Below are 247,097 nucleotides of genomic sequence, written 5' to 3'. Positions count from 1 at the left end.
AGGGGAGGGCGAGGCAGAGATAAGTAAGAGAAAAGGTAACTACAAACAGTCTAAATCTAAACAGCATAGATGAGGAAGCAAGAAGCCCGGAAAACAGAGGGTCAGTGGTTAGGTGGATGCTAACACTTCTGTGAATGGTGACAGGTGGTGGGCCTCCTAAGGGGACATTTCCTCTGGTGCTAAGTCTTTGGAAAGAGCATAAAATGAGATCTGTGGATGACAAACAGCATCAATGTATTTGTAGAATACAGCCTCCAAAGCTCTAGGAGCTTCAGAGAGGAGAAATTACCTGAGAAGCCAATGACCTGACTTCCCAACAAGAGGGAAAAGAACCAGCCCCAGCAGAAAAGGCCAGGGAAAAGCAGTGCTCTAGAAAACAGCCCGGATTCATTGTGACGGTGGTTCTCATCCCTGGCTACACACTGGAATCACCTAGGGAGGCTGGAAAAGAATAACCATGTCCAGGTGCTACCCCCAGCCTGATAATTCAGAATCTCTCGAGCCTGGGGATTTGCCCCATTTAAAACTTACCAGTAATTCTAATGTGCAAATGGATTTTAAAACCACTGATTTAAAGCAAGAAATTGAGGGGAATTTTGGAGAAGGGAATGCAGATCCAGAGGTTTCTGGATTATGATTGCTAACAGCACGAAGGTACACACGGCACTCCCCAGGGGTCCCCCGGGGAACTCACACCCACAAGAAGGTGAATGGTAAGCCTAGCAGACCCCTCGTCTCCCAAGTCCACCAGGCCTTTTTGTCTTAAAGCAGAGTTTCTGATCAAATAACGAGACGTGGTCTTTAAAAGGACACCGTGTGAGTTTGCCTTTTTAATTTTCCTCCACACTTTTCCCAGGTGAGGTGGGGGTTGGGGGGGAAGCAGGTATTTTCATCACAGAAACATTTATGGAAGAGTTGTGAGGGGTAGCTCCCAGCACCGACACAGAACAAGCCTCATCTTCCCTCGGTGCCTCCCATCTGACTGCCGGAAAACGTGCTGGTGGGACTGATGTGGAGGATGACAAGAATGACTGTGACACTACTTAACCTTGACGGAGTGGGGTGTGCCAGGCTCTAGACTCAGACTCCAGGTTTACACTCAGCCTCTCACTTAACCCACACAATCTCTGGGAAGTGAGTACATGAATTCCCCTTTACAGGGGAACCCACTGGGGCTTCTGAGAGGTAAGTGACTTGCCCAGGGTCACCGGCTAGAAAGTTACATAAGCATAGCCCACCTCCAGAGCCTTCCTCACGCCACTTCATGCCATTTAACTACAAACAGTCTAAATTTCTTTCCAGTTCGTACACTCTGGGACTCTTTAACCCCCCATTGGCTTTCTTTCCCTGAAGGAACAGTGTAGATGGCAGGCTTTGGAAAGGCAGTGGTTCTACTGAAAAGTTAAGGCAGGCTTCTGGTAGCGAGTCTGAGGTGCACAGAAGGGGAAATGACATCATGAGGTTTCATTGGGCAGCCTCCCTACAGGTGCTGCCCTGAGGGCTTTGGGAGAGACACAATAGCTAGCTTTTCTTCCAGCTCTGGGAGCATCTCTCCCCTGGCTGGCAGGTGGAAATGTAATCTCACCTTGTCAGGACCTGATGAAGGGCGCCTCATTGGATGGTGAAACTTTGATATCTAGCAATTTCCAGGAAGATTCTGGGTGGTATTTAGTAGCCGTGAAAGTTAACTCAAATTCTTTTCTTCTTGTATTCCATAATTTGAAATCAGGTAAATTTAATCTCTCGCTTCTTGGCTCAGCGTTACCGCAAATTAAACATCCAAGTATTAACAATGGAAATAATTTCTCTTTAAAAACATATCCCGAAACTCGATGTGGGGCATTTCCAATATATCCATAAAGCAAACAAGACAGCTTTAATTGTTTCTCCAAGGAAAGAAGCTAAACCCGGAATTAATTTGGTTCAGCCTGTGAAACAATTCGTTTGCTCTGCCTAATTCTGCCAATTAAAGAACTTTTCCCAGACACAATTAGCATGTAAAGCAGCGTCAGAGAGCGAAGAAGAGGCCTCGACGATCGGGGCGGGGTGGAGGTGCCGGGCGAGAACCCACCCCCTGGGGGGGCCTCTTGGTCTCGACCTTGGGACCGAGGGAGCGCGCCAGGGGCGCACGGACTAGCACCAGGACCCGGTTCGCAGCCGAACCCGGCTGTCACCAGCCGAAATCCGGGCGTTAAATAGCGCAGCTGAGGATCAAGCCGGCCGGGCCCCGCGAGGGCACTTACCCCAGTCCCGCCCGGATCCTAGAAAGACGTGGCGGAGCCGACCCCCACCCCTGCCGCCGGAATGCGCAGCCGAGCCTGCCGCCCCCCACGCCCCTGTGCAAGCTCCCGGAGCCCGCTCGCGTGCTGCGGGGGCTGCGCGCGCACCCAGGGCCGCGCCCCCGCCCCCCCCTCCCCAGCCACCCAGGATCTGTGGCTTTTGCTTGGGAAAGGTGGGGATAGCGGCCCCTGCTGGCAGCTCTGACGAACAGCAGAGAGCCTGACTTCCCTCACCGTTCTCGCCACCTTTTCCAGGTGGTTTGTGGAAAAAAAATATATATGGTAGATACAGGGTGTTGTCGCATGTGCATTTATTCTTCGTGAGTCCTCACGAGCAGCTTTCTGTACGTAACTTGGGATCCCCGCAGGAACAGCAGAAAAGAGAACATGGGTCCTGGCCCCAGTTAGGGAACAGGTACAGTTTCTAATGCATCTACTTTTGAGGGCACTCGGCCTAAGGGCAAGTGAGACCCCGATCCTCTTCCCAACGCTTTTCTCTGCCGGCCGACCCCATGACTGGTAAATACCGCTTGGAGAACCGCTTGGCCGCCCAGTGTTCCTCTCTGCAAAGGCTGTGGCTCCGGGCCCGCACCATCTGCGAAGCCCACCGGGGAACGGGGCGTGCGGGCGCGGCGGGGAGCGAGCAGCGGCACGCGGGAGGGGGACACCGGACCAGTCGGCAACAAGCCTGGAACTGCAAGGCTTTCTGGCGACTGCAAGTTCACGCGGCGGAGGAAGGTTGTGGCTGCCATTCTCCGTGTGATCCTAACAATAGCGCCGTGTTAAGAAGTTGCGATGTACTTCTTCCACGAAGCTGTCGGATCCTCATTGCGATTGTCTGCGTCTTATTTCTTAAGTTTACTTATTTCTGAGGACAGTCCACACATTTTCTAAGTTTTAAAACAGATTATGGCCGTTGGTGATAACACCATTCTTTGTACTACAATCTACGTGCTTACTTAACACGCTTTATTAACATGTTGTATTGCGCTAATAACTGTGTTCATTTCTTCGAGGTGTGTGTTTTTTTGTTTTTGTTTTTGTTTTTTTTTTACCGCACCGGCTTTTATCCAGTGCATCTGGGTTCACAGAGCGTCCATCACTTCTGGAATCTACCTCTTGACACAGTAATCAGAATTAGAAAGGCTCATCGTTCACTTACCCTCATCCTTTAAAACTTTTCCATTTAAGAAAATCGATGATCAGATCCTTTCTTGTAACTCGCTCCTGCACTACGTCTATCTTTATTTATTTTTCTGATTTGGCAGGGCTCAGCAATGCTGCCCGGGATTTTTTTTCTTTTTTTTTTTTTTTTTCTTTTTTTCCCCCTTGCTAGAGCAGATGCGGGGGTGGGGGAAGCAGGGGCTGGGCTCTAGCCGGAGTCAACCCCACCGGGACCTCCACCCGGAGCGCGGCGGGGGCCGGGACTAGGGGTGGAAGGAGCCTCGCTGGCCAGTTGGTGCGAGGCTCCACCTGCAGCCACACCGCGTAGCTTCTCCCTCTCTCCGCCACGCTCGCTCACATTCACACACAAACACCAGAGCCCTCCTCTGGGTCGGAGGAGACGCCAGCCAAAGGAGGCGGGGTTGCAGGAGGAGAGTCCGCTCTGCGCAATCCAGTCCGGGACTTGGCTCCGCCCGGGAGCCGCGGCCTCTCCAGTGACAGAGGAGTAGTGAGCGGCACCGGGTGAGGCTGCAGCCAACTCCGCTCCCCGCGCACTCGGCCGCCCAGGCGCTCGGGACGCAGCAGCGGCGCTTCTCCGCGGGGCCGACCGCCCGCGATGCCCGCTTAGGAGCAGCGGCAGCGGCCAGCATCGCCACACCCGGGCAGCAGCGCTCGCGGTCGCAGAGCGGGGGCTACAGCTTGCCCCCTGCCCCAGCCCCCACCCCGCCCCCCACCCTGAAATGACTTGTTAATCCGCGCGGACACCACCGAAGGGACTCACCGGAGTGGAATCCAAGTGGAATTTGGATTTGGAGAAGAGTTTCTTGAACATTTACTCCTTCCTTGTTGGTTTTTTTTTTCTTTTATTTTTTTCCTCTCCCCTTCTGCGCCTGTCATTGGAGATGAACACAGCGCGTTTGCTTCCCAGAAAGTAGTCGCCGCGACTGTTACCCCCAAAGAGACGAACACACATGTAGGAATGACAAAGGCTTGCAAAGGAGAGAGCGCAGCTTGCGGCCCGGAGAGATCTCCTCGATAATGGATTACTAAATGGGATACACGCTGTACCAGCCCGCTCCGAGCCCCGGCCGCCTGCCCGTCGATGCACCGAAAAGGTACGGCACGGGCGCCCCGGCGCGCCCCACCTCCCTGGCGGCTCGGCTGCAGCCAGCGGGTCCCGGGGCCGCGGCCGGCACGCGCTGTCCGCTTTGTGGTAGCTGCGTTTTATTTTGTCTGGTGTCTGTCTCCCGAGCGTTGCCCGGCCCTTGGGAGCAGTAGTGAGCCCAGCCCGCCGCTCCTCTCCGCCCTGTGCCCGGGAGACCGCCGGGCTCCGCGTCGCGAGCTTCCCCACCCGCGCAGCGCACACGCCCGGGCGCCGCCCGGGACCGCGACCGCGCGGTGCTGCGTGGCTGGGGAATGTGTGTGCAGGACCCTGGGCTCGTCCTCACTTTCGGGCCAGCAGGGAGCAGAGAGGCCCCGAGAGGGTGGGATTCTCAGCAGCGCCCGGTCCTAATGCAAAGGCTGGGGAAAGGGTTGTGCCCTCGAGGGCTGGAGGACGTTGGGTAGAAGAGCGCTGTTTTCGCCCAGCTCCAGGTTTGGGTTCTGTGGTGGGAGAAGGGGTTCCGCAGAGAAAGCGAAGAGAATCTTTTGTTGTCCGCTCGGGGTCCGGGCTGGGCTCTGTGGAGTGCGGGAAACTTGTAATGGCCCTGGTACCCGTGCGTCCTGCCACTTGGTGACATCCCGGCTTTTGCGGCCGCTGGCACCAGAGGTTCCCGGCTTTGTTTGCTCGAATGAGTGCCCAGGAATGGTCTCCCCCCGGGGTGGCGCGGCACCCCCCGCCCTGGGTCCTCTATCCCCCCGCTGCAGCTCCCTTCTGGCCGGCGAGGACAGCATCTGTCGCGGCTCCGTCCCCCTCTAGTACAGAGCCCGCCACGCTGAGACTGGCGCCCGCTGCGCTCTCCCCCCAAATCTACGGGGTCCCTCTACGGAAAGGAGTTGTCTCTGGAGGGGGAAGGGTGGAAAGCCTTGCAAAGGATGACCCAGTGCTGGCTACCCAGACAAGGGCTCTGCCCGGGCCCCAGATTCTGGATGTCCGAACTACTCGCCGCGTCCTAGAGAGCTGCCTCGCGGGCAGCGGGGCGCTGGGGAGCTAGCCCGACAGTGCCCACCCTCCCTGTATGACTCCGCTGGGTGGCAAGTGTCTCTGCTCCAGATGCTCTGCTTTTTTTCTCAGCTCCCCACTGTGGTATACGCTGCCAAGCAGAATCCTGAGGTCCGCTCTCTCCTCCCACGACCCGAGCGGTACAGGGGGAGCCAGGGAGCAGTCCCGAACTTGTGCGTTTCGGGAAAGGAAACAGGATTCCGCTGTCTTTCCCTTTCCTTCGCCGCCTCGCCACCCCTCCGCCCAGCGCCTCCTCCTTTTCCAGCACCGGGTCACTCGACCTGGCGCTTCTGGAAAGTTTCTCTGAGAGCCAGGGGCGGCGGGCACGACGGGACTGGGGCTCAGCGTGTGCAGCCCGCGGGAAACCGAATCCGGAGGGAAGCGGGTGGACCGCCCAGGACGTGAGGAGTTAGATGCTGGTCCACAGACAGTGGCTCCCCGGTCCAGCAGTCAGTTGGGCTGGGGTCTCAGCAATGCACTTGCTGGTCCAGCCGAGAAAGCGGTGGCGAGGCGGAGGGAAGGGAAGTTCAGGGGCAGGATTCAGGATGCTGGTGCGGCCACTGGACAGCGGCTGGCGCGCGGGTGAGTGTGGACACGGGGCCGGGACTCGCTGGCTTGTAAGCCCCAGTCCCAAGTGCAACATCCCCAGCCTCCCCCACCCCCACCCCCACCCCCGTGCCCTAAGCATTTTTCCAGCCGGCAGATTTCCAGGGAGGAACGGAACAGGGAGCCAGGTGTTCCTGGAGCACGGGAGGACCTGCTGTCTTCACAGCCAAGGAAAGCACTTAACAGCAGCGGCCTCTGGCCTGTATCGCACTACGCAGCTCCAACGGCCATTCCAGTCGGTCCTTGGGAGCAAGGTGGATGCTTTGAAAATGCGTGGCCACTCATGGCCATGGTGGGATCGCTCTGTGCTTATGGGATCGCTCTGTGCTTATGCTGGATGGAAATCAAGTTGCTACTTACTGACTGTGATCCATGAAAAGGTTTAAAACACAGGCGAAGGCAGACATACACACACACACACACACACACACACACACACACACACACACACACAGGCAGATGGGTACACTGTACGCACAACTTTCTTTGCCTCAAATCTGAAAAGATGTTTAACCCAGGTGCAGTATTCTGCCAGCAGGTCTCAAGAAAGCTATGTAATGCCCCCCAGCGCTGGTTTTTAAGTCTTTCCCGGGTAGGAAGGTCGAGTGTCTTTGCCTTGTCTTTCTCTAATCCTGGTAATTGTCGGGCTTCCTTCAGACGTACATCTTGGGCATCAAGTCCACTCTGATGGCAGGGAAAAGACTGTTGGTTCCAGATACATGAGTCCTTTAGTAAGGCTTTTCCCCTAGAGTAAAGATGCCTGGGCTCAATTCTGAATGAAAATATTGTATTTTTACACCTTATCCAAATGGCTATGAGAGGTCAAGATTGCAAGCATTTTGTATATTTTTCTAATACCCTGTTTAGTCCGCATGGAGCAGTTTTATGATTTACAGTAAGCTTTGATTAAACTATGCCAGGCACCAAAGTTAATTATTAACCTAACCTTAAATACTATGGCAGAACCGAGTCTCCACCTGTTAACCTAAACTATCTGTTAAAAAATAATTGCACTATTTGAATTTGGTTTACCCATGCTTGTTGATAGGGTGACGTATTTGACTCTTGAATAACCCCTACTCTGTATTATCATTTTGGTTTTAGGATATTCTTGAATGAGGCACTTTGCAAACCAATCCGAAAGCAGAAAAGAATGGAGTATCAGGTTTAAAACCTCATTTCTGTGTTATGTCTTTTTTCAAATGGATAGAAAGGGAGCACTCTAGTTCCTGTTTATTTACAGTGTGTGGTGACAGTCTTCCCAAAGTGTTGTGTGTTGCAACTATCACCCTGTAGAGATGGGCCATACTCTTCAATAATGCATATAATGCACATATTTAAAATTTAAGCAGCCCCCCAAAAATCAATGTCTCAGGAGCCATCTGCAGTATATACTTATTGGATAAAACATCTACATTTCAATAGGTTAAAAATTCCTAAGAACTGGAGTAGAAACCAAGTAAATGTTGAATAAATGAATGAAAGAAAGGGTCACACATCATTCACATTTCTCCGCCTAGAGTGGACCTGTCGTTTTCCCCCCTACAGTGGCTTCAAGTGAGTGGTTCTTATAAAGTGGCAATAAGTGCAACTCTTTATTTACACACACAGTGACACACATACACAAACACACAGCCCTCAAGTTCTTTCCAAGCCTAGTGAGTGCTTTTCCCATCATTAAAAAAATACAGCATTTGCATTTTGAGTAGGCGGATAACATTGCTTAGTATGTTGAATCAGAAGGATAGCAAGAAGTAGAAGACTGTTATCTTCACTGAATAAAAATAAGCCACCCAAATTAAGAACTTGTATTAAATTCAAAATAAATACTCATGCCTTAAAAGCAAATGGATAATTGCACTCCCATATGAAATAGAAGGAAAAATACTGTTTTGAACAAGGAGGTAAGGCAGATACTTTACTATGTGTACATAGTGGCTCAGCTCTTTTCTGAGCAGGACAAAAGAGTGATCACGGGAGAAGAAGTTTTTTAGAACTAGATTGCCAAAAGTGAATATATTCTCCCATCTTATTTGTTTGCAGAAAGGAATCACAGAACAAGCCAAACTAATTGCAAACGCTTTAATTAAGCATCTGCCGTTTGCAGCAGCATAAAGCCTGAGAGAGGCTTCCTGTATCTCTGGCCGAGTGGTCTAAGGCACCAGACTCAAGCTTCGCTTCTCTCTGCCTCCCCTGCCCCAGGTTGAGAAAATTTATTATCCTCCTCTCAGAGGGAGTGTTCCTTGGGTGTTCCCACTTCCAGAGGAAGGTGGAGCCTGGGAACACCCTCCCGGATCAGTGTCCCCCACTCTTTTGAGGGACCCGGGAGCCAAGTTGTCTCGGAGACATTTCCATTCCAGAGTGAAGGCTTTTCTCATCAACTGCTGGCAACCACACTGGTGGCCTCCTGGGGATATGGTAAGGGAGGGGAGGGGAGGGAGGGAGGCTTTTAATCCCTCTGAAATGGGCAAGTAAGATGTCATACCGCACAAACCTCAAGGGGAGAAGGGCACACAGGATACTCCTCAGCATGGGACTATTACAGTAGAGCATATACACAAAGGGTATCCTGCTTTGCGAAGCAGGTGAGTTCTTGCAAAACTTCTTGATTAGAGTAATTCTAATTACACTAATGGAGAGTGTCCTATACAAGTGTCAGGACTCACCACAGCGTTTCCGAGGTAACCTCTTGAGCCCAGACCTCTCTCTCCTGGGTCTCTCAAATAGTAAATCCTACAGGGTAGGTAGCTCTTCTTGGCTCTAAAAGCGTCTCAAATTTAACATGTTCAGAGCACCCCGTTCTGGATCTCTTTCCCCCAAGTATGCTTTTCTTATCATCTTCTCCATCTTGGTAAATGACAGTGCCATCCTTGGAGTTGCTCACATTTGAAAACGTAAGGAGTTACCCTTGACTCTTACTGCAGGCCCCCATCCACCCCAGAAGGCTGCTGGCCCCGCCTTCTGAGAGCACGCAGGCCTCCTCCAACTCTTCCTCCTCTGGGGCCCTCACCTGGCCGAGCCACAGGGTTACTGTGCCCACCTCCCAACTCGTCCCCTTGCTTCCCTCTTGGCCCCTACAGACTGTGCTCAACACGGCAGCCAAAGCGATTTTTTTTTTTTTTTAAATCGAAGCCAGATCAGATCACTCCCGCTCAGATGCTTTCCCATCTTCTTCCAATAGAGAAGCCAAAGTCTGGCCTACATCCTTCATGGCCCTATGCGATCTGCGCTCCTGTCCCCACCTCTCGGATCTCCACCCCTCTTCGGGGTTACATGAATATGCCCGGCGTGTGCTCGTCACCCTCGCCCTTCCATGGCCTGCGATGACTCCTTCCCCAGAATGCTGTGTGTTTTGCTCCTCACACACTTGAGGTCTCTGTGCAAATGTCACTCTCGCCCTGAAGCCTTGTCTGATTATCTTATTTACTCCACTCTCTTCCCCAAGGCTTCCTGCAGCCTGGCCTGCCTCATTTTTTTCCCTTCTCATTTTTCACAGCGTGACAGACTGTATGTTGTTCCCGTTTATCTTCTGTCTTCCACTACGACATAATGCCACGAGGAAAAACTTTTTCATGTGTTCCTGCTTCACCTCACCGAAACCTGTGCCTGACACACCATAGGCCCTTCATAACAAGTATTTGTTCAATTAATTGATTAATCCATCAAAAAAGAGAGACTCTTTTTGCAAGCATCTAATCTTTCTCTTTTATCTGCTCTTATTTCTCTATCTTATGTTTTCACCCAATAAAATACTTCTCCGTGTGTGTGTGTGTGTGTGTGTGTGTGTATGTGTGTGTGTGTGTGTGAGAGAGAGAGAGAGAGAGAGAGAGACTGTTTTCCCTCTGCACAGGTGATTTGTCTCATGCGCCATTAGCAGAATATTCCGTGAGGGTGGTTTTCCCAGTCTTGGTGATGGATTGGAGCCTGCTCATTCCCACACTCTCACCCAGTCCCCTTCTGTGGCCAAGAGCACACATCTGTGGGACACCTGGTTGGAGCTGGAGGGAATGTGAGTTAGGTAAAAGCAACTTGCCAAGAACCAGAGCTAGGAAGACAGCCAGCACTTATGGGGGTTGAGCTTTTGACCTTGGCCTCATTTGTTCTGCATTCTAACCACTGGCCACAGAACTGTTGTGCTTTTTTGGAGTTTGCTGATGGTCCTTTTTAAAATTCACCTTTCTGGCAGGAGAAGATAGTATGCTTATGAACCCACATTTCTGCCCTGTTCTGTGGTAACTACAGTTGAAGATCCTGTACTTGGATGTCCTGAGTTCCAGACTCTTACTACCTCGGATGAACCACCTAACCTCTCTGAAGCTGCATTATTTTCAACAAAATTTGTGAATAGTAAACCTATGCTTCCCACCTTGTAGGACCGCTGGGAGAATAATATGAAATCACAAATGTGAATGTATTCGGTAAGAGATGAAATGCACTCTGAAAACTTGGAGAATCTGATGCTAATTCCTTTCTCCCCACCTCAGACCCTGGGCCGAGCAGAGATCTTGCTTCATCGTCTTCTAAATCAAAAAGCGAGATTATATTCTGTGGATGTCACATTTTCGTATAAACCCCATTATGAAATTAAGTAAGATCCTCAAATTCATTGGAAATTCACAGTCTTCACAGAGCAGCATCTCTATCCATCAGAAGGCCAACCGCCTAAAGTGACGATAGCTTTCAGTGTGACCATTAAAGCGGGCAAGGTCACGGGCATGGTACTCTGCCAGGCATCAGAAAAAGTAAGGGCATTGCTTTTGCTGAGGTAGGTCCTAAAACAGTTCATGTCAGTGTAAGCATTAATGTAGGACAGACGTGTCAGGGTAAACCAGGGGTAGGAGGAGAGGAGTTTGGATCCTTGCCATAACAAGGGTGAATTCACCAAGATTTTGAGACAGTGGGTTTATAAATGTGGAGGGACGGTCTGGGGAAGGCAGTGGGCAGTGAAAGGGACAATGCAGAGACCACACTTCTTAGGCAGACACAACACACTGGGATTTGCATCCCAATTTCTTTTGCCATTACAAAGAGCATGACTTTGAGCCAGTTACTTCTCTGCCTCGGTTTCCATCTATTCGTAAGATGCTAGTAGGATGCTAATGTTGTGGTTGTTGAGAAGAGTAGACATGATGACATCTGTAAAATTCACAGCCCAATGCGTGGCACACAATACTCGCTCATTAAGTATTAGGTGTTATTTTTATTTGGGTGACAGAAGTCAGGGAGAGTGCCCTAGTGGGGAGAGTAAAAAAGGTAACAGACAGAGATGGTACAAAGGAAGCCACCTCTGGACCAGAAATGAACATTCCCACTGCAGGCTGGCCCTGGTGACAGGGGTTGTCAGCTGGGAAGCGTGTGAACGAGTCACTGGCATGGGAAGAGGAGCCATGATCCTTTTCCTGACTTTGGATGTTGAAATCTCACACCCAGAATATGGAAGAAAAAACATTATACCAATAAAACCACTGCCCACAGTACAAGACTTTACATTAGATGAGAGCCTAAAGGATGACAGCTTAAAAAAAAAAAAAAAAAGATGGCCTTCACTTACTAACATCTAAAAATGAAATACACAGTCTGCATGCACTCGAGAATCTGAGAGCAGCCTGTCATGTTGGTTCAGGGACGAGTTGAACTGACCCCAAGGACCCTACCTGTCATAGGAGAGAAGCTTGTCAGCTGATGGTTCCAGAAGGCTATGGCTAGGACTTCTGCCAGAGGGCTTTCATAGTGGCCATCCATACACTTGCTGGGCCACTCTTCCCTGGCCAAGCCTGAAATCAGTTTGGGAGAGCAGTGAGTCTCCCCGCAGAAGCAAAACACTACCTTCTGCACCAAATGTGGGAAGCAGTTAGCTGGCTGACCCGAAGAGAGCTAGTATTTACCGACTGGTATACTGCACTATTACCTGACATCAGACTCAAATGATAGTCATAGAAGTTCTTATCAGTGAGAAGAATCTCACTCCTAAAAGGCACGGCAGAAGGGGCAATAAATTGGTATGATCACCACATTTCCCTGACGGACTCCTCCTTGCACCCAGGGGGAACAAGACTCCCTCCCTGGCCTAGAATTACAGTTATTTTCATCTGGGAGGGAAAAAAAATTGCCTCTTAAACTTTGTAAGTGGAAAAAGGATGTCAAGAGAGTGACATAAATCAGCAATTAACATGCCCCAAAGGCTGAAGGGCCAGGTCTTCCTAGCAGCAAGTGTGCTGACTGTGGCTCTGAAAATACTGTTAGAGGGGTATTTGCATGGACGGCCCGTGGACCTAAGGCTTTCATTGAACACGACTCGGCACTTTCTTGTGGTTTCCAACTAACCTATAACTGCCATCTGTGGAAAATTTAATTCAAAGAATCCACGCCAATTAAAAAAATTGAGAACTCTAAAACGGATGCTCTTTCATCCCTGTCTCATCCCTTCGGCCCTCCTACGTGTTTAAAACCAAGCCTTTGCCATGATTTGATGGAAGCATTTCTAGAACACGACAGGATCTGTCACTGAACACAGTGAAAACATGCCGCCGGAAAACCAACATTTTAGGAACTGGGAAGAAATGAAGAATATATTAATTACGGCTGGATGTTAGATAAGAGTTTTATAGACAAGCTTTCTGTGATGGGCCCATTCCTCTTTCCTTTCTCCTATTCCTGAAGCTTTCTTTAAGTAGAGTATTCAATCTTTTCATTAATATTGCAACGACTCCAGTGCTTCCCCACCCCCCCCAGACTCCTACTGTCCTTGAGCGAGGAAACTAAGAGAATACTGATTGAGCTGGTGAATGGAAACGTTCCTTTCCTGAAAATGGAATGCTTTATGAAAAACTGCATTCCACACACACACACACACACACACACAAAACCCCACTCAAACAATCCAACAACTGTCTCTCCTCCTTTTTACCCCGGAGAACCACAGGACTCCATTCACATATTTTGGTGTTTGAATGCATTTGTTCTTAGGCCTCAAATACCCAGGTGGAAAACCAGTCTAGTAAGCCTTTCGTTATTCCAAAAACGTGAGCATCCGAGTTGCTAAGAACATTCTCATCTCTGCATGGCAAGCGGTAAATACAAACTGAATTGTTTATAGCTCTCTAAACTGGAGTCTATGCAGCAGAATGGCAGTTGGGTGGATTTTTACAAGGAGAATACTTGTAAGTGGTTTGCGAGATGGATTCCGTGCTAATTCTTCTCGCATCATGAATGATGGCCCTAGCTAGACACTGTCGCTGGGATCTTCATCTATTAATCATGGAGGCTGCTTTCTTATTCGGTTGCCATAGTTTCAGTGCCTCAGATAGTGTTGGGGTGTCTTGGGAAAGGTTTGAGATAGACTGGGGCTTGCAAGCCTTGCAGTTATTTTGGTGGTGGTAGTGCTCTGAAAGAACCGAAAAACCACCTCTCGTGTAATTCAGGGTTGTATTAAAAGAGGCAACTTCTGAGTGTCTCTCTGGACCTTGTTATGTGCACATCCAGCTGGTATTTACTCTAGGATTTGCCTCTTGCTCAGTCCTGCTGGTAAAAAAAAAAAAAAAAAAAAAAAAATTACCATCCAGGGACTGATGTCACTTTCATCTTTCAACAAGAAAGCCAAAGGGTGCAAGCTCTTCATTACGGCTCTTCACCAGTGTGGAGGTAAATGAGGGCATTCATGGCTTGGCTCAAAATTTCAGGTTCATAATTCGGCCTCGGCTCTGCAGATGGCTAAATAAATAGGATGACCTCAGGAGGGCTGTATGTTGTGCTCTGGTATGGCAATGGAAACATTCTGTGCTTTACTCCAGGTTTAACCCCTGTTATTTTTTTAAGGTTGACACACATTGCTAAGGAGCTACAGACCATTTCACCACATTTGGCGACAGTGGCCCAGAGGGCTACTGCTTTACTAGCTCTTGGGTATGTGAGCATTTCTTTCCTTTCTGTAATTCTCATCCTTGGCTGTTTTGAGTTAGGTTTGTGACTTGGGGGATGATTAGGAAGAGCTGTCCAGTTGTGTATATGTTGGGCGACTGGGTCAAGAAAAGACAGGGGGGAGTAAGTTGCTGCAAGAAGAAGATAGACACACTCAGTGATTTATGTGCTTCGTGGGTGATGTAGAACACAGCTTTCCTTTGTTAGGTACATTTGGCCTTGTGTAACAGATACTGGTACACTTCTTAATGCTTTCGTTCCCATTTCTCAAGTGGACTTTCAAGGACTCCTACCAGCCTAAGCCAAGCCATTTCATTCCTTTGTAGATTAAAACATAAAATGAACCCACCTCACACTTGCAGCAAACAGCACTGAATTCTGAATTCAGGACATGCGACGCATCAGATACAAACCCGGGCAGATTCACAGGAAGAAAACCTTGAATTCATTACAAATGGGTCTCATCTAGAAAATTAGTCACTTTTTTTTCTTTACTAGAAAATGACTGGTTTTTATTGCAGGGTGAGCTTCAAAGCAGCTGTTTTAAATTTCCCCAGATCCAGCCTGCCAAAATTTTTTGCAAAAGATCAACAAGCATTTTTAATGCACATGCCTATTATATTGACCCCTCCCCTGCACAACCACACTAAATGATTGATTTTAGAGGCCAATAATTTCAAGTAAATTAAAAGGATAACATGGCCTTAATTGCTACTGGCTTCACCAGGCTTCTGGGCACCAGAATTCCTCGAGGAGAAACACTTTTAAGTGTCATAGTAGTTTCTGATCACGTGGTCTGGTTTAGCCATAGGCTGCAATTACCTGTGCCCCCCCCCCCAAGCCTTTCTCCCCCTCCCCATATCTCTGGGAAGCAAAGAAAACATGCATTTGTAAATTCAATATGATGGACCTCTGATTATTCGGCAGGGTAAAAAATAGGTCTTGCTCCTCTTACAGTAGTCTCCTACGTGAGTTGTTTTTGGTTTTGGGGGTTTTTCTAAAAGGCACAGTGATGGGGAGGACAGTGGCACTAATATTTCAGATCAGAAGCTTTTTTTTTCACTGGAAAAAGAGTTTGGGTGAATTCAATTGGCTGTCCTCTTGGCAATAACAAGCTTGTGATTACTCTTGGTGTCCAGGCAGACACAGTACTGTACGCGTAGCCTAAAGAAAAGGAAGCAGTACTTTTGTATGAATGTCAGTTAGATACAATGTGGACTTTAATTAACCTTAATTAATGATTTCTGATTACAGATTTTTCTTTTGTGCCTCCAAGATGCCAATGCCTTGGAGGCTGTATTTTGGTGGAACATTTCCAGACAGCAGTGACTTGAACATGCTTCCATTAACTTTGCCGTGCAAACCATACTAGGTTCTTATGTGAAAAATGTGATTCTGTATCATTTGCAAAATGGTCATGCAAAGGAAGAAGTATCACTTGAGGGACAAGTGAAATTTATACGTGAGACAGAGCACTTCTAATCTTTGGGGGAACCATTTTTCATTTTAAAGGAATTTCCTTATCAAAACTGATAGTTACTGGCTCCTAGGGGGGACCCGAGGCCCTTTCTCCCCAAGATTAAATGGGACTTTGAGTTCTTTCAAATGAAAGAACTGGGGGCCGTGGGCCAAGTGGGATTTCCTTTGCCCCAAAGTACCTGTTACCATGTGCTGAACGAAATGACCAGGGAATACTATAAGCACGGGAGAGAAACAGGTCTTACTTTTGGTTAAAAGTACTTTTTCCTGTGTTACCAGTTCTACAACAGATATCAAGAAGCTGAATTACCGTGTTACTGCGCTACTTATGTTCAACTTTTAACTAGAGGGTCTAATATAAGTTAGATATCATATATTAATTAGATATATTGTAAATTTCTTATTAATTAAATTTCTGTGTGAAAAATCATTCTGTAGCTTATATGAAATTCTAATAGCATATAGCCTATCTAGTTTAGCATAATTTGTGTTTATGAATTATAAATGCTTAACTTTTACAACTAAGCTTACCAATCTATAAGCATCATAATGAGATATTACCTAAATTAAATTGATCTGTCATTTTTGCTGTACTGTGTTCTAGGGTAGTGATTATCTAAGATAATTTTCAAGATGGATGCGACCCCCATTTTCAAGATGGTTTTCCTTTTAGTGGAAATAAAGTCAACCCAAGATCCCATGCTTGCCCAGCCATGGGGGATGCTGATGGTATCAAAAGTAGAAAGAACAGAGTAGTTTCCTGTGTAGCCAAGAAAAAAAGGTGACAAACATTCATTGGAGACTTTTCTCTTTAAAGGGATGTACAGAGTACAGGGAAAGGTTTTCTATTCAAAAGTCAACTTTTATCTACAAGGTGTTTCCTCTCATTTGTGGCAAAGGGAAGTTCACCATGTTGAATATGCTGATTAATTAATTCTCGTGGGATATCTTGGAGGGTGGAGCTTTTGTTCCCATATTTTGTCATGTCCAGAACATAAGACCTGTTAATATTGCCCAAACACATCCGCTCCTGAGAATGAAAAGGACAACATAATTGCCTTTGCTGTTAGAAAACAGCCACATCCAGCTCCCCAGCAGCTCCTGCAACTGCCAGGTGTGCAAGAGAAGGCTTTGAAATGTTGTGACTAGCTTGACATTATCACAGTGTTATTGAAATGCAAATTATTCTGAGCAGTACTTGAAAAGGTTTTAAATGTAGGACAAGGACAGTATCGGTTCTTGCTTGTTGTCGACCATACCTAGTGGTAACTCAGAGCGCTTCTTCTATTAAAAGGAATCCTAACGCATTTGCATATTTCCTTGTTTCTCACTGCCTGTGTTTCAAGTGAAGACACGCCTTCCCCGGATGGCATCTTTTCGGGGAGAGGAGGGACCGGCTTCCCGCAAGGAGGTGCAAACACAGGACTGTCCTGCCTAGGAAGGCTATGGCATTCCAAAATCAGGCTAGCTGATAACCATCAACATCCACAGTAAATAACAGTGTTATTATGAGTACTAAAGACCTTACTTATAAGGATATTTTTCAAGGTGCTTTTATAAACATTGCCTCACTGGGTATCATTACAACCGGGGTTAGGCAGGGCAGGGATTGTGATGCCCAATTTAAAGATGAGATAGCCGAGGTTCAAAGAATCAAATAATTCACCTGAGTATGCCTCCAGTGAGGGAAGGGCTTGGGACAGGGTTCGCCACCTTCTGAACCTGAGTTTTGTGCTCCTGCACGTCACTGTACTGTTTCCTCAATACTTAAACAATTCTGAAAAACAATTACAGCCTCCCAAGCACGCTGAAACATTCTGCCTATTACACAGGTTGAACAGTGACAGAGAACAAGTTCAGAAGTAGTTTTCTGAGGCTTGCCTGGGTGGCTCAGTCGGTTAAGTGTCTGCCTTCAGCTCACGTCGTGACCCCGGGGTCCTGGGATCGAGCCCCACGTCGGGCTCCCTGCTCCGCGGGAAGCCTGCTTCTCCCTTGCCCTCTGCCTTCCGCTCCCCCTGCTTGTTCTCTCTCTCTCTCAAATAAAAAAAAAATAATAATAATTAAAAAAAAAAAAAAGAAGTAGCTTTGTCACTGTCTTAGGGGCTGGAGGGTCCTGTAAAAGATCAACTGAAAAACGGAGGATCTTTGAGGATGTTTTTGATGGGGATTCTGGTCCTATTTTATAGAAGGGACACAAACCGCAACAGCAAGGTGCAAACTCTGAACCCTGGAGCAGAGCAGATCTGGAGGGGCAGAAAGTTGAACCAGGTATTCTGGCAGGAATATCCTCCTGGGGCTTGTAACTTGGACCTAATAAAACAGGCACACATTTCTAGCAAGGAGTAAATAGACCATCTTGGTCAACGTGGGTGGATCTTCCCTCCGACAAAGGTCATTTTATTCTCTGGTCCCTGCTACCAAGTCTAGTGAAAGCAGCAGGTATATACGTAGCACTTACTCTTGGCAAGTTCTGGATACCGCAGAGACCCCATGACGACCTAGTTCAGAATGTATTGATAATATAGGCCAGACATTGGGCTCACATTCTAGCAAGGAAGGTAGATACGTGAAAAATCACTTTGGTGTAAGATCTGATGGTTCTCCGTCCCTAAAGCAGAGTGTGTTTGCTAAGTTGAAGTCCTTAGCTAAGGATGCTAAGAAGGACAGGAAGGAGAGCTCCGTCCAGCAGAGGTGAGGTGGGGCTTTGCGAAGGAGGAGGCATCTGAGTTGTGTGAAGGAGATTTCAGGAGGGGGGAGTGGAGGAGAGGAAGAGCCGTGGGTCTAAGGGAAGAGCAGGAGCGAAGGCCCAGGGCAGGGAAATGGAGAACTTGGTGCCCGAGCAGCAGGGGGGTCCTCCTGGCCACTGAGGAGGTGGCGTGGAAGCCTGAGGACGGGAAGATTGAGAGCTCCCTGCGGAGGGCTCTCCCCAGCTCAAGAGGGGGACCCGGGGCTGCAGGCAGTTGAAGCTTCTCAGCAAGAAGATGACATCATCAGATGTGTGTTTTAGAAACAAATCTGCTAGCACTGGGAGTAGAAAAAAGGCATCGGATTCGCAGTGTGTTGGCAAGATACAGCTGCCCGGACGTAGGGACCAGTTGGCCGTGGGGGTAAGGAAGGAGAAGGAGGAAAAATGGCTCCATGCTGTCCTATCGGGGGAACCGAGAGGGCAGTGGGGGCCAGTGGAACTCAGGTCTATAGACAAGAGTTCACATTTCACATACCCCATATTTAAATGACACGTAATAGGCCAGACACCAAAGCCTAGCCCTACTGTGCTCACACCCAGCTCTGTACAGGGAGCGCTAAAGATGTTGTAACTCAGAGCGTTTCAACTGTCACATTTGGTCTTGGCAGCTGGGGCCACTTTCTCCCACGTTAGGAAGGTTAATACCATAATAGGAGGTGGATAACCTGAGGAAAACTGAAGCACCATCCAGCGCATCTATAAAAACGGGTTACACAAGCGCAGGAGAGGTGAGTGCTGATGGTGTGCGCCTGTGAGATCACATACCAAGCCATCCGCCCCCTGTCCCTTGCATTCTGAACAATTTTACTTCATACAAGTGTTTGAGCTCTGGAATTAGACATACATGGGCTGGTCCCTTCCTCCCCGCCCCACTCCGTGCAGGGCATATGGTATATGTGTTTACTTCTTACATTGCCTGGTACAACTGAAATGTTACAGATGATGTAATTCACAAAACACAAATAACACCTAAATTGTGTTGTTTATTTAGTAACACAGTGTTCGCAGACAGCTAGGCCTTATCTGCTGCGCTGTGCTAAAATTGGACACTGCTTATGTAGTGGAAGAAAAAAAATGTGTTTAATAAGATTTCACTTAGGAAGAAATAAATCTTCATTACATCAGTGATCGAGGTGTCATGGGTTTTGGTTTCAACCTTTAGACAAGGGCCAATAGAGCATAGCTGTCCAGCAGAACCCCCCAATATCTTTAAGGGTTGAAAATAACTAATATTAACGCTATGAAAAAGAATCCTAAAAAAATGGTGATTCTATATTTACCCTTCACATCACATTCTTCTTTCAGGGGTTTCTAAATACCACTTGTAATGGGAAAGTTTTCTTCTGGATTTTAGGAAGAGGTTGAATAACAGAAGTGAAACAAAACAGGATAAGTCTCATCAGGCAGCTCTAACAAACTAAGTGAGTTTCTAGGAAGGAGACAAGTTTCATAAATTTGCATTCAGGTCTTATTTTTAAAGGCCAGTTCAAATGAAACATTAAGGAGTCCTTTCATTATGCGGGGGCCCCCGTAGATGAGCTGGTGTCAGAATGCTGAAAGACTGAACCATAGATTATTTACCTATTGGCCTTTGCCCAATTAGTGTTTTGGTATCCGATTACTTGTTTCCAACTTGTAGGCTGCCCTCTAGTGTTACTTAATCTCAACACAACCGCTTTTGTTTAACTCCCATGAAAGGTGAAAAAACACACACAGAATCCCACCAGCTAGTCAGCAGTAAACCCGACCCCGCTAGACACCATCTCTAAATACAGCATCAAGAGGCTTATGGTGCCTGGTTTGAAACATCGTGAACAAATCTGAAGGTGCCCATCACCAAAGCTCTTGATGGCACACAGGACACTAGTGTCTGGAGAAATACACGCCCTGATGACATGAGCCCTGAAGTTGAACTCCCGAATACAAAGTCAAACACTGAACAAGAAGCATTAGGACGTTACCGATTTCACTTATATGTTCTGTGTGTGTGCGCACGCACACGCGCGCAAAAGAGTGATAGATGATAAACTCGGACCAAAAACATCTAAAAGGCCTTCTGTAGTCAGTTTAACTAAAAATTAACACCTGTCAAGGAAAAAACTTTCAGCCACCATTGGGTGGGAGATGTTTCACCAGATAGCCTCAAAGTCTCTGGCGTGATTATCCCTTGGGGAGGGGTTCTCAAACGTCAATACGCTCCCCTGTTCCAGACCTTCAAAGACTCCGTTCCAGCCCTTTGTAGATTATCCTCGGAAGATATTAAGGAGAGATGCATGCCCTGCAGCCTAAACTGTGGCATTAAGTACTTTCTGACAGTAGTGCCAACTCTGCTTTTTCTTGGATGTAAGAGTAAGCCTACTCCAGAGTCAACAGTAAGCGGAGAGAGTAAATTTCCGACTCGGTGGCTATTGTGTGCAGATACAACGTTGGCATTCTCAGCGGGCTCAGAAGGGAACATGACGAGGTTCCAAGTACATCCAGCTCATAGCAGCAGAATGACTGACAGGAATTCAATAAAAATGGTTACTGATGACCGTGAGGGTCTCCCTACGGTTTTGAGACTTCCATCAGGAAGAACAAGACCACAGGAGTGCTAGACACACAGAGAGTGAAACTGAGGGTCAACATTCCACTTGGGAGTCGACTTGTTTTCTTCTAAAGGGCTGACATGAGGGACCAGCCTTCACCCCTACTTCCCTGCAGTGATCACAGAAGAAAAGAGGCAGAAAAGAAGCTGGGTGATCACAGAAGGAAAACAAGGGCCAAGCTCTGGGGGCACCTGGGTGGCTCAGTCTGCCTTTGGCTCAGGTCATGATCCCAGGGTCCTGGGATCGAGCCCCGCATTGGGCTCCCTGCTCCATGGGGAGCCTGCTTGGCCTGCTTCTCCCTCTGCCTCTCTGTCTCTTATGAATAAATAAAATCTTTAAAAAAAAAAATATGAGCTCTGGAGTTTCCTATTCTACTGGCTGAGATCGTGGGGAAGTTACTTAAGCTCTCTGCCTCATTTTCCTCATCTGTAAAATGGGAATACTAACAGCACCTACCTTATAAAGTGATTCTCATGACTAAATGTGACCATAGGTACCAGAACGATGTCTGGTACATAATAAGTGCTCAATAAAAATTAGCTATTATAATTTGACAAGTCCTCTTACTAGAATTGACTAAATTCAGTGTCGTAATGTCACCAGCAGGGGTATGGTTCTTGGCATATAAATTACAACTGAAAAGATGAGATGATGACAAGACGATAGCATCCAGAAGGGTCTTTCTGCCTGCTTCTGTCTCTGTCTCTGTGCTCTTTTATATGTCAGGGCATGATTCAAAATAACTGACTGAATCATCACTCATTATTTTATTTAGGAAATATTTCTAAGCATTTTATTTAGGACATATTTCTAAGCATACCTACTATGTGCATCAAGCTGTATTACATATTGGATCCTATTGGATATTTCTAAAATATTAAATAAAGCGTTAGGTTAGGTGACTAGGTTTTGCTCCATTTTATTCTGCCTTTATGGGGCCTAGTGGTCAGGTAGGAGCCTAAGTTTATCAGGCTTATGCCTGTTGCCCCAAGCTACAACTTTCTTGTGTTCTGGAAATAGAGAATATAGAAACTCCCAGGGAATAATACCTAGGATTTTATCAGTGAGTTTTCTGTAGCAATATTCCAATTGTAGTTAATGTTGTATTTAGAATCAAGAAATTCAGGAATCTTCACTAACAAAGAGGGCCCAAAGATCTCTGTTAATTTAATATCTGACTCAAAACCAATGTATAAATAGGAAAATGTTATTTTCTACAGTACAACTTTAAGTGATTAAGTGGCATTAGCCACTTATACCAATAAACTGAAAACATCCCAGTGATTCACTGGCTGTAAACCCTTATTTTCCAGAAAACCTAATAGTTGAACCACAAAACAGAAAAGTGGGTGGAATGCAAAGTGAATCCCTAGTCCAACCCAGCCTTCACCCCTACTTCCCTGCAGTGATCACAGAAGAAAAGAGGCAGAAAAGAAGCTGGGTGATCACGGAAGGAAAACAAGGGCCAAACTGCTCATTAGCTCTCAAGTAAACAGGAGTTAATTCTGGCTTTATCCATCCCGAGTATTTACGGCAATAGGCAAAGCCTAATACACAAAATCAGGAAGCTGCTGGTCAGGAGTTAGGGAATGTGCTCACAAGTCAGAGCTTGGAGACTGGGTACATCCGGAGATGGAGAATAGGAACTGGGGCTCCGCCTCCCTGGTGGCCAGGAGGATTGTGTTCATTTGGTATCCATCCAAACCCAGGACTATCTAACAGCTGTTTGGTGTTCCTTGTGAAATGGACTTGGGCCCTGGCCAGATGCGAGTGGACAGATGTTCCCAACACAAAACCTTCACCAAAATAGGCACTAATTGGCACCCTCCTAATGATCTGAACAAATAAGGCAGGAGTGGGCTGGATGTGCCCATGATCACCTCAACACCCAAGCCTGCCTCTCCCACTTAGGGGGAAGGCTTGGTGGGAAACGGCCTTCTCCACACTCGGGGATTTCAGGCTCCCCAGGCTCCTGGACATAAAACCTCCAAAAGGAATATTTCATTGTTTGTTTTGTGTCTGTGTATGCTTGCAGGTACGTGCTTAACAAATGAAACTTTTCGAGAAGGTGGCCAAATTGGGGGTACTTTGCCTTTCGCCCACCTTTCCTTCCTAAGAGGCAAGTCTTAAAATGCAGAATTTTCTCCACAAATTTGGTTTCAATGCGGTAATTTGTGGACACGTACTTTCTATGTAGAAATAATTACACGTTACCTTCATGTGAACCTCAAGCAGAATGTACTTCATCTCAAAACTGTGATTGTAATCGCAATAACTGCAATGTAATTTTGCCCAAAGATTTTGGTTAAAATGGAGTTTTGAAAAACCTAAATTAGTTTAAAGGGAGGATTTCAGAGGCAGACTGGTTTGACAATGTCCCATTCATAATTAGGTGGACTTGCTCCCACATGCACAGGCTACAATTTACTGTCTTTGATTTCAACAGTTCAACTGTCTTTTGAGAGCCTGGAGCACTTTTTTAGTAGGAATTACTCTCCTCTCTTTTTCCCTCGGTTTTGCAAGCTAGGAGCAAACTTTTAACTCCTGGCTTATTACTAACAGAACCTGTTACCCAGCTAGAGACTGACAAAAAAATTTTTTTCTAAGGCGGGATGTAGTTTTATCACAGGTGGTTGAGAACATTTTTATGGATGCCGCTCTTCACTATTTGCTTTCCATGGACTCCAATCATACGTGGATTAGGACGCGGAACAGAGACCCTCCCAAGCTCTAGAGCCCCCACTCACACTTATTACTGCCTCCTTGGCCCCACACCTTTCCAGAGATAAAGATCTAATGAAGACCCATCGCCCACCCAGATCTTCCTGAAACATAACCTATACCACACTAAGCCAGTGAAAGAGGCCGGGCACATTTGACTCATCATTTCTGTAGTTATCTCTCCCCCAGAATGATCGGCTTGGCTGAAGCGTGTTGAGTGTCCGAGGAAATCACACTGAGGTCTTCACCTCAGTTGAAAGTCTCCGGGCGTTTCCCCCCGCCCCCGATATCTTACTCTCAGGATGTCTCTGGACTTGTAGGAACACCCCCTCCTCCTTCCCATTCTCTAGGGTGGCCCCTGCCCACTTGGATGAAAGGCAGCTCCCACTAAAGGAGCTAGGATATGCCCAGCAACCAGTGCTGGGTCCTATGGAGTCCATTGTTTGCTCTCAGCACTGTGGAGCCAAATCTCATTTTATAGCACAGTGTGTTCTAGGAATTGCCCTTCATCAGTACAACAGACCCTCTCTAATGCTTTCCTATTTTCCCCATTGGCTGCTGTCCCCAACAGCGCCACACAGCCCTGCCGCAGGCAATTAGAATTCACTCCTCCCCGAGGCTCTGCTCTCCCCCGTTTGCAAGGGACCACAAGGCATCAGTGGCCATATTCGATGGACCCTAATGACACCATGCATGACCAGCCAAAGCAGTCAACATGAGGGCATGCGGCACCACTTAGGAAGTAAGTTTCTGTTGGGTTGATAAAACTGCCCCATTATTAACACTTCCTGTAAGTAAGTGTAAGTATACTGTCCCCCACTCATGTCAGAAGGTTTTGAGAACGAAGCTGATGTGTGCTTGCAGGTTGAGAGGCCGATGTGGGTGAACCCTTTTGCCGGTAGATAGGATGCAGCCTAATGCCCCGCCTAAGACGGAGGCCCTCTCTCACCTTCCACCTTTTGGGGACCTTATCCAACTTGCTCCCTGGCCTCGTGCAGCTATGCCGAGACACGGGGATGAGCATCATCCCAACGGGCCTAACCTTGGAGGATTTCGTTTTGTCCCAAACCATCCACTGAACTGGAGGGTGACTTAATAATGGGTGCAAGACTTTTCAGGGCTCTTTCAGAGGCATCACCCCCTCTCATCCTTTCAAGGAAAAAGAGAATAAACATTCTCCTTCCTGAATAAAAAGATGGTCGAGGTAAAGTTACGTGTTCTCATCCTTTTGCCCAACTCTTGCAAACTAAAACATGTTGAAAAGGACGGTTGGCTACAAAATCCTGTTTAAAAAAAAGAAATGTGAACATCAGAGGCAGCCTTAGGCCGAGAATAGAGTTATTTTACACATTCTGGGAAATTTTAAAGAAATAGGGAACAAAGGCCATGGCTCCCTTTGCAGTGCTCTCTCCAGGTTAATCAGTAATTCTGCCACTGGTGTCCATGACCGGGGGATGGGGGAGGGGTGGGATGTCTACACTTCTTGTTGTCACCATTCTTCGCGTCGATGTAAATGACTTGAGTCCAGATCTGTAGACAGGATCCTGTGACAGAGTCTCAGGAGGGTCCATGTGGCGAACATCAGGCAGGTATTTTTTTGGAAAGCCCTACCCTGGCTGTCAGAAAGCTGACGGCCCCTGACACTTGAACGTGTCAGCCCACACATTCCAATTCCTTCGTGGGATTACTGATGATGTTGTTGTAGGAGGTCTGCGTTTAATTGCAAACAGGAAGCTGGGAGAGCAAACTTGTTGTGATTATATCCTCTGAGGTACTATTATATCTGAATTCAATAATCAGGTCAAAACTTAGGGGTGAGAGGGAAGGGAGCTATCTATGTGCTCCCTTCTTGCAAGAGAAGAGGGGAGGGGGTGGCCAGCCGACGGTCACCTGCAGAGACACAGGAGCCTGGGTCCAAATCCCAAAATTCACCACTCACCAGGTGCATGATCTCAGGCATACCACTTAACCTCCCTGTACCTCAGTTTCCTCCTCTGTAAAATGTCCTAGTAATAGTGTCTGCCTCAGGGTTGCCGTGAGGATAAAGGAGTCAATGTGTGTAAATTGCTTTAAGGGTCTGTTATATAGTAAGTGCTAGATAAGTATTTCCTATTTTTACTCTTTTCCCCCAAAATCTGTTCATGTAAGCATGCTGATGAGGCAGAAGCTGCAAAAAGAATGTGTGTGTGTGTGTGTGTGTGTGTGTGTGTGTGTGTGTGTATACATACGCACTAGAAAACATCAAGCAGAACTGATTCTACACTTGAACTGTAACATGGGCAAACTTGGCTTTTGTGGCCTACCTGACCAGTTTTGACACCTTCCCTACACCCGACGCCCCTGCTCTGTCACTCCCTTCCTCCACATCCCCCTTCAGGGTCTTCTGCCCATGTTTTCGTTGGTCACGGCCTACATCTCATCTAAGTGAGGCTTTATGAATTCCATAAGGCCCCTCCCCTCTCAGGTCCCCAAGAACAGAGACTATACCCAATCATTTTTGTGTTCAGAGTTACTTGTTGAATGTGCTAGTGGATGCTAATATTTAAAACAGAGCTACCCCAAGACCTCTCTTGACAATGCTGCATTCCCATTCTGAAGGGTAAGGATTGTAGGCACGAAGCTATTTGGGAAACGGGGTTGCCAGAGGCCTACCTGGTCAGAATCTCCAGGGCTGAGGCCTAGGAATCTGCCAGAGTCAAATATCCTTCAGGTGACTGTAATGGTCAGTCAGTCTTGGGAGCCTCTGATTTAATGAATCATTCTGAGAATGACGTTCCTCGTGTGCGAGATGATTAGACAGCCAGTCTTTGGTCCCAGGGTTTTGGTGCAGACCAAATGATGTCATACGTTTTTATACCGTGTAAAGCCCCAGGTGAACCTAAGGAGCTGTTCTTACTGTTAGATGCAGAGCGCCTAGGTGCTGTGGAAGGTCTGCAGGGCACAGAGGTGTCTCCTGGGTACGTGCTGACAGGTTACTGGAGAACATCTCTCCTTCCGCATCATCTCTGCTTTTGCTGGGATTCAGGAAAGCCGGTTAAAGGCAAGGTTCCAATCCACGGAGCCTGACATGGGGTTCTCTGTACCATTAGATATTATTAACATTAGCCCTTTTAGAGTATTATCTCACAGACCTGGTTTCAAGTTCACAAACTAAAAGGTGGGGTAATGGTGTCAGATAACCTTGGCCAGGATCTGTCTCTTGGTAATCTCTCCTTTCTTAAAATAATCCAGACATGCTGACCATGTGAAACTTGTGACCAACCTTCAGTAGGTACGTTTATTTTGCTCTGAAAATACAACTGAGGCTCAGAAGTCGCCACGGAAATAAATATCAATGATCCGAGATGATTGAGGCCTAGTTACATTTATATTTTAAAATGACAGTGGCTTAAAATGCCTCCAGATTGATAAATTCTTCAACCACCAACCCCTTTCCATTCAGATCCTAAAGAAATGCAGCTCCTTATTTTCTGTTTGTAAGAGGTCAGGATCCATCACTGATGAAACACGATCCTAGGGTGCCTGTGAGCGGTGACGCCAGTCACGACCAACTGAATGGAGTATGTGCTGTCACCACCCCCAAAGGTAGCACTGGCCTTCAGCAGCGCGGAGTCTGTGACCGTGCATCAACGTTGGTTGAGCACTCTGATAACTGTACGGGTATTATTATATGCTCCGGAAATGTATAATTTATATGCAATACGAGTGACGCGAGGGAAAACTCTTGTGAATTTTGCATGAAAGATGTATGCATTCCTGTTGTTACTGGAAGAGTACTCTCTGTCACGTTCTGTTAACAATAATTAGATACGTACACCTCATTAGAAGAGGAGAGTGTCCTTTCTCACTTATTATAAATAAAATCATTTTTATCTCCTGTATCTCCCATCTCCAGTTCCAGCTCCGTTTCCATTTCGTTTCTCTGGTCAGTGTTGGCAGAGGTGCAGAGAAAAGTAGCTTCTCTAACCCTCCAGTCAGAGGACGGGCAACACGGGGCACCGTGGGTTCCAGCAGGGGCCATCCCCAGGCTGGTTCCCCATCCTTTCCCCGCTTCTAAATGACACAAGGGTTTCATGGAAGTTTACGCTTCTCCAGAGGATACACTTAATCATCAAGATCCTTCTGCTTCTTATCTCTCCTTCAGGCTTTAGCTGAATTGTGTTCCAGTATCTGTGATCTCCATATGCTATGGGATGGTAACAAACAGAATTTATCCATTAAGGCGAACTCCTCAGTCTCCGAGAGAGAGTTTTCTTTCTTGATTCAGTCTTCAAATGGTACAAGGTTATAAAGCAACCTCTTAGACAGTCCTTGGCTATATTAAGGGGATTTAGTATGTGCTTTCTCCTCCCTAATTTTCAGAGACATCTAAGAGGTGATATATCATGTCCATTTTGTTGTTTGTTTATAATGATTTTTAATTTTAGTTGATCCACTGAGAGCCTGAAAAGCGCTTATTTGGTCTTCCCATCAGCTAGCCCCAAGAACCTTTAAATTAGGGGTTCAGAATATTGTATCTACAAGATCACAGTTTCGTTACACTTCTTTCTAGAAGTAAAAATTGCAGGCAGAGAAGACTGGACCTGTCCAATAAACTCCTTTAGCTTCCAAGGCAGCATTCATATGAGAACAGAGTTTAAGACTGTTTTGGATAATTTGGACAAAACTGTTTTTGGTTATCCATTGTGGTTTATGGAGTGGGACTGGGCAGGGCAGGGCTGTTTTCAGGTGAATCGAAGCTGTATAGCCTAAAAGAATAAAGTTGTCTTATATCTTCTGTTGACTTGGTATTATAATCTGTGGGCAGGCCCATTCACTCCCTGGCCATTCATTCCCTGGCCTCAATTTCCCACTGAAAAGGGGATTCTGGGAAACAGATCTTAAAACCCTCCACCTGGAGAAGCTCTATCAATGACAAATGTATTATTTAAGCCCAACAACAGTGTCTGTATGGTACATACCATTATATTTATAGACTACAGATTGAAAAGAGCTTTGAATGTAATACAGATACGGGGAGACGTGTTTTAGAACTCTTGACCATCGAAAACCCAGAGATGTGTTAGGAGCCCATGGTGACCCTCCAAAGCCCACTGAAAAGTTGTCTGTATAGAATGACACCCACGGTTCCTGTCCTCCACAGCAGTAGCTTGAAACCTTCCTCCACACCCCACCCCAAAGCCAGTTTTCTGCTCCAGTGTGACAAGAAATGGAATATTCAGTGAAATGCACCCTGAGCCTTGAGAACCACTGTTGAGCCAACGTGGACGTGGCAGCTAAATGGATGGTATCAGGAGTGTGCCAGTCCTCCCTGGAAGCAAGAGTTAAGGTCCATAAATCAAGCCTCAAGTATGGCGAAGAAAGAAAGCAAAGAAAGCTGTCCACGAGCGTGAAGGCATTCTAGCCGGGCCCTCGCTGTGCTGGAAGGCCCAGCTGTTGCTGATGCCCACGCTCTGGAACCAACTCAAGACCCATCAACCCAAAACCAGACAACTAAGTTCCAAGGCTGCCAGCCATTCTGGTCTGCGAGTGCAAATATAAGTGGCAGGGTAGACAGTTCTACACAATAACCGTGATGGTCGTGTGGCCAGGGTCTCCCTGCGCCAGGGCATGGAGAGGGAGAAGATACAGTGCTTCTGCTGATGGCATTCATTTGTAGCCCCGAAAGACATTTTAGCTCCTCTCAGAGAGTAGCTTACATATTGCAAGGTTCTCGGGATGATATACCTTAATTAACAGTGCTAAACATGTTCCCTCCTTATTTGCAGAATGCTTTACGCTCATGGGTGTTGACTCAAGGGATTATTCAGCTTCTTTTATTAAGTATCAGATGTATAGCAGTTTACATCATTGGATCCTCTCCTCTGGTTTAGATCCAAAGACATTATTAGCCAGTCTTAATGCTTGCTTCTTAGTAATACTGTTATGAAATAAAAGCTTCTGTTGTAGAAGCTTCCTCAATAGACAAAAACAAAGGCCTTTTCTTAATCAGTACATTAACAGTAACCAGATAGTTAAGGAATGAGAAAAAAAAGATGGTAAGTGCTTTGACACACGGACCTTTTCACCTAGAGAATATATACAAACCACTAACTTCTGATAACATGCACCCCACATCTGCTGACACTTTAGGAGTTAATTCTTCGGGAGTTGCTTTCATATGTTTGAATATTGAAAAATAAACAAATACAAATGTCGGGTGAATACATTTAGGGGTTTAGTACATGCCTTGGCTAGGAATCCAATTAGGATGACCTGGAAGAACAGCATGAAAGCAAATATTTCCACAGAACCGAATTTGAGGTTTTTCAGCAGCATCGGGGCTGCGGCCCTTCGGAATACTGGGTACACAGGCCCCGTATTACCTACCATCTCTTTGATGCCACAAGAATAAAAAGGATAGGTTTTTTTTTTAAGCTAACAGATTTTTAAAAATCCTTTAAAAATCTTTCTAGAGTAGCAGGAAAAACTGATGCAAAAGCAAAGAGCAAACAGGATGACTTAATGGAAATCAGGCAACAAGTCTAGGGGAAAAAAGAGGTTTGGAACCGAAAATAAATTGAATATATAACACCTTTCCATTCTGTTCCCTTTTTCGTTTTGTTTTTCATGGCAATCTATATTTATGGAAAAGTCAGTTGATTGCTTATCAGGCTGAAGCTTGTGTTTGCTCAGACTAGTGATAATAAGCAATAAAAAGAGGTGGGAATGGCTAAAGTGTGAGGAGTTGGGAGTCGGGGAGAATGGGTGGGTGGGCTCAGGACAGCTTTCTGGATCTGAAAGCCGAGTTTGGAAAGCACTGTCATTCTCCTGCTGTGTTAACTGGAGTGGGGGATGTGAGGATAATGGTCTGTGTGAGGAGTCTGGGGGCTCCCCAGGCAATCCGGAAAGCTGGCTGGCTCCGGGGAAGAGCTCACAGTCACTACCTAGTTACAGCCCTGTGGTCCAGTTGAGCAGTGGTCTGAGAGCAGCAGCCCCACCTGAGAGCTTATCAGAATGCAGATGCTCAGGCCCCTCGACAGACAGACTAAGGCAGAGTCTGCATTTCAACAAGGTGGTTGGTGCACATGTCCGTGTGTGAGAAGCACCGGTCAAAAGGACTCCTAGACATGAGCTATGAGAACACGTGGAGGGTAGGATACAAAAATGGGGCTGTCTTAGAAAATCGAGCAGACTCTCTAGATACCTAGCTCACCACGTTTTGTAGAGGTGTGAGTATGTCCGTCGGCAGTTTAGCTTTCGTAAAGCCAGCAGGATGTCTCAGGGGAGTGGTTACTTGGACCTTGACAGGTGCCTCTTGAGTCACAGGAGTCCAAAGTTTGCCCAGTGGCCCTGAGGCCATGTAGGCAAATGGAGCTGAGGTAAGGGAGCTGGGTGATAAGAGGAGTGACACTGATCTCAGTGGCCTTGAAGATTATGGGTCTCATCAGGTTCCAGAGCTTTGACTCCACTCAACCAAGATTCTGCCCTTGGTTTCCAGCACATACTTATTATTGAAATGACTTACCATTTTATTAAAGCTTCTTGCTTCCAAAATGCTTTATGGCCCTTTAAAAACAATCTTGATCATCATGACAGCCTCACGAGACACCTCAGTTCAGTACTGTGTTTCCCTGGTTCTAAAAGGCAAGTGAGGGTTTCTGCCATCACCCCCGCTGTCTCCACGGACAAGGGAACTGGATGGGGCCGTGAAGATGGCAGGATGACAAGACGCCTCTCTGCAGAGCATACTGTCGCCCCATCTGGATGGCGTCCTCAGGCATACATGGAGAGACTAGACTAGACTAGACTGGCCTTTGTCTTTACGTTCCCACCCCGGGCAACCAAGTCCATTAGGGAGTATGTGAATAAGCCTCACACGTAGTTTCCTAGAACAGTGGAGGGTGAGGCTGCAGATAAACCCTCTGCCACTTTACCTTTCATGCCAAAGTTGAAAAGCAATAAATACCAAGCTAGAGAAACATTGACCAGAAACGCTGATATCACAGTAGTTACAAATCTGTTTTTGTCCTTGTAACTTATTGATAAAATGATCTCAGTCCTGTTTGGCAGGCAGAACCCATCCCATCCTGAGAGTCAACTGGGTGCGGGGGAGGCCTCTTCTGAGAAATACACAAGGAAACTGTACACTGCATCTGGGCCCTAGATTGTGCCCGGCCCTGGGCATGGGAAAGAGGATAAGGAGATCCCTCAGTAATCCCAGAAAGCAACTTTGATAAGGAAGGGCTACCCACAGGCCAGCATTTAGAAGGAATACCTTCAAAAGTAATAAACCGGAAGTGTAAATACGTTACTAAAAGAAAGCCTTGAGTCTACTCCAGCTCTTCTGGTAGCCAAGTTATTTCTTAGAAATATTAGGGACCAAAGGGAGTTCTTTTTTTCCTATCTGGACAAGGTGCATTTTATCTGAATGAGAAATGCAGCAGAGAACATTGACTGCCATATAATCAAAGCCCCTCCAGATGGATTTTTAAGAGCTGCCCCGAAGATTAAAGCACGAAATGGAGAAGTAAAGAAGAGAGAGTCTACAAAATCCACCACAAAAGTGAAAGGGCCTCCTTGGCCATGAATTCAACCACACTGGAGCCTTGAAGAGGAGCCCTGAAGCTTGACCACATTATCTAAAGGCATTTGCTTGCCTTCTCCTACTGTTCTAGTTACTCTTCTTCTTCCAGCACAGACTCTGGTCAGCACGGGGGGGGGGGGGGTGGTAGTTCTGCTACCTCATCTGGGTTAAACAGCCCTGGAAGGTCAGGAAGGTAGTCAAAGATCCAATGGTTATCACATGTTGGTCCGTCTTGACCACCTGTTGATCGGTCTTGACCACTCTGAATTTAAAATGGAAATTCTTGGCCTTAGTTAAAAGTGTAACAAGTCTAGATGCTACGGATAAGGGTTTTTATATTAGCCGCTATTTCTACACAGCCTGTTTTGTTTCAAGAGTAATGAGAACTATTCCAGGAAGAAAAAAGTATTTTTGGCAGGAATTAGACCAAGAGGAAAACAAGAGGTTGAGACCCATCTACAGCTTGGAAGACTACCCCAGAAATGGTGAGAGCAGAGGGGCTCCAGGTAGAGAACCTCTCCTGAGCTGGGTCCTTTTGCTCAGGTGCTATGTGGGAGGGAGCAGGGGAAGGGAGTTTCGACTGAACCCAGGGGTCCTAAGAGTTTTCCAAAAACGTTATCAACAATTTAGTTGTAAAATAGGAAGACAGCACTTCTCTGACCTGAAGAAATTCACTTACAGGCGTAGCAGGGAAAGGGATCATCATCCCATAGTAGTTAAAAGATGAAACTGACATCATCTGGAAAAAGAGAAAAGCTAGTATTTTTTGAGCTTAGCTTTATGATATGCTTTATGATATGCCGCTTGGGCTCTGTGATGTTCAAACAGATGCACATGCACAGAATTTCAGTGCTCAGAATGAAAAATGATGCTCTCTCCAAAATAACAAACAAATATCAGGGCAAGGGTTCAAGCGGTGCTGAGGCATCAGCCTCTGGGAGTAAAGGAAGTGGGTGCCAGTCCAGGCAAATGAAGACGGAGAGTGTAGGAAGTAGTCCTGAATTTCCAGAAGAGACCGGACAGCCCTCACTTCCTTGCACCTCTCACGGATCTGCCAGGGACACGTCCTGTTTCTCCAAGCCCGACACAGGAACCAGCTGTATTCAGGGTTTAAAGTGATGAAAACCCCCACCAGTTTGGCCCTGACCTACTGGTATATGCACGTGGGCAAACTTCAGCTTCAAAGAAAACCAAATTCTTTTGGAATCCTCCTGTGTGCTAGTGGCCCTTTTTCAAATTTTGCGTGTGTGTTTGTTTGTTTACTTAGTTTCTTTGAACAGCAGATGTATGGACCCATTTTGTTTTTAAATTCCCTGAAGTCTAAGGTAAATGAGAGGGGAGAAAACCAGTGTTTTCTGAACCCCATTAATGAAAGATAAAGGGGCAGTTAGGTCCTTTAAAAAGGCTATCAAAAATGCTAGCTGTATATAAAGAGGTTGGGGGGGGTGTCTCCTGGGAAGAAATAAAATGCAACAGAACAAGAAGAGGAAAAGGCAAACGCTGAGTGTCCTTTAGAAGATACTCTACTTCCAAAGAAGGAGCCAGGTTCTTGTCTACTGTAAACACCAGAATGTGGGGCACTTACGGTGGCATGGTTCTTGAACTTTACATGATTTGGTGAGGGATGTAAGAAATGATGATCTTAAACACCCTTTCCAAACGAATGGGCAACTCTCAATGCACTTACCAAGATAGGACATGTGCTTAGCTCCACATGAGACTGCTTAACTGGATAAGTAAAGCATCTTAAAGAACTCAAAAAGTTTTCTTCTGCCCTAGATACCCATTCATGTGTAAGATGTTACCAAGTTCACTTTAACTATTAATTAGCGTTTGAACTTGTAATGACAATAACTCGGGCTCCGTACTGACAGAATGAACTTGTGTGGGTGGCCTCTGAGCACAGGAACAGGCACAGTAATTAACCCTTTATTGACTCATGTTAGTCTGGGGTTGTTGCCTTTTAAAAATACTGCTTTCAAATGTCCTTGGATGCTAGTTACCATTTTAAAAACAAAATAATGGTTTAGATGACCCTGCCTCTCTCCTCCCTGGCACACAATAGACATAATAGGTCTTCCAAAAAACAAAACAAAAAAAAAAAAAACGGACCCAACAAGTTTAGGTGAAAAGACTGGGTGGGGCTCATTTGAATTCTGATTTTAAATATTTAAAATGCACCAGACACAGGGATCACCGCTAGTTAGCATTTTGGCCAGCTTGCGATTCAACTGTTTTTGTGTTCACCCTCCAACGCCCACCACCCCTCACTGCTGATCCATACGAATGCTATCAAGCCTTTGCAGCTTGGGCAGGACATGGCCCAGATCTGACTCCTTCATTTTGCCCCAGTTAGTATCAAGTGGGACCGAACACTCTCCACTGTAAGTCATTTATATTGCCATCTTACTATTATCATGATTGTGAATGTCACTGTCTTGGGATGGACTGAGAGCTTTGACATCAGTTCAGTGTTGCTAATGGAAAATATTATTTACACAAGACTTTTTCCTGTCTGCATTCAGCCATGCAGAAATATACTGTCACCTAAGTGCCAAAAGATGCTGATCTCAAGTAGAAGTTGTTAGCTGGTGTTGGTGCCAGTCAGATGAGAATAAACTGCCAAGGAAGACATGAGTGAGAAATGATGATCTGGGCCAAGCTGTTTCTCTCTCTCTCTCTCCCATTCTTGAAATTAGGTGTGTAACACAGGCCTCCACACCACCTTGGTCTCAGTGAAATATGCCTGATTACAAGCAAACAGGGAATGTTGGGGCAACACTTCAGTGCAGCTTCCTACCCCACCCCTTCATCCTGCCATGTCATGGTTCTGACAGAGACCAAGGTGGCATTTCAGGGTATGACAAGGGGACAGCCCCTCCCTGCAGAAGTCACTAGAAAAAGCAACAATAGCCAGAAATCAGAGGATCTTTGTGAATACCTGAAGCAGGAGTTTGTCCAGGGATAGACTGTTTATCCTTGTGGTCTCCAGTGGTGGATCCAACCCACAGGCAGGGGCCAGAAAATGGCCTCCGTGCTGCAAAGTTTGTGGTGATAGGGTCCAGATGGCCTGCATTTACCATAGTAATATTTTACTCACCTACTTTGAAAGTGGTATTTGAAATGAATGTGAATCAAGAGCATGATAACGGATACTTTCCCAATTAAAAAAAACATTTATCTATCTATCTACCTTTGTTTTAGAATAACTGCATGCCCTGAAAACAATGAGTTTTTGTGAATCCTATCTCATTATGTGAAGAGAATATCAGAGCATATAAAGAAGATCAATTTTTTACCTAACCAAGATGTTACAATGTAAGGAAAGGAGTTTTATTTAAAAAATACACAGTTGAGCACAAGAAAATGAGTAAGATGAACCCGTAATGGAAAGTAAGACTTAACACAACTAATAATGACATCAAAGAATTCCCAAGAACACTTACTCAACCAACTAAAAATTAACTAAAGCAATATAATGCATTCTGTGTCTAGTGTTAATTTACGATACACTGGGAAAAGCAACGGATGTGACTGATGACCTGAATAATTAAATTTTTATGTAAAAATCAAAAGGTTAAGAAAGTCCAGGACAGAAGTAAAATAAAAACTAAAATATAAAGTATCTGGGCTTCAAAGAGCTGTAATAACTTAATCTGAGCATCTACCACTGATAGATATGGTGTCCACAATTCAGGTAGTGAAAATCAAGTTACTGAAGGAAATCCATCATTTATTTTACATGTATGTGTGATGGGAGGGAAATTAATCAGGCACAAATGTTTTCAAAAGCCACATGGCTCAGCATTAGAAGAGTTACTAAAATGTCCTGTAAGGAAAGGTACGGGTTATCCTGTTGGAATACTGGGAGCCATTTCTTTGGAGTGTAACCTGAGAGTGTGGATGGCAACCCTACACTCAGGCCAGTTCAGCTATAGGGGCAGGACGATTCTTTGAAGCAAGGACTTTGTCAATGATTTGTTTTGTTCTCAGACTGCAAAACAGGAAAAATGCTTTTCATCACATGTCAGATGTCAGATAATGTTCTGACATCTACAGACTCAATAGTCCGTAGAACTTTAACAGCCTGAGAATTAGGAATATGTGACCTATATGCCAGGAAGGACCAAAATCCAACGAAAACTACCAAAGCAACCCAATATCGCCTCCAGCTTTAAGAAACGGAACTACCACAAAATGTTTGCTCAGATCGTCACAACTAAAACCTCATTGTAAAAAGTTGTCTGGCACTGAAGAAAGAAAAGCCATTTGTTCTAACTTCCAGAGGTGGGGGCATTGGGTCGTGGTACATAAGGATACGGTGCAGATGCTTAAAACCGCACCTTATATACAATGAAGAAAAATTTGCTTCACTGTAGAACACACGACTGAAAACATTATTTTCAATGCTCAACAGCACTTGGCATCAGGGAAATACAAATCAAAACCACAATGAGATACCACCTCACACCAGTCAGAATGGCTAAAATTAACAACACAGGAAACAACAGATGTTGGCCAGGATGCGGAGAAAGGGGAACCCTCCTACACTGTTGGTGGGAATGCAAGCTGGTGCAGCCACTCTGGAAAACAGTATGGAGGTTCTTCAAAAAGTTGAAAATAGAGCTACCCTACGACCCGGCAATTGCACTACTGGGTATTTACCCCAAAGATACAAATGAAGTGATCCGAAGGGACAGCTGCACCTCAATGTTTATAGCAGCAATGTCCACAATAGCCAAACTATGGAAAGAGCCAAGATGTCCATCAACAGATGACATACATAACAGATAAAGAAGATATGGTATATATTACTCAGCCATCAGAAAGGATGAAATCTTACCATTTATATCAACGTGGATGGAACTGGAGGGTAGTATAAGCTGAGCGAAGTAAGTCGATCAGAGAAAGACAATTATATGGTTTCACTCATATGTGGAATATAAGAAACAGTGCAGAGGATCAGAGGGGAAGGGAGGGAAAACTGAATGGGAAGTCATCAGAGACGGAGAAAAACCACAAGAGACTCTTAACTAAAGGAAACAAACAGGATTTCTGGAGGGGAGGAGGGTGGGAGGATGGGGTAACTGGGTGATGGGCACTGAGGGCTGGTGATGTGGTGAGCACTGGGTGTTACACGCAAGTAATGAATTACTGACTTTACATCTGAAACTAATGGTGTACTATATGTAGCTAACTGAATTTAAATTAAAAAAAAAAAGAAAATGTTATTTTCTATGAATGACTTCCATGGGAAAACACTGCCAACTCCAAGATTAATATATAAGTACATGAAAAGCACCTAGCAAGTATATTCAAACAGTTCCATAATATGTTAACTAAGGTAACAGACAAAACTACTACCAGCTGTTGTTGAAAGCAGAAACACATCTAACAACACTCCAGTGAAATTCTGCTCCTCTGAACAGTACTACCCCGAGAACTTCACACAAACTAACAGTGCTAGAAGAACCTTGGAAAACACTGAGTACAAGGGACACGAGAGAATTCAGTATCCCAAAGCTCTGGGTGGCTCCACCAAGTAGAAGGCCTGCATCTTAGCCATCCAAATTCATTACTTCAGGACACCCACCGGTCATCAGGAAAAAAATAGGTCTGGCAATCCGTTACTCTGAGGAAGATAGAAGGTTTTTAAAGACTCAACAAACGCCTATTACTAACATTGGAAAAAAATCAAACTCCAATCACTGAGCCCAAGTAGACAGACTGGAGGTACAATATGCATTGGTGAAGACAGAAGACAGTTTATTCCCACAGAGCACATAGAGCAGATAAAGCAATTAAACATTTTGCCCACGTGATCTGTCCTGCATTTATTACCCATATGCATACTCATATATCTTTGTGGTTATTTTTTTTTTGTCCTCCCTCTTATTTCTTTCTTTTTTCCTAAACATATTAAAATTCCTGAGAAGGTGGAAACCCAACTACTCCTACTAAGAACAAGAATCATAGTAACCAACCTTTTTTTAGTGCTTCCTATTGGTTCATTTAATCTCTGCAGCAACCCTAAAGGCATGCCTTACTATGATTCCCATTTTTTAGTGAAGCTAGTTAAGATTCGGAAGAGGAGGGGCGCCTGGATGGCTCAGTTGGTTAAGCCTCCGACTCCTGACTTTGGCTCAGGTCATGATCTCAGGGTTGTGAGACTGAGCCCGCGTCGTCGGGCTCCGCACTCAGCAGGGAGTCTGCCTGAGATTCTCCCTCTCCCTCTGCCTCTGCCCCTCGCCACCAAGCTCATGCTCTCTCTCTGAAATAAATCTTAAAAAAAAAAAAAATCTGTAGAGTAAAGGAATTTTTCCCTAGGAAAACAACAGTTCTAGGGGTTCAAGTCCCACGATCTGGTCTCCACGGACCCCTAAACAACTGTGCCGCACACAGGGCAGCACTCAAGTACCAGGACATGCTCCCTGAGGGGCATTCAGGACTTGTTGATTTGTGAAGTGTCTGTGTGTCTTTGGACAAGCCACATAACTGCTCTGGAAGAACAGGATTCTCTGCAGACTCGGGGAGTGGATTCGATGATCTCTAGCTTGAACCATTCTGTCATTTTCTGTTCACACCCTCCTCTCAAGAAATGTATTTATCATGAATACGTGCTGTGGTTTCCTATTGATAGGTTTCTGTGAGTGTGCGCGCGCGCGTGTGTGTGTGTGTGTGTGTGTGACTCCTGCCCAAAGGTGTGTGTGTGTGTGACTCCTGCCCAAAGATGTGTGTGTGTGACTCCTGCCCAAAGATGTGTGCGAGTATGTGTGTGTGTGTGTGTGTGTGTGTGTGTGTGTGTGTGTGTATGTGTGAGATAGACTCCTGCCCAAAGATGTTCATCAACAACTCGTGCATCAAAATACTTAACTTCGAACTGCTGTCTGAACGGCTTCGGGCCAGGTAGGTGTTCTAAATATTGGGCTGCTCTTATTAGGGCCTCGATTTTAAGGCACGCCTCCTCTTTTCCATGCATGCTAATACATTGTCCATCTTGCCTCTCCTAATAGCCCATGAGTCTTGAACTTGGAGCCAGAAAAGTACAGCCTTTGTAAAGCACAAAAGAACACCAGTGGTGTGGTTTGTTTTTTTCTTTTGAAATCACACGAGGCCTGAATAAAAAGCTCTCGGGCCATTCAGAGGCTGCGTGCATTGTGCAGCGGTTCCTTGGCCGCTGAGAACATCTCACCACTGACAATGCAGTACCTGAAGGCAGCCATACACAGGGCGCGATTCAGGAGTTGCAGGGACTGGGATTTTTGCCAGTGTCCACTGCCTGAAAGATCGGGGCCAGGGGGGAGGCTTTTTTCTTGGTCAGACCCCGATAAGCATAGTGCCAGTTGGGCTGTTGCTGTTTTTTTGTGGTTTGCCTGCCAGCCATTTGTTTCCCAATGTTATTGCGATGATGTCTTTCCCAACACGCTGGGACTTGGGGACTTTTTCTTTTCCTGTTTTGGTCCCACCTCCATGAAACATACAGGGAGATGGTGATTGGTCATCGTCCACTCCCAGTTAGCAATACATCACTGCGTGGACTCAGTTCCCATGCCTCTGGCTTCCCAGGACAATGTCTCTTTCTTCAACAAGCTGATGGTAAATATCTGGTCAGCCTCATCTATTTAAAACCAGCCAACCAGGAATCCTAGTGCGCAGGGGAAAGGATTCTTTTGTTTGTTTGTAGTAACAATGGACTCGACTCTTCCTAACTAAAACTGAATTCCAATCACTCTTAAAATAATACCAAAGAACTAATCTAATTGCAACAGGGAGGCGGAGGGAGGTGGAAGGCAGATTTACTGGTGCTAGCTGCACCCCTGTGCTTTCTATGTTCTCTGACTGACGATTCTAGAGAACCTGCTGATGCCAGGGGAATTATCATCTTCCTTGCAGGTAGACAGAGCTAAGAGCGGGGAACGAAAAGCCAGGTGGGCATCTTTATCCGAAATCATTTCCTTTTGAGTAAATAGGATTGAGTTGATGGAGTTATTTCAGGATTGGTTTTCTTTTCTTTTTTTTTTTTTTCATGTTTTAAAAAAGTGCCTGAAATAGGGCTCTGCACAATGACTGGTGTCTCTTTCTGGTTTAGAACGTTCTAGAAGATCCCTGCTCTAATCAGTTTCCTCAGTAGAGGAATACCTGGATTGATGAAAAATCGAGGGGAGTGGCTGTGGCCTGTGTCACAAAATCAGCAGCTCCCCTTCTCTGGTTATATATCATGACCTATATGAAAGCTGAACCTGTGTTGAAAGGGGCTCCAGCTGAACCTCAGCGGATGGGCTCCTGCCCATTTTCTCCCTCAGGTTGAGGGCGGCCTTCTTTCTTGATGTTTTTCACTCCCATCGAAAACACCCATGTGCAAAGTCAGGACACAAAGTCAGGGTAACTGTGAGACTACCTCGATCAGTTTCGAGTTGTGCAAAATCCAAAGGGCACCTGCCTCTCAAGTAACCCCCTCTGCACGTGCTCCCAACAGCCTCCTCCTGCCACGTGGCCTTGTGCTCCTCACTGCAGTTTCTATTCATCTCCAGCCAAGTCCTTCCTGTCCGCTTCCCCTAAAAGCCAGCTCTGCGTTTGTGCAGACTTGCAGTTCTGCATCCCCTTGCTAGCCAGCTTCCCTCTCTCCCGGCCAGGCCAATGACCTTGTTACTTGGCCTAACTCTAGCCTCCTCCGTTGGGCAAGGTTACCCCCCATCCACTTGCTGCTTTCTTCGTACTGGACTCCTTTCAGCAGGAAAAGGAGCTGCTCTCCTTCCTGCCTGCCTTTGGGCCACCCTGGTCACTATTCTCAACACAGTGTCTGTGTGCTTTGCTTTTGAACCTCATTTCCTTAGAAAAGGACAGATGTTTTTATTAGGCTAAATGCTTTTCTCCCTCAGGAGGAGTGGCCTGATTTATGTTTATGTAAAGATGGGTCAGACATTTCAAATGCTAGAAAGCTTAAAATGCACATTTCTTCCGTCCTTCCTTATTCAGTCTCTGGTTGGGTTCCTGTAGTCCTTCTAGAAAAGACTTCTGTAGTAAAAGTATAAAGTCTTTACGTGTTCTTTCATTCATTCATTCGCTCATTGATTCATTCAATAACCATGTGCTCCACCTGGGGCTCAGCACTGGGTGTCTTGCGGTGAATAAAAAGGACATGTCCCAAGGACTCATGGTACTCACAGCCTAGTGGAGACAAATTCAACCAGCAAGCATCCAAGTACATTTTCCATTACAGCCTGTGGTCACTAGCATAAAGGGCAAGAATAAGGTGCCATGAAAAAGGCTGTTGTGGTGAAGAGGGGGTGTCAGGAGCTCACACCCATGGTTTCGTCACAGAACGGATCTCCGAGGACGTACAGTCTGAACTAAGACCCACAGGAGGAGGAGGAAGAGACAGCCAGGGGAGCCCAGGGGGAAGCACTCCGCACGTAGAGGGACCTCCGAGCAAGAAGGAGCTCTAGGGTATTTGAGGAGCCACAAGACCATTGGGGTGGAACATAAGGGAGGGGGCAGGGCTCTCAGGAGCTAAGCTTGCGGAAGTCTGCATGTTGTTGTGAGTTCGCTGAAACGGTGGAGGGACAAGGTCTGATTTATGCTCTCTACACGTGAGGTCAGCACAGTGGTGGCGCAGCAGGGATGGACAGAGGCAAAGGAGCTCCAGCCGTATTCAGGAGTCATCAACAGGCTGGCTGAGATAAGCCGCTGGATTCTGTCTTTGACGGGCTTTGTGAGAGCACTTCTGGTGGCTGCGGGCATGTCAGGGGTATGGGAGATAAAGGGCCAAGAGCCGATGGGCAGTCTCCTTGGGGAGGATGGGAAATGATCCCAAAGGCATGGGAAGGAAGGTTCAGCAGCCTTGGGTACGAGTGGTGACCGGAAGTCCGGCGGTGCCAGGAAGGTAACGGCCTCCTGGCCTTCGTTTTATCCGCCTGGTAGAGGTCAGACCTCTGCCCTGAGATGGGAAAGGGGTTCGGAAGAGAGCAGTAAGGGTCTGGAGTCCTAGCTGCCTCACCCATCCAGAGGGGCTGGGCTGCCTCTGAGGAAGAGAAAGGAGCGAGGAGCCGTTTGCAGCTTTGCCGGATTTGTTTTGCAGCCCTTCTCAACAACTACATACCATTTTCCTCCAGCAGCGCTGCCTCACTCCAGAGAAAAGTGGGCTGATGTACTTGGGAAAGATTTTCAATAACAAGGGCTTTCTAAATAACTTCCAGTTTACCCAGGAAATCACTCACCCAGCACGCCCCTCCCCCAAGTATTCCAGTTAGTCAAACGATTTACTGAAACATGTCAGCACTGAAAAATGCAGAAGGCGGCTAAGCGGGCTGAAAGAGCGTCAGAAAGCCCCACATCTGCGCACGGAGGGGCCACGGCCCGGGGCTCTTGAAAAGCCAGTCCTTTCAGACCCGTCCCGTCCAGCGCCTCAGCGCACCACGGGTTAAAAAAAGGGAAAACAAAGAAGGAAACCTACAGCACAGAGAAGCAGTCTGTCCAGAGTAGTTCGCGGCACCTGTGTTTATTTAGTTGCGTGGAGCACTTAAAAAATGTTAACCTGGAAATTGATCAATAGTTTCGCATAGCTTGAGCGAACAGTTTAAGGGACACAGAAGACTGGAATGTTATGTTAAGAGGATCGTTTCATGGGTGCAGAGGATGGATCCCTTTTAAAACGGTGCTGTGAGGATGTGTACAGCGCCCACACAGGGCCAGGCTAAGGTGTGGTGGTGAGCTGTTGGCAGAGGGCACAGGGAAACCTGATCCTGCACTTTGTAAATTATAAACTGTTTATACCTGTCATCTCTGTCTGGGTCTGTGCTAATGACACTTTAACAATTGGCTTATGTGTGACCGAGCACTAAGTGCCAGCATTTTCAAAGCAACCACATCCAAAGGTATTGTTACTGATGTCCGCTGGAGTCTGAGGGAAAATAACGAGGCACCGGAATGGAAGTGAGGACTTTTACCACTACGGTTTGGGTGCTTTTTGAAGGGTGGCCCTGCAAATGTCTCCAGGTAGACTGGGCCTGAGTATGCCCTTATACCCCCCACGAGGACCCAAATGCTTCAGAGACACTAACTTCTGGGTCCCATGAGTCTTCAAACTGAAAGGACCAATCAGAAAAGGCAGGGTTCACCGCATCCTGTTACGGCCACTGAGTCAGGTCCACCTGGCTTACAAAACTGTGGCCGGAAATGTGTGTTTTTAAAACTGTGTTCCCTTTTTTTTTCCCCACTCCAGAGCCTCCCCCCACCATCCTCACACCCAGTGTCGAGTACAATGCCCTGTGCGCGCGGACTAATAGACACTTAGGAAATGTGTAGTGAATTTAAGATTTGGAAGATACTCTAATTAGAGGGCAGCGTACATAGTAGTGAAGGATGTGGACTTTGGAGCCAGCTTGCCCAGGGTTCAGGTCCACCTCAACCACTTACTAGTATGTGACCTGGGGAAGTCTCCTCACCTGTAGAATGGGGATAATAATGGCATGCGTCTCAAGGTGTTGCGAGGATTAAATGAGTCATGACACATAAAGCATTAGATCTGAGCCTGACACACGGCAAACACAACAAAATATGATTATTTTGCAAAAGAAACTTCCTCGTGAGCAGAGGGACCCCCTTCTGAAAATACACCACCTAAAATGATGGCAAGCAGGCATTTTTCGGTCACGGATTAAGAAAGGTTCTATAACTTCTTCCTATAAATTACATAGCCTATTTTTAAAGGTAAAAATTTTAGATTAATATGGGTTTTTACTCTTCAGAAGTCCAAAGGGGATATAATTGTATACAAACGTGTATGCAATTTTGTTTAAAACAAAGCAGAAAAGTAGGAGTCTTTTTAAATAATAAATTAAGCTTCTAAAATACTTTGTCCTCTTAAAAAAAAAAAAAAAAAAACAACTTACCAGATTCTGTTTCCTTTTGGAAACAAATTCACATCTGGGATGCCAAATTTCGGTCTTAATACAGTATGGAACAGCTGAGTTTTAATTTTTTAACCTCCCAGAACACACAGAATTCTGATGGGAACATGGGAAAGGACATTTATCTTTTCAGCTGCATGAAAATGAAACCCACAATATTTGAGTGAACTGAAAGAAAAATACATATTAAAAATTAAGACCATGTGGAACAGGGAGTGTCTCTACAGCTACAACATTAGAATCTGTACAATTACCCTGCCATACAGAGTACGATGTCCTTTACCAATTATTAGAAGTGCTAGTGCCCTTTATAATAAGTAGAATGAAAGTAAACAGTGGTTCCTTTCATTCTAAGATACTTAAGGATTTCAAATGGATGGATGTACCACCATCTTGAATAAAAGCCACCTTCTGATTAGGAGAACAAAACACAGCGCTCAAAGAAAAGGGAGGGTACTGGTTAAAATTGGTCACTTAACCCTTAGTTTTAGACCTAGTTTGGAAACAGCTCTCTTACGGCTGTGTCTCGAGATACCAAAATAACTGGTTGAAATCTAAACCATTCGGTTAATCACCATTCATAGTAAACAGATTCTTTATTGACACTGGCCAGATTCTTTCTTGTTTTTGTTGCTCTCTTATTTTAACGCCTGAAGTTAATAACACCCTTTAAGAGACTGTCTACAGGTCCAACCAGGACCCGCAGAGAGTCTTGGCTTATCATTATGCCAGTTTCACAACCAGAATCCATTAGTTAATTTAACAGAGTCAGAGAAAAACTCATTTGTCTCCTTCAGTGTGTTGCACAAGGTGACACAGGGTCAGGCATTATCTGGTGGAGGGGGGACAGTGAAATTAAAGTCCCTGGGTACCAGCCATTCACAGCAGCAGAATGGATGATTATCAGGCTGGGTATAATTAGAGAGCCACAACAGTCCCCAACAATACACTGGCTATCTGCCAAGCGCAAAGGTTTAAATCCTTCATTTGTTGTGGGCCAGAATATCTGTGAAGGAGCCATGCATTTTTGTGTACCATCAATCACAACTTAGATAGGCAACTACAGCTGTTTGCATTTTGGAAGCTTGGCAGCTCAGTGAGGTTCTGCCTACTTCCCCCCCCGCCCCGCCACCCCCCGACAGAAAGATAGGATGCAGGGGTGCAGAAAGGCTTTTTTTTTTTTTTAAGATTTTATTTATTCATTTGAGACACAGAGATACAGAGAGAGAGAGAGAGAGAGAGCATGAGCAGGGGGAGCAGCAGAGGGAGAGGGAGAAGCAGGCTCTCTGCTGAGCCAGGAGCCCGATGCGGGGCTCGATCCCAGCATCCTGGGAGCATGACCTGAGCCAAAGGCAGATGGTTAACCATCAGAGCCGCCCAGGCGCCCCCAGAAAGGTTTTTAGTGGCGGCAAAAGGATGACACTTCTGCCAAGGTCCTATCGCAGGCTCATTAGCTGAGTGGAAATCTGAACCTTGTCAGTTTCAAAGGTATACTTAATACATATACAAAGTCATCTGTTTCATTACCTTAATTTACCTGAGCTGGCTTGCCTGATAATCAACTGCTTCTGCAGTCTCAGCACCATACCCTAGAGGCTCATGGGGATGGAGTGGGGTGCGGGGCGCTACTGCTCACCGGGACACTGGGGCTTAGGGGGCGTACTGCCCTTTAACTGGGCACTTCCAGAAATCCGCATTCTATTCTATTCGTAAGCAAGAAACATGGCAGGAAGTTCACGAAGGCTTGTTATTCACTTTTGGTTCCAAAGGATGAAGCTGGAAAATGAGAAAAGAGACCATGCACTATGCTAATCACTCAAGAATAGTATCCAATTGTTAAGAGAGGAAATGCAAAAAGGAAAAGGAAGCCAGTTGAGAGGGCTACACATTTGTTGATTAGGTGTTTAACCTCTCTTGAGCCTGGAGAGTGCAAACTGTTATACGGGGCCACCTTCACTAAAATGATCTGACCTCCATGAAACTGTACCTGCGACGTATATCCTGCCCAAGTTGTTAATTAAAGCAAAATCTGTATTTCTCCCCCGCCATTCCTCTTTTTTTTTTTTTTGGTCCTCAAAGTTGCATCTTTGTTCCTTTTCTAAGATGGCTTTATGGTGTTTGGACTTGGAAGTTATCAGTTGAGAGCTGTTTGGATGTTAAAATTTAATCTTATCTAAGGTTTTGTGGTCTCAGGGTTGACTTTTAACTGAGAGTTGTTACCGGCTTTCCTGCCAGGCCGTTAACTCTAACTGCTTAAGACGAACTATCAGACTTCATTAGAACCAACTGGTTTGACAAAGAGGCATGAGGACATGTGATCTAGCCCTTTGTCCCAGCACAGAGCTAGAACATCAGCTGTCCAGAGGAAGATGGAAAAGAATTCCTTCTCCAGCCTCACGTATACGTTCACCTTTTCATGGCCTATGGGGTATAAAAGATCACGTTCTCAGAGTACTTAGGTGAGAAATACTTCCCAACGCACTGAAAAAAAGTCCACATATTTCCTTCCATTTAATCTTTAGAAGTAGTTTATTTTATTTAGCAAGGCCCAAATCCATTTGTTTGATTTGGCAATAATTGTCTTTTTTGGCAATGTTTAATTTTCTTTATCCAGCATTTTGGAAGATCCAACCCCACCCATTTTTAGGTCAGAAACGTTCAGTTGCTTAGCTCTGATGACAAAATGTTCGATGTCAAGCATGACTGTGAAGAATTAACCTCTGTCTGAATGGATATTTTGCTGGTAGGAGCTTTAAGTAACAATTTAAACTTCATTGTCAGGAGTAGATAAAATAAATATCATCTCTTCACACCCAGGGGAGTCTGGGCCAGCTGTATCTTTCAGAGTTCTTATTTCATTGTCCACACAATCAAATAAAGTATCTACTCTAATGCAATATTAAGGTCACAGATTTAATAATCCAGAACTTGGGGAATGCAAAATTTACTTTTCTCAAGATAACAATTTCTTCCACATGCTGGGCATTATATGCACTTAAGCTATGCTTTCAGTAATGTAACCAGGTCAGGGATTTCATAGAACGTGGAGGTGTTCTTGTGACTGTACCAAATACCAGAGTCTTACATTTTATGTATATTTCAAGAGCCTGTGTTTATATATATGCAAGTAAAAGGCAAACACTATGTCAGTCTGATGTGCGTTACCAGGGCCTGCAGACACAATAGGGTTTCTGAGACCAGCTAGCACTAAGGTCTTTAAAAAAGAAACTCTGGTGCAATTCAGAGTAACCATTTCAAGACTCTGATCTATTACAAAGTGAGCCACGTGAGTAAGTCTAAGCCTTGCTAGAAAAATTAAAACTTAGGGGCACCTGGGTGGCTCAGGTGGTTAAGCGTCTGCCTTCAGCTTGGGTCATGATCCCAGGGTCCTGGGATCGAGCCTCGCATCGGGCTCCCTGCTGAGCGGGGAGTCTGCTTCTCCCTCTGCCTGCTGCTATCCCGGCTTGTACACACTCTCTCTCTCTCTCTCTCTGTCAAAAATAAATAAAAGTTAAAAAAAAAAAGAAAAATTAAAATTTAAAATGTGCAGCTTTTTTCTCATAGTACATATGTATTTGTACTTTATTTTGCAATTTGTTATCGATATGTCTGTGTCCCCCGTAAATTGTAAATCCTCTGAGGACAGAGACTGTATTTGAGATTGTTCGTTCACGGATTCATTTGTTTGTCCATCAAACATCCGTTGGTCCTCGCCAGGTTCACTGTCTAGTAGTGGGCAGATTACTAAACAAATAATGTCAATTTGATTGCTCTGATAGAGCTCTTTCTTGCCAAAGAAAGGAGAGAGAGAGATTAGTGATTAACTAGGAGGGTGGGGAGAAGACTTCACAGAGGAGGTGATATTTGTTGGAAGAGTGTTTTACGGGAAGGGTAGAATTTCCAAGGTAGGAAAAAGAATGGGGTGGAGAACTGGGTGGGGCAGGAGGTGGAAGGCAATGGGGAAAGCACTGGAAAAAACCTTGCCAAGGGAAGAGGGGTACAAGATACAAAGAAATGAAAGGAGAGAAAAGAAACCACAAGGAAATCCAGTAGGAGCCATTCTTGCAAACTCGTCCAAGTCAACTGAATTGTGAGAAATTCTCAACCTTATTTGTAGGGCCCGTTCACTGAAACCCTGGTTTATATTCTTAACCCTGGGCACAGGCAGAAAAGCCACAGCCACAGCACTAGGACAGGCCCTCACCTGGGACTGCCAGGTGGGAAGGTTCCAGAGGGCTCCTAATGCTGCTTCCTTCCCAAGTTCCTGTACATTAGCCATCCCTTATTTCGTACTGGCCACAGTGCCTGAGACAGTGTCTTGCTCATAAATACAGACAATAAATGCCCAATTTTGCTGTCTTTTGTAAAAGGGCCTCTCCCCGTGAGGTGCCTATAATGTAGCTGGAGAGAGGGATATGAGTGAGCCAGGTCGATAATGACTAACAGCAGTGACCACAGACGGTTCCTCCTTTTTACATTGACGCAGCTCTGAAAACTGCATTATAAAAAGCACCACCCGTGCTCCTGAAAGGAGTAAGTGAAACTTCAGTGAAGTCTCGGTGAAGCACCCGACCGCAGGTGCTGTCTTCGGAGAATGGCGGCTCTGCCCCACAAGACGCAGAGGCTGTGGTTGGGAGGTTGGGCTGGGGCGGGGACAAACTCTAGTGAGGAAGCATCTTTAGGAAGCAAGCGCTGCGTTAAGTACACAGAATCCAAAATGCGGAAATGTGAGGATACTTCGGGGTTTCCCAGTGCCGACCCCAAGCTCAAAGGGGATGGAGGAGAAAATGGAAGCATGTGTTGATGAAACACCTCTTTACAGGTGGGCACTTCTCATCCTAATAATAACCGTATGAAGAGAAAGCATCATTAATCCCACTTAGTGGGCCAGAAACCCACTAGAATGAATATGAGCTCCGTCGAGCAGAGACTTCTTTTGTCCACCGAGCAATTCTCAGTGCCTAGAATATGCCTGGCACACAGGAGGTGCTCAATGATTGTTTTCCGAAACAAGCCAAGCTCCCAAAGCCTGTGTCTCCAAAGTGGTCAGGGTCGAGTCAGTCTCGGAGAAGACCACCTTTTGTACTTGGTCCTGGGATAAAGCAACACCAGCGGGCAGACCTGCAGAGGGAATGGAAGACTAACAGTAGGAAAAACGAATAAGACAGGGAAGATGAAGAGTTAAGAGTTTTGCCTAGGTCTTTACCCAAAATATTGTTTCTTGTGCTAGTAGAAAAACATTTTCCTTGTCACGAAACAAGAGCTAAGACAAAGCACAGAACATCTGACCCCTGAAGAGTATCTTCTGAAAATTAAGAGTGTGTGTGCCTGTGCATGTGTGTGTCTATACACACACAATCATACATTCTACAGAGGTTAGGAACCTGTAAAAATAAATGGTTACACTGAAAGACGTTTTTAACCTTAACTGTAGCATTTGCTAGTGGAAACTGCAATTACTGTTGTGTTTTTGGTGGTGACTGTGCAGGATTCTTTTGAAAGGCCTGACAACTGCCCTCTTGATATTTATGTGTTTCTTGTTAGGGAGCCCGAGATTCACAACTCTGAGCTTGTAATGAGGAAAAGAAGACCACACAAATAACATGAAAAGGAGTATAAATTGAATATCGCCAGAGAGACAAATCACATATCCTACGCTGCTTTAATTGGAAAGCAGTTCTTTCGTGGGGTTACTCTCTCCTCGGCTAAGATAATTAAGTCCGGGCTGACACTGGTGACCGGCTACTGATGATATATCGTCAGTTACTAACAATGCAGGAATCAGTAATCAAAATTTCTATTTCCCAGGTTACCGGGACACAGTTGAAGAGAAAAGCTGTTTTGATAAGGCTGGGAGATAGGCTTCCAAACACAGGATTCGCAGGGCCTCTACTCCATAGCATCTGGGACGGTTAATTAGGTCTGCTTTATTTCAGCTCTGTCATAAGAGAGAACATACCTATTGTCTGTGTTTACATTAAAAATACATTGCATGCCCCATGCCGGAGAAGGAGTCTCTGCCTGGCTCCCTGTCATTGTTAATGGATTAAATTCTATTTTCTTAGTGGTTTGGCATGAGGGGAAGGTGGGCACCAAACAGACTCAGAGATCTTAAAAGCCACTCCGTGCTGGCATGAGTACAAGGTTTTTGAATCATGATCAATTATCCCTGGGTAGAACTGGAGGCACCGAAATGGAAGGATTAGGCTTGTAATTTGGAGCCCGTTTGTTTATATCAGCAGTTCCCAAACTTGTCTGCTTAGGAGAATCCCCTGGGGATCTACGAAAATGTCCAAAGCCCAGGTCACACCCCCAGAGCAATGAAGTCACAATCGCTGGGTGTGGGACACAGGCATCCTTCACGCGTGAAGCTCTCCAGGCGTTTCCAAAGTCCCAGCGAGTTTGGCCAACGCTGGCTTATACTCGCGGGATGGTACGTGTTTGCATTTAGTTGTGGACAGAGCCGCAGATGCTGGTGGAGTGGGGAAAAGAGAATGCACACGATCCAGTGGGCAGCACTTGCCTGCAAGGTTCAAGCTGGAGTTGAAATTGGGATTCTGAAACCACCGCTTCCCTCCCCAGTGAGAGAAGCAACCTCACAGTGGTTGCAAAGACTCTGGGGAGAAGGGGGAGTGAGGAAGGAAGAAATCAGCCTTGGCTCCCAGCTCAGCACCTCGCTCAGTGTTTGTTCAGTAAACAAGTGGAGAGGAAGCTGGGAGCAAAGCCTTGGAGCTCAGCTCCCGGAAAGGGACGCTGGGGTAGGATGAAGGAGACTTTTCACTGACCACACTCCAGTACAGTGGGTATCTCTCTACTCTGCCCTCTCTGCTCTGCTGCTCAAGTCCTATTTTCTCTCTAGTCCAGTCAATGCCCCCTCCTCTCTGGGAACAGTCATTCCGGGATAGTCTAAGATGACCATTCCCAGAAGAAAACACGCATTGTGCTTCTCAAAACTCAGGCACCCTTTATGGATGCTCAAGAAGCAGCCTTTGGCCTTCCTTTGACATGGGAGGTGAACACCAAGAAAGGGGGCAGGGACGCCAGAGGACATGGGGGCCTGAGACAGTGTCTTGCTCATGGGGGCAGGAATGAAGACGCAAACAGAGGGAAAATAAAGTTCCCATACACAGCACTGGAATCTTGTTTATGGAAAATAAAAAGTATGTAGGGTATTTGCTTTGAGCTCATCTGATTCTTTGGATTTGACTCCACTGTGCCCTGTCTTTTGGAGTTGGTTACATTTTTATTTGAAAGCTAATAAATTAGGCAGCCATTCATATGGTATGCAGGCGGGTTTATGGTGTTGTGTAAACTACCAGCCACCATATATACTCCTCTGTGTCACAGATAAATCCCCAAAGTTATCACGACTGACACCACAATGCCTGTAGATGTCCCCCCATCCTCATCCTGTAGTCCAGAATATTACCACTGGCTAAGCAGACTGTGAACGGTTGGGAGCCTGGGGAAGACTGTGGGAATTGGCAGGTATCAGTAGGCTCAAGTTCCAGGTTGGCCTCGGGAGACACAGACTTTAAAAGTTAACTCATTTTGGTTTTTTTCCCCCAAAATGAAACACATGCATGAGGGAAAAAATTTCACAAAACTAGAAGAGTACAACACAAAAAGTGGGTTTCTTCCCCACATCTGACCTCCACCTCTGCCCTCAGAGATGAACCTGGGTTCCTAGTTAGTTGCTTGTATAATGGAACTGTAATATTCACAACACTTCAGAAAAATCAGTCTTGGCTTATATTTAAACTTTCATTTTAAAAAATGCCCCTTTCACAACCACCATAGAACTCAATGTGGTGATATTTAAAAATACTCAAAGCCACTTGAATCAAAATCAACAAATATTTAGCAAGTACCTCCAATGTACAAGATGTTGCTTAAGCAAGGCACTGGTACTGAGGATTTTATACATACGCATTTCAGGTTTTCGGGTGTAGAATTGATGCACGTAATCTTACGTCTTTGCTTTAAATCCTTTTTCAGAAACAAAGATCATCCCTTTCTTGCCCCGCCCCCACCCCGCCCCTCCCTTTCACACATTCCTTACTTTGAGATCTCTTTTAAGCCCAGATATCTGGGTGGGTGGTATGTTCTGGGCCAAAGTACTATCTCTTATACCTTCTCCAGATGGACTGGTTCAAGGATCTAATATTCCCCAAAGAAATAAAACTTCTCTAAGTTGCAGAAGACGAGCTGTAGCACTCTGAGCGGAAAGACACATGTGCTGGGGATGAGAGGTGGGCCACGACGAAGCTGACATCCCCACCCACATCTGGTTTGCAAAGGGGAAACACCCGCAACTCTGTAGCCCACTGAGGCACTGAGTGCCCCACAGCCCCCTCCAGCTCCCGCCAGCAACATCTGTATGTCTTCTCGCCAGCTGGCTGGCCCAGCTGTTCTGGTGTCAAGAGAAAGTTATGAGTCACCGGGAAGGGATTTGAGACAAGAGTGGAGTTAAATCATCTTTTGGGGTCTGTATGTCATTGGCAGTAGGGCCTTAGTAACAAGCCAGTGGATGACATTCACGCCCAGAAAGGCCACACACCAGAGTTTAACTTTGGATCCCACACTTGCAGACCTCCTCTGAGCCCTGCAGAGATGAGAAGAAGTGGGGGAATATGGATGCTGGACGTTCTCACCCCAAAAGGCCTCTGGTTAGGGGCCATGATGTTCATTAGGTTATGACCATCCCTCTCCTTGCGTACACTTTTTGGCTCCCGACCTATCACCTACACAAGCCAGTCGATCTGGGATCCTGAAAGAATGAGGCCTGGCCAAAGCCTGAGGACTTTCTCTTTGGTCCTTTGGTTCCAAGCAGGTTGTTTCATCAACAGAGCTATATGGGCAGCCTCCAGCAAAAGCCTGAGTCAACAGCAGGATTTTCCTCGACCATCTGTGGTTTCCTGCTCTAAGGAGTGCTTCCTCAGTACGTGGGAGGAAGAACTTATCAGAGGATCCAAGACTCCGAAGCAATCAGGCTCTCCAGGGGGACTTTACATGTTGTCTAGTCTAGCCCTACATCCGATGTCTGACTGCCCTGGACCATATTCCTTCCCCTCCAGCATTCAGTTGGCCTCCTGCTCCCTTGGGCAAGCCAGTCCGTGTTTGTGTTTCTGGGACTACTAGAACGTTCCTCCTTATTTTGAGCAGAAACTACATCCTAATGATTTCTGCCCACTGATCTTAGCTCTACCTCCTAACTGTCTTCCAGGTTTTTCTTTGGGTATCTGAGAACACCCATCCTTGCTCCTTGCATTTCTACTTCCTTTTAATGCCAGTCTGTCAGAAATTGTTCTGATGTTCTTTCTTGGGGTAACATTTACTCATTATTCAATGAATATATGTTAAAGTTCACTGTGTTTTGCTTTGTTCCAGAATGTGTAGAGACAGTGATTAACAAGACAAGCTTGTCCATACCAAGCTTACATTCTGATGGGCAGGGGGAGGGACAGATAAAAGCAAATAAGAATATAAACATGGAAATAGCAACTAGGGACAAATCCACTACAGAAATTTAGAATAATGTGATTAAAAAAAAAAAAGGCATTGGGTTGTTTTCCAGGTCAGGGAAGGACTGTTCAAAAAGTGATTTTTTTTTTAAGATTTATTTATTTTAGAGAGAATGAGAGCAAGAGAGAGTGTGTTTGAGTGGGAAGAGGGGTAGAGGGAGAGAGAGAATCTCAAGAAGACTCCCCTATTCAGCATGGAGCCTGATACGGGGCTCCATCTCACAACCCTGAGGTCACACCTAAAGTCGGACGCTTACCCGACTGAGCCACCCAGGTGCCCCAGGAAGTGACATTTTAATGGAGTTCTGAATGACAAAGGTGAACCAACAAATGAAGAATGGGAGAGAATTCCAAGTGGTGGAGGGGAGGGTTGCCGCCGGTCCATAAGGCGGGAATGAAAAGCCAAGAGGGTGGCAGGAGCCAAGTATGATAGGGTGGAATGGAAGAAGATGGGGTCCTAGAGATTAGGTGGTGCTTTTCGCACCCAGGATGACATTTTCAATTCTGTCATAAATGCAGTTAGAAGCCACTAGAGAGTTTATGTAGGGGAGAGTGTGACCAGAGTTTTCAAAAGACTGTCCTAGGTTAGCATGTAGAGTGGGGTATGAATATGGTATGTTTGGGTTGTAAAATCACTATCTGGATGTTATCTCTCAGTCCTCTGAACTTGTAGTATTTTGAGTTTCCATTGCTCTCTCCTTTGTTACAGCTGCTCATATACTATGTCCCAAGGGGCCTGGGGGCTCTATGAGGGCAGAACCCACTATGGAGCTCATGACCTCGGTAGCCTCCATGCCCCAGCTCAGTGCTTTGTCAGCACATTTGAGACTCCACCATTTTTTGAGTGGATGGATAGATGGATGGATGGATAGATAGATGGATGGATGGATGGATAGATGGATGGATGGACGGACGGATGGATATATGGATGGATGGATGGATGGATAGATGGATGGATGGACGGACGGACGGATGGACCGACGGATGGATAGATGGATGGATGAATGGATGGACAAATGGACGGACGGACAGGTGGATGGATGGACAGATAGATGGATGGACGATCGGATGAATGGATGGATGGATGGATGGACGGATGGATGCATGGATGGATGGACAGATAGATGGATGGATGAATGGAGGGGAACCACTGACAAAGGCAGTTGTGTACTCAACTGAACACTGAAAATAAAGTCTAACACCCTGGTTGGTATTTCCTCACGTCTCATGTTTTCACTGCTAACTCCCAAAACATTAAAGAAGTAATCCACAATATACAAAAGCAACGTTCCTGTGGAATGAAATCACGTGCAAAAATGGGAAAAATTACTGCTGGCGATTCTCAACCTCCAAGTCTACCTTTTGTAAGGGAGGAGGGGCATGCACATGTCCTTCATTTTCAGACGGTGACACAGCGCGGCCGAGCCTCTGTCATCATGCCCAGCCGCCACACAGCACCTTGCTCCCTCCTCAGTGAAGATTCCGGAGAAGACTCAGCCTTTCTTTCCTGTCTTAGTGCTGCTGGAAAGGGCTGATTAAATAGACATGCGAGGAGCACATGTGCCTCCTCTTGCGTAACACTTCTGAATGACTTTTCTTTTTTTGCTCTTCGGAGAGCTGAAAACTCTGTTAACAGGAAGAATATCGCTATTTGAGTAGAAAATTACTCTGCCTTAGTCTTTTACTTATTCAAAGTGAACCTGGGGAATCTCCCTTTCAAAAGGAAGTTCATGCATTATTCCTTCTCCGTGTGCTCCATAGCTGTGTTCTTCCCATCGCACTGCTCAGACCTTAGGACCCTTCCCAGGGAGAAAGCCTGCATGACCCAGCCGGACCTCTACACTGTCTCGCAACCAGAGGATGGGGAGCTTCAGAGCCATTTCTGCATTGCGCATGCCTCCATTTCCTCCCCCAGGAATGCCGTGCATGTGTGTGTAGGGACCCCTATGCTGTCCTGGGGTGACCAGCCGCCTGGGCGTGTCTGCCGGGCTGGGCATGTGTCTCACTCTCCCTTCCCACCCTGATTTATCGCCTCTCTTTTGTCTGACCCTCAGCACTTATATTTGGCTTCTGCCTGTCACGCTCAAGCTTCCTGGATAATTTCACTTTTCTCCTGATTCTGGTCTCTCTCACACAGACAGTAATTATACTGATTGTCTGCCGTGCTATTAATTATGGGAATTGTGATTTATTTATTCATTCATTCATTCATTCATTCATTCTTAGATGTGCGGGTTAATTGCTGATAACCATGTGCTGTTCTCCCTCCAGATAATTTGGACTGCCGTGATTAACCTTGCGTCCAGGTTATCTGCTATTCACCATTTGCCTGCATTTTATCTCAGAGCTAGAATTGATCACCATTGCGCCTGATGCCAAGGGTCCCTTTTGTGAGAGGACAAGGAGGCAGGCAATTTGTGGAGGGGACAATTCGTGGGGAAGCCCTCCGAGAAGGGAAGCAAGTATGTCTTCCTCCTCTACCCCCCCTCGAAACAACCTGTTGCCCAAGAAAAAGCTGTCCTCCTAAAATATTCTTGAAGTTCAAATTCTTCATTTTATTAATTGATCCTTCAGTGGACTGGTGTTACCTATGAAAAGCCAAGTTGCAGGTATCTGAAAGCTAAAGGCCAGTACATAAAGCAAATACTGCCAACCGACAATTCCCTCTGATTATGGGGATCGGCAAAAGCCATGATCAGGGTCATTCCATGGGGGAAGAAAAAGATTACAGACTGCAGACAATATGAACATTCCTTGGGAGAAACCACCACTAACTGCACAAATACGGCTGTGAAGTCTACCCACTGAACCCAGGGAGAGAGGGGAAGGAGGAGTCGGCTGTCAGGTGGGAGGAATAATGTAGCTCATCCGGGCAGGGGGCTGCTGCCCCAGGGGAGGCGCTCCCTTCTGCTGGTGGTCGATGTCACTGCTCACCCACCCGTCTCCGAGACCCTCTCTACCAAGATCCCCTCCGCTCTGTGAGTGTGCTCATTCTGTGGAAGCCTGTTTGGTCAGTCCCTTGGATGGACAGGAGCCTGTCACTAGGAACAGAGGAAATTGAGACAAGATGACTCAGTCAGCAATTCCTAATCTCTGAATATTCTTTCAAGTATCATATGATACACTTTAAAAAAAAATGAGAGAGAAATCAGATTACATTTTTTTCACTGTGAGACTCAACACAGTACGTCTGGGATAATTAGAGAGCTCCTGTGTTTAGCAAAGCCAGTGCTGGGAATTAGGCCCTAAAGCATCTCCTTTGCTCTTGTCTTTTAGCCTGTTTTTAATCTCCCCAGGGACCAAGGAATATAGTTCCACAGTCTCTTTCTTGAAACCTTTGCAATAGGTGTGCTTCAGAATTTTTAATTTTTCAGATTTTAGAAAAGTGACATGGAACACATATCCCAGTGCGGACAGCATCCAGTAACCAAATCATCAGTATTTTTTGCAGTGGAGCATTATTTACAACAGCCAAGATACGGAAGCAGCCCAAGTGTCCATCCATAGATAAATGGATAAAGAAGAGGTGGTACACACACACACACACACACAGACACAATTGGAATATTACTCAGCTATCAAAAAGAATGCAGTCTTGCTCTTTGCACAACATGGATGGACCTAGAGGGTGTTATGCTAAGAGAAATAAGTCAGACAGAGAAAGGCAAATTCCATGATTTTGCTCATATGTGGAATTAAGGAAACAAAAGAAACAGAAAACCACTCTTAAATACATAGACTTGGTAGTTGCCAGAGGGGAGGGGCAGGGGGATGGAGGATGGATGAACCGGATAGAGATTAAGAGGCACACACCTCTAGTTACAAAATAAGCCACAGAGCTGAAGCATGCGGCATAGGGAAGATAGTCAATAAGACTGCAGTAACACTGTGTGGTGACAGATGGTGACTACACTTGTGGTGGTGAGCACTGAGTAATGTCTAGAATGGTACGATCATTTTGTACACCTGAAACTAATATAACACTGTCTGGTAACTACATTTCAGTTTAAAAATTTTTTTTGCAGTGAAATGTATAAATACTCATCTCAAGAGGAATAAATAAAAACTATAGATGGTCTCATGCCAGTTTAGGTCAAATTTTGTCACCAAATAAATAGGAAAAAAATGTTTAGTTTTCAGGGTTTATTCCATTGGTTTGGTTTGGTCTGGTTTTTGTAATTGCAAATGAGGGACTGTGTACCTCTACTTCAAAAACCAATTCGCTTCATCCAGATCTAGAGAAACAGAAAATCAAATCTTATTTTTCTTTACACTTAAGAAAAAGTGAGGCATTTTTCAAAACAACCACTATGTGAAAATAGTTCATCCAGATGCCTACCACCTTCCCTCTCAATGAACAGGACTTTAAACCACAAAGTTTCTGTGCAGTGAACTTGAAGTCACCTATGTAAGGAATCGAGTCATTAAGTGGCAGAGACATTTAAACAAACCCATAATTTCCTGGAACTTACTCTTACTGGCCTTAAGGAAACGTATTTTCAGGATGTTTGGAAATCGTTATTAATTTTCAGGGTAGGATTTCACATTATAAATAAACGAACACTATAGGGAGTATTATCACCAGATTTGACTTGATTTGAAAAGACACAACTAGTGAATGGTGCTCTCTCTACCCCAATTCACACTGATACCTGCTCTAAGTAAATCAAGCCAGCCTAATAAAGAACATGAAGAAAGCCAATAAAGATATCATTCATTCAATTTCAGGAAAATTCAGCTGTATCTACCAAATGCAATAATAAATTTAAGTCGCTTTAAATGCACGGGTTTGCGGTTTTCATCCGGTTCACCAGGATATAAAGACTGGTTTTTCCTTTTAATAAATGAAATGAATTTCCTAAAGAACATAAGAAAATTATGGAAATCCAAGAGCTAATGCTTCTGTCTCACTTCTGTCCTGGATGTGTCTTGTCTAGACAGAGACACACAGATAATCCACCGCCTATGTAGATATTTCAGTGATGATAAGAACCAGTCGGCAATAGCATGCTTTGTTATGGAGCAGATCCTGAAATGATATTATGTTTCTCTATATACAATTAGAAGCTTGTAGTCAAATATAAACTCTATTTTTGGCCTGCACATTACTGGAAGAGCATCAGAGCTCACTGAAAGAGACAAGGGACACAATGAAAGTCCGCATGCAGCCAACACCAGAGAACCTGATCCAAAAGGTTTAGTTCAAGAAACTGTTTTTCACTGCCTGATTTTGAGAATGTGTAGGGCTCGGTCAAAGTGTCCATCATGTGTGTCTGGTGATATCGTTACTTTGGGCTGTTATTCAGAGCTCAAAGGAGGAGAGAGACTTTGCAGGTTGTTTTCATTTCTCTCCGAGCCATGTTTGAAGTTGACTTCCACTCCAACAGGGGAAAGAACACAGCCCTTCAGCCCAGCTCAGCCGGAGGCAGTCCCAGGCCAAGGAGGAGCAGAAAGGTGAGGGTTGCGGCTGGGAGAGTCTGTTTTCCATTAACTACACTGAGAGCAAACAGAGCAGAAATTATTGGGGAGAGTCATCCCATCAAAGGCCAGCAATTGCTCCCTTTTAGTTGAAAGCAGCTCAGGATTTTGACAAAGTTTCATGGAAAACCCCAGACACTAATGTCTCGAGTTTGCTCTCTATAAAGGCACTCTGCAAGTATCTTTCTAAAGGCACAAGGAACGTGTAGGCCTGCTATTTTTTGCCCTGTTTCATTTTTAATGAAATTAGCAATGTACAGAAAACTAGGGAGAGTAATGAGAAAAAAACTCACATAATCAGCACCTTGAATGAACAAATACCAATATTCTGAGCTCCTGCTTCAGAGCACGCCCCCCCCCCCCGGCCCGCGCCCTTCTTCTTCCTGGGTCATCTTCTTAGAAGGAAAAAGTAATGTGATACGATCCTTATTCTCAGCTATAATTCTTTAAACCGAACTTGGGGTGAAGTGCAAAAATCCATCCACTACTTTAGACAAATATTTGAAATTCCTTAGGCAAAGAGTGAAATGGTCCAGTTTCCATGTCTGAAAATCTGATCGGCATGGAGTTGCTCATTTTAACACACCGTTCTCTAGACCTGGTCCTGCCTGAAATCCCACTTAGCTCCCACTCGCACCCCCTCCACCCTCCCCGGTCCACAGTGACCCACCACGCAACCTGCCAAGTCTCTCTCCAGCCAGAGGCCTAGGGTGATCATCCCAGCCACATGCCTTTACAACACCTTCACCCTCTAGACATTCTTCTTCCCAACAGGACTTTTCTTTCTTTCTGAAACCTTATTGATATTTGTTTATGTATTCTATTTTGAGACAATGGGCAGGAGCTGTTGAGTCCATCTACTAAAGAGTATGGTCCAAGGGCGAGAGGTGGGGGGTGAGGAGACCTTTTTTTCCCATCTCTGCCTGCATCAGCATCTAGCACAGAGCCTGGCTCGCAACAGAAAGCAGGGAATCAGGCAGTGGAAGTAATGAACATCAGGCAGCAAGCCCAGGAGAAATGAGTCTTGGCTGCCTTTCTGAAAGCAGTGTAATGTAGGGACAGAGCTCAGTGAAGGAGTCAGGAGTCCTCCACTTCTGTTCAGCTTTGCCACTTCTGAGTTGTGCCACGCTTGGCAAGGGACCTCACTTCTCAGGCCTCAGTTTCCTTAGCAATAAAACAAAGGGGGCATGTGTTTCTGCCTCTGGAGCAGATGTTTGAGTTCAGCAATGTTATAAAAGCTGAAAAGATGGAGGTGCCCAAAAGCTGGTGTGTGACGTGGCTAAACATGGTTGGGACTATTGCAGCTTTTTGAGACCCAGACAGTTGGACCCAGTATTTTCAGGCCTGCTAAGGTCATGACTTTACCCACAGAGCGCTAGTGAGTCAGGAGACTGTATCTGAAACATCCAAGTGAAGCCCACCGGATACACTGCCTCAGGGGTGCGTGTGTGTCGGGGAGGAGGGTAAAGACAAGGAAAGCTGTCGTAACACAGAACCCCCTGAAAGAGAAGACTTGCCTTCTCCCCTTAAAAGATGAAATAGGTTTACAACCTGACTTTGTTTTTCCAACAATATTTTTTTTTCCTCGTACGACTTCTGAATTCACAGCTGCTTTCCTGCTCCTTTGTGACAGCGATTTCGGACCTAAAATGGGACATTATACACAGTCGATGTTCATGATTATGCTCCACTGAATGCCAACGTCATTCTCCAGAATGTGCTGAGGTTAGGTCTGTGGCATTTCCCTTGAAATGGGGGCTTCTAAGTCTCTGCTGATGGCTCAGAAGAGGAGAAGGAGAGAGACCAGAATCTTTAATAAGAGGCTAGGGCCATTTTTCTCATTTGCATGAACCTTGTATCACCCAACAGGTGGCTGGACGTGGTCCCTGAAGCCTGGATCAAGCGGAGCTTTCAACCAGGATCACCAGGCCCATGTTGTTTCTCATCCCATCTGGGAAGTGTTCTTTGGTGGCCCGGTTATGCATCCTGAGGACAGCATCAGCGTCTTAGTGTTTACAGCTACCCTGAAACAGGGCTGTCCAGGTCAGGGAGGGCCACCTGCTATTTAAACACTCTTTAATGCCTGATTTCAGGTCCTCTGGTGCAAGAATCGTCAGCAGTTCGGTCTCCTGGGAGACAAGTCTCCAGTGTTCAGCAAGCTGGGTTTTCTGCACCCACACCTGCTCTCCCTCCTCTCTCTGGGCAGAGGTTCCTTCCCCTGACTTGAGGGGTGTCCAGATCTGTTTATCTTACCAGCTGCTGAAGCAGGCGGCCTTATTTTTACCCTTCGTAACAGACACTGTTCTCTACGATGTATTGACTTTAAAACATCACTGCTGAGGAGGGGGCAAGCAGGCAAGTGTTTCCACTTAACACAGTGTTGTCACGAGTCCATCAATTTCTCCTAAAACCATGGCTGAGGAGCATTTGCATCTTTCTATCACGTTAAGCCTGCGATCACAGGGCCATAAAGTGGAATGAGCCTTTGCATGCCTACATGTCTGGAAGCAACTGTGTGCTCCTTTTATAGATTTTTATTACCGAAGCCATTAGGGACTTTCAGCCACTCTGTCCACGTGAGCAGAGATGCATCAACCTATATTCAACTATTATCTTAAGTGCAGTTTCTATTTATGTCAGCAGCTCTCTCTTTTCCAGCCTTCCTTCTGTTCCCCTTTCTTTGATGTCCTGGAAGGACATCGACTTTAGCGTCACACAGACCTGGGTTTACATCTGCACTTCCCCTTCTTACTGACGGTGTTGTAAATATTGACTGTGCCACCTGGACACGTCCCGTAACCTCCCGGAGCCTCAGTTTCCTTGGGTGCATAAGACCTTAAGCCCATAAGACCCGTCTCCCTGGGTTGCCGTGATGTTTAAATAAGATGATATGCATATGTACCCTCCACACCGAGGGTGCTCAATAAAGCTCCATGCCCACCCCATCCCTTTCCCATTTTCCGTGCTGTTATTTTCCTTTGCACTCGAGTGACTGCCAGGATTCACATCTTACAAATCACACGATGTGAGTTATGCCATTCTGAGACAGGCTCTCCGCCTCTCCCAGATGCCCACCCCCCAGAGACAGGAAGCTCAGTGACCTGGAAGGAGAAGGGGGGAGTGAGGGTGGGAGGAACAGGGAAGGACAAAGAGGAAGGGGCTTTCTCTCCCACTAAAGGGGAACACCAGCTCGGGTGTCCTGAGAATCTGGGGCCCACCCGAGAATTTCTTAAGGGATTCCAAGAGAAGGTATTAAAAGGCAATTTTTAAGTATCTCAACAGAAGAATAAACATTTATTGAGGGCTACAACTTTTATGATCATTAGCTCACAACCAAGCTTGAGACACTGTTTTGCCCACTCTAAGGATGAGGAACCTGGGGCTCAGAGAACGTTAGCTGGTATGTGGGATTCAAAACTCCATGTTTTCACCCTCTGCTCTTTCTGTTCCCTACATTATGAGCAATAGTTTGGTTTTATGGAAGAGCTTTTACATAAAAGCTTATAAAGCTTTTATAAGAGCTTTATAATGTCACAGATTTTTAAAGACATGACATTATAAAGACAAAGATGATGAGGCCAGAAAGCTGGAGCACAGAAGCCATGATATGGAAGCAACCTAGGTGTCTGCCGATAGACGGATGGATGAGGAAGAAGTGGGGTGTGTGTGTGTGCGCGGACACACAAATATGCACAGTGGAATACTACTCGGCCGTAAAAAATGACGAAAGCTTGCCATTTGCAACACAGAGGGATCTAGAGGGTATTCTGCTAAGTGAAGTAAGTCAGACTGAGAAAGATAAATACCATATTTCACTTATATGTAGAATCTTAAAAACAAAATAAATGAACAAAACAAAACAGAAACAGACTCATAGGCACAGGAAACAAACTGTGGGTTATCAGAGGGGAGATGCGTGAGGGCATGGGTGAAACAGTCAAAGGGGATTAAGGGTTTCGCAATTCCAGTTATAAAACAAGTCAGTCATGGGAGGTAAGGTACAGCGTAGGGAGGAGAGTCAATAATCTTGCAATAACTTTGTATGGTAACTACTCTGGTTGTGGGGATCATTTTGCAATGTCTAAGAACATCGAATCACTATGATACAGACCTGAAACTAATAGGGTATTATAGGTCAGTTGCATGTCAATTTTTTTTAAAAAAAAGAAAAAAATTTTTAAAGCTAGAGCAATAAAAATGGAAATGTCATCCTTATTGTAAAACCCAACTATTTCAATATAATTAAGTGGTAACAATCATGGTCTCTCTGGCCAGGGTAGAACTACTTACGGGACTTGAACCCTGTCCTGAGGTTGAAACTAGGTGGTATCACAGGCTGGGATTTCTCTGCTCTAGCTCAAGGAACTTCTCACAACAGGAGTGTCTGGCTCCAAGTCACTCCATGTCCTGTGCTCCCTAATCACCACATTCCCACTCCCTTCGTCACTGGGGCCAAATCACCTAGAATCACACAATCTCAGAGCCTGGAAGAGTTCCAGAGGCCATTACATTTTATGTGCTTTCATTTTACAGGTGACGAAACAGCCAGCAAGGCTACGTGACTTGCCTAGGGTCACCCTGTTAATGTGCCCTTCCTTTTTTTAATGACAGCGTGAATTATTGATTACCTTTAAAACTTATGAAATCAGCAGAAAATGGGCTTTTATTTTTTTTTTAAGGTTTTAAATTTTTTTATTGTTATGTTAATCACCAAGAAAATGGGCTTTTAAAAAGAATTAGTGAAACACGGTAGTAAATGATTTACCTCATAAGAAAAAAAAAAAAAAAAAACCTGCCACTACCATCATCTTCTTTATTCGTGGGACACACGTAGAGCTATTATCGAGAGTATTTTGCATTTGCAAGTCTCCAGATAAATTATTTTTCTCACTGTTACCACTTACTATTAAAACATTCATTGGATGCCAACACTCTGGAAGATGGTACCCCAAGTTGTATCCATACAGCCAAGTCCAGGGACAAGGGCAAGCACACTGTGCTGCTGGTGCAGGGGTTCATAGCATGTGGAGCAGCCCATGTGGGTCTTTAAAACAAGCAACATCCGTTCACATGTGTGTGCAGACATTGGGTCCCCCCAGGTTCACATACTAAGACTGACATGCGTTATTCTGCCTTTTTTGTTTCCTTATCTGCCGTGCTGATGTGCTTTCCCTGAGTGGCATGGAGGCTGCCCTCAGAGCCTTTGGGGGTCAGACCGGTGAGGTGAGCAGGTGACGAGGCTTCCTAAGACAATGGAAGGTGGTGGGAGTGTTTCCAAATGGAGAGGGCTAGCCCGCTCTACTTTAGGCAACCACCACTCCGCTCCAGAGTGTTGGCCATGTGAAATGTGGGCCAGCCAAGGCAGATCTCTGATTTTTCTTTTTTAAAGAAGCCAGAAAGCCAGAGTTGTATGTTAAATCTATTTTTTTTTCCTGAAATGTTGGCAACTTAAATTTAGGGTTTTTTCTGCTCTGTGAGCCAAGCTTTGGCCAAGTCCTACCAGTTTATGAGCCCGAGTAGAATTTTCCAGGGCAGGCTTTGGGGGAATGGCTGGGCAGAGGATTGGGGTTAAGCAAGAGTGCTGCTCTGGCTGCATACGCTTAGGCTTGTGTGACTCCCAAGTCCTCGTGGCACTTACGAAATTAACCTGATTAATCAGAAGTAAGACGTGGCAATTTGTGACCTCATCCTCTGACTTCATAATCATTCCCAGTCCTGGTGACATCCCCTTTGCTTTAATGCTTTGCTGACACAATGACCTGCTATATGACAAAGGTATGCAGGAGGGAGGTGGATGGAAGCTCCAATCACTGAAAATATTTGATCATTTTACAATGCAATTATCCCCACGAATGCAGTCACAGGATTTTCAGACAGACTTCCTTGCAGCCCCTTTTGTTCGGCCCTCAATCTGGAATACTGAGGGCTGGTTTCCTGGCCAGTCAGCATTCTGCACAGACCATTCAACTCATGGCAGCCCATGGCCACACCACCGTTTGTACATCGCAGCTCTGTTAACTCAATTTGGTCTTAAAAACTCTAAGGGAAAAATTACAGAAGAAAATTTTTATCTGGGCTAAGAGCGTGTAGTAAGTCAACACAATTCTCGCCGATGTGACTCAGAGTAAAGTCACGTAATTAATTTTAGATGAATCCAAATAGATCTAATAAATTCGCCCAGTAGATGCCCTATTAAAATTAAGAACGCTCTTAAGGCTTTCCACAAATACTGCAGGGTTGGGGAAGAGGGGGATTATAACTTTAGAGTAATGGTGGATTTTACAAGGCCATTTCTCTTCAGGCTAAGAAGAGTGGAAAGTTGAAATAATAAGATGGGAAATTCAGGCCCAAGGAGCTGACTTTTGAAGTATATGTTTTTGTTTAGAATTAACCTCATGTTGACAGTCTCCCCACTATCTAATTGTCTGGGTATCTGCTGAAGTCTAAGTCCAATTTAGCCTATGTAAGCATGGTCACGGAGAGGGAAACCAGCAAATGGCTACAGATGCCTAGAAATATGCTGTATGTGGGTAGCACTGCTCAAAGTCTCAAAAATTCCTCAAACAACCTCTTTCATTGCAGCAGCCCAGCTAGCTCCAGAGTTTGAAATTCAGAGGCAAGTGCCTGTTTGTTTTTTGTTCTCCCAAGCTCGAGGCATGTCTGCATCACTGCAGTCTTAGCAGAGAGACCCAGCCTGCATTCTGCAGAATGGGAAATGACAATGTGATTGAATTGGGATCTCTCCACAAAATAATCATTTCAACAAGAAAATATATTGTCTACATATTTACAAGGGTTAGAGCCCAAAGTTGTGTAGGAAGGGAATAATACATCAAAGCCTCGGCTGAAGACAACTGTAAAGTGTTCATGTGGACGGCCGAAGGTACTGCCAGAACGCTTCCTCCCATATGATGTACATGTTAACAGCCTGATGATATGATGATAGAAAGACACATAAAACAGCTATTTTTCCTGGCACGGAGCCCTACTGTAAACCTGGAGGTATTTAAATACCCCATCGCAGCCACGGTCCTGGCTGTGTGTAAGGATTAAAGGAAGCCATTGGAGTGCAGAATAGGTTTCTTCTGCAAGCATCACCTCCCTGCCAAGTTCTGGGGGTGGTGCATGGTACATCCATGCCATGCAATCTTAAGATGGGAACCACAAAACTTGGGAGATACAATAAAAGAGCAGGGCTCTGTCTTGCTGGCTTGTAGGACATTTGTACGAAGACAAATGCCAACTGGGGAAGGCCAGAGAGTCATGTGGCATGTCGAGACAAATTAATCTTTAAAAGTATACATATATTTCCCAAGATTTCTAAAGGACTGAGAATCAGAGTTCTGAGTCTCCATTACTCTTCCATTACATGCTGCAAACTCTCTGAGGTAGTCTGCTTCTGTATTAGGCCATAATACCGTTTCTGAGCCCTTGGTAAATGTTGCCACTTCCTCTTGCCCCGCTTGCTTTCTCATCTAAAATGTAACAGCTGACTGGGATCTGGTTTATGTCTTACTTGGTCCTGTGGCCAATTTCTCTTTAGTGTTCTACTGAACAGATGCCATGAGAAACAAACAAGGGGACCTCAGGGCTTCTTCCCCTTTGGGTTCAGAGTCTCCGGAAGAGGAAGAACTGGCAAATGAATGACTGAGTAGACGATCGCTTTTAACCTGTCTATAAATACATGTTTATGTCTCTTGGTAATGGATTGCCCTTGTGAGCAAGTCATCATTTAAAGTTTAATTCTAATCTCCACACCAGAGATGGAGATACAGAATTGCTTGGGCTTTTCGCTCAAGCTCTCTCCCTCTTTTTCAAGATAAAGCAAATTAATTCATGTGTACTTTTCAACTGAAGAAACGATTAAGACCCAGCTGTGTCTGTGAAATTGTAAGTTGTGGTGCAACACTCGGGACTTGTTAATGCTTTTTTTGGCATGAAGAAGGGAGACATAGGTATCTAATATTAAGTGTTCTAAAAAGCGTAAGTTTGTTTGCCAAATTAACTTTCTAAAGACACCTAAGTTACTAAGTTTGACTTTTCTACACACAAATCTTAAATGATTGATGGACTACTGTAAAATAGCTTTGTTCAACAAAGATCATCTTTGGCAGGCTACTTCAAAGGCTTTACCACTCTAGAAAGATGAAAAGATATCCTCATTTTACATTATTTCCCTTATAGATCAATACTTATTTGAAATATGCCTGAGAATTATGCGATATTCACTGCATTATGAGCCTTCCTTCACCATATTCAGCAGCCCCACATGGGATTGCTTCTACTTCTAAGATTTAGGAGTATTTTCTACAGATAAACAGCATCTTGAAGAACATACAGCTGGGCAGAACAGTATATCTGGCACTACTGTTCCACCAAGGCAGTATATGACACTAAAATATACAGATAGAGAATTTTTTTCATCAACAATACCATTTCAGGGGATGCCTGGGTGGCTCAGTCAGTTAAGCGTCTGCCTTCAGCTCAGGTCATGATCTCAGGGTCCTGGGATCGAGTCCCACATTGGGCTCCCTGCTCATCGGGGAGCCTGCATCTCCCTCTGCCCCTCCCTGCCACTCCTGCACTCACGCTATCTCTAATAAATAAATAAAGTCTTTATAAAAAATACCATTTCAGGATGTGGTTTCAGATTCTCCCTATAGTATTCTTCAGAATCTAAAAGGACCCATTTCTTTCTTTTTAAACATAGATTGTGTGATTTTATTTATATCTAAGGTCATTCTAGAATTACTGTGGAATTATGTAAACCAAGGGTGAACATTTCAACTACGGGGGTCAGGCAGGTAACAGAAATTAGCAAAGAGGGCGCATTATGGGGGGATGTGCGCAAGCGTGTGCATGTGTGTTGGGGGTGGGGGGGTGGCGCCTGAAGGGAACAGTCATTTAGGTCAATATGTCAGATATTCTGATTTTTATTAGAAACCTTTTTTTTTTTTTTCAATACTGGCAACCACTTCAAATTTTTGAAAGATCCGGAGCTGGACAAACAAAACACGTCTGAGGGATGGCATGCTGCCGTAAACCTGCTGAGAAGAAAAGCATTTACATTAAAAAGAAAAAAAAATGTTTTCTCAGTGGTCCACACTGTTTGGAATGCTGTTTCGTAACTGTGAAATAGCCACTTATGATGGCCTTAAAATGGCTAGGACAGAGGAACTAATAAAGCTCTGGGGTCATGTGTTTGGGAGCAGCTTTGCAAAAGGGCTCAGATGTGCGGGGAAGGAGGGTGCGGTGGGTAATGGATACAGGTTTCTTATGTAAAACACAATAATCCGTGAACTCACAATGGAAAAGAGATGAAGCAGCGACCCTTTTTCTCTTAAATTTATCTTCAAGGCCATTTCATTTTATGGAGGTGAGTAAAGCTGACTTGCAAAAAAAAATCCTTCTTTGCTCTTTGGCAGGGTGAAGTAGAGAAATAAAGTCTCCCCGCTGAACTACTATGAGGTCAGAAGCCTTGCTGCTATATTTCACACTGCTACACTTTGCTGGGGCTGGTTTCCCAGAAGATTCTGAGCCGATCAGTATTTCGCATGGCAACTGTAAGTATCCACAATCACGTTGTCATTCTCTCCCTCTGTGGGCATCTCAGGCTGCATCAACCAGCTAAACACCCAACATTTTCTAAAATGTAATAAAATAGACTTGTTAGTAGACAACAGAGGGGTCTCATCAAACCGGGGAGACGGCTGTTCTGTAACTCCGTTAAATACTGTTGTGGCGATACGTGTGTGTGAACATGCGTGTGAGGATCTGAAACGTTCCTCAAGTACCTCTGATGAACTCTCAGGCCACTAAAAGGAGGCCATCCTCGATCATGCCCAAAAACCAGCCATGGGAGAATATCTCTACTATCTGGGTATCGCCCGGAGTGCACATTCTCACATGTGGTTAACGCATGGGCATTGTTACACAATGAGAATGGGAAAGAAGATGACTGTTTTGGAGTACTTAGGGACAAAAATTAACTTTTCTTTTAGACTTAGAAGTAAAAAGTCTGCTGGACTCTGAATTCACAGAGGACCTATTTTAACTATTTATAACTGTCTTTTGGCCTCCGCTTCATTGTCAAAAGGGTAGAAAGCCACATGATTAAGACAGTTGACTACTCAAGAGGGAAAGTCCTACCTGTCTGCGGGATCGAACAGCCCATGTACTGCTTCTTTTCCTTCCCTCCGAAAGACAAAATATTTTATCACAGTAAGGGTGAAAGGGAGCCCTTTAACCAAATATCCATTTTCCCAGTAGCCATCCCAAAACAAACTGAACAAACCCTAAGGAAAATATTTAGCATCTATAGTGGATACTAAGGAGATCCATCAATGTGTGGCTTTCTGCTTGACAGTCCCTGAAAAGGGAAATAATTTCACATGAAGGTGAGCTGGCAACACTTGGCACAGCAGACAGTGAGCAAACAAAAGTCAGGGCACACTCAAAGACCCAAGAACTGTGTAGTTCGAAATCACTAAAGTGGTGGTCCATCTGACTCAAGGTAACAAATCTTAATACACATTGATTAATTCCCATTTGGGACGGGTGTTCTATCTCTGGTGCTCTGTAAAGAAGAGTCCCCAGCCCAAATATATGCTGCTGAAAATGAAATGTCAATGGACACTCCAATCCTTGACACTAGAGGGACAAGAATTGTCTTAGCAAGCTCCTTGATGAATGGATAAATGAAATCTCAGAGCGTGCAGGGGAAAGCACAAGATAATCCCGTACCAAGCTTGACTATGAGTCAAATATACCAAGGCTCCCTGATACGCACTGTGAGTAATGCTCAGATACTACAGGGGATTCAAGTGTAGGGGTCTGAGCAGGAATCTGTGAATGGGTTTCAAGTCATTATTTACACCCCACCCCACCCCCCCCAAAAAAACATTTTTAAATATGACCCATCCTTCTTTCCTTCTGAGTTTCTTTGGAGGACTGCCAGTGCTCTGGAGAGTGTAGGTTTAAAGGCAGAGAGATTTTTGAAATGTAGGTATTTCTAAAGGTCAGATATTACTACAAATTGCCTGCTCTCAGCTAGAGAGAACTGTAGGAAAGCAGAAATATGTTCATTGACTCTCTAAGTCAGGGAAAATTCCAGATCACCCGACTGGCTACACTCCGTTTGACCCTGTCCTGTCAAAGCCCCCGCTTCTGTGAGATTAGCCAATTGCTTAACTCAAGAGTGAACTTCCCACAGTTCCTAGAATGCCAACCAACCTAGCGGGGCTGCCTTCAATAGGAGATTATTCCAACTGGACGCCTGTGGAGACTGTATTTTTCTTCTGGCTCCTGGACGAGGGTTCTCGCCTCCAGACCACATTGCCTTTGTGGTGACTGATGGGAAAGCTGCTTTGAAATAGTTTTGTCCGGAGACAAGATCTTTGGCAGGCTGCCCCCCAGGCTTAGCACTCTAAAGAAGATGAAAAGAAAACTGGAAGAAAAGAGCACCTTCATGTAAAGGGTTCACTTGCAAGTTTAACCCCCCCCCCCGCCCCTGGCAAAAAGAGGGACAAGTCAGAAATTGTGACACGGAGAAAGAGAGGTCCAGGCTGATTATCATCTGGAAATGAGACTGTAACATGACTGTCCTCACAGAGCCCCTGTCTGTCACAGGCCTTCCTAAAATCACAGACTCCTTGGAAATGGAGAGCGGTGGCATGGACTGACTTAAGTACGGTTTTCTTTTTGGGACCAGCCCCCATCCTCTCTCTGCCTTGTCGATTCTTGGCTTGATTTCCTCTCCCTCTCTTGCCCCATCTCTCCTTTTCACAGATACAAAACAATACCCGGTGTTTGTGGGCCACAAGCCAGGACGGAACAGCACGCAGAGGCACAGGATGGACATCCAGATGATGGTGATCATGAACAGAACCCTCTACATTGCTGCTAGGTGAGGCGCCTTTTGCTCACGTCTACCCTCAGAGGGGGGCTTCCACCGTGATCTCAACCTGGGTCTCAACTGACTTATCACTGCACACTGGGAAGAAGAAACAGAAATTATGTCTGTGATACTTGCATGGCTGTGAGCACAGATAAGGAACAGGTCAATAAGAACAGTGCTTCATTCTTCTAAAGCACTCAGGTGTTCTCAAACGACAAGCCATGCGACATAAACCAAAAACCGTGGGCCACATTACAGTGTCCTGCGAGTACCCCACAACATGTCTCAGGGAGCAATGCCAAAGCCCTTTTCAACGATTTTACTTCACAAATACGTACATGGTACATACTAGTTGTATGTGCTGTGTAAGTTTTTTATAAATGTTCATTCATTCAATCCTGGAAAAGAACCCTAGTTCAGTGAAGGAGCTACTACCTCCATGTCTTTAAGGAAGAAACCCAGGGAGAGAGAGGTGAAATGCCTGGACCAAAATGACCAAGGCGGGGTTTGAAGTGGGGTGGCCTTGCTCCAGAAGCTGGGCATTTACTCCCAGTACTGGGCAGCCTACTGAGGAGGAGAGATGGTACTATTTGTCCTGGCAATAACTTTCTACTAGCTTTTGCCCATGAACAAAGCCAGTGTGGGTATTCCTTAGCAAGTGTTCCACTGAGGTCCTCAGTAGGTGCCTCACTGGTAGAATATCAGGTCCTTCTTTTTTTTTTTAAGATTTTATTTAAAATTTTTTGATAGAGCACGAGCAGGGGTAGGAGCAGAGAGAGAAGCAGACTCCCCGCTGAGCAGGGAGCCCAACGCTGGGCTCGATCCCAGCGCCCTGGGATCATGACCTGAGCCAAGGGCAGATGCTTACCTGACTGAGCCACCCAGGCACCCTCATCAGCTTCTTTTTAAATATCATTTTTAGATCCCTAAATGTGGCAGGGCTGGAAGATTACATTTGTAGTCAATTATCTATAGACTGGTCAAAACAAATGATTAAACACTGGATCTGTGAGAAATAGGTTGAGTCAAGAATCTTCTATGATGATTCACTCAGCAATTGAGTCTCTAGGGGGAAAAACAGGGTAACGGACCTCATATCTGATGATTTAGTGTGGGTATGGACTGCAGGTCCAGGGCGGCCCTGAGTGAGGAGCAAAAAAAGAGACCATTATCCCAGCTCGTTAAAACCCAGACAGTGTTATCCTAACCCCACCCCCACCCCACAAAAAGGAGAAATATAAGGGAAAAAAGGAGAGAAACACATTCATGGTTTTAAAACTCTAAAACAGACTTGCCTTTTGGTAAAGGTCAAATTTGTAAGACCCCAGCACTGACCTGTTGGTTTCCACTCTACACACAGCCACTTGCCTTCAGTACCCACCATTGGGAAAATTCCTGAAGGAGCTTCCTGGCCACCATGTTTAGGGTCTCTCCTCTCCCTTCAATTTCCCAACACTGCCCAGAGAGATCCAGGTTCCTGGGCAGCAAGTGACACGAGATGTAAAGCCCAATCCTTCCCCCAGGCTCAAACCACAGCAACACAATTCAGTTTTGCTCACTGGAGCGTGGCGGGGGGGTGGGGAGGGGGTTAAGAGGAAGTCCCCGGATTAAGTCAGTTTGTGTTCAAATAACTGAATTCAGTTAAGTACAGCTTATGAATCCTGGGATATACACACGGGCAGGTGGGAATAACCGTCCACTCCGGCCTTAGGTTTAGCATAAAGCACGGTTTCTGTTTGCTGGGCAATGTGATCTCTTGGATATTGAAAAAGATTTCATTCACAGAATTCTATTTTTAAAATAGGCTTCCCAGTTCTTCCAGACAATTGGTGTCAGCCATCAGAAACCAAGTCCCATCCAGAACCCAGAGACTGACTGAGCCTTGATGGCAGGAACCCCTTTCAATTCTGCTTTATTACTATCCATTTTGAAAATTCTTGTTTGTTTGTTTGTTTAATCTCTAAACTGCTAATTAACATAAACAGGCCATGCCAGAAAGGGGCAATCCCAGAGCTTTCTGAGGAATTGCCAGTGCATATTAATCAGCTGTTAATTTACAATTCATATATTCAGCTCCTACTTAAAAGTTTTCAGGGGAGGGAGAGCAAGGAAAAACCTAGAGTCATCTCAAACCTGATACCAAAGTAATAGGCAATTCCGTCCCAATAATGAGCCTGACTCACAGCACCACCAATAAAGGCAAACAAGTAATAAACGAATGCAATAAAACTGCCTTGAAATTAAAGGGCAGGGTGATTGTGGCTCCCTACTGAGGTTCCAAGAACTTCCCACTTCAGCAATTTACAAAACCAGGCTCCCCATTCTCCCCCCTCAGCACACACACACCAACCCACCCCGTACACGCACACACACACACCAACCCACCCCCTACACGCACACACACACACACCAACCCACCCCCACACACACACACACACACACACACACCGAGACTCAAACACTCAGAGTTGCAAGGAAATTTTGTAAGCCAACTGGCCCCCAACCTTTATTTTCACATGAGAAATCCTGTTTTTATTTCTCTTTTTCTCTGTTGTACTTTGCCTAAAACAGTAGCAGATTTCCAAAGAAGGTGGGAGGAGGGAGAATTAAAGTGAATCCTGACAGCAGATCATTCCTTTCCTTTTTCCTTCCCCACTCCCTCCACTTTCTCTTAAGTAATGAGGGGGCCTGAAAGTCTACATGGGAGCCTTGAGGTCCTGGTTTAAAGCTGTGGGTAATTTTCCAACCCCAGGACTTCCTGCATTTTAGAAAAAGTCAATGTTATTTCAAGGGAAAATGAGCTGTTTTGCTTTCCCTCACTAGCCCCCCATCTCCCCAGTTGAGTGAGTTCTTTTCTTTTTCTTCTGAATTCCAGACAAAAACGCCCTTGTGCTCAGCTCACACAGAAGGGGATGTTTAAATATAGCCCCACACCTGAGCTGCTGATTCTGTTTCTTCCCTTCCAGGGGGGGAGATTGGCAGCAGATCATGAAGGCAACCAAATTCTCAGCAAAACAGGAAGGTGAACAGAAGCAAGAAATGTAAACTTTAGCTCAAGTACATTTTAGACCTTAACTGACCATCAGTGTGTGAAGAAAATACCGCTTTCTGGAAATAATTTCACTGTTATCATCTTCCATCTTGTCAATCACATTATCAAAGTGAAGGCTGGAAATAAGTTTTGTACAGGGAGAAACAGCCAGAGATGAGCTTTTTGTTAGCCCCCATGATGAACGAATGTGGTTTGTTGCATACCAAGTGTTTGGTACATGGATTTGAAGATACCGAAAGGGCATGGGGAAACCCACCCGTGTTCTGGTTTTTGGATCAATTTAACTTTCGAAGCCCTCTCTCCTGAACTATGTACATACAGGGATTCTAGTGCTGGTATGAGTGGCACAACAGCAAAGTTTTCATAAAAGGTGCCCCTTTCAGCAAGATGCCATGATTTGTCAGAAGTAGCAGAGTGTGATCGAGAGACATGTCTTGCAGGCTGAACTGTTCCCTTTCTCTTGCATGCGGATGTCTCTTTTCTAGTATCGCAGATATGGATTTATCTGCCTTGAATGAGATATACACTCATTCAGGAGAAAATTAACTATCTTGACTCCTGTGTTTGACACTGTATCAATTTCTCATTGTTTACAGGGACCATATTTATACTGTTGATATGGACACCTCACACACAGAAGAAATTTATTGTAGCAAAGTAAGTAGTTTTAAAACCATATTTCTAAAATGAAGGGCTTTAGGATACTTCTTAAAGGGAATACGTATTTCAAATGCACTGAGTAAGATGACATGGCTAATAACTGGGAATGATTTGGAACATTTTTTTTGCAATCCTACAAATTTGGGGCGAATCCCTGTTTGGAAACAGCTATCTACTTCATAGTTTATTCACCAAATATGTGTGCCTGTGTACTTTGGAGTTATAGGTCATCTCCAAATTCCTTTAATAAAATACTACCATGTTTGTCCAGGAAAATATCAGTTTTCATATGTAAAATTCTGCCCCACAAATGTTTCAATGTTACGTTTCCATGTCTTGCAGTATTAAGTTTGATTTGCCTGTTGTGGCTCAGCAATCTGATCATTAACCACTTCAGACAGACATAAAATATAACCTAAGCTTCCCCTCTAACTCCACATGGAGGTATTTTAGTTAATAAAATCTGCCACAGAAGTAGACGATCCCTTCAGTCCATGAATTTACGTGGAGTGGAACCTGAATTAAATCTTTGTCCACCCAAAGTGAATGTCCCCTTTATGTTTAAGTAAATGACTTCCATATTTTAAGGAAAAAAAGCACGCTTTATGAAAAGTGATTTATCAACTGAAAGGAAAGGGCAAGGACGTGTAGTTTATCAAAATGAGCGTCATTTAGCAAGTTGATTTGGATAGTTTATGAGAAATCACCACGCTGTTGTTTGTTCTTCTTTCCTTTTCTCCTTCATCTGTATCTCAAGGAGAAGAAGATCATTCTGTAGTTTAATGAATAGATAGGAGTTCAAAATTAAATGAATGGTTCCCATCTCTGATCTTTTGTTGTGATGGTGAATTAATCATGGAGAAAGGGTGCGGAAAGCTTTCAATAAATATATGTTCAGCCTCCGTCTCCCCAAGGGAACTCTTACTTCTAAAATCAAATGCAACCACCTCTGGGCTCTAATTGATTTCTTTCTTGATCCCTGCAGAAACTGACATGGAAATCGAGACAGGCTGATGTAGACACATGCAGAATGAAGGGAAAACATAAGGTAGGCAATTTTCATTTCTCCTGCAGCTGCCACTTTGCGTTAAGTTTTTGACTATTACCTCCGGCCATAGATCGTGATGTGGAATGGATCGCACTAGTCCCTAATTGCTTTTTCCATCAACTTATTGAAGGCTTTAATTTGCAAAAATAGTTTGCTTTTAATGTGATGAAATATTACGACAGCTGCTAGGGCTACATCATGAACTATTGAGGGGCACTGGGGATTATGGACACCAAGTTGGCTGCCCCGACTCTTCCGAGCACACTCTCCGGTAGCCCCCTGCACAGACCAGAGTCCTCAGGGAGGCTGAAGAAGAGCTCAGAACAAAGCTGCTGCAGACAGACAGGGGTTTGGGCCCTTAGTCCCAGAACAGCATAAAAACACACTTCAGCCAGGAGCCTTGCCCATCAAGGGACCCTGGGACATCTGGCATTAAAATTAATAAGATGGAAGGTTGGCACTTCCACGCTCATTCTCTCTGTGCTATGCTTTTAGTTACTGTTAAAAAAAAAAAAAAAAAGCCTTTGTCGTCAATGTCATTTTTTGGTAAACATCAGAAGGAGCTAGACTTCTTAAGGGGGGGGGGGGACACTGCAGCCACCTTCCTTTTTAACCTTGCTGTCAGCAGATGGTGGTAGACGGTGAAGGATGGGCTTCCATATTGGACAGACTGGATACAAAAGAGTTTGCATTATTTTTCAGGATGAGTGTCACAACTTTATTAAAGTCCTTCTAAAGAAAAATGATGATACTCTGTTTGTCTGCGGAACTAACGCCTTCAACCCTTCTTGCAGAAACTATAAGGTAAATGCAGTTTTGTCAGTTGGGGACCACATGGGCTGGACGTATTCCGTGATTTACTGTGATTGTACCTGCAGCAGCCTAAGAGGGGTAATTCAACACCATCTGGGTTCCTCTCCCTCGTTGGATTTAATGTACTGCTCCACATGAGTGATCCTGAGCAGGCTCCTAAGCTTCCTGTTTGTGCAGGATTGACTGACACATCTTTAAGGAGCCTACCCAGCAAAGTTAGTTTCTCTAAGACCCTATTCTTCATTGTTCAAAACGCCAACAGACTTTTTCATGTATACCATGTGGATTTCCTCTTTCTCTCTCCCACCCCACCGTCTCCTCGCAGCACAAAAACACACTTAGGTTGTGAGTGATTCCTATTTTAAGAGGTATCTCAAAAGCATGCCACTGGAAACTGTGGACTTTCTTCCAGGGGATATTTCTAAGACCGCGGAAATTTAATTCCATTTAGCACTCAGTTTACCTGACAGTGGCCTTACCCACTGGGGCCTCCATGCAAGGGAGGATTAACAAATCCAGCTGGCTCTGAGCGGCAGACAGAGGTGCTATTGAAGCAGCAGGAGCAGAGGTGGCCATGAGCTAAGGTCTTGGCTTCACATCTGTCAGCCCCCTTGCCCGTTCTTTCTGCCACAGCCCTTCTTTCCGCAAACATGTACTGTGTTTCTCACTTGGTCAGGCACTGAGGCTGTAAGGCCAAAGAGGAGGCCTCCATCCTTAGGGAAGCCAGACAGGGAGAAGAGAAATATCATTGCACGGGCCACTACCGCGGCGACTCAATGCAGAGCATTCTGGAAGTACAGCAGAAAGGCGCTAAGCTTAGCCAGACGTGAGGAATCAGAGAAGGCTTCCAGAAGGAAGTAGATGACCCCTCTCTTCAGATGCTCCCCGCTGCTGTTCTCACATAGGGAACATGAACGCCCCCAGTCTGGGAGACACCCTCAAGCTCTGTGACTATCCACGGCCTGACCCAGTCCCTGGGTCAAATGTGCTCCGCTCATTTGTGTGGGGTACACAGTGGGTGAGAAGGCTAACCTTTGTTTTAAAGAAGTAGACGTTAGCCGAAGGAGGAGAGAAGGGTATTGCAGGCAGAGGGAACGGCATGAACAAAGGCACTGAGTAAGAAACATTCTGTTGAGCTTGAGAAACTTCCTTTGGATCTGAGTGCTAGACCCTGAGGTGACAATAACTGAGAAGTGACAATAACTGGAGAGGTAGGGGGTGATGGGGATGGGGACGAAGGGAAGAGAACAGATTCGGGGAAAAGCCAGTAGTAGTTAAGAACTGATAAGCAGGGGCGCCTGGGTGGCTCAGGCGGTTAAGCGACTGCCTTCGGCTCAGGTCATGATCCCAGGGTCCTGGGATCCAGCCCCGCGTTGGGCTCCCTGCTCCGCGGGAGCCTGCTTCTCCCTCTCCCTCTGCTGCTCTCTCTGTCAAGTAAATAAATAAAACTTTAAAAAAAAAAAAAAACAATATGCAGCCCAGGATAAGGAGAGGGAGGGGTTGAGAACGACTGCTAGGCTCTCTCGGGGAAGGGGATGGATGGAGCTGCCAGCACTGGGGACGGGGAGTAAGAGCAGCAGAGCGCTGGGGCTCGTGGGGGCCGGCTGTGAGAACGTGGAGCTTCAGTTCTGCGCTCTGTGAGGACGCCCAGCCCAGTGGATGGCACTGCCTGGGGGATGTGAACAAACAGAGCTAACAAGATGGATGGGTGAGCCCTGATTTAGGGAGAGCCGTGGAGCGAAATGCACATTAGGGTTTCACCAGCATAAAGTGAACCCCCTCGGCGTGTGAAGAATGGGAAGAGAAATGATGGGCTGATATCCAAACCAGAGGGCTCACCAACCTTTCGCCGGACAGTTTTTAAAAGACCCTCAGCCTTCACACTGGCATCGGGGGGGGGGGGGGTCTTACCCTCATGCTCATCTTCTACCTGACACTTACAAGTGGGCCCCAGCAGGGCCCAGATTAGGGTGAGGCAAGGGAGGCATGCGCCCCAGGCACAAAATGTAAGGGGCGCACCAAAAACATTCAGTATCAAGGTAAGGTAAGTGATATTTTTAATGCAGTACTTTTCAAAATCTAAATTAATGTAAAAAACACTATCCTAAAATAGCAAACTTCTTAATAATGACAGGATCTATTCGGTCTATAGCAGGCAGTCGGGCCAAACATTTCCTCTCGCCAGCGACAGCGTAACAGCTGACGTGACTCCAATTCTCCCACTTAATATTCCATCCCTGTTTGTCATTGTTTAGGACTCTTTAAGATTAATGCTTTTCACAGTTCCCAACCAATTCCCTAGCTGGAAAGCTATCTTTTATAACAAACGACAGGTTTTCTTGGCACTGTGATACACAGGCTGGGGGAGTGGTCTAGCTCATTCTTCCCGCACGTGTTCCATTCCCCCGGACGCCTCACCTGTGTGGTGAGACCGTCACCTCTCGCTTGTTCTAGCCACACCTGCAGAGACCCGTTCAGGAGCCTGGGCCTCTCAGAAACCACACAGGGGATGCTCTTCCCGCACAGTCCTGTCTGCCTTGGCAGTGCTCAGAGAAGTGGGTTTTCAGCCTTGGGGCAGAGCAAGACTTTGTGGATGGTGTGAGACAAGAATGTACTTGGCTGCAGGAAGAATGGACAGTCTCTCTTAAGTGCTTTTTATGAACAGATCAGGACTATAGGTTCAAAGCAAAAACAATGACCAGTCTTCCCCCACCCCACCCCCTCAAAAAACCAAGTCTCTTAGTGCAGAAGAATCAAGTTGATTATACTAACCTGAAGCAGGAGAGTGACAAATTTTTGGTCTCTACCTCTGCACCATGCCCCAATTTACACAGTTTTAAAAGAGAAGCAAGCTGAATGTAATAGAAAGATTAGAGCCCCAAATAAGATTATCTGGGGAAGAATTCCATAGGCCACCCACTATAAATCTAAAACTACACTCCATGTCTTTTCCCTCCTGCTCTCTCTAAACCTCTTGAACTTGTGCAAAAAGTCAGGCTGGTTCTTACTATAATTACCTGTACCCTCTGGTGATTTAATTTCCAGGGGCTGCTGTTAAGTCTGAGATTTGGAGACTACCACAAGGATTAGTCCTAACTTCATGGAAAGAGGATTTCACCATGGCATTGTCTCTGGACCTTTCCAGAATCACAAACCGAAACATTAATACTTCACTGCTTCTTGCCTTTGACTTGCTATAGCTATGGTTCTTTTTTTTTTTTTTTAGAAGTAGGTATATTTAATAACATAAATCCCCCTTGTATATTGTCTCCCCATTGCCAAGATTACAGCATGCACTGCTGGGGGTAAAGGCATTTCCACTGCGTCACTGTGTATTAAGCATTACTTCTGGATACTTGCCAGACCCACAGACCACAAAGCCTGTCACAATTCAACACGATGCTCTTATTGGGATAAAATATATATTAAAAAAACAAAAAAACAAAAAACCTTTCATAAAAGTATGCTGAGGGGAGAAGTGTGCATTTAAAGGATGTCTCACCTGAACATCTTTCCCCTAAAAATACATGTTTTTAATACAAATGCTATTGGGATTCTCAACAAGTTTGAACAGATAGGATGGGCTTCAATAGGAGCTATCTCGAAGCAGTTACAGAAGTTCTATGATATCCCTGAAACCGTTTCCTGGGGGTTGAGGGCAAAAAACACGACTGGACAACACTACCAGCCACTCAGTAAGCACCTCACTCCTCCTGTACGACTTCAAACACCTTGATTTAAGGGCCCCTCACTCCGTGCCTTTCAGTGGATCCTCCCTGGGCACCACTGCTGTCTCAGGCTTCTCTTCTTCCAGTTTTGTATCTACAGTCAAACCAGGCAACTACCAGGTGTAAACAAGATACCCTCAAACTACAAAAAGAAGACTGAACCACAGAGGGTTATAAAAACATTAATGACGTGGAGGAGATAATTTTATGGACTCTGGTACTGAGCTGTAAATGCTAGGGAGATCCCATGGTGTAAGGAAAAAGACCACATGGTAGAAGGCAGAAACCAACGATTTACTGGTCAAGGTAGGCCAACCTCTGACTAATGTTAGGGGCTGGCCAAGAGAAGTTTCTTTCCTGTTCCCATCACAGCTGAGTGCAGGTCAGTGACAGAGGGTCTGCTCCACTAGGTTATGCAGGAGGCTTCAGCCTGCTCCTACCTCTGCCGTCTCCTAGGATCTTGGGATTCTGGACTGGATCCTTTGTATCTAGCGGGGCAGAAGTAGAGAGAGAGAGAGCAAGAGTGGAGGACACTGTAGAGGCAAGCCCTAGAGGCGGCACATGGCTTTCCACCCCCATTCTGTTGGTCAGAGCTCCTTCCGGGATCACACCTAACTGCAGGGAAGGGTGGGAAATGTAGTTTAGTGTGACGTGGAGGAAAGGGAAACAGAATTTGGTGAGGCTTTACCTCACTAGCAAGGCTTCAGCACACCCACAAATCCTGTGAAGCTAGGTGGGTAACCTGCAGGAGTAAGCTAAGCAGGGTGTACGTATACTTTGTGGGTAAAGAGGCCTCAGTCCTGGAGTCCATATGATTGTCTGAAGAAAATAGCAGGGTGGTCATTAGTTCGCTTACAGCTGGTTGCTGCCACTCGGGTAAAAAAAAGGCTTGACTTTTCCACTTGCTCAAAAATAAGAAATCAGGTTTCATTTACAATCTCCTTATTTTAAAATAGAGCTCAGTTTTTCTTCTTTCTTTTCATTCTCTCTCACTCCCCTCCTTCTTTCTTTCCATACTAAGATGGCCAAACAAACCTCACTGACAGACCAGTTATAACCTCCAGCATGCAGGAACAAGGCCTGGGGTGAGCACACATGTGGATGTCAAATGGCAGCCCCACTCCTGACTGCCTTTGACTTGTGTGAGCCCCTTACCTTCTGGACCTTTCCATCTGATGTACATGATTGGAGGCTGGGACAGGTTTCTGAAGCTGGTGCAAAAGGCCACCTGAGCTCTGCTTGCATCAGTGCTTCTGCACCTCTCCTGACACAGTACTCTTCTGCCAGCTAGCCACAGGAAGAATTCCAGTGTCTTCTACTGGGATTTAACCCACAAAGGCAGGGCTCCTTAGGCAAAACAAAAACCAAAGACTGAGATCATTCTCTACAGAGTTTATGACTCAACATTTAATCCAGAGGCAGTGGGGGAGGAAGAGAGGAAGTTTTCCCAGTGACTGCCTTAAAAATTCCTTTTCCAAAGAAAAGACGCTTATTTCTAGGCTGTTCCAAAAGGATATGGGAATCTATTTACTATAACAGTTAAGAGTCAAGGAAACATGACTGAATCTCAGACTCTCCTAGCTGTAGAACCTCAGACAAGTGAGTTCATCTCTCCAAAGCTCAGTTTCCTCATCTGAAACCAACAGACATATCTCAGAGGGTTTTTGAGGATGCTCTGCACTATGCATATGAATTACTTCGCACGTTAAGTGCTTTATAAATATTAGCTGCTATGACTACTGTTGGTTGTTATTGTTCCTAATGAAGTCCCATTATTTCATTTAGATGGATACTCTGGAACCTTTTGGGGATGAATTTAGTGGAATGGCCAGATGCCCATACGATGCCAAACACGCCAACGTTGCACTGTTTGCAGGTAAACCACCTGATTTCTTCCCGTTGCATTTGCCCTCTCGCACCTACTGCTGTGAATCTGCTCTGGAGGATTCGCCGAGTCACAGCTGTACTTTGATTCTCTGGTGAATACCGTAATTAACAATGCCTTTTCCGTTTGAAATTCACATAGAAATTGTACTTCTGCTTCGTACAAGGAGTCTCCACCACCCTTCCCCGGGCCTGTCTGCCTTAGAAAAGGGATCGCAGCTTCGCACCAAATGTGCAACACATGGTTTAGGACATGTCTGGGTTCACATAATCAAAGATCCCACCTCGAATGGCCAGTGTAGATTGATTATTCAAGGTAGGACCGACTTTGGGGCTGGTAGGATTCAACGGCTCAGTAGCGTCATCTGGGACACAGGGCCTTTTCACTTCTCTGCTCTCTTCCAATTCTTTGTCGGAGAGGGATGGGCAGCTCTCACAAACACGGGGTGGCCGCCAGCTCCAGTTAGGGCTACGTGTGTTCTTGTCCACATCTAGAAGGGGAAAGGGAGGAGACAAGGTAAGCTGCAGGAAGATCTCCAAGCAGGGAGGCCACCTGCCCACAAGTTTCCAGCAGACACCTCAAATACCATTTACCTGATAAGGGTGCGTGCTTCTCTCTGATGGAAAGATAATGGGGGATGGGGGAGGATGCGGATCAGCTTAGGGTGATGCATACTCCTCATCCTCTCCCCTTCCTTCCCCTACAAAGGATAGAAGGCTCAGCAACTAAGCCATCATCTTCAGATTGGGATTCTCGTGTATATGAGTGAATGTGTGTGAGTGTGAGTGTGTGTGTGTGTGTTTTAATTAGGAATTTATTTAGGAATTCATTGCCAGCTGTGTGGAGGTGGGTGTGGGGAGAAGTGTTGGTATAAGAGTGATTGTTATAGCATGTAATAAAGCAGTTAGCTATAATTTCCATCACAACAGCTCAAAACTGGCACATCCCAGCTCGATGAGGAACTTTAGAGTTTTGATTATGAAACAAGCTTAGCTCCTTGAACCCCATCCTCAGTACCATGCATTTGTGAGCCTCAATCTACAGTCCGAGAGTGGAGAAATGGCTTGTGCCAAGAAGGGTTCCTCATTAGAGTGAGGTATCAGGAGGATGCTCAGCTTTGTAAAAAACAGTCATGTAAACCTGTCAGCACGAGCAGTAGCAAGGCCAGAGCAAAGAGTACCTGAGTGCGTAACTTATGCTACAGCACCTTCCTGACACTTGAACCTGCTGGTACCATGGAGGATGTGGGCCACCGTGGAAAAGTTAACTGCCAACTAAAGGCGGGGGGGGGGGGGGGGGGGGCCAGAGTAGTGGCTCAGGCCACCAACCTTCCAGGAACCTTCCAGGAGCTCCACCGAGCAAGCCCCGTGAGGCAATACTCTGAATACCCCTCCTCCTCCCCCGACAGGTATACTTGGGAGAGTTTGAAATCTCATAAGAGCTCAGCCCTTATTAATAGAAGATCCTTGTTGCAACTAAAATGGTTGTCATCTTAGCAAGAGTAGCACAATAGTGCTCTGTCTTATAAATAAAAGTTCTGGTGAGATACCCAACGTTGAATGCAAAACTAAAAGCGTAATGGGAAGCAGATGGAAAACACACACACACACACACACACACACACACACACACGCTGCCCTCCCACTGCCCCCAACTACCTGGCATAACTGCATGACCTGGGCTCTTGTTGATTCTTTAAGAAAAGCTGTGATTTTTGTAGACATGTGTTTATCAATAGCTAGGTTTGCCATCTGTGGTTCCAATCTAACCAGTCAACATTTATTGATAGATGGCTGTTAATAATGCAGATGTCAAGACAGCTCTAACTTGAACCTCAGCAAATTTCAGTTATTTTTAGGCCAAAAGGAGACATTGAGAACTTTGCTTAGATCTGTTGGGATAAACTTTTCTAAAAAAAAACCATGATGCTTATCCCGCCAGTAGAAGAGCTGAAATGGTTCTGTAGTGTATATAAGCCACTTGGACATAAAACTGATGAACGTATCCACTAAAAACAAACCAAGGAAGTACTTTTTTATTTTGAATGTAATTATTGTTTGTTTCACATACTGCATAGATTTTACTATTCCAGAAGATCCTACTGGATTATTTGTACACAGGATGTTTATTAATCCAGGAAAAGAGCCAAAAGCATTTAGGGATTAATCTTCAGCCTTCTTCATGCTCTTCTGCCTTAGATGGACCCTAAAGCGCATCTCCCAAAAGGCATGAATCTCAAACGAAGGCCAGGCTCAATGGGGTCACCCCTTCCCCTTTTTTCCTTGCTCTGGTATCTTCAATGTCAGAATGTTTTCGGCTTAGGACTTTGCAATCCTGAAGCAAGTATCTCTTCTTGAAGCTCCACGGGCAGGGTTCAGTGGCTCTCATGACTGAAGTGAAGAGAAGCAGTGAGTCTCATGATCAAAGGAGCAATTTAGTCAACTTCGTTTTGCTTCTGAAACCCCTTTCTCTGACTCCCCTCACCTGCCGGAGCTAAGGACTCCCATCACTTCTCATACTTACAATTTCTGGTGGTGTGATCAGTTTCCAGCTTTCCCTGGGCCCCCACCTAATCCAGTTTGCCACGGGGTGGTGGAATTAGCAGTGTCCGAGGGGCCCTGGCCTTGAGATTCCAGCCAAGGTCCATCTAATCAAATGAAGCAAACAACCTTTTTCATTTGCCCTGTTCCCTGAGCTGCTGCTGCTGCTTAGAAATTGCCATGCAATTTAAAAATGAAAAATGTTTCATCTCTCAAGATCCTAATTTAAAATGGTTAGGAATGTGGGCCAAGTATTTTCCCAGCGACTCTTGGATTTTTCCCAGTTGTCCTATCTCATTTGCCTGATGTAGGAAAACAGTCCGGGGGATGTCTCTATTACTCCCCGACGCCCACTGCCTTGCTCCCACCCCGTTCACCTCTTTTCTTTTTCTTCTAAGATGGGAAACTATACTCAGCCACAGTGACTGACTTCCTTGCCATCGATGCAGTCATTTACCGGAGTCTTGGAGACAGCCCGACCCTACGGACCGTCAAGCATGATTCCAAATGGTTGAAAGGTGAACAAACAATTAAGAGGAGGAGGGGTGTGAGGGGGAGATATGTAGCTTGAGGGAGATTTAGAGCCTGGACAGACTAGACCGTAGTTTCATGTTAGTAATGGCTTTTTTTTTTTTAATTTTATAAAGATTTTTATTTATTTATTTATTGAGAGAGAGAGCGAGAGCATGAGAGGGAAGAGGGTCAGAGGGAGAAGCAGACTCCCCGCTGAGCAGGGAGCCCGATGCGGGACTCGATCCCGGGACTCCAGGATCATGACCTGAGCCGAAGGCAGTCGCTTAACCAACTGAGCCACCCAGGCGCCCGGTAATGGCTTCTAACAGACAGGAAGGTGGCAGCGGCATCTTTTGCCCCAACTGATTTCTTTACCTCCCCAGTTCACTTCCCATGAGTTTCTGGAGTATTAACACAAGGGCCAATGCCACTACAAAAGAATACAGTACATTCATCTTTCCTGCCTCGAGCTCTCGTTTCAGAGTCTAACATGAAAAGTACTGAACGTTTCATTCATGGAAGAGAACAGGGGACTGGAAGGTGGTGGGGAGCAGGAAAAAAGCTATTCACAACCGTGAATGAGTCAGGGTTCACGAGGAGATGTGTACAAAATCCCTTCTGCAATACAGGCATTCCATTGTGGAAAATAAAATTAGAGACATACGAAAATTCATTTATTCTTCATTGTTCATTGCCACCACTTCTGAAAGATGGAATTTGTAGGCTCGAGTGCCTTCTGGAATCCCCAGCACTTGCATGTGTGGTCATCAGAAATAGTTTGTGTTAACCCCATGTCTAATGGCCCTACACTTTCAATTAATATCATGTCTCTGGTTGCCACTGATTTGAAGTTCTTTTAACTCTGTGTGACATGTCCCCAATTAAAATGCCATTTGCCCACAGAACCATACTTTGTCCAAGCAGTGGATTATGGAGACTACATCTACTTCTTCTTCAGGGAAATAGCAGTGGAGTACAACACCATGGGAAAGGTAAGGCGGATAGAAGTCTCACTCAGACCAATGTTGTTGTGAATGACCTTGAAAGAAGAACCAGAAATCTAATCCCAAGGTCATCATTTCGAGAAGACTATGCCAAAGACTGGTGGCAGTGAACACAGTCCTGCCTCAGAGCGCTGTGAGCCTTTTTCAGAACAGTCCCAGATCACAGGGAACCTCTGAAATATTTCTACTGAAAATGTAATCGACAGATGTTTGGTTGATTTCACACTGAGTCTCAAGTATCTTGAGAGGTGGTTTCCAGGTATACTCATCATTTTTTTTCTTTTTAATGGAGTTGTTCCACAGAAGGAGAGTAAATACCCAGCACCCTTAAGCACACTGAGAGTCTTGGTTGTCTTTATTGCAAAAAACAGGAGAACACTTACGGGATGTCCACATCAGTTATCTTTACCAGAGAGTAGATCAAGGTCACAAAGCTGGAGGGCACAAATTCAGTGCCAGGGTGGCTCACAGGGTTAGCGGAATTCGGAGCATGAGATTCAGGGCCCAGAGGCAGCCAGTGAGGATGGCAGAGATGGTGCATACAAAGCGTGTTTTGTTTGAGGAAATAAAAAGCTAAGTAGTCTGTATGGAAATGAGTTTATCTGGCTGGGAGCTGATCCCCTGAAGGATTTATGGCTCTGTACTAAATGCCACAGCCTTATCTTTCAAAACTGCTGTTCCAATGAGTCTTCCTTCCCCCCCCCCTTTTTTTTGCTACTAATTTTAGAAACACGGGATTAAATTAAGCACCTTGTTATTGTCTTTCTGTTTTCTAAGAAAGGCAAACTCTACGAAGATCTCGCCAAGTTGACTGCATTTCATTTTCCCGGTGTGTTTTTCCTCGGCAGGTAGTTTTCCCGAGAGTGGCTCAGGTTTGTAAGAATGACATGGGAGGGTCTCAAAGAGTCCTGGAGAAACAGTGGACGTCCTTCCTGAAGGCTCGCCTCAACTGCTCGGTTCCCGGAGACTCTCATTTTTATTTTAACATACTCCAGGCGGTCACAGACGTGATTCACATTAATGGCCGTGATGTTGTGCTGGCCACCTTTTCCACACCTTATAACAGGTAACCGTGCCCTAGCAGCACTGACCTCACCGGTCCTTCTGGGCTTCCCTTTCCCGCGGGGGGGGGGGGGGGGGGGGGGGGGGGATGTCTCTCCCAATGCGCAAGATTCACAACTGACACCAAACGCGCCACTCGCTATATGTAGCTGCAAAGCACTTAACACTCCATTCTCATCAACAAATTAACAGTTATAAGCATTATTAGATTAGGATTTTAGGGCAAGTAATTAGATAAATTATAACAATATCTATTTATATGCCTGGCGTGGAAACACATCTCCTGTTATTTCTAAATCTCTCCAGTAGTACTGGAAACTGAATACTGTTGCCCTCTTTTTACACCTGAGGAAACTAAACTCAATTCTGTCACCTGGTCCCAGTAGTCAGGAGATGAAAGAGACACCCTTAGAACTCAAGAGCATGCCTCCTTCCTCCTCAAGGTCATCTAACGTTCTGTGTGACTTTTAATATTTCTATGACTGGATCGATTACCTTTTGAAGTGAAAACACTGAAAATGTATTTAAAGGCTACAGAGTGTGCAGGATTCCGACGAGTCCATCGTGCATCCAACCTAAGGCACCCTAGTTATTATCTGTCCGAGGAACCTAGACTCCCAACAACCACTGACTCCGGGGGCTTGAGTGAGGACTTACAAGTCATGAAACAATGTACCTAGACATACTGTCAGCCTGTTCATTCCTGGGTTCAATGTTTATTTAAGCTAAGTCTTTGAGTAATCAAATGACGAACTAAAAATTGTTCCTGGGGCAGCAGAGATTAAAAAAATAGGAGGAAGGCAGGCATGAGTTCTTCCAGACCTTAAACCTTAGAGTCCTAGCTCTGCTGTGTGAAAATGAGCATAACCAGGCATGGTCATAAAACCTAAAAACAGGAACTTCATTCTCATTTCTGTGGAGAACTTGGGATGTTCTGTACTGTCTTCCTCTGGATACACCCCATTAAGGGTCTGGATCATCCTTTTTATCAAGACTTTTAAGAAGCTGATGGGTATCTAGATGACAGGCACCTGCATGAGGAGACTGGAGCACAGTGCGTAGAAATGCTTACGAACTAGGGAGAGTCTGGAACAGAACATGCCAAAGGACGCGCTCATGTTCCTCAGTTATCTGGAGGACAAGAGTCAAGAGCTCTCCATCGAAGACAGATGAAAATATGAATCCATATTGCAACGAGAAGTATTCAGTTCCATCGAAGTGAGCTTTAAGCATCTTCAGGGATTTTTAGACTAGAGAATAGAAAAATACAAAAATCCAGGCTGTGACTGTTCATACTTTGGAACCCAAGTATGTAGGACTGTTTAAAAGAATCTGTCTTGGTACGTGGGAATGCAGGGGCTAGAGGAATTTCAAAGCACATTTCTAGTTTGTTTGGGGAGGGGGGGTTTGAGGGTGAGTTACTGTGTAATTATAATACAGGAGTAGATTCTTGTATATTATAGATACTCCGTTTAAAGTATTTTCTTAAAAGTTCCCAGGAAGCCCCCGATTAGTACATGCTTATGCAGTCTCAGAAACCTTATTTGTTCAGTAAAATCAGAAAATGATAACAATGCACATACCCATTTTCATCTATTAATTATAGTCTGTCTCTGGTTTCATCCCTCTCCACCCCATCCTCCACACATGCAAACTTGGTCGTGAAGGGCTGTTTCAAGCCCTTGAGGTGCTCCTCTTTGCCCTGGGGATAAAACCCAAGTTCCTTGGTAGAGCACACAGGTCCCCCCATGGTCAGGCTATCTCCTCTTCCAGCTCCACAGGCCTTACCGGATGGGGCTAAACGTGAGCTCTCGGGTGTGCTGTGCCCATTGGTGCCCTACTCTGCCAGGTCTGCCAGTCCCACCAGTGCATATCAGCCGAGGCCCTGTGTTCTTTACTATGGAGCATTTGCTGGAGTTTAGGGATTCCGTAAATATACACTGAAGGAACAGAAGGTGGGAAGAAAGGATGAATGAAGGAAAGATGAACGGAAGGGTGGGAGGGAGTAAAGGAAGGAAGACGAAAGGATTTCACAAGTGATTCTAACCTGGGGAAGACTGATTATCAAACTCTAGGGTAACTTTAGTTATTATAAGATGCCCCATAAAATACTTCAAACACTTATCCTATTTGTCATAATATTTAAAGTAAATACATATACCTGTTACTTTTTAAAAAGGGAGCTGTGAAGAGAGTTTTACAAAATTAATAAGTAATGCTAGGGCTCTGAGATTCCACAACCGAAGGAGATCACTGCCATATCTACCCAATTCTGTGCACAATGTATATATATTCTACATATTTGAAAATTCATCCCGCCACCTTATTTTAAACAAGCTTTCTAATCCTCTCCCTAATTCTTGCTTTATTAGTAATACTTCAGTAACTGTGTTATGAAATTAAAGATGGCAGAAAATTCCCCTAATCACTTAGGAAGCGATTTCTATATCCTTTCAATGTTTGCAAAATCAAGACTAAACCAGTCTCTCTGCCCTGGGTAATGTTACCACCCTGCAAAGCGCCCATGTCTTGGCCCGGAGGCTCCTGCCCATGCAATGGCCACTACCTCAAAGCCTGGTGAAAACTCTTGGCTGGCTGGTGCCTGCAATTTATTTGATCAAAATCAAGGAATGACCATAGTTAAAAACAAACATGGGTTCAAATGAATGAATAATTCATGCCTTCTCTCCATTGATTAAAAAAATCCCCAAGTCCTTTGATGAGCACCAGAGAAGGATGTAATTATAGGTAGAGATTACCACCATTATTATTATTTAGCACTTAATAGAGCATTTTATTTGCAAAATGTTGGTGCTTTAGAGACTTACGTTGTTTCATCTCATGCAAATAAATAGGAAGTAAAACTTAAAATGGGCGGTGACGAACAGAAAATAAGCATGCTCTCCCCACACATACATTCTCACTCCTGGGGTCCCTGGCTGGAGAAACCGAATTCAAAGAAGCAATATGTGGACAGGTGAGACACTTTTACTTCAAATGTACACCAATATTAGAGATGCAAAATGTTTTCCAAAGATTTTATCTTTAAAGTTAGTGAGTGAAAATTCAGGGAACTTCTGAACCTTCTAAACCACCAGTTATAAACAAATGCAGTTCCAAAAGCAATAAAAACACGAAGAGGTTTTTCTCTATGAGTTTGCTGTTAAGCAGTCCCTTCTTTAAAGCCACCGACGCAAACTTGATTCAGAGAAACGTTCGCTGTGTATCCTAGGCTCCCTTACAGTATCAGGGTGCGAACTTTAAATTTCTAATGCCCGTAACAGGAGAGTTGCTTCGGAGTCTGCTTTTCCAAGCTGCATGCATAACTGTTTGGAGAGTAACGCTGTGTGAAATGTTACATTACAGCATCCCCGGGTCAGCAGTGTGTGCCTACGACATGCTTGACATTGCCAATGTTTTCACGGGGAGGTTCAAAGAACAGAAGTCTCCAGATTCCACTTGGACACCAGTTCCTGATGAACGCGTGCCCAAGCCCAGGTATGTGTAAATATTTATGTGGTGATTCTGAATGGCGAGAAGTGGGCAGCTTGGTCCTCTGACAGTGAACGTCTTAAAGAACTGCACACTGGCGCCTTCCAGGGGGCCCCAGAGACACAAATGCTGGAACAACAGAAAGCCCTAGGAAGCCATTTGCCTTCATCTCCTTAACCTAAACTCAGCGTTACCTATAGTTATATTCAAAACGACAACCGCTCGAGTCTTCTACTTAACCTCTATCCCTGTGGCTTATCCAGTGTAATCCTAGGATGATGGGAAGCATCCAGTGCAGCCCCGCTGCTGTGTATCTGAGAAAATGGGAGGCTTGGAGAGGCAGAATGTGTCTTGTGCAAGAGCACAGATCTGAGTAGGTTATTTCCACCACTCCACCCTGCTTCCCCGTCCTTTTTATAGAGACCCATGTCCTTACACCCTAATAAAACGTGAAATATACATGGTGATCCCTGGATTCTGTAACCAGCCTGGATTGGAGCTGCGTCCAGGACTCTGGGGCAAGGGCAGGTAGAGACCAGTGGGCACAGTGGACCATCACGTTTTCTCTGCTCTACCAGGTTCTAGCCTGTTGTGGATCCAGAAACAGTCCATATCCCTCCACCAAAATGTAGAGCCCCAGAATCATTTTCATGGAAAACCTGTTGTCACAGGACAATGCAGAGACTTCTTGGTCCTCTGTAACCTCTGGGAAATCTTCACACTAAGCCGGCTAATTCATTCTCTCTCCACGGACAGGATGAAACTCTCCCCGCCCCTGCGCCTGCCCTCCTCATGTGCATGCACCGCACATGTCCATTATAACACATGCCATCTAAGTTCTATAGAAGAATCTGTATGTCCAGCTTCCTCCACCGAATTTGTGGGCTCCTGCAAAGAAGCCCAATATCTTCATTTTTTGGTTTGCAGCCCTCTCCTCCAACCACCAAACCCCCCACACAAAATAACCCCGTCCACTTAATTGAACTGACTTTGATAACATGAACCACTCTACCCAGGGGGAAAAAACCTCTGTGGTTCATCCATCTTCATCACCTGAATTATCTGCTGTGTGTATACGGTTACTCACGGAGAGCAGACTAGGTGCAAAAAGCACACTAAGGCAAGCTCAGAGAGATCCTCTAAAAGTCACTTCACTGCCTGGGAATGTTAGCTACTTTCTAGATAAGCAGGAAGGGGAGGTACAGTTGAGGAATGAGGTTTCAGGGAGTACTTAAAGAATATGCTCCCCTTGGTGTATGAAGATGGTGTCAGTTGGCTATGGCCAGGACACATACTTTGACTTTCTAACGGTGGCAATGTGTTTCTCCCATCCGTCCACGTGCTTCCTCATTCCTCTGGCCGACATCAGGATGCTTTCACGAGGCTGGCTTGGTTAGTGCCATAAAATGGTGTGTAAATGAGGCCAGATCGTGCCAGTGCTATCAGTGTCCGGTGTGCTTTCCTGAACCAGCAGGCAGAGCCGGGCTGTGGACAGGACTGTTGTCGGTGTTTCCCTGACCTGACTTTACGAGGCTGTCCCTTGACTCCTGAAACCACGGAATTGCTTGTAGAAATGACTTTTCGCTGTCACTGTTCAGAAATCAAGAAATGACCTTTCGGGAGAGAATCTTCAGTGTAATTGTAATTTTCATACCTGCCCAAATCAAATAAGAACAATAAAAACAAAACTGCATGTTCTCGGACCCCCGGTAAGGGGAGCTGGTTACAGCGAGCCATGCCGGCTGGCCACTACATCCGTGCCGACGTCAGCTGCATTCTCTCCTCCTGTAGAGCAAGTGCCTCAAGAACGTCCCGCACGGTTTTAGGACAGGTAGCAGAGCCTGGGGCACGTGGGCGAAGCACACACTTCCTCCCTTGTTTCAAGCTCCATCAGTGTTTGGGGGGTTTGTGCTTCTGGGGGTAAGCCAGGCTGCCCCCGGCTGAAGCTGAACTGCCCTGGCTGGAGCTTCTGTACGGAATGAGGCGGCGGCCGGGAGAAAATCTAAGCATATTTTATTTGGTGGCATTCTGCATCGTTCCACTTCCTCTTTTCAGCCTACAGTATATTCTCCCTCATGCCAGATGCTTAGGGAAGCAGTTCGTTCAAAGAATTTGCCATAAGGCATGAAAAAAAGCTCCCTCCCTTTGTTTCTTTTTAGGCCAGGTTGCTGCGCTGGCTCATCGTCCTTAGAAAAATATGCAACCTCCAATGAGTTTCCCGATGATACCCTGAACTTCATCAAAACGCACCCACTCATGGATGAGGCTGTGCCTTCTGTCATCAACAAGCCGTGGTTCCTGAGGACGATGGTCAGGTGGGTGTCAAGCAAATCACATCCAAAATGGATTTTTCCCTACTCCATCTCATGTTCACAGAACCTATTGGTGGATCATGATTTGAAATGCCACAAACATCTTCTGTTATCCTGGGCATTGGTTCAGCTATGAAATGCTGGCCAGTTGGGTGCCTGCCACAAAACCCCCATCACCACATTCCCAGTGAGATGAGTTCTGATATTTTCAGGCTAATTGGACCCATGCCAGCAATTAGAGGTAACAAAGATATCTCCTTCCGGGTGAGAGTCTTCTGGGCAAAAGCAGAGAAGCAGTGAAGGAGAACCAGTTGATGGATGTGGATACCTGTTTGGTTGGATATGGTTGCAAAGCATGCTCCAGATTCCATCCAAGTCCTGCCCCCGGCTCGTTAGCTGTCACACAGACCAGGGATGAGCGACACTTGCACAAGTACGCAAGCGTGACGGGTTCATGCTGTGCCATTTGCAACCTGAAGGGGTGGCCAGAGAAGGGGCAGTTGGTTAGAAATCTGTGATAGCGTTAAATACTTCTTCTTGTATTTCTTTAGAGCTTATTTCCAAACTATTCCACGGGCTTTCCCAAGCGCCATCTTGTTGGCGGCAGTCATCAAACAAAATGTTATCCAACTTTACCACCATTTTTAAACGGTGACTTTATGGGAAGATGTTAAAAGTACTATAATGGCTCTTGCCCATAAAATGGAAACTGTGGTATATAACTTGCAGGAGGGTCCGTGTTTTCTGGTTTCTGCCAAGGTGCCTGGCACAAATGGGTATCCACGGAGTGGTGAAGAGCTGAGAGATACCCAAGAAAGATGGCGCCTGATAGGACTTATTGAAGGACTGATGTCCTTGCCCTATGGCTTTAAATGGACCTTGTTTGGCTTGCACGTCCTCGTATTTATTTATAGTGCCATCAGCACACCACTTTCCCATCCTTCAGAACTTTCCCAGCCCCTCTACGTACACTTGGAAAGTTTTCCAATCTGACATTCTGCTGACAAGGCTTTGCACCTCAGAGGCAGAGTATGGAAAACTGGTAGCTGTTGCTTTTCTTTTCAGTGTTAAATGAAATGTTAAATGAGTTGGGTTAGTAGTATTTCTTCCCCTCTTCCTGGGAGACCTCAGCCCTTCCTTGCTGCTCATGGAAGAGATCATTGCTGAGCGGTTTCAGATGGTTATGGCTGTCTATATGTTATGTGACTTGGCCTCCACAAACACATACCTCCATCCTCCCCTTGGAGCCACACTAATGCTCTGCATGTGGAAATAAAGGACCAGAACAGCTTGAGAACATTATCTCTATGCACGTATTTTTCTTGAGGTTATTACTAGAAAGCTATGTCACAATTGTTTGAAGTGGAAAAGGGGACCCTTTAGTGACAGACCGACAAAGATATAAAAACTGTGATCCTGTCATTTTAGATACCGCCTGACCAAAATTGCGGTGGACACTGCTGCCGGGCCGTATCAGAATCACACTGTGGTTTTCCTGGGATCAGAGAAGGGAGTCATCTTGAAGTTCTTGGCCAGGATAGGAAACAGTGGTTTCCTAAATGACAGCATCTTCCTGGAGGAGATGAGCGTTTATAACCCTGAAAAGTACGTAGAATCTTCGGCTCTTTCTTAGTGATTATTTGTCGTTATGATCCTTTTGATTCAGAGAAAATCTGAGGATAGGAGACTTCAGTTTTATGCGTTTTTGGGTGACTTTTAATAGTTTGTAAAAAATGCTTTAATACTTAAAAAGCATTATTTTCTCCTTGCCAATAACGTGTGTGTTTATCCAGACACACACACGCGGGTCGGGGAGGGCAGCTTAGAAGATCTGTTTCACCTTGGGCAAGAGCAGACTAAGATACCGCCTGCGGGCGGAGGCGGGGTGGGAGGGGTGTCGGCAGGAGGAGGACTGACTCAGAGGGGCCGTGACCGTACCAGCCTCCCTCACCCCCTTAGGTGCAGCTACGACGGAGTGGAGGACAGGAGGATCGTGGGCATGCAGCTGGACAGAGCCAGCGGCTCGCTGTACGCTGCGTTCTCCACCTGTGTGGTAAAGCTGCCCCTTGGCCGCTGCGAACGACATGGCAAGTGTAAAAAGTACGTATTTGGCCTCACTGACCATTAGAAAGTCCTAGAACGGAGTCCTGGGTAGCTCATGGTCCTGTTCTTCCCGCAGAACCTGCATCGCCTCCAGAGACCCGTACTGCGGGTGGGTAAAGGAAGGAGGTTCCTGTGCCCACCTGTCACCCAGCAGCAGGTAAGGAGCCTGGGCTGCGGAAGAGCATAAAACGGCCCTCGGCTGCTCTGCATTCTAGACGTACCACCAACTACGCTCCCACACACCCCTGCCACCGAGCCTGTATGCACAAACCTCACCAACGGGACTGCCAGCCGTTCTGCTTCCTTTTCCCATTTCATAGAACACGGCGACATCACATGTGGCGGATTTCCAATAGATTAATCATCTGTCCTCAGACTGAGGAAAAACGGAGAGGAGAGAAACACAGTGGGCTTCTAAGTATTCCCCGGAGAGAGGGACAAGAAGGTGTATGCCTTGATAGCGGTGGTGTAAGAACAGCAGAGAAAAGGAGCAATAGGGTCCCGATTAGATTAGTGCCATGGTCTGTCTGACCACAGCAAAACTGGTTCCTCTAATGGACCATGCAGGGCCAAGAAGAGATCACAGAGCATTTGTTAAGCGATGCGTTTGTACTGCAAGGATGGTGTATGCATCCAATAAACCATTCTCCTGCACTGAAGAACTGTTGACCCCATTACTTGTTAGGGAGTCAATTCTTGGCAGTTCTCCAGCCGATCAGCTAGATCAGGCCAGTCCATCATGCCTATGATGTTGGTGCTTAAAATTGTTACCCTGCTTTAAATGCTTAGATGACATTAAAGGTTCCCCCTGCCCGTCTTTACTTTAGTGGATATGAAATCCAACGCACATCCTTGACAACTTATGGCAACTCAAGGAAAGTGCCATATGGCAGCACAGTTCTGTATGAGCCATTCCTTCAACGTCCCCAGATCCAAGAGGGCAAAGAATCGTCTTGCCTTCACTCTGAGCCTCCTCTCCCATTTTAGAATAGCTGGACAGGCAGGAGAGCGTATCTGATGACCACGACATGCATAATTTGAGGGAAAGTATTCCCACAAACACAGCTCATGACAGTTGTAAAGTCTGACCTGGAAATCTAATACAAAGGACTGACTCACTATACATGATTAGATCAGCTTCACAAGTAGCAATACTGACATATTAGTGTTAGAGCTTTGTATCTTTTCATGGGAACCCTTGAGGTGAAGGAGTAAAGATCACAAATCACAGTGAGGAAAGCTAAGAAATGACCTATCTCCTTCCTATATTCAAGGTGTGACTGATTTTTAAAAATCATTTTTAAGTCGGGGCGCCTGGGTGTCTCAGTCAGTTAAGCATCTGCCTTTGGCTCAGGTCATGGTCCCAGGATCCTGGGATTGAGTCCCTCATCGGGCTCCCTGCTCAGTGGGGAGTCTGCTTCTCCCTCTACCCCTTCCCTCCCCCACTGCCTCTGTTCAGTTGCTCTCTTCCATAAATAAATAAAATCTCAAAAAGAAAATAATTTTTAAGTCAACATGTGAACTCCAAAATTGTTCCCTTCAGGATCTACATCTATATTTCATTGCTCAAAACATGTGGAATTCTCCTTGGAAAACAGCCTTCAGGGCCTGATGAATCCTGGCTTTCACTACCACTGAAAATCTTTATCCTTTGAATATGAATTTGATTTTTAACAGAAAAAACACTGGAAAACAAACATGGTGAAGGATTCGATCAAGGTTGTGACTTTCCAGATAGTTTTCCTAAATGGTCCATAAAATAAACTCTAAGGCAGTTTCAATGATGCTGTGAGAAGCAGCATGGAGCTCCCCCCCCCCCAAAAAAGGACAGTACTCCTCTGAGTGAGTCCAGTGTGCTTATTTTAAAAAATCAAAATAGATATATTGAGATTGGTCTTGTTATACACCTTGTGCAGCCCAATGGTGACCAAATGGGTTTGAAAGAAGAGTGAGCTGGTGGGGGAGCATGCGGGTAATACTGCCGAGTCACAGGGCCACAGGGTCTCCGGGGGGGGCTCTCAGCACAATCCACCACCATGTCCCATCCCCTCAAGAGTGCTACATGCCCCCCAGCCATCGGTTCCTTGGAACACTCTGTTAAACAGGTCATTTCTACACAAAGAAATAGATCAAGGTCTAGGAAGGCAGTGCTGGGGTCAAAGCAAAAGTAGAGAGGAAGAGACTTTTTTTTTTTTAATTTACAGATTTCTACATCATTTATAAAGAGTTATGTTAACATTTAAACTTTTTAAATGTTTAAGAAATGCTCAAAGAATCTGTAAAAGGAGGATATAAATAATCCGCCAACTAATTAACTTCCTGAATAATATCAGAATCAGCAGCTTAAACCCTGGCTTCTCTTCGGAGAGTCACATAAGACTCGTTTCTATAAACTTCGGAGACAGATTTCCCAGCCGTTATCTACTTCTTTTTCTGCACCTGCCACTCAATTTATCAAACCGTGTTCATTTCTGTAGTGAAACTTCAGACTCATTCTGGAGTAAGGACTTGCATTATTGAATTTGTTTCTTTCTTCTCCCTGCCTCCCCCCCTTTTTTTAAAGACTGACTTTTGAACAGGACATAGAACGTGGCAATACAGATGGCCTGGGAGACTGTCACAGTAAGTACAGCTTTTTATCCATGTTCATCTTTGTGCAAAGATCCTTTGGTCGGATGGCCCAGAAACATAACGCCACATGTGGGGCTGGGTGCGGCTGGCACTGAGCCAGGCAGAAGTAACAGAAATCATCTTCTAAACATCCGATAAAGAAAACAGTGTGTTGCAGAGCCAGTGCCCCCTGTGCTGTTGCTATAAAGGCTGTGGAACCAATTCACTCCAGAGGATATTAATTATAACCGAGCAGTAAGTTAGATCAGCATTTCCATTAGAAAACTGGTCTTGTTATTTTAAAAAATGTGTTATCACACCGTAATTTTTAGCCAAATAATAAAAAGATTGATCGCTGTTACTCTAGCTTTCTAATTGAATGGGAGGGTTTTGTTCTTCTCAAACATATCGCCTAATAAAAGTAATTATTTTTTTAATTAGATTTATGTCTGTTACCATTCGCCTTAGGAAAAAACTTCCGAAAGAACCCACAAAGTACAAGATGACTCAAAATAACCTTTTTTATAGGAACTAGCCTACTATGCTTACCTCGGAGTTCATTTCAAAAGTTAGTAAATGGTAACATTTCAGTTGGAACTTCATATAAAAGATGCTGGTCAAACATCGGCCCATTTGCCCTCTGATCTGATTAACATGGGTATTCTCCTGAAAATGTTTACTAATGCTAAGTTAGAGAATAATGCCACTCTCTTGGAAAATAGTTCGCAGTGTTTCAAAGGTTACATATGATGATTCTAGGAAGCTTACATTCGTTCAAAATGGCACCCCAAAAACAGCCCCTAGGGGAATGAAACTGTATTACTCTGATACCTGGTTCTATAATGGAAATCATGGGTCAAACTCTCAATCTTTGGGCCATGAGTACTGAAATCTCAGACTCTAAGGTTCCAAGTTTCTACCTTACCTTTTTTTGGAGATCAAATATTATCCAATAAAGAGGACTACGGGCAGCCTCATCTCCGAATTCTTTGCTGTATTTTTTTGTTTGCAAATATTACATATTGGCAAAAGCTTCTTATTGGGTCTTGAAACACAAAATTTATGCGTGGAGAAATCCACATAGGAGACTGTTACCACCAAAAGGCCCGCGTTACTTGTGTGCCGTCAAACAGTTTGATGTTTGATCAGTGGATCTTAAATCATGTTAATCATGTTGGTGCCTTATGGCTCCGTTTTCAGGGAAACAAGTTCTGGTTTGTGTGTGCGTCTGTGTGAGCAAACTTAATGAGCTGACTTCAGTGAATAATTTTCTTCCTATTTTTATGATCTGGTGGTATGGGCATCTGTAGAAAATAGGGGTGTCAACTGGGACTGGATAACTGAACGGATGAAAGCTGTGAAATGGTTGTTACTGTCTCTATCACGTGTCCACGACACCAGCAGGCCCACGCCACCTGTGTGTTTTTGGACAAAGGAACCGAAGGAAGCCTCTGTATCTAACACAGGGGAGAGCCTCAGGTCCCCAACCCGTGATCTACTCTTCAATCTCAGGGGGCAAGCCTCTGTGTTTTCGTGGGCTACCTAACCTTGAACTCGTCCTGGTGAGGCACTTAGGGTACACAGCTCAGGGCAGGAGGAACAACTGCCCCTCGCTGCCTTTCTTAGCGGCTTCTTGAAGGCTCTCTCTGCTCCTGCTGCAGCATGACCTACTTCTGCTAGCCATACCTGTTCACATAAAGGCATTCAGAGGATTTAGATAACTGGTGCACAGTGACTCCTGAACAGGATTTTTAGGGGAAATGAGGAAATCCTGAAGAGTCAGTGTAAGAGGCTGAGGAGCAAGCTGAAATGAACCAGTGATGTGACCCAGACACACCGCGCGCGCGCACACACACATACCCCTATGTGTGTGATTGAGAGGATGACACGAGAGAGAGCGTAGACAAGAGTGTTTTGTAAGTGTGGTCCAGGTGTCACTTCTTTTACCTGCATACACGTCCGTCTGTATAGAGTAAGGCCTCAAGTCCCAGAATCACGTATAACCACAGTTCCTTTTCTAACTCTTGCTGTTTCTTTGAGCCTTGGCAACAAAGGGCAGTGACTTTGAGGAAACTCACTCGGGGAAGAGATAGAGGAGTGTGAAATCAGACCCGATATAAAGTGTCTTGTATTACACGCAGAAATTAAAAGCACTTTCTCAGTACTGGGGATCACATGTTAGCACAATTCTGCGTTAGCTCATTCCTACTTATTGATGTAAGTCACACTAAGCAGAGTGTTAAACATTAAGTAACCTTCTCCTCCCTTTTGTCTTCCAGATTCCTTTGTGGCCCTGAATGGTAAGGAAGATATTACTCATAATTTAATATCGATGGAAATCTATGTGGGAAATCCTGTTTCACTAATCCTCTTGAGTATTTTCAAACCTTAAGTTTCTTTTTTAATTAATTTTTTATCCTCATTATTTTTTTATAGACATTTCAACTCCTCTTCCAGATTATGAAATGTCTTACAACACAGTATATGGTCAGTTTATGGACTTTTTTTTTTTTTAATTCTAAGCCACTCATCCTGTGGTAGTTTATAGTTTCCATCCCTAAACATCATGGACCAGATTCTTTGTTACTTCAGGGCCCCAATTCACTAAAATTATTTATCAATTTCACAATGCTTCAAAACTCACTGCCTATGAGAGACAATTGACATAGGAGACTGGTTCCTACATTTTTAATCCACAAAACATGAAATTTGCCAACGTTAGGGAATTTGGTGAATACACTTAATGAGTTCTTGAGGTAGAAGATATTGCTTTTGGACTATGAGTGTATCCAAGATAAAACAACAGTGCTTGTAAGTAATAGGCCATAGCTCTTAACTGATAGAGTACCATTCCCCAAAATGCTGACTTTCAGGGCAGGACCCTCTGCAGGGGGAAAAAAATCTACACAGCATGCAGAGACCAGTTCTTACGAGGCAAACCTTTCCGACATCACATGAAAATTAGCCATTTGAAACTTAAGTTCACAAAGAGTATGAATATTTAGACATATTTTCAGGGAGAGTTCTTCAGAATGTATACAAGGAAGAGTGACGCAGTGGAAATGATGTGCAAACAGGATCTATCCCATTGTTCCTGCTCTGAAATACAAGACAATACATTAAACAAAGCTATGAAGTCCATAAACAGAATATTCTGAGCCCTTTATAAGAAAAATTGAAATGCAATTGAAGTGTTCCATTGCTATTTCTCAGAGTTCCCCCAAATGTTTATAGGGCAAACTATTCAAGTGTTTTTTAAATATGAAAAACATGTGTGATGAAGATTTAAGCTTTGCATTAGAATGGGGACTAAGAGTTTCACTGATGCGCATTTTATAGCTTTTGTGTTAAAAATACGTTAACAGTAACAATTCCAGGACAGTCTTTAAATGTAGAGGCAGGGGATAAAGGAAGGGGAAAAAAGGAAAGAAAAGAAAGCAAGGCAGGTTTAGGACTGAAGAAATAGTTCAAGATGGCTACAAATGTGTTTCACAGCTCTATGTAATAAACTCTTACTCCCTGTGTCTAATTAGCATAAATAAAAAGCCTCTTTGGAAGTCCTAAAGGCTGTGCAGCCCTAAGTGAGCTGTGCAGATATGGGACACAATGCTTGATTTCTCCTGTTTTCCTTGTGAAGGGAGGCCACGTAAAGCAGATGAGCCCACAGAATTCATCCACCTTTAGTCTCATCTGTTACTCAAGCCAGAATACTGAACACCAACAATAAGAAAAATTTCTCAGGAGGCAGATGTCATCTAGCTTAGCTCACCCTTCAGGAAGAGAACCCACTTAGCATCTGCTCTCCTCCCATATCACACTTTGCAATCATTTCCTATAATTGAATAATTTTTATCAGATGCTGAGGAATTCAGGTCTTAAATCTAATTGAACCGGCTACCTCCCCAGCATTCATCAATTGGACGAAGACCAATTTTAACTCCCAGGTAATTTCTCATATAGAAAGAAGAGTTAAACGATGGGATGCTTTTTAGGAAGAAAAAGTCACCCTCCAATCTATGGATCTCTCCTAGTTCCTTTACAAAGGGAAAGGAACTTATTAATTCCTCCATGTTAACATTTTAAGGGATGATGCCTGTTCACCCTCAGCTCTTGATCAGTGGCTTCTGTGATGAAACTAAAGAAGAGGTAGAATTTTCCTTTCACCTAATGATCCTATCCATTTTAGGCTAAATCTGTCCAGCGTCAAGTTGTTAGATGATTGACTGACCACCAAAATAAGAACTGGTCCAGACAGTACTTTTGAAAACACGGGAGACTTTCTTTTCACAAACTATTCCAAGAGATGCTTATTTTGGAGTTAAAAAACAAGAATAGATTTCATTAATTCACTCAGCAAATATGTGTTGAGTGCCTACTACAGTGTCAAATTTCTCCTGTCAAAGGGAAGACCAAATTGCTGTTTGTACTGAGCATGGGTATAGACTAGGAAGCCGACCGCAAAGTCCAAAATGCACCCACTGTCCCCAGCTGTGCCCTTTGCACGTCCCCCTAAAATGTTCAGTGGCTGAGTGCAGAGAGAGAGCCGTGAGACTCGAACTGCCTAACTCAGAAAAAGGAATCTCTACGATAAATCATGCAATCTCTCTGCTTGGCAAAAGTTCTGTGCAACAGCAGTTCACATACGCAAGAACCCCTTTTAGTGAATTGGACCCTGTTTTCCTTCTCTCTCCCTCTCTTGTACTGATTTAGTGTCTCTTGTTTTGTGTCTAATTGGCTACAACCATTGCTAATAGGTAAGAGTGGTTTGAAGCGTCTCTAATCTCTGGAATCACACAAAGACTTGTAGATATAGAGAAACAGTATGATGCATATTAAATTTAACTTCTAAAATCTATTTCTTTGCGTAAGAATAATACATCAGGGGCGCCTGGCTGGCTCAGTCAGCAGTGTGTGCGAATCTTGATCTCAGGGTCATGAGTTCAAGCCCCACATTAGATGGAGAGATTGATTACTTAAAAAAAAAAAAAAAAGAATACATCATAAGCTCCACTGATTAAGTTATGACCTTTCATCATGGATTAACAAGACAAAATCATAGGCTCCAAATCTACTGACCTGTAATACCGTATCTACAAATAAATGCCTATTTGTGTAGCATTATTTTGGTCACAGAGTCTCCTAGGGAATGCACAAATGATATAGCCTGTAGAATCAGATTTTAAGAAAGAATATAAGTGACTCCCTTTTAACATTTTAAGCTTGGAGAAGTAGTAATAATAATAATATGCCTCTTTGATTTCAAACTAAGGACTGCTGGTTAATCGTGCTCTTACGAGGCGGTTCTAAAATTTTTGAGAATCAGGTATTGCTTTCTCCGATTGTCTGATTTCACCAGTGACACATGTTGCCTATCCTCAAGCATAAGTTTAAAAGAATACAAACCTCAGGCTGCTCAGTTTTTTTCTTTAATTCTGAGTACATCAGATGCATGGTTTCTCTAGATTTACATACAGAAAATGGGGATGTGGTGGGTATTAGACTAACACTTCAGCAATAGGAAGGAGCTGATTTCTCACATTTGTGTAAAGCATTTTCCTACCTAACTACCATCTGGTCCACATTAATTTCCTCTCATAGCCATAGCTTTCCATTACCAATGAGTTTTCCATGTATTTGCAGCATATGGTCCAGGAAATCTTTCGACGGAGAAATGTGTCCCTTAGGCATATATTTCCCCTAGATTACCGTATTAAGAAATGTTCTCCCTAAACCATACTTACAGCATTACCATAAAACTGCCCCTTGAACAAAGTTAAATTGAAAGTACTCAAAATGCATATCAATTCAGGTAAAAAATTCTTGCTACTTGGAGAAAAGGATTTCGTTCTCCGCCCCCCCCCCCCGCCTCGCCCCTTCTAACTCCCTACAAAGCGATTTCTAATGGTTTGCCTAGGCTGGGTGCCAAATTCTCTCTTAGGCTGACCATATATCGCGTAAGAGCGGTGCAGAATTCAGGAGTAGGAAACAGAGGCTCTCTTTCAGACCGCGATATAAGCAAAAAAGAAGTAAGAGAAATTCTGCATTTCCAAGTCCGGCTTAATTTCGCTACTCCTGTTCTCTTATCAGTATTAAGAGATGAGCTATGAAACCCAGGAATGTCAAAAAAAGACAGTCTAGATGCAAGCATTCTTGAGTTGTAAATGAACATGTTCCTAACAGCTGGATAGAAACCAGACTATGTGCACCAAAGCCAATGTTTGAAGCTGCGTGGAGAAGAACAAACTCTACACAGAAGGAGGTTTCTTAAATGTCACCCGAGTGCTGTGGGGGCATTTAAGAGTGGTGCTTCCACAGAAATCATTAGAATGTAGGTGACCCACTTGGCTTCTCTGCTTTTTCCTGAGGTCTTCTTCACATAGGTTGTCTGTTATGTGCAGCACTGGAGTCTCCTGGGAACCCAACTTATTATAATAACTAATAAAGAAGAACACAATTCATTCCTCATTGTGATCTTTCTTTCTGGTCACCAATATTTTATTTATCACATACATGGTGATCACAGCCCAAGGCTGGAGCCACTTGGGAATCTGTCCTCCGTTCTACCAGAGGCACTGTTTCCACATTCACAGAAGTTGCCTTGATGTCTTTTCAAACATTGTTCAAGAGATTGCTACAGCTAAGGTGGTTTAATGAGCCAAAGACTCTAATGGAAAATCACAGGTTAAATTTTATTTCTACTGGAAAGAAGAGGTAGTGCGGCTTCCTTTAAACCACTGTGACAGTTGACATCAAAGCACCTGGTGCAACCTGTATGTAACCTTGCGGGATGCTGGCAGGAAGGCTTAGGAATGTGTTCATAGGAAGAATCCAGAGTTTCTGCCATAACTCCCAACCTGGCCATTCTTTTCCTAATGTCATCCTCTGGTAGGCTCCTCTGGATCTCAAAAAGCTATCCCTTTCTAATCTGAATCATGGCCTCAAGAACAACCTCTCCCAAGTATGAGTCATAAACCATGGGACTGACTTTGCCAGAACAAGACTCGGAAGGCATAGTCATGGCAACGTGGGGCAGTTGAGGCTGCCAGTCCAGGGAAGCGGTGGTGGGAGCAGCTCCCTTGAGAAAGCCATCACTTCTCTTAGAACTGGGGAACCCGTGAAGTTGAGCTGAAGCTGAAAACTAGACACACCCTCCATGAGAAAGGCTCGGTGGGAAGGGCTCGGGACCGCTGAGTTGTTTCTGAGAGGCGAGAGGCGAGAGGCGAGAGGCTCATCCACTACCATCCACCTGCCCATTCAGTCATGAATGGTGACCCCCAGAGTGGACACATCCTGCCTTTAGTGGTGCTATGGGAATACCAGAGAAGTACCCTGGTATTTCTTGAGCACGTGCTGTCAGACACTGCTGGGTACTTTTGCCATTATCCTCCCCACACAGGGAGGTAAGTGACATCATCCCCATCTTGTGCACAAGCAAAATCAAGGCCCAGAGAAATATAAGTGAACCTCCCAGGCTCACCCAGCAAGCAGCAGAGATAGGATCTGGCCCTTCATCCTCTAACTGCAAGGGCAGGGAGTCTTCTGCGGAACCCCAGCCCCCAAGCCTGTTATTTCTAGGGCAATCTCCTTTCAGTCCTACAGCCAGCTTGGGGGTCCCCCTCCTGGCCCCTGAGCAAAGGGAATGTGGGGGTCTCTGGCGATGTGTTGCCTAACTGTATTTGTGATGCAAACAGGGCACTCCAGTTCCCTCTTGCCCAGCACCACCACGTCAGATGCGGCGGCTCAAGAGGGGTATGAGTCTAGGGCAGGAATGCTGGACTGGAAGGATCTGCTCGATTCACCTGACAGGACAGACTCTTTGGGGGCGGTGTCTTCCCGTAATCACCAAGACAAGAAGGGTAAGGCCTTGGAAATGCCTCTTCCTCTGGGGGGAGAGGGAGGGAAAAGTGAGGAGGACTGTGTAACTGCTTCCAGCTGCATCGTAGCAGTGTTCAAGGAACCTCCAACACAGTGATTGAAAGCATCTCAAAAAAGACTACAATCCAATCCTCTGTGCTCGGCTTGATCCTCAATTATTCCCCGATCGAGGAGAAACCACACAAAACAAATAACACATCCTCTAAGCGCCCTCCATCCAAAAGAGGTGCGGCTTGGCCCAAAGCAGATCCCTCTCCACTCCTCTGAGCTCATTCTGTGATTCTGGGTCCTCCTTTCCCATTCCACAACGGGATGGAATGCAGGGCTGTTGGCACGTGCACGTAATCCAAGCAAAGGCCCGTTTAATGTGAGAGAGAGCAGGGCAGAGTCTTTACTGGCCCGTAGCATCCCACCCTCACGCGTGGTGCTGAGTGTGAATAGAGCTGTCATCCTGCGAGGTACTGTAACTGCCCTTTGAAGACAACAGCTGAAACAAAAATATGGTATTTAGTCAAGCAGAATTGCTATGCATTTAAAACAGAAAGGAAGCTGCGCTCCTTTCTGAAAGCTGAAAGGGACTCTACTGTGAACTGTCCTAAATTCTCCCCTGCTTTCTCTGCTCAACTAGAGACAGGAAATGTCCTCTCTTTTCTCACCAGTGGCTGCTTCTGGTAACACATCCTACTTTAGTTGCAGCTGCAACCAAAGAGGCCTTTACTTGTCCAAAAAACAGTCTTGTAATCAGAGACTGAAAAGCCCAGTTATGTTGAGAGCGGTTTCCCCTCATTCAGAATTGTTCACTTCTATATGTTCTCAAGGGTTTCATCCAAGCGCGGGTTGGGAATCTCGAGGGCAGACCAGTCACTGTGACCCTTGGAGGCCAGTCTCTGGCGTGTCCCTCCCTTGGGGTTTTCTATGTACTTATTTCCATCTTTACTTTGAGAGACTGTTGGCCAGGAAGCCCCCCACACACCAGACCCTCGCCCTCTTTTCTGCGACTCACCTCCACTGCTGTGTGGGCCAAGCCGCAATGCAAAGGTGTAGCCCTTGTCACTTATTCCAGAGCATGTCCCCTCAAAAATCAATTTTCTTATTCCCCTAGAACTTCTGATTCATATTCCCTGTCCCAGATCTTAAAAAGAGTGGCTTCTGCCTCAGCAGCCACCTGAAGCTGGCGGCATCCCTGCTCTTAGCATTCCGCCAGCGCGCCAGGCTCATGGGTGACGGGACAGAACTATCACGGTGGGCCACAAGCCCTACCATGTGCCATTATTTGTTATGTGTGGCTCCAGACCGCAGATGTGTTGGTCTTGGCCGAGTTCTCCAGAAGAGACAGCTCCGTGAAGTTACTTGGTGTTTGGTCACTGTGACTTTCTGAAAATCCAAACAGCCGTTCTAGTGGAGCATTAAGTATGTCAACCAGATCGCTAGCTGTTGGTTACAGTCATTTTCTCTTCACTTCACGGAGACGGGTGGCATGACTCCTCCAGTTGTTAACTCCCCCAAGGGATGGAGGTTATCAAAGAGTCCAATTAACACTGTGACAGATCATTTTAAAATTCGGCACTGTTTGTTCTCTTGGGTCTTATTATGAATATTGACAAAGCTGGAAGCAGTCTACAGTTGTCAAACAATGGTGGCAGAGGTGATTGCATGGGCGTTTCACACGATCACTGTTCCTGTGCCTTTAACTCCTTGCCTTGCCCCGTCAATTCGAGTCGGGTTTTTGACAACTGAGTATGTATTTGATGGGGCAATGACAATGGGTTGTTATGCAGAAAAATTTTTCAAAAACAAAATGTAGCTTAATGTTCCTTTTGCCATGATTTTTATGATTTTAATTTCCATTTTGCTCTGAATGGTTTTTCTGTTTAATGTTCATGATTTATTTTCAACGTCTGTTCTGTTTTGCTAAGCACTGTGTGGTATGACTTGGTGATGGCGTGATTCCGTTGGAAAAGTCTTATTTCTTTTCTGACTCATGATGACGTCCCTTAACTCAGCCCAATCTGTGATCTCCTCGCTTCTTTTCATTTCCTGATGTGGGTGCCTTAATGATGTCACATCCGTGTGCACAGCATCTCCCAGGATGCGAGAGTTTCATGGGTTTTGCGAGGGCCTCTGGCGGGTGCTCTTTTCACTGGGTCGATTGTCTCATGGGAATGTGACATTTGTGTGCCCCAGCTTTAGGAGCTAAATATACTCTGGAATTGTTCCTAAAATACCACACATTTCCCCGCTAAGCAGAAAATGTGTCCCGCTCACCAGCTTGCTGAGGAGTCAAGTGCCCCATGCCTTTTTTTTTTTTTTTGTAATTTGGCTGCTGAGTAAGAGGCTCCGCCCTGCAGATCTGCGGACCACCACCGGCCGGCCCCACTCCCGGCCCCACGCCACCCCCAAACACCCCTGCATTTCCAGAGTATGTTTGCTTGCCTTTTCCTTTCTTTTCCTTTGCTGTTGTCTTTCGTCTCGATTTAATCCCGTATGTTCTTCACATTCTGTCAAAGCACCAATCCTCACCTTGCAATCTAACCCCCTTCTGCTACCATTGTTCTCAGCCTCCCCCTTTCCAAATAATAGACCCAAGCCCTCTGCCCTTCTGTGCAATGTTCCAAGGCTCTTTCCTTCTACACTGTGAGGAGCATTCTGAGGCTGTATGGACACAGACAGTCATACTAACAAAGCGGGAGAAGAGGCCTGTAAGGCTCACAGAAGCATTATCACTGAAAATGAAGTCATTTTCTCTCTCAGTAACTGGCCTTGCCCTTCATTACCCTACTGGCCTTGTCTAATGTCTCTTGTCCTTGCTGCTTTTCTTTAAAATTGCTTGATATCTTTCAAGCCCTAGATTCATTAGTAAAAACACAGCCAACTGCTCTGTTTTATCTCTGGGTCCCTAGATGTCTGGAGCCTCTAGAGCCGGCCCTTTAATCACCAAGTTGATAAATTGGATGCAGCCCTGGCTACTTCTTTCTTGGTTTTGCCACATTTAAAAATATATATTATTTATTCATCCTATAACTATTGAGGTGATAATGAGTAGTTACAAAGGGGCTCTAATTACATATAAGAAAGAAAATCCACTTTATTTTTAGATCTGGCTTGTCTCCCCCCACCTCCCTTCCCACAGCAAAAGAAATAAGAGCTTTCTTTTTTGGGTTAAGCAATACTGAAAATTAATAGCCACTCTTGTGCCTCTTGTTTCTGACCAAAAGTAATAATACCATAAATCCTGATTTCCAAGAAGACTGCAAGATACGTGAGGAAATCGGCCATGTACTGATCTGCCAAGAGAGCTATGCAGTATGAGTATAAAATGTAGATGCTGACCACTGCTGTTAGGGCACAATAAATCAGAACAGAAGAAAATCCCCTACTTCGGACTTTATAGAGTTCTTGTGAGCTGTCAGAAAACAGATAAAATGGTCAATATATACAAAGATGTTCCCATTTGATTGGAAATGCCAGCGCTGTAGTATGCTTATATATTTTGGGCAATCTTTTAAAGTGAGATACTATCAATTATATTTAGTCAAGAGGATATATACTCATTGCAGACAAGAAAAAGATATAGAAACAGAATTTAAATTAGATATCAAATGAATAATTTAAAACATACAGTAAATGTTGAATATATTTTAATCAATGTACAAGCTATTTGTGTAAGCACTTTTTACTTTGGGAAATAATATTGCAGTAAGATTCATAAGGTCTGTCAAGTATGGTGATGAGTATGTTGTCCATACTTCATAAACAATCCCGAACAGAATTTTCTAGAGCACAGAGTAGTGTATCAACGATTCCTCCAATGCAGTGTAGCCTGCAGCAGTAGGGCCTCCCAGTAGGACAGGCCGCTCCTTACAGGACAGGATTTAGGTGGTTCCGGACATCACGCTTCAAGAATACTGAATCCTGCGCTGGAAGGTCATGTCCTTTTCATTTCTCTTTCAGTCTTCTTGGTTATGTCAAGGGAAAAGTCTCAGTTTGGTGCTTTATCGTTAACAACTCCCTTAACTTGCTACTATCCCACTCTGACAAGAACAAACAGGCTTTAGACTGGGGGCTTTGCCTTGCAGCTGGAGCTAGCTGGAACTTAAAGCAGTTTTGCTCTCAATTACTTTTTTATGGTTACCTTCTATCTATGAATAGTGACACTCCCCCCTCCCCCCCCCGCCATTTATGATGACAAAGTTTCTACTGGTAGTACATTTTAAAGGTAATTTAAATAAAATACTAAGTAAATGCAAACGCTGGGAGTACAGGGGGATAAAATTACTATGTAATATGGTAGGTAAGACTCACTGGTATCACTAAAACTGTAGTATTGGAAGTTGAATGACTAAAGTTTGGGTAACTCTTGGCCTCAAGCAATTACAGGAGTCCAGTGAGGATTCAACTACTACCCAAACATGGCTTCTGGCATTTGGAAGAACATGATTTAATAATCACCATGCTTCTGTGGGCCGGGCTCTGCGTGTTGCAATGATATGATCTAGGCCTCGTGACATCTCTTCCAACTACTGAGCTTTGTGACTAGGGATGAGAAGTTTGGTCAAGTAGGAGTTGAGAGTAAAATGGACTTAGATTAAAAGGAAATTACTCATTCTAGTCTTGTTATTAAGCATCTGATGAGATTCTTCTCCAGACCAGCAGTGAGCACCCAAGGATACCGGTAGCTGGTGATTCCCCAAGTTGTGGCCGAGGGAAAGCTGACCTTTGGTATTTCTGGGGCCTGTCTCCTTTTCCGTTATCGGTATGGATTCATGATACAGTGTGTTCCCCTAACCTGGCAGTAACCTACACTTGACCCCTTTTTCCCTTTGCGCTCATTCAAACTCTACCTATTCTGAGCCTCAAACGCTCATAGCCAGGCTTTCCTCATTAACAAGCTGAGAAATCCAATTTTAGGTGAGCAGTGTAGATCACGGAGCCAGGCCCAACGGCGCTAGCATTTTAACCACCTCCGATGCTTAAAATCTAATGGATTGGGGATTTTAAAGTACCCCGATTCTCTCAACGGAGGAAGTCACTTCTTGGCTCCTATCAAGTCTCATGTAGGTGATCCTACATACAGAGAAAATTATTAGTGATGACAAGAGTAAAGGGGAAGAAAAACAAGCTTCTCTTCTTTTCCTGATTCCTATACTTCGGCCAGATTTTCTCTGTCACTTCCTCAGTACCATTACCATAACAAAAATGTTTTCTGAGGCATCTCAAGCAAAATTTATTACTGGCTCCACAGCACGGTACGGGATGCCAATAAGGAGTTAGAGGCTACACTAGAGATAGACACGGTTTCTATCCAAGAAACAGCAAACCGCCAGACAGATGAAGCACACATAGACAAGAAAGTGCACCGAAAACCTTTCCGGCCACCACTGCCTGTGTGAACAAGGCAAAAGTATGCGCAGCGGACTTCAGGAAAGGGCATTAGACGACTCAAGGCAGCTTGGCTGATGTCAAGGACATAGCCTTAGAAGATGGTTTCTCAGACCCTTTTCTTTAGCCTTCCCTTCAGCACCAGTGTTGCGGCCGTCACATGCCACTGCACAGGGAGGAGGATGGCGGAGGGAAGTGAGGTATGTTTGGTACAGGATTCATATTTTAAGGTTTTGTGGAAATGCTGCCAAACTCAGGCTTTTGTGGAACAGCCTTAGTTTCAAAAAGACGAAGCCCTTGATAATTTGCATAGCTTTTATTTGTAAAACCTACAGTATCACAGCCATTTTTTAAATGTGATGGTAGGGCAGTCTTGGAGAATTCAGAGAAAAGGGTTCAGTCTGGTGGGGAGACTGCCAGTGGGCAGGGCAGGAGGCTGCACCTCCCACCCCACAATCCACACCTGACTGGACCAGGTAGGAGTGGGCATGCGCAGAGCCCAGGAACACTGAAGAGCCGGGGACTGACTGCTGTTGTTCCAACAACCATTCTGAATTAATTCAGTTCACTTATTTCTGTTTTGAGTGTTAGAGGAAAGCGATCCTTCAAAGTTCATAAAAAGTATCTAAAATTGCTACTGCTGCCGCTGATGAAAATGAAAATACAATTTTTGAAATTGAGTCCATGAGTATTTCAATTTGTAAATTATGGTACACTGGCCCCATAAAGGTTTAGAGTCAGTTTAGTTATTCTCTGTTATTTTAATCTCCAAAGTGTAGATGGGTCGAAAGAATATTTGTGGGAATCATTAGAAACACATTATTTAGGGGTAGCAGAGTAAGGTTACTAGATTAAATACAGAATTCCTAGTTAAATTTGCCATGAATACTTCTTAGTGAAAGTATGTCCCACAGATTGCACGAGACATACTTATACTTGAAACATTATTATTGTTGAAATAAGTTGAAGTTTAACTGGATGTTCTGCATACTTGCTACCTGGCAATCCTGCTGGAAGAGACTGCTGATAATTTCTTCAGTGAGTACATAAAATCTAATCTCTAGATTACTTCTACCCTTTAACTTTTAGAAAACCCTAGAATAACCCACAGAAGAGGAATTAAAGTAAAAATTTCATTCTGTAAAAAATATTATCAGAAAATTATCACTGAAAGTTATACAGGCATTTGAAATGTTATAGAGTAATTTAAAAGATTATCACTGAATGCAGGTGTTCAAATGCCACTTTTTGAGAGAGCGAGCAAGCACAGGAGTGGGAGGGGCAGAAGGAGAGGGACAAGCAGACTCCCTGCTGAGCACAGAGCCCAAGGCGGCTTGATCTCACCACTGAGATCAGACCTGAGCCAAAAGCAAGAGTCAGACACTTAACCAACTGAGCCACCCAGGCGCCCCTCAAATGCCACTTTTAAGTGAGAAAGGTTAAGAAATCAACCCGTTCCTAAAACAAGGGCGTGGTTAAAACTATTGGTTCTTTCTAATTTTATTTAACCTCAGGTTTTTATCAACTGTTATGTTAACCTAATTAACCTAATATGTTATTTTTTTCTTCTTTAATTATATGGCTGCCCTTTTCTTCCATTTCTCATTTCCATGGCTTTGAAGGAGACTAACTGGAATCCAGAAAGCACTAGAAAATATGTTTAATAATGGTGACCATAACCCTAGCTCAAAGAAAAGCAAAACGGCAACCTCACTTTCTTTCTTCATGCATTCAACAAACATTTAGCCAGAAGGTACTATCTACAAACTGTTACAGTGGATACTGATCTGAATTCCACCGAAGTCTTCAAGTCCAGGAAATCAGTTTCACCGGGGCCTCCTGGCTAGCCCGGGAAGCAGAGAGAAGTCTGAGTAAGAGGAGTAAAGGAACGAGGGGCCGCTGGAGCTCTGAGACAGGAGGGCGGGAGACCCAACTCAGACCCAAGCTAGGATCTGAGGGAAAGACCGTGCAGTCTTGAAGGATAAGAGGAGGGAGAAGGCCATTGCAAGCTAAATAAGCCACCTGACCGGGACGGGAAGCCAGGAGAGTACAGGCTGTAAGGCAGAGTGTGCTGTGACTAAGGTGATGGAGTATTTGGGGGGCCACCAGACCAGAGACTGAAGTGGTAGTCTGGAGCCCTCAAAGTTATGCTAAGGGCTTTGGTCTGTAGCTGTGGGCAGTGGGGGACAGGAACGTGGATGGGTGGGAAAAAGGGGTGAAAGGAGCGTGGGAGGGAGGGAAAGACCGAGATCGAGGATGACAGACATGTAACAAATGGATCATTCAATAATATCAGGCTACCGGTTACATATATACAGTAAGTTTGGGAAATGGAACTTGACATCTGTTTTAGATCTAAAGTGTCTGTTTCTATACCTCATTGGCATTTCCCTGGTAGATGCTCCTTGCCAAGCTACGAGCTCTATCCTAGGTAAAGCTCCAAGCCAACCAGCTCAACTCCAGTTTTGGGGTTCTCTGTCTCTCTAGTTAAAACACGGGGATGCACAGCACAGAGTTTTCATCCAGATCAGACTCTGAAATCGGGGGAGCCTGAGAAAGAAACGCTAATATAGTCCAGGGCGCCACCATTTATTTTTACTAGATTAGTACTGCCCTGTCACCTACCAGAAGAATCTATTTGAATAGCAGAGGAAGCAGTCCGGGTGCCGGGCTTTCGGACGGATGATGTGAGCGTGTGCTCCGCAGGAGGGGCTCGGACTGAGCAGCCCATGTGGAAGGCTGTAATTGTTCTCTCAGCCGTGCGGGCAGAGATGTAGATTTGATCTAATTAATTTTGTATCCTCCTGACAACTTGCTGAATTTATCTAAGGTCTTGATGAGATTATTGTGGAAAGGGTAGATGAAAAAAAAAAGTTAAATGTCAGCCACGTAGGAAGCTGCTTCATCTCCCTGCCTGCCTGCATCTACACACCAATATTTAAAGTTTCTTTTCGAGAGATACCAACTAAAACCTTTTTCTTCACCTAACATCCATTTTCTCAAAAAAAAAAAAAAATGAAGGGCTGAAATTATGATTATGGAGACTTGAATTTTTTCTTCTAAAATCAGCAACTTAAACCTTAGGTATTTTACAAATCAGTTCATCTTCTAGAAGTGCTTCTTACCTTTCATCTGTAGCCACTTTTTCAAGGCACATCACCCTTGACATGAATTCATTTTATGCCCCACCCCCTGCCCTTACCCCCTCAATCTTTTTTTCCATTCTCTCCTATCTTTTGCACAAAAACACACACAGTGACAAAGTTTTCTGACAGCTTAATGGAACTTTCATGGACTATAGGGACCAGGTTAGGCATGATCTTATTAACTGAACTGGAGTAGTTAAAAATTTGCTCTTTAATTGGTTCGACTATATGGTATTCCTCTAACTTTGTTTTGTCCTAACAAAAAAACTGCAAAGAATCGATTTGTATTTTGGATCATGCATAATAATGAAAAAATAATATTAGCTTTATCTCAAAGCTTTCTTTCTGATAGCCTCATTTCCTGGAGTTTTAAAAAAGCCTGTTACAAGGTTCACTTTGCAAACCGTACTGTTCCATAGACAAAGTAGCCTAGTAAGGGCCGAAGAGTGGGAACTGGGATATTTCCCGAGGACGGCTTCTCTTTTCTTGACATTATACATGAGCACGGCCTCGAAAGCTCCAAGTGCTGCTCAGAACGCACAATTCACGTCCTTACCATAAAGAGAGAGGACGGAAAAACTGTATTCACCTGCCGGTCCCAGGGAGAGACAGGCCGCGCGAGGTAATAGTTCAAGTCCCGCAAAGCGCATGGCCTGAGAAGATCCACGCAGATCCACACAGAGCTGCATCACCTGTAAATCTCCCAGCACCTTCAATTACAGAAAGGCCCTGAAGTAAACTAGTGAAAAGTAGATGGCTGTTCTCAAATATATTGAGTGCATGGTAGACAGGATCTTAATCGGTGTCAGAAAGCTAATTACGGGCAGTGTGAAGGTTTGTCATCTTTAATTAATATTTCTTAAGCTCTCATAAGCCTACAGCCTGGGAACTATCTTCGGAAACAGATTCATTTTTTAATGGGATAATAGGAATTTCCCACTCCAATTACTTTTAAATTTCCTAATTTTTAAAAGGATGCATTCTTTTTAAATATGTTTCTGCAATTACATGTCTTCACTGAAGGCAGAGGCGGTCATGAACTGTACAGAAATAATGCAAGTTTGCTACAGTCACTACTGACAATGCTTTATTAGGAGGGAAAAGAGTGTCAAGAAATTTATAGGGCAGCAATCTGCATTATGCCTAACCTTTTGGACATATTAAAGCTTGTCATTTCCAGTCCTACAGCCTCTTGTTATTCATAAATAATAGATAACACTGGACACAATCATCTGACATTTGTTAAGGCAATAAATATACCCTAAGTGCTGATGGGTCTTGCACTGCATGATTTAGAAGCACACAGCAGAAATTTAATGTAACTTAAAATGTCTTATATAATTCTATGGATTTGCAGATTCAGTTCAACTCAGCAGATCTGTAAGCACTAAGGTCTGTGCAGTACACTGTTGGGCTCGGCATTTTTATGATCATAAAGCAGGACCTGGATTTGGGAAATGAGCTCCAGCCCCTCCTTCAATTCAGAAATATAAAAGAAAGCTTTCTGAGTTTCTTATTCTCTTCTCTGATCAAGCAGAAGGAGGAAAGATGCCCAGACCCACTATCAAATGTCGCCTGATGGCTGTGCACTGTTTGAGTGGAGTCGATTTCGAGGTGACGTGACATAATACGTGGGCCTCTCGAGGAGGCCGCTCTAGTCACAGTGGGACTCTGCTTCTTCTGTCCCTGGGGCCCAGTGCTGCCTGGGCTGACCCAACCTAGGCCGTATGTGGGCTCTGCAGTACCAACCATTCCCTGATGGCCCCTGTGAGAGAGATGGGGAGCATCAGATAGTCCCCTCCGTGTCTTCATGCTGAGGCAAATAAAGAAACCGCAGGCATTTTTCCAACAGCTTGTGGCTCTAGCAAATTGGGCTGATTCTGTTACAGCAGGGCCACTGTGTTTGGGCCGTATGTCAAGCTTCTGTCAGGTACCAAGGGAAAGTGTTAGGGATTTGTTTGTCTTTCCAATAAAATCACATTAATTTTGTATTCTTTGTCAGGAAACGGTAACTGCAGTAAAGAACTATCATACCTGGGACCACTAAAGACTCAGACTTTGAGCCCCAAGGAAAACTGCACTTATTTATTTATACTAGAAATCATTTTGAAGATCTGGCTATACATTGCCTCGGTAATATCTGAAGCTGGGCTTTAAACATTCGATTTCTGGCCTATCGTTCATGTCATGTAGGGCAGGATTTCTCAAGTTTTAGTGAAAATAAGAATCACCTAGTGGGCTTGTGAAAACACAAATTTATGAACCCCAACTCCAGAGACTGTGATTCAGAAAGTCTGGGTAGGACCCAAGGATTTGTATTTCTAACAAGTTCCAGGTGATGCTGATGTTGAGCACAATGATTTTTTTTAATTTTTTTAAATTTTTAATAGATTTTATTTATTTATTTATTTGAGAGAGAGAGATTGAGAGCACAAGCAAACTCCCTGCTGAGCAGGAAGCCCAACAGGCTCAATCCCAGGACCCTGAGATCAGGGCCTGAGCCGAAGGCAGACGCTTAACTGACTGAGCCACCCAGGCGCCCCAAGCAACAATGATTTAAGACACTTTGCAAGTTGCCGTGGGCTATCTTACTTAAGGTCATTCTCTCAATATTTTGTTTTACGTTTAAATCTTTACTTTTCTACTCTTGGCTGACACAAACCTTACCAAAGTATTCAAAGAGTCTATCTTGGACCCTGTACAAGGCAGGTAACTTGTCAGAAATTCTAGAAATACTATTACATTGGGCGCCTGGGTGGCTCAGTTGGTTAAGCGACTGCCTTCGGCTCAGGTCATGATCCTGGAGTCCCGGGATCGAGTCCCACATCGGGCTCCCTGCTCGGCAGGGAGTCTGCTTCTCCCTCTGACCCTCTTCCCTCTTGTGCTCTCTATCTCTCATTCTCTCTCTCTAATAAATAAATAAAATCTTAAAAAAAAAATAGAAATACTATTACATTATTTTTAAGATTTTATTCATTTATTCATGAGAGATAGAGGGAGAGAGACATAGAGGCAGAAGAAGCAGCAGACTCCCTGCAGATTCAGTTTGGAGCAGGGAGCCCAATTTGGGACTCTATCCCAAGACCCTGGGATCATGACCTGAGCCGAAGGCAGAGGCTTAACCGACTGAGCCACCCAGGCGCCCCCTTCTATTACATTATTAATTGGGCATTAACAAATGTCCTGCACAATGCCAAGTGCTTTACATGCATTCATTTATTTAACCTATTAAATCCTTCCAACAACACTCGTCTCATAATCAATAGTACTGATGCTCAGAGGAACGGACTTGCCAAAGATCACAAAGCTAGTTATAAAGCCAAAACTCAAAGCCAGGTCTTTATAACCTCCAGGTTTATGTTCTTAACCAGTTAACACCCAGCCTCATCTATAGTCCAGATCCCAAGAACTGTATTTCCAGCAAGTTTAAGTTGGCAGCTTTAGTATTCAAACAGAACTGCTTCCTCCTATTTATCTTTGCTTTGTAGAGAAAAAAGTCAAAGCACTGCAAATGATTCAAAGAATCACCTGAATTTCACAATATTAGTGAAATTTTAGTGGAAGATCCACTTCACCGTTTTGTAGCTTTGATGCCTTGTGAGGGAGCAAATCAAGACGATGGGACTAAGAAGCTGGAGAACAGAAATGCATTGTCTGGTTTCAGAAATTGCTTAGATGTTGGGTTTCCAGTCTTATTAGAAAGAAAACCTCAAAAAGAAGGAAAGTAAACCACATAAATTCTGCTAAAACTTTGCCCATCTGAAATAATCGTTACCTTTACAAAGAGAGTGACAGTTCTAACACATGCAACCACAGACCCACATTTCAGGGCATGGCTTTTAAAAATCATCTTATCCTGATGCCCGATCTAGACCTCAGTCCATGCACTGGTATAGCCCTCCACGGGCAGTGCCAAGTGGGAAACCTCAGAGATCTGAGGACTCCCCCTGGCACAAGGGGAAATTAAGCTGTTTCTCCTCTAAAAAAATGTGAAACAGAATGAATTTCATGCTCACTCTCCCTTTTCGGCCTGTGAGGGCATCCCAACAACAAGAAAAAAAAAAATGCATCAATTTCAAAGGTGACAGAACTGGAAATGGATTCATCCACAGACAACCACAGTAAGCACTATTTCAGTATGTGAGCTTTCATTTAGCTTCTCAACCCAGGGAAGCTGCCTCTACTTTGGTCAGTCATTAACTTGATAAATCCTGAGGACCGTGGCTCCTCCCAGCACCTAATCTTCAGCCTGCCGGGAGGGTAGGAAAAAAAAAAGGAAAAGGAAAGTTTGAGTTATAAACTCCGAGCCCATTTCCATGGCTGCTGGCTCTTCAGTTTATTCTTAAGCCATCTGGTACACGTTATGCCCTAAGACAAGAGGGCTCCTTCCTGCTGAGATAACCACAGAGCGTTCCCACTGCATTTTCAGTATGGTCTCCACTGGGTGCGGTGTGGCTTTGAGGATAAATTGTCTCCAGTTAGGAGTTCTTTCCCCCCTATTTGTTTTCTTCTCTCCTTAATAGGGATTACAGCCGGCCCTCTGTGGTTAGCAGACATGATGCCTGGCCCATGATTAGTTCATTCATTCATACTGCCTTGTGGGACTGGGAGCCTGGCATTTTGTTGCAATAAGATTTTCAAACAAGAAAAATTGGGTTGTTAGATTCCATTCACCCAAGTTCTTATGAGGATTTCAAGGAAATTGCAGGCTTGTCTTACTATAAAGGAAAATCAAGAGTTTATTTTTAGGGAATCGTACTCCAGAGCTTTTCTTGGTGTTTTGCCATCTTTGTTAGCTCTCAGGCCCAACACGAAACCCGCTCTGGCTCGGCCGTGAAGGAAATGTCCATCCTCCTTTTTGCCTTTGCATACTTCTCTAAAGGACACAGAAAGGCTTTGTTGTCTTTGTGGTCACCGGGTCCGCTCTACACAGATACCTATTAATCACTTCACTATGGAGACAGACACATCCATCATATCACAGCAGCTCAGAAACAGGCAGTCCAGTGAGCAGGGGTGAGAGGGGGAAAGTGCGCACTTAACCATTTCAAGGTCCTGGCCGCCAGGGGCTCCTATACTTAGCAAGGTAACTGGGTGGGCGTGGGTAGGGCTCTTCCTTGGCATGTCGTTTAACAGGTGCAGTTGATTCTGTGTGCTTCCATTTGTCTCGTTTCATGCTTTGACAGGACAGACATCTCCCAGCTATTTCTGTAGGATTCAGGGGATAAGTATAGGTGAAAAAAAAGTTTTCATTTTAAAAACAGTGGAAGTAAATTTAGGTGGACTAGCTGTGCTTCTGATGCAAAGGTACTGACTCTCTGAAGTCAGCTGTTTTTCAGTGGGGGATTCAACATCCAGCAGAGTAAGCTGAAAGTCAGCTTTCTCAGGAAAGACAACCCATAAAATTGCAGGTACATTAACCAAGAACTTTCCTTCCAAAAGGGACATGTCTTCTAAACATCTTTTTCAGTCACTCAAGGTTTTCCACAGCCTTCTAACTGGTGTTTAGCTCTTGCTCTTATTTTTCCTCTACAAGTACTCATGCATTCATTCACTATTTATTTAGCAGATATTATTAACTAAGCACCTGCATGCCTGGGAATTTAGGGGTAAATCTCCCTCCTAAAACAATCTCGGTGAGGAAAAACAAACATAAAGTAACATAAGAGTGATGACTTTAGGATAGAGAAGTGCAGATCTCTGGGTCACGCAGAGAAGAGCTAACCTGGTCGGAGTAAGATGGTGAGGGCTTCCTCCTTTACCCTGAGGCCTAAAGGAGAGGGTCAGAAGAATGTGGGGTGAGCAGGGATATTCCAGGTACAGGGAACAGCCTGTGGGAGTGCCCAGAAGCAAGGGAGAGTACAGCCAAGTGGCTGGTGCTCTAGGCATGAGAGACTAGATGGGAGTCAGACCATTCACCATTATGAACACAGCTTTTACTCTCCTTCCCTCCTTGCATGGTTCTTACTGCTCTCTGCTTCCGCTGACATCCACTGACCTAGAAGCAGTGCATCTCAGGATGCTTCCCCACTCTGGAAGTAGTTCTTGTGTGAGCGTGGGCCTTCTCCCCTAGTGGATGACAGGGTTTGTGCCTCCTTCACCTCTGTCTCTCCAGCACTTGGCACACTGCTTTGGTCTGTGCTCAGGAAATGTTTGCTGAAGGCACCCACAAAGACTGGAGCTGAAACCTTGTTATGCCACGACAATGAGAGTGAAGGCACCAAGAACGGCACAATCCAACCCTGAGTTAGGAGAAGATCTTTTCTGAGGCATGCTGTCCCATGGTGATGGGCTTCCCATGCAGACTAGACAAGTGTAGACAATCCTAGAATGGGCCTACCAGAAACCATTCTCTGTTTTCTAAATAAAGAATAAAGAATTTGATGTTTGAAATTTTAAAATGCCTTCACATGATCATCATAGGAAAATTCACAACTGTGCTGGACTTCCTCTTACTTTACAATTTATAACTGTCCCTATTTTAATTACATTTTGCAGGGCCTAGGGGGTAGGGTTGTTCATAATCTTTTCATTGCTTCAGCCTCTAAAGAGCTTCCAATTGTCCCTCTGAGACCTCCCTCTAGCATCCCTCCAGCATCTGAAAACTCTCACCTCAGGGGGAAAAAAAAGTGAAGATTCTATTCTTTCTCAGTTCTGCCAATTTAAGGCATGATTTCAGAGAAATCTCTAAGCCATTGTGTGCCTTGCTTCCTGCAATAGGAAGGTGGAAAGAATAACCATTTAGCACCTCATGACTGGTGAGAAATAGCTGGTGGTTAATGAATCAATGCAAAGGATGTTTCAGATACTGTTTTCATTATAATGCCCCATTTTCAATGGGTGAGAGCAGAAGGCCCTGGGGTTGGGAGAGGAAGACATTTCCGGGCCCCAGAATAGAGAAGCCAACTCTTACTGGTCTGGCGGGGGGGGGTGCTGGAGAAGAAGTATGCCACCCTACAAAAGCCCCTCCACTTCCCCAGGGTTTCCATGCAACATCTGAAGCAATGACGTTCAACCAGCTCCCTTGGCAGAGTTGTATTTATTTCAAAATATTAAATTCCACTGGGCTAGCCAGTCGTTACAAATAACCCATCTACCCTCATCATCTCTTTTGGAATTATCCCAGAATGAATTTTTCATTTTTGATACAGTTTCTCTTATTATTTTGAACATATACTGAGCACCTTTATCGATTTGTCTAATGGATGTTAGGATGATTACATTCTGTTCTATGGATGGAGATATATTTTGGTTCTGTAACTTCAGAAGGTTATGGTCACTGCAAAAATGTCCCACCAAGTTTAGAGGCCCATTTAAGAGCGTCTCTGCAATGTACTGCAAAACCATCTATCTGGTAATCATTTATTAAGTGCCCAACTAAGGAGCCCTGGTGATGGTGAGGGTTATAAATGCATATAAAATAAGGTCCCCGCCCTCAAGGAGCTGAATGCAGGATTTTTACTCTACTAGGAGTCTAACTACAATCACTGCATTTTGCTCAACATTTCCTGCTTTTGTTGTTTTACTTATTTCAAAATGCAGGACCTATAAGGCAATCCTGGGACAGAGGTACGTGTTCCCTTAGTTGCCTCAACATATCCCTTTGGCAACATTTGGACAGCACAAGGTTGGAGCTGGGAAGAACAGGTCTGTCCCCCTCCCCCGGGAGACCCATAGCAAATGGAACCAAATGGAGAGGCTGTGACTGTTACTCTTAAGCCCTGGGTGAGCCACAAGCCCACCACATCTCCTTGGTGGCTTCTTTTCACCTGTAGACTTGTCCAGCAAACTACAGCATTTAAGTTCTTTCTTATTCATTGCTTCATTTGATTCTTGCAAGAACCCAGTAAGGTATTAAGTGTATTAACCCCACATCGCAAATGAAAAAAAACTGAGGCCCAGAGATGGGCCAAAAGGTCACCCAGCAGTAAGTGGGAGCCTAAGACCCCAGGCCTCTGGAGATCTCTAGTGTTGCTTGTACCAGCACCCATGCCCACCCCCACCCCCGAGAAGACCACTGTGTTCAATCCTTCACAGTGACCGATGTCACAAAGTTGACTTAATCATTTCCATAAATGCCCCTTTGCCCTTTTCATGAATAAAGAGAAAGCTTTAAGTTTGGAAGGGATTTTCCAGAAATGACTTCTAACTTCTTATCTTCCTGACTTGTGCTTTCAACTTAATCTCCGATCTGTTTCTACCTGTGTACCTGGGATTTCTGAATTTGCACAAGCAGATGAGGGAAGGGCACCTGCTTGGGGTGGATATCTCAAAACTGAAGAGATGCAGGCTTTTAAAGGCACTATTTACATAACAAAATGAGGTGGGGGTGGGGGGCTGTTTGAGACACCATTTTTCTCAAAGGTCATACCCTATTTGATTTAACAGCCAAAACCGTGAACTCAAATGTCATCCCCTAAAAACGTTTTACCCAGTGAAAGAGCAAATGGTTTCCATGAGATTAAACTAGTCAAGGACCTTCAAACATGAAAGAATAGCTATAAGGAAAAAAAGCCATGAATAAACTTGAAATTTTTGCAGTTTTCCCAATTAAACAATGAATGAAACAAATGGACTACGTTAGCTGCCTTCTTTCCCTGTTCCTCTTAAACTGAGAGGTCAATTTCAATTATAAAATACCAAAGTCAATTATAGATAACTACCTATTATTATAAGGATGCATTTATTGGGAAGACACAGCCCCCATGAATATGATTGCCAGGAGGGGATCCATGAAATACCCACTGCCATGAAAAATCTACCTGGTACCCCCCCCACACACACACACACATCGGTGAGGTCTACCCTGTGGTTAGATTCCACTGAGATCGCCAAGTCAATGAGGGAAATTAAACCCATTTTATTTACAGGTGTACATTTTTGTGTCATTGTACGTAGGTGGTTAAAAATGATCTTCAATAGAACCCCAAACACAGTCAAAACTGAAAGAAAATCAGTTGCTATTTTAGCATTACAACAAGGAAATGCAAATTTAAGAAAGAACTTTTCATTTGCACAGTTCCTTGGTGACTAGGTATTAAAACATATTTGAATGCAGCAAGACACCTCATGGTTTGGGGAGCTCCACATTATAAAAGGTGTGAGTTACAGCCAAATTTCCTGCTGTTTTTTTTTTTTTGCTTCTCCATGTCTATCCCTTAAAAGTTCAGTTAGATAAATCTGGAAATATTTGAGAAGTGTCACCTTTGGAAATTATTCAGGGTCTTGACATCTTAATACTCTTTCCCCGGGGTGAAATCGCCTGCCGTGCCCCCTTCATTACCAAGGGCATTTTTTTAATCACAGAACCTTTGTTTCTCAAGAGACATTTGCTGCTTTTGTTTATTCCCCCTGAAGTCACAATCCTTTGTCACAGGACAATCATTTCCACAGCAACCGACTGTGATGTCACAAGTAAGGGGAGGAGGAATGTTTAGACAGAAAAGAGAAAGAGAATGTTCTCTTCCACAGGCAAAGGTTTCTGAGTTTTAAAACCATCGCTTCTCTAATCAAAATATTTTAGCAGAAAGACCCCATGACAAAGCTGCATTTCTTCAGGGTCTCAATTGTAACATAAAAAGCATGTCAGCAGAAGTTGAAGGGCTGCATGTTGTGGGCTTAGGAAGGGGTAGAAGTTTTTATTGTATTTCATTCTAATTCTGTACCAGTGAAATCTGCCAGTAAAATACATTAAGCATATTCCAGAAAGAGTTGATTTAGCAGATGAAAAATATGTCTCCTGAGACCAGAGAAGGTACATTTTCTGTCTTACTATCATTTCCATAATAGGAACAATGTTTACATTTCCTCAGCCCATGCAGTGCCTCTAATGTATTCGTGTTCTTTCACCCTCCAGAGGCAGGAATTGAGGTATTTGAGATTTTATTTTTTAGCTACCGCATCAAGCACTTAAGATCTGACAATTGTGATGTGTATTCTCACTCGGTATTAAAAAATAAAAGCCTCAGTGTTTGCATTTGATTAGAGTCTCTCAGCTTGGTGGCTGATTAGGCAGGAACAGGGAAGGCAACTTTCTTCAGAAACATGTCGATTGATGTAGTGTAAGATTATTGACGGGTGTAGTCACATAATTTTTATTAAATTGAAGAGATTAGCTCTGCTGAAGAATCTCACCTTGACAGCAAACTCTAGTCCTAATAATGAGACCTGACACTTTTCAAACCCACTCCAGGGCCCCAAATGGTCTTTTTTTCTAAATACTCGTTCAGTTCAAGTTAGGGAAGAGCTTCGTTCAAATATTCAGCATATTTACCTGAAATTGAGTGTGCATTGCCTTTTTTTTTGGGGGGGGAAGGATGATACAAAATCAGCATAAACATCTGTAATGTGAGCTTGAGCTATTTTCTTTCCCCGTAAATGACACACGAGGTCTTCCTCCAGTTGCCTGAAATGCACACATAGCTTTTTCTCCAGATAGAGGCCACCCTGCCCACAAAGAAGTCATCAGAGAAGACCCTGGCACCCTGGAGCGTAGTGCCATTCGTTCATTTAACAGGCATAAAATTGTTGCCTCTTCCTCTCTGGACTCAAAGTGTCTCTGTTATCCCAATTTTCTGAGGGGAAGACTGAGAAAAGATGGAGGAGGGGGGCGGGGAGGGATAAATTTTGGAAATGAAAAACTGTCCTATTCCACAGACTGAAGCAAGCAGAAAGAGCACATACTTGAGAGAGGGGGAAAAAGCACTTTTTCAGAACACAAAAAAGGACAAAAATGAAGTTTATTTACCTATTTGGGGGGGGGGGGGGGGAGGCTTGGAGAGGATTAATTAATGTTTGGCAAGCTGCGCCCCAAGACAAGTTATGCAGAGGTGCTACTGTCACTTATTACTGTTATTAATGAACGGGGTGAACGCCAAACAAAAATAAGCCCCGCGGTGCGCTTTCATTTCTTAACACCGTGTGCGATGTCTATTGCAGGAGTGATTCGGGAAAGTTACCTCAAAGGCCATGACCAGCTCGTCCCTGTCACCCTCCTGGCCATTGCGGTCATTCTGGCTTTTGTCATGGGGGCTGTATTCTCTGGCATCATTGTCTATTGCGTCTGCGACCACAGGCGCAAAGACGTGTCCGCTGTGCAGCGCAAAGAGAAGGAGCTCACCCACTCGCGCCGGGGCTCCATGAGCAGCGTCACCAAGCTCAGCGGTCTCTTCGGGGACACCCAGTCCAAAGACCCGAAGCCGGAGGCCATCCTCACACCACTCATGCACAACGGCAAGCTCCCCACACCCGGCAACACGGCCAAGATGCTCATCAAGGCCGATCAGCACCACTTAGACCTGGCGGCCTTGCCCACCCCGGAGTCCACCCCGACCCTGCAGCAGAAGCGGAAGCCCAGCCGCGGCAGCCGCGAGTGGGAGAGGAACCAGAACCTCATCAACGCCTGCACCAAGGACATGCCCCCCATGGGCTCCCCTGTGATCCCCACGGACCTGCCCCTGCGGGCCTCCCCCAGCCACATCCCCAGCGTGGTGGTCCTGCCCATCACGCAGCAAGGCTACCAGCACGAGTACGTGGACCAGCCCAAAATGAGCGAGGTGGCCCAGATGGCGCTGGAGGACCAGGCGGCCACCCTGGAGTATAAGACCATCAAGGAGCATCTCAGCAGCAAGAGTCCCAACCACGGGGTGAACCTGGTGGAGAACCTGGACAGCCTGCCCCCCAAAGTCCCCCAGCGGGAGGCCTCCCTGGGCCCTCCAGGAGCCTCCCTGTCTCAGAACGGCCTGAGCAAGCGGCTGGAAATGCACCACTCCTCCTCCTACGGCCTTGACTATAAGAGGAGCTACCCCACGAACTCACTCACAAGAAGCCACCAGGCCACCACTCTCAAAAGAAACAATACTAACTGCTCCAATTCCTCCCACCTGTCCAGGAACCAGAGCTTTGGCCGGGGAGACAACCCGCCCCCCGCCCCACAGAGGGTGGACTCGATCCAGGTGCACGGCGCGCAGCCCGCGGGCCAGGCCGTGACTGTTTCGCGGCAGCCCAGCCTCAACGCCTACAACTCGCTGACGAGGTCGGGGCTGAAGCGCACACCCTCGCTAAAGCCGGACGTACCCCCCAAACCCTCCTTTGCCCCCCTTTCCACATCCATGAAGCCCAATGACGCGTGTACATAATCCCAGGGGGAGGGGTCAGGTGTCGAACCAGCAGGAAAGGCCAGGCGCGCGCCCAGCTCGGCGAGGCCCTCCACTGCCTGAGTACCCACCAGACCAAGATGGCCGCGGCGGAGCGGAGGACGCTGGGTCCCCCCTCGGGGGCGCAGGGGGACCCTGGAAAATTGGGCCACGTGGTTGGGTGAAGGTTTGCGACGCGGGACTCACCTCCATTCTCTGACTTCACTCTCCCCTCACACCGTGCAGCAGGTCGGACTCACGAGAGACTTAAATTATCATCACAAACATGAGCCAAAAGCACATACCCACCCACCTTCCCACGCATGCGCGCGCGCACGCGCACACGCTCACCCCACCCACACCCACACCCACACCCACACCCACATCCGCAGGTGAACGATGACTGCACCACGTTGTCCGTGACTGCACCGGGCGCCTGCAAACAGGGCTGGCGTTCCACCTGCAAAACACAGATACATTTTTAAAAATCATGAAAATTAAAAAGACAAAAAAATAAAGAATTCATTGATAATTCTAACTCAGAACTTTAACAATGGCAGAAGTTTACTATGCGCAGATACTGTGAAATGCCCACCAGTGTTACACCTTTCTGTTATTAGCAGATGAATGCCATGTTGGGCAACTATGTCAGATTTCTGCTCCTCTCTTTTAATGAAATAACGTGACCGTTAACGCAAGTAACTCTTTATTTATTGTTCACCCTTTTTTTCCTTAAGGAAAGGACTCTTCCACCTACCATCCAATGAACAGCTCTTCAGAAAGCCCCTTGAAAGTTAAACTATTTAACGTGAAATCCATTAACTGGAATAATTGAGTTTATTTTTACAATAAATTCACTGAGTAAATAAGTTGGAGCTGCAATTCTGAGCTTTGTGTTTGGACTGTCTGATCTCTAGCTAAAGGAAAGCGTTGAGAGGGAAATATTATTTAAATCAACCAGTTAATTTGCTGGTCAGGTCTCTGGCCCTATAACATGCAAAAAATTAATTAGTTTAAAAGTCCTTCCAGATCCTAACTTCTGAAGCAACCGGAGAGGAACTTTTAGAATGACACATCCCGTGTCCCATTGCTGCCAACAATGTGGTTGTCAGTGGTTCCTACTTTCTGTGAAGGCACCAGCTTGTGATACCCATCTCATTTCACCTTGCATGTGAGACAGCAAACAAAATCCACTAAAGGCGTGAACTAATTAATATGCTGGCTGCTACCTTGCATAAATTAATGGTTTGCTCACACGGGTTTTTCGTGGGGTTACATCTGTGAATAGCCTCTTTTCCACATGTAAATTTGTGCCTTACACCCTGAGTTGTGTACACTTGTAAACTGTCGTTATGATAAACTCCCCCCCCCCCCCTTTTGAAATAAATGCAGCTATTTATTTGACCCTCCCCCCCCCCCCCCCCGCTCCAGCCCTCTGGAAGATTAGCATCTAGCAGATGGAAGAAGAGTGCAGTGGTGGTGGTTATAAGCCTGCCCCCCTGGGAGAGCTAGGCGGGCAGCACACCCTCCAATTCACTTCCTTCTAGTCGTGCCAACTCCAACCACCCTTTGGCCATGCTACCAAGCATGGACACCCGTGTTGTGGGTGGCAATACCCATTCTCCCTCCAGAGCTCCCTGCTTCCCTGGTATTCTCAGATCATTTCAACATGGTGATATCCTCATTGGCCAGAAGAGAAGGGACTAACGTCCCAGCCCTCATTTCCGCTGGATCCACCGGCTGGAGAACACGCTGTGTGCGGTTGCCAGGCACCTGGGAGGTGTCTCCAAGCCATGGGCTCAGCACGCACGTGCCCTGCACACAAAGAAATGACGTGGAAGTAGATGCAGGCAGGCTGGTCCCTGCTGTGATGGATGAGTAACTCCAAGTACAAAGCCAACCACAATGGATGCTGCAAAAACATTGACTGGGGCAGAAGATTTTTTAATTTTTTAACAAATTTCTTCATCCATTTGTTGTTCTTGTTTGTACGGGGCGGGGTGGGGGTGTGTTCCCCCCCCCCTGGTTCTCATTAGCTCAAGCACACAGAGGGGTCTATTGTTTACTCTACCATGAACAAAAGAACTGTCAACATAATGTAAACAGTGAGCATTGTTTGGGGTTGTTGTGTTTTTAAACAGTATATTTGGTGGCCTCTTTGTCTCTTTTTATTTCCAGTTTGATCTTCTGGGTTTGATCTTGTCTTAAAAAAATAATAATAACTTTCAAAGAAAGACTACTGGGGACAATCTTGAGTTGGCTGATGAAAAGGTGGTACCTCCGTAATCAGAGTGAGACCTAGGTGTGTCTCGAGGACTCACGCATTAGCTTTGTGTTCCTGCAGACATCCCTCGCAGTTTTGCTGTCTTTCCGGGTAGGCTTCTGTTGTTTTGGGTTGTTATGTTTTTATTCTGTTTTGTTAGCAGAATCAACGTTCACATCCCATGAACTCTGTACCCTGAAATCGCAAAGTCTTTTCTAGAAACTGAGATCATTGTTTTTTTCCCTTCTTCCCGAAGGTTGACCCCCAAGAGTATTGACAAGGGAGCCCCCACTCTCGTGTCCCCATGGGTGGACATCATGGCCTCAGCTGTGTTACGGAGACCTGTGTCAAAACTTCCGTCCCACATCCCCACCTCCCAACAGCTCATCACTTGCGGCGCTCTCCCTAAAATGCCCATATGTACTGAGCTGGTTGTTTGCATTTAAGTATTTTTTTCCCTTTTCTTTTTCTTTTTTTTTCCCCCCCACTGTGTGTTGGGGGGAGGGTCCATAAACCTGAGTGTGCCTTTGCTTTCCACCCTTGCTAGACACTGGTAGATGCAACAAACTCAGATTTATATTTGTTGTAAAGTTGTAAAAATATTGTGATGTCACCAACTTTCCTTCCATCTCCACATCCCTTAACATCTGATTCATGACTTAATGTATGTTGTAAAACAGAAAAAAAAGAAAAGAAAAAAAAGGGGGGAAGACAAAAAAAAAAAGCAAGGAAAAGGCTCTTTATTACTTAAAAGTAATAAAACAAGACTGTTCTACATTATCGTCTGTGTCCTGAATGCTTTTATTTATCTCTTACTTTTTTCCCTTTTGAACCATACCCTTTTTGGGGTTGGATTCTACTCTTTCCCGTCTCTGTCTGGTTTCCAGAGCATAAATAACAATGTGGTTAGACCCGTTTGTTTGCAGTACTCACACCCTGCCCACCCCCCCACCCAAATTATTGATGTGTTTTCTCTGCCTGCACCCAGCCTGGGGCGGGGTTATAGCAGAAGCCACCAGTAATTAAAAGGCAGGGCACACATTGACTCCCTCTATTCATTTTATGCATTTTCTTTTTATGGGCTTGTTCATCATCAAACATTTATGGTAGGCTTGATAGTTTAAGAGATCAAGGCTAGGATTTTAGTATGTAGGGTCCCCTAAAAATAGATCCTTGCACAGATGTGACTTCAGCCTTTTTACATATTAATAAGATGGAGGGTGCTGATTTTACTCCTTGTTAGCATTTCTCTCTTGTAACCCCGAAGAAGACACGGTTGGAGGTATATTGGGATGCAGCCCTGTTATTTTGCAGACTAGCTTTGCGAAATGCCTAGATAAGTTTTCCCCCTCTGGAGTATTTTTAAAAGTTATTTAAATCAGCCCTCACAGTATTTTACTTCTGACCTTCTGAAGTCATTTTCTTTGAAGCGTTTTAGGTCAGTTTGCATGTGGGAAGCTACAGGTTGGGCCCCGGTTCACACCTATAGTGATCCAGTTACCTTTGGGTATTTCCAGTTACATTTCGTGAATCCCACCCAGAAGGCCAGGTGTGTCAGGCACAAAGTTAACTGGAATGTAGTTCCTGGCTCCTCACTTGTAAGGAGAGATGGGCAGGCTCTCTGTAATGGCCACCAGGAGGTAGGAAAAAAGTGCTGAGGGAGTGGCCCAGAGGTTGGGGGCACAAGACTACGTTTGAGCTGGTTCTATTGTTGTTGTTGTTTTTTAAAGATTTATTTATTTATTTGTGGGAGAGAGAGCATGTGAGCAGGGGGAGGAGGGCGGAGGGAAAGAACCCTCAAGCAGACTCCATACTGAGTGCAGAGCCCGACATGGGGCTCGATCCCAGAAGCCTGAGATCATGACCTGAGCCCAAATCAAGAGTCAGCCCCTCAACCCACTGAGCCACCCAGGCGCCCCTGAGCTGGTTCTTTTGGGAATGAGCTCTCTGGGCAGCTCGACCAGGCAAAAGGGATGACGTGTACAAAGTCACCAGGTGCGCTGTGATTGGGAGACAAAAGGTTTATCTGGCCTTGAGCAGGGGCTGTGAGAGGAGAACCTGCTGGAAGCAAGGTTGGGAAAGGGGAGACCAAGAGGCGCCTGGTTACTGCGTGCTAGGATTTTAGCGGATGGGCAGCAGGGAGCCTTCCGAGGAGATGAAGAAGCAGACACATGTGTTTGTGCTTTAGAAAGCTACCTGGCAGCAACGTGGAAAATGGATTGGTCCCGAGAAGGGCCGTGGGCCACGGGGCAGTGTGCCAAATGGCATGCCAAGTAGGTAGAAACACCACAAGCAAAAACTCCTTGTCTGATTTCGGATTCTTCAGGAACCAGAACCGAATCAGCTCGGTGACCATCCCCCCTTTTGCCAGACCAAAGATCTTCCTTCTCCTTGTGTGACCCACGGGCGTGCCCCGCCCAGCTCTAGCAAATAGAAAACTGAAAGAATGGGCAACAGCTCGTCTGAATTTATTTCTCAAAAAAATGGGGAAGCTGAGATCCGTTGAATGAAGGGATTTGCCCATGAGCCCAGGGCTGGTGGTGGAGCAGCTCTTCCAAGAACAAATTCATTGTCTCTTACCCCCATTCATTTATAACATTAGAGCAGGACTAGCCAGGAAGACCTCACCACACCCACACCCGCCCTCCCAACACCCCCCACACCCCTGCAGCCCTTAGTGCATGCCTCCCCCTTCCCTGATGGGACATCCAAATGCCTTTGTCTGGGCTGAGTCGAGGGGGGCACGGGCTGGAGCGAGAATCAGACCGGTTGGAAGCCCGACAATCCCTGCCTTGCAACCTGATCCCCGCCACGGCGGCTCTTGCGGCAGTCAGCTTTGTTCCGGTCTGGTGAAGGGGTGACAAGAACTGAACAGGTGCACCCGGCATTTTCACTGGGGCCCCCGGGATGTCCTCGCTCAGACTCAAAAAGTGCCTCAGATAACGCGGCTTTTTCATTGTTGTGTTTGCTTGCCGGCTGCAGGCTTAGCAGTTTCTGCAGGGGGTTTTAGACTGTCGGCCCTAAGAAGGGGCTGTCCCAATACGGCCAATGGGCTAGGCGTTCTAGGGGGCCACAGCCTGCATCTGAGACCTGCCAGGTTCCTTAAGTGCCGCGTCAAGTAAACCCAAACAGGTCTCGTTGTTCAGCCTTATAATTCAGCCACAAAGTGTGGCCCCAGAACCGAACTGCCCGGAACAAAAGCTCCTTCGAGAAAAAGTCATTCAGCAAGTTAGCATAGAGGTATCTGGAAGGCACCTAACAATGTCAGGCACTGGCATGTTTTTGCTTGAGGGAAAGGGGCGAGGGGAATTTAAAAGAACGCCTCCGTAACAAAATAACATGATTAAGAGCATAATCCTTGTCCTGGCTGAACACTGTGACAGCCTGAGCTCAGTAACCCTTAGAAACCCCCATCTCACGCCGGTCTTAAACCCAGGTGGTGACGTGTCTCTTGCACAGAATTGGGAAAGAAGGGCTCACATTTATTGATCGGGACTGCCAGACAGATGGGGATCTTCAATATTCCATTTAGAGTATTGTGTATCTTTAGCTCTAACCACCCCCGGGGATGCCTGGAGGTGGGGGGCGGTTGACCTCCACAGAGGGTTGGGCTGCACTGATGTGCATTAAATGTGGCTGGGCAGAAAAATGTGCAGATGTCCCTCTAGCAAATGGAAATGAAATTTGAGCAAATCAAGAGAGGCAGCTGAGTCGTGGGGAGCTCCCCATTCCCCTCTGCAAACACGTCCGCACACACATGTGCACACAAATGCCTATCACAAGGCTTTTTCCTCTTGGGTCTAATACCCAAAACATCACAGAGGTCAGAACCCGTGTTTGCAGAAGGTGGACCCTTTGGAAGGTCTTTTGCCCCTTTTCCTGGTAAACCATGGGTTCCACCTGAGCACATTCTGGTCGAAAATAAACTGTCATAAACGATGCCATCAAGAATGGAAGCCAAGACTTCGCAGAGGTCCCTTCTGGCTCCGTTAACAATAAACTCAGGTGGCCCGCAACTTTCTTATTCTCCTAATCACTTTCACATAGAAGACTCTCTTGAGAATCATTAACATCATCCCCAAGAGCAAGTCATTGGTCCTGCTAATGGACTGCAATAATGGTCCAAATAAAGGGGATGCTAATGAAGGGGAAAAATGGGTAACCATGAAATCAGAAGCATTTCCCATTGATGATTTTCAGCCAAAAAAATAGAAGAAGGTGACATTGGACACAATACCAAACGCCAGGAAACCAACATGAAAGAAATTCAGGCGTGATTCCCGGGGCGGGGGGTCCTAGGATGAGCCAGATGATGGAAAATCTGTGTAAGAGCCCAACACTCTCTTTTCTCCTGCTCATCATGACAACTGCCCTCACCGTGCTATGGGGTTGGTAAGGACATGAGCCGACCTTGGCAAACTTAGTATCAGTTCTCTGGTGTGGATACTGAACATTTTGCACACATAGTGTGAAAGCATGAATTTCCACAGTAGGGCTAAGGTTTATTTCAAAGACCTAATCTTGTCCATGACATGGCTTGATCTTCATCACAACTTCGTGGGGTGGGTCAGCCCACGTACGATCGTCCTTGTTTTACAGAGACTGGGACTTGGAGAGAAGGAATCCATTGGATCACGGATCACCATGAAAATGTAGTAATGTTTCAAAAACCTGTGAGCTGACGTCACCACCTCAGCCCTCTTGGGAACACCTCAGGTTACACCAGCACTCTGCTTCACCGAAGGGGAAAAGCCTCTTACAGCATTTCCCAGGAGAAATGATTACAACAATACAAAGGCTAGGCACACACGTTCTATTTTAAGAGCATTGTGCTCTAAGATTTTTCCATCATTAAAGAATACATCTCTTCCTTCCTGCGTCTGCAAAGTCCTGAAGCCAGCAGTGTTATTCGGAACTGTCAACAAAGCAGGAAAAGGGAGAGACAAAGCCAAATTCAGTGACCTCCCTTCTTGAGACGCACCCTGCCACATCTGGGGCAGTGACACAGACCCTCAGTGGAAAAAAAAAAAGAGAGAGATGAAAGGCCAGCTTTTATAGCTTCTTCATCCTACTCAAGCCTCACGCATCTCAAGAGAAGTTTAAGAAGCTTCTAAGAGAACACAGGGTTGACTGGGAATGGAGAAGAAGTGCCCTATACCTGCAAGGGTAAAGAATTTGCTCACCCTTCCCTTCCTAGAAGACAGAGGTAAAGGAAGAGTGAAAGGAAGAGGTAAGTAAGAAATATCACTGTTGTCTTTTTATGTTGACACCATCGGCCCCTTAGGGTACCAACTCAACACCGGGATTTCCTCTCTGGTGTCAATGGTGGGATAATTTGGTGGAGAGCTAAGAAAATCGCCCAGAAGGAGACAGAAGGTAGAGATTGCCTCTACCTAAGTACCTATCTTCCTCCTACATAGCACTGTCCATATTCCATGTTGCTATGGCTGCAGACTGGCCATCCTGGAATTATAAGCTACTTGGTGAGAATGCACCCAGTGCAGAAGAGGCAGGACCATCTTCTCTACGATGGGGCACCTGGCCTCCCTCCTGCCCTGGGGACAGAATGGCCCAGCCAGTCACCACGCAGAACTAATCTACAGCGCTGCTAAGAAGCCAGCATCTTCCACTGGCCGCCATGACAGATAACCTCAAACAGATGCCACTCAGTGGGAGAGGAAAATGGCCGTTCTTCTTAGAACTCCACTGTTCTCTTTCTGCATGGTTGGTTGGTTGTCGCAGGGTTCATTTGCTTGTTTGCCAGTTGAAGCCCTGTTCCCACAACGCCTTTTCCCAGTACACAAAAAATGCGTTTTAGTAAAGACGAAGGCTGGGTTGCCACCAACTTTGATAGCTCTGGTATAAAATATATATGTAAATCCAACTGCTACACAGGGCTACCTATTTAATTACGTACTCAGTAAAGGTAGCAACCTTCCTAAACAACCGATTTCCCCTGATCTGAAGGGTGCCAGTCAATAACCGATTGACTCTGAAAAGGAAGTTTTTCTATGCCAAAGCATGCATTCCAGGACAACACCCAATGCTAAAGTCGTGCTGAAGACCTGCCTTCTAGAACATTCCTGGGGAGAGGATACATTTTTTTTGCACATGGGAAACAGAACTGTCTATTGAAATCTGACACAGGTGTTGGCTGATTTAAGTTCTTATTGGTGTTTAATTTTTATTTAAGAACGAAGATTCATCCCCCTCTGTTTCCAGGGTGAAGAAAAGACCTGTGATCACATTTCCTGCTTGGAGAGAAAAGATAATGTGTTAGACTTATATGTATGAACAGAAATAGGTAAATAGTCATATTTCCTTCTGACTTTGTAATTTAAACAGTGTAAGTCAGTAGGGAAGGGCTGTAATTGGATCCAAAGTAAGTGAGGTGAAAATTACTAGGTGTTGGAGCATCTGCATCTCGTTTTAATTAGGTGACTATAATAGCGAGATCAAAAACTTTTCCTTGTCACTCAATCTGTTGAGCTTTCTAATCGAGAAACCAAAGGGCTTGTTTTGTCCTCAGGAAAGAGTGACCCAGAAAGATCCTCTCTAATTACTTGGCCAGACCTGGGCCCAGGGAAGAATAGGGCTTGGGGGAGGACCATGAGGGTGACGTACCCCAAGACCAGCCCCCCCACACACAAAGGCCAACCCCCAGAGGCTCCTAGGAACAGCCGTCCCTAATCTGGCAATTTAAGAGTGTTTGCTTCTCGCAAGACAAAGGAGCCTAGAAAGAAGCACACACATTGTGAGTCCGTGGGCCTGACTTCCAGTCCGGGCTGGCCTCTGAGTTTCTGGGGGCAGTCTTTCAAACTCTCCCTGTTTCATTTTCTCCATCTGCAAAGTCAGTTTAAATCCTGGCTGCCCTGCCTACCTCACAGGAGTGTGGAAAAGTCATACGAGGTGAATGTTTACCGGCGCTTGCAAAACTCAAAAATCCCACTGTGTCCTTCTTCTCCAACTTGGCATTCCAAGTTGGAGGACCAAGATCCCGGGCCTCGGAATCTTCAAATTAAATAAATGATTTTGAGTCTCCATCCTGCTGATCTTTATTTTTTCCTCTCCCCTAAATACTCCTTATCTGCCAACAGAAGTAGCCAGCCAGTTAAATAAAAGTCCTGCTTGGCCCAATAGAGTCTGGCTCTTTGTCACGCGTGTAGCCCCCTCAGCCGCACGATGCTTGCACGGAGGCTGGGGGCCTCTGCACACCTGAGTGCCGCTTTCCTCCTCCCTTCCCTGATGCCAGGGCTGGGGATGACAGGGGGCGCCCTCACTGAATTGGGCCTCCCCTGGCTACCTAGGACTCTTCCTATCTGCTCAGCCAGAACCTGAAAAGTCACTCACCCTCCTCATCCATGAGGCGTATGCTCACGGCCACCAGTACCTGATGCCCACTGCCCTTGGATCGCCTACCTGCTAGGTGACTTGCTCCTTGAGCTGATACACTGACAGCCCGTCTCCCTGCACACATCTCCGTCGTTGCCCTGTTTGGGCCCAAAGTGATTCCAATCTCAGCTGCAGCTGGCCTGCCTCGATGGCTTAGTCCCAAGCCTATCGCCATCTCTCATCCCTGGAGCCTGAAACATTTCTTTCTCTCTCTCTCTCTCTTTTTTTTTAAGATGTTATTTTGTGCTCAGAGGGAGAAAGCACAAGCATGGGGAACAGCAGGCCGAGCGAGAGCGAGAAGCAGGCTGCTTGCTGAGCAGGGAGCCCGACGCGGGGCTCGACCCTGGGATCACGACTCGAGATGAAGGCAGATGCTTAACCGACTGAGCCACCCAGGTGCCCCATGAGACATTTCTTTTAAGAGAAAAACTACTCTGTGATAAGAGTAAAGCCTTATGCCAAACATGTAAGTGATAGTCATTACCTCATGGTGCTGAAAGACCCTCTTTTTGGAGAAGAGTAAATCAAGGCACAAGACCTTGCTCAGTGACATACTGCTCGTGTGGTGGCCCAGCTGGTGGCAAGAAGCTCGTATCCCAATTCCTAATTCACTGAGGGATCCTATACTCTAGCATGTACAGACATAACTTCTGAAACAAAGTAACACCAGAACAGAAGCTAGAAATGTATTTCACTCTTTTTTTTTTTAAGATTTTATTTATTTATTTGACAGAGAGAGACACAGCGAGAGAGGGAACACAAGCAGGGGGCGTGGAAGAGGGAGAAGCAGGCTTCCCGCTGAGCAGGGAGCCCGACACGGGGCTCGATCTCAGGACCCTGGAACCACGACCTGAGCCGAAAGCAGACACTTAACGACTGAGCCACCCAGGCGCCCCTGTGTAGTACTTTAAAAACAGGAGGGGGAATGGATCCTGTAGGAAATCAGCAGCCTGCCACATTCTGCACACAGAAGAACACATAAATCTTATGGCACGGTGGGTACATGTTGTAGACATGAATATGTGTGCATATATGCCCATACACACTTTACAAAAACAAAATTCAATCAGCCAATGCATGTGTTATATCAACACCTGGTTTAGGGATCCTGCCTCCAGCAAGCCTTCCCTGAGCTCCCAGGCAGTACCGGGCTCTCCTTCCCTCCTCCCCTAAAGCACCTCATGCATAAAGGTCTCTAATATGTACCACCATGAGTTGGAAAGATTTGCTTTTCCACTTGACTGTTAGCATATCAAGGGCAGGAACCATATATATATATATTATATATATTTAATCTTTCTAAGTCCACAGTCTACACTGAGCCAGATAAATTGCAGGTGCACAATGAATCATTTGCTAAATGAAGTTCACCATCAGACATAAGGTAGTAAGAGTGCAGTCTCCACTACACACTCACATGGAAACAAAATTACTGCTCCACTTGTCATAAGAGCCACAGCATGGACCCCACGCTCACCACCAGACACCCAGCACTGGGTTATGTGTTTCCCCAGCGTTAGCTCCTTTAATTTTATGAGAATCCTACCCTTTGTTATGTGCATTTGAAAGATAAGGCATCTGAAGCCCAGAGAAATTACTTTCCCACATTCCTGGAGCTAGTAATTGGTGGACCCAGGGTGAACATTTGGGTTAACCGCATAGCCAGTGCTTTTAATCCTCTTGGGTCTTATTAGGCAAGGTGGGCTGGGGATGCTTTTTTAACAAGACAAAGAGTGCCTATGAGAAACCAAGAGATAACCAACATCATAGGGAACTATGGGATTAGTGACACCGGGGATGGGAGTCAGACTAATCCCTTAGCAACCCTTCCAACAATCCAGACAGCAATGTGCAGCCCATCCCCCAAATAATCTATAGGTGCGTGTCTGTGTCAATAGTGCCGACACGCTCGTCCTGTTTTCCGGGGGCTTTTCACATAGGACGCAAAGTAGGAGCTGAAATTTCAAGTGTTAAAAACAATCAAACTTTCCAATACCCTAAAGCCTTGCCCCTCATGAGATGCCCCACCCCAGTGCACATGGAAGTACCCCCATCGTTTGCAAAACCATTAGAACAACTGGATACGCTAGGATAGTGGAATATACATCAGAGCTGATCCATGGCAGCAGAAAGGGCCTTGGGGGATTCTGACCTGGTGGGGGTGACATTGGGGACACACAAGCTCATCCACTCTGGAGACCAAGCCCATGCGTGCTGAATATGAGAGAGAGAGAGAGAGAGAGAGAGAGAGAGAGAGAGAGAGAGGTTTATTTCTCTCTTTGCTGATGCTCTGCTGTGTAAGTGCTGATAAGAATCTCCTAAAACTATTTTAGGAGATATTTTAGTGCAACTTGGGAGTGTTGGGCGGTGGGGTGGGGGGGGCACTCATGATTTGGAGGGGGAAAAGACAACAAGATCTGATTTCACAGACGCTTCAGAAATAATGGCATAATCTTATCCGTTTGCAGCAAATACAATCAAGCATTCAAGCCTCTGATAAAGGTGTATCGCCTTCATTGGTGCAGCAAACTGCAGATTAAGCTTTTTTTTTTTTAAATGCTGTTCAAATTGCCTGTGAAGCAAGCTTTTATGAGATATGATGGTTCAAACAATTTTGCAAAGAGCAGAAGACAAAGAATACGTTTTTACTCGGAACTGGTTTCCTAGGAAACCCTGAAAAAATGTAACACGATATCTCTTAGAGGTAGTTCAAGGACCAGGACTCCTCTTCACTTATTTAATTTTTTTTTTTTTTGAACGGTGTTTAATATCTGCCTCTCCCTCTCCCTGCAGTGGGAGCAAGAAGGGTAGAAAAGCTCTCGCGTACCCAGGAGCCCGAGTGTCCTCTCGTTAATTGAGTGCCCGATCTACACAAAGGAAAAATATCGGAGCCAAGTCAAGCCTTCATTACTCTCTGCAGCAATTTGAAGTAGAAATTACAGGAAGAGAATTTGAACTTTTTGCTCTATCATTAAAAAAAAAAAAATCCCCAAATCCCCGCGAAGACATTAAAGGAAAGGGGGATAAAAAAAGCCAACCCACTCTTTTTCAAACCCGGTCTAAATTAATCTGTTTCGAGGTCTCCAAATACTGTTTATTTTACGTTTATCCATCTCTGTGATGTGGCAGTGTATGCAGGCTGGCAGAGGATGCCTGAATTAGCAGGCTTATCCATCTCCCAAGTTCAGATGCAAGATCACCAGGGTCTAGCGGTGGCAGGGATGCTCTGGATGAAGGGATGGGGGAGTCTGCAGGTCAGGAATCCTTCAAGGAGCACAAGGCTATTTACAGGGACCCCTCTGCCAGCCCTAATTTCTATCATTCATCCCTCATGTCAAGAGGAAATCAAAATAGGAAAAGCGAAGTAACATCTGGGCTGTGTGGGAAGGAGTTAAGTTTGACTTTAAAATAAATAAGGCATCCAAGCCTCAAGTTTCACTTGTTCAAAAATTGACGAGGAAAATCATCATGTTGTTTTAAAGAAGTTTGGGACGTGCCTGTGGGTGGGCAAGGGAGGGAGGGGACTGTGGCCTCCTGAGAAGGTCCTCACTCGTGGGTACTCTCTCCCCACATCTGTGCAAAGAACTGGGGAGAGCCCAGAGAAGGTGATGGGGCCAGAGAACAGTTGGTGATGGACCCCCTCTCAGCACCAGCAGACCCCCGCACACCCTTTCTTCACCATCGAGTCTGGGTAAGCATGACATTCCAGGAGAAAATTTCTTCAAGCTAAAAACAATACCATTTTTGTGTTTTGTTCAGAGTCTTTGAGGAGAATGGGTTTAAGTCTTTAGGGTCTTTGAAACACACCTAATAATGGCCTTTGGGGATGGGACAGTTGCCCAAAAAGAAGGAGGGAAACCCAGAACTTGAAGACTCTTCACTAAGATGAAAAACCGTGAGCTGCCCAACCAACAGAAGAAGACTGACATGCACAATGGCTATCCTGAGGGCTTCACGGGGTCCAGCTCCTGCTAAAGGACATGGCCGGCCCTGGAGGGACCCTACAACCCCAGCCTCCACGTTCTTAATCCAGGTCTAACTGGACTGAAATGTATACAGTATGAGACGTGGGGAGGGAACAAAGCAACCTTCCCGTTTCCTCGTACAGTAAGGACCTAGTAAAAATGAGCAGAGGATACACATAAAAACCTCAGGTAGTGGTGGACGCTTGGATGCCATGTTTCCTTGCCTTTTTTCTTTTTTTTTTTAACAATACCATCCTATTTTTCTTTTGGAGAGTTGGCGTCCCCTTTGTTATGATCTTGATGGGGCCATAAATTAAGATTGCTTACTCTCCCCAAAACAAGAGATGGACAGGTGGCCCAACTAGATCAAAGACTTTTCCCCAGAATCTTCAAAATAAAGATGTCCTCAGTAGTGAGTACTCATGCCTCAGCAGTTGGACGCTCACCAGAAGTACCCTGGAAAGCTCCGGCTCAGGCTTCAGAGCCAAAAGCTTCTCTGAATATGGAGACAGTGAACTATCCATTCTCCCCTAAGGACTGGGACAAGTGCAGTTTGAGGGGGAGAGCACATACTGGCCCTATGTGAGGGGGTGAGACGGAAAAGGGAAGCCACCATCTGAGCCGCTGAAGTGTGTCTAGAACAAGTGAGACTACAGGCTGCATCATTCAGCTAAACGATCCTCGCCAATCTTGGGGAAGACACGGTGATTACTGGCAGTTTGCACAGAGCACTGGTGAATCAGGGAGCCCTGAACCTTCTGGATGTAGGGTACAACTTGGGGACCACACTAACATGACATACAGTTAAGCTTCAATTAAGTAAAATCACAGTTTGTTATCAGAACATGGAATTATCACAAATGCTGGCTGCTGGAGCTCATTGGGCTCATGAGGGCCTGGAACTCAGAACTTAGAAAGTCAAGAAGCAGGGTGCTCTCTGTGTCTTCTGTCTGGGGCCCTTGGCCTCCAGTGCCCTGACTTTGTTCAGTCCCAGAGACCGCTGCTCTCCTAGGATCAACACGTGAGGCTAAAGTGGCCACTCCAGAAAGGCAGCCTGAGCTTCTGAAGTACATCACCTCCCTATTCACACACGTGGCAGAAATTGACCAGTCTCTCTGAGGCTCAGCTTTGGGATTTGAGATTAGAGCCCAGGGGCTGGAGTCTATAGCTGGGATGGCTGATGTCAGGAGAGGCCTGGAAGCAATCCTGCTTGGCCAGATCATAGCGCACCTGGGCTCCGAGGAGACTCCATGGAGATCAGGCATCACCCTGTCCTCTGGAGAATTTCTCAGGTGCCATCTAAGGACAGAAAGAGGGAACATAGTCTGATTTGCGGGTTCAAGAACGAGCACTGAAAAGCTCAGGGTGTTGGGGGGAAATTACTTAATCTTTGAGCCCCAAATCCCTCATTTTAAAAAAGTTAAGTTTTCGGATACCTCGGTGGCTCAGTCGTTAGGCATCTGCCTTTAGCTCAGGTCATGACCCCAGGGTCCTGGGATCGAGCCCCGCATCGGGCTCCCTGCTCAGCGAGGAGCCTGCTTCTGCCTCTGCCTGCCGCTCCCCCTGCTTGTGCTCTCCCTCCCTCTCTCTCTCTAATTTAAAAAATCTTAAAAAAAAAGAAATCTTTATAAAAAAGATAAGTTTTTTCAGAGATCATTAGATTAGAGAATTGAGGAAAAGCACTGACTCACACTGGCCCTCAAGACATGGCGGCCATTCCCACATCTTGCCTTGCACCATAGAGTGCCACAGGGGGTGAGGGTGAAGGGATAGGCCCCTTCTCTGGGGTGTTTACATGGTCCTGAGGATTCACACACAGGTAGGCAGTACTGGATTTTTCTCAGCTTTTCTGAAAGTCCCTTCTGGCTGCAAATCCAAATTCACGGAGCTTGCTTAGACATCTGCACTCCACGTGTGAGAGCATTAGGCTGAGCTCTGTAAGCCATCTCTGAGCCCCGAATGTGTTGAAGCAAATATGACATTCCACGTGGCTAACATGACCCAATAGGTGCTCAGTCTACTTTGACTCTTCATGTTAACATTAAAATCTGTGTTCCCCAGAATATCAGAACGCCAGATGTCAGGTGAGGAGGAAAAAATCTCAATCCATGTATCGCATTCAGACATGGTGAGGAGTAGAATGCTTGAATACGGTGGGGTCGTGATAATACAGAGACTTTCCTCAGTCTGGTTGTTGTTAGCGCTAGGCTTTTAGGATTCGTGGCATTAGTCTAATGGTCGCGCATGCGCACGCGCGCGCGCGCACACACACACACGCGCGCGCGCGCACAATGTATTTTCCCACACACAATGTATTTTCCCAAAATATCTGTCATGTTGCATGCTGCTATTCCAGGGACAGGAAAAGTGAGCACATCAAGAGATGAACGTGAAGTGGGGGGCCACGCCATGATTGGATACATGTGATCCATTGAGAAGCCAGAGGAGCGGCACCCTCCCCAGACGGCGGGGCTGAAGAGGTCTCTGAGAAGGCTTCTTGGAGAGGGTGGCCCCTCAGCTGTGTCTTGAAAGATGAGCAGGAATTAGCTATATGAATGGGGCTGGTGGTTGCATTTGGACATAGGGTGGCATAGAGGGATTGTTCCATGAGGAAAAAAAAAAACAAAACCCAGCACATATAAATGAAGACCCAATAGAGATGGCTCCCATAAGAATGTGCAAGCACCCAGTCTTCAAATCTAAGATGGATACATTTCTTGAGATATTAAATTCTCTGGAGTCAGCACACGTCATGCAATCTGTATCTACACATAGTATTGTTTTTCCCTGGGCATCCGACTCTGCTTGTACTCACAGGCACACACATACGTACACACACACATACGCACCAACCGCTGTTGACAATTGGACACATCCCCCCCCATACTTTCTCTTTTGCAGGATTTTTTTCAAATATGGAATCTATATTTCCATTAACCGTATATTGCTAATCACGGTATTTGCACTAACCAGATATCCCAGTAAGAGTGGTATTGGACTTCGTAATGTTATAAATACCACCAGCATGTAGCATGATGTATTCAGTTGTCCCTGTGTTAACAAGGCTATCATTCACAAACCTGAACGTATATCTTTAAAAACTGATGTTGTTTCTATTCCTTCCATTCCAAGAAGTTGGAATACTATCACAAAAAGGTATGCATATTTCAGTATCGATGTTTCTGAAAATCACTCAAAAACGTACCTTCATAGTGATACCAATGTCTTAGGGCAGACCACTGTAACAAAATACCATAAACTGGGTGGTTTTTTTAACAACAGTTCTATAGACCAGAGGTCTGAGATCAGGGTGGCAGGTGGTGGATACTTCTCATTGTATCCTCACATAGCAGAAAGCAGAGAAAAGACACAATGCTCTCTTGTGACTCTCGTAAGGGCATTAATTGCCCTGGTGGAGGGTTCCACCCTCATGACCTCATCTAATTGTCCACCTCCTAACCCCGTCACAGAGAGTGGTAAGGTTGTAACGTAAGAATTTGGGGAGGAACACGGTCAGTCCAGAACAACTCATCACAAATGGGATTTCTCCTCTCCCCATCCCCTAACCACCCTTGGAAAGCCTCCACCTTTTTAGGTCAATCTCATAGGTGAAAAGTCTCACTGTTTTTAGTGTCCATGTTCCCAAATGTTAGTAGAGTTAAGCAACTTTTCATGGGCTTAGAAAAACAAAAAGAGAATGTTTTCTCTTTTTTCGCATGGATTTTCTCCCTTTTCTTAACTTCCTTTTCTATGTGCGTTAGGAGCGGTTTTAAGCTTCTTGTCTTCCAAACAGGTACAACTTGTTCTAACCCTATTTATTAAGTAAAGCATCCTTCCCCACGGTGTTATAATAGCAGTGTGGTGACTTTGAACTCTGTCAACCCAGCTAAGCCAGACCTGTACTTTCCAAAAATTCCCTTTCCTATATGGTTCTAGGTTACCAATGACTAGGAGAAAAAATTAGAAGGTAGAAGTAACACAGCAGCTATTATGCTTTGAAGGTCATCATCGAGGGCAAGGTGCTCTCGCGTGTGATCGGCTTGGGGCATCGACCAGCCCTGCAGCTCCTTCATCTTCTGTAAGTCCTGGGCCAGATGCCCATGCAGCTGTGTAGCATGGAACCCCAGCCTCTCTGTCAGGTCACCCGTGGCATCAGGGTGGTGAGGGACAGACACGGGTTCCAGTAAGGTTCTCGTGGAGTCCAGCTGATCCTCCCTGGTTCTCTTCCTCACCAGCTCCATGCCAGCCTTTCTTCCTGACTGCCCTATGGTGACTCAGGCCCTAACAGCAGAGACAAGTAGCCTTGCATGGAGGCATGGACTTCTCAGCAAGCTCCAAATGTTGCTTGAGGTCTACTTCCTGTGATCAATCCTTTATCTTTTTTTTTTCTTTTAGAGAAAGAGTGCAAGCTGTGGGGGAGGGACAGAGGGAGAGGGAGAGAGAATCTCAAGCAGACTCCCCACTGAGCGAGGAGCCCAACACAGGTCTCAATCTCACGCACGACCCTGTAATCAGGACCTGAGCAGAAACCAAGAGTCAGAAGCTCAATGACTGAGCCACTCAGGCATCCCAAGTTATGATGGTTTTAAAGCAGGTAAAGAAACACCATTGTAGTGCTCTGTTTTTAACTTCTCCTTGGCATGTTCCACATACATATTGATCCACATATAACATAGCCCTGATGAATGTGTCCTCATCTCCAACTTGGAACAGCATCCTGTTTATGCCATCCTATGGAGAATGGGTTTGTTTCTCAGCTGGAGCTCCTGACCCCCTTGAAGCTGTATATAAAACCACACGGGGGATATGAAAAGGGGTTGCTCTGTGTCATAACTATTTTCTCATCACCCCACCTTTTCAAAATCTCCTACAAAGCCCCTGGCAGGCAAGTCAGGGTGGACAGTGTGCAGTAAAGATGAATTCACCGGGCCCACAGGACCCCTTCTCTGGGATTTGCGAGAGATGCTCTGGCGAGTATCGTAGCCAAGGGACTCGGTCCCCAGGTCTAGCTAGCGAGGACAGGAACAGTGACAGAGACCTCTTTTCTCTTGTGACCAAGAATCCAGAGAGTGTCCCCCAGCAGGCCGAAAGCACACCCCCACAAACAGGGTGGCGGGCCCCTCACTTTAGCAGGCAAGCCCCCATACAGCATCAGAAGAGCACCGGATGGTATGTTCATCCCTAATTTATTATTTATACTCCACCTGCTTCTAAAGGGATGTGACACAGCTTCCAGTGAAAAGCTCAGATATGAAAGAACCACACGACCTCTAAAACGAATGTCAGAGGGCAAGAGCCAAGGACAAAGGGAGGTGGGGGAGGGGATAGAACAATTATAGAATAATTATAGCAGAAAGCAAGGCTCTGCTTCCAACTTCCTGTCCGCCAAGAGAGAAAAAAGAAAGAATACACAATGGCATAGAGTTCCCTTTAGCCAGGAGTAGGAAACGCATCGCCAGGAGAAGGCATTGGCGAACACCCTGGAATTCTGGCCCCTTTGGTCAGCGGAGAGCCAGGCAAGGGAAGGACAATAGGGATGAGTCCCTCCCCAAACCTCCCTCCCGCACGAGGAAGGACGGACGGACGTGTGTCCACTGAAAAAGCACTAATCGTCTAGTGCCTAAGGGACAGCTTCTCCTGCAGAATTGTTCATTTTACTTATCGAATATTCACTGGGTTCCTGCTCGGGCCAGACTCTGGCCTTAGGATTTAAAATTAAGAACAGGAACGTGGCCCCTTTCTTCGGGGGAACTCATGCTCAAAGAAGGCAGACGTGAGCAAACAGTTAAAATGCACCTTGCTAAATGTCCCGGTAAAGGGATGAACATCAAGCATGGAAACACAGAAGGGAGCCACGAACTTCACTTGCGCGGGACGCTGGTGCCTGGGAGACCAGGATGGAGCCGAGGCAGACTCCCGGCAGAGGGCCTCGGGCGGGTAAAGAAAACGCAGCCCTGGGTCACAGCCCGTGTTGGCGGAAGGATACAAGGTGGTGGGCATCGTCCTGGTCCTGGTCCTGGTCCTGGTCCTGGTCCTGGTCCTGGTCACGGTCATGCTGGAACACCGGGGAGCCTGCAAATTTGGCTGCAGTTAAATCATGAAGGGCCTTTGAAGGAGGGCTCAAGAATCCGGGCTTTGGTGTCCAAACCATCAAAGATATTTAAGCAGGGAGTGATGAGCTCATATTATGCGTTTTGTGTATTTGCTTAAGATCCTTAAATCCATATCCAGAAGGCTTAGAGAGAGTCGAAAATTGGTCAACAAATCCTCACCCGGAGCAACCGGGAAACAAGGACATTCCTACAAGCTCGGTGTTCTTTTGCAAAGCAGAACTGTGTGTCCTTCCCCATATCATAAAACAGATTACAAGGGACTCTGGCTCAGCAATCCTCTTAGACACAGCCAAGAAGAGAAGTCAAGTCAGCAGTGGGGGGCTGCTTCCAAGAATAAATCTAGGAGTTTGGGAAGACAAAAAAAAAAAAAAGGTGCATTTGGGAGCCATCTAAAAATATATTCCTTGGTGAAGGACACACAGGTATCTCCTGCTTTTCTGTGGTTAAAAGGACCCCCCCCCAAAAAAAAAGGCTTGTTCCCATTAGTGCTGCAGGTTTCTCACGGGATAAAAAGCCAAGGGCAGCACAGGTGACTGAGGGACAGGAGCCCAGAATGGATTAGGGACTGAGGACAGCGGTTCCGGGCAGAGCACAGTGGTTTGCCGGGCACACGGACAGGAAATACACCTGTTCTCCCCGTGGAGGAGAGGGAGGGCCCAGGAGGCTGGGAAGAAGCAACAAGCCGGAGAGCACCCCTCTTCCCGCGCTCTGCAGGGAGAAAGATGGGACTGCTTACTTCTGCTCTGCCTCCGACAATAACCAAATGCCCTCTCCCTCCCTGGCAAGTCTCAGCAGCTGCCCGTTCAGAGCCCAGGGTCCTTTCCCCGGTCTGCCAGTCGAGGATTTGCTCCTGACATGTGTTCTGAGCCTGAACAATCTGGTTGAAGAAGGAGGTATTTCTCTGGTTTGACCATACAAGGAATTTATGAAACCAGAAGCAGGAGTGGGCTGCAAGGCGGCCCCGACACTCTCCTTTTATGACTATTAAGAGCTTGGCGTGTCGCTCCTGAGCATTCATGGTGATGCGCTGTTTGACACGGTAAGTCCTCCAACAGGGCTGAGGGATGTCCTAAGTTTGTTTGCCTTTGCAAAATGCAGAAGTGATTTATTTTCTCCCTGCTATTTTTTCATGCTATCTCCACTTTCAGAGAACGAATCTTTCATCGTCTCCCGTGGCTTTTATGACTTCCCCACAAACGTCTCCGGCCAACTTTGCCTCTGACCATGCAACACCTCAGATCTTCCAGAATCCCTTGCAGAGACACGCGCTCCTCGGAGCTTCAGACTCAGCTAGTGAAGACAAAATCACCCTCTCCTTGGAGCTTGCCTCTTTTACTCTCTGACCCCATTTGGACTGGGATGCCAAGATAAAGTTTTGAAAATGGCTACTCTGTAAGGATAGGGCTTAGCTATAGAAGAAGGTCGGAGTGCTCCCTAGGTGAGCTGGGGAAGGCGACCTATTTTCTGGTCTTCCTCTTCTTGGCCTTCTCTTCTCATTCGACGCGCATGCAGTTCCCACGTTCTCCTCGATGCTCTAGCGCTCAGATTCTTCTCCTTCTCCTGGATCCTTCGGTCAGGTTTGCCTATTATCACTTTCCATGTTCTAGACCTTTCCTGAAGCCCCACCTTCCATCACACGCCCTGAACTCCGTGATTTCGCCCAGGGGTGAATGGCCGTCACTTCTGATGGCAGACTTCTGCGGAAGCTGCTTCCCCCTCTGGAGCCCACATCTGGTGTGGGTGCCTCATGCACCTCATCCCCATTCTTGGTACCAGTCCCCCTGCTCCCTGTGCAGAATGAGTTGCTTGCCTCCTTGACAGGACTACTGCTCAGGATGACCTGATGTGTCATAAATGAGGGGTTGGTAACATGACCCTAAACGGGCCAAACAGGCTTTCCACTGAGAGAAATAAAGGACCAACTGATCCCAAACTAGGGCTGCAAGACAGCCACACATTAATTTTGGCTATCTAGACCTCCACACTTGGCTGGGTTCTTTTTTTAACCTTCCTAAGGCCTGAAAAGTACTTGTTACTCACCCCCACCCCCGCCACCTTTTTTAATCATCTTTTAGATCAGTTTGCAGGGCAAAAAGCCCTCATGCCATTTCTTCCCTCAAAGAATGGTACATTGTAGACGTTTTAGGAAAAGGAAGGCTTGGAAGAGACTATTTTAGACTCAGTGGTCTTTGGGGAGGTTTGGGTGTGCTCCTTGAGAAAACAGGAAGTGGTGGTAGATGCTTCCAGAGTCCCCCCTGTTATTCTACCAGTGGGCTCCCCCAACGGGATGATCAAAGGGATGAAGGTAGCATGTGACACAGGCTGAGACCTCAGCAGGAGTATCCCACTCATTTTATGGTCAGGAGGGATGAATCCGGCCGAGCAGCCCAGCCATGCCCTTGCTGGAGCCCTGTGAAGGGAACCCTACACATGGTGGCTGGCGGCCATGTTGGCAGGGCACCCCTGGCCTGGCTATGTGTGGTGGAGGGCACATGAAGGCCGCCCCCACCGGAAGCCCAGGAGGGACCTTTCTCCTCCTCCCCTCTGAGGAGGCTCTGGCGCCTGGCTATCACCCTTCTGGAACCTAAGGGGGTGATATTATATCAACTGTGGTCAGAGGCAGAAGTACCTTAAAGCTAGCAAAGCTCAGGCTTCAGGACCCGGTACTTTTACCAGCCCCTTCCATTCTCATAGTCAACAGCGATTCACTGTTATACCAAAACCTATATTGTTATTTTACATTTGTTTTTTCATAAAATAGTCCCTCCAAATTGTGGAAGCATTGGGCCCCACAAAACTTGGATCTATCCTGAGTGTCATACACACAGAGGAAAGAGAAAACGGAGGAAACGCAGGGGTGGGAGCTCTCTGCGCAAAATTAAAAGCTGAAAATTATTTATGCTTTTGAAAGAGGATAGAAAGGGAACCAGGGTGTGTCGAGACCCTGCCTTCTTTCTGTTCCACAGGGGATGTCCCGCATTACCTAGTGGGGGCCTGAAGCAAGCAGAGAAATACGCCTCAGAGTCCCCCCGGGGTTGAGGAATTGTCGGCGGTCTGCAATCAGCTCCTTCGAGCACTCTCCACCGCGGAAGGGCCGGGCGCTGCCAGGTGACCCGGAAACAGGTGCTTCCTCTTTGGAAGAACCACCCCGCCCATCCTCCCCAGAAGGAGCCCGCTCTGAGCTCTGCAGGACACTTTCCTGGAGGTTCGGGAAGGTATCCTACAGCAGACACGGTAGATGAGCTGGAAGACATGGCTTGATTTAACTAACATTGTTCCTTGCCTTTTCCAAGATTGGCGGTGAAGAATAATAGCTCCGAGTTCAGGCCGGCAGGGGATGTCCCACAGAGGTGGTGCTTTGTTCTTGCCTAGAAGGGCTGCCGGTTTCTGCTGTGCTCCTGGGAGAATTAGGAGAAAGCTCCCCCCTCCAGCTGCATGGTGCTGGAGACAGGTCCTTCGTGGCTGGGCAGGCACTGCGTGGCTGCAAGTCTGGTCTTCAATCACACCACCAGCTCCCTGATAAGTGGAGTGTAAACCACCCCACCTGCTCCGGGGCCCGAGGTCTGCTAACGAGCCTCCAGGACACTTCTGTAGCTCCTCTCCATGCTCTGCTTCTTCTGTTGGGTTGTATCCCAACAGAAGACAAGTGCGCAGGGCCACTGGGAATGCCATCTCCTGGAGCCGTGTGTGAGATGGTGCCTCTTTTCCTTTGCCTTCCTTTGCTGGCTGTAGAGTGGAGAGGGGGGACTCTCTACCCCATGCACCACAGGGATTCACTTTAGTTTCTCCGCCCTCTATGGCTCCACCTACCTTATGATCACCTGGAGCAAACAACCCGCCTCCCCCCAGCCCCACCCCGGAAGGGTCCGCATCCTTCTGAAATCAATACAACCTGATTGCATACAAAGTGTGCTTCTCCTGTTGGGAATGCAAGGTGGTGCACCCACTCTGGAAAACAGTGTGGAGGTTCCTCAAAAAATTAAAAATAGAGCTACCCTATGACCCAGCAATTGCACTCCTGGGTATTTACCCCAAAGACACAGATGTAGTGAAAAGAAGGGCCATATACACCCCAACGTTCATAGCAGCAATGTCCACAATAGCCAAACTGTGGGAAGAGCCAAGATGTCCATCGACAGATAAATAAAGATGTGGTCCATATATACAATGGAATATGACTCAGCCATCAGAAAGGATGAATACCCAACTTTTACATCGACATGGATGGGACTGGAGGAGATTATGCTAAATGAAATAAGTCAAGCAGAGAAAGTCAATTATCATACGGTTTCACTTATTTGTGGAACATAAGGAATAGCAGGGAGGACATTAGGAGAAGGAAGGGAAAAATGGGGGGGGAATCGGAGGGAGAGATAAACCATGAGAGACGATGGACTCTGAGAAACAAACTGAGGGTTCTAGAGGGGAGGGGGTGGGGGGATGGGTTAGCCCAGTGATGGGTATTAAAGAGGGCACATTCTGCGTGGAGCACCAGGTGTTATACAAAAATAATCGTGGATCACCACATCAAAAACTAATGATGTATGATTACTAACATAACATAATAAAACAAAATAAAATTTAAAACAACAACAACAACAAAGCGTGCTTCCCTTTCCTATGAGCAACAGTTTGGCCCTCCTCAGAGAAATGGTAATTCTGGCATTATGACCTTGAGGGACATAGTGCCACCTCCAAAGAGTTTCATTTTGATATGAAATCCCCCCCACACACAAATAAAGATGGAAGGGGGTTTCAGCATGTGACACCACAACATGTTTTTAGGGGTTAGCAAGAAAACAAAGCTCTGTCCCCTTCTATGTGCCACTGATCCATTTTTTGTTTTTAATGTTATTTGACAGAGAAAGAGCACAAGCAGAGGGAGCAGGAGAAGCAGACTCCCCGCGGAGCAGGGAGCCCAACACTGGGCTCGATCCCAGGACCCCAGGATCATGACCTGAGCCAAAGGCAGACGCTTAACTGACTGAGCCACCCAGGCACCTCTGATCCACTTTGTTCTGCTGCTTCTCAGGAACAGGCTGCTTCATAGATGCGGTATTTATCAGGGAGTGTGGAAACTGTGAGTAGTTACCTACTAGCTATCGCTACAGTAACGCAATGTCAACTTAGAAGCATACAAGCATCAGCATCTCCCTGGTGCATCTGAAGATCGGCTGCACTTGAGCTGATCTAGGCAGGGCTCAGCTGGACCGGGCTCCAAGCTGCGGGCTGGAACGAGGTCTTCACGCTAGCTTTCTACGCTAGCTCTTTTCCATCTTGGCCGAGCAGCTTTGTAAGGCATGTAGGTTTCACGGTGAAAAGTGAGAGCGTAAGCGATTTAGCTCACCTGTAAAAACACACTGCAAGCCTCCAGTCATGTCATAGCTGCCAATATCCCAATGGCTGAAGCCACTAACAAGGCCAAGCCCAAATCAAGTAACCGAGCCCATGATCAGTGGGACAGAAAAATATATTCTTGCCTCTCGTGGAAGGAACATCAAAGTCCCATGGCAAATGGTACACAGACAGGGGTGAAGAATGGAGAATAATAAGGCATCTACCATAGGGAGGGAGGAGAAAGGGAAAGAGGGCAAAAGAAAGACGATTTTAAGGCATTGGCTTTGAACAAGGTACTCAACCGTGTGTTTCAGGCTCAAAATGTTATTTAAAGATCACAAGATCCTGGGGCACCTGGGTGGCTGAGTTGTTAAATGGCTGCTTTCGGCTCAGGTCATGATCCCAGGGTCCTGGGATCGAGCCCCACATCTGGCTCCCTGCTCAGCGGGGGAGCCTGCTTCTCCCTCTCCCACTCCCCCCGCTTGTGTTCCTGCTCTCGCTTTCTCTCTCTCTGTCAAATAAATTAAATATCTTAAAAAAAAAATCACAAGATCCTTATATTAAAAATGGAAAACGGACATCTAGGTGGGAAAGCTGGTGAGCACCCGAGCGGCAATTTACACATGGGTCCAACAGACTCCAGACTCTACCAACGGCTACAGAGCCAGAGAGAGAGGCCTCTGGAGCTGTGTCTTGCCCTTTCAGAACTACAGATAGATATTGAGCCAGAAAGAGGTGAATAAACTGTGATCTTTTGAAGCCCAGGCTTCTCCCCAAGGGCTTGAAGAAGGGACATTATGCCTAAAGCCATAATTGGAGTCCAATGACCTGTGTCCTTCGTCATTAGACTGTAGATTTGCTGTTTGCTTATTCCCTGCGCTCTTGCAGGCCTTCGAGCTAATCTGAGTCATACAATCTTGCCTTAAAATCTGTGTTATAATGGGATCAAGAACCATTTTCAAGTACTCTGTAACAAGTTCAGATTTTTACACTTTTTTTAACTGCTTTCTTGCATTTGGCTTATTGCGTTGTTAGCGGGGAAGGTTAAGTGTGGGAGAAAGAAGTCATCAGTGCCCAGGTGTACCTGCGAATCCCTTCGCATCAAGTTTTAGCTTGACTCGGATGCTCTTCGGAAGAACAAAACAGGACGCAGAAGTGTACAGACCCCGTATTAGTTGGTGCCAAATACGTGTTTGTCGAAAGAACAAATTCTGCAACAAGGATTTTCCACCTGTGCTGAGCAGCTGTGCTGTGAATGAGATACCTTCCTGAGCCATGAGTCTGTGGGCCTGGAAGGATGGTTGCGTTTCTTCTCTACCATCCACATGCCTTCATTCAGAGCAAACCCTATCTCTGAGGTTTGTCCCAATTTGCCCATGCTCCCTCCCCCTGTCGGCCACCCATGGTCATCCCAATGACTCTCCTGTGTTCACCGAGGAATTGAGCTCCTGCATTACAACCTTTCCTGGTGGCACAGGCCCAGAAGTTCTGCGGAATTGGATACCACCATGAAGGATCATGTCGTACCCGAGCCTTGCAGTTGCCAACTCTGTCAACTCCAGCAGCCTGACTTCATCTTCCCCACCTGCACCCACTTCTCATGAGCCATCTTGTACCCTAGGGCTTCTGCCTCACCATCACCATTTTTTTTTAAGATTCCATTAAATTATTTGAGAGAGAGAGAAAGAGAGAGAGAGAGCACAAGCACGGGGATGGGGAGAGGGAGAAGCAGACTCCCCACTGAGCAGGGAGCCCAATGTGGGACTCGATCCCAGGACCACTGGGATTATGACCTGAGCTGAAGGCAGATGCTTAACCGACTGAGCCACCCAGGCGCCGCCTCCCCTCCCACCCCTCCCCCACCCAATCACCATTTTCAAACTCCTGGTCAGAGTCATTGGTAAGTCATGGAATGAATTTAGTGGACGGCAGCTTTTTTGCAAAATAAAATGAAAAGAAAATACCCAGGAGCATTCATTGCATGTAAGAAGGGTATTTGTTACATGAAACTTTTGTTTGAATTATGTGTATTAATAGGTGTATAGGGCTGTGATATCAGATTGTTTTTCTGAAGATTATGGTTCAAAAAAGTTCAAAAAATACTTTCCTTGGCACTTTTTTTTTTAGCAGAACATTCCATTTTTAAAATAGCATTCTCTCATAGCCACCTATAATGACATCTGCTCACTCTTTACTCTTCAGACACTTGTTGCAACCTCAGACATTTTGCAACTCTTACGGTTGCACATGGTGCATTAGAACAGCAGGTGCAAAACTGAAGAACCGGGATATTTTTGCATTAGCCGGAATACTGTTGCATTAGAGATTTCCTACTGCTTGGCAATCCCCTCTGATGCATGCACAAACACACCATCCTGGACTGTGTGCACACACGAGCTGTCTAGGGCGCATGGGATGTGTGGGTGCACGCTTACACTTCAGTGGAAACTGAGACAGAGGGTAAGTGTCCCACATGAGCTGACACAGGACAGAACAGACATATCAGGTTTACTAAAACGAGATGACCAGGAGCTCACGTGTGGTTGTGTGTGGGTCTCCTGGGCAAGGAGGTATGGACTCATGAAATTAACACAAGATGCGGGCAGAATTCAGCTGTCAGCAAGGTGACAGAGTATGATCCAGAAGGAAATGCCCAGTGTTACAAACTCAAGCCAGAATCTAAACTTGGATTCAATGTAAATTGTAAATTCAGCTTTTCCCTTGGGTTATACGATAGAGGAGGATTTCTCAACCTCGATACTAGTGATATTTTGGGCTGGATGATTTTTTATTGGGGAGAGTTTGAGGCTGTTCTGTGCATTATAGGATGTGTAGCAGCATCCCTGGCCTCTGCCACTAGCGGCCAAGTGGCACCCCCTCCCCACCTTGAAAAGCAAAAATGTCTCCAGATACTGCCAGTTGTTCCCTGGGAACAAAGTCATCACACCTGAGAACCCCTGGGATATAGCAATGAGAGCAAAAACAATGTCATGAAGGGCCCCGTGGTTGCTAAGTTCCTCTGTAGTCATGATTCCCTCTGGCCCACACAGCAGCCCTGCGAGTAAGACAGGCCCTGGGGAACTTTCCATTGCCCCGCTGACCCATCGCCTGGGTATCTCAGTGCTCTTGGGAACTCAGCCTCAGCCATCCTACTCTGAAGTAGACAGTCAGTGGCTTCAGGACATGAATCACTCACAAACTGAGCCACCTTTTACCCATTCTCAGTCTTTTGGCAGGGTTAAGACAGAAATCAAGATACCAGGAGACAAGACATTGAAAGTGCTTTAGGAGACCAAATTTGGACATTCCAGCCTTGCCTTGAACTGCAAGAATGCCGATTATTAACATCATTCACCTTCCTTATTTACTGGAGACTGACGCCCAGAGAAAAGAATAACTTCCCCTATATCCACCATGTATCAGTGGTGCCCCCGGCTCTCGACCTCAGATCCCCTGACCTCAACACGGTACTCCAGGAACATAAACCCCGGCCTGTCACAGTCCCAGGCTGTTTGTATCCCCATTCTGAACTCCTGGGAGCAAGTCACAGTGGGGCTCTTACATAGCGGCTTTGCAAAACTCTGGGGGTCCTACTGACACTAACCATGTAAATCCTATGGTACCGAGTTCCGGAGTATGAACAGGGCTTCAGGGACCACCCTGTGGATAAATAGCAAATCTCCGAGAAGGTGGTAATAAATTAGACAGGCACATCAAAAGGTGTCTACCGAAGCGATCTCACACAAGTCAGGAGACTTCTAGAGCTTTAGTACTCTCATTTCAATTTGGCAATTTAAAAACATGCCCCCCCCGCCCCGCCCCGGGCACCTGGATGTATCAATCCATTGAGTGTCCAACTCTTGGTTTCAGCTCAGGTCATGGTCTCAGGGTCATGAGACCAAGCCCCACAGCCAGCTCCACCTTCAGCGTGGAGTCTTTTTGAGGTTCTTTCCCCTCCCACTCCCAACCCCTCTGCTTCTCCCCCTGCAGGCGTGCACACATTCTCTATCTCTAAAATAAGCAAATAAATCTTTTTTAAAAAAACAAACCATGGCCCCCAAATTCTTCGCCACTCCTCCCACTGAAAGAGATAGGTTTTGTGCCCACTTTGTGACAGTTGACCAGTAGGATTTGATACAAATTCTGCTATGCCAGTGTGCAGACCCAGGTCTTACAAAAAACTGCAAATTTTCACTTCTTGTCCTGGGATGCTCACTCTTAGAACCCAGCCACCATGCTCTAAGGAAAGCCAAAGAGCCCCTGGAGAAGCCTACCTATCCAGTTGCCTCTGCTTACGTCTCGCAGAGCCAAGACGAGCCTTCCCCAACAGAGCACATCCCAAATCGTAAGGCCACATAGTTCAAAAAACAGTTGTTGGTGTTTTCAGCCACTGTGCTTGGGGAAATGCAGAAATAACCAGGGACACTCATAATCTCTGCCTTCCTCGTGGAAGGTATTCAGTAATCTGATGAGACCGAGTATGAAAAGTGAAAGCTCTTGGTAAATCTGAGAGACTCAAATCAGCTTTGATTTGTCTTATTCCAAGGTAAATGGCAGCAAAGCCATGGTTCTCATGGCTAAGTCAGCATCTGGCCACGTTCAAGCGAAAGGAGGTGGGTGCTAAGAGCAGCTACCAGAGGAGCCCGGCTGGCGGGGGCAGGGGCAAGCAGGAGCCACCTAGGATGGACTGAGACTTGATCACATCTCAGGGCAAAATGGGACCCTGTGAGGTCTGAGACCCTTCCTCCAGACAGATACATGAAGAATATCAATTTTACTTTAAAGGTTCTAGGTGGAAACAAAAGTCAGCGTCTAGCGATAAGTTTGAGTTGTTCTGTATTCTTGGTCAGGAAATTCTAAACCAAGTCCCTCTGGTTTCCTCTGTGGCCCGCATCCTTGGGTGATGTTGTCAGTGAAAATAGGGAACGCAAGGAGAAAGTCTGAAGGGGAAACTCGTTAAGGCAGGTGGCCGGAGAGGATGAGCCAGTAGAAGAGACCACGTGGAGAAGAGACAAGTGTTCACCAGGCACCTGCTTGGCCACCGTGCGTCTCTAAAAGTCTCGGTCACTGCCAAGGACAGGTGTATTGCTGTCTTTAACAAATATTCTCCTCATCATTTTACTGGAGAAGTCTGGTAGGCTATGTCCCAATTTGGTGATGGCAATCCATAAGTTATTTTGCACATTGGGTGCAGACACCACCAGAGAGATCTTTCTGAACCAAGTTCAATGCCTGGTCGTTGCCCTTTGGTTTTTCTCCCTTGCAGTTCAGAGCGAGGCCTGAATGTGGTGGAAATGGGCTTTGACCTTTCCTGCTACACTGGATCTGCCAAAAAGCTGAAGGCCAGTGAGTGGCAGCTGAATATGTCCTGGAAACCAGAAACAGGGCGGGGCGTCAGCGATAGAGCCATCTAAAGTCAAAACAGAAGCCCACTCAGTCAAAGATTAAAAAAAAGGAACAGAACGGCATAGTGAAGAGGAAATGAGTCCTGAACACGCTGAGGTTCATTCCCAGCCAGGGGTCAGTGCCTTCGGTGTGTGCTGAGGACGACTGGAGCTGGCTCTTCTGTCACTAGCAATCAGGAGTCCTAAGTGCCCCATGCATACAAGGAAAATGCCCTTTGGTGAGCGAGGCGGGAAAATCACATGGTAAATCATTCGCTCTGCAAAGATTATAAAGACCCCCTCCCCCTGGGAGAGCAAGGGGGACTCCTGGGCTTTCACATTATTTTCCTTCTCAGGGGTGAACCCCCTGGTTCCTCACCCCTCAACTCAGCTGCTTCCTCTCTCTCTCCTCTGTCTCTCTCTCTCTCTCCCCAGTTAATTTTGACCACAGCAGTGCATGCTCCTGAAAGACCTTCAGGGCATTAAGTAATACGATACAAGGAATTAAAGTCTGTGAAAATGTCTAGCTGGCTTTAAAGGAGCCCCCGGTCCCCGGATGGGGCAGAAGAGCCCCACCCCCTCCCTTAGAAACTCTGACAACAACAAGCTCACTCTCTCTATTTTCCACTCCACCGACAGAGCCAGCCAGGCACCCCGACAAAACTTTTTATTTAAATTGTCATGTCCTAATCTAAGGGTGTTTCAGAAAAAGACTTAACTGGTATGCCATTTCACAGAAATTACTGTCTGAGATGAGGCCAAAATACTTCGAAAGTCACCAAGTAAAATTAAAATATTAAATAAATAATGGCTCAATGATCTATCATAATGACAAAAATCATACAGATGGTGGAGAAAGGAAGGGGATTTGGTAAGCTCTGCCCTCAGTGATCGCTCTAACGTCTTCAAAAGGGTCTGTTGCTCTGGACCACATCTCTTCAGAGTATTCAGTTTTCCTTTCCTTGCTTTCCTCTCTCACCCACTCCCAGCAGAACCCAGAAATGGCACCGGTGGCTATGTAAAAATAGTACCTAGGCAGTTGGACTTACAAGAATTCCTAAACTATGCTGAAAGAACAGGGAGTCACATTATTAAATGCGCCACAGTGGTGATGTACGTTTTATGTGATTCTAACACACACTTCCCAAGTAGGCTTCACAGCAGGGCATAGAATAAAAGGTTCATCTTATTGCAGCATGCTTTATAATGGCCAGGATATGGAAGCAGCTCAAGTGTCAGTTGATAGATGAATGGATAAAGAAGATGTGGTATATGTATACAATGGAATATTACTTGACCACCAAAAAGGATGAGATTGTGCCATTGGGATAACATGCATGAACCTGGAGGGTACTATGCTAAGCGAAATAATTCAAACAGAGAAAGACAAATACCCTATGATTCTACTCCTATGTGGGATCTAAAAACAAAAACCACAAACAAACAAATAAACAAAAAAGCAGAAACAGACCCATAACTACAGAGAACACACTGATGGTTGTCAGTGGGGGCAGGGGGGTGGACAAAATGGGTGAGGGGGAGTGGAAGGTACAGGCTTCCAGTTACAGAATGAAGAAGCCACTGGGATAAAAGGTACAACATAGGGAATACATTCAGTAAAGCATAAAAACAAATCAAGAGCTCATCTGTTCCCTACTTTGTTTGACTCTGGTTCAACACTCTTTAAAGGAATAGTGGTGGGAATAGCGGTGCTAGACGCCACGGTGGGAGAGGCCTGGAGGGGAGGGTCAGCGCAGGGAGGATGACACTTCCCACACTCGGGGGGGGGGTCCCTGTCTAGTCAGAGGAAGGATGGCAAAGCCACGAGACCTGTTTTATCCACAATTCTTGAGCCTGAGTGTGGGCACCCTGCAGTTCCCCTTATAGGATAATGCTCCAGGGACCAAACGTATCTATGTTTCTATATCTTCACCTATTGCAAAGCCAGGCAAAAGAGCCTCTCAGATCACAGAAGTACATCTTAGAAAAAATAAGAGACGTGGAGTCTTAGAACTAGCTGTCACCCCCAGGGATGCACCGGAAGTAAAGCCGCAGCCTGACCGTCAAAGTCAGAAAAGCAGGATTCAGATCCTGACTGTCTCGTTCACCGGCTGCATGATGTTAGTTGACTTATTTCTTCTCTCCTTGGCTCTACTTTCCTCATTTGTAACAGTAGATTAGCACACCAATCTCCGAGTTCTTGTGACGATCGAGTTAGACTATTTTATGGACAGCCCTTGGCTCACAGTTGGCAAATGCTGACTGTTCATTCCCTCGTTCCCTCCTCCTTCCCCCTTCAAATGTGCAAGACCGTGGGAGGCAGGGGAGTTGGTGGCTGCCAGGAGGGGTGAGGTGGGGGTGCAGGGACGGCGGGGCACTTGGCTGTGGATTTTTGCAGGGAGAAAGCTGCAGCTATCCTCCCTTTAGAGACAGGAACGTTTTGCCGTGCTCTCACGGACACCAGCTGCTTGACACCATCTGGCCTTGAGGAGCAGACCTCACGGAGTGAGACAGGTCAGGCAAAGCGGAGAAATCTGGGCTAAGACTGGTGGCCAAGGCTGTGCTTCTCAGTCTGCTCTGCCCAGGGGCCTCTCCCTTGCCAGAGGAAGCATTTTGGATTCTCCCTCCCACGGGCGCTCTCTCCAGCCCACAGGCCTGTCTGGCAACCAGACTCCAAGTGCTGAGCTGGGCTGTTGGCTGGTCACACGCCTTGGGCGCCATCCGGACTCTGGGCAGTCTGGATGGATGGGTCAGCTACTGCCATGAGGGGCATCTGATTCAAGGGTAGAAAGGAGATGTTTGCAGGCTTGGTCTCTTTTATGATTATTAGAAACCGAATATATGCTGAGACCAAAAACCAGAGCAGCAGACTGAGAGGGGACCAGTGACCTCACCCCTTGGGGATGGCCACTGTAAGTGAATCTAATTTATAAGCATCTCAATGCTCCCTTGTGAAAAACTCAATTCCTCTGTACTCTTATTTCTTTTACAAAGTTTTCTTTCAATCTAATGAGACACCTGGCACGTGTCAGGATAACCCAAGGCTCTTGGTTCTGGATGCGCCCCGGGTTTTGGAGGTGAAAGTGAAGCCCTTCTGGAGGCTGGCGCTGGGTTCCCAGGCCCACGCGTGCCCTTCAGAGGCCAGTGCTGCGGAGGGGTGTCCGTCACATGTTGTTAGGAGCCAAAGAGCTGGCCCTTCCTCTGACGCAAGAGCCCAGCAGAGAGGAGGGATGAGGGTTGCCGCATCTAGATTTCTGCATCAGAGCAGGAAGGGCAAAGATGGATCGAGAAATGCACAAAAGAAGCCCCAGCGATCCTCATCTCTCCACTGCCTCCTATTAATAGACTCTGGGCATCCCTCCCCAACTGCAAGGCCTCTCAAGGGCAGTCCATTCTGCTGGCCTCTGCATTTTGAAGAAGGATGGGGTGGGGTTCATAATTACTCCATATCGCTATGAATTAGAGTAATATTCAATTAGTACATTGTGCATTTCAATGACTTACTTATGATGCATAATTGATAAAGTTTTGTGTACACGGCTTTGCTGAGTCACTTCAAAAGTTTCAAGGCTCCCGATGATGACTAGGCTTTCTCTTGGCCCTTGGCGTCCTTGTAAGAGTGAGGCCTGTTCCACAAAGAGCTGGTAGTTCTTGCGACCTGTGACTTTCAAGGCAAAAATGGCTGCCTCTCAGCTGCTGAGAAGCCAAGGCAAGTCCTTGTATTCTTGCTGCCAACTCAGGAGGGCAGGAGAGTGTAAACAGCAGGTGTGGAGACCGGACGTTGTCCTCTAGGAGCTAACAGAGCAGAAAGGAGCGACTAGCTGAAGCAGCTCCACAGGGAGCATAAGAGGGGGTGGGGGTTGGGGGTCTCCCTGCCCGGCCTGTGCTTCTAGCCACGGCTTCGGAGGAGGGAACCGCTGGATGACTGGCTTCCCATCATGCAGTTTCTCGGGCTGCCCTCACGTCACAAGATGGCAGCCCAGGCAGACTGAGCAGGTGGAAACACTGGGCCCAGGGCAAGTCCCTCTTTGGGGGCTGTATTGGCTCACTGGGGCTGCCACAGAAAAGTACTGCAGGCCAGGTGCCCTGAAAAACAGCAGTTTAGTTCCTCACGAATCTGGAAACTACAGGGCTGAGATCAAAATGTTGGCAGCGTTGGTGTCTTTGGAAACCTCTCTCCTTGGCGTATAAATGGCTGTCTGCTACCTGTTCTTCCCTGTGTGTGTGTCTGCGTTCTCATTTCCTCTTTTTACGAGGTCCCCAGTCCTGTTGGATGGGGGCCCAGCTCATGACCTCAGCTTAATTCAATCACCTCTTTCAAAAGCCCTCTGTCCACACTCTGAGGACGTTCACATACAGATGTGGGGGTAACAGAACTCAGCCCATCCCAAGGGCTCTCTCTCCCCGGTGGCAAGATTTCCTCTCACGCCATGAATGTCTCACCTGGGCCTCCTCTGTGCTTCGTCCCGAATCCCAGCAAGGGCTGGGTGCTGTTGGATCCACAACGAGAGCTGTGGGAGAAGACACATTAGCAAGGCCAGTTTGATCCCCTCTCTCTCGTGAATCTAACGGGAAATCTGGAGAGGCTCCGCACTGGCAGTACGAGGAGAGGGACGGCCGAGGAACAGGAGGTGTTGAACAGCCCTGTACGCTGAAGGTCACTTCTGACCCCTCTGCTGGGGGCCTCTGAGCCACTGAGGACCCGGGACCACTTTGCAGATCCAGTCTTGAGCTGCGGCCACCCTGGGGTTTGGGTTCTGAGGCTTCAGGGCAATGACGCATGGATCCAGAGACTAAAACCCTTGTTTGAGATGATCCTGCTGTGCATCTACCACTTGCATGAAACAAAAGCTACCTCGAGGGTGGTATAGATGTTATATAAGCAACATACGTGATTTTTAATTTTCTAGAAGCGGCACTAAAAAAAATTTGAAAGAAGCCAATAAAATTAATTTTAACAAATATATTAATTATATCCCAAATATTTTCTTTTTTTAATTTTTTAAAAATATTTTATTTATTTATTCATGAGAGACAGAGGGAGAGAGAGAGAGAGAAGCAGAGGGAGAAGCAGGCTCCGGCTGAGCAGGGAGCCCGATGCGGGACTCGATCCCAGGACCCTGGGATCATGACCTGAGCCAAAGGCAGACGCTCAACCATCTGAGCCACCCAGGCGCCCTCCCAAATATTTTCATTTCAATATGTAATCAATATAAAAATGTTTAATGAGATTTATATATACTTATATATAAATACAATATTATGTATTATTGAATATAATTATGTTATAAATATAATACAAATATATATTATGTAATAAATAATATAGTATTATTAATTATATCTATAAGTAAAATGATAATATATCTATTTGTGCATCTCTAGGGGACCCTGGAGTGGGGGCCTCCTGTCCACCAAGGATACAGGTAAAGCCATTCTCTGAATCATGCAGGTCCTAAGGTCCTCTTTTTCTCTGCAACTTAATTTGAGTGATCGGGGTGCCTGGCTGACTTAGTCGGTAGAGCATGTCACTCTTGATCTTGGGGTTGAGAGTTCGAGCCCCACGTAGGGTGTAGAGATTACTCAAAAATAAAAATCTTTTAAAAAATAAATAGGGCCTCCTGGGTGGCCCAGTTGGTTAAGCATCTGCCTTTGGCTCAGGTCACGATCCCAGGGTCCTGGGAGGGAGCCCCGCATCGGGCTCCCTGCTCGGTGGGAAGCCTGCTTCTCCCTCTCCCACTGCCCCTCCCCGTGCTTGCGCTCTCTCTCTCTCACTCTTTCTCTGTGTCAAATGAATAAGTGAATAAAATCTTTAAATAAATAAATAAATACATACATAGAGTGATTTTTTTTTTCTCTAGAATCCCAACTCCGAGGATGTGTCCTTGGAGCACAAGGACATATTTGCCTGGGAGCCCATGGATGCACCCTTGCTTTCAGATGTGGGAATCAGAGGCAGGCTGGGACGATCTGCCAGCCTGGGGAAATGTACCAACGACCCAGCACCTTGGGGACCTACCCAGCCAGCCTGCAGCATGGACACAGGCCAACCCTGGCAACAGAAAACAGTGTCCAGCTCTGTGTCACGGTCAAGACAGCTACTGTGGAGTGAACACTGTTATCCCCTTATCCCTCATGGATGAGCAAGCTGAAGCTGAAAAGTAGCGTGACTTTTGGGGGCCACTCACTGGGGGTAGGAGGCCTGCGCTTCAAGCCTGGGTCCGTCTTGTTCCAAAACTGCTGCTTTTTACGGCGCTGGACGGTCTAGGGACTCAGGTCTAAAAAAATCACTGGCTAGAAAACAGAAATCTAAGGTGAAGAGGGAAATGTCGTTGTTATGGTTTTAGCGGGTGATTCTGGTCCCAACCTCAAGCACTCTGCACAGAACTCCGCTGAGGATTCCAAGGGTCAGGCCAGCCCTGAACTTGCTGGCTGGGGCATTGAATGGGCAGCAAAAGCCATCCTCCTTGATGAGTGGAGTAAGAGAAATAAGACAATGTCTGTGAAGCACGGAGAACATCTTGGCATAATGCCGCTTGCCCAAGCTTTATCGATAAATGCTGTGGTCTGCCCTGGGCAGGCTCCTGCCTCAGACCCAGCCCAGGGCCTCCTGATCCCTAGGATGCATTAAAAGACTCACCTGTGTGGGTCTGGGTTTAATTACACGCGTCAGGCAAGGGATTCGGGGAGCTTTAATTTAAAGATGGTGCTGAATGCTTTTAAATTATTTTAAATTTTCTGAGGCACCCAGCTGCAACACACATCTTTCATAAATTACAGAGCAAATGCTGTGGAGGCTGTGTGCACAGGCCAAGGATCAGAACAGATCCCCAAAGGATGAAATACATTTCTGGCAACGAAGACGAGCTTAGCGCACACCTATCATTATTGTTAATGGAAGCCGGGCTTTGGGCTCCCTCTCAGGACACAGCACAATGCAAATCTGGCTCTTGGAATTCCGTTCCTCACCGCTCCCTACCCGCTCGATAGCACCGAGCCCCAGCGAAGTGTGTGTCAAGCTCTTCAAAACCATTACTGCTGCTGGAGGAAAAATGATCAGCGGACTACTCTGAAGTTAACACCTCCTCAGAGCTGGACATGGACTGGAAATGGATTCTGGAAATGTTTGCATTCCATTGACAATGAATCCGCAGACATCTCGGCGGCTGGGGGCAAGACGGGAGAAGGGATCTGAGCGGATGATCATGAGCTTGAGGGAGGAGCTCGCGAGGTCTCAAGGCCAGAGTAATGGACGGGTGGTCACACTCTTCAGTTCTTGGCGCGGTTCTGCCATGTGACCTCGGGTGAGCTACTTAACCTCTCGGGGTCTCCTTTTCGGGGTCTAACTCACAAAGGTGTCGAGACCAGTAATTTATGTCAGAATCTAAATTATGACGCCGGTTACCTGGAAGAGTGGCTGTGGGTCCCATCGCGTGGGACTGAAATCCCCCCGAATGAGCGCAGCAACAAGGCGTCTTGAGCAAAGGCTCCCTTTGCTGTCACGTAAACGACTGTCACTCCTGGCGCCACTTGTGTGTGGCTCCGACCTACTGGCTCCCAGACAGAGAGATGCTTTGGGGGGGAGGGGAATCCCAAAGATGGGATGGGAGACCCCTCTACCAAGAAGATCCCTCTTGTAGTGCAAAGTCGAGCCAGAAAATTCCGACAGGGACCCCAAGGCAGGGAGCAGGATGCTAAATGGGGACTCGGTATGACTCAGTCTTGGTTGAAGCTCTAGAAGCTCAGAAGTTATCAGTGGAACTAGGAGCCGAGAAAGCCCCAATCCAAAGTGGGGTGCTAGACCACTCAGGCAGGCAGGCCACCACGAAGATTTGTCCTCTTCCCAAAATCTGCCTGGAGGATCCCAAAGGGTTGAGATCTAACCTTCTCAACCTTTGGGCTCCTGAAGAAGCTTCCTAAAGAAGCTTCCAGGCTTTCTTTAAAGACAGGCGAGGGCATACGGAGCCCCACGGGTCCTCCCCCTTACTCCGGGGTAGAGAAAGAGAGGCAAGACTTGCCTCTTTTCAATCCAGCTGAGGCAGGCTTCCAAGGAATCCCTTGGAGAGTCTGACCCATGTCCCCTGGGGTATGTTGGGGACAGAGGCCGGGTCAGACTCACACCTCAAGAACTCCAGAGGCAGAAGCTTGCAGGGAAGTCTGGTGGCAGAGCAGAGAAGTAGAGGGGGCCGACTGCATGTCCACAATGGCAGTCTCCCACGGATTCAACATGGGACCCCAGGAAGGGAAGGGGCTTGGCAGAACCTTAGACCCAACCCCTTTGGGACACCCGGAGGGAAATGGGACCCCACAGGGCCAGCAGATTGCTGTATGGTCAGGGGCAAAGGAGATGCCCATTGCGGCTGCAGCCTCCCCGAGAAGAGAATGCCACCCACAAATAAAACAAAACAAAACAAAAAAACCCAGAAAGGCGCCTGGCGGGAACCCGTCAAAACAGAAGACAACAACGTGGAGCAGGATGCCAGCCAAATATTACGTTTCCCACCGTACCTCTGCTCCCCCCACCATCTCTAAGCCCGTGAGGAGCTATCAGCAGGCCCAGGAAGTGAGGAAGAGGAGGAGGAAGAAGGACCAGGCAGGAGGAGATGGCGGAAGAAGCCAGCATCCTCCCTCCCCTGCCCGTCAGACCTGAGCTGGGACGAGGGCGGACATTTCACCTTTGAGGGAAGTTTGAGTTTCACGGTTATGGCAGACCGTGCATTTTAATTATGAAAATGAAAGCATTCCTAAAACTTCGAGTGACTGGAAGACTTTTCATCGTCTGTAAACGACAGGACAAGCCAAGGAGTGTGCCCAAGCGTTCACCCACAGGCAGGTAAAAGGGGTCCCCAAAAGATCCAGATTTGAGGGGTCAACAGCGAGAAAGAGTAAAACTGTTTTGTCCCTGGATCCCCACCAGCATTCAGCTCATTCAGCGTGCAGGGTACCCGCTCTTCGGGACTGCAGTGTGCCAGCAAGGATTACGTGAGCACCCTCCGGAGCAGGTCTTACCTGGTGAGAGCAGTCAGTCCACTCCTCAGTCCCACCGGACAACTGAGATGGCCCATGATGACAGCGAGGCCACCGCTCCCTGGATGCAGAGCTTGGAGAGATTTGAAGAGGCTCTGCCTCTTTTCGGTCCTTGAATATTTTGTGTGTGAGCCAGAATTCACTTCTAAAAGTGCTCCATTCCCTCTAAAACATATTTGAATCATAAATACTGTTGGATAAAAGGAATCTCATTTCATTTTGCTTCATCAACAAAGAACAGAGGCGACTGTTCTTTTGGTGCAAATGAGACAATCCAAGCCAGAAATGGAAGGAAGGAAGGAAGGAAGGAAGGAAGGAAGGAAGGAAGGAAGGAAGGAAGAAGGGGAGAGGGAGAGAGGGAGGAAGGAAGGAAGGGAGGGCAGGCAGAAAGGAAAGGAAGGAGGGAAAATAAAAAGACAAAGGGGGGAACATTTACTAGCTCAAAAAAAAAAATAATGCCTGAAAAGAGCAGGTATGGCTGTATCCAGGTGCTCAATTAATGTTTTCCCAAATGTATCTTTCTCCACTTCTTGGCAATGCATTCGCTTTCCTAGGAGTGTCAAACAACCACTAGAAGCTCTAGCCTTCTAGTCTATCAACTGAGGAACCCGAGCCAAAATGAAAAGAGGCTCTTTCAGTAGGTTTCAGTAAAAGTCGCTTGAATTTCATTGACCTGGCATGTCCAGTCTTGAGCTAATCATCATGACTCTGAATGTCCTGGCCTTGCCCACATGCTCCCTAGGGCAGGGCTGTGGGATCAGCCCCAGGGAAAGCATGGCGCATGAGCAGGAAAGACCTGCTCTTCCTTGGAGACAGGGACATGGGGTGGGGGGGGCATGCAGGCAAAAGCAACAGGTGTTCAGTCTGGACACAGAGCCTGTAAGTAAATAGCAAAGCCAGGATTCAAACGTACATCTTTTGATTCCTAAACCAAAGGTTTTCATTTATTACCGTGTCCCTCTTGTTATATTTTTCTCAGCCAGGATGAATAGGGGAAGTTTGCCGCCTAGAAGCTCAATTTATCCTGCACGCCAAGGTAAAGGACCTAAAAATAAACCTGTGTAAACAAAATCATTTCATATACAAGACAGCAAATGGAATCATTGGCCTCATTTTATTAGTATTGTTCAAGATAATAATTGGTGCTCTAATTTAGCCTGACACGAGAGAAAGCTCTAATTTGATAAGCTCCTGAGTCAGGATTATGGAGCGCTGTTGCTTTCTCAGGAGCAAGACGTAAGCACGAGCGGGCAATAGAGTCAAAATGTATTCTTGGATGTTCTCTGGAGTTCTGTCAACCTGTCCCAATTAATTCCAAAAGCAGAGAGCTGAATACGGGTCGTGGAAGTGACAAAGCTGTTCATTTGTCACACAAGAGAATAAGAGCATAAATAGAGTGACTAATGTGATGTTCAGGGTTTTTCTTTGGTCTGGTTTATTTACTTGCACATAAAAAAAGGGAAGCTTTCTTTTCCCCCCTCCAGAGGAATGTCAATTTGATTTTCAAAAACCTATATCCCTACTCCCCAAAACTTCAGAAGTTTCAGTGACAGGAGTGGCTTCGGCTCCTGGTTGTGGGCCGGCTGCTAACACTAAGGATATGCAGTACTTAACCTGAAACGCAGAAACAGTGGGGAGGTGGGCTCGGATGTGAGGCAGATCGGTATTTCCATCATCTCCTACTGACCCCCGGCTTCGTGGCTACCAAACTTCGGATTGGAAGGAGTGCAGACCCTGCCAGGACCCGGGATGGAGGGAGACGAAGTTGGGAGCTGGAGGGCCAGGTGCACAGAACATGCATTATGGTGTCTGATGTGGGCAAATTATCGATGGTCCATGCATTTTTATTGTATTGTATTGTATTGTATTGTATTGTATTGTATTGTATTACTTATTTATTTAATTATTTTTATTTATTTACTTTTTTAAAGCAAGCTCCATGCCCAGGCTGCAGCCCAATGCAAGCTTGAACTCATGACCCTGAGACCAAGACCCGAGCTGAGATCAAGAGTCGGATGCTGAACTGACTGAGCCACCCCAGCGCCCGGGTCGATGCATTTTTACATAAGTCATTGTGTGCCCATAAAATTCCTGAGAACGGTAAGCTTCCCCCAAGGGGAAGCTTACACCTCACACTGGTAAGTGACTTACGCTATCAATGGGTCTGTCAATGACCTGTCCGTACGGAAGTCTGACGTAGGGCCACGCACTCAATGACAACCTCTTTCAAGCTTGATAAACTTCCACCTGTCCATCCATCTGTCCGTCCACTCCATCCATCTGACAGCTATTCGCAAGTGCTGGCGCATGCTCGACTGGGCCAGCGGGACCCAGTTTTGGGCATCTGGAAACATAAAGCACCAGGGATGCACGCACTGAACAAAGGTATTACAGGAGCGCACAGCCCCAGTGGGCCAGACCACCCCTGGGGTCCTGCGCTCAGGAAACACTGCCGCCCCAGGTGTGGGTCTTTTAGAGCATCACAGCCCATGTGGGACCACAGCTGGAAGGATGAGGCTGCCCAGGGCGCCCTGCACAGAAGGAAGGCTTTGTGCTAGCTCAGTGGGGAGACTCTGACTCCGGGCAGTGTGGGCTTTCACATGGATTTCCTATCATTTATCTTCTTATCAAAAGGTTTAATCACTTCCCTCTCTCCTGACTGTACGGGAATAATGAGCTTATTCTTTCCCTACCAATACAATACACAATAGAAACAGTTCAGAGACACTGTGGCCTCCTAAAATGAATGTCTTATTGTATAAACATCATTAAAACCACAGGAAAAGGAATGTTTAAGGAAGAAAAAGAAATCTCAGGCATCCCATGCAAGGCGATTGCGTATTGCCCACTGGCCTTTGTGTGCATGCTCACCAAGATGAATTTTATGTGTGAAAATTCGTTGTCATGTCCTTTCCCCCAAGAAGCTGAATATATTCCGACATGTAATGGGCCTGTGGTTTCTGCAGAAGGAGAGCATGTCCCCCCTGGGATTTTTGGCTTCTCTATCCAAAATAAAAAAGTACTTTAGAAACCTGAAAATGAATCCCAGTTATGTCTTGTTCTGGAAACAGTTAAAAATTGCATCACGTTCCCAGGAGGGCAAGGTCTATATCATATACCTTGATGCCTCAATTAGCTCCGTCTGCCCCCCTAAACAAAGCTCCTTTCTATGAAGTCAGACATATTAAATAACAAAGGCTGCGGGGAACCTGAGCCGCGCCAGGAGGCAGAGGCTGATGCTCTAGGTCCTGCACAGAGTGGCGAGTCCTCCAAGAGATGCTGGCTTCCCCAGACCCCTTTCTCCATCCTGTCTCCCTGGTCCGAGTTGGGGCTCATCACGCTCCCCACCAGCAGGAGGGAGAGTTCTTGGCAACTCACTGGTCATTCCATCCCATGGGAGAATTCATCCGTGATACTATCACCCGGGCTGTGCTGAACCTTTCCTCTCGACATCTAGTAAGGGCGGATTTTAGGCACTTGTAAGTGGGAGAAGAGGTATGGAAGCAAATGGCCTGGAAAAGCATCCTGCATCCTTATGACTCAACATGTAGGTCCTTGGACCACTGGTGTCGGCATCCCGTGGGAGCTCATCATGGGATGCAGAAGCTCAGGCCATACCCAGTGGGACAGGGTCAGAAGCTACATGGCAACAAGACCTCCAGGTGCTGTGGGTGTTGTTGATCAGGGACCACGCTTGGACAACCACTGCTCTAGAACTAATCAGGGGACCCAGCGACCTGAGTATCCTCCCGGGGCATTTTCCTGTGGGGGTAGAGGACACTGCTAGGGACCCTCCACTTCCATGGTGGTGGAGAAGAGCCATAGGCAGGGCAGGAGAGTTGGGGTGGAAAACTCGCTGCCCACTCACTGCTACCAGCTGTCTCCTGGGTCCAGCCTACCCTGTAGCACCCCACCCTCCTCCCCTCCACTTCCCCTCACTCTGCTCAGGATTTTCTGCTTAGGTGGTCAGGCCCATGGGATCCCATTTAGTTATCATGACACACACACAGCCAGTCCGAACCAGGTGATAGAAAACAGCATTGACCGGACAGTCTCATGCAACGCACGAGATTAGAATTAATATGAATCCTCCAAGGATCCCTGGGTGGCTCAGTCGGCGAAGGATCTACCTTTGGCTCAGGTCATGATCCCAGGATCCTGGGATCGAGTCCTGCATCGGGCTCCCCGCTCAGCGGGGAGCCTGCTTCTCCCTCTGCTGCTCCCTCTCCTTGTGCTCTCTCTCTCCCTGACAAATAAACAAATAAAATCTTTAAAAAATATATGAATCCTCCAAAAATAAAAAAAAAATGCATCAAGAATTGCATAATTTCAAGACCAGGCGGAGGTCCTGGGAAACCATTTCTGTTTTTCCCGCATGCCAGACCACAGAAATGCCCGCCATCCTTTCTCAGGATCTGTAATCTATGAACCTTCTTATTATTTACATGAACAAAGAGTTGGGTTAGCATCTTGGTGACTATTTTGCTGGTATTAATCTTCACTTGTATAACTTGTTGTCATCTAAAGGATCCCTCAAAGGGGGTGCTCGTGCTGAGGCTGATAAAAAGTTCCCCCACATTGAAATCTGTGCAAGGGAAGTTAGATGTGGTAAAATGCCACAGCAAAACCCATGCATGCACTCTGACATGCTATTAATATGGGGAAAGGCTCTGCAAAATATTACAGATAATGCTGGGGGGTGGGGAAACGCAGCGGTAAAGCCACAAGACAACATAGTAATTTACAGATTTATGCTCTCCTGGAACACATCCCCTGACTTTACATTTATTGCTATGGGAAAGTTTGTCTTGAATTATACAAGATCTTCCAAAAAGCATCTGTGGCATAAAATGTGACCATGACATATATGAGAATATTTTATTCCTCAGGTCACTAAAGCCAAAAAGGCATCCTGATGGATCCAACATGATTTCTCTCCTTGGCTTTGGAACTCATCCCACGCCCCCACCCTGGGTGAGGCATCCCAGGCTCCCTTTGTCCCCTGGGACCCTGTACATCGCAATCCAGGCAGCAGACACCTGATAACATGATCATTAGGCCATGACCGGCAAGAGAGCTGGTTTTTGACTCATTTTCTGTTTTCATTTTTAAAAAAAACCCAGGCTGATAGTTTTTGAACTTCGGCTTTGAGCAAGGCTCTTGGCCGCTCTGCTGGATCGCTGTTTTACTTCTGTGTGCCTCAGTTTTCTGTCTTTGCAAAGAGATTTGCCCTCAGCCTGACAGTCATTGCTCTGAGGGAGTCGTACAAGGGGGAAGATGGCGCCCTTCAGGGCAAGTAGGGGCAGGCCTGCAGCCGTGTCACCAGAAGCAGGAGAGGGTGTACAAGTCCATCCACACTCCTGTGCCCATTCTTGCTGTGGGGTGAGGGGCCATTACCGGTGGGGCACAGCCCTCACACACCTTTCTCCTCTGCAAGTGAGCTATGTAGGGCTGTATCTCAGGACAGAGGGTGGGGTGTGCCCTGGGGTCTCTCTAGGAAGTAGCCAGTTGTAATCCTGAGTGAATGAGCTCTGAGTATTAGGAGGTAACCGTAGGTCGAGATCAGAGCTGTGGGAAACACTCCTCCTCAAGGACTGAGAGAGGTGCAGTAACAGGGCCCCAAATGGGACAGTCCTTTTGCTTCCTCCTATGCAAATTCCTCTTTGGCCCTTGCCCCAGAGGAAGGTCACAGAGGCCAAAGGAGAAAGAAGTGTTGAGTTGAAAATTGACATTTTTAGGCACCAAATGGTTGACAGTTGGCAATTTCATGGGATTCAACCTAAAATCACCTAGTGGAAAGGGTGGGGAGGGTGGGAAACCCTTTAAAGTTTGCTTGCGGCAGGAGGTGGGCATGGGGAAGGTGGTGGAGAGTGAAGTTGAGCTTCAGGGGAGACCTCTGTCTGTCCCCACCCTGGGGGAGGGGGCATGGAGTGGGGGAGTGGGCTTCGGAAGTGACCCTGCTCCCTCTGGGTGGCAGATGCCAATGATAGAGGGGATTATTTCTGTGAGCTGCCGCCATATTGCCACTGCCCTCATCACCCTGCCTTGTTATGATTTGTTTCCAAATAATGTCTTGAGGACAGGGTCAGGGATAGTCTCCTAGTCTCCTATGTACTCCCAGCACCTCACCTGGGTTCTGGATACCCACTGGAGGCTCCAAGAAATGGCTACTGAATTAAAGCAGGAGCCTACTGATAATACAGCATTCCTATGGAAAACTAGTAGCTGGGAATCTTCACGAGGAAGGGATAGGATACAACAGTTCCTATAATTATTAGACAACAAAATATATTGTTTTCATGGAGCATCTCCCAGGACGGGTGATTCTCCCAGAATGTAGTTTGGTCCTTCACGCAGGAATTGGGTTGAAATATATCTATGCACAAGTTACGAACAATAATTTAATAAACTAGATTTCAAGGTAGAAATAGTAAAACACAGAGGAGAAGAATCTCTTTCCAAAGACCCGAGAACTATTTCAGAAGCACCAAGTACATGTAAATAATTGATAGACTATTAATAATGATTTAATTATTCATTGAAATAGGTTCCCTAAAGATATGGATGAAGAAAGACTGGATTAGCCTAGCTGAAGATATATATTTGAAAATAATAGGACTATATTGCTCCAAATATATTCTAACATTTCAATAATTCAAGCTAGTTCCACCATCTTATTCCATACTTAAAGGTTTTAATCTGTCTATTTAATTCACTAACTCATTAGAAAATATGTGAAAGGTACCGTGTTTGGTATCATGGGGCGACAAGAATGAATCAAGGCAATTTGTCTTCAAGGATGTCTATGAGAAGAGGGGATAAGCCAGGTAGATTAGATTGAGTGAATATTCTTCAAAGTAGAAAAGGATGAGTGGTCTATTGGAGACATAGACAAGTGCCAGGGGGTTTCTGAAGGAGAGCGGTTCCTTCCAGCTGTGGGAGGAGAGATATCTTGGTGTTGGGAATTCTTTCCGGGAAGGTGGTCTGTTGGTGAGGAAGGCCGTGGATGGCAGGAGAAAAGAGCGTCCTCACTGGGCCCTGTGGATTCTGTCAGACACAAGCATGTTTGTACTGTCAAGAGGCCAAGATGTGCAGCTGGATTCAGTCAGTGCCAGTGGGTGTGTGAGAGAGAGAACTGACAGGTGGAAACCCACAGAGCAGGGTTGGAAAAGGCTGTCATGGAGAGTTCTGAGTTCAAAGAAATAATGTGCATTTTGGAAATGTGAAACCCTCTGCTCTGTCTGCCTTGGTATCAAAATGATCCACCAACCGATACCTGAGAGTTACCAAGGAGATTCTAGAAATATGCCCCAAGTGGTTTGCCCAAAGAATGAGAACGGAAGGCACCCTTTCAGTTCATACTATTTAAAATACTGGAGGAACAAAAGAAATGAGGGCAGGTCTTCTCAGTGTGAGGACACTGGGAAACGTCCTGGCAATAACCCATCAACCTCACTTTGGGTCACCGTTAATGGAATATGGCTATGAAGAGACGTGACTGCATGAGTGGTACATGAGCAAAGGAAAAACACAATATGGCGCACGGGCTTTCGAGATTATAGCCAGGATTTCCACTAGGATTCAACACCTCCCATGCATTCTCATTTAATTTTCCTATCAATCCCATACATTATATTATTCCTATTTTAGACACTTCATAAGGAAACTTAGGCTCAGAACGGCCTAAAAAACAAAAAGAGGCAAACTTGTAAGCCCGTGGCAGGGCTCTGATGTGAATCTGGGTCCTGTGGACCCCAAACCCAGGGCTCCCCAGAAGTCACACCTTTGCTTCTTAAACACCAGTTCCCCCACCTTCGCAGGATCTTGGGTCCCTGGTCTGTAAGTCAGGGAGTGTAACCCCAAAGGCCAGGGCTAGGCCTGCGGACCCCCCTTGTGCTGCCTGCCCGGTGTCAGCCCTGGCTGGGCCAGGCCCCACGCCTCTGGCCAGGTGCTTGTGCTGATAGCTCGGAACCAAGGTCACCACCTGTAACACTGCTGAGGGATTTGGTCTGGGTCCACGAACGTGTCCTGCCACAGGGAAAGCCATGTATCCAACCTGATGCCAGGAAGTCTTCTGTTCCCTGCTAGCAGAGGGGGGCCAGTGACTCCCCACAGTCTGCATGATAAATCAACTCAAAGACACCCACTTCGAGGGCATAAGGGGCCCCTGTTATCACAGGCCAAACTCAGAGTCAGTGCTGCCAGATTTACTTTCTAATTCATAAATCCCGGTGGATTGGAGCCTGTCCTCCCAGCCTTGCTGGACCCTCCCTGGCAGGAGCTGTGCACAAAATCACAGCCCTGGGGCTCAGACCTTGCCTCCTGTCTACAGGACAAGGGTCTAGGGCCAGCAGAGAAGGTGCCACATGCCTGGCAAACGGCAAACTTTTGCTTTGCATTTCCAGTATTCGAATACTGATATTCCAGAATATTGCATATTGCTGGGAGGAAGGGAGGGGTTCTCTCCTCCTTACCCCCCAAATGGCCCCTGCGTGCCGCTTGGCTGGTGGGTGGACAGTTGCTCGTCAGGGCTTTGGGCTGTCTTCCAATGAAAGTTCCAATCAGGAATTTTTCTTGGGCTCCAGACTCCCAGCAGACCTTTGGCTGCATGTCAGTGAGTCTGTGAACTTCTCGAACATGTCTGTGTCCCATCTACACAGCACATGGCAGTAAGAATCCCTGTTGGTTCCCTCCCTATCTGTCTCTGTTGGGATTCTATGGGGACTGGAGCTTTCTTATTTCTGGAGAGATCCATGATCCAAAACCAGTTTAGAACTGTTGCTCCAGGAAGAGAAATCTCCTGTGTTCTGCCTCTCTGAAAATGGGGGGGGGGCCTGTGCTCCCCAGACCTCCACGAGCTGTGTCCCCTGCCTGGAGGATCAGCTGCAGACAGGGTCCAAGGGTGTGGCTCTCGAATTGGTACTTAGATGTTCAGAAGCTGGAAGCACTTTCTCCCTGACTGTTCTATTGCCCACCTCAGCCTCATCCTTCCCGGCCCTTCTCCCTCATCAAGCAGGTCTCTCAAAGGGTGGAAACAGAGACTCCATTACCTCCAGGAGTAGATAACCAACTGGATGCCGACAGGGGCTTTCTTGGGGCAGACACAGGTGCAAGAGAGACATGAGACCCTCTCTGCGATTTGCAGCTGACCAGCCCCAGGAAAAGAAGGGCAGAGTTTGCAGGAGCTGAGTGTGCTACATAATCTGGTCTTGAAAGAAAGAATACCCCCTAGAGGTAAACAAGATCTATCAGAAGGGGCTGCAGGAACCACCCAAGCAGGAAGAAAGGAGGCAACAGCAGAATCCAGAAGGCTTCAAGGGCTGGCTGAAAACAGCATCAGGATGAGTCTAGATGCTAAATATTTCCAGCGCAAAACCCAAACCCAAACCAGACAACAGACAGACAAGAGTCTCAGAATCTCAGAAGCCCAGGGGGAGGGGGAGGAGGGGGGCGGGATGCAGGCTGCAGAAGCACAAAGGTGCCCGGGATTGCCTCTCCTCCGGTCTCTGCAGAAGGAGTACTGAGGTTCTGGAAAACCAGTGGGGCTCCCCCGAGAGGCAGGGAGCGCTGGATGCTGGGCCCCAGTGAAAGCCCAGGGACCCCCCCACACACCCCCCAGCATCCTGGCTGTTCTGCTCCTCCCCTTGGGAAGAGCTCTGCTGGGAAGAAAAGCCTCGGGTCCACGCCACTCCCGAAGCCCTCACTCGAAACAGAGAAAATCCCGAGTCCCCTCCATCCTCTCTTCTTGGCAATTCAGAGCACCCTCACTGCAGCCGGGCCTCGGTCCTCGGCTTCTCTGGAGGAAGGGGGAAGTGCAGGAAACGACTTTTCCCACCAGTCCCCCTTCTCTTCTACACAGTGCACTGTGCTCCCAGCTCTGTCTCAAGAGGAGCATGGGGGCTGGGGCAGCATTGGCCCTCCCAACCCTGGGGACCCACTTGTATCGGGCCTGGAATCTGCCAGGTCTGGCAGGTGCTGGAGAGGCTAAGTGGGGACAGAGGCAAAAAGGAGAGCAATCTCTGCCCACTAGCTTGTTGCCCTGAGACGCCGTGAGTCCAGTGCTGCCGCCGTCGGATAGGTGATCTTTCCAGAGAAGCAGGAAATCTGCATTTGTATATGAAATGCTCCATTTACAATCGTGGGGTCAAATTTTAGACGGTAGTGTTTAGTGGGGCAAACGTAGCCAGGGGCCTATCCTGTTCTGTCTCCCCTGTAGGGAAGCGCTCCCGCAGGGCACCCACACTGTCAACCCCCCAGGGCAGCCCCCGGGCTCCAAGGCCAAGCCCATGGAGCAAGGCCCCCCGTGCTTCACAGGGCCTGGGCTGCCACTCAGAGCAACAGGCTCTAGGAAGAAGAAGGGATTTCCTCCTTCTGGAATGTGGAATCCACCCATCTGAACAATAATTCTGGCCCCTCCACGAGCACCGGTTCTAGTCCAGAACAAGGGACCCATCCTTGTCTGCTGTGGGGTCTGAAACGAGAGCTAGTGGAATGACATCCACCTTTGCCTCATGTGGCCATAGTGGGAAGAACCACAGCCTTCAGGCATTTGGAGTGCCTCTGAAAGCAAATAATCCTAATAGTTTCAGCACAGATTTACTGTACTAGAATAAGAAGTTACTGACACCGTTATGAAGCCTCATTACTCTTACGACAGGTTACCTCTTGCCATGGCTCTGGGAATACCGGAGACATCGACTCTTTTCCCCACTGTATGGACTCAAGCTGACGAATGAGAGAGTTAAGATTGCTTGGAGCCCCCCCAGGTGCAGAATCAGGCTTCGGATCTGGCTTTCAGGGGGGTCTCCTCCTAAAGTAAGTCCTCTTAGATCCCGTGGTAGGATGGGATCTTCCTCTCCTCACCGCTTCCCAGGAAGTGAGAGCCAAGATTCAAAGGTGTCATTATCATAATAAGCTGCTACAGTTTTACAGTCTAGAGGGAGTCAATAGCAGCAAGGGAAAGGGTCAGTTTTTGCTAGTGGATTATTTAATCCCCTTTAAGCCCCACGAGTACTCTTAAACTGGTGAAGCGGCAAGCTTTCTGGCAATGGGCTGTACCTACAGCTACTCCCAAGTATTACAGACAAATGCTTCTCCCTCTCGCACTCCCCCTGCTTGTGTTCCCTCTCTCGATGTGTCTCTCTCTGTCAAATAAATAAAAATAAAATCTTAAGAAAAAAAAAGACAAATACAAAGAGTTACCCGGGTTCATGTGATTCCCTGTGAAACATACACAGCATGGAGCTCAACCAGATAGCAATTAGGGGAGCTTATTGAACCTCCTCTTTGAGTATTTGCTCTGAGGTTTACTAGGATACCATATATGGTTCACAAGAAAACACAGGGGGAAAAAAATCCATCACTGATGGTGACCTTCAATATTCTTATGTATTCCAGCGTTGCTTTCGAGCCCAGGAATATTGCTCAGGGTCTCTCTTTCTTAATCAGTGAATTAGCCAATCAGTAACAACTGACTGTCTCTGCCCCAGTCTGTAAAGAACACTTAGAAGGACTATTAGAAATACTGGGTCCTTCATCGGTCACCGGGATATATATATGTATACATGTAGACATGCACATATATACACATATATATACTAACGATATAAAAGAATATCTAGTTACACTGCTAAATGTGTGACAGAGATATTAAGTTCTCCAAGAGTTTAAAGAAAGGGTAAAAGGGGTGCAATGAAAGATGGAGAAATCAGGGAAACTTCCTGGAGGAGGTGATGTCTGAGCTAGAACTTGAGAAATGAGAACAACCTCCCTGGAGCCTTACAGGCAGGAATGCCCTTGCTTTAGTTGGCTGGGAGAAATGACATTTCTGCTTGAGTGGTGGTAGAGAAGCAGAACCCCATAAACAACATGGATAACACTTTGGATAACACAGTGGGGAAATAACTGGCTTTTTAGTTCAGCATTTTTTTGAATGGAGTTGAGTAAAATCAGTTCATTAGTGGTACTTAGACTATGCAGAACACAGATGTCAGCATGGGTAGCCAATGCTAAGTACCAGGTTGGGCAAGTAACATCTGTTAAGAACAAAGGGATCTGGATAGGAGCAAGATGGCGGAAGAGTAGGAGACCTGGGTTTCCTCTGGCCTCAGGAATTCAGCTGAATAGGGACCATACCATTCTGAACACCTACGAACTCAACAGGAGATCGAAGAGAAGAATTGCAGCAACTGTCTGAACAGAGAAGCGACCACTTACTGGAAGGTAGGACGTGCGGAGAAGTGAATCCGAGGCGATATTCGGGAGGATAGACAGTGGGGAGGGGGCCTCCGTCGGCCGCTTCTGGCAAGTGCTAGAGCCGCGGAGCACAAAATCAGAACTTTTAGAAGTCGGCTCTGCTGAGGGACGTCGCTGCAGTGGCTAAGCGGGCGGTGGAACCCTCGTGGGACAGTGTGGTCTCAGGACCCTTGGGGTCACAGAAAGACCGGGGGTGCCTGAGTGCGCCAGAGCTCCCAGGTATCGGAGTGGGGAAGCCGGCTGCAGAGACAGAGCCGAGGTGCGGGCTCTCAGCTCGGGGTTGCCATAAACTGTGATCCGCGGCCCAGTCAGGCCACTGCTCCTCCAGCAGGGACCCAACAAGCAGCAGAGCTGGGGAGACTCCCCTCCCTCCCCCAGGAGGAGCGGCGCGGGAGCGCACCGCAGGGATCTGCTGGGTTTGGAGACTCCACACGGGGTCGGGTGCCAGAGAGAGAAACGCTCGGTCACAGGCTGGGTGAGCACGGAGAGCGGCCGGAGACCGGGGAGACGGGAGTGACTGCTTTTCTCTGGGGGCGCACTGAGGAGCGGGGCCCCGAGTTCTCGGCTCCTCCGGGTGGAGAATGGGAGGCCACCATTTTCACCCTGGTCCTCCAAAGCTGTACCAGAGCTTGCAGGGAACAAAAGCTCCTGAAAGCAAACCCGAGCAGCTTGCTTAGCCCAGACCAACAAGGGCGGGGCAATTCCACCTCCGGCAAAGACATTTGGGAACCACGGCAACAGGCCCCCCCAGAAGATCAGCACGAACAGCCAGCAAGCCAAGACCAAGTTTACCGATCAAGGAGAATGGGAGAACTCCAGTGCTAGGGGAATACTGCACATAGAATTCATCGCTTTTTTTTTTTTACCATGATTCATTAGTTTTTCAAAGTTAATTTTTTTAAACGTTTTTTTTTAATTTTTCTTTTTCTCCTTTTCAACCAACATCTTATCAATCCCTTTTTTAAAAAAACATTTTTTATTTTTCAATTTTAGAGTCATATTTTATCCCTTCATAGTAGTTACCCTTATTTTTGGCATACATATATATAAGTTGTTCTCTCTTTAAAATTTTGAGATACAATTTCTTCTAACAGATCAAAATATACCCTAAATCACTAGTGTATGGCTTTGTTCTAGTCTTCTGCCTGATCACAGTCTCTACTTTTTTTTTCTTTTTCTTTCTTTTTTTTTCCAAATCTTTCTTTTTTCAAACAACTTCTTATCGTATCAATTCCTTTTATAAAATCTTTTATAATTTTCATCTTTACAGTCATCTTCCATCCCTTCATTGTATCAACCCTTATTTTGTACATATATAAGTCTTTCTTCCTTTAAAATTTTAGGAGGCACTTTTCTCTAACAGACCAAAATATGCCCAAAATTTAGTGTGTGGCACTGATCTATGCACTAGCCTGTCATATTTGATCATATTCGGTTTTTTTCGTATTGTTCTGTTTTTGTATTTATCTTTTTCTTTTTGGTTTTTCTTCTTTCTTTTCTCTTTCTTTCTTTTTTTTTTTTTCTTTCTTTCCCTTTCTTTTCCCCTGGTTTCAGGTCTTTTCTGATTCATATACAGTATATTTGCTGGGGACGTTGTAAACCTGTTAGCATTTTGTTCTCTCATTCATCTGTTCTCCTCTGGACAAAATGACAAGATGAAAAAATCACCTGAGCAAAAAGAACAAGAGATAGTACTGTCAGCCAGGGACCTACTCAATACGGACATTAGTACGATGTCAGACCTAGAGTTCAGAATCATGACTTTAAAGATACTAGCTGGGCTTGAAAAAAGCGTGGAAGTTATTAGAGAAACCCTTCCTGGAGAAATAAAAGAACTAAAATCTAACCAAGTTGAAATCAAAAAGGCTATTGATGAGGTGCAATCAAAAATGGGGGCACTAACTGCTAAGATAAATGAGGCAGAAGAGAGAATCAGCGATATAGAAGACCAAATGATGGAGAATAAAGAGGCTGAGAAAAAGAGAGAGAAACAACTACAGGATCACGAGGGCAGAATTCAAGAGATAAGCGATATGATAAGACGAAACAACATTAGAATAACTGGGATCCCAGAAGAAGAAGAAAGAGAGAGAGGGGCAGAAAGTATATTGGAGCAAATTATAGCAGAGAACTTCCCTGATGTGGGGAAGGAAACAGGCATCAAAATCCAGGAGGCACAGAGAACCCCTCTCAAAATCAATAAAAATAGGTCAACACCCCGACATCTAATAGTAAAACTTACGAGTCTCAGAGACAAAGAGAAAATCCTGAAAGCAGCTCGGGAGAAGAGATATGTAACCTACAATGGTAGAAACATTAGACTGGCAACAGACCTATCCACAGAGACCTGGCAGGCCAAAAGGACTGGCATGATATCTTCAGAGCACTAAACGAGAAAAATATGCAGCCAAGAATACTATATCCAGCTAGGCTGTCATTGAAAATAGAAGGAGAGGTAAAAAGCTTCCAGGACAAATAAAAACTAAAGGAATTTGCAAACACGAAACCAGCCCTCCAAGAAATATTGAAAGGGGTCCTCTAAGCAAAGAGAGAGCCTAAAAGCAGCACAGATCAGAAAGGAACACAGACAACATACAGTAACAGTCACCTTACAGGCAATACAATGGCACTAAATTCATACCTTTCAATAGTTACCCTGAATATAAATGGGCTAAATGTCCCAATCAAAAGTCACAGGCTATCAGATTGGATTAAAAAACAAGACCCATCAATATGCTGTCTGCAAGAGACTCATTTTAGACCCAAAGACACCCCCAGATTGAAAGTGAGGGGGTGGAAAACTATTTACCATGCTAATGGACACCAAAAGAAAGCTGGGGTGGCAATCCTTATATCAGACAAATTAGATTTTAAAACAAAGACTGTAATAAGAGATGAGGAAGGACACTATATCCTACTTAAAGGGTCTAACAAGAAAATCTAACAATTGTAAATATCTATGCCCCGAACACGGGAGCAGCCAATTATATAAGGCAATTAATAACAAAAGCAAAGAAACACATTGACAACAATACAATAAAAGTGGGGGACTTTAACACCCCCCTGACTGAAATGGACAGATCATCTAAGCAAAAGATCAACAAGGAAATAAAGACTTTAAATGACACACTGGACCAAATGGACTTCACAGACATATTCAGAACATTCCATCCCAAAGCAACGGAATACACATTCTTCTCTAGTGCCCATGGAACATTCTCCAGAATTGATCACATCCTAGGTCACAAATCAGGTCTCAACCGGTACCAAAAGATTGGGATTATTCCCTGCATATTTTCAGACCACAGTGCTTTGAAACTAGGACTCAATCACAAGAGGAAAGTCGGAAAGAACTCAAATACATGGAGGCTAAAGAGCATCCTACTCAAGAATGAATGGGTCAACCAGGAAATTAAAGAAGAATTAAAAAAATTCATGGAAACCAATGAAAATGAAAACACAACTGTCCAAAATCTTTGGGATACAGCAAAGGCAGTCCTGAGAGGAAAGTATATAGCAATACAAGCCTTTCTCAAGAAACAAGAAAGGTCTCAAATACACAACCTAACCCTACACCTAAAGGAGCTGGAGAAAGAACAGTAAATAAAGCCTAAACCCAGCAGGAGAAGAGAAATAATAAAGATCAGGGCAGAAATCAATGAAATATAAGCCAAAAGAACAGTAGAACAGATCAACAAAACTAGGAGCTGGTTCTTTGAAAGAATTAACAAGATTGATAAACCCCTGGCCAGACTTATCAAAAAGAAAAGAGAGATGACCCAAATCAACAAAATCATGAATGAAAGAGGAGAGATCACAACCAACACCAAAGAAATACAAACAATTATAAGAACATATTATGAGCAACTCTATGCTAGCAAATTAGATAACCTGGAAGAAATGGGTGCATTCCTAGAGATGTATCAACTACCAAAATTGAACCAGGAAGAAATAGAAAACTTGGACACACCTATAACCACTAAGGAAATGGAAGCAGTCATCAAAAATCTCCCAAGAAACAAAAGCCCAGGGCCAGATGGCTTCCAGGGGAATTCTATCAGACATTTGAAGAAGAATTAATACCTATTCTCCTGAAACTGTTCCAAAAAATAGAAAAGGAAGGAAAACTTCCAAACTCCTTTTATGAGGCCACCATTACCTTGATCCCAAAACCAGACAAAGACCCCATCAAAAAGGAGAATTACAGACCAATATCCTTGATGAACATGGATGCAAAAATTCTCACCAAAATGCCAGCCAATAGGATCCAACAGTACATTAAAAGGATTATTCACCATGACCAAGTGGGATTTATCCCTGGGCTGCAAGGCTGGTTCAACATCCGCAAATCAATCAACGTGATACAATACATTAACAAAAGAAAGAACAAGAATCACATGATCCTCTCAATAGATGCAGAAAAAGCATTTGACAAAATACAGCTTCCTTTCTTGATCAAAACTCTTCAGAGTATAGGGATAGAGGGTACATACCTCAACATCATAAAAGCCATCTATGAAAAACCTACAGCGAATATCATTCTCAATGGGGAAAAGCTGAGAGCTTTTCCCCTAAAGTCAGGAACGCGGCAGGGATGTCCACTCTCACCACTGCTATTCAACATAGTATTAGAAGTCCTAGCCACAGCAATCAGACAACAAAAAGAAATCAAAGGCATCCAAATTGGCAAAGAGGAAGTCAAACTCTCACTCTTTGCAGATGATAGGATACTGTATGTGGAAAACCCAAAAGACTCCACCCCAAAACTGCTAGAACTCATACAGGAATTCAGTAAAGTAGCAGGCTATAAAATCAATGCACAGAAATCAGTGGCATTCCTATACACCAACAACAAGACAGAAGAGAGACAAATCAAGGAGTCGATCCCATTTACAATTGCACCCAAAACCATAAGATACCTAGGAATAAATTTAACCAAAGAGGCAAAGGATCTGTACTCAGAAAATTATAAAATACTCATGAAAGAAATTGAAGAAGACACAAAAAAATGGAAAAACGTCCCATGCTCATGGATTGGAAGAACAAACATTGTGAAGATGTCAATGCTACCTAGAGCAATCTACACATTCAATGCAATACCCATCAAAATACCATCCACTTTTTTCAAAGAAATGGAACAAATAATCCTAAAATTTGTATGGAACCAGAAGAGACCCCGAATAGCCAGAGGAATATTGAAAAAGAAAAGCAAAGTTGGCGGCATCACAATTCCGGATTTCCAGCTCTATTACAAAGCTGTCATCATCAAGACAGTATGGTACTGGCACAAAAACAGACACATAGATCAATGGAACAGAATCAAGAACCCAGAAATGGACCCTCAACTCTATGGTCAACTGATCTTTGACAAAGCAGGAAAGAATATCCAATGGAAAAAAGACAGTCTCTTCAACAAATGGTGTTGGGAAAATTGGACAGCCCCATGCAGAAGAATGAAACTGGACCATTTCCTTACACCACACACAAAAATAGACTCCAAATGGTTGAAAGACCTAAACGTGAGACAGGAGTCCATCAACATCCTAAAGGAGAACACAGGCAGCAACCTCTTCGACCTCAGCCGCAGCAACTTCTTCCTAGAAACATCGCCAAAGGCAAGGGAAGCAAGGGCAAAAATGAATTATTGGGATTTCATCAAGATAAAAAGCTTTTGCACAGCAAAAGAAACAGTCCACAAAACCAAAAGACAACCGACAGAATGGGAGAACATATTTGCCAATGACATATCAGATAAAAGGCTAGTATCCAAAATCTATAAAGAACTTATCAAACTCAACACCCAAAGAACAAATAAACCAATCAAGAAATGGGCAGAAGACATGAATAGACATTTTTCCAAAGAAGACATTCAAATGGCCAGCAGACACATGAAAAAGTGCTCAACATCGCTCGACCTCAGGGAAATCCAAATCAAAACCTCAATGAGATATCACCTCACACCAGTCAGAATGGCTAAAATTAACAAGTCAGGAAACAACAGATGTTGGCGGGGATGCGGAGAAAGGGGAACCCTCCTACACTGTTGGTGGGAATGCAAGCTGGTGCAACCACTCTGGAAAACAGTATGGAGGTTCTTCAAACAGTTGAAAATAGAGCTACCATACAATCCAGCAATTGCACTACTGGGTATTTACCCCAAAGATACAAATGTAGGGATCCGAAGGGGTACGTGCACCCCAATGTTTATAGCAGCAATGTCCACAATAGCCAAACTGTGGAAAGAGCCAAGATGTCCATCGACAGATGAATGGATAAAGAAGAAGTGGTATATATACACAATGGAATATTATGCAGCCATCAAAAGGAATGAGATCTTGCCATTTGCAACGACGTGGATTGAACTGGAGGGTGTTATGCTGAGTGAAATAAGTCAATTAGAGAAAGACATGTATCGTATGACCTCACTGATAGGAGGAATTCTTAATCTCAGGAAACAAACTGAGGGTTGCTGGAGTGGTGGGGGTGGGAGGGATGGGGTGGCTGGGTGATAGACATTGGGGAGGGTACGTGCTATGGTGAGCGCTGTGAATTGTGCAAGACTGTTGAATCACAGATCTGTACTTCTGAAACAAATAATGCAACATATGTTAAGAAAAAAGAAAAAGAAGAAGATAGCAGGAGGGTAAGAATGAAGGGGAGTAAGTCGGAGGGGGAGACGAACCATGAGAGATGATGGACTCTGAAAAACAAACTGAGGGTTCTAGAGGGGAGGAGGGTGGGGATGGGTCAGCCTGGTGATGGGTATTAAAGAGGGCACATTCTGCATGGAGCACTGGGTGTTATGCACAAACAATGAATCATGGATCACTACATCAAGAACTAATGATGTAATGTATGGCGATTAACATAACAATAAAAAAATTAAAAAAAAAACAAAGGGATCTTAGGGGACACCTGGGTGGCTCAGTCAGTTAAATGTCCGACTCTTGACTCAGAGCAGGTCTTGATCACAGGGTCGTGAGTTCAAGCCCCGTGTTGGGCTCCATGCTCTTACTTAAAAAAAGAAAAAATATATATACATATGTCAATATAAATAAAGGGATCTTATAAGTCAATAAGGAAGTAACAAATATCTTCTTTGAAAAAGTGGTCAAAGGACAGTATTAAGCATGGTGCAAAAGAAGGAAAACATAGGAAAATGTACAACGATTTCGTGAGAAAAGCAGAAAGTTAAAAGCTGGGGCGCCTGGGTGGCTCAGTCGGTTAAGCATCCCACTCTTGATTTCAGCTGAGGTCTTGATCTCAGGGTCCTGGGATCAAGCCCCAAATCTAGCTCCTCACTCAGCGGGGGGTATGCTTGGGATTCCCTCTCTCCCTCTGCCCCTCCCCCCTCTTGCTTTCTCTCTCTGAAATAAAATAAATAAATCTTAAAAAAAAAAGAGATATGTTTATTAATTTGGAGGGCTGTTTGCAATGTACCATCAAAATTTTTATTTTTTTTAAGACTTTATTTATTTGAGAGAGAGAGAGAGGCACAAGCCAGGGGAAGGGGCAGAGGAAGAAGGAGAGGCGGACTCCCCACGGAGCAGGGAGCCCAACTCGGGGCTCGATCCCAGGACCCTGCGATCATGACCAGAGGTGAAGGCAGACACTTAACGGACTGAGCCACCCAGGCACCCTATTATCAAAATTTTTAAAAGGCATAAAGCAGACCACATACCAGTATGCACAGTGTGCATGCCATCTGTGTATAAAAGTAAAAACAAACCAAACTTTATAAACCTAAATACACACACATATGAATATACATATACACACATGCATATGCATTCATCTGTATTGATTTCTCTTTCTTTCTATATGAATATATAGGTGTACGTGGACACACACATATGCATAAATACAAATAAATACATAGATGTCTATACACCTAGATATTAACATTCCATACTTCTAAGTAATGGGATTACAAGCAATGCCTATTTTCTTCTGCATACATTTTATGTTTCTTTTATAACTATTTTCTACAATAAGCATATTTTTTCCCTTTAATTTAAAATAAGAAAGCTCAGAGAGCCTCGCGCAGCCCCACTGCTGCCCGCCAGCCTAATGACCATCACACCCAGGAGGAGGTGCAGCTGTGGTCACTGGCCCCTGTCACCGTTCCTGCAAGGACGAGCCACTGGGCCAGACCCAGCAGCCGCCAGCCCGCCCTCCAAAAGGCAACACCGAGGGCTGGCAAACAGTGGCTGAGGACTCACTTGTCTGAGGCACCTGCCTGCTGGGTCAAGGTCATCGCCGTGAAGGCTTGGGGAAGAGTCAAATGGCTTCTTGTAGGAAACAGAATTTGGTTGCAATAAACAAGAAGGACACCAAGGAAGAGGTGTTTGTACACCAGCCTGCCATAAAGAAGAACTCCAGGAAGTACCTTCCAGTGTAGCACGTGGAGAGACTGGACTTGGACCTTGTTGAAGGAGAAAACCCTTCGGGGACGGCCAGTACTGTGGGCCCTGGGGGAGCTCCAGGGCAAGGGGGTAATGTTAGCAGCACACCGTAGGCATCACAGACGGTCCCCCTTGCCTGGGGCCTCCATGCCATCACCAGTGGAACTACCAGAACAGTGAGAGTGGGGTTCAAGAATCAGGGATAGATCAGGAGAGCTCCCCAAGGTCAGTACCATCAGCACCAGCCCTACCATAGGTCCCCACGGTCTCCCAACTTCCTGCCTGTGGGAGCCTGTGAGCATGGACCACAGCTTTCCAACCCTCCTGTGAGGGGAGAAGGGGAGAAGGGTGGTGCGGGGCCGGCAAGCAGGGTGCAGGAGAGCAAGGTAGGTCCTTAGGAGACGGAACATGCATCGGGGTTCCCGACCACGATTCCGCAGGGGGCTCGCCTCACCAAAGACAGCCTAGAGAGGACAGCAGTGAAGAAGGCAAGGAGATGAGACCCAAGGTCAGCAGCCACCTCAAGGTCGGTACCCACACGACTTCAGTTCCCCACACAGATGCCCAGAAAACCCGAAACTGCTAGATGGCACAGGGACAAAAGCAGCCGACCACGGGCTGAGACGTGGCTCCCAGGCTGAGCAGGGTGGGCTGAGGAAATGCCAGTTTACCATCTCTCCCACCACCTGGTTTAGGCATCCACCAAGAACGAATATAAAATTCCAGCAACAAAAAATGAACAAAAGAGTGGAGCTGAAGACCTTCAGCGCTGCCTTTTTGCCCACTGACCAGATAACCAGAACTACCTGCATTATCTGGGCAGGATGGGGTTTCTATTATTTTTACCTAATGATGTCTCTTATTGGGAATGACAAACATGGGGTTTTTTTTTTTTTTGGTTGTTTTGTTTTGTTTTTTTATTTTTTAAAGATTTTTTAAAAAATATTTTATCCATTTAGTTGACACACACAGAGAGAGAGAGCACAAACAAGAGGAGGGGCAGAGGGAGAGGGAGAAGCAGGCTGCCCGCTGAGCAGGGAGCCTGATGCAGGGCTCAATCCCAGGACCCTGGAATCATAACCTGAGCCAAAGGTAACCAGCTGAGCCACCCAGGCACCCCTGTTTTGTTTCTTTAAAGCCTGATTTTTCTCAATACACCTTTAGAGGTTTTTAAACGTTTTGTATCTGGTCAAACTGAGATTTCTAAGAATCTCATTTTTAATTTGTAATGCAAGTATACGATTTGATTTTTCAAAAAGATCAACAAACAGCAAGCGTGTGTTAATAAAGATCTTAAATAATAAATACATCGTTTTAAAAATGTAAACTCAGATTCTTCCGTAGGAACCCAGGTTAGTAGGATGGACGGGGTCTCGAGAACTCACCATGACAGAGAACGCTGCTGAGGAGCCAGGCGCTTACAGCCCAGAGGCCAGCCTTCACGAGGCCGAGAAGAAGGAAATTTGGCTCGGCTTCCTGACACGCAGTGTTTCCCGGTGTGTATTTCAAAGAGCGTCACCTAGAGATGGAAAGAAGGGGAAAACTCAAGTTCAGGGACAAACCTGAGGCCTCAAAGGGAAATAGTGGCAAAAGGGCCTAAAATCCAGCCTCGAGGTGGCCATTTTGTACACACAGCCTGGAGAGCCAAACCACACCCTCACAAGTGGCTTCCACCTTCTGAAGAAGTTGAGAAGTGAATCCACAGTAAAGAAGGGGAATGTGTGTTCTAAGAATCTCCCTCAAAGGACGCAGAGACATTTCAATTCCGTTCAAGCTGGTTGAGTGTCCTCTCCTGAGGTCTGAAAAGCAAGACGCCCTCCCTCCGTCTTGTAGAAGTAACAATGTCAACGGTGAAAGTATCCTACTTTTAGGAAACATTTCTTAGATCAAGTCATTCACCCTTTACAACATTACAACAGCATCATCTTGTGGACACGGTAGCTATTATTAAACCCAATCTACAGATGGGGACGCTGAGGCTTTGGGGCACAACCAGGACTTGACCCCAATGTACTAACTCCCTCCTCCCTAGGTCACTTTTTGGAGCATTGAAAAAACAAAACTCATTCAAAGGCAGACCATTCATGCCAAATAGGCACTGCAGCACTTGATATTTTTAAGCGAAGGAGAGGGCACAATCATGCATATCTTATTTATCATCTCGCCTCATTACACAGTCACATTAAAGTTGCTGATACATTGAAGTGGGAGCCCGATGTTTTGCTTTGTTTTGTTTTGTTAATCCCACGATGGAATTTCTGGTCCACTAATCAACCTTAAGCATGGCCCTTCCTCCTCTGGGAGGGCTCCCTGTGGGAGGAGGAAACACACTCTGCTGGAGGAAGCTGACCCCTCCCTCCCGCTTTGGTTGATCAGGAATCTCCTGGGCTCAGGATCTCTGCCCTTGTACCTCTCCCCACCAGGGCTCCGTTGCCCCATCCTGTTCCCTCCCAGAGACGGCCTGTGCGTGCCATGGAGGGAGAGAGGGCACGGGTGATTTCCTCCTGCATTTCCCATTGTCTGGGAGAGCCTGGCGAGCCTTTCCCTGGGCTTGGAAACAGCCTGATGCTTTTCAAGTAGAAGCTGCAATCTTCAAAAATGAGCCCGAGCCCAAACAGCCTTGATAAGGGTGCAGAGTATACTCTCGGTTTCCTCTTGCCAAAAAATAAACCGGGAAGGACAAAAGACTCTTGTTGAGGAGCAGAGGGCCCCCCCAGGTGGTGCAGTATTGCAGGAAGGGTGGCCTCTAGTCCCAGCAAGTCCCCCTGCTTGGTTTAGGGAAGAGTGTCAACAGCCTGCAGGGTTTGCTTGCTTGTTTATTTTGTTTGACTGCTCCTCACATGTCCTCGGGGTTTTTTGTTTTACTTCAGAAAAAAGATGAAGTTATATGTCTTTTGATTGCATTGTTTTCAATGGGCACTATATTTGCATAGCCCAGAAACAAAAATAATAGAAAAGGGAATACACGGGGGAAATCTTCTTACATTAATTTTGTTATCTCCACCGAAGCTGGGGCTCGAACTCACAACCGCAAGACCAAGAGTCGCGCGCTCTACCAATAGAACCAGCCACGTGCCGCTGCAATGGGAAACCTTGATCACACCTCTGCCCACAGGTCCCCATTCCTTCCCTTCCTCGTAGGCAACTTTTTACTAGTTTCTTATGTAGCCTTCCAGGGTGTTACACAATATACTTATTTTCTCACTTTCTTATTGAATAGGCATTCTCAATGGGGGTGATACCACCCCCAAGGGGGTGAAAATGGATTCTGGGAAGCGAAAAATTCTTCCCCTTCTTATGGATAAATCACAAATATACATTAGACACGCAGCATAGAAACAGATACACATGCTATTAAAATTTCATGGGGGTGGCATTCAGGGGAAAAACGTCTTTAAAGGTTTCTTGGGGGGATGATAATGAAGAAAACTTTGAGAAACACTGCTGTAGAAAGCAGTATATGACATATACCTGCTCTGCACCTTTTTTCTCTTGACAGTATATCCTAGGGATCTTTCCGCATCAATTCATGCAGTTTTACCTTATTTTTTTATAGTGGCATGGTATTCCATTGTGCAGTTGTACCATTATTTGTGTAATCTGTGCCCTATTAATATATAGTTGGGTTGATTCTCACCTTTGGCTACCGTAATATCGCAGTGAAAAGCCTTTTGCATACATCGACTACACCCACAGGTAAATCTGTGTATCATGGGCGCCTGGAAGTGGGGTTGCTAGGTCCAAGGGTAAATTCCTTTAAAATGGCAGGGAGATCTGGCCAGATGCCCCTCCATGTTGCACTAACTCTGTCTGTCATCTAATGAGTAAGAAACAGGTTGGCGGGGTGCCTGGGTGGCTCAGTCGTTAAGCATCTGCCTTCCGCTCGGGTCATGAGGCCCGGCATGGGGCTCCCTGCTCGCCGGGAAGCCTGCTTCTCTCTCTCCCAACCCCCTGCTTGTGTTCCCTCTCTTGCTGTCTCTCTTTCTCTCTGTCAAATAAATAAATACAATCTTAAAAAAAAGAAAGAAAGAAACAGGGCGCCTGGGTGGCTCAGTTGGTTAAGCGACTGCCTTCGGCTCAGGTCATGATCCTGGAGTCCCTGGATCGAGTCCCACATCGGGCTCCCTGCTCAGCAGGGAGTCTGCTTCTCCCTCTGACCCTACCCCCTCTTGGGCTCTCTCTCTCTCACACTCTATCTCTCAAATAAATAAAATCTTTAAAAAAAGAAAAAAAAAAGAAAAAGAAACAGGTTGGCTACTCTTTAAATGGCTGTCTGACCCTGCCTGAGGATTATTAGGTTAATTGTAGCTGGGCGAGGGGCAAGGTGGTCATGGGGGTACTGGGGTCTCCTCTGGGCTGTGCTGTGTGCCTCAGCAAAGCAAAGAATGGGTCCCTGGTGATAGTACTCAGGCAAAGAAGGGGCCCCTGCCTGTGTGATGAGATTTGGGGCCTACAGAGGGAATATCATTTGGGATGACCTCAGGCTGCGGTGAGGGATTTGACATGCTCCCCGCCCCCCCAACTCCTAATCTAGGGCCTGCAGCTTGTGGGAGGACAGCTCCCAGTACAAGGTAAGTCCACCCCAACCGTGACTTTTCTCGCCTGGGAGCAAAGGGCCTGGCCAGGGAGGTTCGTTCTGCATGGAACATTCAGAATGGCTGCCACACAACTCGGCTCCTAACACAAGTCCCTTTCCACCGTCCTGCGCAGGGAGGGAAGACACGTGGCAGCAGCCTCGCCTTCCCCAGAAACCCCGGGAAGGTGCGCGTGCGCACACCGCCCCCCACCCCTCCACCCCGCCGCAAGGCAGGTGCAGAGCCTTCCCTGCAGCCTGATTTACCACTTTGATCTGGACTGAAATTAATTGCTCGTGAGACATTTGTGCTTTACACCTCAACCAACTCTGCAAAGATTTTTATTTGGCCTTTGAATTATTTAAACCATCGTAATCATATTTGCTTTCAACAGAAATCTGCTGTATTTAGCAGCTTGAGAGGGACTAAATGAAGCCCCCCGGGGTGGCTGGCCACTGCTCTTTGTTCTATTTGGATTCCCCTCCTGGAGACAGTCATCCCTGCATGGGGTTTGATTCGTGTTTTCTGGTGCTTGTTAACGGAGATCGAATACATCACAAACTGCAGAAATTTACACCGCATTACAATCACATCTGAGCTCTCGCTGGGCAGGATTTTGACTCTGATAATTTATTCAAGACCTCCTCTCCTTCCTGTTCCCATCAGATCCCTGAGCCTACCTGGTCTTTCCCGCCTAGATCTGTAAGCAACTCGGGACTCCCACTCTGCTCCTCCAAGACTTTTTTGGTCCAGTGAATGAATTTAAATAAATAAAGCAACATCTGCTGTAAACATGACTTCAAGGATGGAGTGGGCCCCGTGCTTCCCCTTGCCTCTGCAGCTTCTCTCCATGAAACTGAGCGCAATAAAGCTCCAAGCCAGCGAGGAACATGATAGAAGTGGCAAACGACATAAATTGTGAATCATAAGTCACAGTTCCATTTGCTCTGCCACATTGTAAAAATTGCAAATTTTTCATCAGGAAAGACAAGAAGAACTGTGAATGCTTCCATCTCGCTGGGCGGCCAGGATACTTCCATGGTGCACGGCCACTGGGCTGGTGCACCTTCTCTGTCCCCGCAGACTGGCCCGCACAGTGTGCCTGGTCTTCCCCGGGTGCAGCAGTCCTCACTCTCCCTCGGGGGATCGATATTGTAGACAGGTTGCATTGTTTCATTCATGGTAACAACAGTGGAAAAAGATGTCAACATTGAAGTCTCTCCTTCTTCTCCCTGGTAATTCATTCATATTCTGTCTCTCCCTCCTAGTCTCTCTCTCATTCTTTTTCTCCTTTCCCCCCATTCTTTCCCATCCCCATATTTTCTCTCACCTGCTCTAGAATTCCAAAGAGAGGCAGGACAAGAACCAGCAGAACCCAGGTTTAGCCGAAACCATCAGGGCCTTTTACAAATGATCCTCAGGACAAGACTATGGACAGCAACACTTGTGTGGAGACACCTCCCAAATGAGAGGGTTCACACCAGGTCTACGACAACAATCCCATGGCTTCTCCAAGGCCCTTCCTAGAGCTGGGGTGTGTCTGCATCACTAACTTCTACTTCTAGAACTCACATCTGGCCTTACTGGGCTGGTGTCTGTATGGTGGGCCAAGTCATATTGTGAGATGCCAGGCATTTCCAGATAGACTGAGGCCAGCAGTCATTTGTTCATTTTTAAGATTTTATTACTTAGACAGAGAGTGTGCATGCATGAACTAGGAGAGAAGCCGAGGGAGAGGGAAAGAGAATCTCAAGCAGACTCTGTGCTGAGCACGGAGCCCGATATAGGGCTCTCTTGATCGCATGACCCTGAGATTATGACCTGAGACAAAATCAAGAGTCTGATGCTTAACCAATGGAGCCACCCAGGTGCCCTGATTTGTTTATTATTCACCTATTGTTAGAAGGCTTGATTTGAACTCTGGATGCGTAGAGGGCCAGGAGTGGCTTTATGTCACCTCCACACAATGCCATCAAGAGCATCTCGATATTGCCTCTGGGCAGTGGCAGCATGAGATGGCATGCTGAGGTAGAAAGAATGATCATCTCATACATTATATTTACAAAGTGTGTTCATAATACCATGTAAAGTCCAAATCAGTTTGATCAAGTCCCATGTAACTCAAAACTAATGGAGGAAAATGGGATCAACTTGTAAGGAATGGAAGTCTTATGGATCCATTGGCCATCTACTTATTTATAAATAAACATGCATCAATATGCAAAACGCTATGTGGTAGATAGACAGGATGGACCCCTGCCACAATAATAATAATAATAATAATAATAACAATAATGGTAATAAACACAACCACCTTTCCTGAGCATTGCTAGTAATAGTTTCACACAACATAAATTTGCTCATTTAATTTGTACAACAGTCATACGTGGTAGTTATTATCCCCCTCTCACAAATGGAGAAACTAATGCACAGACAGGTTAAACCATTTGCCCAAGGTCACACAGTAAATACCTAAGCTCAGGTTTGCACCCAGAAAATCTGCCTCCAGAATCCATGTACTTAATAATGTACCATGTAGCTAGAAACCACTAAATGGTGCAGAAATGAATGGGACCCCTAAAATAGGCTACCACAAATAGGGGAATTCTAGGGAAATCTAAAAAAGAAGATCCCCTCTTGGAGGGGGCAGGAGCACTGGGGTCTCAGCCAAGGCTTCAAGGAGGATGTAGCATTTGTGCCCAAACTTAAGAATGGATGCGTTTGGGGAACTGAAATGTTGGAGGAGATCTCCGTGTAGACATGCTGTGGTCTTAGAAGACACAGAGAAAACACAGAGCTTGCCCAGGAATGGTAAACGTCCAGGTAAAGAGTTCAAGGGGAATCACGTGAGGCAGGATTGAAGGTGGTTTAGGGAGAGGAGGTCATGCATTTTATATTGCAAAATAAATCTTCCGAGCAGACTGTGGGGCTCATTTAGGTCTGACTCCCTCACAGAGAAGCATATAAATGGCAGGATATGAGAGCATCTGCCTGGGGACTGGAGGACAAATGAGAGGGTTGGGGGCGCCTGGCCGTAGCCCTTTTGCTCTCACTGCATAAACCCTCCCGGGGAAACAGAACTTTTTATTACTAGAGCTGGAATGGGCCCAAGCCGATGTCCCAAAATGGCTCAGTTCCCTTCTTACGGTGAAGTGTCACCATGTTCCAAGGAGAAATGATTTGATCGCAGCAGATGGCTGTTCGGGCTGGCTGGTGACCAGCCTACTGCCCTGTCCCGGGCCCTCCCTACTGGAGATGGATGGCAGCTTCTTTCTCCTTAAGTTTCATGGCCGGGCCTGTGGCTGCAAATACCATTGCCAGAACAACCTAGTCTCCAGTGGGCTCTGTGCAGGGGTGTCCCCGCCTCAGGGCTCCAGGCAGACTGATGTCCCCCAAGGTGGGCTGGCCCCTCGCTTACTTGCCCAGACAACGCAGGTGCAGTGGGGAGACCCCTCCCAGAGCCTGCGGGGCGCAGCCTGCAGCTCCTGCATCATCCAAGGCGGGAAGAGGTGCCCAGGTAGAGGGTTGCAGATGTCCCGAAGCAGAGGAGGCCTGGCTGGAAAGGCCAAGAGGGAAGGCGTGGCACGGTTAAGGCTGACCGGTGGCTTCTACAGGCTCTGGATTGTTCATTTGATTCAGTAACTCACTTAGGTGAACAGATCGTAATCCCATAACATCAAATGCTTCCAACTTCCTCTGGCTTCTCCTTCCTTGTCCTCAAAAGAGTTCCAAGTTTCTTTCTTTTGTTTTGTTTTGCCTTTTTTGTTCTTCCCCCCCCCCTTTTACAAAGGAAATTAGACAAAGCAGGACAGAGAAAGCGTGGACACTGTGTCGGGGGAGGGGAGGCACATTGTCTTTGCAAGAAGGGAGGCTGGCAGGTTTTTTCCATTTGGCTTGGATCTGTGGCTTAGAGAAAGAATCCTCCGAGTGAAAAGCAACAGGGTTTCGGTTCCCCGGGCACAAGACCATCATGGGCAAATTAATTAGGCTTATGCTCTCAGATGAGATCTTTTTACAGGGCAGAGCATGATGACCCCGGGGAGGCAGCTCGGAGAGGCGTTTCCTGTAATAAATTCTCCATCCGTGCTGGGGAACATAAAGCATTTTCTTACACGTTTGTTTGTCAGACATCTTGGGCACACAGAGGTGAGAGAGGGGAAAAAACAAAACAAAACAAAAACAAAACCAACAAACCAGGACCCAAAATAGCACAGCACTGCGTGGGAAGGATGATAAAATTATGGCACTCTGATGACAGACATAGGGTTTCATTTTATCACTCTAGAACCCAGCGTCTTGGGAGGTTTACGGTTTCCATTTCTTTCCTTTCTCCACGTCCCTGTGTTCTCCTCATGTGAATATATATGTTGTTGCATATTTTACATCCATTTTGGATGTCTTTCCTCATCCCGACCTGCCTGGGATCCCCGCAGCCTTGCTGCTCTGGGGCACCATGTTTGGCCCCGCGCGAAAGCGCCCTCCAATGCTGCATGCCAAGGGCCAACTCCTATGAAAATCCTTGTGGCCCCAGCAGGCACCCGCGCATCCTTGTTCGAGGACCAGGTCCAGCTGTCGTTGCTGCTGCTTTGAAAGCAAATGCATCCCCTGAATCTGGGAAATGGGATTCCCAGGCATCTCTCACGGAAGCCAGGCAACCATCTGCTGGACCAAAAGGAAAGCAGTGCACCTCTCCCTGCCAGTCATGGCCACCTGGAGCACCTTTGGGATCTTTCTCACACCCATTCCTTGATGATCAGGTTGTTCCTCCAGCGCTGGTCACGCGCATGAGTAAGTCCCACCACTTCTGCATCAACCCCAGCCCCGACCTGAACGGCCCAGGGGAGACAGGGAGCGCTGGGCACCCCAGTCCCTCACCTCTGTGATGGAGATTTTCAGGGTCCATGCTGACTCAGTGCACGTGAAACCCCTTAGGCAACAAGGCATGGCCAGCCCTGTACCTGTCGGTAGGAGGGTCTGCAAATGTGATCTGCTCTGCCCCTGGGATCAGGCGGCGTTGAATCAGAGAGGCAGAACCGTTGTGGTTGATCTCCCAAGGAAGGATCTGTAGCATGTGCAGGGGCTAGATCTATGCTGGACTGGACTGGGGGTGCATGACTAGAGGTCAGCCAGGTCATCAGTTGAGAAGCGGGATGTGGGCGACAGCAAGAACAAACTAGAATCGCGGAGGGGAGCCGAGGCTCACAGGACAACCGGAACCTGCAGGGGGAGTGGAACCCGCTTTGCCTTTGTCACCTTGATGCCGCGGGTGACCTGCAGCACAGGCTGGCTCCCCGCGCTGCAGAGCTGGACCTGGAGAAGTTGCAGGAGGTCTGGTGGGAGCTAGAAGACTCCCAGAGCCAGGGGCTGCCCCGCACCCCCCGGGTTAGCCGGCGGCGCCAGCGGCAGTGTGCACAAGCCCATTTGGTAGCTGGTCGCCCCGCACCACATTCGGAGCTTGAGAACTCCGGTTCTTGCTCTACCTTGCGCTTCCCAATTTTGGCCTCATGAGGCCAGGGCTCACCTGGAACCATACAGGACAGGGCATTCAGGGGACTGTAGCGCCAATGCAGCTCGAGTACAAACCACCCTGATACCTGTCAAGAGCATGGTGACCTTTCCCCTCCGCGTCCCTCACTCCCACCAGTGGAAGAACTGCCGGTCCCAGCGCCGTGCGTGCATTCTCGTTCTCTGTGTGTTTTGTCCACTGCCCCATTCTTGGGCCTAGAAGGTGCTCAGTCCATTCCAGACACAATCCCGATGACCTCTGGTCTTCTGGCCAGTTTTCAGGCCACTCTGTATTTTTACAGCGCTCTGTGCATTAGCCTCCGTTGACTGAGCACCTATTTTGAGCCCGGCCCTGGGCTGGGTAGTGAGGAAAATGTAAAGACCCAGAGAAAGCCCCTCGTGCCCCCTGGCTTAAGAGGCGCTGTGGATTCAGCAGCAGCTAATTAGTGTCACCGTGTTACACTGGCTAAGAGACAAGTGGTGCTAATGATGTTCTAGGAATCCTTCTGGGGGACTTGGGGGAGGCTCCGCAGAGGAGTGGGACCTCCACCAGCACGTGAGGACAGGCGGAGAGGGGAGGGAGGGGGAGGACAGCGGCAAAGGAGCAGAAGTCAGGGTGCAAAAGGCCCCAACCCAGCCAGCTAGAGGACTGTGCGTCTGGGATGGGAGGCAGAAAGTTGTGGCTCACATCGAGGATGATGCTATAGGACGTGACCCCCCTCTGCCTGAGCTCCCCCAGTTTGGGAAGTGAAAATGTGAGCCTGATGCTCTTCCGTGAGGATGAAAAGTAGCAGACACTCACTCTGGGCAGGTACAGTATGCTGGTGCTGGTACCTCGGCGCCTCATCCCAACTAAGCCTCATTAGTTACTATGATCCCCACTGAGGGACCAGGAGCCTGAGTCGCAGGAGATAAAGTCCTGTGCCCAGCCACTAAGTGGCCAAACGGGGATCTACATTCCTGCCTGTGCCGGCAGCTCCATCCTTCAGATGCACAGAGACGGTCCACGGTCAATGCCACCTTCCTCCCCCATGGCTTCAAGGCTGCCCGGGGCCGGGCCCGCAGTTCTAGGCAAAGCGAAGAAGACCTTGCTGTAGATACTAAGCAGCCTATCGATCGGTTGACTCCTGAGGGCCGGCTTCTGTCATGTGATTTCAGCTCCCATGAGGGCAGGAAACACTCCGGGATTCAAACTAGCTAAATTGTAAGAGAATTCTGCCACCTAAGAAAGTGGCTTTCTCTACCTGGGAGGCCGGATGGACCGAGAGCCTACATGGTGGGGTAACTCGTATTTATCGTGCAATGTGCACTTGCTACTTCTTTGCTTTTTATTTTATGGGATCCCCCACCCCCGGCCCCCCGCCCTGGCAGATTACAGGTCTCTTTTGTGCAAAAAGGGTTTTCAGTTGGTAAGTTGAAATGCACTCGGCACTCGTTAGTGTCAGTAATGAAAATGTGCGCCCAGAGAAACCACCCCCCTTCCCCCTCAAACTAGAGCAGAGCCCACTCCCAGCCCCCAGGCCCAGAAAGGCTCCAGGGAGGAGCGGCCAGCCGAGGCAATGAAGCGGGAACGGGAAAGGAGCTCGAGCTACTAAATGTGTCAATTTACTTGGACTCCCTGCAATTTAGAAGTTGATTTCAAAGAAAAATTGCTTCAGGCCTCCGACTCCTTCTGTTGTTGCATCCACAGTTGTTGCCAACTGTGGCCCATTTTTACAGCTGACTGACCACGGGCTCAAAATGCAGGGCTCTGGTAGTACCAGCAGCCATCCGGCCTGGATGGCCCTTGCTGCCCCCAAGCAGAAGCACAACATAATTACAGCTAATGGAGGCAGGTCGGGGCAGGCCGGCCCGCACGTCCCCACCCCCTGCTTCCCCAAGGACTGCGCCCCGGCTTGCATGTGCAGCTGTTGTGAATCCCCAGTCCACAGCTGACATGATTCATCAGACCCTCGCACCCCGCCACGTCAATCCCCTCACGCCTCTGGAACCTTCTCTGCTCTCCCTCATGCACAGCGCTGTCCAAGGCTTCATGCTCCCTGCCTCCCCCCTCTCCCACCCCTGCCCTGAGTGACTTCCCGGGTTAATTATGCCGCCTCAGAAGGAAAAGAAACAGTCTGATTTCAGCGAGAGTGACTGGGCAGAGGGGCAAGAAATCCCCCCCCCCCCCCCCCGCCCCATAAATCAAGACAGAGGCCTGTTTCCTTGGTAGCATCAATCTGAGTGTGTCTCACTGAAAATCCATCCCTCTCCCATTGCCAGCCTGAGATGGGGAAGAAGGGGTTATCAGATCACTCTATTGTAATAAGAAACATATTCATCTCAGCCAAGTTTCCAGAGAGATTCTGGGGTTTGGTTTGGTTTGGTTCTGGTTCAGAAAGGGCAGTTGTTCAAATAGTGTTTTTGGAGAGCGAACAATTAGTAAATCATCCCCTCAACCAACCCTTCCAGAATCTATCGAGAGAGCCTCAGTTGTTCAGAGGAGAGAGTTCTCTACAGGGCTTATCTCAGGGCAACTGGAGGATGCATTACATCTGCTCAAAAGGAGCCTGTTCCCAGGAAACGGGCAATCTGGGGGGAAGCTTCGGGACAGTGCCCCAGCCAGCGGGGTTATTCTAGGCTGAGGCAAACCGTGGCAGGCCAGGAGCAAACGGACGCAGGCACCTGCAGGTGGGGCTCGGCAGACAGAGCGGGGTAGATCAGATGACCTTTTCCCCCGCCTGCTCCCCAGCCCTGGGTTCCTTACCTGAACTTTCTTCTTTTGTGAAGACGGTCATCTAGACGAATGGAGATAACCTTTCCAGACCAATCACGACCTTCCACTGGGACATTTGCATGCAATTCTTACGGAAAGGTCACCCAGAAAATTCTGTGCTTGAGGAGCATCCTTCCAAACAACAAATGTGACAATTAAAACAAAGCACCCTTCTCATGTGGTGGTGCGGAAGCAGCTGGGCTCCAGCATGGCTTGGCTGGCCCAGGCTCATGGCATTTGTCACCTAAGGGAAACAATAGCAGCTCTGTAGGCATTGCTGTCGGAAAGGGCAGGAGCCAGTCTGAAATAGCCTGATCGCCCACGGGCTTTGTCCTCAAATTGAAAAAATGTGCATTGGACGGTTAGAGCAGAAGACACATTTCTCACTTTCTCCCAGCTTTTTCAGGTCTCCTGTGGAACCAGGTGTTCCATGGAAGCAATAGTTGATGGATAGATTACGGCTCCTCTAAAAAGCCCCTCAAATGCTGGTTATCTTGTTGGGTACTCTCTTCAAAGGGAAACTGAGCTGCATTGTAAAACCCTTGCAGCTTAGGTGGGGCCTCCCTTTGAACCATTCTTCCCCACCCATATCCCTCCTGCACAGATCACTGGGTCAGGGGTTGGAGGCCTAACCCACAAAAAGAACCATCTGATGCCTTTCCAATGGCTGATGAACCATAGGGTGTCCAAGAAAATAACTCAATAAAAGGAAGAGAAAGAACTGAACCTATTACACTCCCTCTTTCTCTGTCTCTTTCTTTCTCTCTCTTGAACAGGAGCCACGGATAAGAGAAGAATTTCCCACTTGTGGGAGAAATTACTTCTGAAGAGTCATGAAGTAAATTTAGAACTGAAGCAGCCAAAATTAAGGGTGGAGCTGTGGCAATGGACAGGCACAAGGAGCCGCTGATGGCCAGGAGTGAGCTAGAGGGACACTTGCTATCCCTTGATCCCAAGGGGCACTTGAATGTAGGTAATTCGTCTTGATAGTGCAGTACTTGGGGGACGACCCTGCTGGAGCCCCCTTGAATCTGTCCTAGGTTTCTAGACTTCCTCTTTGTTGCCCATAGACCTAAACATCAATTCTTTTCCTTTGTCTAGCTTCAAGAAGGCTCTATCCCTTCCCTGAAAATAAGCCTGGGGAAAACGCACACACACACACACACACACACACACACACACACACACACACACCAGACAACTTGGGGAGACTTGCTATCCCAGGGCCCAGAAAGGAAAGGGTGATTATACTAAGAACACATTTAATTGTTGCTGTTCTATTTGATTAAAGGAAGGAGGACAAAAACTCTGATTTACGAGGCAATCACTGGACCCAGAGAGGATGATCCAAGGCAGGCAAAGGTGCTGCTATTTATACAGATTCTTGAGTAACCTGACTGCCTCAGAGGGAGAAAGATGGGCTCCGGAGCTCTCCTACCAGAAGGGCTGTCCATGTGTAGACTTGAAACACCAATGTCACAGCAGGCTAGCAGGCAGCTCTCATGTCTCCCTCTGGGGAGTGGGGGGGCCAGCAGCATGGCCACCAGAGCAAATATGGCCTGAGAAGAGGCCAAAACCCTGTTCTACCTGATCCCTTGAGCCTTGTAAACCATGACACAAGATGAGAGACTACAAGACAATTGGGGAGATGCTAAACTGGGTGTCAGTCACTCAGGTGTTTTATCTTTTTCCTGTTGGATTTACAGTGAGCGTGCTCCACATGAGGAAGAATGCACAGTAGTATTCAAATATCAAGAAATTTCTCTGCACTAAATATTCTTTACAGCCTGTTTGGTAGAGCAGATTGCATAGCATACAAAGATCTCAGCTAAATAGGATTCAACCAACCATAACTTCTCAATTAATTAGATATTTAACCATCACTTCTATAAACATAAAAGGTCAAATGGCCAAAAAAAATCCATTAAAAAATGTCAGGCTAGGTGATTTCTTAGAAGCTTCACATAGAGCTCTCTAGGACAATGACCTTGAGATACCGCAGGATCTTGAGTCACGTGAAAATGTTTGTTTTGCTCATTAAACTCTAGTTCTCCAATATTTTGGATAGGCTTGCAACAAGTTTCTATTTTGTTCTCATGGAAGCAGGGAATTGGATGTTTAAATGCCCGCCCATGAGTTCCTAAACGTTCTTCTTTAAGACTGTATTATAACAGCCTGAATATCCCGTTTTCTTCTGAGAAGAGGGATCATGAGGAAGGATTTTTCCAGATGCTCCTGACCTGTACAAAAGCCTCAAGCACTCAAAGGCATGGGTGAGCAATTGGTCATAAACAAGTCCAGGGATTGGGACTTGTTTGGTTTAGAGACATGGGTTCAAGTCTCAGCCTGGCCGGCCAAGGAATCACCTTGAGAAAGCATGCTCTATCAGTATCAAAAATGACCTATCTCCAAAGATAGTCTCACTTCCAAAACCTGCACCACCATTTGGAGAGGAAATTTTGAGGCTATTTGTCTTAATTTGAGCCCCAAACTCGAGGCCAGTCATGGAGGGAGGTACCTTTGACCGAATCCCATGCTTTGTATTATAATTTTGCCCTCTGAGGGAAACGTCACCTGGGATAATCATCCTGCATATCTAGTCCTAGTTGTAGCTTACAAACTCCTTTTCTTGATATAGAAAGACCTTGAACGTTCCAGTCCATCACTCAGATTTGGCTTTTAAAGATATATCTGGACGCTCTGACCAGACCTGAGATGATGTAGGCTTTGTGTCCCTCAGACCCTTCAACCCAGGCCGATCCCCAGAGGTTCTTCCAAATCCATTTAGAGGTGAGGAAGTGGGAGGCTTCATGTGGGGAAATGATGAGGTGCTTCCTTCCTCTTAGAGCTGGGTGAGCTCCCTCTTCAGGACTCCCACGGCCTCCCAGGCCAAGGGGTCAGGGGCCTGAAAAATAGGGCAGAACCCGGTTTCCTTTTGGACCACACACTCAACCCATTGCAACAGCTGTGTGTAAGCTAATGTCATCAGACTGGGAGAAAGAATATTCCTACTGGTTAGGCTTAGGTTCTGGGGCCACAACACTTGGACAAGTGACTTCATCTACTAAGGTTTTAATCTCCTCATCTGCAAAATGGGTTTAGAAACAGTCCTCACTTCATGAGGCTGGTGCACTACTTTAGTGAGAAAGTTGATGTCAAGTACTTAGCAGGTAGAAAGTGTTTAGTAGCATGTAGCTCATATTTTGTTGTGTCCCAAGGATCCCCAAAACCCTTCTCTGTTCCTCCAAAGTCTCCCAAGGACAGGGCATCATAGGAGCTAAGACTGATATGACCTCCATGTCTCGTCTAAGGGGTTGAAGAACCTTCTGGTTTGTGGAGAGCATGAAGCAGTTCACTGGCTGTAAGCCAACAGCCCTGATTCTTTTGCACCTGTGACTTCACTCGGTCCTGAAGCACCACCTCTGCCATTTGTAGATTTTAAAGGTGAGAAATTAGTCATTTTTGCCACCCTCCTCAAAGCCCTGATGATTGCAATCACACCTATGTTCATTAGAGTTCCATGGGAATCATAAAATAACTTTTAGGTGAGGTGTGGGCATTCAAATGCACCCAAGCTTAATTAGAGAAGAGGCTGTATAATTCGGCACAAAGAGGAATAGCCAGAGTCTCAGCGTGGCACCCGAAGTTAAACCAATGGGATCAAGTGCACAGCCGTGGTCCACTCATTCTGCCTCTGGCGTTTGCCAGCTGCATAGCTGGGGGCAAGTCAGCCCTCTCCAAGCCCACGCTGCCTTCATTGTGAGGAGAAGGTCACTCCTTCCTAGGGTCATGCTGGAGACAGCGTTCTGTAGCTCAGCATCTATGGGTATGGGTCTACTGAGCTTCTCTGTTGGCCGGTAGGCAGTTCCGTGAACCATTTGGTACCTCTCCCTCAGTGGCACTGACGGCTGGAAGGCAATTCCGCGAACCATTTGGTATCTCTCCACCGATGGCAACCATTAGCCAGCAGCTCATCCTCCCTCTGGACTGGGCTCCCCAATTGGACCGAGTCTACGAACTTGGACTGGACCAGCACAGCCCTGAGCCCGCAAGTCCACCACTAGCAGGGGGCGCACTTCCCTATCACCCACAGGTAGCCAGCCCGGGAGCAGGGGACCACCTCCACCTCATTCCCACTAGCGATCACCTGCCCCTAGGTAGAGGTCCCATCTAGCTGCAAGGGTTGTGGCTCTGCTAAGACACATGGAAAAGCCTCTTTCTCTTGACTGCCTCTGAGTCCTCCAGGGGAACTTCGCACTGCCCATCTGATGTCCTTCAAGTCTTAGTCACAGCATTTCCTACCCCGACTCACCGCTTGTTTCAATCTTTTTTGACTGTTACACGTTCAGTCATTCCTAGCATGGACTCTGGTCTCAGACTACCCGCACTGCAGTTGCTGCTTCCTATGCATATGGCTCGAGCCATGTTATTTAAACTTTCTGCGTCTCCTTTTCTGCAGCCGTAGCATGAGGCTGATCATAGCTCCTCCCTTAGAGCTGTCCTGAGGACTGGATGAGTGGACGCAGGGCAAGCACTCGCAGGAGCATCTGGAACACGGGAAACCCCATATCCCTGCTGACTGCGCTGTTATTGTGTTCTGAGGCCTCAGGGACATCTCACAATCCATGGCGTTCTTCAGAGGTTTCAGCTCACAGGAGAGAGGCAGTAGAGACTGTCCAGTCAGCTCTCCACCAGGACGCAGAGTTAATCCACTGTACTGCAACACACAGTTGGGCCTTCTCTCTCTCTGCCTGTTTATCATGATCCTGGGGCAGCTCAGTCCTTCCTGTTCTGGGGACAGTTCCTCTTCTTCCGGAACTATCTGTTTACTCACATTTCTGTGGATCCACCCTTCCCCAGTTATAGACAGAGGAATATATATCTCTATTTAACAAACAGATGGAAACTTAATTTTAAAAAACGCAGTATACCCCAACATGTCCAACTTGCCTCCACCACCAGGCTCAACCCCACACGGGGGCGGCAGATGAGAGAAAAAGGGCACTGATGCTCTATCCCTCGCTCTCCCTAAAGGTGGGCCGCCTCGGTTCTTCTTAATATTTCTCCTCAAGAGCCATCTTTGTAAAATCTTCCACAACAGAGGAGGAGAATTAAAGGAGGACTCTCGGAGGGACACCTGTCTTTTTCGGTCCCATGGGGAAAAGTCATGGAAATCATGTTCCCAAACCCTACCCCGCATCCTCCTTCCTACCCAGACCCCAATCCTCACCGTCCTGAAAGAGGCTCAGGGACAAAGTCATCTTCACAGAAATCGATGGTAAAACACCGGGGTGGGGGAAGGAAGCTACCTCTGCTGCGCGCACCTGTCTGCCTCTCCCCCCACCCCCCTCCCCGAGGGCCACTCCTAGCACTCCTCACACCTCGCCTGTCTGTGCGGCACAACACACTCCAGACATTTCCAAATAATTGCCCATCAGCTTCTCAGCAAAACAAAAAGGCTGTAGTTGGCACTTTCTTTTCGCTCCCCACCCAAGCTGTTCACGCAAGAAAAAAAAAATTTTTTTTTAAGTCTACAAGTTGAAAGGCTTTTTTAAAGCACCTACCCACATTAAAGGAAGACTGTTTAATTTAGAGCTACAGCTACAAGATCAAAAATAGGAATAATTAAAGCCTGAGATTAACTGTTAAGATAGGCATTTTTATTTTCTTTGCCAAGGCCTTAAACAGGTAAACCACATATTTAAAGAAAGCACTCAGATCTGAAAATCCCAATGGGGAATTTTTTTTTTCCTTGTTTAAGACATAATGAATTCAGTCTTCAGAGACCAGGGAGCAGGGTTTGTTAAAGCTCCCTGAACTGTCAGCTGAATAATTATCTAGGAAAGCCTATGTGTAGGTGACTCCGCACGATTGAGCTGCTTTCCTGTTTTGAAACAGAAGGTTGCCAACCTCTGGAACAAAATTTGGCAAACTCAGGCAATGTCCGTTTGTGGCCCTCCTTTTCATCATGCGATTATTTGATTTTTCAGCCTTGTAAGTATACTGAATTCCACTCAAATACCCTTTCCAAATGTCCTAGAGAATGTAGATTTTCCAAACAAACCAAACAAACAAACGAACACATAAAAAACCCAACCACACATAAAAAATCTCCCTTTTTCAGAATGGCTGGAGCCAAATGAACTTATGCCAAAACCCACAAATAGCCTGACAGTTTATACTCCAAGGAGAAGGTGAAGCAGGCACATTCAGGGTCAAATGCAAAATAAGAATTCTGGAAAAAAAAAAAAAATCTCATTACTGCCAGACCTGTTGGTTTTTTAATAGGATTATAATTTTAACTTTAAAATACCTGTCTGAGAGCTTGGATGTTACTGCTTTAAAATCTCCACTCAAGGGGTGGTGGCTATGGGGTTTCCCCCTTCACTTAAAAGGAATCTGGACAGCTGAATAATGGGCTCATCCTTTTGTGGCATGGATTCTCATCATCATATTTTAAAACTAAAGTATTCAGCCTCCTTCCCCACAGGATGCAAGGTACCTTCAAGCAAAGACAATGCAAGTCATTATGCTAACTTGACTGAAGGCAGAGCTAAGCAATGAACTTGAGGGCAGATGCAAAACCTGATGTGGAGTGGAGATCTACCCGGCTTGCTGGTGTGCAGAAGAACTTTGCCTGGGGGTCAGGCAGATCCATTGGCTATGCCTCACCAGGTAGGGAGAAGTGGGATTTCCAGAAGAGAACACAAAAACTCAGTTCCTTATTGTAAAGGAGGAAAATGAACAGCCCACCACTTCTGGAGCTGGCCAGCTTCCCTCAAGTTCAGTCGAAGAGGACAGTCCTGCCCTAAACCCAGCAATCTCCCTCCCCTGCTTCTGCTAATACCTCTGTCATCTGCCAAACACCAAAATGGGCCTGCAGTAGGTTGCCTGTTTTGCTCTCAGGGACAGCAAGGGCGTTGAGAGAAGGGTAATAATCAGCCGGTACTGTCCCGGACTCCTGTCCCCAGCTTGGAAATCACCTAGCCCCACAGTCTCCATTGTCCATGCAAAGTTCATAGGCAAAAGAGGCAAATTCCCAGTGTAGCTCTAAGTGTTCCTGATGGGACCTTATTTCTAGACTCATTGGCCTAGATTGCGCTCCTGGGACTGGGAGCAACTAAGGTGTTAAAATGTTTTATCAGGGTTCCAAGAACGTTGACCATCTAAGGCTTTTTTACTGTGTCCCCCTTAAGCTTCAAAGCCCTTGTGAAAACTGACTCTTAAGGTAGGTCCCAACGACTTGGAGATCCCAGCCAGGATGTGAGGATTATGCCTCGATGGGTCTGCAAGCCAGTTTCAAATGTGGGGCGCATACATATGAACTCGTGCGAGCTTGAGAGCTGCCTCTGTTGACGTCAGCCTGCCTCTGAAACCAGGAAAATGGCACATGAACTCAGTCCTCCAAGGATGCTGAGCAAACATCTCCGCATGACCAGAGAACGGACATTCTTCTAACCCCCACCCCCGTATGCTTTGATAATATTAACTCCATGGTTCCAGGACCAGATCTCAATCCTTCCCTGCTGCCTGAAGACCAGTCAAGAGCTTTTTCATTCCTCCAACCCGCTTTCTTTCTTTCTAGAAACCCCAGCAGCTGTATGACTCACTTGAACTGAGCTGTGCATACATGGCCAGTGGTCATTCTGAGGGTGAACTTTCGGTTGTGCAAAACCAACACCTCAAATTGAAAAACAAACGGCTTGGGGTCATCAGGGTAAGGGGCTAAAATAACATCTCATTTTCTAAAAAAGATTTTATCTATTTATTTGACAGAGAGAGACACAGCAAGAGAGAGAGCACAAGCAGGGGGAGTGGGGGAGGGAGAAGCAGGCTTCCCGCCGAGCAGGGAGCCTGATGCGGGGCTCGATCCCAGGACCCTGGGATCATGACCTGAGCTGAAGGCAGACGCTTAACGACTGAGCCACCCAGGCGCCCCATAACATCTAATTTTGACAGGTGCATGGAATTGTGAATTTAAATTTTGGGAACTCCTATATGAGAGAGAGTAAAGGTGTGGTCTTAATGGGAAGTCACTGGTCAAATGTAACAGTGTGGGCCCGGCTCATCCAGACAGGCCCCTTCATAATTCCTACAGTTTATGTTTCCTTCAGTTTGTGGGAAATTGTTTCCATTTGTTTTCTTCTCCCCCCTGTGTCATTCTTACACATTTTTCAGTTTATTCTGGGTAGCTTAGATTTCCAAAAATGTCATCTTTTTTTTCTCATGACGTTTTGCAATTGCTTCTTAATGGGGTGTAGTATCTGGCCAACTTACTGAAATTCTCTTATTAGTTCAGACCATATTTCAGCTGATTTGCAAGGATTTTCCAAACAGACAACTATATGGTCTGCAAGTAAAAACAGCTTTGTCTCTCCTTTTTCAATATTGATACATTTTGTTATTTTATGCTATTTTATTCCATTAGCTAGGATGTTGAATAATAGTAGTGTTTGTCTGTCTTTGTTTCTGATTTCAAACTAGTGATTCACCACTGAATATGAGGCTTGTAGAGGGGTTTCTTTCCTTTGTTAAAATAAGGCTGTTCTATTTTAATTCTATTTTGTTAAGTGGCTCATTACATCATAAATGGGACTTTGTTGAACTCATTAAAATATTTTTTTCGGAATCTATCAAGATGACATTATGGCTTTTCTCTCTTAATTCCTGATCAAATGAACTACATTAATAGATTTCCTCATGTTGAAATATCCTGGCATTCCAAGGATAAGCCCTACTTAGTTAAGATGTATTATTCTTTTAGTACACAAATGGATTTAATTTACTAATGTTTTATTTAGGATTCTGGTGTCTTTGTTCATAAATGTGATTGATCTATATTTTCTTTCCCCCTTCCCCCGATATCTTTGTTTAGTCTTGTTATATGGTTATGCAAGCCTCATAGATGAGATGAGAAGCTTCCAAGTTTATTCTGTGCTCTGAAAGAAGTGATATAACCCCACAAATATCTGTTTCTTGGTGATCTGAGCTTTATGACTAACTTGGTCTAACTTTTACATGTTTCTGTAATTATCTTTCTTTAGTCAATTTTGGAATTTATATTTACCAGGAAATCACCCATTTTAAAATCCACATTTGCAAATTTATTTTAAAAATGGTGTGTTTTTATGCTTTAAATCTCCTAAAAGAATATACATCCTTTCTTATTTCTAATGTTTCATTAATTTCCTCCTTGTTCATAATTGGCCTTGATCAAAGCCTTGATCATTTTTCTTTTTTGCATTTACTCCATTAACCCTGCATTTTCTCAATGTTTATTTATTCTTTCCTTCTACTTTTTGGGGGATTACCTTATAATTTGTAATCTAGCTTCTTGATTCCTAAATTCAGTTTATTTTAAAAAAATCTTTAAATTTTTTTTTAAGGGGTGACTGGCTGGCTTAGTCGGTGGAGCATATGACTCTTGATGTCAGAGTTATGAATTTGAGCCCCACATTAGTGTAGAGATTACTTAAAAATAACATTTTTTTTTTTAAATAGAGCTTGTGCATGAGGTGGGGACAGAGGGAGAGAGAATCTTAAGCAGGCTCCATGCCCAGTGCAGAGCCCAACACGGGGCTCAATCTCACAACCCTGACATCATGACTTGAGCAGAAATGAAGAGTCAGACACCTAATCAACTGAGCACTGAGGTGCCCCAAAAATAAAATCCTTAAAAAAAACCTGTCTTCTTATCTAATTAGGATATTGCTATAAAATGTCCTCTGATTGTCATTTTGCATGCATCCCACAAACTTTTTGTCTGCTACTGTGCTCACATTCTCATTTATTCCTGAGTTATTGGTCATTTCAGTAAGATTTTCTCTTTAACCTGGAAGTTATTTAAAAGTCTGTGCTAAAATGTCCTAGTAATTGTATCTAGAAGACATAAAGAACTCCTACAAATCAATACTGAAAAGACAGCTCATTATAAAATGAATAAAAATTTGAACAGTCAACTCATCAAGAAGACACGTGAACGGCCAAAAAAAAAAAAAAAGTCAACATTGGCAGTCATCAGGGAAATGCAAAGTAAAACTACAGTGAAATACCACTTGACATCCACCAAAGGGCTGACATTGAAAAGATGTTAAAATATCAAATGTTGGTGAGTAAGTAGAGCAAAAAATCTCAAACGTCGCTAATGAAAGTATAAAATGGCACAAACACTTCAGAAAAGAGTGGTAGTTTTTTGGCAGTTTCTAATAAAATTAAACAGATTCCCACCCTACAAGCCAGAGCTTCTGTTATTAGGTATGTACCCAGAATGCATATGTTCAGAAAAATCCTTGTACAAAAATGTTTCTATTAGCTTTATGTACAATAACCCCAAACTGAAATCTGGATCACCAAGTAGTAATATAACCGCACAGAGAGATACTACTTAAGAAATGAATAAACAGGGGCACCTGGGTGACCCAGTCGGTTAAGCATCTGACTCTTGATTTCAGCTCAGGTCATGATCTCATGGTCACAGGATTGAGCCCTGTGTTGGGCTCAGCACTCAGCATGGAGTCTGCTTGAGATTCTCTCTCTCTCCCTCTCCTTCTGCCGCTTCCCCAACTCATGCTCTCTCTCTCTACGTAGATAAATAAATAAAATCTTAAAAAAAAGAAATGAATAAATAAATAAGAAATGAACTGTCGTTACACACAACAATCAGGAATGCATCTCGAAAATGTTATGCTGAATGGAAGAAGCCAGATACAAAAGAATTTCTGCTGCATGATGCTATTTACATAAAGTTCAAGAACAGTGATTATCTCTGGACAGGGGAATGACTGGAAAGGGGCAGGAGGAATCTTTTTGGAGTGATGGAAATGTTCTGGATCTTCAGCTGAATGATGACTACTTACGTGTGTACCTCAAAATTCTATGAGCTGCACACTGAATACTTGTGCATTTGACTATGTAAATTATACTTAGAAGAATACCACCAACAACAAAAAGTGTTTTTTTGCCCTTCTTCTGTAGTTAATTTACAGTATTAGTGCATTTGGCTAGAAAATGTATTTCAATACATTCAGCTACTTAATATTTATTGAGATTTCCTTTGAATCATAGTAGATAGTACATTTTTGTTCCTGCTCTGTAAGTATATGAAAGAATATATGTAATTTTGTTAAAAATAACTTATAGAGCTTGTAGTTTCTTATAACAATGAGACATGATCTATTTTGAGGGATTGGAGAAGACTCTCCTAAGGAAGTAGCATTTGGGCTGAGAAGAATCTGGTTATGACTTTCAAATACAAAAGAATTTCTTAAACAAGTCACAGGAAGTATAGTCTATAAAATTTGGTTGCATTAAATTTTAAGCTAGTCTAGTTCAAAAACACCACAAACAAAATGAAAAGACAAATCAAAGACAAGATATTGCAATGTATATGGCTGACAAAAGGTTACTTTCTAAATTTATAAAGAAATTCTACAAATCAGTAAGAACAAGCCAAAGTGTACAAATGGGTGGACAGATGACAGGAACAAGCCATTCACATAATAAACTGGAATAGCCCAAAAGCACAAGTAAAGATGCTCACCCTCATTAGTGAGCAAGGTAACACAAAATACAATAACAACGTTATACCTGACATACTGGCAAAAATTTTAAAGTGTAACAACATCAATATTTGGCAATGGGAACTCTAACATTACTCTAAAAGTAAATTAATACAATTAATTTGGAGAGCAATGAAGCAATATCTAGTCAAACCAAATAGGCACATACTCTTTGACTCAGAAATTTTACTCCTGGGCATATACTCCAAAACTAAGCTTTCCAACGTTTTCACATCAAGGCCCACAGTGGATTTTATTTTACCCAATTGTTGTGTCTCTGTCTTTCAACAGGAGAAATTTAGCCCATTTACATATATTGTGATAACTAATATTACTGGATATATTTTTACAGACTTATTTAATGTTTTCCATGTCTCCAACTTTAAAAATATCTTTGTTAGATTTCCCGTTTTTTCCCCTACCATCTGTTTTAATGGATTTTGAATTCTTTGAATTTCTTTTTTCCTCCAGAATCTTGGATATTATATACCCTATTTCTTTTTTTTTTTTTCCTGGTGATTATCCTTACACTTGAAAACACATTTAAGCATATATCTTTCTACCAATCTCTGGTATTTGTCAATATCTCTAAACTTTCCCTGAAAAGTTATCTATCGATTTGATACAATTCCAAAATTAGCCTGCTTTCACTTCCTTCTCCGTCCCAAACCAACCATATGGAAATCCTTTTCACATCACGCCATCAAAAACTTTTTAGACTTAACTACTAAACTTATAGGCTTATTGGCTTACCACTTTCCTGTGACTTCATCACTTTCTCAGGGTGACTTTTCTTCTTGCTAGAAACAGTCGAGTGTATCTGCTCAGAGAGGGTCTGTGGGGGTCGAGTCCTTGCATGCCAGGGATTTTATTCTGCCCTTCAACTTTGATGCTAGTTTGGCTCAGCACAACATTGTAATTCTCTGCAGCCATTCTTTCTCCTGCAGTTGAAAACCAATGAATTCCCCTAAATTGTTATCCTTTTGGTCTACTGCTACTTTCCCTTAGATTTCAGTTTCACAAGTATTTGTCACATCCCTACTATGTGCTGAGGACATTTCTAGGTGCTGGGCCCAGAGGGGTGCCTGACATAGGCCTGTGCGTGGTGTGCTGGGTTCACTTCCCCCACTGTGCCTCTACTTCCTATGCTTCCCCCCTGAGGACTGGTTGAGGGGCCACCCTGCTCAAGGATAGCCAATGCCTAGGCTGGGCAACAGCACAGTGTGGTCTGATCTTCAACAAAAACCCAAAAACAACAGCAACAAAACTGAGCTTTGCTTATTCATTTCTCATTCTTTTGCATTTCAGTGGGGGAAATGCCCAAAGAATAAAGCTGTAAAAATAATTCTGCCTGCTCTTTGGCCATCTGCCCACCAAGGGCAGAGTCAGGGCATCTGGTCCCTCTGATAAATGCTCTGACCCAGCTCTGACAAATCCCATCTTTCTCACTATCACTTTCTGAGCAATGACATTTGGGAGAGGAAAGACCAGCTTCTTGGCACAGCAGTTCCCTAAAGAAAGAAAAGAGGGCTGGGCATGGGGGTGGGGCACATTTATTAAATCACCTGGAGGACTTTTTTAAAAATGCACATTCTGGGCCCTTAACCTGAGAATGAGATTTGACCTCTTGGGGATGGTAAGGAGAGGCTGGGGGGCTTGGGTGGGTGGGGGGGCATGCAAATATACATTTTGAAAAAGTGTTTCAGGAAATTATCATCTATATTCTACTCATGGCCACTCTGCCACTTCTGAGAGGCAGCCACTGATGTTATCCATCCCTGTCATTTTAGAGATGAAGAAACCATGGCCCAGAGAGGAAAGGTGATTGATTTGTTTCAGGCCATACAGATAGTCATAGAGGAGCCAGGACGAGACTCAAGGACACTTGAATCCTAGACTGCGCTTCTCCTGACTTTACCTGAAATGTGTCTTTAACTCTTGCTCTACTTGAGATCATCATCATCACCATTATCACCATGACTACCACCATGACCACCACCACCACCACCATCATCATCATCACCATCTTCACCAGACACTCTACTGGCCACTTACATAAACTTATCTCTCAAATTGGCAATAATCCTACAAGGCAAGTATTGTCTCTGTTTCTCACCCTTGTCCATTTTCTCAACCTTTATATCCTATGAATCCTGACACAGGATTGGTCACCACCAAGTGCCTGTATCTGTGTTCTTTGTCTTTTGTTGTAAGGTCTCTTCATATCTTGCCTGAATGGAAAGTTGGCTGTCCCCTGTAAATGCCACCTTATCTGCAGCCTCTCAAGTGGAGGCTATTCAGGTCTCACCTTCATTCTCCTTATATCAGAGGGTTTGAGGGTGGGGTAGGTGTCCCATTGTACTTGTAATTCAACTCTTCCATCCTCCTTCAAAACCCCCAGATCTTTCAAAATTCATGCCACACTTTACTACCTGCCACCCTTACTTGCAACTGTTGGCTATCAATCTACTCTCCTTCACTCATTAATGACTCTAGCATCTGGCTCTCCATGCCTATTCCTGTCACCATTCTTAGTGACTTAACAATCTTGTAGAATAGTGGACCATTCCATACCTTCCATGACCTCCTCACCTCCAACAATCTTTAATCTCTACTCTCCACTCAGACACAGTCTCATGCTTGTGTTCCAAACCCTGACATCCCATCTCTCTGATATGAATCCATTGACTTTACCATCTTTGTATCTTTCTTTATAAAGATACAAAATGTATGCTAAAATAACATATATATATGCATATGTATGCAAAGATTATTTATATATAAGGAGGTTCTTTATATAAGGAGATATATATACACACATACAGATGTGTATATGTGTGTGTGTGTGTGTGTATTTATCTCCTCATATCCTCACCAGCCTCTTTGTTCTGCTTCATTCCATGGTTTACCATTATGATGATTTCTTGCCTTTCTTTTTCCATCAAATCCATCTGGAAAAAGCCCATTCAAGAGTAAATTCATATCCACATACCTTGTGACCACAGCTGAGATGCTCTAAGTTGTAGCAGAAAATACAGAGGTGCTGGAGGGTTTACCTTAAACATATTCCTGCACACTCCAAATAGGAATGCAGCATGCTTGGCGTTTTTATGACACTTCACTCTGTGAAAAGACTGCTTCATACCTTTCCCTCCCTCTTTCAACTTTATGAATGTCTGTCTTCATTTGAGTTCCCCTAAAAGCTGTGCCTGAGACACAGGCTTATGTGAAGGTAGTTTATATGGGAAGTGATCCCAGGCATCCTCAGAGAGAGGACCTGAGGAGTGAAACAGGAAAACTGGGAAAGGCAAAGATGTAGGACTGACTTGGCTGCCCCTATGGGCAACAGAGGACCAATCCCACGGTACCTTCTGAAGAGCCTGAAGGGGTGTAGCTCAGATTTCTCTGCTCAGGGAATGAGATGGGTGAGTATTTACCTACAGGCTTTACCTCCTGTCTCCAGGTGGTCAACGGTGGCCTCTTGCCACCAACTCTCCCACATCTCCAGGCTGTCCCAGGGTAAGCGCCCAGCACATTCTATGGGCTTTCGTGCAGCAGCTTCAGGGACACCCTGGGGCAGACACAGTCACATTGCTGCCGGGCGGAACTGTTTTGAAGCCTGTCCAGCCTGCACTCGTCTGTCAAGTAGGGAGTGTCTCTCTGAGAGGATCTGAACTAAGGCACAAGGGAATCCCTTGCACCTTGCATACCCTTCATGGACCCTCCAATTCAACTGAGTCTTTATCCAAAGCTGCAAGTTCTGCCAGGACTTAATGCAAGAGAGTGAGTGGAATGAGCCCTGGTCCCCTGTCCAGCTGATCTCAAGGTCATAACTAACACTCATCATCTATTTCTACCACCCATCCTCCATCTTCTCAGCCAGCATTGAGCTGATGTAAGTTGACTGCTTTATGCAGGGATCTCTGTCCCCTAAGAGGTCTGCCTCTTGATGCGTTGGGTTTATCAGGTCATGGGTGCTGCACTGCCCATTTACCATAGTTATTGGACAAGAAAGCACTGGAAGTCACTCATGCAGGTCTTCTAGGTTCGGACACGGACCTCCCTGCTCTCCTGGGCTGGCTGGCAGCCATCCGGCAGGATCATGAGGGCACTGGCCCTGGGTAGGAGGTAAGAGGTAAAAAGATAAGTTGTTAGAAGCTAAGAAGGTACGTTCCAAAAGGCTTCCATAGGAGTGCGAGGGGATGCCAAAGAACTTCTTCGCTAACGTCACAAAGAAGGAGTTGTCCCCTCTTGAATACAGACCATGTGCCAGGAGCTTAGGTGACGTGTTTTCCGGTGAGACTACCACTGCTATCCCTCTTTTCATCAGGGGAAACTGAGCTTGCCGAGCTGGGGCTCACCCCTGGGACTGACCCCGCAGCCCTTCGTGTCAGCCTGACGCCTCTGCTCTGGGGGTAAGGTCCGTGAGGTGGCCTGTGAGAGCACACCTTCAAGGCCCAGAGAGCTCAGCCTGATCCAATGTATGTAAATACGGACAGAATTGGGGACTGAGACAGGGCCAGCCTTTCAGCTCGCCCCCTGAGGTCTCTCTCCCTGTATGCTTCCCCATGGGGCTCTCTGCTTCTTTCCCAGCTATTCTTTCGGGAGTAGGTCATCTTGGGCAGACCGGTAAGTATGGGTCCTTCCAATCCACCCAGTGAACACATGTTCCTTTCTCCCTCGGGTCACTCTCTTCCCACGAGCTTCGCCATCCACAACCCCCAAGCAGGTTACCCTTCGCAGGGTTGGGTGAAGTCCAGGGGTGTGGCCAGCAAGCACCCGGGCCACCTCTTTCCATGAGGGATCCCTGGTCTGTGCCCAGTGGGTGCAAGGAGGGGCACAGGCAGGACCCAGATCGCAGACCGGCCTCTCTTGCAGGAGACACGGGGAGGCAGCCTGGTCCCGGGAGCTTGTTGGTCCCACTTGCAAGCGCCCAGGGTCTGGGGGAGAGCACTCCGTAAATCGGGAAATGTTTAGAGATGCAGCAGCAGGCCACCAGGGCTGACCTGTGGTCAGAATCCTCAGAGCCACAAACAGACTGTGTGGATTTCGAGAACACTCAGCGTGGGGAAGCTGTGGCCTGGGGTGGGGAGCTGCTGGAACACGGCTGGCTGACCCCATTTCCCACATTCCCTCCTGTACCCCGCGGGTTCCCCGCCTGGTGTGTCTTCCTGACCCAGCCTCCTCTCCTCATGTCTCATTCCTGTACTCTGTCTGCTGGCCCCATGTTGCTGTCCCTCCGGGTGGCCTGAGCAGCTCCAGCAGGCCTGCAAGAGAGGGGGCTGGTGTTCGGCATGTGCCCAGCAGCCATGGCCCCGCCCAGGTGCACTGGCTCCGGGCCCCGCTCCCTGCCTGGCTGTGAGACCGTGGACAAGTCACTTGGCTTATCTCTGCCTGTTTCCTCCTCCGTAAAACAGGGAGGAGGAGTATGTGCACAGTCATTAAAGAGGGGCAGAGCTGACATGTTTTGAATCATTTCACAATCATTTCAATCATTGTTCAGAAAGTATAATTGGTCCCATTTTTCAGACGGGGAAATCGAGGCTCCAAAATGAATAGACATTCACTGAATGACATGCATGGAGTAGGGACCGCAATTGGAAACCAAACTTGGTGACTCTGGAGCGTATGCTCTTCTTGGTCTCTCAGAGTCAGAGGCACTGACAGACGGGCAGGTGAACGGGCACAGAGCAACCCCGCCCCAGCTGGGCGGGCCCTGGGCCCCCCGCCAGAAATGGGGATTCCAAGTGGTGCTGCTTCGCTTGTACTTCTACTCAGCATCCTGGAAGCAGACCAGAGTCCGGCGCCACAATTCCTGCTGCAGAATGAGAGACCGACTCCAAACTAGAGGAAGGCAAGAATGGAGACCCAGGTATCTTTTCCAGCCCCTGCCTTGCCCCCTTTCCTCACAGGCAGGGCTTCCTGGCACCCTGGCTACCTGCTGAAAAGCCATGGGCTCCCCTGAAAGAGAGGTGGGCCCCCCTGGAGCATACAGTGAAGTAGGGGATGCAATCTAGTGCCAGAATCACCCCAAAGTTCTTCCCTCAGCCTCCTCGCAGATCTGTTTCTGGAAGGAAACTAAGTGGAAGGACGGATGTTGTGGAGTCTGCGCCCCGTACAAAGGCTCCAGCCAACCACGTTCCCCAAGCTCTCCCAGGACTTGCTTCTCTTCTCAGTTTGCTTCTTGCAGCCCTGTGCCAAGCCTTCAATTAACAATCCTGCTTCTGCCCCCTCCCCAGCCAAATGGGTACCAGATGCACCATGGAGACCTTGGACAAAGTGGTGAAGAAAAACTTGACTCAAACAAATCAGCAGAGAAAACACAATTAGGCAAAGCAAACAGAGCTGAAGAGGCCGGCAGGGAAGCCAAGCGCCCGGGAGCCCACCTGCAACACATTTCCAGGAGCCCCTCGAAAACCACCCTTCACTAATGGGGGCCATATGGAAGCCCCCACCCAGCAAAGGGAGGCTCTGAGCATAGCAAATCAAGACAGCCTCTGTGCCAGGGGCTGGGGAAGTGGGAAGAGGGGAGTTTGCTTGTGTTCTACCCTAGAGTCTCCAGGAAGGATGTAGGTAGGGCCTGTAGCTGCTGCAAAAACATGAGAACTTGGTGCCAAGAAGCCACCAGAAAATTGGCCCAGCTCCTTCCTTATCTTGCAATCTAGACCTCCAGCCAGAGCCAGCAGTTGCAATCACTGGAAGAGGGAGGGGTGGAGGCCAGGTTTGCAATCACTCCTTCTTTGGGAGGCCTCTTCAAATCTGAGCTGGAAAAAGCAGCTGCCTCCCTGGGGAGCAGCGTGAGGGCTCCTTGATGGCCTTCTCAGAGCAGCATGGAACCCTGGGGGAGCTTCTGCCGACAGCAGACACCCAGAGCCCTAGGTGGTATGGTCCTGCCAGTCCCTGGGAGTGGCGGCTGAATGCAGGGCTCACCCGTCCTTCTACCGACATCACAAATACTGAAGTGGGATGTGAGGAGCTGCCTCTTACCTCCCAGAGCAGTATGGTGTGGGGAGGTAGTGCCAGGAGCCCAGCCTCTGGCATCAGACAGACAGAAGCTCGAAGCCCAGGTCCGCTGCTTCTGAGAAGCTATGCAACATGGAGCAAGTGACTGAACCTCTCTGGGCTTGTGATCTCATTTGGAAACTGGAGATGTACACCCAAGTTGCCGGGAAGATTAAGAGCTATGTGCACATCCCAGGCACACAGCTGGAACTGAATAAATGTGCTGAGACTATTGGAAGGACCCAAACAGCACAGGAGATCAGCAGGGGGGAGAGAGAGGAGTGAGCGGGCAGAATCTATGTGGAGCAGAGAGGCACGGGGGCATGAAGGAGCCACAGTTGAAGAACAGGCAGCAAAGTGTTGCCGGAACTACGTCATGATATCTGCCAGCTTATTAGCAGGGGAACGGTTCTATTTTTAAAAAGCAAACCAGCCCAATGGAGGCATCAACTGTACTACTGCATCTACATGGTGGAAATAAGCACCCAGCTCTGTCTTTTCTCCAAAGCCTCACATGGTACCTGAGCCGGCTCTCCATTCCTTTCCTGAGCCTTCCAGCCCCGAGGGCTGCCCTGCCCCTCTCCCCTGTCCCTTTGCTCTTTGTTGCAGAAATAATGCCAGAAGGAAGTGGCGTCCTGGGGTCTTGCAGGAGGCTTGTCACGACTCGATCCCAGGAGCTGGTCTTGACAGCCCAGAGGTCTGGCTGACGTCATGGCTGGGCCAGATGTAACGGCCTCCGTCCCCAGGTGCGACGGGTGGCCAGTGTCTTCTGTGAGCCTTTGCTCAGAGCTGGCCAGAGCTGTGGACCTCGAGCACTCACAGGGAGAGCTGGGGTGGGGGGGGGGGACAGGGCTGGAAAATGGAATCCTGTATTTTGAGATTGAATTAAACCGTAGCAATGAACTGCGATCTAGAAATACAGCTTTTCACGTCTCCGATGCATCTGTGTGGTCCTGTAGTGGTCCAGGGCAAGGGGAATGATTGCGCTGGCTACATCAATTGCCCACAAAACACCAGGAGATGAGTCAATACGAATTGGCAGCCAGGGAGCGGCCCCTGAATGACAGGCTGCAGGGCGTCCAGCTTTGTCCTCTGCATCCTAGCATTTGTCCACAATACCACCACTGCTCTTCTACCGCGTGGCCCGTGAGCAGGGGCCCCTCCCCACTGAGAGGGCTCGGGGTGGTGGAGAGCACAAGCTTTGGGATCAGCAGGCCTGTCTGCATCTGAGGCTAGCATCTTCTGTGTGGTCTTCGTGTGAACTTGGGACTTAATCTCCTTGGCTTCAGTTCCCTGCAGTGCTCCACTACGAGGGTTTCTGTGAGGATTAAGTAGCATAAAGTATATACAGGGCCTGGCTGAAGGAGAGCAGATTCCCTTTTCCCATGGTTCGGGTTCTCAGACCAAGCTTGCGGGGTCTGGCCAGACTCCCCTGTTGTTCCTTCAGAGCCCACTCCCGTGCTGTTCCTTCAGAGCCCAAGCCCCCTGTGCTGAAACACAGCCCCACACATCCCCCAGACCCCTTTCTTCTGCCTGGAGTTGACTCTCTCTGGCTCCTCAGTACCCACAGTGGCTCGGCCTGCCCTCTGGTGGAATCTCCCCTCTTTGACCTGTCCTGAATCACTCCAAAGCAGCTACTCAGGATTAGGAGCAAAGTATCTTCTGCGCAGAAGCAAAAATGTCAGCGCATAATCTTCTGTAAGAAACCAGACAGGATAGTATGCAGGAGTGACATGTCCAGTTTTTAGGAAGCCTGGAGCATCATCCAGCTCTGAGACCCAATCTGGCCTTCAGATCTACCCGACAAGGCTTTGGTTCAGTGGGAAAGAAAAACCAGGAGGATAAAGTGGTGAGGAAACGTGAGTTGGCTTTTCTGATGAGCAATAACCCTAAGGCTCTGTCTGCCTTGTTTTCTATTTGGGAACCATTCATCCCTGAAGCCAAAGAGATGGAGAAAAGGGTAGACCCGGAATCAGAAAGAGTCTCAGGTCTTAAACCTCCTCGGCCTCTACTCCTGTGTCACTCACCCTAAACTGGTCAAGCACAGTCATATTTGTATTTTGGCCCTGCACGTCCTTCTAGAACCTTAAGTGACTCCCGCGCTCAAAGCAGAATTTTACCAAACCTCTTGTGAAGCCTGCTAGCTGTTTCAGAACAAAAGCTGCTGAAGGAGCGAGGCTGTCTCTTCCAGGATGATGTCTCCAGTAGCTGCCCCCCGTGCCTGGCACCTAGCAGGTGCTCGGTAAATACTCGTGAGACTGAGCTCCTCTGGTCAGCTGTGGATCTGTGAGTCAGACAGTTCTGAGAAGACAGACATTGAAGGTAGGCATTTTAAACTCGGTTCCACGGGGCTTCAAACCCAGAGTGACAGAGCCATGGACAGGAAGGTAGGGAGAGCTTAAGAAATTGATAAAATGCAAGGAGTGGGGAGGAGATCTCAGCTATGAGACTTGTTTAGATCATTTGTCCACTTGCTTAATGCCAACCACTTGAAAGATTAAAAAAAAAAAAGAAAGAAATATTCAGGCCTCCAACAATGCGTTTTTTATTTTTTTACAGGCAGAAAAAAGAGAGAAAGGCGGGAACCTCAAATTTTGGAACCTCTGGTAGAATGACTTTTCAACCCAGCCGAGGCCACCCAGCCGTTGCCATTCAGCTGAACAAGAAGGAACAGTGGCCTGCCACCTCTTTCCCACCTGGGAGGCCAACCCGGGGGACAGCACCCAGCCAGGCCGGATTTCGGACACTCCCAGCCCACTGGTGAGCCGTGCCTACGCTGGTCCCTGCTCCTGTGCTAGAAAAATCTGAGCCTCGAGGCACGAAGTGCAGCCTCTCTTCCTGAGGCCAGCATGCAGCCTGCTTCCCAGCCGGCCTTCCACTGTAGCTTCTGACCTGGACTTGAATTCTCCGAACGCCAGGGAGCTGGGGTTCCTGCATCTTACTGAGAGTCACCTGCAGTAGGACCTGTGTTTGACAACATGTGTGGGAGCAGCGTGTGTTACAAGGAAATACTGTTGGGAAGGTGGGATGTCTTCGTTCTCGAAAGCTACAGAATAATACCACCCAAAACTGGCAGGGGGAGGCAGAGGGCATGTGATGAGGGAAGAAACAATGAAGCAACAAAGCCAAGATATGAAAATACCGTGTCTCGGTCATCGGTGCAAAATCTCTATACAACCCCAACAGGGGCCCTTGGTCTGCAGAGTGATTAGCTGCCACCAAGGGAACACGGGGCCAACGTGACCATGAGCTCGCCCTTACCCCCAACGAGTGTGATGCTGTCTGCACATACCAGCTCTTCCTAACTAGAGCGGAAACTAATGCTAATGTTAACCTCTACAAGGTGAGCGAACATGGCTATCTAACAAGATTTTAGTAAGTCACAATTCACGGGTACGAAGAAGTGCTTTCTCACTAACGTAAGCTGTTCTCTCAACTTATTTATGGTTTTCCAGGGATCATCTCAGAAAACCTTCGGTTTTAAAATCCAGATCTCTGGTTTCTCCCTAACTAGCCACAGATAACTTGTGGCTTCCGCACTGAGAGTTCTGGGTGACATCCACTGGCTCCTTTAGCCTGTTTTTTCTGCTCCCATGAAATGTTAGGTGGCATCCCATCCCTGCCCCAAGTCCACCAAACAACAACAAAACAACCCAATGACCCAGCAATGGGCCCCACGAACTCCTGTCAGTTGTGCAATAGCTTGTCTCCTTCCTGATCCGGAGTATCACCTGCCTCTGCTCCCTGGCTTCTGCTCCTTTGCAGCTTTGTTGTAACAGCGCAACCATGCTCCCAAACACCGTCCTCCTGCTTGCCCCATGGCCCCCCTCTGTATTTGGCAGAACAACTAGGAATTGAACTGGCTGAGACAAAAAGGTCAATCTTTGGAAGGAAGGAGCTGACCGCCCCACCCCACCTCCACACCCAGCACTAATGGAACAAAGGACCTGAATAATTCCAGGTTCTTCCTTCTCCAATCTTCTCCCTAATCTTCTCTGGTGTCCAGTTCATTTTCTGAGGGCTGCTTCCTTCATATGGTTGGAAACTGGCCATTGGCCACTCTCACAATGTGCAGCCTGTCATCAGAGAGGGGTTGATGTCTTTCTGTAGCACAGAGACAGATAGACACACACACACACACACACACACTCCTAGGGAAGGATTCTGATTGACCTGGTCTAAGTGCCATGGTCTACGTGTTTGAGTCCCTCTCTCTCCAGTTCACGTGTCAAAAGCCTAACCCCCCAAAGTGATGATATTAGTAGGTGGGGACTTTGGGAAGGGACTGGATCATGAGGGAGGAGCCCTCATGAATGGGACTGGTGCCTTAGCAAAGAGGATTCAGAGATTCCTACCTCCTTCCACCATGTGAGGACACAAGTCTTCAGTCTGGGAGAGGGCTCTTGATCATGCTGGCACCGTGACCTCAGATTTCCACCCTGCAGAACTATAAGATATACATTTCTATTGTTTATAAGTCACTCAGTCTGTATTATAGCAGCCCAAACAGACTACACACTCAGTAACCAACATACACAGGTATTGTGCCCATTTCCATGACTATTGGGTATTACAATGGAAGGTACCAATAAAAGGATACAGAAGGAGTGGAAGGTAAGTTCCTCCAAAGGAAAGGGGTGTGTGGCTCCAAGATGAGAGGAAGGGTGATTACAGGCAAAAAAGGTGAGGTCCACTATACCTTCCTTGACCACAATCTGGTACCTTTCTCAAAATATACTGCTTCAGATTGCTGTGGCTCGAAGTGTCCCTCAGATAATCTTCCTGTGATTATTCTTCCCACACCTACAGGTGACATTCTCACCACACTGTTCCAGAGCCCAAGAGGAGAATATTTATAAATCTCCTGTTGTTTATGTGTGCATATATATACACACACATGCAATTGTATTTTAAAGTTGTATTCTAAAATCCCTCACAAAATAATATCACTGTTTATACAATCAAAGTTCATTTAGGTTTACCTCCATATTTTCCACTTTATTTGCTCTTTCTTCAGTCTTATACTTTCTATCTGGGATCACTAGCTTCCTGCCTAAAGTACATTCTTTAGAATTTTCTTTGGTTTGAGTCTACTAGTGGCAAAATCACTCCATCTTTTTGTTTTGGTCCTAGATTTTTTGTTTGTATATTTTATTTCTTCTTATTCTTGAAGACTATCTTGGGTGGGCATAGCATTTTTTGTTGGTAGAATTTTGTTCTTTTGACACATTGACCTCACCATTTTACAAGTCACTAGCTTCCATGTGATTGTGGAGAAGTTGGCTGTCACTCTAATAGCTGTTCCTTTGGTTATCTTTTTTCTCTGTTTTGTGATTATTTCTTTGGTTTGGTTTTCTGTTGTTTCATTATGCAGGGGTAGATTTCTTTCTGTTTATACAGTTTGGCATATGATGGGTTCCTTCAATCTGTGGTTTAAGTTCTAGAAAATTATCAGCAATCATCTCCTTAAAGCTGCCTCTATTCCGTTCTCTCCCTCTTCTTCTAGAACTCTTTTTAAACTTATTTTAAGTCTTCTTACTCTATCACTTGTGTCTACCCTTCTCCTGTATTTTTCTTCTCTTTGATTATTAGTCTTTTAGTCTTTCTGCACTATAGTTAATTTCTTTTGATCTATTTTCCAATTTACAAGTTCTCTCTTTAGTCTAGTCTAATGTGCTAAAATCCCATTTATTGAATTCTTAATTTAAATAATATCATTTTTAGTTCTAGAAATTCTATTTGGCTCTTTTAAATAGCTGCTATATCATTTTTTATACTTTCCTGTTTTTTACTGATCCAACTGAATTTAATGAGTGTTTTATAGTGTGTTTGACCATTCTAATCTTTTAAAATCTGTTTGTTATGTCTTCGAGCTGGTTCTTGCTCAAGGTGTCTTATTTCCTTGTATGTTTGGTTATCCTTGAGTAAGTGCTGGCCACTGTGCTTAAAAATAAGATGTTTCAGAAATAATTCAAAGCTAACTAAGATGAAGTCACATTCCTTCAAAAAGGACTTTTGTTTGCTTTGCCCATCACCTGTCTGGAATCACCTTAATCCAAGTTCAGGGCTGAAAGCTGTTTTGGACCACCCAGGTGATGTTAACTCAGACTGCAAGGCTGACAGAGACCACCCAGGACCACCCAAGTGATGTTAACTCAGACTGCAAGGCTGAGAGAGAGAGAAAAACACAGAAAGAGACAAAGAGAAAAAGGAAAAAGAAGGAGGAGAAGGAGAAGGGGGCAGAGAAGGGGGGAGGAGGAGGAGTGGGGAGGGGGAGGTGGGGAAATGAGAAGAAACTGAATAAAGGAATTACTTTTGGTTCACCCTTACTTTGAGGATGAAGCCAATCAGGATACCAGCTTAATAGGTACAGGGAAGAATGAGCATCAGACTCACATCCTGAGCTGCAAATCCTTGGCTTTAACTTCTATTCCCCCTGTCACATGAGGCCATCACAACTCTAGCTCAGTTAGCATCTGTTTCTTATTGGATCAGCAAAGACCCTCAGAGTAAAAGTTACTTTGAGTGAGTAACTTACCTCTTCCAAGATTTTGCCTTGGTAATTCTCCCCTATCTAGTTGGCACTTTAGTGCTTTAAAATTGTAATTTTTAAAAAAGATTTTATTTATTTATTTGACAGAGAGAGAGACAGCGAGAGAGGGAACACAAGCAGGAGGAGTGGGAGAGGGAGAAACAGGCTTCCTGCTGAGCAGGGAGCCCGATGTGGGGCTCAATTCTAGGACCCTGGGATCATGACCCGAGCCAAAGGCAGACGCTTAATGACTGAGCCACCCAGGCGCCCCAAAACTGTAATTTTTATATTCCATCTGGAGTTTTGATTTTCCCAGCAGAAAAGCTGATCTAAATTTCCTAACTCAGCATTTCAGGAGTTATTGTTTTATGTTAATAAAAATATTGAAGCAGAAAATAAGAAAAAGAAAATAAAAATAATCTGGAATAGCACTATCAGAGATATCTAATTATTAAAATTAAAGTTATAGTAAACATCTTTTCAGAATTCTTTCTCTGCATACATTCACACATACATTATTCCATATAAACCTGTATTACTTGCTAGTCTGTAACTTTTGCACAACATGATCATTTTCCATGTTAATGAGATCTCATCACTGAAAATGTTTGCATAATGATACTAACACTTACTGAGGACTTACTATGTGCATGGACTTCCAATGTAATTAATTCATTTAATCTTTGGGACAACTTTCTGAATAGATTTTATAGATTTTGAAGCTATTTTAGAGATTTTAAAACATTTTCTAGCTTAAGAAACATAAGCAAAGAGATACTAAATAATGTGATCAAAGTCACGCCAAAGTAGTTGGTGGTAGGGTCAGATTTGAACTCAGACTGACTCCAAAACCTATGCTTATAAGAGCTTTATGGTGCAAAGTATTCCACTGTATTCCACTTAATGTATTAAAGCAAGCCACATACTCATGGATAATTAAATTATTCAAAGTTTGTTTTGCTATTACATAAAAATAAGTTAAAAGAAATCCATACATCTTTATGTTCTCATTTACCTATGTCCTCAGAATGAATTCCTACAAAGAGAACTGCCATGCCAAGAGTATATTCATTTACAATTTTAGATTCTGGTACATATTGCCGGACTGCCCTTCAGAAAGGTTTATCTATTCACAGTCCCTCTATCACATCAGTTTATAAAAGTGCCAATCCATTGGCATCCTTTCTAGCACCGAGTTTTGTCAACATTTTCTTTCTTTGATGCTCTGAGCATTATTATCTGCATTCCTTTTCAAACTGTGCCATTGAACTTCTCCCGTCTGGTGAGCTATCTGGATTCCCATTTGCTGCATTTCCTCTGTCCAGCCTTGGCTTTGTTCTGCTTTTTCCCCTCTTCATTAGTTTGTCCTATGGCAAGCTCAGCTTTCTGGTTACATTTCCTTTCAGAACAGAAAGCCGTCTTCAGGGTACAGGATCATTCCGAGTCTCCTAAACCCCATTTTCTGATTAGGATGCAGTTACCCGAGAGACTAAGACATTCATTTCAGGGCTGCCATTCTTTTCTTTCAGGTTTTTTCCCAAGCCCATAAAATCTTTTCCTTTAACAGTGGGCGGGCTTTAGGGAACGCACATGGAAACCTGTTATACTACCAAAGGTGTCTCCAACAGCCCAATGAAGAGCTGTGTTGTGGTCCCAGAACTTCAGTCTAGCAACCGAAACAGAATTTTCTAGGTAACCCTCCGCTTCCCTCCCTTCCTCTCTTCCTTGTTTCCTTCCTCACACATTTCTTTATTCCTTGTTTCCTTCCTCACACGTTTATCGTTTCTTCAAGACCACAAAGACAACACACATTCAAAAGGACAATTCTTAAAATTCCACTTCTCTCTTCCTTCCACTCCTCTCAAATATTGTTATCCTTCCCCCTTGTATTTTTCTTCCAATTTCCTCCCTACGGCTTGCCTGTTATCTCCTTTCCCCCTTCTTCCAAACCTGTAACTCCAAAGCTCAAAGAGGACTTCTAAAAATGACAGACTTCCTTGGAAGGCAAAGGAGAGGGAAAAACTGAGCAAACAAACAAAAATGAGATCCCTCTTCTAAAGGAAACGGAAACACTAGAAAATGCAAAAATTATATGCTAATAATTTATGTCCCATCAGAAACACAATGCAGTGTGTTTCCAAGTATTTTTTTTGGTCCTTTCCTTCTGATATGCTGATGGGCAGGAGTGATAATATGTAGGTAAACCCTCCTGCTGGGGTGGGGGTGCTGGGGACAATGAAGTGACAGGTGTGACTTCCTGCCTTGGGAAGACAGGAGAGTTAGGACAGCCCTCACACTTGCTGTCACTGATGTTACACCGAGCCAATGCCACAGAACCAAAAAACGTTAGAGATGAGAGAAAGGAGTCTCGGAAGTTTCTGAGCTTATCATGTTCTAAACTACGTTCTTTGGGAGACTAGGCCATATTCAGATATCTGGCAAGGGGAAGGGAGGGAGAAAAAGAAAGTATAAGCTAAACAGTGAAACAATATTCCTTACTGCTGGATCATTCTGACACTTTTATATTAATATGTAATATGAATTACAGATCTCTAGGAGGAAGATATGAAATGTGGTTTTAATGTTTCTTTAAGTTACTTGACCACAGGACTCTTCTCCTTCTGGAAGCCCTACTTTTTACAACAAAATTTGGGTATGAGTGCATACATTTGTATTTTTGTCTTCATTTTTATGGATGAGATGTTTTATAGCTCCGCATGCTTTATTTGGTAACAGTGCACAGAGTGATTGTGTGTGGGGGGGTACTGTACAATAGGATGCAAAGTATTACTTTAAGATGTTGTAAAGCATAAAAGATTTTAATTTTTCAAAGTGCCCTTTAAATAAAAAAATACATGCTAATCATAGAAAATTTTTAAAATATAGGTGATCATCAAGATACTGAAAATCAGGGCACTGAGGTAGCCCAGTCAGTTAAGCATCTGACTGTTGGTTTCAGCTCAGGTCATGATAGATTGAAACCCACATGGGGCTCTGCACTCAGCAAGGAGTCTGCTTGAAGATTCTCTCCCTCTCCCACCTTCCACTCACACGAGCACTCTCTCTTGCTCTCTAAAATAAATAAAAAAAAGAAAGATACTGAAAATCGTATCAACAAGAGACTGCAATTCCAGGATACTGAGTTATCCAGAAATAATCCTCTTAATGTGTTGTGTATTTGTTCCTATATTTGTAAGTAATACAGTGTAAGCATGTGAATGTGCACACATAGCTTTTAAGCAAAATTAGTGTTATAACATGGATGACACTTTGCATCTTTTCTATTTGCAATATTTTGAGGATGTTATTAAAATTTTTTTCAAAACTTTAAGGGCTATTCCTTCATTTATAGGGCTGAACCAAATTTATTTAACTCTTTCCATTTCACTGAACTTCTAGGCTATGTCTAATCTTTCCCTGTTCTAAATAACACCATGTTGGGGGCACCTGAGTATCTCAGCAGGTTAAGGATCCAACTCTTGAATTCAGCTCAAGTCATGATCTCAAGGTTGTGAGATTGAGCCCCATGGTGGGCTCCATGCTCAGTGCAGAGTCTGCTTGAGGTGTTCTCTCTCGCTCTCCCCTCCCCCTTGTGCTCTCTTTCTCTCTAAAAATAAATAAAATCTTTTTAAAATAAAGAACACCATGATGAACATCTTGTATATAAATCTTTGTTTTCACCTCTGCTTAATTTTCTCAGGATAAATAACCAAAAGTGTAATTGCTATGTTAAAGAGAAAAAAAAAATCCTTGTTACATATTACCACAGCACTTTAGAAAAAGATACGTATTTATTACATGGATCTCATTTCACCTTAGGACATAAAGGATGCTCTCATCTATTTTAATAGCTGCTTGTCATTCCACTGTATAAAATGTACTACAATTTTTTAAACTAATTGTCTACTGATGGACATATGTGCTATTACAAAAGAAAAGCAAAAAAAGAAAGAAAGAAAAAAAAGCATAGCATTTCACATGTGTGCAGAAATATCTAGGCCATGTTCCTAGAAGTTGAACTGCTGCTTTGAAAAGTGAGCGCAATCAATAACTTTGCCAGATATTAACAAAATTCCATGTAGAGACTGTGCGGCTTTATGTTCAGAACAATGATAGTATGAGAAGGCCTGTTTTTCCTGTTTAAGCACAGGTCTTGTTAAAAACAGAATGCTCTGGCATTCTGTGTTGGTAAATTATTAATAACTAGCCTTCTGGAAAGAAAATAAACGGGTTTACCTCTCTCCCTCTTTCTCTCATTCATTCATTCATTCATTCATTCGATTTTAAAGACTCCATGCTCACTTGGGAGGCTGAGATAAGTGTTGCATGCTCTACCAAACCCCCTGCATTTTGAAGATGTCATCTGACTGTATTCTTCCGAAGTCTGTTGTCACATTTAGCTTTATTTCTCCAGACATAACGTATTATTTTTATGCCTTCTCGCCTTCATTTATTTCTCCTCCAATGTTCTTTCTTTATATAAATTCAAGTTTCTGACCCATATCGTTTTCCTTCTCTCTGAAGAACTTATTTTAACATTTCTTGCTAAGTGGATCCACTGCCAACAAATTCCCTCAATTTTTGTTTGTCTAAGTCTTTATTTCTTCTCTTTTAAAGACACTTTCACAGCCCACAGAATTCTAAATTGGTGTGTTGTCTTGTTTTGTTTTCTCCCTCAACACTTTAAATACTTCACTCTCCTGCTTGTGTGGCTTCTAAGGATAAGGTGGGTGTGATTCTAAGTCTTTATTCCTCTTTAGGTAAGGTTTTTTGCCCCCATCTTCTCTCGAGTTTCCTTCTTAGTTTTTTAAAATTCTGCAGTTTGAACATGACATGCATAGGCATAGTTTTTCATTTTTAATGTGTTTTTGTTTTGCATTTATCCTGTTTGGTGTTCTCTGAGCTTTGGATCTATAGCTTGGTGTCTGACATTGATTTGGAGGGCATTCTTAATCATTATCGCTTCAAATATTGCTTCCCCCCCCCCCTTTTAATTATCCCACAGTGTTTGGATACTCTGCTCCATTTTTTTATAGTTCTCATTTTACCTTGGTTTTTCAGTTTTTAAAGTTTCTATTTGCATTTCCTCAAGCTCAGAGATTCTTTGTTCAGCTGTGTCCAGTCTACTAATGAGCCCATGAAAGGCATTCTTCTTTGCTGTTATATTGTTTTTTGAATTCCAGCATTTTTTTGATTCTTTCTTAGAATTCCTACCTCACTGCTTATACTACCCATCTGTTCTTGTATGTTGCCTATTTCTTCCATCAGAGCCTTTAGCATATTAATCAGAGTTGTTTTACATTTCCAGTCTGATAATTCCAACATCTCTGCCATGTCTCTCAGTCTGATTCTTTTAATTTAAATTCAATTAGCCAAAATACAGTACATCATTAGTTTCAGATGTAGTGTTCAATAATTTATCAGTTGCATATAACATCCAGTGCTCATCACATCATGTGCTCTCTTTAATGCCCATCACCCAGTTATCCCATTCCCCCACCCACCTCCCCTCCAGCAATCCTCAGTTTGTTTCCTAGTTAAGAGTCTCTCATGGTTTTTCTCCCTCTTGATGTCTTCCCATTCAGTTTTCCCTTCCTTCCCCTATGATCCTCTGTGCTGTTTCTTATATTCTACATATGAGTAAAACCATATGGTAATTGTTCTTCTCTGATTCACTTATTTCGCTCAGCATAATACCCTCTAGTTCCATCCACGTCGATATAAATGGTAGGTATTCATCCTTTCTGATGGCTGAGTAATATTTCATTGTGTATGTATACCACACCTTCTTTATCCATTCATCTGTTGATGGACATCTCAGCTCTTTTCATAGTTTAGCTATTGTGGACATTGCTGCTATGAACATTGGGATGTAGGTGCCTCTTTGGATCACTACATTTGTTATCTTGGGGTAAATACCTAGTAGTGCAATTACTGGGTCATAGGGTAGATCTACTGTTAGCTTCTCGAGGAACCTCCATACCATTTTCCAGAGTGGCCGTACCAGTTTCTACTCTCACCAACAGTGTTAAGAGGACTCCCCTTTCTCCGCATCTTCGCCAACATTTGTTTTTTCCTGTCTTGTTAATTTTAGCCATTCTGACTGGTGTGAGGTTGTATCTCATTGTGGTTTTGATTTGTATCTCCCTGATGCCAAGTTATGTGGAACATTTTTTCATGTGTCTGTTGGCCATCTGTATGTCTTCTTTGGAGAAGTGTCTGTTCATGTCTTCTGCCCATTTCTTGACTGGATTATTTGAATTTTGGGTGTTGAGTTTGAGAAATTCTTTATAGATCTTGGATACTAGCCCTTTAGCTGGTATGTCATTTGCAAATACCTTCTCCCATTCCGTAGGTTGCCTTTTAGTTTTGATGACCATTTCCTTTGCTGTGCGGATTTTATCTTGATGAAGTCCCAATAGTTCATTTTTGCTTTTGTTTCCCTTGCTTTTAGAGACATGTCTTGCAAGAAATTGCTGTGGCTGAGGTCGAAGAGGTTGCTGCCTGTGTTCTCCTCTAGGATTTTGATAGATTCCTGTCTCACATTGAGGTCTTTCATCCATTTTGAGTTTGTCTTTGGGTATGGTCTAAGAAAAAGGTCCAGTTTCATTCTTCTACATGTGGCTGTCCAATTTTCCCAGCACCATTTATTGAAGAGACTGTCCTTTTTCTGTTGGATATTCATTCTTTCCTGCTTTGTCAAAGATTAATTGACTGTAGAGTTGAGGATCCATATCTGGGTTCTCTATTCTGTTCCATTGATCTATGTGTCTGTTTGTGTGCCAGTACCATACTGCCTTGATGATCACAGCTTTGTAATATAGCTTGAAGTTTGGCATTGTGATGCCACCAGCTTTTTCTTTTTCAGCATTCCTCTGGGTATTTGGGGTCTCAGTCTGATGCTAATGCTTGCTTTGCCTCTTCAAACAATGTTTTGCCTTGTATATGCCTTGTAACTTTGTGGTCAAAGTCTCACCTGCTGTATTGAGTAAAAGAAACTCTGGTAAGTAGGCCTTTAGTTATATGGTGGTAGGGCATGAGGAAAGGGAAAGCATTCTGTTCTACAATTAGGTCTCAGTCTTTTAGTGAAGACTGTGGCTCTGAACTACGAACTTCATGAGGGTTTCTCATTGTTTTCCCCTCTTAGGTGGGACATGATGGCTAGTGGGGGCTGGAGTTGGGTATTTTCCCTCCCTCAAGTTGGCTAGGCTCTAGGAAAACTCCAAAAGATTAAGCTCTGATAAAATAGTTTTTTCCTAAGTGCAAGCCTTGTTAAGAACAGAATGCTCTGGCATATTTCCAAAAAAGGTAACTTCCCCCTGCCCATACTATAGAAGCATGAGGGGATTTTTCTCCAATATTCATCACGAGAACCTGGTAGGGTTCCTGATGGTAAAATTCAATTGAAGTTTGGAGGCTCCTCTCTGACTAGTGCCCTCTGGAGTTTTTAACTCTCCCACTTGTCTACATTGAGCTTCCAGCAACTTGTCATTTACAGTTTAGGTTTTCTACCTGGTAATGCTTCCCACAGAGCATTTTGTTCATGGGTTTCTGTTCCAGTATGTTGTAATTCTCTGAACCTGTCTCTCCAACGTGGGGGACAGTGGTTCTGCCCTAAGACCTCACTTCTCTGACAGATCTAAGAAGAGTTGTTGATTTTTCAATTGGTCCAGCTTTTTACTTGTTAGGATGGATTGACAGGTTCCAAATTCCTTACATACCAAACCAGAAGCCTGGGTACTTTTTAAGATCTTCCCTTTGTTACTGGTTTTCAGCAATTTGATTTTGATGTGCCTAGGTGTGTTTTTTGTTGTTTCTTCTGTTTGAGGTTGACTGAGTTTATTGGATCTATGGGTTTCATGTTTTGTCAAAATTTGAAAAAACTTTGGCTGTTTTCACATATTCTTTTCTGCTTCTTCCCATTTCCTTTCCTTCTGGGATTGCAATTACACGTTTGACTGGTTGATATTGCCACATAGCTCATGGATGTTCTGCTCATATTTTTTCAAAATTTTTTTCTCTGTTTCATTTTGGATAAATTCTTCTGTATTTGGATTTATATTCTATATCTCCAAGTTTGCTGATCTTTCCTTCTGCAGTGTCTAATCTGCTCTAAACCCCATTCGGTGAATTTTTCATTTCAGATATTTTATTTTTCATCATCTGAAGTTCCATTTAATTCCTTTTTATTTCTTCCACTTCCTTCTTCCATTAAGTCCAGGTTTTTCTTTAATTAATTACCTGAATAAACAGAACATATTTGTAATAGCTATTTTAACATCTTGCTAATTTAATTATCTCTATCATTTTGGGTTTATCTTTATTGATTTTTCTCCCATTTTGGATTGCATTGTCCTGGTTCTTTATATGTATAGTAATTTTTATTGGTTACCCTGACATTGTCAATTTAAAACTATTGAGTGTTCAATTTTATTGTATTCCTTTAAGTAGTGTTCAACATTTTCTGGCAGGTAGCTGAGTTACTTTCACATTAAATTTGACCCCTTTGAAATATTTTTTTTGAAAGTTCTTTATAAAAGGAGCCCTTCTTACCCACTTCTAAGACTTGCCCTTCTGAGGTCTCTACTGTGAATGTTCTTCAATTCAAGTGTCTCTTTACTGTGGCTACACCTTAGTCAAATGGTCCCCAGTCTTGTGTGAGCTCTGGGAATTATTTATTTTATAGTTTTCCTGTAATTATTTTACACTGGAAGTTGGTCTTGTCCAGCTTTGTGGGATGTTTTCCACTTCTGTACTCATTATGTTCTTGTTTCCCTTTACTTCCTTGAACAAAGAGAGTATGCTCAGATTGGTATCAACCAAAGACTCAAAAGAGCCCTATGAGCACTTCTATATAGCAGTTAATCCTTCATGGACAGAAGCAGAAACAGTTTCATCTATGTTTATTGGGGATGGAGGGAGATGCAGAAATGTTGTACCACGTTCTTGTCCTCAAATTCACATTTCCCAAAGACTGAAGGGATCAAAAGTTGTTTTTGATAAATGTCCAAAATATTTATCTCTTAAAGATTTAGACCTTATTATTAAAAATAAGCTATTTGGGACTATATCTAATTGCCTTATAGGCAACATCAGCTTGCTGGCCTTTGCTGTACATAAAGCAGGGGATACATGGTGAAGGGTATTAGTACTCAAGTACAATAAATGACCCAGTTTTTTAAATTTATGTAAAAGCTATTGTGTACTCTATGCCTTTGTGAATATAGCTAGGACTTTAACTTCTATAATGTAGTTGTGTCAATTCCCACCACCCCTTGATACTGAACAAACAACAATGCCCATTCCTTTTCCTTGCCTCCTATCACTTTGAACAGAAATACTCGCTGGGGATATATTATTACAAAGACCTCTGACCATATCTCCAAATGTTTCATGGGTTATCCAACCCTTCTTATGTCAACAACCCAACACCCTACTCTTCTCTGACCTGTGAACAGCTCTGGCTGGAACATATCAGGATTTTGGAAAGAGAATCCACTGCCGGAGAGACCTCAGCAGCAATTCTTAGAGCTATTTCATCCAATAAATTGCCCAGCGCTGAATTCTGATAGCATATCCAGTCCTGATCTCCTTTCTGCTGAAGAGAGAAAAATTGGGAAAATAGTATTTTCTGAGATGAAATAGTGGAAATGAAATAGATTATACATAATCACTTTAAATGTTGGTATCAGCAGAGCTGGAAAAATCCCCTGGCTAACTCCCATGGTGAAAATCCCCTAATTTTGAGAGGATTAAATCAACTGAATAATTTTGGATGGGCAGATAATGGAAGTAACCATACTGACAGTTAAACTACTCCAGGGAAGGAAACTTAATTTTAAGTCTCTGGCAATAATTGCAAGTAGAACTTGGTATTTTTTAAGCTACACAACTGGGACTGTTTCTTATGATACAATTTACATTTCTATAATCTCTGCATGCCAGGACTGTTAACATTTTATTCAAACGCAAATTCATAGTTTAACTATTACTGGTTAGACCATTAGATAGTAATCTCCTCATTCACCTTATCAAAAAAGGACCCAGGCCTGATTAGATCTGGTTGATATAATAATCCCCACGAAAGATTTTCCTTTCCCATTTTCAACACAGTGGCAGCGCTCCGACAATGGCATTAATTTGTTTAGCAAAGGATAGTGGACTGGGGGGCGGGGGGGTCAGTTTCAAGCTATGAGAAGCCCAAAACTTTCTCATGTCTTTTGCTTACAACCTTCTGCCTGGTTGGCATTAATTGGAGAGATAAAAAGTTGGCAGAAGACACAGGCAGGAAGGAGCAACAAAAGGCATCTCACTGAGCACATTACTAAAGCCCGTCCCTTAGCAACTGCTAGCTAGGCCCTCAAACATGCAGAAAAAGCTGTGACAAGGCAGTGGGAGCTCCCCTGGGGCAAAGATTTGTACTTCATTTTACCCCTGTTCTCAGTGCCTAGTGTACTGGACAGAGCAGAGGCCCAGCACCCGTGATGCATGATCAGTGGTGGAACCCTGGGGAGCCCCTCTCTCTGAGAAGAATGTGCCTCTCCCCCTTTCCTTGCTAAAATGGTGGTCAAGAGAAGCAAAATGGACCCAGATAGGGCTCGTTCCTCCTCTTCTCAAAGACAAATCTTCCCTGATGGACTCATCCTTTACCTTTATGACCAAAATGTGAAGTCTTATTGTTTTTACCTGTCCTTTTGTCTTGTTTATGAATTAGGGTCTTTCCAGCAGAGGCACAGTATGTGCTAATGGAGGAGGCGTGAGATTGTATAATATGTTTGTGTAAGTGTTCTCTCTTTCTCTTTGTGTTTTCTTTCTCATTCTGGCTGTCAAGAGTAAGTACAGAAGTTAGGGTGAATCATGTTCCTTTGTTCATGGCATACTATCATAACCGGTCTGTTCAGATTTCTCTTGTTTTATTTATAGGTCTATTATGTTTCCCTATGACTGGCTTCTGGCTTGTGACATACTAAGGCTCCCACTGATAATAGATAAGCCCTGTAACAAAAAGCCACACCATTTTTCTTTTTTAGAAATCATTTGTATAAACACACCTGAGAGGATAACGGGCCAACATTCTTGAGAGAAACTGAAGAGAAGTGAACCGATCCTCTGTAGCTGGTTTTTCTCTGTAGGCATTTGTTGATTTTGGCCAAAGAACAGAATGAGACAAACCAGAAGAATTTTTTTAGTCATCTCACAGGGCTGGAAACCTGAGTGGCCTCAGTATAACTCCAGTTTTTCCCTAAAGATGTTTCCCAAATTCTGAAGCTACACTGATTGTGAGCCTAAAAAGCTAAGTAGAAAACCTGTGAAAAGCAGAATGGACTTTGGGGTAGTCTCACAATGATGAGAAAACAAAGACTAGAGTTTGAGACTTACCAAGATGGGTACACACAATGACCACATCAGGACAGACCTGGAGGACTATACCCTCAAGCAGGGATGAACCAGAGGTAGACTGAGACTTAGAAAAATTGCAGCTAAGCATTTTCTTAGTTCAGTCTCTGACTAAGTCATCAGTCCCCAGACTAGGCCTCATAAAGGAAAGAGAGAATCAAGTCTGGTGAAAGAGAACATAATTTGAAGCCTCTAAAAAGTTTAAAATACAGTGTCCAGTATACAACAAAATAAAACTAAAGTTAAGAAGCAGGAAAGTGACTCATAATCAAGAGATAAAACAGTTAATAAAAGCAGAATGAGAAATGACCCAGACATGAATTTTGCAGACAAGGCCTTCAAAATAAATCAGATTAATAGAAAAAAAGGTCAGAACTACTGAATGGAAAACGTGAAACATTACAACAAAGAATTTGAATCTGTATTTAAAAAAAGTCAAATTGACATCGTGAAACTGCAAAATAAGTATCTCAGAGGCTCTGCTTTTAGTTTAGGAGTGAGATCCTAATAAGCCTATGCTCCTTCAAGTAACAGCTATAACCCCAAAAAGCTACAAAACAAGGGGGAAAAACTATCTGAAGGCTCTGGAAATTTAAAAACACAGGATAATTATGGAAGGGAGTTGAAATTAGGAAAATGTTTGGCACAGAATGAATTTCTTGTTTGGGTCACTTTACCCTGAGGTAGTCACAGATGTGGTGACAACAGTCCCAGGTCACTAAAACTTCAATAGGAAAATCCACCCATTTATTGTCCATGGGAAGCAGAGAAAGAAGCATGGGACAACCATAGCCATTAAAGAAAAAAGAGGGAATGTTGGAAAGGAGAGAGCCAGAGAAAATCACACCTTAATTCTGTGTGTAAACTCAGTCCAAGTCTATGACTGATTAATGCCTCATGCATTCTGGGGAGAGCCAGAGGAGCTTGTAGCTAAAACTTTGAGAACTAAATTCAAAACCAAGCCACCACCCACCACAGGCATAATGGAATGCAGTTTCAGTTTAATTATTAATTAGTATGACCCTCCATGTTTCAGCTTTTGAGGTCAGAATGTCCTCAGAATGCCTCAAGTGGGGTGGGCTTTCAGGATTATCACAGGATCTGATCATCAGCAGGAGTCCACTGGGATTTTTTTACGGCTTTAGCTGCCAACATTTGTGGAAAGAGGGTTTAGGAATATAGTTTTAGTCATTAATTCATCCATCATTTCTAAAACCCCCACTATGTTTCACAACCATCTGGCTCTCTATACTTATGAACAAGCCAATCTCTTAACTTTAGCAGTACATAAATGTGCAATAGAGATCTGGCCTTGGCTCCTTGAAAAAAAATATTTGCATTTCAGTTCCTGGACTGTGTGAGGGAGCTATCCCACTGAGTCTTGGGACAGGCACCATGCCCTGTGTCCTGCCGTATCTCCAGTAGTGAGCACAGTGTCTGAACCAGGTAAGTGCTTGCTTAATAAATGCTTGCTGAGTTGAACTGAATTTATTTGAGGCCTTTGGAGAAAAATTCAGTGACTTCACCCCAATTCTCCAAGGATATATTTTTCCTGCTACCTGTCACCTGTAATGGGTAAAACCTATAATTCCTGTCTGGAAGTCCCTCAGGTATGTAGATAAGACAGTGGCTATGTGGCTACCATGACCTTCATATACTTTATACATATCAAGTAGGAGCTCCAATTTTTTTCAATCCTTGTGCAAATTCCTGATGGAATCAGCACAGGCTATGTTCCTGGGCTCAGGTGACATCCACTTTCCAACAAATGGACAATATGTACTGGTCAAGAAGTTCTGCCTACTGGGAAGATTTTCCTGCCTTTCCATCTTTCAATGTACCTTGAGTAGGACCATTATACTGTAGCTGACCTTTCCAATATTTGCAGCTGCCAACATTTAATGCAAAACCATCTGAATTTAGGCCTGAATTTTAATTTTTCCCCTTCAGGTAGCTGGTCACAGGGAACTTTCCATGAGGCCTGATGTATGTGGCAGGCCCTGGTCTCATAAACATCACTTTTAGCCAATAATGGAATGCTTCTTAGCCTGCTCATCGCTACAGAAAGGGAGAACAGATAGCATTCATGTTGGGGGTGGTTTGGATCATAGGGTCACTTAGTGCCCCATGTCCAAAATATAAACAAATTTTTTAAAAATCTAAAACAATCACATGGCAAATAAAGGCTAGATTATACATTAGACTGAGTAAGTATGTGCTCAGGGGAAAAGAGAGACAGACAAACAGAGGAAGAGAGGGATACTGATTGATTTACCTTCAGTGAACTTTAGATTTTTGAAATCTAAAAATCTAGAAAGACATTTTTAATTTTAGCAAACATACTAATTCTTTCATAAACTAGAATTTTATTTTGGATCACTTAGGGTAGCAAAATATTTTCAATACTTAGATGATCTAAAGATCTTAATCAGGTAATTGCTGAATGGGCAAAGCTGCCAACCCAGTGAAAAACAGTCTACTTGTAGAATCCAAATAAGCCCACCAAGCATTATGTCCTCTCTTTAATGGAATAGGACTTAAGGTTCAGCAACTTGTTTGGTAGGTACCTGACCACTAACCAGGTCCCTATGCATTTCACTGAGGTGGAAACTCTATATTTTCATGGATATAGCTCTTTCCCACTGACACAAATATCTTTTCAATTTTTCAAGCCATAAGTAGCGTAGCTGAGGGTTCAAAACTCCTCTAGGATTTACTCCCATGTGCTGGACAAGTATTTTCTGTGCAGACCATCCTGTGAGAAAAAGTTTGGGAGGCACTGAGGTAAGTAACCTACGCTAACAGTGAGGCCTCGTAAAAAGAGTTCTTAACATTTCCCTACGGGCTACAGTGAAGTTTGCCCTAGCACGCTCTTAGCGAAAACTACCTATTCCTTTTTTTTATTTTTAAAGATTTTGTTTATTTATCTGACAGACACAGCGAGAGAGGGAACACAAGCAGGGGGAGAGGGAGAGAGAGAAGCAGGCCTCCCGCGGAGCAGGGAGCCCGATGCGGGGCTCGATCCCAGGATCCTGGGCTCATGACCTGAGCCGAAGGCAGACGCTTAACTGACTGAGCCACCCAGGCGCCCCGACAATACCTATTTCTAAAAACATATCCTAATTCTAGTTATCAGTTTGTAGAAAATGCTTTATAAGAGCTTACTTAATTACTAAGAAAAGTCTAAGCTTTGTGCCTTTTTGTCCACCACAGGTATCATCACTCACCTGGGGACAGTCACCAGTTCTGAAGCACAGGAATGGCTCATCAGGTTTTGGAAAGCTTGTTCCTGTAACTTAAAGCTTCTAATGATACAGAATGTCACTTAAGTGTAAAGGAAATCTTAATTATACTTCCTAAAACCTCTAGCCATGCAGCCTTGTGTTTTGGACCCAAAGGGACTTGCCATTTGACTGTGAGAGGTGAAAGGGTGTGGAGCGTCATTTTATCTTGGAACCGCTAGAACAGTACCTAGAGCCACAATGTTTACAGAATCCATAATCCAGTTGTAAGCAGACTTTTGGTCTTTTTGTCCTGGGATTCACTCCCTGGGTCTCTAAGGAAGTGGCTCAGTTTTCAGTGATCTCACCAGCACTGACAAGGTTTATTATTATAATTATTTTTTTCTTTGAGCCTTTTCTCATGCAAAGAATTATGATGTGTGTAGGGGCTAAGATCATAATGAGAGTCACAGCTAAAGCAAAACAGCCAAATAAGTGGCTGCATACATTCCTCCTCAAAACGTGACCTCCTGGGGTTGGGAGACAGTCTCAAGGGCCTTCCCACACCTCTGTGTGATTCCCACAATGCAGGGAAGGCCTGGTGACCTCATGAAGGTCAGAAAAAGGAGACACCAAAGTGCTACCTTTGGTTCCATTTCTTTCTCCTGGCTTCCCTCACTGGAGGGGGCCAGGAAGGTGTTATGATGAGCACTTTCTCCTACAGTGTTACCTTTTCAAGCCCCAGATGCTGTCATGTGGTTACAAGGTGGTGGCTCTTTTATGTGCTGGTCCCCTCAACAGTAGGACCTGGTCAGCCCTGGGTACTTTGTCTTATGGAGAATAAGCCCCAGATTCCCTCTGGCTGCATTAAGATGAGAGCTATTAACTTTTGAAAACACGATGCTGCACCTAGCTGAGGCTTCACTTGTAGCTTCTGGGAGACACTTTACTTCTACACAGTGGAATACACTCTGTGAGGTTTATCATGAGTACAGTTACATAAACCCTTCAGTGAGAAGTCAGTGAGACACATTTCCCCAATCTAAGAGCTCAAGTGAAGTGTGTGCTTTACTGTCTAAAATAGACATTTTCAGAAGGCTTTTCATCCTAAAATCCCTCTGCATTGATATTAGGGTTCCTTATTTCAACATGATTTATCAAAATACCAATGTTTTTAGCTTCAAGATTTGGAAAGCAGAAGTCCTGGACTAGGGTAGGCAATGAGGCACTTCCCTCAGTCACAAAGTTTGGAGGGACGCTGCAATCAAGGTATATAATATTTTAGCAATATTAAAAAAATCAGAATTAATACAAAATTTTCATGCTGATGAAAATACCAAAATTTTAAATAAAGATAAGATCAGTGTCATTCTGAGCTACATTGGAACCTGAGGCAAATTAAAAATTCAGCAATATTTTGTTCATCATGGACACATGATGTCTCTTCACACTGTACAAAGAGATAAAGTAATGATCAGAATCAGACTAAAATATGACACAGATGTTGGAACTATCAGACAGGAAATTTAAAACAGCTGCGATTAATAATATTAAACGCTATCAGGGAAAAGGTAAACAATATATAAGATCAGATAGGTTATTTCAACAGACAAATGGAAAGTATAAGAAAGAAAAAAATGGAAATGTAAAAAAATAAAAAACACAGTAAAGAGGTAAAGAATGACTCCAACAGGCTCATCAGTACCTATGACACAGTCAATGGGGGAAAAAAAATCAGTGAACCTGAAGAAGAGTCCAGAGAATTCATGCAAACTGAAAACAAAGAGAACAGGGAATGAAAAAAAAAAAAAAGAACGAAAAAAGACATCAAGGAGCTGTGGGACACTATCAAATGGCCTGATATGCGCAAAATAAGAATTTACTTCTTCAAGTAAATACTTGAAGAAACAGTGGCTAAGAATTTTCCCCAAAATTAAGACACGAGACACCAAACTCAGATGCAAGAAGCTCAGAGAACACCCAAAAGGATTAAAATGAAAACAAAGCCAAAAACCTAGGTGGACATATCATAGTCCAAGTGCTGAAAACCAAAGACAAAGAGAAAATCTTGAAGGCAGCCAGAAAAATAACAACAAAGAAGACACATTATCAATAAGAGAACACGCATAAAAATTAGAGTCAATGTCTTATCAGTAGCCAGCCAAGCCAGACAATGAAGAGAGATCTTAAATGGGCTTAAAGAAAAAAAAACTGTCAACCCAAAATGCTGTAAGAAGTAAAAATATCCTTTTAAATGGAGGAGAAATAAAGATTCTCTCAGATGAACAAAAATAGGGGAACTGGGGGAATTCAAATTCTCTGCCAGCAGACCTACTCTCCAAAAAAATGTTAACTGAAGTTCTTCAGAATGAAGAGGACATAGGTCAGAAATTTAGATCTATACAAAAAAATGTAGAGGTTGAAAAATAAAAAAGAATGAAGATGAAGTATTTTACCTTCCTTATTTTTAACTGTTCTAAAAGACAACTGATAGTCTAAAGCAAAGAACAATGTATTATGCATTTATATCTTATCGAGAAGTAAAACATATAACAACAATAGCATGGATGAGTGTGAGGCACTGGTGATATGTTACAAGGTCCTTAAGCTACACATAAGTTAGTATATTATATGAATGTAGATTCAGAGTACTTTAAAAATGTATATTGTAAACCCAAGGAAAACCACTAAAATATATAAGTCAATTAAAGTGACTTATTATTATAAATAAGTCAAAAGAGCTGGTAAAATGGAATAATAAAAAATAAGTAAATACAGAGAAGACAGGAAAAGAGGAAAAAGGAAAGAACAAGTGGATTTTAATCCAGCATCAATGATCACAATAAATATAAGTTGTCTTAAAACATTAGCTAAAGGACAGAGACTGTCAGATGTGGGGGTGGGTGGAAAAAGCCATCAGCAAGAAACCCACTGTAAATATAAAGACATATATAAGTTAGAAGTAAAGAGTGGACAAAGATATACAATGTACGCTAAACAACAACAAAAAAATGGATTAGCTATTTCAATTTCAGATGAAGTAGACTTTTGAACAAGTAATATAATCAGAGATAAGGAGGGGCTTCACATAATGATAAAGGGGTCAATTCTCCAAGATGACACAATAATCCTAAATGTGTATGTGCTTAACCTCAGAGTTTCAAAACAAATAAGGCAAAAACTGACAGACCTAAAGGGAGAAATGTACAAATCCATAATTGTAGTTTGGAGATTTTAATACTCCTTTCTAAGTAACTGATAGGACAAGTAGGCAGAAATCAGTAAGAATATTTGATCTAAACAACACTATCAACCAACTTGACCTAGAGAAGATTTATAGGACAGTCCATCCAATAATATCAAAACGCACACTATGCTCAAATGCAGAGTATTCGCTAAGATAGCCAATTCTGTGGCCCATCAAATTTTTAAATAATTATGAAAGATCAGAAATCATCCAAAGTATATTCTTGGCCCATACCAGAATTCAGCTAGAAAATAATAAAAAGATTTTTGGAAAACCCCCAAATACTTGAAAAATTAAACAACGTACTCCTGAACAAAATTTAAATTGAATGAAATTCAAAACAAAATGTGTCAAATTAGTGAGATGCAGCTAAGGCGGTGCTTACAGAGAAATACATAGTATTAAATGCTTATATATTATAAAAGAAGATCTACAAGGATTAATGTAAGCTTTTATCTTGAGGAGCAAGATAAAGATAAATAAATTAAATCCAAAGAGGAAGAAAAAAGAAAAATACTAATAAAGATTAGTGTAGAAATCAATGACATTGAAAACAGAGAAACCTATCATCTAAAAGCTGAGTTTTTAAAAAGCTCTATAAAACTGATAATGCTTTCATCTGACTTCTCAAGAAAAAGAAAGGACACAAATTACCAATATTAGAAATAAAAGATGAGTATTATCACAGACTCTATGGATATTAAAAAGCTGCCAAGGAATTATTAAGAATAACATTATGGCCATCAATTTGAGAGTTTGGAGGAAATGGATAATTCCTTTAAAGAAACAAATGATCAAAGTAGACTCAAGGATAATTCAAAAACACAGAGAAACTAACTATGTCATTAAATCATTTGCCACAAATAAAACTCACGTGGCTTTATGGTCAAGTCTATTAACTTAAAAAAAATACTAATCCTACACAATATACAGTGACAAATTTGGATTGAATCCCAGGAATGGAAGTGTGGTTGAACATTCAAAAATCAGTCAATGTAATCTATCATATTAATAGAATAAGGGAGAAATAAAGACATTTTCCTCTTGGTAAGTGCAGCAAAAGCACTTGTCAAACTAATTCAGGATAAAAATTCTCAGTAATCTAAGAACTCTCAATCTCATGGATGACATACACCAAAACCTTAGAACTAATGTGATACTTAATGGTTTAAAGACTTGCTTTCCAATCCATGGTTATCGGAGGGGAGGGGGTAGGGAGATGGGCTAAGTAGGTGATGGGGATTAGGGAGTGTACTAGTGATGAGCACTGGGTATTATACGGAAGTGCTGAATCACCGTATTGTATGCTAGAAACTAATACTACACTGTATGTTAACTGACTGGAATTTAAATAGAAAGAAAGGAAAGAAAGGAAAGAAAGGAAAGAAAGGAAAGAAAGGAAAGAAAGGAAAGAAAGGAAAGGAAGGAAGGAAGGAAGGAAGGAAGGAAGGAAGGAAGGAAGGAAAGAAAGAAAGAAAGAAAGAAAGAAAGAAAGAAAGAAAGAAAGAAAGAAAGAAAGAAAGAAAGAAAGAAAGAAAGAAAAGAAAGAAAAGAAAGAAAGAAAGAAAAGAAAGAAAAAGAAAGAAAGAAAGAAAGAAAGAAAGAAAGAAAGAAAGAAAGAAAGAAAGAAAGGGAAAGACAGACAGACTTGCTTTCCTCCTAAGATAGGGAACAAGGCAATGTTATTTGTTCTCATCCCTGGGGTCACTGCTAGTCAATATTTAACATTCATTTAATATTTTAATATTGTCCTGGGGGGTCACTGCTAGTACAATAAGAAAAAACTGTGCAGAGATCAGATAGGAAGAAGTAAACCATCCTTTTGCTTGGACTGCCTGATCACATGCGCAGAAAATCCAAAGGGATCCTCAAAAAGTTACCAGCACTAAGAAACAAATGTATCAAGTTGACAGGAAACAAGATGAAAATACAAGTATCAGTTGTATTTTTAGATCTTAGCAGTGAACAATTAGAAAGTTTAATATAAAAAATACCATTTAACGTGGCATTAAAAAATGAAACCCTAAGAGATAAATTTAATAAAATGAATAAAAGACTTGTGCACTGAAGATGAAAAAACATTACTGAGCGAAATTAAAGAACAAGTGGAAATTCACTATTGTTAAGATGTGAATTCTTTCCAAATTGATTTATAGATTGAATGCAGTCTCAGTCAAAATCCCATAGGTTTTAGGGGCGCCTGGGTGGCTCAGTCGTTAAGCATCTGCCTTCGGCTCAGGTCACAATCCCAGGGTCCTGGGATGGAGTCCCACATGGGGCTCCCTGCTCAGCGGGAAGCCTGCTTCTCCCTCTCCCACTCCCCCTGCTTGAATTCCCTCTCTCGCTGTGTCTCGCTCTGTCAAATAAATAAATAAAATCTTTAAAAAAAAATAAAATAAAATGTTTAAAAAAAAAAAAGAAAAAATCCCGTAGGTTTTTTTTCTTCCCTTTGTAGCAATTGACAGGTTAATTCTAAAATTTAGAAAGAAATACAAAGGATCTAGACTATCCTAATCAATCCTGAAAAATTATAATGAAGTTTATTTCATGAGTTACTATATAGCTGCAGTTATCAAGTAGTGTGAGTTTGGCTTAAGAATATGAGACCATGTAAAGAGTCCAAAATAGACCCCATAATCAATAGATTTTGACAAAGGTGCCAAAATAATTCAACAGGGAAAAAGATACTCTTTAATAAATGATACTGGCAAACTGGATATCTATTTAGAAAAAAATGAACCTTGGCCTTTACCTCATACCATTTATCAAAGTTACCTTAAAATAAATTATAGTTTTAGCTTTTACGTTTAAAAGTAAGTACAGGAGAAAATGTTTGTGAGTTTGCAGAAGGCAAAGATTTCTTAGGACAGAGAAAGCATGAACCATAACAGAAAAGAATTGCTAAGAGCGGACTTTTTCAAAAGTAAACACTCTGCTTTGGGAAGGCAAGCCACTGACACGGAGAAAATCTATGTGGTAAATATAATGGATAGTGGAGATATTTCCAGAAAATATAAAGAACTGTTATAAATCAACATTAAGAAGATAATTATCATGATAAAAAAAAAAGCAATATATTTGAAAGGCTGATTCTCAAGAGAAGATATGCAAATGGCCAAGGAGCACAAGAGAAATTGCTGAATAGCATTAACTATCATGGAAATGCAAATTAAAACCACTACACCTCTAGAAAGGCTAACATCAGAAAGACTGATAATACCAAGTGTTGGTGAGGATGTGAATCAGTAAGAACCTGGTGGATGGATGGTGGGAATGTAAAGTGGTACAACTGTTCTGGAAAAGAGTTTGGCCATTTCTCGTAGGTTAAACATTTTCCATACAACTCCTTAGTTCTTAGGCATTTCCACAAGAAAAAATCAAAACCAAAGACAGACACAAATGTTTATAGCAGCTTTACTCAGAATAACCCCAAACTGGAAATAATCCAAGGTTCCATACCAAGTGATAAAAAGATAAACCTTTTGTGGCACATGCATACAATGGAATATTCTTCAGCTATGAAAAGGAGCAAATTTTGCCTACATACCACAACATGGATTAAATCTTAAAAATATGCAGAACAAAAGAAGTGAGGTACAAAAGGGACATACTGTGTACTTCCCACTGACATAAGATTCTTCTAGGATAGGCAAAACTAATCTACAAAGAAAGAAAATAAATCAGTGGTTGCCTGGGAACACGGGTGGAAGAGACTGAGTGCAAAGAAGCACATGAGATCTTTCAGGAGGTTAAATGTTCTATATCTTGACTGCAATGGTGGTCATGTGAATCTATGTACACATATGGCAAAACTTACTGAAAGTATAGTCATTAAAGATGGATCTCAACAACTAGGGTTGATGCATTGCCATGGAGTAAGCTATGCCATCCCAAGGCCTGAGATGTATGCACCTGCTGGACTAGAGCCCTGGGACTGTTTTCCTTCAAACATAGTAACAGCTCAGCTCTAGAAGTCCATGATTCTGAATGTCTCTATTCAGAGAACGCTCTCCTAGGTGTTAGGAGAAGGTGATGAAGTCTTGACTAACGAGGAAGTCCCATCAGGAGCTGTTGTATTCACAGAGTCTAGCACAGTGCCTCTTGGATGAATGAATAAGACAGAAGTGAAAGAAGCATATTTCCAGAGGAAACCTTAGATCTCCAGAACAGTACAAAGGCAAAAACTAAGAGAGGGGGATTGGGAGGAAGCAAAGTAGTGACTTCAAAGAAAATCATCAGGCCAGGAAGTGCCTCAGTACTGGCTCTTAGAGCAAGCCCCAGCTATGAAGTGCACATCCTAAGCATTTGCAAATCCTGGCAGTGTCCTTCTTCACTGATTTTGCGGGGCCAGGTAAAAATAGCCATCCTCACGGTAGCAGATTCCCCAGTTAGAGAAATTTTATTTCCAGTGCACCTGCAGCTCTCCACAAGATGCATCTCCAGTCCGGGCCAGCCTGCTAAGTGCAATTCTCATTTCACTGGAACCCCTTGTAGAGCATCTGGCCTCTCCTAGGCCACTCACAGGCAGGCCTATTTTCTCTGCACCCTTGTGTCTCTTGCTTCCCACCACAGAAGTGTATGCACATCCCAAATCAATTAATCAGCGTGGGCTTCTTCCCAATGACAGCCAACAAAGACATTCTAAACATGGCTTGACTTAGTTCACACAGCTCTTGCTACATCCACACTCCTCCTTGGCTCATGTGTGACCCATCTGTTGAGAAATTAATGATACACAGTATGTCACATATGCCCATACATTCATTGTAGGATTC

General features: G+C 45.3%; 1 protein-coding gene and 2 long non-coding RNA genes across 7 annotated transcripts; 1 reads left to right on the top strand and 2 right to left on the bottom strand.

Moving 5' to 3' along the window:
• Positions 1 to 3,830: 3,830 nt before the first annotated feature.
• SEMA6A (semaphorin 6A) lies at positions 3,831 to 129,433 on the top strand. Of its 5 annotated transcripts, XM_073878556.1 has the most exons (21): positions 3,831 to 4,558; positions 68,564 to 68,701; positions 70,926 to 71,043; positions 74,683 to 74,743; positions 75,732 to 75,794; positions 76,497 to 76,598; positions 82,121 to 82,211; positions 85,159 to 85,278; positions 86,177 to 86,265; positions 87,126 to 87,343; positions 90,706 to 90,837; positions 92,991 to 93,146; positions 94,572 to 94,748; positions 95,103 to 95,243; positions 95,323 to 95,403; positions 97,810 to 97,868; positions 100,136 to 100,156; positions 100,293 to 100,343; positions 105,548 to 105,712; positions 121,799 to 121,981; positions 125,195 to 125,325. In XM_073878556.1, the coding sequence occupies exons 2-20, from the start codon at positions 68,602 to 68,604 to the stop codon at positions 121,972 to 121,974; spliced, it is 2,121 nt and encodes a 706-aa protein (XP_073734657.1). In that variant the 5' UTR covers positions 3,831 to 4,558; positions 68,564 to 68,601; the 3' UTR covers positions 121,975 to 121,981; positions 125,195 to 125,325. The 5 variants fall into 5 exon arrangements, with proteins under 5 accessions (XP_073734657.1, XP_073734654.1, XP_025716782.1 ...); XM_073878553.1 differs by lacking the exon at positions 121,799 to 121,981 and having other exon boundaries at positions 125,195 to 129,433; XM_073878554.1 differs by lacking the exons at positions 3,831 to 4,558; positions 121,799 to 121,981 and adding an exon at positions 59,065 to 59,114 and having other exon boundaries at positions 125,195 to 129,433.
• On the bottom strand, positions 81,497 to 126,691 carry LOC141370277 (uncharacterized). The gene is made up of 3 exons (XR_012374182.1): positions 126,598 to 126,691; positions 82,504 to 82,710; positions 81,497 to 81,682 (listed from the first exon to the last, which is right to left on the bottom strand). It is a non-coding gene; the product is annotated as an uncharacterized lncRNA (long non-coding RNA).
• A 37,450-nt stretch (positions 129,434 to 166,883) lies between the features above and the next one.
• On the bottom strand, positions 166,884 to 212,001 carry LOC112815113 (uncharacterized). Its single transcript, XR_012374180.1, has 4 exons — positions 211,677 to 212,001; positions 199,357 to 199,497; positions 187,917 to 188,050; positions 166,884 to 168,215 (listed from the first exon to the last, which is right to left on the bottom strand). It is a non-coding gene; the product is annotated as an uncharacterized lncRNA (long non-coding RNA).
• Positions 212,002 to 247,097: the final 35,096 nt, after the last annotated feature.

Source organism: Callorhinus ursinus, unplaced genomic scaffold (assembly GCF_003265705.2).
Source record: "Callorhinus ursinus isolate GAN/ISIS: 27379988/994484 unplaced genomic scaffold, GSC_fseal_2.0 scaffold30, whole genome shotgun sequence".
In the NCBI taxonomy this organism is placed as follows: domain Eukaryota; kingdom Metazoa; phylum Chordata; class Mammalia; order Carnivora; family Otariidae; genus Callorhinus; species Callorhinus ursinus.
This window is presented reverse-complemented; position numbering and strand designations above follow the sequence as displayed.

What these genes read in the sequence shown, in the direction of transcription:
- SEMA6A (XM_073878553.1), top strand. Translation starts at nt 68,602, where the DNA reads ATGAGGTCAGAAGCCTTGCTGCTATATTTCACACTGCTACACTTTGCT. An exon ending in TGATTCCAAATGGTTGAAAG is followed by an intron (nt 85,279 to 86,176) that starts GTGAACAAACAA and finishes ATTTGCCCACAG; the next exon opens with AACCATACTTTGTCCAAGCA. An exon ending in CACCTGTCACCCAGCAGCAG is followed by an intron (nt 95,404 to 97,809) that starts GTAAGGAGCCTG and finishes CTTTTTTTAAAG; the next exon opens with ACTGACTTTTGAACAGGACA.